The sequence below is a fragment of the Equus przewalskii genome, chromosome 4 (genome assembly GCF_037783145.1).
Source record: "Equus przewalskii isolate Varuska chromosome 4, EquPr2, whole genome shotgun sequence".
NCBI lineage: Eukaryota > Metazoa > Chordata > Mammalia > Perissodactyla > Equidae > Equus > Equus przewalskii.
The window spans coordinates 75972214-76260571 of record NC_091834.1 but is presented as its reverse complement, the minus strand read 5'-3'; positions in this window follow the sequence as shown (position 1 = coordinate 76260571).

Genomic DNA, 288358 nt, shown 5'->3' with positions numbered 1-288358 from the left:
CACAATAAGACAAGACCATATGACTTCTTTTGTGATTTGTCTAGAAGCTGTCACACAAATACCATGATATGTCAGCAGCAAAAGTTAGGAGAAAGTAGACTAGCAGCAGAATCATCTCTCCAATTACTTTTAAAAATAAAAAATGTTAGTGATCATTTAGCAGTGTATACAAATATAGAATCATTATGTTATACACCTGAAACTAATATAATGATATATGTCAATTATATCTCAATGAAAATAAATAAATAAATAAAACTGTTGATAATCTGTACCCTGCTGAACTTAATATTTACTACTGATATTTCAGACCATGCTTCAGAGAGGACTGAAATATTTAAAAGATGCATTCACTTATTCATATAATTTGGTATTAAATGCAGTAATACAGTAACCTATAAAATCATATTTCTTTACTGTGAATTTGAAGTGATACCAGTCCAGATGTTTGGATTTTCAGGTATAATGGCACAATGTCATTGGTAAAACAAAGCAAAACATAAAAAAAACAAAGACACAGACAAAAATGGATAACGCTGTTGTCCTCTCAAAATTAATGACTAATAATACATTTTAGAAATTGATACATCTTCCCAAGTTTCTACACTCTCCAAGTTTTGATTACCAGAGTGAAGCACAGTATACTAATGAAAGGTCCAGATTTGCTGCCTCTTATGCATCTCCTTTATCTCCCTCCCCACTGATCTCTACTGATAGTCTGGACAGCAACCAGGCTGTTCTCAGTTGAAAGCAGATGATCTAATCTAGCCGCAGTGCAATCTCATGCCTGCCCAGATGTTCTTTTTCTCATCAGGGCAGCATAACAGAGAGATGCTCTGTTCTTTAAAACCACTTTACCTTGCTGCTTCTATCTCCATTCCTTTTATTGCTTTTAATGGTTTGTGTCTTTATCTTACACTAAAATTTCCTATAATAATCTATTACAACTTCACTACTGAATTATTTTAAAGCATATTATCTGAGAATATTATCAACCCCATTATTTAGAATGCACTACATAAAAATTCAAAAAAGAAAAAGGTTTACAAATTGATACATCAGAGAAGTTTTTCATCTCATCTAAATACCTGTTCCATCTTTTTCCTCTAAACAATAGAACTGAAATTTCCCCATTGTCCTGTGGACACCAGAAAAGTCCAGAGCCAAATTTGTAGCCCTGTTTAAGAATACTGTAATCTCCATATTTACATGTGGCCCTCATTCCTGATACCTTCTATCTTATGTACACTGCATCGATTACATATTTACATTTTTCAATTTCTTGCCCATATTTAGATTTTTTTGCAAATAACCTTTCCTCTTTGGTGTAGTAAGGGAATTTATATATAAATAAACACAAGGATGCCTCTTGAACCACTGGTATTTAATGTTTTACTGGAAGTTCTAGCCAGAACAATTAGGAAAAAAAAAGAAATAAAAAGCATCTGAACTGGAAAGGAAGAAGTAAAATTAACTCAATTCACAGATGACATATTTCTATATAGAGAAAATTCCAATGAATACAAAAGAAAGCCACCAGAGCTGATAAACAAATTCAGCAAATAGCAGGGTAGAAGATCAACACAAAATATCGACTGTGTTTCTATAAATATGCAATGAACAATTCGAATAAAATTTAAAAATTAATTTCATTCATCATAGCTTCTAAAGGAACAAAATACCTAGGAATAAATTTCACCAAGAAGGTGAATGAACTGTACACTAAAAACTACAAAACATGGCTGAAAGAAATTAAAGACCTAAATAAATGAAAAGACAAGCCATATTCATCTATTGGAAGACAATATTTTTAAAAAGGTAATACTGCCCAAAATGATCTACAGACTCAATTAATCCCTATCAAAATTCCAACAATCTGTTTTTGCAGAAATGGAAAAGCAAATCTTCAAATTCATATGGAATTCAAAGTGGCCTTAAATAACCAAAACAATCTTTTAAAGAAGATCAATTTGGAGGACTTAACACATCTTGATTTCAAAGCTCAATACAAAGTTACAGTGATCAACACAGTGTGGTACTGGCATGAGCATATATAGAGAGATAAATGGAATAAAACTGAGAGTCCAGAAATAAACCAATACATCTATGGTCAATTACTTTTCCACAAGGATGCCAAGACAATTCAATGGGGAAATAATATTTTCCTCAACAAATGGTTCTTGGACAACTGGATATCCACACACAAAAGAATGAATTTGCACCTCTACCTCACATTATACACAAAAATTAATTCAAATAGATTAACAACATAAGTGTAAAACCTAAAACCACAAAAACCTTATGAGAAATCCTAGGGGTCAATTATTAGGCCCTTGGATTTGGCAACGGATTCTTAGATACAACACAGAAAGTACAAGCAATAAAAGAAAAGTAGATAAATTTGACTATATCAAAATTCAAATTTTTGTATATCAAAGTATGTTATCAAGAAAATGAAAAGACTCCCTACAAAATAGGAGAAAACATTTGAAAAGCAGAAGGGCCTAGTATCCATAATATATAAATAGCTTTTACAACTCAAGGATAAAATGACAACCAACTCAATCTACCAAGTTGAATATATATTTCTTCAAATGAGATATAGGAGTGGCTAACAACAATGAAAAGATGCTTAACATTTTAGTTATTACGGAAATGCAAACCAAAATGACAATTAGATACCACTTCAAGCCCACTAGGATGACCATAATTAAAAATAAGTAAAACAACAACAAAAAACCACAGAAGACAACAAGTGTTGGCAAGGATGTGGAGACATTTGAACCTCAGTACATTGCTGGTGGGAATGCAAAGTGATTCAGCCATCAAAAAAGCAGTTTGGAGTTTCCTCAAAAAAGTTAAACATGGAATTACATATGACCCAGCAATTCCATTCTGAGATATACATCCAAAAGAACTGAAAGCACATACTCAAACAAATACAAGTACACGGAAGTTCATAGCAACACTATTCACAATATGCAAAAGGTGGAAGCAATCCAAATGTCCATCAACTGGTGAATGGATAAACAAATTGTTGTATATACCTGGAATGGAGTATTATACATTCATAAAAAATAAGATATGAATACACGCTACAATTTGGAATTCCCAATTGGAAGATAAGAGCAGAAAGAAGGTTAAATTGTAAACAGAGTGTTCAGGGTAAGCCTCCAGTTAGAATGTCAAATGTTAAAGCAGATTTGAAAGTTCTGGGAATTTAGCATTTGTTCAGGCAAGAGCACTCCAGGCAGAAAGGACAATTAGAATAATGCTGACCCTTGCTGGCATGTTAGAGAAACTCCATGGAAGTCAGTGTGACTTAAAAGGTGTGTTTAACAGGGACAACAGTAGGAGAGAATATCACTGTGTCTGGGAAGCCAGAATATGTTAATAATTTTACGCCATTTTAAGGACTTTACTTTTCCTGAGAAAGGGAAACCACTGTAAGGTTGAACAGAGGATGGAAATAATCAAATTGATATTGTAAATGGACTACTCTACTGATGCTTGAGGGACAGATTATAGGAAGACCAGGAAAGAAGAATTAGGATTCCAGGTGAGAAAAAATGTTGGTTTGGACTGGGACGAAAGCAGGAAATGGAGTGAGACACGGACGGTTGTAGACAGTTTGTGGACAGCATTTTTTTGTGGTGTGAAAGAACAGTGACATCAAGAATGATTCCATCGTTTATTGGCCTGAGCTTCTGAATGGTCAGAGTTGCCGTGAACTGAGATGAGAAAGGTTGTAAACGGAGGAAATGGTGTGGAGGAATACCGTATATTTCTTTAAAGGTTGTGTTACTCTAAAGTTTACAGATTTTTCCCCACCAATTTATCTATTATTTACTTAAAGAAGTCACTATTAAGCTTTTCATTCTAGAAATTCCAAATCTTTACATTGTTCCACTAGTTTTAGTATGATCTTTAATAAATAAATCCTTCTGTCTTCCACAGTAATACCACATTTAGGAATGATTGAATGATGTCTTTCTTTTATTTTCTTTTCAGATTTGAAGGTGGGGACTGTACATTACTCCAGGTTTTCTATTCTAAGTAAGGGTAATAAATGTTCATGGAGTAATTTATATTCTTGCCTTTTATAGGTCTGTATCATGACCCAATGTTAGCAGTGCAACCTTTTGCCATAAACAGTTTCCTTTTTTGGGGGGGGGGGGATAAGATTACAGAGTAACTTCTGTATTATATCTGCTTCAACCATCTGTTAACCAACAGATCTCTATGACAAACTTGTCTAGGAAAATATATCAACTCACGTTTTATTCCCAGAAGAGGCTCACTATAATAAAGTCATGTGTGTATTTTGTGACCACAAAGATTTTAAGCCTAGACAAATCATAAAAAGACAAAGTTAAAGAAAATCTAACATAAATATACTGCGTTAGTACTCCCAAGGGCAGTTTTGCTCATTTCAAAGACCAAACATGCATCAAGAAATAGTGCTCTGGGGCTAATTTAGCCGAGAACCTAGTTTGTGGTGTTTACTCAACCACAGATAAGTCTTAACTTGGTTTGACAAGGGAAATAAAATATAATAGTTTTTCTCCCATCTATATCCTGGATTGGACTTTACAAAGATCAAAAGTCAACTCAGAAAAGAGTTACTGGATCTGCTCCTGTAAAACCAAATAGAAAAACGTATTTTCATTGGCTTTTTGTTCTTCTCTACACTAACTTCAAAAGTAACTGAAATGTTTTCAAAAACAACCTTAAAAGATCAAATATAACAGCTAAATAGAGATTATCATTATGAGAATTAAAAATTCAACTGAAATGAGAATGTAGATTTGAGTAAGATATAACATAAATATTATATTTTAAATGACATGGAGATTAAGGGGCTGAAAGTACAGTGCAGAATTGATAAATAACACATTGTTTCTCAAGATCTTTTAAACTTATCATTTTACAAAATTCTGTAAATAATAGGGAATAACATTTGCATATCTCTCCTGTTACCACATGCAAGTTTATGAGGAATTACTAAATTTTAATAATATATTTGCATTATATAGCTTTCTACTTGCCCTTCATTTAAACAGAAACTATTTAGCAAAATTGTTCAGTGTATACAAGATCATCAACAAGGACGTAAGAATAATTTATGTATAAGAGGATCTAGTACCAACTTCAACATGTGGTAGAGGGAGTTTCCTCCACATCCAGCAATTCTTGGAAACTGGCTGAGCATCCTACAATTCAACCCAATTTTGACATTATCTACCCAGAGGTAGCATCAGATGCCACATGTTAAGGGTTCAGTCCTACAAGACTGCACCCCCTACCCCTCACTTTAGACACCAGTCTCAAGTCCAGGTTGTTACCTGGACTTCTGACCCACTGGCTATAAATCATAGTTTCCAACTAACTTCTCTTTGGGTTTGATTAATTTGCTAAAGCAGCTCACAGAACTCAGAAATATTTTAGTTACTGGATTACCAGTTTATTATAAAAGAATATAATTCAGGAACAGCCAGATAGAAGAGATGCATAGAGAAAGGAATGGGGAAGAAGGCAGAGCTTCCAAATCTTCTGCAAGTGCAGCATTCTGCCCAAATCTCCACGTGTTCACCAACCTGGAAGGAATCCAAATCTTGTCCTTTTGTGTTTGATGGAGGCTTCATTATATAGGCATGATTGATTAAATCATTGGCCATTGGTGACTGATTCAATGTCCAGATCTCCCCTCCCCAGAAATCAAGGGGTAGGACTGAAAGTTCCAACCTTCTATTTATCCTTGGTTCCCCTGGCAACCAGCACCCCCCTCCTTTAGGTGCTTTCCAGAAGTCTCCTCATTAACATAAACCCCGCTGTGATGGTAAAGGGCTTGTTATGAATAACAAGACACTCATTTCATCTTTATGGCTCTGAAGAGATTTCAGAAACTGAGGACAAGAGAAGAAATATTATGAAAAAAGATGCTCCCATTGCTCTTAACTTTTAGGAAATTCCAAGGGTTTTGAGAGCTGTGACCCAAGAATCTGGGACAAAGACCAAATATATATGAAAATTATATTTTGGTCATCTAAATGACCAAATACATATTTCTTACATCATAATATTGCAATTTATGTTGCATTTAGAGCTTCATTTTCAGATAATAAGAAAGAAATAAATATATAAAAAGTCGAATGCCACTAATAACAGAAAAGCTAGCATTTCTCTGTATAGTCTGACTGTTAAAAAATGATTAAAGAAAACTATTTAGGTGATACAGACTTTATTTACTGGTTTATGAAGTGGACAGTCTCCTTTCAGAGAACTGCAAAATGGAGTGGAAGACAGGAAGCTTTTATAGAATAGAGAATAAAAAAGAAGGAAGAGAAAAATAGAAAATATCTGATTGGCTGGAGCCACATAGTCAACCTTGTTTGGGGTAAGAAAGACAGGAAATAAGTATAGAGTGCAGAGTTGGCTTGGCTTTTGGGGGTTGAGTGACAGGATATACTGCATTTCTGATCAAGCCAAGCATTTACAGGGACATAAAATTTATCTAAGTTTCCTTTTGCTGATGTGGTACCTGGGACAGAGTGGCTCCCTCTTGGGCCTAGGAAGTTATTCTACAGTCCCCACTTTGATCATTCTCTTGACCATTCAAGAGGTTTGATCAAAAATATTGGTCTTAGCATGATTCTTAGTTACAATTGCCTCTTTCAGGTGTCGGTGTAGTATTCACAATAGACAATGTCAGGCTCCTATTCTTGGAGTTAGTTATGTTCTTCTGTTTTCTTTTGTTGTTTCAGTTTGAAAGAGACCATCTGTTGGTTGGTCAATGGCTGCCCATATGCTTTTAAAACTTTTGAGAGGGTGTAGCATATCAGGGAGATAATAATAATTATTAGCAATAAAACAATGCCCATAGTTTGGAGAGCAATCCTGAGCCAGGGTTCCCGTGACCCAAGACAATCAGAATCAAAGAAGTCAAGAAAGATCCTGAAGAGGGAGATACTTCTTTAAGTTAGTTGGCTTGTTTATGTATTTCACGTACCTGTGTCTCCACTTCTCCAGAATTGTTTATCCAGTGAGTTTGTGCCAGAGAAACTGAGATATTGGAAATCAGGTAGAGGTTTGTGATGGGCAGAAAGAACTACAGCATCATAGGAGATCCAACAGTCAGTTGGAGGTTAGATCAACCTCCTTCACAATGGCCTGAAATATGTGAAAAACAGCATTACCTTTCCAGGCCAGGGCAAGGCAAAAGATGAACAAAAGAATTATAAGGACCTTCATGGTGTAAGTATTAGAAAAAAGATGGCCAGAGAGGGAAGGAAGAATAGAAAGAAATGTCCTTGATCTGACATCTTGGGAGGAAGTAGTCCACCCTGATGTTGGCTAATATTCTTCCTAGTCAATTTGATTTGGAGGTCTCCTGCATTTATATAGGACCAGATGTCAAGTGGAGCCTTTTTCAGTAGTGAAATATGCACCGAAGGTTGGTACCTTGTAATTTGGCAGTGGGTCAGTGGTCAAGAATGTATGGTAGAATCTTTCCATAAATCTCACTTTTGCAAAAGCATCAGAGTAAAACAGTAACTGTCTGTAAGTGACAAAAGACTTAAAAATGCTCATGATTAAAGATATGATGAGAGTTCATTTGATAAAGAAATGTAGTTATTTCTCTGGCAGACAATAATTTAGGATAATTGGACAATGAGAGCATTGACAAATTTCTAGAAATTTTAAACAATTTCTAGAATACTTATATTAGTAACATTTATGTATACACATATAACCTAAAAAGATTTATCATCACTTCTGATTTGCCAATGCTTCCCAGGTCATTTAACATAATAAAGAAACCTAACATCTCTCTTTTACCAGGTGAGAGATATATCCTTTGAGATATTCCAGGGGCCTTATGGAAAATCGCAAAGTTGGTTTGAGGTCAAAAACACTTTAGAATTTGATTTTGGGGAAGTTTGTCAAAAACATCCATATAACCAAAGTGACGAAGACTTTGAAGGCAAATACAGAAAGTTACATAATTGTGAACAAAATTTAGCTCTTTTAATACTGAGAAGATTGGTTTTCTTAAGTAAGCATAGACCTGATAAAGACAATATGAAGCACAGTAAATTATTCTGGTAAGATGCAAAATCTTTGCTGTCCAGGCAGATTACTTAAAAGGTAAAGAAAAACCTTTGTTTAAAATTTCTTCTTAAGAGTAGACTAATAATCAAAGAAAATTGCCCTTTTAACAGAGAAAAAAACAAATTCTAATTTTGCACCAATGTACTTTTGATATTAAAATTCAGTTTTTACAAACTTAAATAAATTCATTCGATTTTAGCCAGCTTGACCATACATAAAATTTCCTTTCCAAGATTCCTTTTCCACAAAACTTCTACAACTCTTTTATATCCATTCAGATTTTGTCTTATGTCTTTTCCTTTTCCCTCATTCTGGAAGAACCACTCATTTTACTTTCCTTACCTACTTTTCATACACAGTTGTTTCTTTTCAACTTTATTATTTCTAAGTAGTTTGATTAGAATTCTTAACCCTTAGAATCCTTTATCCCTAGTGAAAACTGAGAAGTAAGTAATTGTGAAATGTCTGTTACACTGGCATTCTGTGGATTGGCAAATTTATAAATGCATTTAATAATTCCTAGAAGTATATTCTTCCTTATAGTAAATTTTTGAATGTGTCAGAAAACACGTTTACTAATAGACCAAAATATCTTTAGTTCCTCTGTAAAAGAAAGCCCAAAGTGGACAAACCTATGTTCAATAATTAATGTTTCAGTATTTTATCTTATTTGGAAGTGATCTAGATATTCAATGAATATCCAACATTTAGCTTACATTAACTTCTAACTTTAAGGTTTCAAGTCACCAAAAAGATTCTGGAAACTATTTTTAAGTAGACATAGCATCAAGCATAGTTACTGTTGAAAAATTCATTTGTAAATTTTTATTTAAATGTATTTTCTTTTTAAAAATTATGTTTAGATTACTCATGAAAATCTCATGCGACATTAAATAGCTAACCATCATCTTAAGTTTTCTTTCTTGCTGACAAATTCTGTAACAGAGATAATAAAAGATACTACCCTCCCAAGATTCTGAGCCACTCCTATAGATAGTCAAAAGAAAGAAGGACTTAGACAACTTCCCTGAGATCTGGCAACAGTCAGTAGTTCCATAGCCACAAATGACGGGCAACCCACATTTTTGTCCAGCCATACTTTGGGGCCCCTAACCTGATGGTTGAGCTGTCTGAATGTGCAAGGACTGACAACCTTCATGCCCCAGGCAGGGAGAAAGACAAGCCAAGTTCTCAGGACACAAAACAAGACAAACAAGAAGGAATAGCTGTCCTTGGGAGAGAAAGGATCGATAACCAATGAGCACCTCAAAACCAAATTCACAAGAGCCTGCATTGGAAAGGAAGAGACAACATGAAATTTTACCTTCCTTTCTTGACCAGGTACTGCAGTGACCTGGGAAAGCTGACTCTGTAAGAATTCCCACCCTTTGCTGGCTTCTGACAGTTTTCCTGGGATCCTATCTGCAGGATCCTAAGCAAGCAGGGTTTAAAGTAGAGTGTAGCTTGCAATATTTGGCAAGGTTTTACATTCATTTTAATGTTTTTAGAGATAAAATTAGTAGGCATTCTGGAAGGTGGAGCACTCAATTCTTTGAAACTAGAAGATCCCATTTCTTTTTTTGTTTGTTTTCTTTTGAAGATTTTATTTTTTTCTTTTTTCCCCCCAAAGCCCCCCAGTACATAGTTGTATATTCTTAGTTTTGGGTCATTCTAGTTGTGCCATGTGGGATGCCACCTCAGCGTGGCTTGATGAGCTGTACCATGTCCCCACCCAGGATTTGAACCAATGAAACGCTAGGCCACCTGCAGCGGAGCAGGTGAACTTAACCACTAGGCCACCAGCCCCAGATCCCATTTCTTTAGTTAAACCCTGGATGTCTTGAAGCCAAATTAAAACCTAAGAGGAATATGCTGCTAGTTTGCGGATTTTGTGGTGTTTTACGGTGTACCTCATTGCCCTGAAATTTTCTTGAGGTTGCTGGGTGACTGTCAGTCTAACCCACTTCATGACCAACTGATCCTACATGGAGTCTTAGAGTTAGATGTCGAGCATTCTAACAGTTTTTAAGTACTCGACTTGTGCCCAACAATTTTGCAGCTTTGGCTTCTGAGATTCCCATTAGTAATAGATCTACTACTCCCTCCACTAGAAATTTTCTTTATATTGGCAGATGCCCTAATGACCTTTGATAGTTTGACGTATGCCTACTTAGATGTTTATTTTGATGGTCAAGACAGTCCAAATTTCTTGTCTTTATTTTCCCAAGTCCTCCACTGTTTATGCTGTGGACTTACCTTGAGGTTTTGTGAGTCCCCAGTGGCTGGCATCCATTGCAGACTCCTGATATAACTACCCTAGAACCTTTCTGGGAACATTCACAAACTCTGGAACCTTTCCAGGACCCCAGAAACTTTATGGAAACTATATATATACAGCCATCCCTCAGTATCCCTGGGGGAAATCCATGGATTCTCCAGTCCCTTATTTAAAATGGTGTAGTATTTGCATATAACCTACACACATCCTCTCAAATACTTTAAATCATCTCTAGTTGACTTTTAATACCTAAAACAATGGAAATACTATGTAAATAGTTGTTATACTGTATTGTTTAGGGAATAATGACAAGAAAAAAATGTCTGTACATGCTCAGTGCAGGCACAAACATCACAAGCCTTTCAATCTGTGGTTGGTGGAAACTGCGGAGACCCACAGCTATGGAGCCCTGAGTGTACATGTTTTAAAATAAAGTTTGTTTGGATCAGGGAGCTGCATGCAAGGGAGTAGCATTCAAATCTGAGAGTGACTCGCCTACAGCCCCTCAGTAACAGCAGTGAGCTCAAAGGGTTCAGCGAACACCTCGCCTGTGTCTCCTTGTCCTACAGACCTTTAGCAGTTAGCTTCAGATCCCATCCTTGTCACCAAAAATTGTTAAAAAATGATTAATGAAAACAATTTTGGTGATACAAATGAACTTTATTTAACACTTTATGGAGTAGGACAGTTTCAGAGAACTATAAAACGGGGTGGAAGGCAGGAAGCTTTTATACAATAAAGAATAAAGAACAAGGAACAGAAAAATAGAAAATATCTGATCGACTGGGACCACATAGTCAACCTTGTTTGGGGTGAGAAGGAAGAAAGAAATATAGAGCCCAGAGTTGGCTTGGCGTTTGGGCATTGGCTGACTAGATATGCTACATTTCTGGTCAAGTGGAGCATTTACGGAGACACGAAAGTTACCTAAGTTTCTGTTTGCTGACTTGGTACCCAGGGCAGGAGTGGCTCCATCCTGAGCCTGGAAAGTTATTTCTATATTACCTATGCAGAAGGCTAAAAAGGTCCCCCATAAAGATAGCTGCATCCTAATACCTGGAACTTGCGAATATTATCTTATATGGTTTAGTCTTCGTAGATGTGGTTAATTACACATTTTGAGGTGGAGAGAGAATCTTGGATGATCAGGATAAGCTCTAATTGCTATCACATGTTTCTTACAAAAGGAAGACACAGGGAGATTTGACAGCAAAGAGAAGAGAAGGAAACATGAAGACGGAGCAGAGAGATTTGAAGATGCTGCCTTTGAAGACTGAAGTGAAGCCAAAGAATGCTGGCAACCACCTGACGCTGAAAAAGGCATGGAATGAATTCTCCCCATAGGCCTCTCAAAAGATGGAGGTTGTGCTGATGCCTTGATTTCACTCCTGTGATACTGATTTTGGACTCTGGTCTTGAAAGAATAAACTTGTTGCTTTAAGTCACCAAGTTTGAGGTAATTTTCTGCAGCATCCATAACAAATTAATATAAGCTGTTATCCAACTAAATCTGGATCCAATTAGACTTGACAAAGTCAATAAACTTTCAAACTTTTCAGGAAGATAATTAGAAATATGATTTTCTACCCACTATTATTTACAAGGAACCTCAGCTTAAACTTATATTTTGAATTGAGATGTGTTCATATAATATTAAGCAATTACAACCTGCCAACGACTTACATATAAACATCCAGAAAATGAAGACAATCTTCAGCATTTTTTGAAGATTTTAACTCATGATATGAAAATCTCATGTTACAAAATTTCATTAAGCCTATTCTTTTTTAGATTTTAAACTTAATCATGAAGAAAAAAGTGAAATATCTCTTGAGAAGTACTTGTCCTTTCTGCCACAGTAAAAAATGGCAGCAGTAACACACACACACAAAATATGGAGCCAAATCAAAATAAATTTCTTTGTTAGCAAATATTATTGGAATTTGAAAAAACACAGTGCTGTAGATTTGAAGATATAAGTATTACAACAAAATATGTAGTACAGGAAGTTGTCTATGCAGATTGCTGAAAAGTGCAGATATTGCTAACAAGTCTCAACTTAGATTGTTACAGGATTTTATTTCCATAATGGAAGACTGAAAATTTCTAAGGAAGATTTGCAAAGGAGCAAAGTAAAATACACGCACGACACAATATATAAATGTATGTATTTTTTCTTCTATTTCTTCTCCTCAAAAGCCCCCCAGCACAGAGCTGTACATTCTAGTTGTAGGTCCTTCTAGTTCTGCTATGTGGGACACTGCCTCAGCATGGCTTGATGAGCAGTGCCAGGTCTATGCCCAGGATCCGAACCAGTGGAACCCTGGGCCACTGAAGCAGAGCGCATGAATTTAGCCATGGGCACGGCCCCCAAAAAACAAATTTTAAGAAATAAATCCATATATAAAAGGAATAATAATTTGTATAGACAACTGAAGATAAATGCCAAAATTGACTGCATATTTTAAAACTCTGTTATATGCCAGTCACATCTAAAACATAAATTTCAGAAAAGTCAAAGTAAATGGATAGGAATAAAAAAATGTATGAGGCGAAAATTAACCATACGAAGATTAGTACATTAATATCAGACGAAGTGGAGTTGGAGTAGCAAATCATGACTAGATGTAAAGCATAATGATCACGTATATTTGAGAAGTGATTAAACTGACCAGGGAGATCAAAGAATTCTAAACATGTATAAGTCTAATACCAAAACAGCAGTCATTAATAGTACAAGAAGATAAAGAAGCATATGCAATGTTTAAACAACAAAAATATAAAATTGATCAAAATGCCAAGTGGATTATGTAGTTTTGGGTGCAGTGTCCATTAGATTTAATTCAGATACACATAAAATATTTAGGAATTTGACTGAACTCTTGACAAAAATGTTATTTCAAAAAATGTGAAAAATAATATATTAGAGAATCCATCTCTGATTACAATGCAAAAATGGTATTTACTTAGAACAAAAAATAACTAGAATTAATACAAAATTTTGCATTGCAGTTTAATTAATATTTAGAGGAAAAGTAACAGCCTGAAGGACTTTTTTTTTTAATTAAGAAAGAACAAACAGGGTCCATCCCCATGGCTGAGTGGTTAAAGTTCCATGTGCTCCCCTTGGGCAGCCTGGGTTTGCAGGTTCGCATCCTGAGTATGGACCTACTCCACTCATCGGTCACACTGTGGAGGCATCCCACGTACAAAATAGGGGGATATTGGCAAAGATGTTAGCTTAGGATTTATCTTCCTCAAGCAAAAAAAGAGGAGGACTGGCAATGGATGCTAGCTCAGGGCGAATCTTTGTCACAAAAAAAAATAAACCAAACATTAAAAAAAAGTGATCTTAGTGGCAAATTTATTATCAGACAACCTCATAATTCTCATGGGAATGCTGAGGTTATTCCATCTTTTACTCTGAGTTTTTTGTCTTAGTATACAATGTTTAATTTTCTTGTGCATTCCCAGTGTTTTACACATTATATATTCTTTGCAAGATGTTTACTATATTAATTGAATCCATAGGCATTATTTTTATGAGTACTTCACAAATGCCATTCCAATCTAAATAGAAATATAAAGTTCCTATTACTACCAATAAGAATTGCATTCTGTGGGGGCCAGACCAGCGGTTAAGTTTGCACGTTCCACTTCTCAGCCGCCTGGGGTTTGCCGGTTTGGATCCTGGGTGCAGACATGGCACCACTTGGCACGCCATGCTGTGGTAGGAGTTCCATATATAAAGTAGAGGAAATGGGCATGGATGTTAGCTCAGGGCCAGTCTTCTTCAGCAAAAAGAAGAAGATTAGCAGCAGTTAGCTCAGGACTAATCTTCCTTAAAACAAAAAAAAAGAAAAAAGAATTGCATTCCTGTACTTTTTATGAAATTCCTTTGTACAATAGTCATTTTTAAAAATTTGATGGGTAAAAATATATCAGGTCTTTTAAAGCATTGATTTCTGACTACATTCCTATGGCTTCTAATTTATGGGGTTTTTTTAAAATAGCAGTTAAAGTATCTGCTATTTTCAACCAAAATTTATACTTCTTTTTAAGTAAACTTTTATGTTTTGTATCAGTGAAATCTATTGGAAATTTCATAATGATTTTCAAATCAATGCCAAATATCTATTCTACCATTTTCTCTCTTCATAGTTTGTTTCTCAGTAGATTTTAATTAAGTTTAGAGTTTTCTTTCAGTCTCTCCTGAAAGCACTTTGTCATTTGCTATGTTATTTCATCATCATTTCCATTTCTGCTTATCTGCTCATATCACTTTCTCCCTCAAGTGGGCTATGTACAAAGGATCATCTTTGAAGAATGAAGTTGGTCTTCAAATATCTCCACAGCTACTACTCAACATCACTTATGAGCCCTGCAGACTACTAACGTTGACTCAGATAAATAATGAATAACTAAACACAATTGGACATTTTTTGGTGTTCATGGTTTTAAATCTTTCTTATATGAAAACAAATATATTCTATTATCTAGGATTTTAACAAGTAATATCATGATTTCCAATTTTCAGTCATAAAACAGGCCAGGCAAAATTACTGGAAGTTCTAAGACAGTATTTTCTTCAGGTTATTACACCGAACATATATTTTATCAAGTGATGGCCTTTATTTTAAATTGTAGCTTGCCATTACTATGTTTAGTCATGAAAGTGTACATATCTATGAATTAATGTCAGCTATAACAATATTTCTTGGACTTTTAAGTGCAATCTCATTTCAAGGTTTAGAAATACATCCCAATGTGGCAGTAATTTCGTCGGCATTTAAAAGAAAAGTCATTTTAGAAACATTTAGTGATGGCTTTGGGAAGTGAAATAATTCTTAAACTACAGTCTAACAACATTTAAAATTGTGAGAATTAAATAGAAGCTAATTTTAGTGAGCCATTGATCATGCGATGATATACTGTGTGTATCTTTGAATGAGAGAGAGAGAGAATATGGATTATTGACTGCGGTTCTGAATTTAAAGTGTTTTCTACCCCATCTTTCATATCTGATACATCTTATAATCCATTTTGAAGTGTTCAAGCTCAAACTTTCATCAAAGTCAAGCGCAAGGTCAACAACAAAATTTGTCCTGGTAAAGAGAGTCAAGATGCATGGGATGTTTCATTTTGGTTCCTGAATTATCAAATTAAATATAATTAAATACTTATTTATAAATATGGGATCCTTTCATAGTGCATGCTGTTAAATTTTCCTATGTAATTTACTTCGAAATACTTCATATAAAGAATATGATATATGCATGCATATTATCGTTAACTCATAGAAGTAGTGTTAGAAGATAAAGTAAGGCAAATTAAAAATTTCAAGAGGTTATTTGAGCAAAAATCAATTGGAATTGGCCAGCACCAAACTGGAAGTAGTTAGGAACACTTTGCCCAAAGGAGCTAGAGGAATGACTTATACAGAGAAAGTGCTGAAGCAAAGAAAAGGTATTATTTGATTGGCTGTGGCTTAAGCCCTACTTGGTTGTTTGAGGTTGGTTGTCCTTAGGTTTCAATTTTGTAACCTTGAGACATTTACAGGCTTGGATTTTGGTTTACTTAGGTAGGTCACCATAGCATTAACTGCCACCTCAGTCTAATGATGTCCTTGTTTAATTAATTTAACATTAGTTAGTATTTGAAACATACTAATCAGGAATCCAAACTTCAGACATGGCTAACAACAAATTATTAAAATATTAAAGCTTATGTTTACATAAAAGAGTTCATTAATTAACAGAATTTTAATAATAATTAATTAGAATTTTGGAAATAGTTTTTATTAACAAGATGACAAGTATTCAGGATATGTGATGGTTTAGAAAGATTTTCTGGGCTCCAGTGACCATACATGAATGATGTTTATGAATCTGGCAAACCCAACAGCCTAACAGAGAACAGAACTACATTTCATCAGCATTGTCTGGTCCTGGGTTGGTCTCCTGCTCAGCAGACTCCATCTCTGTTCCTATACTGATTCTGGAGACATACACATCTTCATATGGAAATCTGTTTTCATTTCACTTGGGTAGATTCCTAGGGGTGGAAATTACTAGGTTGTATAGTAATAATAATTTTTAACTTTTAATTTTAAAACTATATGCTTAGAACTTTAATTTCTGCTACCATTGTTTTGTAGTTTTCAGTGTATGATTCCTGCACTTCTTTTATTAAATTTATTCCCAAGTCTTTTATTTTTGGTACTATTGCCAATGGAATCATTTTCTTAATTTTATTTTCAGATGGTTCATTGTTAGTATATAGAAATTCGATTGATTTTTTATATTAATCTTCTATCCTGTGAAAGTACTAGTATAAAACCATGTCATTTGTGAAGTGGGCAAGTTTTTTTCCTTTCCTATCTCCCTGCTTCCCCTCCCCCCCCCACCTTTGCACTGGCTGGAACCTTCAGTGCAATATCAAATAGAGGTGGTAAGAGAGTGGACCTCCTTGTTTTCCTTGTGATTTTAATAGGAAAATAATCAGCTTTGTAAGGTTTGTTGTTGTTTTTCTAGATTTTTTTTTATCATGATTAGTAAATTCCTTGTCCTATTCCTAGTTTGTTGAGAATTCTGTCATGAACGCATTTTAGATTTTGTCAAATGCTTCTTCTTCCTCTTTTTAAATAACCATATTGCTTTTGTCATTCATTCAAGCAATACGATGTATAACGTAATATCACTTTGTATCTTAAAACATCTTTGCCTTCTTTGGATAAATCTCACTCAGTAATGGTATGGAGTATTTTTTTATATACTACTGTATTCAGTTTGCTAGTAATTTATAGAAGATTGTTTTTGCCTATATTATCAGGGATATCAGTTTGTAGTAATTTATTCTTCTTGTGATGTCTTGGTTTGGTCTTGGTGTCAGGGTAATACTGATTTAGTAGAATAATATGGAAAATGTCCCCTCCTCCTCTGTTTCCTCTAACATTTTTTGAAAGATTGATATAATTTCTTCAATAAATGTTTTGTATATTTTAGCAATGAACTCATCTGGGCCTGGGATATTCTGTGGAAATATTTTTAATTTGTAATTCGGTTTATTTGTTTTTTATAGGTATATTAAAATGTTTCTACTTGAAAAAAATCTTTCAGTAATTCATATCTCTTTTTAGAAATATATCCAATTCATCCAAGTTGTCTAATTTGCTGACATACAGTTGTTCATAGTTTCCTGTCCTACTGCCTTAATTTTTGGGGGTTCACTGTGATGTCTACTGTTTAGCTTTGATTTTAGTATTCTTTTCATCTCTCCTTTTTACTTTATCAGTCCAGCTAAAGGTTTTTCAATTTTGTTGATCTTTACAAAGTACTAACTCTTTGTTCTGTTTATATTCTCTATTATTTTCTATTTCTATTTGTATTTCTATATGTCTGTATTGTTTTTCTATTGTTTCCTATTTCCATTCTAATCTTTCATCTTTCTTTTCCTGCTTATATTGGGTTTAGTTCATCCTTCGTTTACTAATTTACTGAGGTTGTAACTGAGATTTTTTTATTTCTTTCTTTGTCTTTACTATAGGCATTTAGAGCTTGTTATGAACTGAATTAAAATTCATATGTTGAACAAAATTTGTATGTTGAAGTTCTCATCTCCAATTTGATTGCATTTGGAGATAGGGCAGTTAAGAGGTTATTAAGGTTAAATAAGGTTATAAGTATGGAGCCCTAATCCAATAGGATTAGTGTCCCTTTAAGAAGATGAAGAGATACCAGAGATGTGCATGCCCAGAGAAAAGGCCCTGGGAGGATGCATGGAGAAGGTAGCCATATGTAAGGCAATCAGAGAGGCCTCAGGAAAAACCCAATCTGCCAACATTTGGCAGTTCTGGATCTCCTGCCTCTAGAACAGTGAGAAAATAAACTTCTGGTGTTTAAGCCACTCATTCTGTGGTATTTTATATGGGTTTTTTTAATGACAGCCTTAGCAGACAAATATAGAGCTATACATTTTTCCTATAAGCATCCCTCTAGCTGATCCCATAAACTGTGCTATGTTGGTTTTGTTCTCATGCAGCTTGTAATATTTTATAAATACCCTGTGATTTCCTCCTTAACCCATAAATTACTTTTGTGCATTGTTTAATTCCATTTTTATATGTAGATTTTCCTAATTTCCTTCTGTTGTTGCTTTCCAATTTATGGAAATTGGAAAGATTGGTCAGAGAAGATTCTTTGTATGATTTCAATGATTTTACATGTATTGAATCTTGCTTTATGGCCTACTATATGGTCTATACTGGGGAGTGTTCTTTATCAGGTTTAGAAGAGTATGCCTACTGCTATTGTTGGGTGGAGTGCTCTATAGATGTTCCAAAGGTCTGTTTGGTTGATAGTGTTTTCAGTTCTTCTACATACTTACGGATTTCTTTTGTCTACCTGTTTCTACTCAGTTTGGGGAGAGAGTTATTCATGTCAGTTTTAGCAAACTGAAAGCTGGATAAGAAAAACCCTGACAACAAGAGACAGAGCTGACTGAGGTGGAAGAAGTAGAAATTTCTTTCTTGAGAGAAAAAAGAAACCTTTGAGCTACAAAACTTCACAGCCAGCCAGGAGCAACCTTAAGGTATGAAGCCTTCCCTGGAGGGAATGTGAACAGGGGAGCATTACCACAATAAGCAGCTTTTGGATGCAGTACAACCAAGACAAGTGTCATAATACCAGGCTTTGCCGGCTATTAACTACAACTGGGAATACCCCCAGAAAAGGTAACAGACATAAGGGGGAAGAAAGCCTGCTTTTAAAGATCCCATGCACAAATTCACCCATTTTGGAAAGAAACCTAAAATCACCAGAAAGAAAGCTCCACAGTCCTTTGGTGAAAAGAGACTCACCTGATAAGCTCTGGGTGCATCTCAGCCAGAGGTAAGACCTCTCCAGGGACTGAGACATTGCTGGCAGCCATTATTGTGACCTAGTGCAGACCTGCTGACCAGACCCTGGCAGACGCCATTGGAGTTCTTCCCCTGGCCTGTTAGCCCAGGGGTCTGCCAAACCCACTAGAGTATCAATTTAATCCAGCTCAGCCAGGGCAGGCAGTCCACCCTAGGGACTAGCCCCATCCAACAGCAAGCCCTTAGGCAACTTGTGGGCCCACATAGGCAGCATGCCTGGAACCTCTGCAGTGTGGTGAGTAGGTCTGCCTCAGCAAGGCAGGGCATGAACAAGGGGCAGGCCTGCATTGGCAGAGTGTGTGGGGCCTCTGCAGTGGGACAACTGGGTCCATTTCAGTGGGTCTGGGTGCATGTACACAGCAAGACTATGTTGATGGAGTGTGTGGCCCTGCAGGCAGTGGGGCCTGACAGCTGCGGCCAACTTGTTTTTCCCAAACAGCCACATAGGAGATCGGACCCACCTTCCAAAGCCTGAAGCAATTGGGTGCTCCCATGTCTGGAGCCAGCCCCATTCAGCTGCAATCCAGAAAGAAATGACAACAGTCCTGTAAACTGGAAGACCTATGGCAATTGTAATCCCCTGAGCCTAGCAATTAGCCACATTGAGTACCTACTCACTTAACAGAAAAACTGCAACAGGAATATGCTATTAGACCTTGCAACCAACTGTGCTAGGGCTCGCCATGCCCAATAAAGTGACTGAAAGGACCATAGCAGCCACACACAGCTAAGTATTACAACTAGCCAGCCAGGGGGACAGCCTAGCCTCCTCAGGCACCTGCAGCAAGAACAACCCTGCCACAACAGAAGGACACATGTAGCCACACAGGGGGCACTCCTGGAACATTTGGTACTGGTGATGAGTGGGAAGCATACTGCTGGGCCTCATAAGGCATCTCTTACATAAGACCACTTCTCCAAGATTGGGAGAAATAGCTGACCTACCTAATACATAGATATAAGCACAGAGAAAGAGAAAAAAATGAGGAGACAAGGGAATACATTCCAAGTAAGGGAGAAGGACAAAACCCCAGAAAAAGAATTACATGAAACAGAAATAAACAAGCTATCTGACAAAGAGTTCAAACAAATATTCATAAGGATCCTCACTGATGTCAGGAGCAGAATGGATGAGCTCAGTGAGATCTTCAGCAAAGAATTGGAAAACATAAAAAAGAACAAATCAGAAATGAAGAATACAATCCTGGAAATGAAAAATTCACTAGAGGGACTCAATAGGAGAGTAGATGATACAGAAGAACGGATCAGCAAGCTGGACAAAAGACTAGAAGAAATCACCCAAGCTGAACAGATAAAAGAAAAAAGAACTGAAAAGAACAAGAACAGTCTAAGGGACCTCTGAGACAATATCAAGCACACTAACATTTGTCTTATAAGTGTTCCAGAAGGAGAAAAGAGAGACAAAGGGGCAGAGAATCTATTTGAAGAAATAATAGCTGAAAACTTTCCTAATCTAAGGAAAGAAACAGACACCCAGGTACAGGAAACACAGAGAGCAACAAACAAGATAAATCCAAAGAGACCCACACCAAGACACATTATAATTAAAATGTCAAGAATTAAAGATAAAGAGAGAATCCTAAAAGCCTCAAGAGAAAGGCAGCAAGACAGATACAAAGGAAACCCCATAAGGCTATCAGTTGACTTCTCTTACAGGCTAGAAGGGAGTGGCACAATATATTTAAAGTGTTGAAAGGAAAAAAACCTACAGTCAAGAATACTCTATCCGGCAAGGTTATCATTCAGAATGGAAGGAGAGATAAAGAGCTTCCCAGACAAGCAAAAGTTAAAGGAGTTTATTACCAAGAAACCAGCTTTAGAAGAAATTCTAAAGGCACTTGTTTAAGTGGGAAAGAGATAACCACAAGTAGGAGTAAGGAAATTATTTTTAAAAAGAGTAATAAAATCACTGGTAAAGGCAAAAGTACTGTAAATGTAGCAGACCAAACAGCTATGAAGATAATATGAATGCCAAAAGACAAAAGTACTAAAATTGCCTATTTCCATGATAAGAGGGTAACAGATACACATGCAAAAAGAGGTTAGATATGAGATCAAAAACATAAAATGAGGGAGGAGAGGAGTAAAAAAGTAGAGCTTTTAGAAAGAGGTCAAACTAAATAGACCATCAACTCAATATAGATTGATATATACATACGTTATTATATGAACCTCATGGTAATAATAAACCAGAAACCTATAGTAAGTACACAAAAAACTAAGAGAAAGAAACCCAAACATAATAGTAAAGAAAGGCATCAACCATAAGGGAAAAGAACAAGAGAAGAATAAAGGAACAGAGAATAAATACTAAAACACCCAGAAAAAAGTAACAAAGTGGCAATAAGATCATACTTATCAATAGCTATTTTAATATCAATGGACTAAATACTCCAATCAAAAGGCATAGTGTGGCTTATTGTACAATACATCAAGACCCATTTATACTGCATACAAGGGACACATTTCAGACCTAAAGGCACTCACAAACTGCAAGTGAAGGGCTGGAAAAAGAAACTCCATGAAAATGGCAATGGAGAGAAAGCTTGGGTAGCAATACTTATATCAGACAAAATAAACTTTAAAACAAAAACTGTAACAAGAGACAAGGGCACTACATAATGATAAAGGGAACAATCCAATACAAGGATATAACACTTGAAAATATCTATGCACCAACATAAGAGCACTTAAAAATATAAAGCAATTATTAACAGACATAAAAGGAGATGTAGACAGTAACAAAAAAATAGTAGGGGACTTTTAACTCCCCACTTATACCAATGGATAGACCATCAAAACTGAAGATCAATAAGGAAACTATGGCCTTAAATGACACATAAGACCAGATGGACTTAGTAGATATATACAGACCATTCCATCCAAAAACTGCGGAATATGTATTCTTTTCAAATACACATGGAACATTCTCCAGGAGTGATTACATATTAGGCAACAAAACAAGTCTCAATAAACTTAAGAATATTGAAATAATACCAAGCATCTTTTCTGACCACAACAGTGTGAGACTAGAATTCAAGTACAGGAAGAAAATCAAAGAAGCCCCAAATATGTGGAGATTAAATAAAATGCTACTGAACAATGATTGGGTCAATGAAGAAATCAAAGGAGAAATTAAAAAATACCTGGAGACAAATGAAAATGAAAGTACAATATGTCAAAATCTATGGGATACAGGGAAAGCAGTTCTAAGAGGGAAGTTTATAACAATTCAGGCCTACCTCAACAAACAAGAAAAATATCAAATAAATGATCTAACAATGCACCTAAAGTAAATGCAAAATAACAAAAAAAGTAAGCCCAAAATCAGTAGAAGGAAGGAAATAATAAAAACCAGAGCAGAAATAAATGAAATAGAGATTAAAAAAAAAAAAGAAAAAATCAATGAAACCAAGAGCTGGTTCTTTGAAAAGATAAACAAAATTGACAAACATTTAGCTAGACTTACCAAGGAAAAAAGAGAGAAGGCTCAAATAAGTAAAATCAGAAATGAAAGATGAGAAATCACAACAGACATATCAGAAATACAAAAGATTATAAGAGAATACTATGAAAAGCTATATGCCAACAAATTGAGTAATCTAAAACAAGTGGATAAATTCTTAGAATCATACAACCCTCCAAAACTGGATCAAGAGGAAATAGAGAATTTGAACAGATCAGTCACCAGTAAGGAGATGGAAATAGTAGTCAAAAACGTCCCCTAAAATAAAAGTCCAGGACCAGACAACTTCCCTGGTGAATTCTACCAAACATTTGAAGAAGACTTAATACCTATCCTTCTCAAACTCTTCAGAAAAGTTGAAGAGGAGGGAAGGCTTCCTAACTCATTCTAAGAAGCCAACATTACCCTGATACCAAAACCAGACAAGGACAACACAAAAAAAGAAAAGTACAGGCCAATGCCACTGATGAGCATCCATGCAAAAATCCTCAACAAAATACTAGCAAATTGAATACAACCATAGATCAAAAAGATCATATACCATGATCAAGTGGGATTTATTCCAGGGATGCAGGGATGGTTCAACATCTGCAAATCAATCAATGTGATACACCACATTAACAAAAGGAAGACTAAAAATCACATGATCATCTTAATAGATGCAGGGAAAGCATTTGACAAAATACAGCATCCATTTTTGATAAAAATTCTGAATAAAAGGGGCATAGAAGGAAAGTACCTTAACATATATGACAAACCCACAGCTAACACCATTCACAATAGAGAAAAACTGAAAGCTATCCCTCTAAGAACAGGAACCACACTAGGATGCCCACTTTCACCACTCTTATTTAACATAGTATTGGAAGTCTTAGCCAGAGCAATCAGGCTAGGAAAAAAAAAAGAGATCCAATTGGAAAGAAAGAAATGAAACTGTCACTATTCTAGGATGACATGATTTTATATGTAGGAAACCCTGTAGAATCCACCAAAAAACTTTTAGAAATAATAAATGAATATGGTCAAGTTGCAGAATACAAAATCAACATACAAAAATCATTTGTGTTTCTATACACTAACAACAAAGTAGCAGAAAGAGAAATTAAGAATACCATCTCATTTACAATTGCAACAAAAATAATAAAATACCTAGGAATAAATTAAACCAAAGAAGTGAAATATCTGTACACCAAAAACTATAAAACATTGTTGAAAGAAATTGAAGAAGACACAAAGAAATGGAAAGACATTCATGCTCTTGGATTGGAAGAATTCACAGAGTTAAAATGTTCATACTTCCTAAAGCAGTCTAAAGATTCAACACTATCCATATAAAAGTTTCAACAACACTTTGCACAAAGAATCCTAAAATTTATATGGAACTACAAAACACCCTGAATAGCCAAAGGAATGCTGAGAAAAAAGAACAAAGCTGGAGGTATCACACTCCCTGATTTCAAAATATACTACAAAGCTATAGTAACCAAAACAGCATGGTACTGCCACAAAAACAGACACACAGATCAATGGAACAGAATCGAGAGCCAAGAAATAAACCCACACATCTATGGTCAGCTAATTTTCAACAAGGGAGCCAAGAACATACAATGGAGAAAGGAAAGCCTCTTCAATATATGGTGTTGGGGAAACTGGACAGCCACATGCAAAAGAATGAAAATAGACCATTATTTTATACCATACACAAAAATTAACTCAACATGGATTAAAGACTTGAATGTAAGAACTGAAACCATGAAACTCCTAGAAGAAAACATAGGTAATTTGCTCTTCGAGATTGGTCTTAGCAGTGTATATTCAAGTACCGTTTCTGACCAGGCAAGTGAAACAGTAGAAAAAATAAACAAATAGTACTAAATCAAACTTAAAAGCTTCTGAACAGCAAAGGAAGACAGGAAACAATAAGCATTGGAGAGGATGTGGAGAGAAGGGAACCCTCATACACTGCTGGTGGGAGTGCAAACTGGTGCAACCACTATGGAAAACAGTATAGAGATTCCTCAAAAAATTAAGAACAGAAATACCACATGATCTGGCTATTCCACTGCTGGGTATTTATCCAAAGAACATGAAAACATGAATGCGTAAAGATAAATGCACCCGTGTGTTCATTGCAGCATTATTCATAATAGCCAAGACTTGGAAGCAACCTAGGTGCCCATGAAAGGGAGAATGGATAAAGAAGATGTGATATATATCCACAGTGGAATACAACTCAGCCATAAGAAATGGTGAAATCCAGCCATTTGTGACAACACAGATGGTCCTTGAGGGTATTATGCTAAGCGAAATAAGTCAGAGAGAGAAAGTCAAATACTGTATGATCTCACTCATAAATAGAAGATAAAACCAACAATAAACAATCCTGTAGAGACAGAGATCGGAGTGGTGGTTACCAGAGAGGAAGTGGGGAGGAAAGTGGGTAAAAGAGGTGATTAGGCACATGTGTGTGGTGATGAACTGTAATTAGTCTTTGGGTGGTGCACATGATGTAATGTACACAAAAATCAAAATATAATGATGAACACCTGAAATTTATTTAACGTTATAAACCAATGTTATCACAATAAAAATTACATAAATTAGGGGCCGGCTCCATGGCCGAGTGGTTAAGTTTGTACGCTCTGCTGCAGTGGCCCAGGGTTCGGATCATGGGCGCGGACATGGCACTGCTCGTCAGGCCATGTTGAGGCGGCGTCCCACATCCCACAAATAGAAGGACCTGCAACTAAGATATACAACTGTGTACAGGGGGGATTTGGGGAGATAAAGCAGAAAAAAAAAAAAAGATTGGCAACAGTTGTTAGCCCAGGTGCCAATCTTTGAAATAAAAAAAAGGAAGATTGGCAACAGTTGTTAGCCCAGGTGCCAATCTTTAAAAAAAAAAATTACATAAATTAAAGCAAATGTATAGATAAATAATTTTCCTCAAATTTGGGATCTTTTGTTTCTATTTCTCCTTTCCTCTTTGGCTCCCATTATGTGTATGCTGATACATTTGTTGATGTCTTACAGGTCTAAGAGCTCCTATTCATTATTTTCCGTCCTTTTTTCTTTTCTTCCTAGAGGATAGTCTCTATTGATCTATCTGCAAGCTTGTTGGTTCATTCTTCTTCATCTCAAATCTGTTGATCTTCTCTAGTGAATTTATTTTGCAGTTGTTCTATTTTTTAACTCTAGAATTTATTTAGATATTTATGCATTAATTATTTAATATTTATTTAAATATTTAATTATGATTTATTATGATTTATTAAAGCTCCAATTATTTAATCATGGTTTCCTTTAGTTCTTTGAAGTTATTCATAACTTCCTGTTAAGTTCAACATGAGACCCCTCAGGTAATTTTTATTGACTTCTAGTTTTTGTCCTGGGCACGGGTTACAATTTCTTATTTCTTTTCCATGCACATCTCTTTTTTTAATTGTTATTATTGAAAATTGGACATTTTAAATGATATATTGTAACAAATAGGTCTCTAATTTCTCATTCCAGGGTGGTGTTTGTTGTTGCTCTTTTTGTAGTCATTTGTTTTTTTGCTTAGTGACTTGCTTTGACCAATTGTGTGTAGTCTATTACATTCACAGTTTGCTTCTGTTCATTTTTTATCTTTTTAATCGTATTATATTCTAGCCAGTTTTTCTAGGATTGCTTCTGGGTCAGCATTGCTTAGTTGTCTGCCAACGATTAGTCAGAAATTGTGCATAAATACCTTGAGTCAGTAAGTCTTTCACCATTGGCCAGTGGAGTTGTGTAAAGGTTGGGGAATGCATTAAAATTTAGAGAGTTTAGCAACATTTTGCAGGTATGACTTCCTTTGTTCACAAGGCTACCTGTTTATTCATGTATGAGTAGTTTACCGAGGTCCTTTCTGGTCTCTTTTGAGCATGTATTTAGCTTTGTGCATGTACTAGTTTTACATAAAACCAGGGATAAGAAGAATCTTAAGACAATATTTGGCTGTCTCTGTCTCCTGATTTCCCTTCTATACTTATGACTTGTTATTCTAGTTTTTGCCTCAACTGGTATGGAAATACTAGTATAGCTATGATGTTGATCTTCCCAGATTATTTGCAATTGGGATTGTTATAGTTTGGCCATACCTCTGGGAGTGGAATTTTCCATGCTTTGATCCCAATAAAGTCATCTTCTTACTCTACTTGTCCTCTTTGCCTGCCTCACCCTAGTAGAACTTCTGTGCTGAAGCACTAGAGGAGGCAGTATTGGAAGTAGGCCTAGATTAAAACGCTGTATACTTCCATTTTCTTACTGTGGATCAGTACATTTTCTTGAGTGAGTCATTTATAATATGATTTTTGTCAGGTGCCAGAGTCTTAAATTGTTGTTTGGACAACTCTGTTCAGTTTTGTCGTTGCTTTTTGGGAAAGCATTTGCTAAGATTCCCATTCAGCCATTTCAGAAGTCACTTATCCCCTTTGAATTTTTGTAATCCCAGTGTCTCTCATAGTAAATTACTATCAACACTATGAATTTACTTTTCTCAGTTTGTATTGATTCTCTTTGAGGATGTTGCAAGGAATCTATGTCGTAATGATCAATTCTTTTTCTTTAGACTTACAGTATCACTTTCAAGGAATTCTCAGTTTCCGTGTCTACAGAATGTTCCGTAATTTTAATTCTTTTTAGATCTACATATTGCTATTCCACTTTGCACAGATCTATGAAATGCTAAATTTAAAGACGTTTGTTTTCAAAATTTTTTTACAAAATGCCAAGAGATGCATCTACTTTACAAGATTTGATGCTACATGCAACATGCTCTCTAATTTTTATCTTTATCTCACTCTTCAACATTGTCTCTCTGATTTGTGTTGGCATGGGCCAATGATTCTACTATCAGGAAACAAGCAATTTTGAGATTACTTGTAACCTGAAAAAGCCTTTCCCATTTTACAGACGCTAAAGTTTCTTTGTTACATTGTTCACGTGATGCAACATTTCTACTGGCTACTACACCGCAGAATTTTTCTATTTAATCACTTTATGAACACTTTCATGTAAACTGAGTTCCAGATATTGATCAACACTCATTTGGATGGTTACAATCTTTTTATTTTGAATCATTTCTCCTTTTATGGCCCTTAATAGTGTGTGTGGGGGGGAAATACCTTATACTGCATGCACATTGGCAAACCACTTCATTCATGTATTCATATTTCTTCATTCAGGAATATTAGGCATACACTACGGATCCAGCATGGTGCTGTGCTCAGGGTGCATATTGGCAAGTAACCACTCTCCCTGCATACAAGACTATAGTAAAAAAAAAAAAAAAGTGATCCAAAAACACCTAATTTCCAGAAACCTACAGGACTTTGCATTAAATATACATACTACATTTTATGTTATGAAGTTCTAATATATACCCATTTTCTATCTAATGTTCTTAGATATACTTGGTTATCAGCTTCAATTTTAATGCAAAATCTGAAAGGAAAAATTCTAAATTTTAATACAGCTTCAAGAAGCAGTTTGTGTACAGACATATGTATAACTATAAATATTTAATTCTAATTCCATGATAAATAAGTCCATATGAGAAGATAATGATGTCTATTAGATTGGATAAGATCTGTATGGAAACCCTAGTTGAGGTCTTTGTCCAACATTTTTTTTATGAGATTATTTAAATTCTCTGAGTGTTAGGTTTTATATTGGTAAAATAGAGTGGTATGCATTACGCTTTTCCAAGAGTAATTTTTGGGGGGATAAAATGGAAAAAATTAAAGTGCTTAAATATGAAGACTAAATCAATTTGGATTGTTACAAGAAGCTTAAAGTCATATGTTAAATTTTCTTGTCATCTAGATGTTTTGTATAGTATATGCTATTTTTTAAAATTTAATACATTAAGACAAATTTTAAAAAGTGTAGCAATGATGTAAATTGAACCCAGCTTTTGTTTTAAAAATGTGTCTTTTACTTCTTTTAACAAATTACTCTCATTTTATTGTAACCAGCAAGTAATTCATCCAATCTACAACATGGATGGAACTTGAGGGTATTATGCTAAGTGAAATAGTCAAAGAAAGACAAATACCATATGATTTCTCTTTTAAGTGGAATCTAACAAAAACCAAAAACAAGCTCATAGATACAGAGAACAGATTGGTGGTTGCCAGAGGTGTGAGGGAGGGGGCTGAGAGAAATGTGTAAAGGAGGTTAATATGTAAAAAGAAAAAATAAATGTGGTGTATTATTGAGCAGCAAAAATAAATAGAAGCAATTGTTTGTTTGCTTTTAAAGTATTTGCAATGCATAAGCCCAGAGGGTCTTGTTCAGTGTAGTTAAATTTCATGAAAAGACTATTACCTCATAAATTATAATGCTACATCAACATTGAGTTTTGCACTTTATTCTGCTTTGTCTATGTCTTTCTGTTCATAAAAGTACGTCAAAATATACAAACACACAAATACTTTCCGTAGTTTTATAAAGACTTAGTAATGCTGCAGGAACTAAAATTAAAAATAAATAAATAAATAGTTTCCGTCAAAAAAAAAAAAGACAAGTCTAAGTCGGATACATTTTTAAAACAAGGCTTTCTGAGGAAGACAGGAGAAAGACTGTGGACACTGTCATTTCAGGACAAAATATACAAAACCCGTGGAATACTCCAAGTCTTGGCCGTGGCCCTCTAATTTTGAGCTCTTCACTGTGATGACAGAGTGTCTTCTTTCCAAAAGGCTCTGCCTTCCACTGCTGCCACTTCTGCCCATAGTCCTTGTTACCCTGTCAGTTTCCCCTTTGCTAAATTTAAAACTGAATAATGAGGTCACCCACAGGGACTCCTTCTCCTAGGACTTTCGAAAGCTGAGACTTTTTTTAATGTTCAAACTGCATCTCAAATTCAATTCCTATGATGACATTATGACACTTTGAATAAAAATAAGAATGACTTGTCTAGAATTTTACATTAAATTTTAATAAGAATTATATCTCATGGTGTTTTGATTTCTGTTTTGAGAGAATTTTTGTTAAACAGTCTAGGAAGCCTGACTTTTATTTGGGAACACTTCTCTTTGAAAAGATCACTTAAATGGATCAGAGGGTTATTTTTATGGTATGTGGGGCTATACATTTCTTAAAGAAGTGGACACAGATGCATTATGTCTTGGGGCTTTATTTGAATTGCTGTCCTACTTTTGGAAAGTATTTCATCTCACATTAAAGAAAATCTGATCATGCTTCCTGGTAATGCCCTAAATTTATATGCATAAGAAGAAGAAAAATGACTTTTTCAGAAGTGACGTTATATGAACCTCCTGAGCCTTGTTGAATCACACAAAGGAGATATGGCTTTTCCATATAGGTTATACAGAAAGCCAGAGTCTATAAACAGAATACCTGGCATCTTTGATAGAGTGAACATACGCTATGTACACTTCAGGCCTGTGTGTTTAATGGATTCAACAATTGGTTCCATTTGATCAGCGGTCCTAGGGAAACACTAAGTGTTTTGCTTTTCAGAGATGCAAGAGGTCTAAGTTAATGGATTTCTGCTTTCAGCTTTACCTCTGACTTCAAAGGATATAGAAGTCCAACTATTGTCAAGACTTAATGCTTATGAGATATTTTAAGAAGATGTATGAAACCCCTTTAATTTAGAAGAGACAAAGATGGAAATGTGGCTTATCTCACTTCTAGTTTTTTTGGTCTCAACTCCTAACACGACACTCCTCTCTGGCTGTGGAACCTCAAATAGTAATACCCAGGTCTAGAGTAAAACATTCCAAGCTTGGTATGTGACCAAAGTTAGGTAAATTATTCTTTGGTACATACCTAAGTGGGCTCTCTATGTCCAACAAACCTAGACCTAGAGGAGATGAATAAATATGCTTGAGATTCCCTTGAAAGTATATTATCATCTTCACAGAATTTGAATCTGCATTCATCTGTGGTGATTACATTCCTGTTTGGGATGATCAAAGCCAAAATAAAGCTTTTTTTTTATTATTTTAGCATAAAGTTATAGTAAATTAAACTCAATAATTATTTTTATTGATTGTATAGTGAGTAGAATATAGGTCATTGTAAGTGGAAGGGACCTCAGGTTTTACCACAGAAGTCATATATGAAGATGTGTGTATTTATGCCTATAAACTGAGACAAGTAGAAGTTTACTGACTTGACCAAGATCAAGAATCCAGATGTGTAAGTAGAAATTAGGAATCCTAATTTAAATTCCATCTTCTTTATAATACACATCATTACTTTTTTAGCCCCAAGTACTAGTAATATGATTATGTCTATATTTATTGAATATTTAATTGAACTAGCCATTTCACTATACAACACAAAATTAAATGGGAATTTTTTTATATGACAAGAATTTGCTATTCACATTTATGTAATATTTGCCAAAAGGTACAAATTGATTAAGCAATCACCACCCAAAATCCAGTCCATATGAGAGAAGGCTAAAGAGCTAACAGAAGACCTATTCATTGATTTACATGAATCAAGAATGCTAAGTGCTTTTCCTTCTCTTTCCATTCCTGCACTCATTTCTATCTCCAAGCCACGTGAGATGGCATCAAGAGATGCCATCTTTGAGATACTGGAAGTGGTAATCTCCAAGGGGAAACTCTGCATATTAACCCTGGGTCAATGCTTGATAAGTGTCAGAAACTATACAACCTTTATGTAGACAATTAGACATTAAAATTGTTAAAGATTTTATTTACCTTGGTTCAGCCATCAATTTAAATGGAGCCCGCAACCAAGAAACCAAGAAAATACTGAGACTCAGAGGGCAGCAATGAAATACTTAGGAAAGGTCGTCAAGTATAAGGAAGTGCATTAGAGACCAAGACCAAGATTATCCAAACCCTTGTATTCCCAATTACTATGTAAAGGTATGAAAGCTGAACAGTGAAAAAGGCTGACAGGAAAAAAAATGGATTCATTTGAAATATGGCATTGAGGGAGGGCTCTACAGATGCCCTGGACCGCCAGAGAGATGAACTAGTGGATCCTAGAGCAAATTAAGCCTGAACTATCGCTACAGGCAAAAATCATAACACTGAGGCTGTCCTACTCTGGGCACATCATGAGAAGGCAGGATTCTTTGGAAAAGACAACAATGCTGGGAAAAGTAAAAAGTAGCAGGAAACAGAGAAGATCAAATATGAGATAGATTGACTCCATAAAGGAAGCCATAGGCATGCCTCTACCAAGCTGAGTAGGGCTGTTGAGGCCAGGACATTGTGGACATCACTCATTCATAGTGTTGCCAGGGGTCAAAGCCAACTTGATAGCATCTAACAATGACAATGATCATTTATGCCCACAAAACACTCAATTTGTCCAAGCAGGCTTCATAAAATCTTATATGCACAAAGAGGAATTCAGGTAAAGAGAGAACCAGTAAACAAGGATCACCTGATACTTTAACAAAGAAATAACACAGAAAAAATTAATTTTCACGTTTTCTATTTAATTATCTTTTACTTCCTTTATACACTACTCTGTTGTTCTCTGGTAATTTATTTGTGTTCCCATAAACTCACTGATATTTTAGACAAATACAAACATGATATAACTGGCCCAATCTAATTGAGTTTTCTTCTGGACAAAAGCAAAATAAAAATATTTGTTCTGACCCTAGCTAGAAAGTGTGCTCTACCACTGGAGTATAGACTCTGCTTCTATATATACAATAAAACTTGGCATAAAATGGTTGCTCAATAATAATAGGAAGTAGGAGAAGATAGTATGTAGCTTTTGTTTATCTAGAGCATAACCAGGGTGGCTAATCAATTATTTAGTTAGGATGTGGAGTCAATGAGGGAATGATTGTAGTTTTGAATTCGGTAAGAGTTAATCAGCTTACACTTGCTTACATCTGTATATTATTCTTTATTTATGCCAAGATGCTTTTCCAAACAGTATGGGCTTTTTCCCAAGAAGTGACAAGAAAAGTAAGTGTTAGTGGTTCAGCCCAGATTTTCAGCACTATTGGTTATCAACTCAAATCACACATCTTAGCGATTTCAAGTTTGTAGTTGTTTAGTTCAGAGTAATCAGAAAATAATGACAAAGAGAAAACGTAGCTCACTTAATAAAGAAGGGATGAATTAATGCTATTCTATGAGCAAGAACTTTGATATATTTAGATAACTAAAGATTATTCAAGTAGAGCACATATAGGGTGTAAAATACAAAGCAGTCTAGTTTCTTAGTGGAGGTTGAGAGCACAGACTGTGGGATCAGATTACCTGCGTGGACATTGCGCCCTATTTTGCCTCAGTTTCCTCATTAGAAAAATTGTCTTATTTTGAATTCTTGGAGTTATTTTTAATTACATTAAGTTAAGGCAAATAATTCATGGAAAATACTTAGTACAGCATACAATAACAATAATTATTACTGTTATTATTGTTTTATTAAATCATGTGTCTATATGGTCATTTTACTTACATAATTTTTTTCTTAAAATGTGATACAATAAATTGAATTGCAGGAAGTATGAGCTTTAAATAATTTCCATTTTACAAATCTTATTTATCGGGTCAAAATAAACAAAAAATAAGTGCACTTGCTCTATAACATTCTCAGAAAATAAAAATGATATAGTGGAACTTAATTTTCAATTTTATAAAAGAATAGTGTTTTAAATTATTTGAATTTCTCATAACCTATAATATTTAACCACCCATATAAGAATAAACATAAGTGTGGAATCCACATATCTGTGCCTTTGAAAGTGGCCATAATTTCAATCCCATATAACATATGAATGGGCAAATTATTCTACAAATAAATTTGCAAATAGAGCCACTGTTTCTTTCATTTTCACAAGAAATAGAAATAAAATTGAGTCTGTTCTGAGAGAAATTTTTTGTGTGTGAGGAAGATTGGCCCTGAGTTAACATCTGTTACCAATCTTTCTTTTTGCTTGAGTAAGATTGTTGCTGAGCTAATATCTGTGCCAATCTTCCTCTATTTTATGTGGGACATCACCTCAGAGTGGCTTGATGAGCCGTGCTAGGTCTGAGCCCAGGATCAGAACCTGCGAACCCTGGGCCGCCAAAATGGAGCGCTTGAACTTAACCACTATAGCACCAGGCTGGCCCCCTATGAGATAAAAATTTAAAGAAAAAGTAAGAGTTTCTGCATGGTTTTCTTGCCTAAAGAATAGACTTAAGTAGAATTTAGTTAAAGTACCATACAAAAAAAAATCATTAATCCCACGTTACTGTCAACAAACATTCTATTTCCACCGAACTTATTTTTCACTAGGACAAGAAGTTAAATTAAAAGAAAAAGAAAAAAATGGATCTAACAGACAATAATTTGAATACAGGAGCTTTTCTGCTTAGCTTACACAAAGGTTTATAGAAATACAGAGTTTTCTCCCAGCAAGCTTCTTGAGGCAAAAAGTCTAAGATCATTAAAGAACACATTAGACAACATTGTGGAGGAAGTATGAGATTAAATAAAATTAGTTTAAGTAAATCAACTGTGATTTAATAATTCTTGTAAATTTTTTTGGTTCTTATGTCATAATTATTAGTTTAAGTTTAGGAATAAAGAGATTTTTTAAAAAGCAATAGAATAAATAAAGAGTAAAAAAGACGGAACAAGCTATATTATATACATAATTCATCATACAAATAATAACCACTCTATATATTTAAAATGTGAATGTTCTCACCACAAAGAAATGGTAATTATGTGACATGATAGAAGTGTTTATTCTGGTGGTAATTATATTGCAATACATAAGTATACTGAATCAACATATTCTCCTTAAATTTACACAGTTATATGTCAATTATATCTCAATAAAGTTGGAAAAAATGTGAACATTTAGTAAAGCCAAGTATTCTGAACAAACTTGTATGCCATGATAGGTTGCAATAATGCTTTGTACAATCCCTCATGATTCCTCTAGTGACAACAATTTGAATTTGCCAGATAGCTAGCTTGGTCTAAAGTTAAACTCTCTGGTCACATAATATAATTAATTTATTTGGCACAAGAACATTAAATTTCTTATTTCAGGGTCATTGATATAGAGTCAACTCCTCTATCTGATCAGAGACAAAAGATATAGAATACCAGGCCGTCTATAAAAACGAAGTTAATGCTGCAATCTGGCACACCACTACTATTTGAACATTTTCTACATCACTAGGTAGACATCTTTTCCTAATGTAGAATCACTTTAGTTTTCTTAATCCTTGGGCAGAGATATAACCTTATAAATTACATATTTCATACCTGTAGATTATTTTGCACCAGTCTTCTTGACAAGATCGTTATTCTTTTCACCTATCTTATATTAGTGAATTTATCACTTACGCCTTGCTGTGCAGTAAAACTTAATTTTAAACAACATACCCTTTTTTATTTAGCCCACAAGTCTAGGGGTTGGCTTCTGGTCTGGGTTAGGTAAACTAATATAGGGTCCTCTCTTCTGTCTGTTGTCAACTGGCGAGTGCCTACACGATAGACCATGGCCTCACTATTTGGTCGTTACCTGGCCCTTGGCAGGAGTGCCTTTGTTCTCCTCTCTGACTTTGTCTCTTCCAGCAGTCTGCTCAGGCTAGTCACAGGGTAGTCTCAGGATTCCAGCACAGCAAGAGAAGTCAAGCTCCAATGTGCAACCTCTGTTCAGGCCTTTTCCTATGTCACATTTGATAGTACCATTGTTCAAAGCAAGTTATGTGGCCAACCTAAGAGAAGGATGAAGATGAAGACTTGCTTCTAGATGCAAGGAGAGGCTGCCACATGGCAAAGGCCATGCACGCAGGGATGGAGCAATTTGTGGCCATCTTTTTAATTAACTACAGTAAGCATTTACATTTTCTTCAGTGAGAAAACTTCATTCATTCCAAAACTCAGAGAACAGATAAAAGTTAGAGAGACTCAAATACCATGTTTATTTTGCAAATATTTATCATTGCTATGTAAATTTGCAAATATTTGTGCTGATATGTAATATATAATATATAATGCTTTGTGCAGTATATTTAGCTTCTAGAATAAGTGTTGCAGACATTGAGAAAGCATATAACTCAAATTGTTTGATATAATATTGAACAAAATATGCTTCTCTCCTTAGTGTTTCTTGTTTATGAAAAAGACAGCAACTTTAGCCAGTGCTGCTCCAGAAGAAAAAAAAGAAAGAAAGAAAGATCCACATTTACATTGGCCCACTACTTAGGTAGCTCTAAGTGGATGGTGCAATATGACTGCAACGCTCTGCTTCTCTAGAGGAAACAGTGTGATTACTTCATGTAGATGCAAAAAACAAAACCCAAAAGCCAAGGCAAAAGATATATGAGTTACATCTATCTTCCCTCCTCCTATTTACTGTAGCATTTCAGATAGTACAAAGAAGTGCTGTAACATTTCATGCAGGTCATGACGTGTAAGGTAAACAAAGTAGTCAGCTTATTTACTCAGAATAGAGAAATGGACAGAAGTTCCTTCTGAAAAAGAAAACTATCAAAACTTACTTTATGGCTTTCCTACGTCAAGTCCTAGGTTCAAGTAATTTGTGAAGCTCAATTTGTTTTCTATATTTGCTAGTTCTCATTCAGAGAAAGAAAGTGTATGGTTGAAAGGATCAAGTAAAATTGCTACAGAAAAATATCATTTTGTCAAAAATACAGAAAAAAAAACCTCCACAAAACCCTCAAACATCCCTGCTGCCAGAGAAAATATACTTACTTCATTAGGTAAAATGAATTGAAGGAGTTGAATTTCCTCTGTTTGTACGAGGGCAAACAGGTAGGAAAAAGTCCGAGATTGGATTATATCAGAACAGATTCTTGTTAAGCACAAACCAACCATGTTATAACCGAAAAGGATGAGTAAAACCTTCTGTTTCACTTATGCTACTTAAAGGAAACAGGTTATCAAAAAGTGGAGACTTCAAGTATTGTTTTCTATTTCTCTTTTTTAAAGAGTATGTTCTCTTTGTTGCAGTCTTTCTTTTCCAGCTTTATTGAGGTATAATTGACAAATAAAAATTGCATATATTTAAATTGTACAACTTGATACTTTATAACATATATATACATTGTGAAACGGTCACCACAATCAAGCTAATTAACACATCCATAACCTCACATAGTTACCATTTTCTTTCTTGCTTTCTCTCTCTTTCGAGAACACTTAAGATCTACCCTTTTAGCAAATTTCAAGTATACAATACAGTATTGTTAACTATTGTGACCCTGCTCTACATTAGATCTCCAAAATTTATTCATGTATATAACTGGAACTTTGTACCCTTTGATCAAAATCTCCCCACTTCCCCCTACCCCATCCCCTGGCAACCACCACTCTATTCTCCGCTTCTATGAGTTTGACTATTTTAGATTCCACATATAAATGAAATCAAGTAGTATTTCTCTTACTGTGTTCGGCTTATTTCATTAAGCATAACATTCTCCAAGTTCATGCATGTTGCTGCAAATAGGAGGATTTCTTTCTTTTTTAAGGCTGAATAATATTCTCATGTGTGCCTTTGTATATCTCACATTTTCTTTATTCATCTGTCAACAGTCATTTAGGTTGTTTCCATATCTTAGCTACTATGAATAATACTGCAATGAATATGGGGATGCAGACAGCTCCTTGAAATCCTGATTTCATTTCCTTGGGATATATACCCAGAAGAGGAATTTCTAGATCATATTGTAGTTCTATTTTTAATTTTCTGAGGAAATTCCATACTGTTCTCCTTATTTGCTATACCAATCTATTGTTGCCACAAATAGTGTCCAAAGTTTCAGTTTACTTTACATTCTTGCCAACACTTGTTATTTTTGTCTTTTTGATAATGGCCATTGTAATAGGTGTGAAGTGATATCTCATTATGGTTTTGATTTCCACTTACATTATGATTAGTGAAGCTGAGAGCCTTTCCATATACTTACTGGCCACTTGTATGTCTTCTTTTAAGAAAGGTCTAGTCAGGTCCTTTGCCCATTTTTAATCAGGTTCTTTGATTTTTGCTATTGAGTTGTATGAGTCTTTGTATGTTTTGGTTATTAATCCCTTATCATACACATGGTTTGCAAATATTTTCTCCCATTCCATAGGTTGCCTTTGCATTCTGTTGATTGTTTTCCTTGTTATGCAGGAGCTTTTTAGTTTGATATAGTCCCACTTTATTTTTGCTTTTGTTGCCTGTGTTTTTGGTGTCATATTAAAAAAATCATTGCCAAGACCAGTGTCAAAAAGATTTTCCCTTTGTTTTCTTCTAGTTGTTGTATGTTTGCAGGTCTTAATGTTAGGTCTTTAATCCATTTTGAGTTAATTTTTGTATATGAAGTGAGATAAAGGTCCAGTCTCATTCTTCTGCATGTGGATACCCAGTTTTCCCAGCATTACTTATTGATCCTTTCCCCATTGTGTGTTCTTAGCATCCTTGTCAAAGACCAGCTGACTGTAAATGTGTGCATTTATTTCTGGACTCTCTCTTCTGTTCCATTTGTCTATAAGTTTGCATTGATGCCAGTATTATACTGTTTTGATTTCTGTAGCTTTGTAATATATTTTGAAATCATGAAATGTGATGTCTCCAGTTTTGTTCTTCTTGTTCAAGATTACTTTGGCTATTCAGGGTCTTTGATGGTTCCGTACAAATTTTAGGATTGCTTTTTGTACTTCTGTAAAGAACGCCATTGGGATTTTGATAGGGATTGTCCGGAATATGTAAATCAATTTGGGTAGTATGGACATTTTAACAATATTAATTCTTCCAATTCATGAACACAGAATGTCCTTTCATTTATCTGTGTCTTCTTTAATTTCCTTATCAATATTTTATAATTTCAGTACACCAGTCTTTCACTTCTTTGGCTAAGTTTATTCCTAACATTTTGTTCTTTTTGATGCTATTGTAAATGGGATTGTTTTTGTAATCTCCTTTTTGGATGGTTCATTTTTAGTGTATGCCACTGCTATATTTTGTATGTTGGTTTTGTATCCTGCAACTTTACTGAGTTCATCAACTAGTTCTAACAGTTTTTAAATTATCTTTAGGAGTTTCTGCGTATACGATCATGTCATCAGCAAAGAGAGAGAATTTTACTTCTTCCTTTCCTGTTTGAAAGTCTTCATTTCTTTTTCCATTTGTTTTAAGATTGCCACCTGAGCTAACATCTGTTGCCAACCTTTTTCTTCTTCTTCTTCTTCTCCCTGAAGTCTCCCCTTACCCCCAGTACCTGGTTGTATATTCTAGTTGTAGGTCCTTCTGGTTGTGGTCTGTGGGACACTGCCTCAGCATGGCCTCACGAGCAGTGCTATGTTGGCACCCAGGATCTGACCCAGCAAAACCCTGGGCCGCTGAGGGGGAGCGTGCAAACTTAGCCACTCGGCCACAGGGCCGGCCCCTTCATTTCTTTTTCTTATGTAATGGTTCTGGGTGGATTTCCAGTACCATGTTGAATAGAAGCTTGCTTACTATGGCACAGTTCTTTAATGAGAATAACTCTTACAGATATTCTTTATTTTGGGGTCCTTTCCACCTTTCTTTCTACATTTTTTTAAATTTATTTGTAATCTTTAAACAGTGGTTAGAGCTTACGTAAATATTCTCTATTCACATACAGACAGAATTTTATAAACAGAATCGATCTTGGAGAACACATCTTTTTAAATCTTTTGTTTTAAATGAGCAAACCGAGGACTATAGTTTTTGGGAGAAGAGTAAGTGCTTTGAGAGACCACAAAGCATAGTCTGCCTCTGTTTGCCATAACAAAATGTGGATAACTAAGCAATTTTTTAACAAATTAAACCCACAGTAAAGTGAGCTCCTCTTTATTTTATGTTTTCACTATAATTTGGTTTCTACTTTATAATGCTAAAACAACTGGTAGAAAAGAAAATGAAATAAAGTAAAATAGAAAAGCAAAACAATGCAACACACAAATGCTCTATCGAAATGAAGCTGCAAGCATACTGCTTGTTCTTTTTTTTTTTCACTCCTGAATTTAATGAATCAGTTTTTAAGCCAGACAGAGTGACCTTAATCCTCAATGTCATGCAGTGGTATATGAAAACCAAGGATCTTCATAATAATGACTACTGCTTCTATTTCTACTGTAATCCTACGATGACTGTCTCTTCCTTTTGAACCCATCTTATATACTATTTACTGCACAAGACACTATTGATAAACATAAAAAAATCAGCCAATGACCCTGTACACTTGTTATTATCATCCTTCCACCATTTTACAGATGAGAAAAATGAGATTCACACAAGTGAGATGACACGAAGCAGAATCAGAATTTAAACTCAGAAGATTTCTGCTCTCAAAGACTTATTTTGAGCTTTTATATTTTAGTTTGTTCTTCATCTAACTTTTAAAACACTATTGTTATTGACTATCAACACAAAAACAACAGCACATCGTGAGACTATTATAATTTATAGCCCTTCCCTCATTCACTGCTGCATATAAACATGCCAACAGTGAGTGTTATTCATTGGCCCCTATTGATTGTGCTGGTCTGCCTCTCAGAGGACATTAAGTCCAGGACAGAAAATATCATTTGTAGTGTAAGGCAGCTTGTCTTTTTTTGTTTTTAATGTCCCTGGTAAGATTTGTTGTCAGCAAAACTTCACCCTATTCTTGTCAATGCAGGTAATAACACATCCTCACAAAAGGTCACAATAGGAAAATGCTATTTGGGTGAAGTCCTTTATAGTTAAGCAAGGTAGATAGCAATTAGAACAAACGTTTCCTTGGGAAGAAGCTACTTCCAGGGACTTCTTAGGCATTTAAACAATGTGAAATCACGCTCTATCTTGGCAAAAGGAGAAGATGCTTCTGACACATTATCTCCAAATTGTGTGTGCTTGTATATTCTACTAATCTACTACGTATATGTAGAAAGTTACTTTTCATATTTCTCTCTATCCAGTAAGCTTTCTGTATTAATGCATTACTAGTGACAGTTCATTTTTTAGATTAATTTGGTATTCTAAATTCAGGACCTTGTGGTCTATGAATTAATGACATTTGTGCCTCCTCTTTTCCAATCTTTCTTATTTTTTCATTTATTATTGTGCTCAGTAGAATAACTAGAATATTGCTGAATAGAAGAGGTGACTGTTGTCGTTTATGTTATGCTGAATCTACAAGAGCAAATCTTGCAATATTTCAAATAAACTGCGATGCTTCCTAAAATTTTTGTAGATACTCTTTATCAGTTTAGGGAAGTTCTGTCCTATTATTATTTTGTGGAATTATTATTTTTATTATTAGATGTTGAATTTAATCAGAGATTTGATACATCGTTAGAAGCACATTTAATTATTCAACCTTTTAATGTATTACATTGCAACTATTGTTTACATATGATGAATCAGCTTAATCAACAAACTGTTTTTGATTATTTTCTCTAATGTACACTTATTGATATTTTTTATTTTTTTATTTCTTCTTTTATCTTCTTCCTTTATTTTCATCTACTTTCTTTGGATTTATTTTCATTGAGGACATTAGTCTTACTCCAAAAATTGTTTCACAGATTAGAAGCAGAAATCCTCTTCAAATTTGTGTTTAAAATTTGAGGCAATCAGTAAACCGTTTACCTTGGAATAACAGGATGGCCTAAGTTTTAACTAAAATGTCTTAACAAGAATGAAAATGAGCAAAAAGTTTTAGTTGTATACAATTTTCTTATAAGTCATTCCAGAATGTGAACGCTATTGCCTGTAATTCTACAAGGAAGGATGTTCTTCCCAGATTTTGTATATATTTTTGCTACTGTGTTAAAAGTGGATATCTGAAACTGAAATTTTATGATTTGAGAGTTTCTCTGTTTTTGTCCTTATCTTTTTATAACATTTAGTTAAAAAATTTGTAATTTTGTTTGTATAGAAATTTGCTTAAGTTTGCAGATGAATTAAAATACACTTTCGATGCAGAGAAGATTACAATTTCTCCAAGATTTTATAGTCAGCAAGTGTTGGAGGTAAGATTTAAACCCAAGCCCATCTGATTCTAATGACTTCTTTGATCTTCTAATCAACTCCTTTGAGCTATCACCATCTAACATCAGTCTATGCATTATTCATCTTTTATTGAAAACCTTTGCATCAGTCTCATGGTTAGTATCTATACTCCTACCACCACCATCATCCAAGGCAACTTCAGGAGCTGTGCTAATTATAAAGTAAAATACGAAAATTATGCTTGCTTGGTACTTTTTTCAATTTCATCTTCCAATTTCTTCATTTCCATGGTAATTCTTCTATTCAATTTCAACTTCATTTTGAACCTTGATCATAGTTGAAGGTATACCAATTTCAAAATTATCAACTCTAGCACCCTAATATTTACTCTGAATCACACATGCTTCTTGCTCTCAATTATTTTATCATTTTCATTTTAACAATATCCCCAACTTCTAAGCTTTTGTCTATTCTTAGTATACCATCACCTTTCCATGACTTTTTTTAAATCTACCCAGAGTAGATCACATAGCACATCTTTTCAACTACTCATTTAAAGCCTTTGGCAACATTATCATTCCATTATCTTTTCTCCTATCCTGTCCACAAAAGCACTGATATTATGCTATCTGTGCTCCAGCACTCAAGTCTGTTGAGAGCTGTAGGAAAGAAACCACACAAATATGAGAATAGTTGCTTATAAAAAAATACCAAGATCCATATACACGGCTGGGTGTTTGGATTCATACCGGAAATATTTCACACGGTCCCGGTCAACTCTCTTTCCAATTTTCCACAATAACTCTTTTAAACGTTGACCACTACTCTTAAGTATTTTCTTTCACACCATTTTCCTTTCTCTCAATAGAACATGTAGTGAAATTTAACAGTGAATTAGGGAGAAATTAGTGGTGAATTCCTTTATCACCTTTCTCCCACACACACAAGATCACTATCCATCCTACCTCTTTCCAACAATCTCAGAAAAAGGCATTTTTCTTTATGTCTAAGGCAAATAGCAAAAAGACTTCTAGTGTGCTGTTGCTCCTGTCATCAATGTGCTCATCACAAATTCACAATTTTCCAATTATCTATTGTTTTCTCTAAAGCAGAACTGGTTCTTTCAAATGACTCTTTGCTGCATCCTTAAAACATATTCAGACATTTCTCACCATAAAAATACCCTTTCCTTACACTATATTTCTGCTTAGCTAATATCCTTAACTTCCATTTACAAACAAATAAATTGATAGGATAGCCTACGCTTGTATTTTTAATAACTTAACCACAATTAATTCTTCAATTGCATTAGAGTTTGGCTTCCCAGTACATTAGAATTACAGAAACAAAAGATATTAACAGCCTCCTGTTAAAAATAATTAACACGTTCAGCGGTCACATTTATTATATTCTCCGCAAAATTTCAAATTAGTCACTACAGTTTTCTTCAAACCTTCTTTCACTCCCATGATGTTTTTCTCCTAGTTTTTGATCTTCTTTTATTTTCCTGAGCACTCTTCCTTACTTTCTTTTGAGAGATTTCAACCTTTGATCATAACTTAAATTTGTGTGTCCCTCATAGATTATTCTTCTCTTTTCATGTTATCTTAATAAAAAAGTATATAGCAGCTTCAGTCAATTCAAATGCTACTTTATCATTTTAATGCCTAATTCTTATCTCCAGCTCTGCCTTCTCCACTAAATTCGACATTCATTCATTAAAATTATCAATTGGCTATTTTGGGGTATTTCTCAATTACTTCAAACATATTACCTTTTCTTGAATACTTATTCATCCAAAACATTCACTATCAGTGAAATCACCATCGGATCAGGTGCCCAAGCCAAAGAACTAGATGTCACCATCACCATTATGGCCTGAACTCTTGCAATGGTATTCTAGTCTTTTAACAGCTATCCATGCTTTTAGTGCAGAAGTTTACAGCCACATAGCCATCTTTGAACTGTCATTACACACATATTCAAAAAAGTTAATATCTGATAATCCTATCGTTTACTTAAAATTGTTCAATGGTTCACTTAATGATAGGCAATATTTCAAACTTCTTAGCAGAGCATAGCAAATCCCTATAATCTGAACCTTGCCCATCTCTCCAGGTTCATGTCAGTAAGAATTCTGCCAAGAAAGTCCAATATTTCCTCTTATAAGCAGCCATTCATTATGAATACACATTTCATTCTTCATCAATACACAACTAAAAGATCAACCTCTCTATTAAGTATTATGGACTTCCTCCTTCCACAGCCAGTTTTGCTGGGTTTATACATTTCCTCATTCATGCCCAACTATTGCACATTCACATTTGTATAATAATGATAGAAATGTGCTATTGCATTTGCCCATCTGCTACTATTTCATTAGCTCCTTGAGGGCCATGAGTAGAGATTGTGATTGTTTTTTTATTATCAGTAACTGATACTTACTGAATATTTAAAAATATATTGAATCAATAAGTTTTTATGTAGTACTGAGAAGACTTTTGGAACGTTCTTGGTATCATGGGGAAATGATCAAAAACCACGATTACAGATGGAAAAAATTTGTTTCATCATTTTTTCTTTGTGAAGGTAAAATTAGAATTTCCTTTCTTATTGTTTTTCCTACCTGAATAAATGCAGCATAGACTCTCCCTATTTAGAAATGTCTATGTACCCAAATAGTAGCTACCATTGTTTTCAAAATTAAGAATGTAAGATAGTCTGCTTTGTCAATTGAGAAGAAAAGCAAAAACATTAAAAAATATCCAAACCTCTCCTGATAAAGTATACAAACTAATCTGTGGAAATAAAATAAAGTTCTACATAATCTAGTCCCCAGAATATGAACACCTTGAGGGATGCAATCAGTATGACTAGTGGATGCATTTCTAGCTACAAGAGTTATAGACAGACAGAATAGTTAAAATAAGACACCATAAGTGACTGGAATACACAGATAGCCATGTTCTGGTTTTGGTCTTTAGGAGAAAGTAGGGAATTTGGAGAATGGTTTCATTTAATGAGCTTTTGTGTCACCGTGATAGCCCTTTCTCATCAACTCTCAGCTTAATTTATCTGAAATTATTATACTGGAAATATCGTTAAGATTTCTTTTTCTGTATTCAGCCAATTGTCAGAATTCAATTGTTGACCATTTGAAACTGAGCACTTAATTCTCCCATATCTTCTCAAATGTATTATATAAACATTTTTATTCTTAATGATTATTAACAATTACATGATTTAAGGATTATTTTGCCTCACATTTGACTTTTCTGAAAGTGTAAATTGTACATTTTAGTTTTATATTTTACTTGAGTTCACAATCCTACTAGGTCTGAATCAAAAGACCACAGGTTCCATGATACATAAATGCTTTTGGTGTTTCTTTCAACTTCTACACACACAAAAAAACACTACATTATGTGTCAATAACAAATAGAGTTATAAGTGAATTCTTAAATGCTGGCATCTGAGCATTTAACATAAGATTTCCAATGCCATTTTATGTTTAACTGAAATCAGCAAGTCAGATAAGAGCAAAGTTTCAAACTCGCTGAAATAAATTCTCTGGCAATGTAACCGTGCTGTCGGCAGCAGGCAGGGTCACAAGTTGGTTGGCTGAGCTGGAATGCAGAAATTGAGAAATGAGCAGTTGAGTTGAAAATGAAAATGCCACGCTTTCTTAGAGGCTGAAAGCAAATATGACATGGTGATGGGCTCTAGACATGGGATCTGAGGAAGACTGATTTTTACATTGTGGTAACTGTGCTTTCTTCCATTCTTGACATGAGGTTATTATTGAAAATGAATGCCTCATGCCACAAAATAAGCCACAAGTTTAAAGGCTCCTTGAAAAGCATCACTAGATGGGAACAGAGACCAAGGAACAAAACTTTTAAAAAATAAGTGTGTTGCAAAGATAAAAGTTCTAGTATATTGAATATGTCAAAAAAGCTGTCTGTGATTTCTATTGATCAACGGTTAAGACTATGAGAAAAAGAAATGAAAAATGTAATACTTACCAAAATATTATTGTTGTGTTGTTGTGCTTCATGTTTATACTTTATTGGGTAAATAATATTTAATATCATGCTTAGACAAGATCTTATTATGATGTTTGAGATGTTATTCTTAACATAATATTTTTGTATATCTGTATTATGATATGATAACTGTATTATGTTGAAAATCTCAAATTCAACTAAAATATTATTTCTCATCACGCATCAGATAAAAAAAATCAGCTATTTGGCTAAATTCAGCTGTTAAAATAAGATTCAAAAGTTTTTTTGTGTGTGTGTTTAGTCCTAGAATACCTAATATATTATGAATTATATTGGTAGATAACTATTTTCTAGAAATTAAATAGAAGCTTATTTAAAAATCAGTTCAAAGGTCTAGCTAAGATTAATGTTGAATAATAATATTCTTGCAACATTAACCTTCATAGACAACGCAAATAATCACTCTCATCTCCTACTTCTGGGTGCTTCATAAAACCACTATAGACTAAATTATGATGCATTACTATTTAAAAATTAGATTAAAACGCCATATTCACGGAACAGTTGCATCTCAACTCAAGATCATAATATTGAATAACTGAATAGCAGTTGACTGTAAATGATAACCAAGTAAAATGAAGAATTTCATTAGGAACACCTTTACATTCAAATCGGGTATTTCTGAAATTGTGCGGGGCAAGGGGCAGTTGAGTGGGATCTAACTAAATGATGCTCTGAAGCCCCACTGTGATTGTCTAGATTCATAGATCGGGAAACCACTAAGTGGTAAGATCTCACAACTCCTCTAGCCACATATTTTTGAAGCCAAAGTCTCAAATTATCCATCAAAGTATTGGAGAATTAATACACTTATATCATCATACAAATTAAATGTGAAGAATTTAAAATAAATAGAATAGAATTTAAAATAAATAGAATAAATAAAATAAATAGAATTTAAAATAAAATAAATAGAATAAGTGAATACTTATTCCTATAAATAAAAGTTCACATCTGGTATCGTGTAACCAACAAGATCATATGAGATTTTTTCCAAAAATTTTACCAAGTGAAATTTTATTTCCCAGATTTTTATATCGTGCACACATTTTTTAAAATGTCATTCCATTATCTTAAATGTAGACTATGGAAACTTATAATGGAAAAAATCCCTTCAAAGCCTCAAACTTTTGGCTGTTTAGAAATTAGGTTTTCTCTGCAGGCATATTAATTCTTGTGGTGATATTTGCAGTTCCACTTTTTATGTTGTATTTTCTACTAATTAAGTTGAAATGTATTCCATGCAATAGAATTATATTTGTAGTCTTGTTTTTACAATTATAGTAAATTTTTCTAGATAAAGTACATTTTTCATGTTCACTTACATGCTATGCTATATTGCATTAGGCCCATTATCTTGCAACATATCATTTTGACTTATAATTCAGATGGGTGGTTTTAGCACATGATTTTCTCTCATAGGCTTTTAAATAAGTATTATTGTACTGCTGAACAATAGACCACTCGACTAAACAGGAAATTTAAGTAGTATATGTATAATAATCTAAAACGGTGTGGTAGAATAATGAAAATAATCTGTTTCTAAATTTTAAATGTTTGGAAGAAAATTGGAATTTTTTCAAAGAAGAAAACACAGGACATGGTTATATCAAAAGCATAGTTTATCTTCCATGGATCTTAGTTAATTTATACATCAGTTGATGTCTAAGGCAGTTCACCTTATTAAAAAAATTATTTAGATCTATTCCATTCTGAAAGTATTACTGGCATTCCCCACTGTGTTCAATGAAAAACAAAATCTAAATGCCTGTGAAAATTAAATGTTTCAATTATTTTTTTTCAATTCTTTGTAAGTACCTACATTTCCATAAGTATAATCCAGATCAAGTAATATACATCCATTTTAAAACAGATACTATTATGAAAATAAGTAATTTTTCTCTCTCTAAATTTTAACTACCAATGCCTTGCTTTTCCTTTATTCCTCATCCTTTGCTCTTTTAGCTGTATGTGATACATAATAACTTCCCTTCACTATGTGTTCACATTTCTAACAACATCAACCAAAGGATTTGAATTAAATATGATTTTAAAACAGTCAACAGTTGGAGAGATGATCTTTGGGAGATGATGGTAGATACCTTGTCTGTAGGTTACTAGCTGGTTCATTTCAAAGCTCAGTGATCACCTTGAAGTTTTCATTTTACATGGTCAAGTAGTGAGGAGCAGTATATTTGCGTTTGAGTGAGTCTCCCCGTAATGTGGCAAATGGCATGAAAAACAAGATTGATGCCTGTTCCAAATGACAAAAGTCTGTCACATCAAGGTAGAAATTTCACTATTTGTCTGAAAAGATGGCAGTTTCAGCTAGGGACATTCAACAATGTAGACTTTCAAAAAGTCATATCAGACTAAAATACATGCTCTTAACTAAATGTTATGAGGAGCTCAGAGTGAAGGCTGAGACAGATCATTTACAGAGTTGCAATATATACCACCCTATGAAATCTGTAATGGTATTCATCCCACATGATGGCATCCTTATTTACAATAATTCAAATATTGGATTTTTAATAATAATATTAATCATTTCATGGATTTGAGCATTTTTTTTCATTTGTGTGTAATAGATGCATCAGCGTAATTTGAAGTTTGCAGGTTTCATACAAAGTATGAAGGTTTTATGCACAGAAATAATGTCTAGAGAAAGATCATTTCATTTGGATGATTGTCACTGAAATAACCATGATATTCAATTTCTTTACAAATTACAATTTATAAATGCTATCAATCTTAATCCCAAGCACCATACATTAGATAGCATTTTAACAATATGTATATAATGAACTTTGCAAGGATTTGCAAGGATTATTTATTCTTGGATAATTGTTTAGTGTACAGAACTTGATGGGTCTGGAATTTTATTTTGGGGTCTATTTCATTTTCCCGGATACTATTATAATCCTATGAGTTTCTATATTTATTACTTATAAATTTATCTAATTTATAATTCATTTAAACACTGAAATCCAACTTCTGCATATTGAGCTCCCTCTATATACTCTCTAAAGTAGGCATTCAAACATGCATAAGGATGAGGCCCCTGACATCAGGGAGTTTAAATGGAGGAAAAAATAAGAATACATTATTATAAAAGTGTATGCTTTGTGAAAGAGTAACTATGAAAAAGGCAAAGAGGTGTCTGATCTCCATTTCTGAGAAGATGAAGGGTCTGCAATTCGGCAGCATCTTCCCCAGGCTTACCGGAGCTCTGGACAATGGACAAGGAGGAAATAAAATTCAAACCTTTGGCAATGATAGAAGAGAAAATATGGAAAAGTCAAAGTAAAAGTTCCAAGCAAGTAGATACAGTACAAATAGACTCTGGAGCAAAGAGAAAGAAACAGAGAACAGGGTAGAAAGGTCAAGTATGTATTTTGGAAAATATATTCAGAAGGAATGAGATTCAAAGACAGTCTTAGAATATAGTATGAAAGGAAATAAGACCTTTGGCTGCAATTCCCATAATTTGAATTGAAATTATTTTCAAAAGATTCTTTGTAGTTTGCTAAATGAGAACTCTTGAGAATAGCAACGTGTTTAATAATTGCAAAAGTTATTTAAGCCTATGAAACTATAATTCTTAATAGATTTCATTAATATGAACAAATGTAAGAAGTTATTAGTAATATAAAATTAATTTTATACCATTAATAAATATGTGTGTTTTAAATTAACATAACATGGGCGCATATTTTTTTCTTACACCAGTGTGGCATTCAAAATACCATCATGTATGGTACATAAATTTTGTTTTTAAAAAGATATTTTCTCAGGGTCTGGCCCAGTGGCATAGCAGGTAAGTTCGTGGGCTCTGCTTCGGCGGCCCGAGGTTCACTGGTTCGGATCTCAGATGCGACCTACACATTGCTTATCAAGTCATGCTGTGGCAGGCGTCCCACATATAAAATAGACAAAGATGGGCACAGATGTTAGCTCAGGGCCAATCTTCCTCAGCAAAAAGAGGAGGATTGGCAGTGGATGTTAGCTCAGGGCTAATCTCCCCCCCCCCCCCATATTTCTCATCATATAGTCTGTGAATGCTAACCCTTGCTAGCCTTAAAGACACATCTCAAAAAAGAATCTCTGTTAAATGAGCCTCAAATGTCTTCTAATTCTCCACTTTGTTCAATTTAGTTTAATCATATTTATATATTTTATATATATTTTTGAATAACATTTTAAGTAAAATTTGCAAATAATTGTTTTAGTATTCTCACCAGATTTTTGCCACATGCTTTAGACATGGTAGACCTATGCCATAATATATCAATGAATGCATCAATGATTGGTTATTTAAACACAAAGACAATATCCTACGGACTTTGTCTAAATGAGTTTCAATGAGCGATGAGGAGCAGTACATATCTTGAAGAACAAAAGTAAAATTCAGCATTACCTTGGTATTGGGTGACACATCTTACTGGATAGTTTCACTTTGCTTCAGAGCAAACGGCATGTTTGAACAGCCATCATGCACTGGCAAACTAGAAATAGGTCTTCTTAAAGAAGAACTCCAGAGACATTTGAATATATAAAGCCTAGGTGCCCATCAAGGGACGAATGGATAAAGAAGATGTGGTATTTATACACGATGGACTACTACTCAGCCATAAGAAATGACGAAAGCTGGCCATTTGTGACAACATGGATGGACCTTGAGGGTATTATGCTGAGTGAAATAAGTCAGAGGGAGAAAGTCAAATACCATATGATCTCACTCATAAGTAGAAGATAGAAACGACAAAAAAACACACATAGCATTGGAGATTGGACTGGTGGTTACCATTGGGGAAAGGGGGAGTGGGGAGGGCAAAAGGGGTGATTAGGGTCACATTTGAGGGGATGCACTATAATTAGTGTTCGGGTGGTGAACATGATGTAATGTATACAGAATTTGAAATATGATGTACATCCGAAAAAAATAAAAATTAAAAAAAAAAGAATATATAAAGCCCTATCCTTCCTTCTCTGGAGACATGTTCACTTTCTAGGTTAATAAACCAAGAGATATGTCCCCTCTCCCCCTTGGAAGACATTTACTTAATGAGTAATCTCTCTCATTCTCTCTCTCTCTCTTTCCCTCTCTCCCTCCCTCCCTTTCTTCCTCCCTCTCACAGAAAAGGCAGATGTGTCAGCAATCCATAAAAAGCCAAGTCTCTTAAGTTTTGCTGTTTTTCTCTTGTGAAGTGACTCCACTGCATGTGCAGGAAACATCCAGTCTACATTTGTTTTATTCTGAGAGAATAGGGATGCTAATGTGCTACTCTAGCAGCTGTTTTTCCTGTGAGTAATAAAGCAGTCTGTGTCTCTGTGTGTCAACATATGTATACAAAATGGTGTCAGGCTAACTTGTTAGCTTGCATGCAGGGTAATCTCAGATTCTTCACAGTTTCTGACTTTTCAATCTGGTGACACTGATGGGATATTGTCAGTGATACACTCATCTGGAAGAGGTACACGATGGATCCGTAGATCTATTGACTTGGGAAGTCTGCGGGAATCGGTGACATGTTGACTAATCCATATGGTGCATTAAACAATACTTAGTCCTCTACTTTGTTGCCTGCTAATGAGAATGATTTGGAGAGGTGGTTAAAGCTGAATCCTGGGAGGTAGGGTTGAAACAAGTGTCAAACAAAAATTGCACTGTACAAACGTAGGCAAGGAAGACTATTGCAATAGGGAATAGAAATTGAACTTAAATGTATTGAAACAAAAGGTCGGAGAGTTTTTAAGCCCTGGGCTGAGCTACCAGAAAAGTACTGGAGGCCGTTAAGGTGGAGGCTGGTCAATGTGATTAAGGTCCTTTGGGTTGCCAGCTGTCACTTACTGAAGTTAGGCTCCCACCCTCCCATAGAGACTGGGAGATAGGAGTGCTGAATTCCTTGGTAATTACCTCTCAAAGAGTTGGCTCCCAGATCCTTGAGAAACACATTCCAGGGTTGCAAAGCTGGTAAGATGCTGGGAAGATTTATCTGCATTTCGAACGGGTAGACATAAAATTTGCAATTTCAAGTTTTCCAAAGTAAATGCTCTAAGAAAAGAGAGCTCGGGGCCTATAGTCAGGAAGAAATCTGTCTAAAGTTTAGTCAAGCTGAGGGAAATAATAAGGCTATTTTGGTCCCAAACAGTCCAAATGGTGTATTTGTTTTTTTCTCTCTCCTCAAGGCAGGAGGAGAAAGAATCCAGGAGTTTTGGGCAGACCAAAAACATTAGCAGTCAGGCCATGAACAGCTGCTTCAGTGTTCCCACCTGCAAGTAAATGTGTTTTGCTTACTGGCATGGAGAAACAGTGTCCCCTGATCTCTTGCTCTTCCGCTACACTGACCTCAGCTACTTCAAGGTTAGGGGTGGAATGAAGATCTCCTTATCCCCAGGGAGGATGTACGGCACTACAATCCATCTAAATAAGCTGGGGGAACTTCATGGAGGGGAGATCTCATACTTCTATAGCTCTGTTGGATGCTACAAAAGGTCCTGCAGGGGGAAGGGGTCCTGTACCCAGGAGTGACGGAAAGTATCAAGGAATGCAGACTGGAGTCACAGTTGCACGTAAAGGGATATAAAGAAAGAAGAAAGAACCCAGCCCAGGTACTTCTTAGATGCTGGGTAGTGCACAGCGGAATAAGGAGCCCCTAGAAATTTACAGTGAAAAACAAAATAAGGCTAAAATGACTGTGAGTGGAGCCCTTTGCATCTATTTCATGTTTTTATTGTTTCTGCATCTGAATGTATTTAAGAATTGATGTGTATGTTTTAGGCTGTACTTTCCATCTCATACGTGCCAGAGGGCATCGTCGTTCTGACTGGGGGAGAACAGCAAACAGAGAAGTCTGTTACTGAGACAAATTCTCTTGCCATTTTTCCCCAGTGAGCCAGACAGGATTTAGTATCACACAATATTGAACTCTGGTAATTGAAGACAGAGCAAGACTGAAAATAATCATTATTTTCCTATTAAAGCCTCTGGAAGGGGAAGTAGCAACCAATGAAAGAAAGTTTCCACCTGGAGGCACCCCTTTGGAATTCTGGACTCGAGGTTTTGGCATGGCTACTAGATATATTACTTGTGAAAAGAAATTATTAGCTTCCTACTTCTTATTGAAACTAAATGCCTGATTCCTAGAAGTCTAGGGATTTTTCAGACTGATAGGCCAATTTTTGAGGTTGGCCAACTTGCATTGTATGAATGACATGGTAAGATGAGCCTTAACAGGCACCCTTGTCAAATGAATATGTTTTATTGAAGAAGGCAGCCAGTCTGGTCCCAGCAGCATGCTGGCTTTAAATGAAAATGTGACAGCTATCCCTACAGAGAAAAACATAATCTCCTACAGTGCTTCCTAAATCAAATTAGGAGCACTGACATTTTTGGGGGTCCCAAATTCAGAGTCTCCCCTAAATGCCTATGCCTGGTTTACAGACAGTTTGGCTAAGCTGAAAACTGATGTCTTTATGACCGTTCAGTCTGAATACCAGCAGCTGTGCAAAAACAAAATTGGACATGCTTGCTGCACTCAAATGGGAGAACTAAAATTTTAGACTGTTGCAGATTAAAGATTAAAAGCATTCTATTCAGGACTGTGAACTGTGCTAACAGATTGTGGTTGCTGGTCAAACTATCTGTGTTATTTATGTAGCTGTCCATAGTAAGGGCCCCTTCTCTTATGAGACTGAATGGAATCAAGCCTGCAATATACAAATTGCCACAATCACTGTAAGGACTCATCACTGTTTTGGACATGGCAATACATGTCCACCACTATAGACTGCCTACAAAGAAAAGTACTCTATATTTCTAATGCAAAGAATGCTACTCCATGCAAAACTTGTGACTCCTCCCCATAAAAGAACCTGTTTAACCCTTGGTGGGGGAGTCCATATTATACAGAGTCTGGTCCCCTGCTCACTCTGACAGATTGACTACATCAAACCCTCACCGCCATTTTGAAGCTGTCTGTGGTGCTTCACCACGTTTAAGACTTTTTACTTTTTCAGGCTACTGATCAGCTAACTTTGGCCATACCATTGTGGTCCCTGAGACAAATCTTTGCTATATATTCAGCTTTTGAGACCATTTGCATCTGATGGAGAAAGCTTTTCAACAACAGACTGATAATCTGACTCCTCCTCCCTTACCTTTTCCAGGGACTTGCACCTAAGTAAGGCAGTTTTGTTATTAGATGCAAGTGTTTCCCAAAGGGTATTATCTCATCTAAGCTTCTTAAAAAATAATGATCAAGAGAAAAAGTTGGAGGATTATAGGAGCTATATAGACCAGTATTAAAATTCATGGGTTCCTCCCTAGTCATTCCCAAGCATAGTTCCTTTATCTAACTGCAACCACATCCACTGAGTGGCACACCCTCTGGATGGAATCTTGGATAAAAGGGGTCATCAGGGATTCCACTTAATTCTGCTTAGGTTTTATAAATTTTATTTTGTCCCTCTTGTACTTGACTCTTTCACATAAGTGGTCTTGGTGAGAGTAGAGGATGATTGATAAAAGGTGAAACTGTATCTCCTGGAAAAGGGCACTTGGATTTTACACAGGTGGAAAAAGAATACAAAGCAAGAAATCTGGGGAGGGAATGTCCTGGATCCTGGGTGGTTTGGTTTGTGTGTGTGAGTGTGTGTGTGTGTGTCTGTGTGCATGTGTATGTATGTGTGTTGTCAGGGGTCACATAAATGATCATTATATTTCAAATCTGGCCTTGGAGTCTTCATCCAGGTAAAATGCCTTAGTGTAACTTTCTCAAACTGTCGTGAATGCCTTTGAGTCGAACAGACCGCTGAGTCAGCTATTTCCTTCAAGTCAACTCTGACCATGAGACCACAGTGGATGATCCCAGCTCCTATAAGTCCTAAGTATAACACCCCTAGGTGCTTCCCCATATTTACTTGATGAAGATGAAGAATGTCACATCTCTGATGGTGTAGATAAACGGGACCAATTGACCTGACTTCCTTCAGACAGATCTTCACAAAATAAGGATCAGATTCAATTACTCTGACTGAACTGGGAACTCCAAGGCTTACCAACCAGCTAGGAGGCCCCATGGAAGAAACTGTCAGATGCCACATTGGAAGCACTGTCAAACTATGTCCTTTATTGATATATGTCGTACATAAGGGTCTCAACATTATAAATGATAATTATTTCCAAAGACAACGTGTGTCCTCTGGATTATACTTCTTGTTTAGAGGACAGGTATTATCTTGCCTTCCTTTCAAAAACATGATGACTAGGGAGTGATTATAAGAGTGTTTACAGAAGCACCACTGGTAATTCATATATCACTCAGATGACTGCAGAGCACTCTCCAAAATGAGGTTTCCTCCGGTTACTCAGATGACCTTCCCAGACAGACAACAAGCTTGTTATTTGGGCATACTATGTGGGAAGTTTTACTACCATGTTAGTTCTTCCACTAGAAAAGGTGGTATAAACTGTTTGTAACTTTACCTGAAGTGATCAATGACAATATCTCGGCAGTGGAAGGCGTACACGTTAGCTTCAGCTAATTGGCTGGGGTTTCCATGGAAGACAGAAGTCCCACAGTCTAAGGCAAAATCTGTGCTAATACATGGTGCTGTATCTGGAATAATACATTAAAACAGGTGGAAGAGTCAACAGAGAAACTTAAGGAAAAAGACACCTGACTTTTTAATGGTTTATGAGAGTTCTTCAGTTGGCTAGATTCAGGACCCTGGGGAGCATGGCAGAGGTCATCACGAGAAGTTGCCCTCATTCTGATGCACAGATTCCTGCCAACAGTTGCTTTAAGTGCTACACAAGCAACCTGAAAGGACTTCACACCAGCCAATATTAGATTGATCAGAGAGGCTGATGGAGTGGTATATGCATGGGAAAATTCACTAAGAAATTGAACTCTATGGAAAGCAGGAGTGAATCTGTTGGGAGACAATTCACTTTGAATATTTTCACTTTTCTGCATGGTCTAGGTCTTCGAGGCAAAAGCACATGTTTGAACAGCAAACATGCCTTAGAAGATTGAGAAAGTGTTTCTGTAAAGTTAGATATCTCTGAAAAGACATGGAGACAAAAATCTCTCCTTCCTCTTCCTGGAGACTTGTGTGTACATGCCAAGGTAGTAAACCAGGAAATGTGTCTCTCCTCCCCCCAGAGGAAATTTGCTTAGTAAGTAATCTCTCTTACTCTCTGGTAGGGAGAATGAGCATATGTTCCAGCAGTTTATAAAAGCTCAGAGTCTCCTAAAATTTGGAATCACATGAATAGGAAACATATTGTCTTTATTCGAGTTGTCCTGTGGGGACTGAGATGTAGGGAAGCAGTGTTAAGATATTACTTTGGCTGCTGTTTGCGCTGTGAGTAATAAATATATGGCTTGTGTCTCTGTCCCAGGGATATGGTGTCTTCTGTCAGTATATGTATATAAAATGGTGACAGGATAACTCATTAGCTTGCAAGTAGGGTAAAGTCAGTCACTTCATAGTTTCTGAGCTAACTCTTGGAAATTTAGCTTCAGTGTCACTTTGAGACCTTCTCTAGGTCTAGTGATTTTGAGGATGATTATGGGAAAGAGTTCTGAATGATGAGCTCCACAGTGTTGTCATCCAAGGATATAAACAAATTGTACAGAAATATTTATATGTATTCTCCTAAATCATTAGTGAAAGCTGACATAGAGACACAATTAACAATTAATATGCATGAAATAATTTCAGATGAAAGTGCTATGAGGACACAAAACATTAGTTTAAGGGAAGAATCAATAGGGGACACTTGAAAAGACTGGTCAGGGAGTAAGGACAAGAAATAAGAGAGTGAATTATCAAAGAAACATAAAAAAGAGAATCTCTAACATAAGGGAGTGGTTAACTATGCCACATCTTTCATAGACTGTGAAGTCAGGGAACTGGCCATGAGATTCGAAAAGGGGGAGATTGTTAGTGACTTTGAGAAATTAATGGAAATAAAAGCCTGAGTAGAGTGAGTAAATGGAGGATATGGGGCTACAAAGTGGAGATAACACTTTTAGCTAACACCTAACAGATATCTTCCTGTGACGGGGAGCAGAGAAATAAAACACTGCTGGAGAAGAACATGGGATCAAGGAATACTATTTTAAAGATGGATGATATTAATGCTCTTTGGATGCTGATGGGGGTGCCCCGTGGAACGAGTGAAACTGTTGTGTATGCAGGGCATGAGCATTCCAGAGTCCTTGCTATGAAGGCCAGCATCCAAGTTCTGTTTGAATATTTAATAGAGAAAATCACGTAAATATTACTCTAAAAATTAACACTCATACTATAAGGAAATAGTGATGATGAAGCAAAACTAAAGGCCATAGAGAGCTTTTATGCACAGTGTCCTGTTCTGAAGTGCTCTGTAATGATTCCTCGGTCTAGAACTAAATATAAGAATGCAAAAGGGTTTTAGGTACATCAGAGGTAAAATGTTCCCATGTTGAGGGAGACAATAAAACACACATTACTTTAAGAAATTTTTGCTTGCTAACAGCAGTGAGCTCTATAGAACCCTGGTATCCTGTTCCTAGGGACAAAAATTCACTTAGTGACCCAGCAGGTTGATTAAACTCCAGAGTTTTATGGACTCTCCAGGACATTTTCTCACACGAGGTCTTATGATCAATAGTAGACCATGAGGAAAAATATAAAGTATACCCACTGTGAGGATTATTCCTATAATCATTCATCCTGATATATTTACTTTATCAATTAGGGTCAAGACTTATCAAAAACTATTTCTAGTAAATATTGAAAACTAACTCAGAAACAAAAAGGCAAACAACTCAGTTTAAAGATGGGCAAAGGATTTGAATAGATATTTTTCCAAAGAAAATATACAAATGGCCAAGAAGTACATGGAAATATGCTCAATATTATCAGTTATTAGGTAAATGTAAATCAAAACCATAATCATAACACTTTACACCCATTAGGATAGATATAATGGAAAACAAAATGGAAAACAGTTTTGGCAAGGATTTGTGGCAACTGAAATCCTCATACATCGCTAGTGGGAATTTAAGTTGGAGCAGTCACTTTGGAAAACAGCTTGTCATTTCCTCAAAGAGGTAAACTTAGAATTACCTTGTGACACAGCATTTCTACTCCTAGTTATATACACAAGAAAGTTGAAACCACATGTTCACACAAAACCTGTACAAATATTCATAGCAGCATTATTCCTACTTGCCAAAAGGTGGGAAAGGTGTCCCAATTGTCCATCATTTGATGAATGGATAAACAAAATGTGGCATATCAATAGAACTGATATTTATTCAGCTACAAAAAAGTGAATGAAGTATTGATAGGTTCAACAACATGGACGAATCTTGAAAACACGATGCTAAATGAAAGAAGCCAGACACAAAAGACCATATATTGTATGATTGTATGTATATGAAATGTCAAGAATAGGCAAATCCACAGAATGTAGATTAGTAGTTGCTCCAGGTAGGGGAAGGAGGAAATGGGGGTATGGGTTTCTTTTTGGGGTGATGGAAATGTTCTTGATATAGATAGTGGTGATGATTGTGAAATATTGTAAGGAAAATTAAAAAACACTGAGTTATACACTGTCAAATGGTTAAAAAGGCGAATTTTGGGGGCCGCCCGGTGGCACAGCAGTCAAGTTCACATGTCCCGCTGCTCGGCGGCCCGGTGTTTGCCGGTTCGGATCCCGGGTGTGGACATGGCACTGCTTGGCAAAAAATCATGCTGTGGTAGGCGTCCCATGTATAAAATAGAGGAAGATGGGCATGGATGTTAGCTCAGGGCCAGTCTTCCTCAGCAAAAAGAGGAAGATCGGCAGTAGTTAGCTCAGGGCTAACCTTCCTCAAAAAAAAAAAAAAAAAAAAAAGGTGAATTTTATGTAAATTTTACCTCAATAAAATTATGAAATATTAAAATGTGCCATTTTATTTGACCCTTCATCACAAAAAGTTTAGAAAAGCTTTATTTCTTGCATTTAACACTTAATACACAGAAAAAAATGAGGAAGTTTAACAGATGAACGAGTTGAAAATCTTGGCATAGACAGTTCTCTGTTCATGATTCTTCTCCATTATTTCATCTAACTGCAACTTACTATTATCTCTTGAAATTCAGTTTAATTAAAAAATAAAGTTGAATATATTTACCTGTGCCAACCACAGTACTCGACTTTGTAAATCAAAGATAAATCGTTCACATGAAACGCAGCCTAGTGACTATGGTGAAAGACATAAATGTGGGTGAGGAGAGTGCTATATAGAAAAATACAGTTCCTTTGACAGATATTCATGTGCATATTTCATTCAGATGTGGATCTGCCTAAGATGCAATTCTGATTCAAACTATGTTCCTTTACTAGTGTTTGTTCTAGGTCAATTCAAGGGCAGATAGTCCATGAATTATAAATATATGTGTATATATATGTATATATATACACATACATATATATATATATATATATATATATATATATATATATATTCTATCTCTCTCTCTCCATCTCTCCTGTGGCATATCAGACAATGCTCTGCTGCTGTTCACTGGGTTTTCATGCCCAATTTTTTTGAAAGGGGGTGGGTAGTTCCTTCCTCCTAGTTTGTCTTAGTCTGGAAGCTCCGCTGAAACCGTGGATGACCCTGCTGGCATTTAAAATACCAGTGCCATAGCCTTCAGCATAACAGCAACACATAGCAGTCACAGTATGACAACTGACTGACAGGTGGTGTGGTTTCCTGACCGGGAAATGAACCTGGGTGACGGAGATGAGAGTGCCAAATCTTAACCACTAGACCACCAGGGCTGGATATAGATATGGACACAGATAGAGATGCAGATATAGATATAGATATAGTTATACATAGAAATATAGATACTCAGAAATTCTGGTTGTGACTCTTTGAAGTTGACTTTCCATCATATTTATAAGTTCCCAAAAATGTGTTCATAGGTATATTACCATTCTTTCTTTTTATCAGGTCTGGAAGGGAGTAAAGAAACAAGTATATATACTTTGTTTTCTCTAAGAGAGAGGAGGTTTCTGACCGAGCTTGCTCAGAAAGGCTACCCACTGAGTCATCTTTTTTAATTCTTACATAATTCACAAAATGAATTAGAAAACAAAAATTAATATATTAATTGGATGTGCTATTTAAAAAATAAATTGGTAATTATAACTATCAACACGCATTTAACTGGTGGTTTGATTTAAAAGGACCACTTGTATTCAAAGCAGCTGTTGGTTTCACAAAATCCAATATTTTGTTATGAAATGGCCTCTGATGATACACCACCACCCCCTCTCAAATAAGTCATCACACATTTGTGTTTGTATAAAACCTAGCCTTTGCTCTGTTTTTCCATGTTCATATCCACGCTTTTACAAGGTCATGAATTACTTGCCCTTCTAATTAGTTAGAGCTTGTCTATTTAACTTCTTTCTTAGTCTTTATCTCTAATTTGCACAAAATATCACAGTGTAAATGGCTTTATGTTGGTATTCATTGTGATAGTATACCTTTTCATGGTTGAGTTTTAAAGATCTCTGTACCAGACACAAATCAGTAATGGTAAGTTTCAACTGACCAGAGAGGTACGTCTCCAATTTAAATGACAGTTAAGAATGACTTCACTTGAATGACACTGGAAATACAATCGGTGTGATTTAATTTTTCATGGCTATAAATAAGGCATAAGCACTCATACTGTAACCGGTATATAGCAAGAATCAAAGTTAGTTACTTCATCACCAATGCTAAAATACCATTTATCAAATGCACATATTATTAACACTACTAGATATCAAACTATAAATGTAGCATCATATATCAGAAATTTCTCTTAGAGAATCTGTTTGTGTCAATAAAATATAGTAGAGACATAAGTCTTTCATATAGGCAGGGAAATTATTCTAGAGTTAGAATACCATTTTCATCTCTCATGCCCTTTCCGCCTGGCGAGAGCAAATTCTCTGATTATCCAGATGGTTCTCCACATTTCACATGAGATGAATACTGAAAGAAAAGGCAAAAATCATGTCTGGCAGACTGTAGTCCTGGATATTTGGACTCAGGAGATAATTCTGAAGCCTCCCAACTGAGTAAGAAAAAATTGAAGATCGTTTTGATTGCTAGAGTGATATTTCTCATCAATTTTGTTTTGATCTCCACGTGAATAATTGTGCTTTTCATTTGATAACAGATTTTTATTGCTGACATAATTTCAGATAGTTACAGGAGACCAGGGGGAGTGGGGGGGGGGGTGGGAGAAAAACGCATTATTATTTACATTTGAACTACCCAACTATAGAAAACTATGTTGCTCCAAGTAGAGTATCTGTTATATCAAGTTGTAATTATTCACAGAAATTAAAACACAATGATGAAAAAGAATTGAAGAATTGACAAATTTTATTTGATATTATCATGGAGGAATAAATTCCATATTCTAAGTAAAGTTATATTAAAATATTATATATTTAATATATAATTACGTTAATATAATGCTTCTCAATTCTTAATTTAAATATTATCTAATTATATTAAAGTATAATTCTCTTTCTTGGAAAAATAAGATGTATAATTTGTATGAACTTAAAGGAATTTCTATTGTTTCATTTTCCAAGCTCACATGAAATGCGCAAGTTATTTCTGAAACTTAAGCTCAGCTAAGACCCAGTAGAAATGATAGCTTGCTGTGTTCATTAGAGTACTTAATGCTCCTGTTGTATTTCCCGAGGCATATACTCACATGCATATGCATAGGAACAGCATGTGGGGAGAGATATCAACAGTACGGTTGTTTAAGTTGAGGATTTCTTGCCATGTTTTCCATGTTTCTGCATGCAGTGAATTTTGGAAATGATCTATGAGGCACGTGCATGATTGCTTAGCATTGAAATTACCACCGCAAGAATTCACAGTCTGGCTTGTTTGCTGTTACCGACAGAATGTGTGGGTTCATGTTTGTTATACAAAGGAAATTAAACATCAGTCATTTATGTTTTGTAATGTTTTCAATATTTAAAAAGGATCTTTTTATTCTTTAATTTTACCTTTAGCGTAATTATTTGTAGGTACTAAAAATATCCCTATTCTTATTAGTAAAATAATGTGTGGTAGTTGGAGGTTGTTGATATTTTTTTAACATCATTTTAAATTAGGAAGTAATTTTGAGATTTCTGGTTAATTAAGCAATCAGAGGGAAAGACCTGTTATTTCTTGGTAGAAGGACTATCTCCTGAGTTTCAATCTAGGAAAGATGGCATCTTCCATTGATTTCCAATGATTTTCTCTTCTGCTATTTGACTATATGAATGCTATAATTTTTATACTATATTAAGATATCATTTTTCTATTGAATCTGCAAAAAGTAAGCCAACAAATACATATAAAACATTCGTATTTTTATTGCAATTCACCTGAGGAAAGGCCGCGTTCTAGAGAGCAGGAACCACATCTTGGCGGGAAGGTCCAGACGTGAAGCTCACGGAAAATCGCTGTCCTTCATTCTTGAGCGAAGTGTCAAAGCTGTCCAGAAGACGCGTGAGGCAGCCTAGATATCAGAATGGTGGTTTCCATCAGGAAACAAGCCAAGACACAGAGAACATATGCACATGAAATGCTGTGCTAGCTCACTGGGGAAGCGGCTGAAGATGTCTTGGGCAACACATGGGAGAGACAGGCAGTATAATCCCGGGAAACAATTAGGTATGGAAAAACAATATATCTGTATTTTTAAGAGTCTCTATTTTAGAGTTCCATTTTCCTCTGCATTTATTCATTCAATCGTTAAACATATATTTATTCAGTCCTTTTACTTGCAAGACTATTCTAGAAACTGTAAATGCATCAATAAATAAAATAGACAAAACTCCTTAGTTGTATGGATCTTTTCCGATCACAACTATGTTCTAAATTTTTACAAGCTCTTCCAGTTGTGCGAGTTGAATTAGAGGAGTGTTTTTTTCTCTTTTTCCTCTCCACGTTTGGAAGGGAGAGTGGAGTGACTATCACAGAAATAAAGTAAGAGAAGGGATACATGGCAGGGAATTGCTCAGCTACTGTTTTTCAACTTAGCTAGAACTTTTTGTCCCAGTTAAAAACCTTAGAAATCTTGGATATTGCTTAATAATGCAGATTTCTGTTGTTCCCCTGGAGATTATGTTTGGTTTCTAATTCATTTATCACTCCTTTAGGGATCATCTGCTTTTTCTCCAAGAATTAACTAACTAGGGGTTTTATACATATCAATATACATAAAAAAGAATATGTAAATAAAATATCTAGTGGCTTTCCAATATATATTTTTTGTTGCTGAGCTTAAATCTTCAATTTGGCCTGATTTCATGATTTAATACTCGTTTGTGAAACTTATATCATTTGTTTGGCTAGTATATTTGTTATATCACATAGAGTCCACAGCACAGCTCCAGGTACATAGTTATCCCTAAATATTTATATGGTTTTATTACTCTTGATTGCTCACTTTCAATGGTTATTCTAGACAATATGAATAGTCTACATTTGTATTAGACTTCTATTGTTGTGTAAAAAATGACCACAAATTTAGCTGTCTGAACAACATCCGTGATTAGCTCACATTCTGTTAGTCAAAAGAAGTCCAGGCACAGCATCACTGGATTCTCTCTTAGGGTCTCACAGGGCTAAAATCAAGGCATCAGCTAGGCTGCACACTCATTTAGAGCTCAGGGTCTTCCAAGCTTACTGACTTTGGCCAAATTAATTTTCTTGTGGTTGTTGGACTAAAGTCCCATTTTCTTTTTCTTTTTTGCTGAGGAAGATTTGCTTTGAGCTAACGTCTGCTGCCAATCTTCCACTTTTTGTATGTGAGCCACCAACACATCATAGCCACTGACAGACAGGTGGTGTAGGTCTGTGCCCGGGAAATGAACTGAACTTAACCACTAGGCCACTGGGGCTGGCCCACATCCCCTTTTTCTTGCTGGCTGTCATCCAGGGGCTGTTCTTAGCTCTGAAAGTTTACCCATATTCCTTGCCACATGACTTCTTCATTTTTAAAGGCAGCAATGGAGAATCTTCTAGTGACTGAATTTTCAGTGAATGGAAAAAACCCTCTTAGAAGAGGATTAAAGAACAAACAACAAAACAATACCCTTTATAAAGCAGTTCTAAAAATATATTTTTACTTTATTTTAGAATGAAAAATTGGCCTTTACTTAATAAGATATGAAAAATATGATATGAAAAATTGGCTGTCACTTCAAAGTTTGGGGTTTCATTCACAAACAATGAATATCCATCACACAATCCAACTGGTGATGTATTCATAGGGATAATTTTTTTCTTTATATTATTTAAAGCATATTTGTTGTTTTTGAAATACACATGAAAATGATCCTCATTATTCATATAAGGACAGCACACTTACACAATCAATTGATTTTTGAGAGGCACTCACACATTTCAGTTAGGAAAAAATAATGTTTTCTATAAATTGTTCTGGAAGTACTGAGTACATTATGAAAAAAATGAAGCTCACTGCTTACGTCACCATGACACTTTACACAAAACTGACTTGAATTGGATCATAGACCTAAGTGTAAAATGTAACACTGCAATAATTCTACAAAATATATAGGAAAACATTGTACTAACTTGGCATAGGCGTAGGCTAAAAAAAGCAATAACTGTAAAACAAACAAAAAATTTAATAAAAGGGACTAAATAAAATTAGAATCATTTGCTCAGTAAAAGACACTATTCAGAAGACGAACATGCAAGCCACATGCTTGGATAAATTTTCACAACACGTATATCTGCAAAGGAATCCTATACAGATTGTGTAAAAACACAACTGAAACTTCGAAATATAAAGGCTACAAAAATATGCAAACTACTTGAGCTGACACTAACAAAAGTAGACATAAGAATGGTCAATAAGTCCATGAAAAGATGTTCAACATGGAGTTTCAGATCCAACTTTGAAATGTAAAGTGCTTGGAGACTGTCACTCCCATCCTTACAACAAATCTGAAGAGACAAGTGAATACAGAAAGCCACAGCTGAAGTTTGCTTACCTGAAGCAAAAGCCACTACAGCCATAAAGTAAAAGGTGACTTTGATGAATTACTGGAGGCAGAATGTCAACTGAGAGTGAGAAACTCTTAGGGGCCTATTTTTAGAGAACCACAACAGGATCTCATGTTGAAAAGCAAAGGAAAAACCTCTTTGGTGTCTGGCAGTGGAGGGGAAAATTAACTATTTTTAAATATGCCCAAAGTATACTCCATATTAAAGGCTTCCTCAACAGCGGTAAGGATCTTTCCAGAGCCTTATCCAACCTGGTAGAATGGAAATTACTTAACTCCACCCCCTCTGGACTACCTGTCTCATCTAAAAGGAAGAAAAACGCTGAGAAACACTTATTAAATGTCACCGATCAGGGACACACGTTCACTAAAACATGGAGACTTACTCATAGGACTATAAAACGTTTCCCCCACCTACACATTACCACCACCATCAACGGGGCTCCAATACAATAACCACGGACTACTGTGGAAAGATACCCAAGGCCCAGGTTATATTTAAGAAGGAGTTTTCCCAGCCAGATTAACATAAAGCTTCATATCATAAGCTTATTTACCACAGTTCCTATTTCTTGATACATCTTGTCTGACTTTCAGCAAAGAATTGTGTCATGCTAAAAGGTGATAATAAACACCACCTGAAACTGGGATAAAGGTACACCGTGCTAATACTAACCAAAAGAAATCTGGAGTAGATATATTAAATCCAGACAAAGAAGTCTTCAGAACAAGAAATATTATCAGTGATAAAGAAGGATATTACATATCGATAAAGAGGTCACTTCCCAAAGAAGGCATACCAATTCCTAACATGTTTGCACCTAAGGACAATACATCAAAATGTGAGGCAAAAACTTACAGATTTGCAAAGAGAAATATGTAAACACATTATTAAAGTCCATTGGCAGATAAGCAGATAAAGAAAATGTGGTATATACAAACAATGGGATATTATGTGCCTCAAAAAAGAAGAAAATACTGCTATGTGCAATAACATGAATGAACCTAGAGGATGTTATGCTAAGTATAATAAGCCAGTCAGAGAAAGACAAATACTACCTGATTGCAGTTACATGAGCTATCTGAAGTCAAACTCGTAGAAGCAAAGAATAGAATGGTGGTTGTCAGGCACTACAGGGAGAGGAAAGTGGGGAATTGCTTTTCTTTTGTATTATCTCCAGTTTTATTGAAGGATGATTGAAAAATAAAAGTTGTATATATCTAAGCTGTACAACATGGTGTGGTTTTAAGCTGTACAACAATCTAATGATTTGATATGTGTATACAAATTATTACCACAATCAAGTTAATTAATACATTCATCACCTCACAGTTACTTTATTTAAGGTGAGAACACATAATATATAATAGAGTATTATTGACTATAATCACCAGGCTCTACATTAGATCTCACAAACTTATTAATCGTATAAATGGAAGTTTGAATCCTTAACCAACATCTTCCCATTTCCCCCACGTCCCAGGCCTTGGCAACCACAGTTCTATTCTCTGGTTCTTTGAGTTTGACTTTTTAGATTCCACATATAAATGAGATCATACAGTATTTGTCTTTCTGTGTTTGGGTTATTTCACTTAGCATAATGCCCCCAAGCTCCATCCATGTTGTCACACATGGCAGGATTTCCTTCTTTTTTGTGGCTAAATAATATTACATTGTATATAGATGCCACGCTTTCTTTATCTATTCAGCCATTGACAGGCACCTAAGTTGTTTGCATATCTTGGCTATTTGAATTTGCATAAAGTTCCTGCTGTGTAAGATAAGTTCTAGAGATCTGCTATACAGCACAGTGCCTATAGTTAACAATACAGTGCTGTACACTTTAAAACATGTTAAGAGGCTAGATCTCATGATGTGCTATTACAAAAAAAACAAGTTACCACAAAAAACACAAATCATTTTTGGAAGTGATGGATATGTTCAGTACCTAGGTTATGGTGATGTATCATGAGTGCGTGCATATGCCCAAACTCATTAAGATTTACACGTTAAATGTGTGCAATTGTGTGTATATCAATTATATCTCAATAAAGCTTTAAAATACTCTCAGCAAACTATGAATAGTTGGAAACTTTCTCAACTTAATAAAAATCATCTACAAAAAACAAACAACTAACACCATACTTAAATGTGAGGAAATGGGTGTTTTCCCCCCACAGCCAGGAGCACGGCAAGAATGTTTCGTCTCACCATTCCTGCTCAACACTGCACTAGAATTCCTAGCTAGGGCCTTCAGACAAGAAAATGAAACAAAATTTATACATAGAAAGGAAGACATGAAACTGTCTTATGTCACAGCCAGTATGACTTTCTATGTAAAAATATGAAAGATTAGACAAAACTCTCCTGCAACGAATAACTGCCTATTGCAAGATTTCAAGATACAAGATTAATATTCAAAAAGTCAACTGCTGTCCTATATACTAGCAATGAAAAATTGGAATTAGAACTTAAAAACATAATACTACTTACAATAGTACCAAAAATTAAATACTTAGGGATAACTAATACCATGTACACAAGATCTAGAAATGCTGTCAAAAGAAATTTTAAAATAAATGAGATTAATTAGAGATGTATTCCATGTTCATTGATTAGAAGGCTCAATATTGTTAACCTATTAATTCTTCTCAACTTGAGCTATAGATTCAATATTACCCCAATGAAAACCAGTAAGCTGCCTTTTTAAGATTGAGGAACTGATTCTAAATTTGTATGGAAAGACAAAAGACTCAGAATAGCGAACATAATACTGAAGAAGAAGAAGAAGAAGATAGTTGGAGGACAGACTCTACCTGACTTTAAGACTTACTATAAATCTAAAAGAACCAAGACAGTGCGGTATTGGCAAAAATATAGACATATAGCTCAATGGAACAGATTACTAAGCCCAGAATATATCCACATAAATATATTCAACTGATCTTTCACAAATGAGCAAGGGCCTTCTGATGAAGAAAGGATACTGTTTTTTTTAAAAAAAAAAGCAGAGCTAGAATAATTGCATGTCTAAAGAAAAAAAACAAAAAAGAAAGTCTAAATACAGACCTTACATCTATCATAAAAAGTAACTAAAAATGAATAATTGACTTAAATATAAAATCACTAGTATAAAACATCTCATAAATAACAAAAGGGAAAATCCATGTGACTTGGGTTTGGTGATAAGTTTTTAGATACAATAGCTAAAACATGATCAGTGAAAGAAAAAATTGATAATTAGATTTTAGTAAAATTTTAGCAAACTACTGTGTGTGTGAAAGACACTTTTAAGAGAATAAAAAGACAAGCCATAGAGTGGGAGAAAATATTTGTAAACACATTTCTGATAAAGGAATGATATCCAAAATATACAAACAATTCTTAGAAGTCAACAGCAAAAAAATAAATGACCCAATTAAAAAATGGGCAAAAGATCTGAACAGACACCTCACAAAAGAAGACACAATGATGGCAATTAATCATATGATATGATGACCAACACCATGTCTAAGGTAATCGGAAATTAAAATAATGAGATATTACTACTCATTCCTATTAGAATGGCTAAAACCAAAAAAAAAAAAAAAAAACTATAAACCTTGAAAATTTAAAATACTGGCAAAGATGCTGAGCAACAGGCCTCTCATTCATTGCTTATGAAAATACAAATAGATACAGCAGCCAATTTAGAAGATAATTTGGCAGTTTCCTATAAAGCTAAACATAGTCTTAGCATACAATCCAAGCAATCACACTTCTATGTATTTTCCAATTGATCTGAAAACTTACATTTACACAAAAAAACCTGCACATGAATATTCATAGATCTATTCAGAATTGCCAAAAACCAGACATAACGAATATGTTTTTCAATAGGTGAATTGATAAACAAATTATGTTACATCCATACAAAGGAATATTACTCAGTGATAAAAAGTTATGAGTTATCAGCCATGAAAAGGCATGTATGAATAGAAATGCATATTCCTAATGATAGAAGCCAGTTTGAAAATGTATGATTCTAATTCTATACAATTCTGGAAAAAGCAAAACTAGAGACAGTAAAGCAATCTGTGGTTGTCAGGGATTACTGGGAAGGGTAAACAGATGAAGTGCAGAATTTTTGCAGGGTAGTATAATTATTCTCTATGATGTTGTAATGTGGGTGCATGGTGTTACATATTTGTCCAAACCCATAGAACTCTACAGCACAGAGAGTCAACTTCAATGCACGCAAAAGTAAAGACAGAGAAATTCAGCGGGTTAGGAGACTCCAGGAATGAATTCAGATTATGAAAAGAGAATCTAACTATACTACAAATGTATGAAACAACCTCACTGAAAGTTGTTGTTGATCTAAGTAGCTGGAAATGGTGAAATTGTGAGATAAAGATGAAAAAAATGCACCTAAGCCCTTTACCCTAATTGATAAAGTCATTCCCTATGGCTGTATGGAGCTAACGACTGTGCTACTGCTATGCATGATTCTGATACTGCTATACATGCAAACTTAATGAGCAATTATGTAAATGGACCACAGATAGCAGGATCCAGGTTTCTCACTGTTGTAGTGGGAATCTACAGATAAAGAAGGAAAAGAGGCTAAAATGACCCATATGATAATGGTTTAGAGTTGGAAACATTAGTATGAACTCATGTGTAGTTTAATATAGATACAGGGCATTAAATATAGAAATACAGATATGTATATATACATTGGTTAGCACGACACATATATTTCTTTTTACCATTAGCTGAGAGGACCTGAAAGAAATGACACCCCAGTAGCAATGAGCATACCTAGTGTCCAGATCTGGGTTTCTAATATCATTCTCCAACAAGAATTAGGGCTCCTTGGAGATATGGCTGATTCTAGTTATGGGAAAGGGGACTATACATGATGAGCCTGGTGCATTTGCCATGCTCAAAAGTAAGCTTTAACAAACAAATAGAAACAAACCTGCATTGACGGAAGTATGCCAAAGGGACAAAAGAGCCAACTGAAGGAGCTCCCAGTGGCCAAAGCTGGAACAATGTGAGCAACAAAAGAAATAAATTAGCATGAGATTGTAACTAAAATTTAAAATACATGCCCATGAGTCTATACTGATAATAAATAAGTAACTGAATAAATTAAATAATGAGATGAAAAGACAAATTTCCCATGTAGAGATCCCAAATAATTTATGTGCATACTCCACCCTGAAGGAATGGGAGCTTAACTCTCCATTCCTTGTGAGTTGACTCAACTTAGTAACTTACTTCTATCCAAAGTGTAGAGCATGTGATAGGGAGAGAGAATGATAACTTTATGGTGGAGAATTCTGACAAATAGTACGTAAACCAGGTGGTCAATGTCAAACTCAACAGTCATAAATCATGTTGATAGTACTTCCTTTTCATATGACATAATGAAAATGGCACTTTACCTCCGTGGTCTTTCTCTCAATAACTCATATCCCCAGTCTCATCATAAGAAGATAGCAGGTAAATTCCAATAGTGGGCATCCTACAAAATACCAGAAAAGTACTCCTGAAAACTCATAAGGTCATCCAAAACATAGGAAGTCTGAGAAATTGTCACAATCAAGAAGAGTCTAAGAAGACACAACAACTAAATGTAATGTAATATCTTGGTGGGGATCCCTCGAACAGAAAAGGAATGTAATGTAAAAACTGAGAAGATACGAATAATGTATAGACTTTAAGTGTGTCAATATTCATTTGTTAATTGTGACAAATACCACATTAACGTAAAATAATAAGAGAAACTAGGTGCAGAGTATAGGGGAACTCTGTACTATCTTCACGATTTTTCTGTAAATTTAAAATTGTTCTAAAATAAAGCCTTTGTTCAAAAATACATTTAACATTAGTCTTCTGGGAAATGAAAACTAAAACCATTAGAATGGCTAAAATTTACAAGTCTCACAATATCAAGTGCTAGCAAGTCTGTAGAGCAAACTGAGCTCCCATGTATTGTTGGTCGCAGTGTCAAATTTTGGAAAACAGTTTGGAAGTCTTATAAAATTAGAAATTTACTCACTATGTGGGTCCTAAACTGGGAATGATGGACATATCTATTAATATAGAAGGACAATCAAATCTAATTGTGTTATATTCTAAGAAAGGAACACTACCCAGAAATTAAAAGGAACAAACTAGTGGTATATGTAATACCACAAATGAATGTTACAAAATTTGCAGAAAGAAAGAACAAAACAGGCCAAGAAGGATATATTCTGCATGCCTCTATTTACTTGAAATTCTAGAAATGGCAAAATTATTCTATAATGATAGAAATAAAGTCCTTGGTTGCCTGGCATTGGTTGTGGGTGGGTAAATGGTATTGACTTACCAGGGGCCCAAGGGAACTTTCTGAGATGGAAATATTCCTATATTGATTGGGGTGGTAGTTATATGGGTGTGCACGTTGTCAAAGTCATTGACTTATCCACTTGAAATGGGTGAATTTTAATTTTAAGAAAATTATTTCACAAAAAACTTCATTTTTAAAAAAGCAAGGAGTTAGTGCAAAAAAAATACTATAGCCTGAGGTTTTTGTATTTTGACATCTTTATTACATTCATCATAGAACTTTTATGGAATATTTTTTTCTTTCAGATTACAATGGTATGTATCGATATGCTTTCAAATTTACTGAAGTAATCATTTGCTTCTTTTGCATACCAAATATTTTATAGCGTTTATATGTAAGATATACATATATATATTCATATTCAGACACTTAAAACAACCTGTAGAAGAATGAGATATTGAAACTTCTTCTTGATATATTATGCACATGACAGTACACACAGGATGAGAGATTGTATAAATGATCATTAAATGACATTTTTTCAGTAAAAGCAATGTACCTGGTTCTATAAACAGCTGCAAAATGAATTGAAATTAAACTTCCTTCTAATCTTCCCTCTGTAATCCTGATTTGAGTTCACACATTTGTCAAGTTTGGCTACTATAGAGAATGTGTTTGGAGACTAAGATAATTCCTCTCTCAATAAAATAAATTTACAATTATTGAAAGTCTCTAATTGATCATTCCAGTCTTTGTCCCCTGAAACCTTAACCCCAGCTGTTTTCAGAGCCTAGAAGGTTGGAGTTTTGAGGTTAGATCTGTGAGCATCAACTTGCAGGTTTGTCTTTTTTAAAATAAGTGATTTAAAGTTGCATCAAACTGACATATTTTAATACCAAATCTCATTATATTCCATAGTATTTTAATATAACAAAAATACGTGTAATAAAAATATGACAGAAGGAAGAATTAAGAATGACACCTAAGATTTTGTTTCTGTTTTTCCTTTCCAGCTGGGAAATAATGCAATTCAGTAAGATAGGTTTTAAAGATTCAGGGGAAGTTTAAGAAGAAGGTTGAAGATCTTTGTATATGTCAAATTGACATCTTTATTTTCCAGCTCTGGGAATTGTGGTCCTGAGAGAGTGAGAATATTCCTGATGTCGCACTATTATTCCCTGCAAATGTGGGGATTTTTTATTGTTCGTCTGTTGCTCTTTCTGCTCTATTCTCAATAGACACACGCAGTCACAGTCATTCCTGCATCCAGTCTCCAGAGATTCTGAGTCAGTTCTGTTGGGATGAAGTTCAAATATGTGTTTTTCAAATAGAATAGGAAAAAAAATGTTGGCAATTTTGGTGTGCTCACCAGGTTTAAAATGACTGCATGGTACTACGTAAAAATATCTAACATATGGGTCTCTGAGTATCTTGTAAAATAAATGTATTTAATATTCAACTTTATTTTCATTCTGTATGAAAACTTGAATCTTTCACCATATTTGGCTCTTTTTTCCATTTAAATAACATCCTCAAATGATTTAAAGGTTACTGTCAAATCAGAAACATGATTCTCCTAAATTATTGAGCCATATCCAATTTTCTCAGTCCCACTAATTTCATTTAAAATAGGAGACTCTGCCTTTCCTAAAGGAGAATGAAATACAAAACCTAGTCCATAATATTCCCTTTATGTTGCCCTGTAAATGAAGGTGAAAGAATATTAGCAAAAAGTAGAAACCATCTTGCAAAAATAATAGAGAAATTGGAAATATGACATTTGGCTTTAAAAATGAAAAAATCTGGTGATAAAAATAAATCTATTTGAGAATCTGATTTTTTTTAAGTTGGGGATCTTTTGGTTGCAAGAAAAGAACTTCACTTAAGTTGGCTTATAAAAAAAGAGGAAGATGAGGTAAAATATGCCTCAGGAATAAGACAAATTAAAGGTTATAAAATGAAGGTAGCCAAGTCCTGTGTTATGCAAAGAGGAGCAGGAACTGATACATTAAATTTCCTGTCTCACTAGGGCCACGTAATCAATCTCAATCTCTCTCTCCTGCTTTGTCCATATCAACCTGCTCTCTACTTCTTTCTTGCCTCTCTGTCGAGTTTTCTCAATTTCTTCATCTTGTGAGTGGTTCACTGTGAACTCTTAGCCCCAATTCAATATTACAAATGTTCTCTTCCACTGTGCACTGCCACCTATAGCCCCATATCTTAATTCTAATTTTTGAGGAAAACAGTGGAAGGAGGAAAGCTTGCGTAGGTATGTGAGAGAAAGAATAAAATGGAAAAGGAGAGGGGGAAAGGGAGAAGGGAAAGGGTATGAAGATAGAAAGTAGACTAATAAGAAACAGTCAAAGATTCTGATTGTTTCCTGGCCAGATCATGGACTTTGGTTTTGGTGATGATGGCTAAGCCAATCATATTTTGCCAGAGAAATAATAAGAATATATTAACTAACCCTGCCTTTTCCAGAAGCTGAGAGCACAGAGCTAACTATAAAGGATGGTGTAGCATATAACTGACTTCAAATAATTAGGAAACTGCGTTGTTTTGAGTATTTGAGTCTTTGGTCTATTCCTGTTTTTATATTTATCTAGCTCTCCACCTGTGCCTTTATAGTATTTTTAGATTGGTTTATTACAGGTGTTCTGACCTTCCCTCTTTTCAAGCTTTTATTTTCATATTTCTGTAACACATAAACTTGACTCATAACCCTAGACTAAACCACTATCTGGGAACATGAGATTAAAGCAGCAGAGTGCAGAGGGTTTGTCTGCTTGCATTTATACTCAGGACAGCCTCATGTACACAAACATTCGTGTTTTCATTTTGATATTGTTTCATCAAAGAATTAAGTGCAGACAGCTTTGTAAATTCTTTTAAAACATTAGGCTTGTAAAAATAGCTGTGTTAGACCTGACCTTTATACTCAAGAAACTTAAAGCACTGGAGGGAAGTGTGATTTGTGGAAATAAACTAGGCAATGTAAAGCAAATGCTTGAACAGACATGCCAAGAAAGACCTGAGAGCATCAAAGAGGAGGGACAATTTGATTCAGATGTCAAGGAGAGGAAACTCTTTCAGAAGCTGAGCCTTTAAGAAGAGAAAAAAGGAAAGAGAAAGACTGTGGCATTTATCAAGTCTGCCTAAAAAGTTTAGACCAGATTTGTGGCAGGTGTCTAAGTCATTAAGGTAGCTGAATGGCAGCCTCAAACTTGGGTCCATTTTATGACCCATCTCTAGTGTTCTCTCGTTTTGCCTCAATGTTTCAAATGTATTTTCATCTAAAGCCTATTTAAGTTTTCGGGTGATAGACAATTAGTGGAGCATTGTGTGTAAAAGCAGAGCAGAGATGAAGTTAACAATATTTGCCCACAGAAAAGGGCATACGCTTCTGTATTAGTCAGCTTGGGCTGTCATAACAAAATACCACAGACTGGGTGGCTTAAAGAACTGAAATTTATTTTCTCACAGCTCTGGATGTTCGATGACCCAGATCAAGGTCTGACCAATTCAGTTTCTGGTGGCTCTCTTCCTGACTTGCAGACAACTGCCTTCTCGCTGTGTCCTCACATGGCCTTTCCTAGGTGCATGTGTGCAGAGAGAGAGTGAGCCAGCGAGCTCTGGTGTCTCTTCTTATAAGGACACCAACGCTTATTTAATCTTAATTACTCATTTAATCTTAACTACTTCCATAGAGGCCCCATCTCCAAATACAGCTACACTGAGGTTTAGTTCTTCAATATATTAATTTTGGGAGGACACAAATATTCAGTCCATAACACCTTCTTGGGTCAGAATGCTAGTGGTGGAGAAAGGGGTTGTTAGGTCAATGTGATCTGTAGATGAACTAGGTTTTGGTTTTGTCGCTAGTTTGGTTAGATTCACTTCCTCAACAGCTTTAGATATTTTGAGAATAAGATTGGAACTTTCCCTTCAGTAAGACTCGGGATCTTAGCCTTGTAAAAGCTCCAGGGTTGTCTTTGTGCTTTACAGCTCAGGGATCAGCTTTCCAAATTATGGGAGATAACTCTTTGCTTTATAAACTACCTGACAGACTCTTGGGAGACCGGACCAAAATTCCCATGCACTTCAGTCCTGCCCCCTGCACCTCAGATGTCTTTGCCATAATAGGAGGGTCACTCTATTGGATTAGTTGAACGCCCAAGTGCCTTAGGAGAATTTCTCAGAGCAATCAGGCCCTGACCTCGGCCTTCATCATCTACTGCTTTGTGGCTGGGAACACTTGGGGTCTTTTACAGGGATTCTTCACAGCTCTTTCGTCCTGCATCTGCTTTTGGAGGGCTACTGCAGTGTACTTAGTGAAGGCCTGGAGGGATTTGGAAAGATTTACGTCACCGCTGTTGCCCTGCCCCAGCCTTCTGTGCATTAATGCCAGGCATTTGACAAAGGCCTGTGACAAAGAGTTCATGGGTAGATATAGACTTGCCATGTGGCTTGGCCTGCCTCCTTAGGATTCTTATCCATCTTGCCAGCTCACATGAAGTCACTATATGGTCATTGAAACACTGAGAGTTTTCATCCCTTCTAAGAAAGGTAACTCCTTTCCTTACCACTCCACCAGGGGATAAAATAATCATGGGTCTTTTCTTGAGTATGAAGAGATGGGTTTTAAAATTATTTCACAAGTTATTTAAATTGTTCTGATCATTAGGGTGGCAGTAATTATCTCTTCCATTTTTCTGCACCCTACCCAGAAACAGAAGTGGTCTGACTAACTCTCGCAGAATTAACACAACTATTTCTTCAATTTCTGTGTTTCGGATAAACTTGAAATGTAAAGAAAACTTTAAGAGAAACACTAAACCTTTGCTCCATGAACTTCTCTCTCTGTTTGTGAATATAATCAAATTTAGCTTATATATTTTACATAGAATTAAGAGAAAATTAATTATTAAATTTCCTTATAATTCAGTACTGAAAGAACTTATTTTCAATTCAAGTTTTAAGGAAAAACATAATTTTAAATTTTATTTTGCATAATGTATAGCAAACATCTGCCTCAAGGATGGATCGGTGGGGGTAGAAGTGGGAATATCAGAAACATGATAGAACATAAGAGCTCATAACAAATACCCACACAATATTGTGACACATATGCCACCTAGTATTCCTAGCTATTCTGCCCTTCATTCTCTCCTTCATTCCTAGTTTCCTTGGGCTCTCCCAGGTCTGATAATTCACCCTGAATCTATGATCTGCCACTGGATACACTTGTCAAAGACAAATGGCTAGAAGAAGCGTGAGAACTGTGTTTCAGGGGGAGATTTTCTGGAATAGGTTGATGGAGAATGAATTTCCAGGAAATTTTCACCAGGAAGGCCAGCAGAATAGTAACAACATTCATTTTCCTACCTCTTCCACCACCCTTATACTGTAAATCATCAATAAGAAATATAACTAGAATTCAGCATATTAGGAAACGGTAAAAAACAATTGTTCAGTTTAGCTTTTTGAATGGCTAGTAATGCAAAACCTCTAGAGGCCAAGAGTGGCATAATTAAAATAAACACTGTAGAGAGTGACGCAAATGACTTATTGCTGACCACACCTAGGCAAACTTAGGAAATTGGATCATTATAAAGATATGAAGCATCATGGGATTAGAATGGTGAAATTCATGCTTCCAAATAAATTATTTTGATAGAATATATTTGAGTTTATGTGAGAAGCCTCTAAGTGAACAAGTAATATTTTATACAAAATGACATACACAGGTGAACAAAAGAAAGAGTTAATATAGGATATATTTCTTATCAGAATATAAGGATGATGGATACTATGAAACTTTTAAGGCAAAATAAATGTAGTTTTGTAAGAAAACGCACCTTTTTTGTGAGCGTGTGAAATTATATGATGCTATTAAAATGCATATCACAAGAATCATTTTGCCTGAAGGTTTAGAGTAGATCCTCCTGAGATAGTGACTTTTAAGTACCACTTGAAAGACATATAGGAAGTTGCCAGGCAAAGAGAGAGAGGCAAGAACATTAACAGACCTTGAATCCTGGAGGGGACTTACCACTAAAAATTCATAGAAAACCAGTGCAATGGGAGAAGAGTAGGGAGAAACGAGGCTGCAAGGTGGAGAAGTAGAGAGCTAGACGTCAAATTAGGTTTTTAAATTTTATTTTTAAACAAAAGGCATTTGTTTAAAGGAATATGTTTAACACGCTTCAACCTGATTTTCAGTGAAACAACAATATCTACTCACTGACGATGGCATTGGAATGGGTAGGGTAAGAGTACAAATATTGAGAGCAATTAGGAAGGAAAGAATGGGTCCATATTTAACCATAATAATTAGCACCACCCTCTCCTTCACCCTCAGCTCTTACTGATTTGACCCTTTAATTATCTCTTTAACACATTCACTTCTACCACATTAATCCAAGACACTTTGGTATCTTACCTGAACTATTACAATAGTCCCCGGTTTCTCAACTTCCAACCTAGCGGCTCACTAATGCATTCCTGGTACTTGCGGCTGAAGTAAACTTTGTGAAACAAATACAGTTATATAAATCCCTTATTTTCATCTTTCAGTGATTTACCTTCCGATCCTTGACATGGCCTATCAGAGCGTGCAGGATCTGGCACCTGCTCTTTAACTGGCTTCATCTCACACTGCTCTATGCATTCTTTATGCACCTTTGACTTTTTTCATTTCTCAACCAGATCATGCTTCTCTCAGCTCAGAGCCTTTAAACATGTACATTTTTCCGTCTAGAATGCTTTTCAAACCTCTCCTACATCCTTGCTAGTTAATTCCTATTTATTCATATAGATTTGATAATTGAGAAATAGTAGTTTGTGGTTGTTTCCCGTTTTGAAAATAAAATTAGCTGCTTCAATACTCAATGGGAAATAATTATGTGTTTTCTTGTCTGAATATAAAAATCAAGAAAAAAGAGACCATGTCTCTCTTTGTCTCTTCAATATTCCTAGAATAAGGGTAAGTGTTCCATAAGTATTTATTGAATGATAGATTATGGCATGAACGAACAGACGAATGGATGAATGAACACATTTGATCCAGTAAAATTCAGTTGCTTGGAGCCACATGCCAAGAATGTGATTGTTTGGTTTCATTCAGTGCTCTCCTTTTGCTAGTCACTCTGATGGAGGTAGTTGATATAGTAAATCCAGGAAGTCCAACTCTGGACATGTAAGAAACACATATATCACATAAATTGGCATAATATCTCTTTCATTCTACTTGTATGTGCAGTTCTGCTAAGAATAATAAAAGAATAACAATATTTTATTGACTGCCATTGTGCAAAATGCTAAGTGCTTTATATCGATCAAGAAAAATCATCTTGGGCCGGCCCCATGGTGGAGTAGTTACGTTCGCGCACTCCACTGCGGCAGACCAGGGTTTCGCTGGTTTGGATCCTGGGCGCTGACATGGCACTGCTCATCAGGCCACATTGAGGTGGCATCCCACATGCTACAACTGGAAGGACCTGCAACTAAGGTATACAACTATGCACCAGGGAGGATTTGGGGGAGATAAAGCAGGAAAAAAAAAAAAAAGGATTATTGAAAAAAAAAAGAAAAATCATCTCAACATACTTTTCAGATATAAATGTCCTTAAAAATTGGGATCATTCACAATTTATGAAGGGGAAAGCGCAATCACTCTCTTTCATTGCTTTTTGGGCTTAGGTGAATTTTACAGTTTCTGTGCAGGTATATATTTCCCACAGTGAAGTGAATTCTTCTTGCCAGACACAGGGTCATGCAATTACTATCCCAGCTCGGTCTTGAAGACTGCAAATTATCATGTGGTGTTGCCTGAAGGAGAGAACATTTTTTTTTTTTTTAAATTTTAAATGAGTATGACCTAGCTGGCTTTTCTAAACCTGGAACTTTCCAAGTTATGCTGACCACCACAATAGTGGCAGAAATTTGAGATGTGGGGAATAAGAGGTTATCAAGTAGAGTCTGAAAACAGTGATTAGAGATACAGTGCCTGATGGAATTAAGTTGGCTGAAATCAGGCACAGGAAATAAAAAATTGGGGGTCTGAGAACATAGGTTTAATACTGCACTAAAGTCAAGCAACGAGTGTAATTAAAGCCAGAAAATAGAGTGAGTTGTACACTAGATCATCAGCAACAAAATTACTGGTGCAAGTAGGAACTAACTCTGACACTGCAGCCCATCCATCTTCTCTGCCATCTCTCTTTGGTATTGATCATCGTGAACCAAGGAGCAAGGGAGAAAGGTCCATTAGGGGCCAACATGTCTATAAATGACACAAAATGCCTCTCACAATTGAGAGAAATTGAGAATTAGCTTCTAGGTTTATCACTGAGCTAGAATTAGTTTCTACATTTTTTAAATCAGAATTTTTAATCATTTAAATCTTTGTTATTATTAAAAAATAGTGATGATTTTATTATATATTATGTGTTCCAGGTATTTCTCAGAGATTACATCAAAGCAGCTCCAGAGAACTCTAATTAGACAAAAATTTCAGTGCAGAAAATGAAAATTGGGGTTAAAAATTATGTTTAAGCTCATGAAGATGATTTAAGCCGGGATCAAATGGCATTAATAATTAGTCATTTTAGCAAATTACATTAGATAATTGAAATAGTTTGGATTAATAATGAGGAAGTGCATATGGCGGTGTAGATAAGAGTGAAGAATTAAATAATGTAGATAATTCAAGATCTAAAAAGAGTCAAAATGGAATATTATCATTACTTGAGCTCTTATTTTTTTTATTTGAATATTAAGACAATAGAAAACAAGGATATCCAAGGAAAATATTCATTTATAGTTATTCTTAATGATATCATATATTAGTGCCTTTTAAAACTTGTTAATGAAATAGAAAACGTGATTCTTTATTCTAAGAAAATACTACGCATCCTCTATCTTGAGAGGAAAGGATATTCTTCTGTGAAATATGTAGAGATCCTCAATCTACCTGACTCATCGGCCAGTGTACATGTGCTCCTCTAGAACATGGTGTCTCACATTTGAAACTTAGCAGCTGCTGTTCTACAGATTATTTTTCCTGATACTCCCTATGATGGTTAATTATATAGGTCAAATTGACTAAGCCATGGGACGCCAAGACATTTGGTCAAATATTATTCTGCGTATGTCTGTAAGGATGTTTCTGGATGTGATCAACATTTAAATCAGTTGACTGAGTAAAGCATATTGCTCTCCCTAACGTGGGCGGGTCTCATCTAATCAACAGGAGGCCTGAGTGGAAAAAACGTGCGAGGGCACTCCTCCTGCCTGACTGCCTAGAGCTGGGATATTGGGTTTTTCCTTTCTTCCGACTCAAACTGAAACTTCTCCTCTTCCTGGGTCTCAAGTCTGCCAGTCTTCAGACTGGGACTCCACCACTGGTTCTCCTGGATCTACAGTTTGCCTAATGCAGATCTCAGGAGTTGTCAGCCTCCACAATGGTGTGAGCCAATTTGTTATAATAAATCAATCTCCTCTCTCTCTCTCTCTCTGCATAAACATATATCCTACTAGTTCTGTTTCTCTGGGGAACTCTGACTAATACATTCCCAGCTTCCTCACTTTTTTCTCATCACAACTATCAACTTTCTTCCTTTGATGGGATGCTGCTTACATGACAAGGACATTGGCAGTGAAAATAATGTGGTGCAGGGCCTACTTCTTTTATGACTTCTTTATTCAAAACATTGTCGTTCTGTGTCTGAAATGCAATATCACACTCTAATAAAGGAATAGGAGTTATCAAAAGGAATTCCAATGTGGTTTTGGGAAAGGAAGAACAGTTGAAAACCACTTTATTTCTGAAAGTTCCCATAATCCAATGGAGAAATAACAAGAGAGGTTAAGCTTTCTATGGAGGCAAACCTCAAAGACAATAAAGTACCTAGTTTTACTTGTATCCGCTCAGGACCACTTGCCAAGAAGGGGTTGTTTCTTGCTTTAAAACTATAAAGTACAAACCTCTTTATCTCTTCAGGCAAACTATTTCCTTCCCACTGGATTTGTTATTATCCTTTAACTCATCTCTCAGCCTAATAAATTACCCATGTGATGCATTATCATTTACAGTCGAGTTATTAAGTCTAGACTAACAAAATAAGGAAACTTCACAGGAAAGTTTGGGGTGTGAACTGTAGAATAACAATGACAGTCTCTTTTGAGATCTCTCCACTAGTGTGAAAATCAGCACAAGCATTCCTTCTGGTAATCCAGCACATAGATACTAAATGAGATCACCTCCCAAAGAGGGGAAGGCATTCATTTTGCAAGAAAATCAAACCTAGATATTTTATTATTAAAGGCAAAAAAAAAAAAAAATCCTTGAAATGAACATAACTTGGTAGCCCGCTGCCCACAACAGATCTAGATTTACATTATTAGGTAGAGCAGGGTCCATTCAAACTGCCTACATACAGTTTTAACTGTACCATGGTTCTCAATCTTGCCTGCCCATTAGAATGAACAAAATAAAAAAAGGAAAAGCATTGAGAACAGAGAAGCACCCAAAGACATAGGCTTACTTCGTGATAGTGAATGTCTGCACTGAGACCTGAGCATCAGAAATCTCTTCCAGCTCCTCATGTATATTCTCGTGCATCAACAGAATTAAGAACCATTGGTCTAAATTTAGCTTCCAGGAGCTACAGAAAATATATCAAGTGAAAAATACACAAAATTCAAGGCTGGCATCACATTGGAAAAACATCCTAAGTACGATTTATTAATATGCAAGAGGGAGAAGAAAGAGAGGGAGAACATTTAAAATACCAAATGCTCTTCTTCCTATCATTCCAATAAAGGAGCATCTGCCCGGAGCGAGTGTGAGATGGGAGAAATGAATGTACTGTTCCTTCAGCAGGTTTTGGTTCCCACAAGCCTCTCCTAAATGGGGGCTGGTCAGAACACGAATGAATATTGAGATTAATATTTAAATACATTTTTCTTAGGATATGGGTTCTAAACTTAAGCCAGTTGCCTTTCTGGTGCTCAGCCCATGAAGTAACAATCTGTCCCACTGATGGAGAAAAAACTGTTACATTGAATGTGTTGAAAGACAGTATGTCGTGCTTCAACAGGATAGCTTTCTGAAGGACACTGACTGCATGCATTGGGATGTTTTTAGCACCTAAACTAACCTAACATGTGTGTAAGATAAGACTCCACTTCCCTGTTTTTCTCTAGGTTAGGCCAGGGCATATTCCCAGGCAGGGATTTTTCTCTCTTCTTACTTAGGTGGAAGGGAGGCAACATATCCTTAAAATACTACATAAGCAAAACTCACAGGGTAAGTGAGGTTGCACTAATAATTTATTAGCTATAATATAACTTCTCGTTTTATTTATAGTACAAATATCAACAAATTTAAAGCTGAACATTACAGTTACTATATTTGTCAATAATATGTTACAAATGTTTTAGCCTCAACTCAAATCTTTAGCTTTTAAGTGATCTTATAAAGCACACGTGGGTTTGATTGCTTTGATATCACCAGTGGGTTAAGTTTAGAATTGTTAGCTGATAAATGATTGTCATTTGTATTAGCCTTGAAATTTCCCCCTACTTCTAATATGCAAAAGTGTTATATTCCTGAATTGACCAAAGCATAATCTTTTTCTTTAATGTCTCACGACAACTGATCTTAAGTGTTGAGGAGAAAAGCTCCCTCAAATTTGTTGCAAATAAAATACCAATTTGACATATTTTAATATTGCTACTGATTATATTGACCAAGTGCCACTCACTGTGTTTGGTGTCTTTGTTAATTATAGGCTTTAGTACTTGCAGAAGGACAAGCCTTGGTCATTACAGTAGTGGCTTTATTTCTGATATACAAAATAGGATATGCAGGCTATTTAAAATCAACTTTTCTTAACTTATATCATCACAACCATTAGTGTGATGTGGGGAAGACTCAGAAACTCTCAGATTTCTGGTCACTCCACCAAGCAAGCAATTTGTAACAGGTTAAATGTAGATAAAAGTGAGATAGATCTGAAATAAGTAGTGGAGGAGGTAGTGTTGAATATCAGTTACTGATTTAATATCATCTGTAATAGCTACAATTAAGGTTCTACTAAACCATTTGTTTTATGTCTTTGCAGAGACTGTGGATGGTCATGAACTTGCTTGAGAGTCTATAATGTATGGGACTAGATGGAAAGCATGTGGAGATCTGACTGATACAAAGGGTGGAACTAAAGGTGGAAACAAATAGGTATCAGGTTGCAAAATAAGTGTGGATTTGACAATTCTCCTAAATGTAGCAAGTAATTCTTAAATATGAGATGCCATCCAATGTGTAATATATACGGAAATCCCTTTATAAAGTGCTATCAAGTCTTGAAAGGTAGCCCAGGACCTGTACATCTTGTAGGTCTGAGATGGTCTTATTATTTTCTTTAGTTCTAATGAGATTACATCCTCTTCAGAAAGGAATAAAATATGCAAAAGTAAGGTAAATAAAAGAAACAACAGTATCCATATAATAGCTAAGTATAGTACTAACAACATTTTTTTAATCATTATCATAATATCCATGAAATTTGTCCAGTAAAATGTAATTTGTATGTATAAGGAGCTAATTTTTCAAATATCAAAATGTCTGTCTGTGTTAGCTCAGGACTAATCTTCCTCAGCAAAAAAAAAATAAAAAGTCTGTGTATGTATGTGTTTGAGTATTTGGATGTGTGATTGAGATTATCTAATGACAAGCAGTTCTCAACTGTAGAAAGTATGAACTTATTACAGAACTCAGGAGTTTGTGCTGCAATTCTCATATTAGGGCTTGTCAGAGCCTCCACACAGCATTCCTACTCAACACAGGCTATTCTAGAATCAATGAATCTGTTGGCATTGGATGGCCCAAGTAGCAGGTCTTCATGTACTTCAGCTGGTTCATGCAGTCCTCTCTTTTGTTCTGGGTCTCACTCAAAATCATGAGTCTTCTGAGTCACCCAATAATTTGTCAAAGAAATGTTCCCAGCAGCAGTCTATGATACATTCATAATACCTCCATTCTACCGAGCACTGTGCCTACTTCTTTGGTTTAGGAAATCTGTGGTGCTACAATTTGTCTTTATATTAGAGATGATGTCAAAGGTTGCTCCAGACCAGTAAATGGTTAGAGACTTTACTGATATGGCAAGCCACTAACATGGGATATAATGTTCCGTATTCTGGTATACAACTGTCTTCTTAGGACACTGAAACGCATTTAAGCCTTCCTTATTCATTAGATCCAATTAACATGAGATCATCAATATGGTGAACCAACTTGTTGTTCTGCAGAGCATCACAGTGATCAGGATTCCCACAGACTACATTGTTTTAGAGGTCAACAGAAATAACAGCCTGGAGATGAGAGTGAATGAGAATGAGTGCGTTTCTCAAGTAAGAGTAGATTGCTTTAAATCTTATTTATTGATGGGAATTGGAAGCAATCATTTCGTCAGTTCAATAGACTTATACTACATCTTAGAAATACATAAAGATAACATAGTGCCACAGAAGCTGAAAGTGGGACATCCTTATGGTTAAGTTGATGATAATAACTCACTGTCACACTCCATATCCTATCGCTTTCTTTCCCCCAGGGGTCAATGGCTACAGAATCCATTGGTGCAGGATCAGAAGAATATTAAATATATACATAAAATATATTCTATATACTATAGATTCGTATACTATATATAGTACAACTATATAATACTATATACATATTATAGAGCATACTGTATATAGGTAATATTTTATAGTGATATTCTACACAGTTAATACCCTTGTATACTAAGTACATAGTTGCAGAATGTTCAAGGGCTTAACATGTCCTTGATAGGATTAAAGTTATCATACCCAATTCTATTTATCTAACAAGGAAAGTGTAGTCTCTTTCTAGCACAGAATTTCTTAATCTCAGCACTATTGTCTAGATACTTCTTTGTTGTAGAGCGCTGTCCTGCCCACTGTAGGTTTAATAGTAGTCCTGGACTCTATTCACTAGATACCTATAGCTCTCTTCCAGTTAAGACACACCCACTCTCTTCCCACACACATACAGAGAGTCAATGATATTTATGAGTCTCCAAATTTTGCCTTGCCTTACACCAGCCTGTTCCCAATATTTCCAGTTTCATTAGCTAATTTGTCTCTATTTTGGCTTATGTTACTTTGATTTGTGTTTTTGTCATTTCACATGAAAGAATGCCACTTTTATAGTGATTATTCATACAATATCAGAACTTTATAAGCCATGGGTGGTATTTAAGAAAAAGTTGCCAGAAACAAGGTCTATGAGGAACACAGGAATAAAGTAATTTACACAACAGGTCAAACCTAAGTGTCAAGGGGGAAAATCTCAATTACAAAGGGGAAGAGCCCCAAGATGTCAGGCCAAAGATGAGAATGAGGTGAATAAGGATACTGGTCACTACCTTTACAAAGAACCACATGAGTGAGGAAGTGGACCTTTCTCCAGTTGAGCCTCAGCTGAGACCACAACCTCACATCCAACCTCTTGATTACAGCCTTTTAGAGGACTAAGATAAACCACGTCAGACTTCTGACCTGCAGAAACTGTAAGATAATAAATATGTGTTGTTTTCATCTGCTAATTTTGTGTACTATTATCACACAGCAATAAATAATATGCATATTTGGTATAGCATGCACAAGATATCCTAAGGCTTAGGGGTACTGGAATATTAGAGAGAATTTATCCTGTAAGATCTACTCACCCATCTGACAGGGGTCCGAGGACACATCTTTCATCACAGCTGTGATGGGAGCCCAGAATTCTTGAATAGCTTTATGGCCCCTTCAATCTAGGTCAGAAATTACAAGGGAAAATTATACTGTCAAACTGAGTTAACTTAAAGGGGATGATGGGACTATGGAGTGGCAAAGGCTAAGTGAAGGAACTTAAATCTTCAAAGACAAGACAAGGTTCACACGAGAGCCTGGTTATCATAATGAACAGCAGAATCAAAACAATGGTTAGAAGTCTGACTCACAGAGACCTATGGCATTGGCTGGTTGACCATGGCGTTTCCAGATATAAAGTAGATGGACAGACTACTAATCTCTTATTTGATCTGTATAGACAGACAAGTTCTAGGTCTAGTGAACAGAAGTCTGACTTGAATCCCTAAAACAGGGATTCACAGTTCCTTACTTAACCAATCCCCAGACTTGAGTCAGTTTACATACTGGTATCCCACTAAATAAAATATAAGCTTGGTCCCTTGAGGAAGAACTCTGCTATAATGCCCAAAATTATACTGTTAATCTTTCTCATAGCCTTTCTCAGAGGCACCTGTGGACATTTACTAAGATCATTGTGCATCATATTTTTGGGCATTACTGAACTCTGGCTCCCAACTGAAACAAATTTTTGGAAAAGCAGAACATTGCTATGCTCCAACATTCAGAGTAGGGATTTATGGACGTCAGGAAATCAAGTCCATTTCTAGCTCAAGTCCATCTCATTGTGGGCTCAGTGTGTCCCCAGATTTACCTTTTACTTACTTTTCCAGTTCTGGAACACGTAATTAAAATAGACATACTTTTCATCTAGCAGAATCAACACATATCTGTATTAGTTTTCTATTGCTGTGTAATGATATTACCACAAATTTAGTGGCTTAAAACTATTTCACAGTTTATCTCACAGTTTCTGTAAGTCTGAAGTCTAGGCATGGTTTAGCTGGATCCTCTGCAAGACTGCAATCAAGGTGTCATCCAAGGCCAGGATGCTGTTGTTGACAGCACTCAGTTCCTGCAGGTGTCCAGACTGAGGCCCTCAGTTTCTCGTTGGATATCAAGTGGAGGCTGACCGCCGTTCCTTGCCATGTAGCCCTCTCTATATGGCAGCAAACAACATGGCAACTTGCTTCTTCAAAGGCAACAGGGGATTAGCAAGTGAGAAGAATAAAACATTAAGAGTTTAAGCTCTGATCCCAAGATCTTGGATCCACTCCTTTTGATTCTTAAAAGGTTTGAGATTCTTTTAAACTAACTCCAAAGATGGTTCTGACATATAGATGAATGATTGGTAGGATTTACACTGAAGAAGACAGTGAACATTCTAACCAGCCTGGAGTGAGTGGTGATTTGGGAAAACCGTAAACAGTGTGGGAAATTAATATCACTAGCTTGTTCAGGAACAAATCATTGTGAGGCACAGATCTCATAATACTAACTAGACAAAGATAAGATTGGGCTATATACGTTAGAGCTTGGATCTAGAAGGCCTTATATGCCCGCATAAGCAGTTTGTGAATGTTATCTGACAGTTACTGTGGAGTCACTGTCTTTGAGCAGAGAATAATACGAAATAATGAATAATATGACTATAATAGTCAACAAATCATAGGTAGATATAGTAATAATCACTATTATCATATACATGCTCAAATTTCTTCTTGAACAATTTTGAATAGCCACAGACTCAAATCGCCGTGTTAAATTGTTTTTGACTGTTTTCAATATATTACCGTGTCCCTAAGATACAAATTCAGTGCAAACAGATTAAAAGTATACGGGGTTCTTTTTGTGACTAGGTTTATAATTCCTCCTTTGAATGGACACTTTATATTGTTGAAATTGATATAACTGATTCCATTAACCTCAACGTCTATCCAACATGTACTTTAATGGAAAATAGCTCTTACCAGTTCCTTGCTAAAAGCACAGTGAGAAGCTGTTCAACAGTCACAGATCAAATAGAATAAGATGCATATTTTGGGGGGCATGGCTTCAAACAATTATACATGACATGTCTGACAACCTTCACTATGGCTGCATTTAAAAAGCAAAACCAGGTTTCTCTGCATAAAATATATTTTTTAGATACTTAGCACATAAAGAAAATAAATCCAGCAATCCTCTTCGAAGATTAACATTTGTCAGTATGGAGATGCCTTAAGGAGATGCCTTAAGGTGTTGTCAGATTCATCTGTATTTAAGATTTATCATTGATGCCATCTTCTTGTATTTCACTATGAAAGCATCTAAATAAAGAAATTATTATTCGTCAGCACTGAGGTACCAATGTGGAAAAATGAACCAAAAGATAATATATGGATCTTATTATGACTAATATAAGCAATAAAGCTGAACTGAACTTTGGAAATATTTCTATGAGGTTGAAAATGTTTATGACACACGATGACTTTCTCAGAAACAAGTTAAAAAATTAGTATTGAGAGAAGCTATTTCTCATTTAATAATAATGGAAGAAAATTCATTCAAATTATCCAAATCATGAAAATCCAGAAAGTGAAAATAGACAAGAAAATATTTTATTTGAAAGGTCATCTTTACTCAGTATGCCAATTCAAATGCTAATCTCTTCCAGAAACATCCTCACAGACACACCAAGAGGTAATATTTTACCAGTAATCTGGGCATCTTTTTACCCAGGAAAGTTGACATATAAGATTAAAACATCACAAACATTGTGATTTTTATTAGGCTTTGCCTTTCAAGCAATAGCCACTTATTCCAAATAAGTTAATTTACCCTATTTCTACTGGGCTGCAGTTAATACACTATCATGGTACTTTGGTTCTCTATATTGGAGCCCCAGAAAATGTAATCATTATTATCCTCACATCAGTGCAGCATCACTAGCATTTATTGATCATGTACCATGTGCAGCAGAGTAATTGCTTTTCCTGCTTTACTATTTTTTAAAATCATCTTCTCTATGTTGAAAGCCAGTTCAGAGCTAGAGGCATGTGTTACTCAACTTCATATCAGCAGTTTAAATATGTAACTCCAAAATGATTTTATAAATATGTGAAGACTTTGCATAAATGGATTTAAAAATTTATTTTCAGAGTTCTCAATCATAAAATCGGGATACTAATTTTTACCCTTTATTACCACATAAAGAGAATCAAACAAATGAAAGGTGTTTTGTTATACAAAGTATAATAGTTTTCTTATATAATGCTATACAAACACGTCATTGATGTGGTTTTTATTTTTATTTATTTATTTATTTTGTGAGGAAGATTGGCCCTGAGCTAACATCTGTTGCCAAACTTCCTCTTTTTTTTTCTCCCCAGAGCCCCAGTTCATAGCTGTATATCCTAGTCGTAAGTCCTTCTAGTTCTTCTACGCGGGATGCCATCACGGCAGGGCTTCATGAGTGGTGTGTAGGTCCATGGCCAGGATCTGAACCGGTGAACCCCAGGCTGCCAAAGTGGAGGATGCAAACCTAACCACTACACAACCAGGCCAGCCCTTGATGTAGTTTTTAAAGAATAGTAATATTTTACAGGAAAACATGCAGCTTTATAATCAAATGATGTGTGTGTGTATCTGTGTGTGTGTATGTGTGTGTGCTGGGGAATGAGAATAAGAGGGACGTTTGAAGATATGGTTGTCAAGTAGCTAAGCAGTCCTTGATCAGCAGGCAACTTCTAGATCAGCTCTCCATACTTTGATAGATTCATCCAGGTAAAGTCACAACAAGGCCAAACGGAATTAGACAGATCACTACTCATATAACAGCATGAGCTTCATTTCTGCATCCGTGCCACTTTCCTCTAAGCCCCATGAAAGCAGTTCAGATGGAGCCAATGTGAATGCTGTGCACACAGAAGTCTATGTCACAGCTGCCCTGATACTGCTCAGGAAACAAATTTTCCCTCTGACCTGAAGAAAGACACTATATTTTTCTACCAAAACTATTTGATATGAAAAGATCTCTCAACTGGAAAAGATAGTCTGGGATAAAAGTTATCAAAGTTTTGTAAAAACACTAGGGGGTATTGCCTCACAACAATGGTAATTATAGGCTCAAACCAACAGGATTAATACTGTTTAGTTATCATTCATTAAAGAGTATGTTTTATCTAATAGAAGAGAGTAGAAAACTGGATAGTGATCGCAATTGTTGGTCATATTCCAAAGTGTTTGCATGAAACCTGAAGGCTGCCTTCTTTATTTGACCCTTTTAAAAGAACAGTATGACCACTGGCAAAGAACTAGTGCTATACCCTGGCATGGTTTATAAACATGAATATTTTCTCATTGACAAACTTTACTTTTAGAGAAGTTTTAGGTTAACAGCAAAATTGAGCAGAAGGTACAGAGTTCCCACATACCTCCTGTCTCCACACACACACAACTTCCTGCACTATCAAAATCCTTCATGACAGTAGTACATTTGTTACAATCAATGAACCTTCATTGACACATCATTATCACCTACAGTCCATAGTTTACATTAGGGTTCACTCCTAGTGATGGACATTCTGTGGGTTTAGACACATGTAGAAAGACATGTATCCACCAAGCTAGCACCGCACAGAGTAGTTACACTGCCCTAAAAACCCTCTGCGCTCTATTTGCTCATCCCTCCCTCCCCTTCTACCCTCGACAACCACTGATCTTTTTACTCTCTCCATAGCTTTGACTTTCCCAGAATGTCGTATAGTTGGAATCATACAGTATACAGTCTTTGCATAGTGGCTTTTTTCACTTACCAATATGCATTTAAGTTTCCTCCATGTCTTTTCATGGCTTGATAGCTCATTTCTTTTTATGTCTGAATAATATTCATTATTTGGATATACCACAGTTTATTTATCCATTCTCCTACTGAAGGACATCTTGGTTGCTTCCAAATTCAGTATTTGTGAACAAAGCTGTATAAACATCTGTGTGCAGGTTTTTTTGTGGATGTAAGTTTCAATTCATTTGAGTAAATACCAAGGAGGGTGGTTACTGGATCATATGTTAAGAGTCTATTTAACTTTATAAAAATCTGCCAAACTCTTCTTCAAAGTGGCTGTACTACTTTGCATTCCCACCCGTGGTGAATGAGAGTTCCTGTTGCTCCACGTTCTTTTTGCCAGCACTTGGAGTTGCCGGTATTTGGAATATTGCACTCCACTCAGAAACCATGTCTGGGGAGAAGAAGTCCAATGAAAAGAGTGTGTGTGTGTATGTGTACTCCTGCAAACTGTTAAGAATTGCTCTAAAAGACTCTGCCTGTTTGAATAATTTTTATATTTCATTTACAAATATTCCTCTAGTTATGAGAACTAGGGATATTGAGTCAATTTACAGCAAATTCTGTTTCATTGACAGCTTTCTGCTTGTATGTTTACTGTTCGATTGCCATCATAGGAGAATGCCAACATGCAGAGGATATTTACACTGCTTGCACTGTAGAATCTTTTTTTCTTTATGCTGAAAACCAAACAGATGCCAAGAAGTATACCTTCTTATAATGGGCCCTTCTAAATCCTACATCTTTGCTTCATGGCACACCGTGTGCTGCAGGAGACACCTGTCTGCCATGGGAAGCACAAAACTGGTGAACTTTGAACTCACGCTTACTTTTCAACCAGAAAATGCTCATTCTCTATGTTGAACTTCTGAATAAGATTTTGTTTGAATAACATAATTCTGCTGACAAAATCAAATTCCTTGAAAAACTTGCTATAGTGATATGGGCATCCAATGTGTCGGTTGCTAAAATTGAATCTCATTGGGAAAAAAATTCTATGCCTTAACTTTATGCAGGACACCAATGTATTTTCTTTATGTTATTAAGGTGAGCAAAACTAATTTTTCTAAAATAAAAAAAAATTCAAGAAAGGAATTGCAATTTGAATAACCTGAATTTCTATGAATCCATAATAAAAACCAAAAAAAGTTAAATGTAATGTGCAGTGACTTTGCTGTTTAACAGAAGTGAACCTAATCCTTGATATTGTTTGCCAATGCAGGGTGTTTTTCTGATAAAATTCTCCTGAAGGATCTTCAATGTTTTATGTTAGACATTTTCGTCAGCTTAACATGACAAAGGGAAAACATAAAATTGAGACTATATATATTATTACTAAACTTAAAGGTATTCATTCTTCTCAAGGTTAAGAGTAAAAAAGGCAAAAAAATAAAATAAAATAAATAAAATTAAACATTTCTAGCATAATCACTGATACCAAAGTTGCTTTTTTAAAGATGGATAGGTAAGTATTCTCTGCCTATAGACAGAGAAACAGCCAAACTCTGACATATTCTAGAAATGAAGCCAGGAAAAAAGAAGGGACAGGGAAAGTTTATAGGAAGAAAAAGTTTCGGCCTGGGGGAAAAAATAAAAGTACAGTATCGTTGTAAAAGAATTGATCAGAAGCTTCAATGCATAGCAAAGGTTAATGTAGTAATTTATGAGACAAGTAAATATTGGGGCAAAAAAACCACTACATTTTATTAAAAAATGAAATATCTTGTAGGCGAAATTTGAGCAAGTTAGTGGCTCAGGGGAAAGGTTATCTTCAGTTCCCATCAGAATTAACAATTGAAATGGATGTCAGAAGACACGTAGCAAAGTTACTCTCCAGGTATACACGGAATGAAAGTGAGCAAGTTCATTCCCAAAGGAAATTAGTGGCAAAATTTATTTGAAGAAGTAATTATCTAAAGTAAGGAAACATTTGAAGCTCTTTGAACCCTGAAATGGGAAATTCCTCTGTTAAAGATCTGATAAAGGCGAGGAAAAATAAAGTATGCTACATTCTGTCCTTTTAAAGGAAAAAGTAGTAACTTTCATCAACCTAAACTGGAAATAAAGTAATTGTCCTTGCAGGTACAGTACTAAATAAAATCCAGCAAACACAGCAGTATCAGCTTCACAACATAAGACGTGCCACATTTCGAAACTGCCTTTTCTTCCTCCTACGGCAACACTCAAAATATCAAACATTTAATGACAAATGAAGCTATAGATGTCTAAATACATGATTTCAAAAAGCCCCAGTATAAACTGGAAAAATGAATTTCCACATTAAAAAAGGTGATGCTATATTTTTCACCTAGAATTAAACATTTTTTTCACAGTTAGAAAAAACAAAAACAAAAGTAAAAACAAACTTGCATATGCTATCAAATAAAATGTACAGATTTGGGGCAGCTTGGAGATTATTTGGTAAAGGGTAAGACTTCTGGATTTATTTTCCGTGCTGAATTTAGTCTAACTTTGATTACACTACTACAAACAATGTCAAACTGAACATTTTAATTAATTGTTGATTTTTTATGAATTTTGTTGAACCTCTCTACATGGAGTATAATCTCTTTCTATAATCCCTTGAGTCCCAGGGAGAGTGTGGCATTTCACAATTGCTAATCTCTGCATTGTCTCGTATTTCCATTTTTTTTTTTTAGCTCTTTCAATAATTAACTAGCTTCCAGATTTAAATTCTTTGTACCTTACAACATACAGAGGCATTGTTTCCCAGACTGAGGACTGCAATCTGCAGAGGACAGTAACTCAAGTTTATAACAGCAACTCTCTTTGAGAAGGGACATTAAGAAGGTGTCATTTTTGTATTAACATTACGGTAAAGCTACTAGTCTAACCAACCGCAGATATGGGTACTAAAACATGCTCCACCTCAATGATTCTCCAATCCATCTTCGAGTTTGTGGTGTTGCAGACGTCTCTCTGACCTTGAACTTCATTCTCCCAATACTGTATCTAAGTCTTTAATGAATGATCTGTAAGTATCTGGCCCCAAATATCCAGATTCCTATGTTTTACTTCCTCATAAAAATGTTGTCTTAATTCTAGATGCTGATAAGTCTGCTGTCTGCTATCTAAATTCTGAAGACTCATACATTTTGTTCCTGTCTAGTCTGATAAATTGGATATTATCATACAGTTCTATTTTATTCATGATAATTGCATTTTAGCTACCATTTCTCCCTGGTTTAACCTCTAGAAATTGTATGTCTTCATTTACCTCTTCCTAGGTCACTGTTAAGCTGGCTGTGCATCACGGCTTCTATTCCTTCCATAGCCCAAACTGCATTAAACCCAGGCACCTACCTAGATGTCCATTCCTGGCCTTGAGTCAGGACCACTTGGCTGCATCACAATTCCAGTTATGCCAGAAAGCTACGACTGTTTTATATTTCCACCTAAATATATATAAACCATTAAATACAACAAAATAATTTTGCTGGGCACATTCTATTAACTCTGCAGATTCTGCCTGAAAGGCTTCTCCAATTTAGTTTCAGAAAGTCCTAGGAGTTGAGGACTTAATGAAGTGACTTCAATATTTATGAAAAATGTTCTTAATATTACTGTCATCCTTCTGGATAAGTAGTAAAAAAAATTTTGGCATTCTAAAAACTAAATAGTTTTAGGTGGCATTGATAACTTGTTTTTAGTTTTCTTATATGACTCAAAATTTGTATTGGGCAGTTTACACACTGCAGAGAAAATGACATATTAGTTTATTAATTAAATATTTATTAAGTATTTACTTGTGACAGACATTACTCTGAATATAATATGATAACTTATTTTCATATAACAGGAAAATAAATGGTTGTAACATAATAAAGTAACAGGATCGGAGTATATACAGAACAGCATAGGAAAAATGTATTTTTCTCAGGTAACTCTGGCCCATCTCCTGCGTTGCCCCTTTGGTATATGAGCTTCAATCTATTTTCTTCCATCCTTTTAATCGAGTATTAAGGTGACCACAAATTAATGTTCTCATATCACTTCCTGTTATTTTATTAAATCAATTCCTTTGCATTCGACAAATTGTTTGTCCTCTATCCCCTGAATATGGTTTAATGTTTACTGTCTTTTTATAGATTATATTCCTCTTTGTTGGAAAAATATTCACCTTTTGTTCAAATTCTGTCCACCATTTGAGATCCAATTCTTGTTTTTCTTCCATGAAAACTCCCCACATTACTCTTGCTTACAACTGAGCTCAGAGTATTTAATCTCTCTCTCATTCCCTCTCTCATTCGTGTCCCCAGAACACTGTCTATATCCCTCCACTAAACAATATATGAAATATTATGTTATGATTTTCTGTAATAAACCCCGAGCCTCTTCTGTACAGCTTCTATAATAACCTATAAACTACAAGAACTGTGAGGTTCACCAGGACAAGACATATGTCACGGCCTATTATAGTTCTTAGCACATGGTAGAAAATAAGTGCATGTTTTGTTTAAAAGAACTGCATTGTTCACTGGATACCATGTTGCATTGCAAATTCTTTCATATTTCTGTCTTACCCTTTCTATTTAAAGTGGAATGTAAATTCCAGGGGGAAGGAATTATGTGAAACAGAAGTTTATGTAAGCTAAGCACCTTTCAGTAGTGCACAAGTGTAGTTGTCTATATAGGAGACACTTCTTAAAGAATACTGTTAGGATTTTCTTAATATAAGTTTGGGGGAAAAGGTGTGAATCAGGAAGAAATTTAAAATATTTGTTTTGAATACATAATTTTGAACAAAATAAAATACACTTCCCACTAACTAGGGATTAATTCCTTTGTTTTAGAATTTGTAAACGTTACTTCATTAAGAAATACATTAACTTATCAGACATTGATGAATGCCTACTATGTACCATGCGTAGATATTAACCAAATTATCACAAATATGCGTGAGCACTAAAAAATGGAGTTATTTACCTTGATGTAGGGAACACTATAGTGTGGGAGATCATGATAAAGGGATCTAACCTAAACTTAGAGAGGTGTGAGTCGCAGATTGATTTTCCCTGAGCCAGAGATCTTGAGATAATTGTGGAGAATGAGTAGTGATTGATTCCCCATGTAAATGAGAGGTTGAGCAAGAAGTACAGACATATGAAATACCATCTAGCGTTATAAAGCAAGTACCTTTGTAAAACTGGAAATTGACCAGAAATTCCTGGTCACAGACATTAAAGTGGAACACAGTATAAGACGTGTTCAGAGTAAGGGGCTGGAACAGTCCATAAAGGCTATAAGATGTAAGATATATTACTATTTCTATTTTTAATTCTAGGATTGAAGGTAATCCACTTAATATTATTAAACAGGGAATATAAACAGATTTTTGTTTTAAAAACATTTCTCTGGCACTCACTGGAGAAAAATATCCAGGGTTGCCAACATGCCTGGGAGGAAAGCAACTGTTGGCTTCTGACTCTAGTTCAAATGAGAGATAAAAGTGGCTTGGATTACAGTCGTCACTTTGGAGGAAGGAAGAAGTGGACATATGTGAGAAATATTTAAAACTAAAACTTGACAAGGCTCGGTGACAGCATTGGATGTGGCAGGAGCAATGGATGAAGAGGAAAATATGAAAAATGACTTTTAGGTTTGGGTTTAAAATTGACTGACAAAATACTAGAGAAGGAATAGATATGGTTGGGGAGATCATATGTTCAATCTGATATATGATGAGTTTTAGGCACCTATGAAGTATCCCATTTGATATATGAGGTAGACAACTGGATATGAATTCAGAGAGGTTTGGGGTAGCCAATTAAATTCTGAATTAATCAGTGTAACTGACACTATGAAAATAAATGATAGCTGTAAAGAAGTCAGAAAAGAGTAGACATCAGAACATTGAGGAAATCTCACACTATGTTTCTGAGGAGGAAGAGAAGCCAGTAAAAGACAAAGAGAAAGAGCGTCCAGGATGAAAATAACAAGAGAAAGTGCAATTGTATAAGCCAATGAGACCATTTTAAAAATAAGAAAGAGGGGGACTAAGATTGCTCTTTGGCTTTAGCAACATGAAAATCATTGCTGATCTCCCTGTTTTGAAGTGCAGTGTTACAATGAATGAATACAACGAATACAAAGAAAATAGATCCAAAGACTTCAAAAAAGCATTTTCAGAAGTTTGGATGTATATAGAAGATAAAAGGTAATTCCATAAAAAGAGACATATATGGTTTCAAGGGGAGGAATTTTTTTAAATCATGTTTGAATAATAATAAATAAATCCAGTAGAGTAACTAGTAAAATACACAAGGAAAAGAAAGTATATCTGATACATAACTTCCCAGAGGAATCTGGGAAGATAGAAAGCACAGGTGGCTTGATTGGCCTCAGGTTGGGGGAGAATCAACTTCTTCACTGAAACATGATTTATGAAGGAGAAAATGAGTGGGTTTATAGGCTTGAGTGGGGGAAAGTTTACGGCATTTGCATATCATTTCTTTAATTTTTCTCTATGAGGGCAATGTAAAAGAAATGGTAATGATTTGGAGGTTCAAGAATATTGAAAAAAGTTTGAAATAATACCTCACATAATGAGAATAAAAGTTGACAAGAGAAATGAAATATAATTTCTGGGTAATTACATCAAAAATGAATAGACCACTGCAACTAATAGATGCTTAAGTGTAAATATAGCAGTTAAAAGTAATATTCCATTTGTAATGCAGCAGGAAATGGAATCGTGATACACATTGCTGTTAAAATTTGTTGTTTAAGTAGCTTCAAAATGTGTTACTGTCAGAATAATAATTTGATTTACTAATTAAAACAACCACACAGGCATGTGCATACATACACATACACACAATTTTCTAAAACTCTTTGCCATTTCCTGATGTAGTCCACAGCATTCACTGATTAAAAACAAACCAAAACAAAACAACCACCATTCCACGGCAATTATAAATACTCTCCCTCCTGTCATTACAGTAAGTTCATTGGTTAGCCCATTTCGTAGCTCCTTGTTCTAGACTCCGAAAGAATCTCCTATCTCTACTATGGTCTATAGTCACATCTGAAATAGATAACAGAGAATATATCCCAATGGTATGCACATATGCTTCAGGATGTGGTTACTTCAGTTTGCCTTTGAGTTTTATCAATCACAGGCTTCTACATATCATGCTTGTGATTTCTTTTACAAAAAATTCCCTTAATAGGTGTCCAGTCAGGTAGATGACAAGTATTAAATAAAATTCTATTAGTAGGTATTCAGTAACATAAGTCAGCCAAAGATAACATTGAGTAGTAGTTTTTATTCCTGAAAAGTCTGCCTTTCGTTAATAGATGGGCTTTTCTTATAATGCATCAAAATAAATGGAGACTCACTTGAGTCCACAGGCTTGCCTGAAAGATAATAACTATCAAATGATCTTTGCTGAGGGATTGGCTCCAATTGTCATAGAAAGAAGCTTTAATGAGAGGTTCTTAAGAAATTCTGTAGCCACACAATTGATTGTTGTCTAAGGCTGACTTTTCAAGCAACCTCTTATCACCGCTTTAATTGGGTGACAAATTGAACACTGGCAAACACCAAATTGTGGAATGACTTCCAAAGTATCTCAGACAAAAGTTTTACCTGTTGTTTTGCTGGGGAATAACAAGGTTCACTAGCTTCTCTATATGCAATATTTGTGTACTTGGTTTCTGCTACTCAAGAAGTAAGCCACCATATTTCAGATTTTGTTATGTTATAAAGCTAATTTTGACAGAACTTTTTATATTACTTAGAATAAAGATTTAACTTTCATAGTAGAGACAACAAAAATGCCTATCAAGGGAAGAAATTACAAAAAGCTCCAAGTTCTCATGCCCTTACAGAAACACTGAAAAATAAGCAGAAATTTTCAGAACTCTGGAAAAGAGTCAAAGGTTTACAGCAACCAAACAAACACTGATTCAATTAAAAAGCAATTCCAAAACATTAGGAAAGCTTTTTGGCGTTTATACTTGTACTTGCTCAGTAGTGTGGGGTGATCTTAAAGCAATTATGGCACATATTCCCAACATAAGACCTTGGTCCATGTTCCCAAAAGAAACAAAGAAAATGTTATTTACAAATTATTGTGTATGTTTGTTCTAATGGGACTCAGGGCTATTTAAAGAACTGAGGCAAAATGCTCATCTATGTTTTTAGTAATTTGAAACTCAGGCCAAGTTACTGTTCAAAAACACTGCAAGACAAACTAGCCACTCTAAAACACCTGGGACAAAATATTACAGAGAAAACATACAATGTACCACCTAAATATGAAGGCAAAAGCTAGAGTGAGATTCTTTGAGAAATTAGGACATTCAAAAGCAGTTGAGCACATAGAGGGATTTAGAAAGCCATGAACATGCCAAGGGCAAGAAGAATATATCGAAAGGCCTCAAGAAGATCCTAAGCTGTTCTCCTTGGTCTCATGGCAAGGCTCAGTATAAGTCTGGTTAAGTGTTGAGGAGCATATGGGCACAAAGCTAATCTGAAAAGACAGAGAGGTGATTTTTGTTTGTTTGTTGTTTGTTTTTAGCTACTGGAATTCAAGGAAATCTCTGTCAAACACTAATTGAACACAAGCTAAGGAATGGCAACCTCAATAACCACACGTGACAGGAAATACAGTTTTTGCAAAAATAGTTTGGGAAAGTCATTAAACAAACTAAATAATACAGCCCTCAACAACGTATAAAATCTGAGGAAGGAGAAGAAACTGATTTCCAGAGTTACCACACTATAATATTCAAATGTCCTATTTTCAATCAAAACCACAACTCATACAAAGAAACAGGAAAGTATGGCATTTAGAGGAATAAATAAATCTCTAGAACCATCCTGGAGAAACACAGGCATGAAACTTGCTACACAAAGACTTTAAAACAACTGCATTAAATATGCCCAAAGAGCTAAGAGACTATCAAGCTGACCAACATACACATTATGGGAGTCCCAGAAGAAAAAGAGGGATAAGGAGTAGAAAGAATAGTTGAAGAAATAATGGCCAAAAACTTCCCAAATTTGATGAAAGGTATAAATCTACTAATCTAAGAAACTCAACAAACTTCAAGTATGATAAAGTCAAAGATCCACATAAGCAAGATGCATTATAATCAAACAGTCAAAAGCTAAAGACAGAGAGAATCTTGAAGGCAGAAAGAGAATAGCAACTTGTTCATACAAAACATCCTCAATAAGATCAAAGGCTGATTTCTCATCAGAAACTATGGAGGCCAGAAGACAGTGGGACAATATATGTAAAGTGCTAAAAGAAAAAAAAGGTGTCAATGAAAAATTCCATCTTCAAAATTATTTTTGAGAAATTAAAAGATTAAAAGATAACCAAAGGTAAGGGAGTTCATTGCCACTAGACCTTTCCTACAAGAAATGCTAAAGGGAGTCTTTGAGGTTGAAACGAAAAGACACTAGACAGTAACACAAAGTCATATGAAGAAATAAAGATCTCTGAGAAGGTAACTACAAAGGAAAATGTAAAATCTGTTATTGTATTTTTGATTTGTAACTCCACTTTATATTTCCTATTGTATTTAAAGTAAAGATAAATATAAATGTTATTAGGCACAAAACGTAATTAAGTAATTTGTGAAAAAACATCATTACGGGGCAGATGTTAGACCTGTATAGGAGCAGAGTTTTTGTATGTTACTGAAGTGAAGTTGGTATCAACTGAACTAGATTATTATAAATTTAGAATTTTTAATGAAATATTCTAGGTAACCACAAAGAAATTATCTAAAAATATACACAGAAGGAAATGAAAAGGGAATCCAAATGGTTTATTACAAAAAAAATCACCTAAACATGAAAGAAGGTGATGATGGCAGAAATGAGGTAAAAAAAGGTATAAGACTTACAAAAAAGAAATAACAAATTGGCAGGCATAACATTACTCATTACCATTAATTACTTTAAATTTAAGGATTAAACTCTCCAATCAAAAGACAAAAATTGTGAGAATACATTTTAAAAAAAACAAATTTCAATTATATGGTGTCTACGAGAGATGCACTTAAGATCCAAAGACTCAAATAGATTGAAAATAAAAGGATCAAAAATAAAAGGATTTACCACACAAATAATAAACAAAGAGATGTGGGATGGCTATACTAATATCAGACAAAATAGACTTTATATCAAAAAATTTTATATGAGACAAAGAAATACATTGTACTGATAAAAAGGCAATTTCATCAAGAAGACATAAATATAAACATATATGAACCAAACAACAGAGCCTCAAAATGTATGAAGCCAATATTGACATAATTAAAAGTAGAATAGCCTGTTCTACAATAACAGATGGAGACATCCATATACCACTTATAATAATGGATGTATCATTTAGTCAGAAGATCAAAAAGGAAATAGAGGAGTTAAACAACACCATATACGAACTAGACCTATCAGGTATATAGAACAGTCTACCCTGAAGTATCAGATACACATTCTTCTTAAGCACATATGGAGCATTCTGTAAGACAGATCATATATTATGCCATACAACAACCCCAATAAATTTTAAAAATTTGAAATCATACAAAGTATTTTTCCCAAATGTAATGTAATAAAGCTAGAAATACTATTGAATAGGAATACTGGAAAGTTCACTAAAATTAGAAGATTAAACAATACACTATTAAACAGTCAATGGGCCATAGATCCCAAGGTAAATTAGAAAATATTTAGAGATGAATGAAAATGAAAATACAACATACCAAAACTTACAGGATACAGCAAAAGCAGTGCTCAGAGAGAAATTTCGATCTGTAAATGCCTACATTAAAAAGGAAAAAAAGATCTCAAGTCAATAATCTAACTTTATACCTTGAAGAACAAGAAAAAGAAGAGCCAACTAAATCAAATCTAGTAGAAGAAAAAAAATTAGAGTGGTGACAAAATAGGAGGCATAAGAGGAATAACAGTGAGACTTGTTTCTTAAAAAGGTGACTCTCTTCTCTGTGCCTCCCAGTGAGAAGAGGGATGAGAGAAAAGTTAAAAAATACAATGTTTTTCAGGGGATCTAACAGCAGAGGAGACCCCCTGCCTTACCTCCTGGGTAGAATCTTGTGGTGTTAACCATGTTCAGCCTTGTGTGAGCCTCATAGAGCTTTGCGATTATGTAGGGTGTCTAGGCTTGGAGGTCTGAGATAGACCTCAAATAATTATGACACTTGTCATGGAATATGGAACAATAAAATATGTTGTGTTGCTATAAATGCATACACACATATTTAGAAAAGAGGTTTGTGATCAAGCAAAATGAAAATGGTGGCACTATGTTAAGATTGACTTGAGGAATAGAGAAATTAATAAGGGATTCCAGGGAGGGTTGATGATACCATTCCTTGATTCTTTGCGGAGAATTGGAATTATGGAGTGTGAACCTGAAGTGATTCAGAGCACATTTGTTACAGGTGGAGTTAAAACAGAATGTAATGGCAAAATCAAGATCACATGTAGGGAAAAAAGATTTAGAAGCGTCTTTTTCTTATTTCGTTTTACACACGCTGAAAATAGTTCTATGTGACATTACCTAGCAGAGTGCATGATATATAATATCTGCTCAATAAACTCTAAAACGTACTTATTCTCAAACCAATATGTATCTAGGTGTTTCCTGTCTTTGAAAGAATAACTTCTTCCCAAATCTTTTATGTAGTCCACTGCTTCTCAATCTTGACACATATTTTAGACTATATTCATATGTAGGCATATGACCTGCAATGATACCTGATCTATCTCATTAAAGAGAGTATATTTGAATATAACTAACACTGTTATAGCCATAATATTGAATCTGGTACAAGTTATTGAAGTGATTCACTCTTATATTTACCCCACCATATATTACAAATAACATATACCTGCATCATACCTTATAATTGATCTTTAAAGATATGCTTTCCTGTAGATTATTCCATACATAGTAAGTAGGTTTTAGCATCTCAAAAGATGGTTCCAACAAACTGATAAGGACTGTCTTGATTTTAGTATGGATGAGGAATAGGAGGTGGCACACTAGATCATTCATAAGGGGCACTCTAACTGATTACCAATATCCACCACTAGGACAAGAGGGAGAGGTGGGGGCTCACATGCGAGGTTACTTGCCATTCATAGATTATTTTAGCTTGGTAACATGTCATTGAAGTAAGACACTCTACCATATTGATGAATGTTTAGAATCTGTAAAATTACTATGTGCTTTGGAGTAGAGAGTCATATACAGCAAATTTCATTTCCTAATGTGCAATAATATTCATAAGAAAGTTTTAATTTTTTAAATCAAATAGTGTAAAATTTACTCCAGTCCGGCATATTTCAAACAAAAAGAACCAAAGCAGCAAGCAAGCTTTTCATTCCGTTGTGCATAAGCAAACCTTTGCCTTGATAAGAGATGTAATAGACATTACTTTGCAGTGTTCTGTAGCACTTAAAGAACTTGATTAATGCATCCACAAATGACATTGAGAGAACCCATATTATGTATACGTGTGCATGAATAAAATAGTTTTAATTTGAAAAAAACCTCAATATTTATGATTGAGGCTATTTATCTTCCTAAATGATAGAGTCAAGAAAATTAATTATGTTCTCACAATGATTAAAAATAGAATTTCACCTAAATGACCTCTCTTCCTTACTTCTGAGAGAAGGATGAGCCTATATTTGAACAGTTTAATGTATGCACTCTTCAGTAGCTTGGATATCACATAGGGACGTCTATTATTGTCTAACAAATACAAGATATGTAAAGAACGGCCTACGAAACAAATACTTTTTTTCTTCAATGAAGCATCAAAAGAAAATTAATGCTTCATAGTTATTTGAAATATTAAAGAAGGTATTATATTAGAGAATTAAATATTTAAATATAAATTAAAGATAGTTCTTAAAATAATCAGTCATGAAAAACATTTCTAGTAAATGAGGATTAAACTAATTCTGTAAAAAGTATTTTATTCATTATAAGGCTATTTTATGGCAATGATCAGATTAAATCAAAACTCAAAGTCCCAACACAAGTTCTTTTCTTTCATTGTGAAAATTAAATATCAATAATCCTGTACGGTTTCAAATTGTGCTACACAATACGTTTCTCTTTGTTGCCCATGAAGTTCAATGCAATCTGAATCATAACTTCCAATATTGTTTTACAGGCGAATATCCAATTTTCCCAGCACCATTTATTGAAGAGACTGTCTTTTCTCCATTGAGTTTTCCTGGCTTTGCAGATTCCCTTTGCTGTGCAGAAGCTTTTTAGTTTGATGTAGTCTCACTTGTTTATTTTTGCTTTTGCTCCTGTTGCTTTTGGAATCAGATCCAAAAATTCATTGCCAAGACCTATACCAAATAGCTTACCACCTATGTTTTCCTCTAGGAGTTTTATGGTTCCAGGTATTACATTCAAGTCTTTAATCCATTCTGAATTAATTTTTGTGTATTGTGTACGATAGTGGTCTAGTTTCATTTTTTTTGCATATGGGCATCCAGTTTTCCCAGCACCATTTACTGCCCTTTCCCTATTGTTATTCTTGCCTCCTTTGTCATAAATTAAATGACCATATACATGTGGGTTTATTTCTGGGCTCTTTATTCTGTTCCATTGATCTATGTATCTATATTTATGCCCATGCCATACTGCTTTGATTACTATAGCTTTGTAATACAGTTTGAAATCAGGAAGTATGATGTCTCCAAATGTGTTCTTTCTCAAGATTGCTTTGGCTATTCGGGGTCTTTTGTTGTTCCATATAAAATTTCAGGATTGTTTGCTCTATTTCCATGAAAAATGTCATGTGAATTTTGACGGAGATTTCATTAAATCTGTATATTGTGTTGGGTAATATGGACATTTTAACAATATTAATTCTTCCAATCCATGAGCAAAAAACATCTTTCCACTTCTTTATGCCTTCTTCAATTTCTTTCATCAATGATGCATAGTTTTCAGTATACAGGTCTTTCATCTCCTTGGTTAAATTTATTCCAAGGTATTTTATTATTTTTGATGCAACTGTAAATGGGATGGTTTTTTAAATTCTTTTTCTGATAGTTTGTTGTTAGTGTACAGAAATGTAACTGATTTTTGTATATTTACTTTGTACCTTACCACTTTACTGAATTTGTTTATTAGTTCTAACAGTTTTTTGGTGGGGTCTTTGAGGCTTTCTATATGTAAAGTCATGGAGTCCACAAATATTAACAGTTTTACTTCTTCCTTTCCAATGTTGATGACTTTTATTTCCTTTTCTTGCCTAAGTGCTCTGAAAAGGGCTTCCAATACTGTGTTGAATAAAAGTGGGGAGAGTGGGTATCCTTGTCTTTTTCCTGATTGTAGAAGAAAAGCTTTCAGCTTTTCACCAGTGAGTATGATGTTAGCTGTCGGCTTATCATATATGGCCTTTATCATATTGAGGTATGTTCCATCTCTTCCCACTGTGTTGAGAGCCCTTTAACATAAGAGGATATTGAACTTTGTTAAATGCTTTTTGTGCATCTAGAGAGATGATCATCTGATTTTTATCCTTCAATTTGTTAATGTGGTATACTAGGTTGATTGATTTGTGATCTTGAACCATGCTTGCATCCCTGGAATAAATCTTACTTGATCATGGAATATGATCTTTTTAATGTATTGTTGAATTTAGTTTGTTAATATTTTGTTGAGGATTTTTGTATCTATGTTCATCCGGGATATTAGTCTGTAATTTTCTTTTTTTGTGATGTCCTTGTTTGGTTTTGGTAACAGGGTAATCTTGGCCTTTTAAAGTGAGTTTGGAACTATCTTTCCTCTTTAATTTTTGGATGATTTTGAAAGGATAGTTATCAAATCTTTGAATGTTTGGTAGAATTCACCAGTGAAGCCATCTGGTCCTGGACTTTTGTTTGTTGGGAGTCTTTTGATTCCTGATTCAATCTCCTTAGCAGCAAATGGTCTATTCAGATTTTCTAGTACTTCTTGATTGAGTCTTATAAGATGGCATGATTCTAAGAATTTATCCTTTCTTCTAGGTTGTCCAATTTGTTGGCCTATAATTATTCATAGCAGTCTCTTATGTTCCTTTGTATTTCTGTGATATCACTTCTAACTCCTTCCTTTTCATTTCTATTTTGATTTATTTGAGCTCTCTCTCTTTTGTTCTTGGTTAGTCTACCTAAAGCTTTGTCAATTTTGTTTATCTTTTCAAAGGACCAGCTCTTAGTTTGATCTTTTTGTGAAGGACCCTCATCAAGGACGTTCTGAGCAGCATCCAAGGGCAGTTGTACTTCTGCAAAAGTTCCCTCATTCATCCTTCAAAAGCCAAAATGGCTGATTTTGGGGGAAAATGTATTTAATGGCACAAAGATTTAGTCATGGTCACAAAGAATAAAGACCCAGGAATAAGACCTGTTTTCTGGAATGTTGTGTAGCTCTGACTAGTCTGTCAATTCCATTATAAGCTGAGCTTTTCCTGACACAGAACTTGAATAGTAAAATGATATTTTCAAGTATCATTAAAAATTAAAATCCCCAAATTAGATTTGGATAAGAGTCTGAGTAATTAACTCAGTGTCACAAATATGTTCTGGCACTTATTAAAAGTTTCAGGTGACTTAAACATTAATACAACATAGTCTCTAATATGAGTGATGTTCAATGTATTTATAAGATGTGAATATATACACATAAATTTAAAATTAAATATATCTCCTTAAGCCATGACAAAGAATTCTAAAGATTCAATCAGAAATTCACCTTGGGTAATAGAGAAGTCTTCTTAGAATAGATAAAATTTGATGAAAATTTGACAGATAGAGAAGAGAAATAAGGCAGAGGTGATGCAGTACGTGTTATGTATCCACATCATGAAAAGGCTGAGGTTTAACGGGGAAAATGTTATCAATACATAGAGGAAAAATAACACGAGAAGGCCATGTAAGCAGAGCTGAAAACATTATGAATTTGTATTTAATTGAATTATGTAGATTATCTTTCCACAATGATTAAGTAAAATTTCATAAGAGAAAATGTTACCTTAAAATGTTCATTATAACTATTCTTGTATGCAGCAGTGTAGGAATATTTGCTTATTGTTATTATTACTATTACCACTTTAATCACATGGCAAGGGGGAAATACAGCTTTTAGACTGATAAGACACTTACGTGAGTTATGATATACCCTTTGGTTTTTGTTATTCTGAGCACATCTCAGGGTCAAAAGCAGACTTTCTATATAAGTTGTACTTATGAGTAGTTCACATTTTATGGAGCTCTTCGTTCTATACCTAATGTCTATCTTGTAACTTTATTATGGGTTTTTTTCCTTTAGCAGATTTTTTTCAAAGAATACAGCATCTCCAAAGGTCAACAGATGTAAGTCTCATTGACGAGAGAAACAAACGCTGAAACAGATTGTCTCACCATCTTTAGCAAAGCTAATAAGGAAATCTGGTAAAAGTGGAAAAGCAGGGTTATCTTTATAAGAAAAAAAAAGATGAAAGTGGCAGTTTCATTAGCCCTTCTCCTTTTGACTTGAGCTACAAAATTTAATAAATTATAATGCAAAATCCATTATATAAGCTCCATTTAGTTTAGCAAAAATAGTACAGTTGGTTAAAAGAGCAGATGGTGACATTGTGATTGTGGACAGCACTCTCCAAAACCTAATTGAGGATGCTCCAGGGGGGCAAAGAGGCAGGTGTGATATATTGCCACCCAGATTTGCATTTCACCCTAGACGGCCATCGTGCACATCTGTTCTTGGATATCAAGAAAAAACATGATTCCTCTAGCCCTTTTATCCAGCAGGTTCATCAACTGCTTTGGAGATGGCGGTGGGATATTATTGCAAGAAACATGTGCCCGAGTTTGGTGGTCTCTTAATATACAGTTACTTCAACTAAAAAAGAAATGCCTAACATCACTAGAATTATAATATAATTTCACATGTAGCCTCCACCATCAGAAATTTGAGGAAATATAAGAACATAATACTATATTTGATTCTGGGGAATAGAGGAAAAAATCTATAATTTGTATCATAAATTGCTTAAGTGGTTCACAAAAAGCGTCTGCTATGCATCCTCAGATTTTTACCAGCTAAATTTGATCATTGCGTCTACAGGAAACATTACATGATTTTGTATTCGAATGGGCCAACCAAATAATTTTACAGTTAAGCAAACCAAGCTTTAAATAGAGTTAATTATTTTCATAAGGTCATGCAGCTTATGAGAGAAAAATCTAGTGCTTAAATTTTGTCTCAGTATCAGTTAGGAAGGTTTTGTATGTAATTATCCTAATGTCTGACTCTCTCCAGCTTAAACAGTAGGGAAAGTTATTATCACACAGAACACAATCTTTACGGGTGGGCGGGGCGGAGAGCCCAGGGTTGTTTAACTCAGCAGCTCAGCAGTGTCCTTAAAGATCAAAATGCTTTCTATTTCTCCACTGTGCCACCTTAGATGTGACAGCTTGGTTCTTAGGCTGGTTCCCTTCATGGTGACAAGCTAACTGAGCTGCAGCAGCCTCTGGGGAAGCTTGATTCCTTCTTCTTCCATCCAGCGGGATAGAGAGGATCCTCTCCCTCGAATACTGAAGCCACAGCCTTTAATCCAGTTTGGCCAGTTTAAGTTGCTCCATCCATTTTTGGACAAGTAAGAGTCAGTAAAATGTCAAGTGGAATAATAATAATGATGATGATGATGATGATGATGAAACTAGCATTTAATGAGTCTATATTATGTGCCAAATTCTTATTTATCATATATTTAATACACAATTAATACATATTAATGGATATATATTCATATGGAATGTAAAGTGTTTAGGCAAAATATAACACTAACCACAGGCTTCTAAATCCTAGTATTCTACACTGTTTGATGTGTGTAAGGAAAACTTAATGGACAAAAGTCCTTTATCAATCATTTTGTTATTGTCATGTTTTAACATGAATTAATAAAACATAGAATATTAAGTTTGTTGGAGATCTTAAAATTCCTCTGGCCAAAACACCTATCTCATTCTTTCTTTAAACACATACCCCACTCTTGAAAACTTGATGTGACAAGAACTTGCTATCTGGTAGGCCAGTCCATTATTCCAATAACAGCCTTTGAAGAAGATATTACTGCTACAATTTATGTAACCACAAACAGTGGCATTCTCCACCCCACCCTGACCCAATTCTCTGGAAGTAAAATGTTTAAGCATTCCTATTTCTAAAAGATAAAAAACTGAACTCCATCCTATTCTTAGTCTTTTTTTTTTTTGGTGAGGAAGACTGTCCCTGAGCTAACATCTGTTGCCAATCTTCCTCTTTTTACTTGAGGAAGATTGTCTCTGAGGTAACATCTGTGCCAATCTTCCTCTATTTTGTATGTGGGACCACCACAGTACGTCTTGATGAGCAGTGTGTAGGTCTGGGCCAGGGATCTGAACCTGCGACCCTGGGCTGATGAAGCAGGCAGCGTGAACTTAAACACTATGCCACTGAGCTGGCCCCCCTTTATAAGTAATTTACACTATTTTTGCTTTAGGTTTGAGGTTGACTCCTACAAGCATTTCTTTCACTATTAATTGAAGTAGAATCATGAATTTTCACAAACTTAATGCAATTACATACCAGGATCCAGATGAAAAAACAGCACATTAACAGCAGCCCAGCTACCAGTAACTACACTGGTTTTATTTCTTTCTTTTTTTTTTTTTTTAATAATTTTTTTTTTTTTTAAGATTTTATTTTTTCCTTTTTCTCCCCAAAGCCCCCCGGTACATAGCTGTATATTCTTCGTTGTGGGTCCTTCTAGTTGTGGCATGTGAGACGCTGCCTCAGCGTCGTCTGATGAGCAGTGCCATGTCCGCGCCCAGGATTCGAACCAACGAAACACTGGGCCGCCTGCAGCGGAGCGCGCGAACTTAACCACTCGGCCACGGGGCCAGCCCCTGGTTTTATTTCTTATGCCTTGATTCTTTTAACCTCATTGTTGGCTATTCTCTCTGTCTCAGTGGGAGCATGGAATCCAAGAAATATTGCTCACAGTGTCAGTAGGAGAATTCAACCTCCAAATCTACTTTGGTTTTTTTTTTTAAGTATTTTAAGTTAAAAATCAGCAAGGAACTTTATGTAAGCCATGATGTTCAAGTCCAAAACCAATTGTACTATACAGATGAAGAACATTTACTTTAGCAAATACCCTATTCTTTATTTGACAACTTTAGTTGACATGTCTTCTGGAACATTAAGATAGAGGATAATGATGAACAATGTATCCAGTATTCTCTCAATTTAAAATATTCACTCAATTTATGTCAAATTATTTAATATGAAGAGATTAAATTTACACTATCATATAACATTATTGCTTTTACTTGTGAGGCCACTGGAAACTGACATTATACAGCATTCATGTTTTTCCTGAGGCCCTCAGAATATATGAGTCACAATACAGTTGCCAATGGATAGTTAATTGTTGGTTAATATTTATTCCAAGTATTACATATGTTTCTGCTCTTCATTTCACAACTAGTATTCTTACACAGTTGGAAGGATTAGTAAAGCAAAAAAAGGTAAATTTATTTTACTAATTTTTGAAGTTTAATTATCCAGAAACCATGTTCAATGATATTTGGTCTTATTTGTCTTTTTTATCTCTTCATGTGCCTGATTCTCCTCAGAAGAATGCTAAGAAATTACATTCTGTTTCCAAATAGTAACAATGCAAAAAGTTCAAATAATCAGCCAACAGATCAGTTAAAATTTTTTTGACTTTTTTTCATACTAAATTGAGCAGTAACCAAGTCAAAAAGTCATTCTATTGTATGCATACATACAGTATGAATTTTCTAATCAAAGCTGTTAGTCTATAGTCCTGTGAAGATGAGTTTAAGGTAAGCCTCTTTGGGAATCTGGGGTTGGTATAAACATACTGAACTACTCAGAATGTTCAGGAATCTCTGAGAATCATATCAGTAATTCTTACTAAACTAAGTTAGAATGCACATTTTAATATCTTTAAGACAAAAGTTTAAAAAGTTAAGCTACTTTTTTCAATGAGTTTTCCAGGTGCGTCTACGTAAAATTTCTTAGCTATGAACTGTTATGTAATAGCAAATATTTAATGTAAATGTTGTAACAAAATTCTATAAATATTAACCATGCACCTTCTATATTCAAGCTTTGTTCCAATAGCTTTGCATGTCACGTGTTATCTCTTTTCATCCCATAAATAGATAGCGTTATGGCTGCCACTGGGAATAAAATGTGTGTGTGTGTGTGCATGTGCATGTGTGTGTGAGTATGAATGGATATATGTATATATATGTATACATCCATGTCTATATATAGAAACATGTCAATATATACACATTTATATATATTATGTATATATAGCATATATAATATATACTATATATATTATATAAACACACATAATATATGTATATATATTGCTTTTACAAAATAACTGGGCTATATTTGTTCTACGTGGTTGGTATATTTTAGGAAAAATACATTTACTTAGAGTATATTCTATTCTATGCAATTAAAATCTTATTATATAGTAAATACTACAAGTACAAGTAAATTCTCAGTCATTAAAATGTAGGTAAAGACAATTATAAGTCAGACATTTGAGACATGAGAAGGTGAGAAGGAAGGTAAAACTAAGACCTACATTAGCATTATAGATGCAACTTAGGAGAACGTCGAAAAGTATATATACAAATAACATATTTAATGTGCACATACCCACATGTGCACACACACACACAGGCCAAGACTTAAACAAAAATCTATACAAATTTACATTTAGATTTATTTATCCTTCAGGTTTGACTATAACAAAAGTACTTATAACCATTTTTCCAAATTTCTAGTTGTATAGAGCAATTTGTACACTTTCACTTGATTTATATTTCTCTAGTCTTCAGCAATTCAGACACCTGTTTTCAAAGTGATACATGATACATCTTTTAACATTTCAGACAACAATTTCGGATTTTATAGAAGATTGTGAAGATTTAGAGAATGTGTTTAAACTGATTTAAATGCCTCACATTAAAAAATAATCTTCATTGTAGTGGTAAAGTTTGACAATAAGCTCTTAAAGAACCCCTTCAGAATAGTTCTTTTTGACATTTCCTACACAGGTCCATTAAGCCTTAGACCCTTACATCATCATTAAATTAGTAACTAAATACTGAAAATCCTTACACATCAAAACAGACACAAATTTTATCATGTGGGTGTAAAATAAACATTATATAATTTTCAAATATATGACTAAGACACTAAGTCTATTTTGTGTCACATTTGTGTTGATGCATTCTAAATTACATTAAAAATTGAGACTGATTTTGATTGTTCTGACATAGTTATTGTCCTGCTCATCTATATTGCAAGAAAATGTTGGAAGTTGACTGAATTTACTAAAAATAGTTAGATAAATCCCCACTTAAATTGTGCCTACTAATGTACACTGAAATCCATGTTTCTAATTTAGCAGAAATATTTTGACAAATATTTGCCTATAATTATTGTTTATTTAACATATATTTCATCACTAAGGCCAAAGAAGACATGGTATTGGTGCAAAAATAAAAGATAGTAGGTGAGAATGTTATGGTTGAGTATTTCTTTCTGCTCAATAAACCTCCCAGAAGCTAAAACTTTTCCATCTTTCCTCATCTATATGCCGCTTTGGCTTTGGAAGGCAAAACAAAGGAGAGAAAAAGTGAAGGTAGGAGGTAAAATTCAAAACATGTCCAGAGCTGTTTGCACTCCCTCAGAACTGAGGATGAGATATAAAGCTGACATAAATATATAAAATGATAACTTATTTCTCCTTTCTTTGGTAAAGACCTGGTTCAATTGGAAACCAATATTAAACTGTGGTTTAGGAGCCATCCCGCATCTATTAATTCTTCATGGATTCAGATTCAACTTTTACACAAAATCCTCTTGATAATATTTCTTGTTTCCTGGTCTCTCATCACCTTCCTGACTTACAAATGTATGTTCTTCCCAGGACATTATCTTAGAAATGCTCTTCTCTATTTACCCCTGGGTAAAATATTATTATACTAATGCCTCCCATATGTATATTTCTTATCCTTAACTCCCCCTGAACTCCATTCCTATCTATCTAACTCTGTATTAGACATTAACTCCTGATTCGCTTCTTCAAAAGTATTTCTTCATTCTAACCAATTGCAATAAATGGAATCCATTCTTCCTATGATTAAAAGACACTTCAGAAAATTATTGACAACTCTCACTTTCTCATCCAAATCCATCTGAAAATCTTCTTGAACAAAACTTCAACATCTGTTTAGAATTTAGCTACTTTCCAGCACTAACACTGCTCTTGTTCAAGTCACTACCATTCCTCTCCTGTCTTAGTTCAATAGCTTGCTAACATGTCTCTACACTCCCATAACTGTTATTCTACAGTCCGCTCTCCACAAAGTGATGATGCTAAACCACAATCCAGACCATGCAACTCTTCTGCTTACCATGGCATCCCTATTGTTTATCTACTTGAAATATGATAGACTAAGATTACATGATTTTGGTATACATCCATCATCTTTACTATTCCAAAAAGGAATCAATATAATGAAAAAGATTAATTAAACACATTTTCATTAATTAATTAATTGCCTCTGGAAAGGAGTGCCTTTCATAGTTCTTAAACATCTAATGGAAAAAACTGTGTGTTATTTTTACAGATTTTTGTTAGTCCTATGTGTTGCTTTTATGAGACTGAGTAAAGAAACATAAGTCTTTACCTCAAAGAATGTTTCAATATTCTGAATTTTTTGCTATTTGAAATTTAACTTTCAATAAATAAAATTAGAATTTTCAATGTCAGAATATTGGAGTATTATTATTGTTTAATATAGCTTTATTATTTCTTCTTTTAAAAGTTTTTATTCAATTTTTTTCTATATGATTGAGTATGTGTGCTTAAAGTAGAATGATAGGAGGATTGTTCCATGGGTAATCTAATAAGCTAAAGGTAAAGACCAAAGGAATTTGGTATAATTGTGGAAGACATTACCACTGCTCATCAGTATTTCTGGATCCTTCTTTACTCTGTGCATGAGAAGGATTACAATTTCCTACCTTGTCCAAGTTAGTTGTGGTCGTGAGACTCACATGGCATGTGAGCAGAAATGATCTTTCATTCAGATGTGGAAGCATTTAAAAGCCAATAGTGATTCTCTACATGCGCTCCTCTCCTTGCTGCCATGTCCAGACATATCCCAGATGGGGGAGCCTCAGCTAGTGTGATCATTGAGTGAGAACGATGGGTTAGCAGAGGCCTCTCTAACATGCAGTACGCGTGTAGTTGCTTTAAGACGTTGACGTTTTGGAGTTCTGTTTTTGTTGTTTACTACAGCATAACTTAGACCTCTTAAGGAATATACTACAAAAGTATCTGGAAGATCCAACAGTAAAGTCCAAAATAGAAAACTCTGACATTTATACATAGAGCATTTAATTAGATATTTATCTCCCTATCCTAAATATGAATAGATAGCAAGGGATCACCATGTTCCTGAGGACAGCCTTTAACATAAAAAGGCAAAGTCCAAAACAGACAAAGAGATAGCAACTTGCAGAATAAGAAACTTGGCAAGGTAATGACAATTAAAAAGCAAAGAAAACTAAAAAACTTCCTATTTTCAATGAAAATGAAATGGGATGCTATTAAATCACGCTTTGTACAGAGAAAAAGAAGCTTACGCATAATAAAAATAAGAAGGCAGAAATGAAAGCCTCAATAAAAGTCTTGGCTAATAAAATTAAGAAAATCTGTAGAAAAATAAAGCAAAAGGAGCCATTAAACATGAGATAAAAAAACAGTACAAGTGAGAGATATACAACCTCCAAAAAATTAAGTCTCTGAAAGATAAAAGAGAGAAAATGATTAGGAAAAATATATCGAAAATAATTCAAAGATATATCTCAAAACAAAGACTTGAGTATCCAGATTGAAAAATCCAAATGAGTCATTGGCGCAATGTATAAAATTTGACTCAAACCAATGTACGCTATTGCAAAATGAATAGATCACACAGAAACTTCCCTGAATTGGCAGACTCTCTTGTTCTTCATTTTTAACAGTTTTCTCCCAATTTTCTAACTAGCCACATTCTCCTTCTCAAAATTCATATATATTTAAAATACATTCTCAAAGCTGCCTAAATTTAGTATTAAACTGAGATCTCAATTAAGATGTAAATGCTATGTCTGTGATCATAAGGAAGTGTTGCATTATTCAAACTGGTACTCATGGCCAGGGGGAAGTGAAAGTTTTAATACAGAGAGAGACAATGAGGAGTTCCATTTCATACACCATAGCCTGAATTAGAATGTACACTTAAAGAAAAATAAACAAGATTTCTTTGTGATTGGTAAAGAAACTGTTACATATGCCACTATTTATAAATGTATATAATCATAGGACATACCTAGAATTTGTGTGTATACATTTGCCATATTAAAGAAATCATTTATTTTCTTATTTAACATAATTTCATTAAGTATGTTTTGTCACTGACGTTAAATATTTAATTTACTATAGCATTTAAATATCATATATAAATACATATGTATACATAATCTGCATATCATACAATTAAAGTCACCAATTCACACAGCAAAATATTTTCTACCTAGAAAATGAATCGAAGTTTTCTTATTAGGGTAGATATTACTGTGGCCTCAATTAGCTATGTATTTTCATGTATCATTCACTATTTAAATTTTTTAAAGGAAGTACTACATCTTTATAGTATCCTGGGCTTGAAATAAAAGAGTTAATCTTGCAATCAGAAAGAGCTGACATTTTAGAATTCAATTAAAATTATATTGAAGTATTCTATTACTTTCCAGGAAAACATTGTCTATTTTTAAAAAGTAATATTATGATCAGTAACAAAACAATTTCTGATTATAAATCTGGAATCTCTGGAAGACTGTACAAGCTCTTTCAAGTTTCTAAGAATCCATTAATCCATTAATAGTAGTAGTTTTCTGAATGTATTAACTCATTCAGAGTTTGATAATTTACATAGGGCATTAAGGTTGTGCTATGTTATTTTTCCTCATACAATAGCATTTGGTATGAAAGAAATCCGTCTTCAGCATTATCTAATGGCTCTTAGTGGTTTTATTTCACAAGTGCTAGAATGCCAGAATAAATTCATCTTCTGTTTGGTTTCACAAATTGTAAACTTAGTTGTTAATGATAAAATACTAAGGAAACAACCATTTTTCCTCTATTTATTCTAGCTTTGCTATTTAAAAAGTTCATATATAAAAGGTCTGATGTAAAGGCTTCTTGGAAAGTCCAAAAAATAAATGACTTCATAATAAAAAGGGAATAAATTATTTCAAAACAAACAACAACAAAGATTAAAGGACTATTTAAATCAGCCATGAGTTCACAGAAGAAATACAAAAGGCTAAGGACAAATGAAAAGATGTTCTACTTCAGTAGGAGCCAGGGAAATATAAATAAACAATCTGTTTTTTCCCTATCAGACAAGCAAAATACTTTGAAAAGCTTATTAAAACCAGTTTTGCCTACATGAGTGGACAAGAATGCTGTTAAACACTTGATGGGAAAAAATTTGTGTCAAAATCATTTTGGTTGGCAAGTTGTCAGTTCTTATCTAGTTAAAAATATATATATACTCTTTGACTTCAGCTTCCATAAATCTATATTTACAAAATTTCAAATACAAATAAACAAGAATATATAAACAAGGTAGTCACTGAAACTACATTTTAGTGTTCAGTGGTTGAGAAACAATTCAATAAACCATGGGTCATACTGTACGTTGTGATGCAGTGATTAACCAGAATGGCACAGAATAATGCACACACACACACAACTTGTTAAGAAAAAGCCATAAGTTGCTGGAGAGTACGAACAGTATTGGGCAATTAAAAATGAACTAATCAATATATCCCTGAGAAAAATAGGCCTAAAAAGAATTAGAAGGAATCACACAAAACGGTTGAAAGTAGTCATATCTAGAGTGTTGTGGTGGGGTGAGGCAAAAGTGGAAATATTCATTTTATTTTGAAAAAATAAATCCTAAAATCCTCATAAAAACCTTAAACAGATCCCTAGTGTGGGGAAGATCAGAGAAAAAATTCTATGAAGCTACAGTTTGGCAGGTTGTTTAGGTGTTGGTGCAATGAACCATTCTAACTGTTGTTTGGAGCTTATTTTAGTCTTTCTTATTTTCACCAAGAAAATGTTGGTAGAGTGAAATTTCTCAACATTGCTGCCCATATATTCCTCCAAACCTATTTTAAAATGTGATGGTCTATTACCAAGATAGGACGGTACAATGTGTATTGGGTGGACAACTAGCAGTCTATGCCACTACCCATCTCAATCATCTTGGAATAAAGCCAGTTTCTTAGGCTAAATAACCTGGAATCTCATCTTGTCATATACCAGCTCTAATATGTCAGCAGAAACGGTTGGCTCTATTTTAAAAATACACCTCGAATCCAACAAGTTCTCATCTTTTCCACTGCTACAACTCTAGTCAAAGTCACCAACATATACCACTAAGTCTTTTGCAACAGCTCACTGATCAACGTCTTTGCTGCTCCTCAAACATATCCTGCATGCTCCAACTCAAGCCCTTGATTTTAGCTCATCTCTCCACTAAGTGCTGTGCCCTGGAATACAGCAGGTCTTGGAGTCTCTTCCAGTTCCAGTTCAGATGTGGAAAGACCTCTACTATCAGAGATTTTCTTTGAATTTTTCTCACCATCAGACTATTTGTCTCCAAATTAGGGAATGTTAGAATTCTTATAACTTGTTTATTCATCTTCTTTCATCAATACTTTTCTTCAGGGTGGCCATCAACCAGAGCTATGTGACTATGCTGGAACAAAATTTTTCATGTCTTTCTTGGCTTCCATTTTCTTAAATTGATAATACTAATTTACTTTTCCTCCTTTTGTTTTTCCTGACAAAGTTTTGTAGAATATAGCTAGAGTTTGGCAGATAGCAAGTTGGTTAAGTGTCACACACATATGTGTGTTTATTATACATATGTACTACATGTATACTTTTATTATGGATAGTACATATATATGTTTATTATATATATATATATATGTTTTTATATATATACATATATATAAATTCCTTTGAGTTTACCTTACTGCTGTTAAGTTTCTGTGAAGAGTCTATAATATAGTTGAAGTCTGTCATTCTTTAATCAGAAATTCTTTCCAAATTGAGTTTTTTTCTTTAATTAGTCTCCATTGTTAGATCGCCTATCCATGAGGATAGGAATCAGCACTCTAGTGGATCACTGAATTCCTAATGATTGCCACAATGCTTTACACATAATAAACACTAATTATACATTTTCTGAAGAAGTAAAAGGGAAAAGAAAGAAAGAAAGTGCCTCTTATTCTATGTATTTATCACAAAAAAATACTGTGCTAAATAATTCAAGTTAAGTTCTATGATCCTCCTCCACTTATTTCAAAATGTCATAAATAAAAATATTTATTTAGATATTTATTAGCTACTTTCCAAGTGAGAAGTACCAAGCTAGCTGCTAGGATAAAATTTTTGACAAAACTTTGATTGACAATAGGTTTAAAATTTAATCCATATGAATTATATATGAAGTTTCAATCTCAAGTGTTATGAGCAAAGTGTAAGAGGCTAGACTTGCACATAAGAGGGTCACCTAATAAAGTTATAGATATATCTGCCATGGCTTCCCAGAGAATGCTGGGTCATGATGATAATAAATATAATTTTTAAGAATTGAGAAAAACAACCAAGCAACATCAAGATAAGTGATTAACGATTAGCTGGGGCTTATTCTTTTCCAGGAAACATGTGAAGTGATTTTAACATATTATTTCATTTAAAGCTCATAAGAAGCATATGAGTTAAGTAACATTATTCTTATTCATAAACGAGAAACATAAGGCTCAACATATCCCAATAAAATATACACCCAATTACAAGACAAGACTTTTTCTTTTTCAAAATGACCTCTCAGAAAAACAAGAAAATATCATATATTCAGTTTCTCACTGAGTCTTATATTATGGAGTGCTCAATCAATTCTTTTACTCTAAATAAGATTTTGTGGGGGGGGGGGGAAGGAAAACATCTAGCCTTGAATTAATTATTTTTTAGCAAAGAAATGTAACAAAAAATTAGCATTATTTCTAGGGATATTAGATTACAAATTTCTATTTCAATTTCTTTAAGAAATCTAGCAATGCAATAGAATAGACAGTTATGCTATGGAAATTTAACATATATACTTATTGGATTAAAAGGCTCACTATCTTAATATTAGACAAATACATATTGGAACTTGAAATGAATTTTCCAATGACAGCATTACCCAAGAATTGTGAAAGAGTTGTATCTGAAACAACTGCAAAGCAGAGAAGATAATGATATGCTCAGGAAAAAAAGTGTCAGATGTGACTACTCCACAGGGCCTCTTGGGTGGTTATCAGGACTGGTCAAATAAAGAGTTTTATGAAAATAAATGTATGAATCAAATGAGGGTAGAGAAGTTTATGTTAAAATATGAATTCATTTAATATGAAATTCAAATGGTTATAAACAGACATTTGAGTAATCCATATCACTAAAAGGATGCAAAAATTGTTGTTTGTTTTGACTGGAATGTTTCAGGTCATCTTATATATGGGTACGTGTAAGGATTTAGTGAAGCTCACACCACAGTTTAACGTTAGACCAGAAATCCTGTCCTTCTCAGTTTGATGTCAGTCAGTGCTTGCTTCCTTGCCCATTACACACAACACCCTCCCACCATCACTGAGGAATTAGCCAGGTTGGAGGTGCAGGAGTGTGTCCTAGGCAGAGAGAAGACAATGTTCAAAGGCTGTATCTTATTCAGGGTGATGCAAGTGGCTATATTTGGCTGATGCAGACAGAGTAAACAAAGGAAGAGATATGTTAAGAAGCTGAGGTGTAGAAGGAGATGCCAGATCTCAGAGGGTCTTCTAAATCCTGCTACATGAGAATAATGAGGCATTGCTCAAGAAATTTAAGCAGGATGCAGATATGGTCAGATGTGTTTCTTAGCCAATACGGCTTCAAGGGGTTTCTCATGGGGATTTAGTAGACTTTCACCCATATAAAACAGTCTCCTCCATTCTTTGGAAGAATATTTAATATTTTCTACGTCTCATTACAAACATAATACAAGCACAGCTTCACAGAAAGCCTTCTTGCTATCAAACATCTTGAAAATATAAGCCAATGTTACACGGACATTCTCTTAGAGCACCGCAGTTCCTTAGAATAGCTTATTGCCATTGTGGGAATGAAATAAACAGAGACACAATGGACAGCTGAGAGCTCAACTAAGAAGTTTTCACAACAGTTTGGGGAATCTGGCCCCAGGCGGGAGCATCAGGGAAGGAGAGAGGAGGCTGCTTTAGCAAAATAACGAGGAAATAGAAGATAGGAGTTTTAGCTGATTTGATACGAAATCTGAGAAAGAGTGAAGGATGAAGGATAAGAATCCTATTTCTGGTTTCGGTAACAGGATTGCAAATAGTCTCATTTACTGAAATTGGAAATGTATTAGGAAGAGTAGATTTTGTAGGGGAACTCTGATAGAATAAACTTCAAACACGCTGAGATGAGTTAGATATGGGACATCTAGATGCAAATGTGTAGCTTGTTGTTGTTACTATTTTTGTTTTTCGTGTTTAGTTCGCTAGCTAAATTTTTTAGAATTAAATGTTCTTCTCTGGAGACTATCTCTATTTAGTTTTATTTCTATAGTGTCCTACAATGAATCCAAAGTAGTGTGATGACAGAGTTCAAAATTGAAGAACACACATCTATCTTTGATATCTTATTAGAGACAAGCTCTTGTGTCTTCAGAACATTCTAACTACCATACAACCTAGGAATAATTAATCAAATTTATCTCTATACCTTGTGCAAGGTAAAACATTGAACGACTCAACAAACGCCATCTCTTCAACATATTAACAGCGTGGTTGTAAACATGTTTTAAACAGTCCGGTTATACAAATCAAGTTTTAGTCACCATAGTTGTGTGATAACATTGATTTATATTTGCATATAAAATTTTAAATTTGCAGGCTTTTTAAAATATTGGTCTAATTGTCTAATTTTTTCCTATAAGCCAAAAACAGGGAAACAAAAATTATCTTGCACAAATATAATCCTGCACAAATAAGATAATGGGAATATTATAGATTAAGATTTATTTGCAGAATATGGATAAGAGACGAGACTCAAAATGTAAGCTTTAATACTGTAAAATAATTAGTAAACAGTCCTAAAAAACTAGTTATTTTGGCTTTTTACCAAGTTATATAAAAATTAAACAAAGAAGAAAGCACATTTCATTTAAATGTGAGTGATGAATAAAAAAATGGTGAAGGAGGAAAAAACAAAGATAGTGAGGATGTGTTCAAAAAACTCAAAAAGAACAAAGCTCTGTATAAGAATGCTTGCCGGAGAATCTACCTCAGCAGATCTCAAGGCTGCAGTGACATCACCTGAATTATTGAAGAAGGTAATTCAGGTGAAGCATTATCTACAGGAGATTTTAACACTGATGAATTTGTTTTGTTTTGAAGCACATTCCTCTTAGAACTAAAAGTGTATGTGTGTGTGTGTGTTTGTGTGTGTATGGGTGTGTGTGAGTATGGTATGCATAGGATGATATTATGGATTTTCACAGACTTCTTTTCCCTTTTGCCACACTTATCTTGGACCCTCGTTCCCTTAGAAGCAAAAAGACAAAATATGCATGAAAAGATTCTCATTTATTTAAAATTTCTAGAATGTTGCAGGAAAATTTAGGTTGTGCATGTGAGTTTGTGCAGGCAACGGAACAGAGGCTGCTTAGCCCAGATACCTAGATTTCCCTAGATAACAGTGACTGCACAGGGAGGAGAGGTGGAAGAGAAGGACTTAAGATCAGGGGATCTTAAGGGGATCTTAAGGGGAGGGCTAGGGTACCAAATTTTATCACTGAGAGAGACTTCATCTGGAGTAAAAGTGAAAACTTGGCCAAGGGTTCCAAGTGCTTAAGAACAGAGACTACAAAGGTTTCAGAAAGGATTTCTACTTCCAAATTGCTGCTCTCTTCCACTGAAAAAAGACTGAGAAGAACAAAATTCTTATTTGGCCACTAACACTAGAAAAACCACATGATGCAGGTCTAGAATGTCGGAGATGCTGACTTCATAAAAGATATACCTACCAATTTTCTTTTTCCCATCCTAAAGCTTTCTTGTGTGCCCTTGATCCTGACTGCCACAGCTTTACCAACCCTTCTTCCTTTAAGGAACTTCAAAAGATCTTTGTAGATGAAGCCCCTTGTATTTGAGCCTCAACCTGAGTATGTTGTTATAAAACAAGTATATATATCGCGGCTCTGCCTCCTAATAATAAAACTTGGGTAAGTTGCTTTGTTTTTCTGATACCCCTTTGGCCACCTGTATATAAGAGTTATAATGCTTGGTTTGTATGATTATGGTAAGAGCAAATAGAATGATAAATACGTTTATATACTCAAAGCACTGAACAAAAGCATTTAGTTTATTATTCATATAATCAATTTCTTTTCATAGCCACTGTATTTTATTTAATATTATTGTTTTTTGATTTTGTGTTTTAAAAATCCACTAAGAACTTGTAGAATTATTTTTACATTTTTAATTTTAAAGTGAATTCAGTATTTTTGTATTTAAAAATTAAATCTGAAATAAAAATTGATTTCTAGGAATTCAACTTCCATTAATAACAAAATAAATTGTACCTAATTAATATTTCTCCTAATAACAGTAATAAACTATGTAAGCTATGGATAAATAAATACATATTATATATTATTGTGTTTATATGTATAATTGTTTGAACACATTGATGAGAAACCAAAAGCAGCCAGAAAACCAGGAGAAAACAAAGATTAAGAAAAAGAAATATAATTATGTTTATCAAACAACACAATAGAGAAAACTTTCCAATTTATACAAGCCATTTTACTGGATTATGGAAGCAAAACTTGAAGTTGGGTTTGCCAGAATGGCTGCACAATGAGGAGGAGAATCTTAGCAGGAAGAGAGAAACAGAAGGATGAACCACCAAATACACAAATTCATCTCGAAACCATGGCTGACTCCTTAACTCTGCAAAAAGAGGTGGAGACAGGACGCTGCAGGACCACAGCAGGCAACCACATTGGGAAGGCTAAAATTGCTGAGCTGGGATGAAAGTAGCTACCCAGAGCTGTGCAGACAGGATTAGGAGTTACCCGCTGAGTTAAAGGATCTTAGCAAAACCTTCATACTGTTAGCAAAAATCCAGAAATCTTGCCTTACGGATAAGGATTACATAACAGATTTACGAGGTACAGTTTATGACTAAAGACAAAACTGAAATAAATTTGCCACAATACAACCCAAAACCAACCCTATTTTAGGTCAAGGCAATTCACCTTTAATTACCTGCCTACTAGAACAAAATTAGCACTTTTGGAGGCCAGTAAAAATTATCTAAACTGAACCATACAGAAACAAAACATTAAAAAATAAAACACACCTAGCAAATCACACTGAAACTGCTAAAAACTAAAAATAAGATGCAATTTTGGAAACAGCTAGACAAAATGGTCTCAATTAAACACAACATATGAATGATTTGTCATCAGAAACAATAAAGAAGATGACAAAAGAGAAACTTTAAATTGTTTGAAAAATATTATACGTAACCTAGAATTCTATGTCTAACAAAAGAACTTTAAAGGTTATAGCAAATAAAAGCATTTTAATATAAAAGAGAGCTGAGGGAATTTGTTGGAGTAGGCTCACACTACTAGAAATAACAAGCAAAAGAAATTCTTCAATATGAATCAAAATTCTACAAGATGGAAATGAAGATCTCTGGGAAAGAAGCAACAATGGATGACATCACAGATGTGATAGATCAAAATCAATTAGTAAAAGGTGGAGAAACAGTTGTATAAAAACTATTTTCTGGACCATGCAACAAGACTCAAATTTCAAAGAGGTGAAAAGAGAGACTATATTCTCCAACAGAAATGGAATGAAATTATAAATCAATAACAATGAGACTCTTATTAAAGAATCTCCAAATATTTCAAAATTAGGCAGCTTACTACACAACTCAAGAATTCATCAATCACAAATAATGTTAGGAAATATATTGAACTAAATGATAATTAAAGCACAACATACCCAATATGTGAGATAAAGCTAGAGCAGTGAATAACACAAAATGTTTAGCATTCAATGATAAAACAAGACAAGAGAGATTAGCAATAAATGATCTAAGTTTCTATCATAAGAAGCTAGACAAAAAAAACCAAAAACAATCATAGGGGGCCGGCCCGGTGGCACAGCGGTTAAGTTCGCACGTTCTGCTTCTCAGCTGCCCGGGGTTCGCCGGTTTGGATCCCGGATGCGGACATGGCACGGCTTGGCACGCCATGCTGTGGTAGGAGTCCCACATATAAAGTAGAGGAAGATGGGCATGGATGTTAGCTCAGGGCCGGGCTTCCTCAGCAAAAAGAGGAGGACCGGCAGTAGTTAGCTCAGGGCTAGTCTTTCCCACTCCCCCACCACCCAAAAAAAAAATCATAAAATAATAATTTTTGGCTAAGACCTAAGTATTTTAAATAATATAATGTGGCAATTCTGGAAATCAGATTCCCAACACTCTCCAGCACTTGTTGTTACTCGTTCTTGTTTAACACCTTTTCTGAACTAATTCTGTAAAGTTTATATTCTTTGCCATGTTTGGCCACTGAAGTCTCCTCAGTTAGCTTAGTGGTCAGCTAATGATTGCACAGAGATTCCCTTAAATGCCTAGAATCTGTATGTTACGTAATCTCTTATGAAGGACTCTGCGTGTGTGTGTGTGTGTGTGTGTGTGTGAGTGTGTTGGGGCATGCTTTCAACACTAAGCCAGTCAGGCATGAATTCTGCTTTTATCTTTATATCCTGCTTGAGCAGAGCCTCAATTTTCAGGCCAAGGTGAGAACTTAAGGCTGTCTCAAGTCTTTCCCAGGCATAAACACAGACCTACCCTTGGGTGTGGCCTGACAGCTTCTCAGGAATATGTTGGAGCGTCACCATGACTCTATGGACATCTTAAGTCTCAATTTTTCCTTTTCAGGTTTTTTGGTTTGTCTGCTGTTTCCCCCAGCTCTTATTTTTCACCTCAGGTCAGCCAAAGTTAATCAATTCCCTCTAATTGTTTTTCACAATCACCCCTGGAGAAAAGGATGCTCTTCTCGAGGAGCTCCAAGTCTGGTGAAACATAGACAGTCTTGTAAGTGGGGTCTTACGAAGAACCATCAGATTGGTTAAATAATAACAATTCTTTAGGAATGAGGCTTTGAAAGAGCTATAATCCCATTTTGTCTCCTCTGGTGGCTTCCAGGCTATTGGTTTCACCATGATTGTGGCCTGTTGGTTTTTTAAGTCTACTGTAGGGCTGGGGAGAGTGATAACAGAATAGGAAAAATAAAACATCACAAAACTCTGTTACCAAGACACAGCCTTTTATTTATTTATTTATTTATTTTTGCATTTCAATAAGCACTCCCTAAACTCTTGCAAACCTTTGGCTAATTTCCAGAGTTCTGAAAATGTTGATTCTGATATATTATTTTGTCAGTTTTATCATTGCTTTTAAGAAAGAGAATTTTCAGATGTCCCTATTCCACCATTTATATTAATGTTTCATGGGGATAATATTTTAAATTGCTTCATTTCATCTCTTTTATTTATGTGATAGACTTTTCCATCATCTTTTATAATGGAAAGAATAGATTTTTTTTTTATTGCTTTCCTGGGGGCAAGCCTCAAGATTGACAAATAACTCCAGCCAATCAGGTATTACAATGGAAATAAACATAAATTAGGAACTAGAGAATTTCACAGCTCTATGATGATCACTCTTACAAGGGAGCATGTCCTGGTAGTTGTTTAGGAGCTCTACCTGACATTTATCTAAATGCAATGAAAGTATCTGTTGCCATTTTATTTTTATCTGTTTCTGTTTAGATTAAAAGATCAAGTTGGATAACTGCAGATATAAATATTGTATTAAGCAGGTTTATGAATATTTGCATGTCAGCAGTGGAAGCAAAGGGAAGAGCAACTTTGAAAAATATGCCATTTTATCATCTTATGAATAAAATGTTGATACTTTGTCCAAACTTCAAAGGGATAGGCCAAATTTCTGGAAAAAAAAAGAAAGTGATGAAATTACCGAGGATTTAATATTCTTTACATTATAATTCCTCAGCTAATATCTCTTTCCTAACTCCCTAATAAATATCCTGTCTCTTCCTCTCCAAAACAAACAGCCCATAAATTTCAGTTGGACTAAGACCTCAGGCATAGTAAAAATAATAATCTGTGACAACACCAACAATAGGCTGTAATGTCACGTGGCTTATGAGTTGGTTTGCTCGACAGTCTTAGTTAGCACTTGATGTCTTTAATTAATTGTTAATAAAATCCTCCTTGACAATCAAAACCAACCATACGATCTTTTTTGTTTTTTAATGTGAGAACTGTATTACATAGTTCTACTCCAAAGAGAGAGAGAGAGAAAGATACAGCCCTTTGAAATCTGGTATGTGCTCACTTGTGCAGCATCATCTCATAGCACTCTCTCTAAACTCACTTCGCTCTAGACATTGTGAATCTCCTTGGGTTTCATGAATGCCCTCTGATATCAGCTTTTTCCTCTGCCAGAAAGACCCTTCCACCTGTGTACTGGCCAGTGTTTACCCATCTCTCAGATTCTATTTGAAAGGTCATTTCCTGTCACTGCCCAACTGTCACCCAGTCTAATTCATTAGGTCCCTTTTAAATGTTCTCATATTCCTGAATTCCCTTTCTATAATGCATTTTCTTTTTGTGTGTGTGTGTGTGGAAGATTAGCCCTGAGCTAACATCTGCTGCCAATCCTCCTCTTTTTGCTGAGGAAGACTGGCCCTGAGCTAACATCCCTGCCCATCTTCCTCTACTTTATATGTGGGACATCTGCCATGACTTTCCAAGCCGTGCCATGTCCGCACCCAGGATACCAACTGGTGAACACCGGGCCACCTAAGGGGAAAGTGTGCACTTAACTGCTGCGGGACCGGGCGGCCCACGCATTTTCTTTTTAATCCTTAATATCAATAAGTTTGGCAGTTTTGACTTTCCTGCAACTGTCAAGCCTTTTATGTATTCTATTCTTGGGTCTAGCAGCCATTACTTAAGATATCAATAGTGAAAGAGAAATGTTTTTTAACACAGTGAGGCATGTAATTTTTCTTCTTCAATGTTGGTATAAAAATGGCAACTCTCTTCTATATTTCCATATTTCTGTCTGTCTGTCTATCTATCCATCTGCCTCTCTAATCTACGTACGTGTCATTGTTTTATATTTTCCTCTTGCCCAAAAACTACTTAGCATTTTGTCCAGTGAGCTAGTGATCAACAGTATTTCATATATTTTTTACAAAGGAAATTAATAGTTACATTTTAATATAGAAGGGTTTTCTTGTTTATTTGCTAAAAAGAATCACTTATTTATATGCTAGCTGTCAAAAAACACCTGCAGACGTGAACTGAAGTTCTGGAACTACATGGAGAAACCACACATCATGGTAGCATTAAAATCCCTGTCTAGCAAATAGGCTTGAGGTCTAAAATTTCCAGGAAGTATAAAACCATACCTTTTTACACAAAAGCCACTCCTCTTCTTAAGTACCTGTTTTCCATAACCTTAATTTAATTACATTCTTTCAATCAAAGAAAAGAAATAATTTAAAAGCAATGAATCATGCTCTTGGAGCTATTATGAAAAGAAATGTTACTTGAAATGTCATAAGATACATTATTCATAAGGTATGTTACATCTATCACAACCAACAAATATATTATTTGTATTCAAAGTTAAATTAGAGTCTAATGAAATGACTATAATTTACATTAATGTAAAGCAGAAGTTTTCAAGTTGTGGTGTGGGGACCTCAAAAACATTTTAGTCTTTTTAGTTTCATTTGCTCAAAAGTGAACAGTAGAGTTTTCCAGAAGTTACAGGACAACGTGACTAGGTGACTTGTCTGACAACTATTGAAACGTATGCATGCATATTCTTTCACTGTAAAAATTCTCAATTTTAATTTCGAATATGGTACATATTCATAGATACAAGACCTATAAACCAAAGTTCTTTGTGATCCAAAATATTTTTTAGAAGGCAAAGGGATTTGGAAACCAAAAAGTTTGAGAACCACTGATTTAAGAGAGGACATATTAAGTTCACCTTTATATTAAGTAAAAGATATTTAATGCTCTGTCTTTAAAATTGACTCGATGTTTAAACTGCTTTATCTATATTTGGAGGAGTACAACATTTCAGTTATATTTAATAATGACAAAACTTATTAAAAGGTATTCTAAATCTTTCTTATAAAGAGAAAAAGTCGTTAAAAATTCAGAAATACAAACGATATGCATCTTTTAATTTTGAGAAAAACTTTCTAACATCAAATACGTTAATTACATATTAAGTCTAGAAATCATCGTTTAGGTATACACCTTTAGAAAATGGTGAAATTAACCAAATGTGAAGAAAAATAACATTCATAATAATTTTAATAATTACATGTTAAATGGCTCAAATTTAATCCTGTGCATCAATCATTAAGGCTCCAGTATTTTTGCAAAAGGTGTTTTAAATTAAAATGGAATAGCCAGTGGATATAATTACAAAACAATTCAAGTTTTATTCTAAACTGTAGTAATTGATCCTACAGTGAGATTTATTCTGTAGTCATGGAAGCCAATGGCATTTACAACTAGAATAAATTAAGGTAAATGAAGAGGAAAATTGTATTCTGTGTAACATTTAGTTCATTATAGGCTTAAACAACTATGTCAATCCATGTTCATCGATAGGAATTATGGTGCTTGCAGACATAATTGAACCAAATATTATCTCCAAGAAACAGCCTATGTTACACAAGCATAGAAATTATTGTTTTCTTTTAAAACTGATTTGCTTTTCAGGTCCTTAGTAAAAGGAATTAAAAAAATGTGGATAATTTGCAACACTATTGCATACTATTTCTTTTGTATTTTAATATAAAAAGAGTATTTGAAATTGTACTCTGTAGCTCCAGAGGAACTTGTTTCTTTAGGATTCTTTTTAGAAATTGTGTTGTGCTTATCTCTACTAGTCAGTGTAATTAGAATCTCCATGATTAATTCAAGAGATTGAATATACATTCTTGATGAAACTATCCCAATGAGATTTATAGATTCTAATTCTGAATGAAAAATTATTACTTACTAATAAGTGAACTTTATGTTTACAGGAACTAATAACATTAGTTACAGTCAAGTGCCGGCAGCATTAGGACGTTTCTTATGGTCAAGGATGGACTGCATATAGGACAGTAGTAGCATGAGATTAGTACCATATAACCTAGGTGTGTGGTAGGCTAAACCATCAAGGTTTGTGTGAGTACACTCTATGGTGTTCACACAACGACGAAGTCGCCTAACACCACATTTCTCAGAACGTATCCTGGTCATTAAACGGGGTGTGACTGCACAGCAGTAGCAGCAGTAGCAGCATCAGTCGAAGTAGTAGCAGTAATACTGTCAACTCTGAAAAATCTCCCATGAAGAAGACCAGAGAATCTCTTCTTCTTTAAGAAAAGGCAGGATGGGTTAATGTCAGCACCTAACTGGGCATTGCTCCAGTGTTAAATTATAATATTATCAATAGAATATTTAATATTTAATATATCTTGTCCCTTTATTAGGTGATTATAGTATAATGGTAAGCTATACAGTGCTCTAAAAAATATTGGGACTTTTCATGCCTATCCACTCACATTTGGACTTCATGTGGAAAGCACTCCTTTTCTACTTTTTTTAATTTCTAGAAGTTATATTTGATTCTTTATCGTGCATGTTTGATGATTCTATACAGGCTACAATTTCATGGGGAAACAGTCAATCATGTCTATTATTACATCAGATACAGTGGGGCTCAATTCCTGGAAAAAGGGACCAGGCTGAATAAAAACTTTTCCAAATATTAGAAACATTCCTGAGGGCAGTCTTTTAAATACAACTTTAAACTGAACATGGAAGAGAAAGGTGTGGTTTCTTCTAGGCCCTCTAAATTGACAGAGAAAGGAATGTATGCATGTAGGTATGGTAACCCACGTATGTAAACATTTATATAAATATTTATATGTGTAAACATCTGTATCTATTTTAATCTGAACACTAGTCCTTCCTGATATCTCCAACTTCTAATCCATTACCACAATGACCATTCTAGCCTACTCCATTTGCATATCCCTAACCTCCCACTCTAACTGTAAGAAACTTGGCTCTCACATCTGCCACTCATGTACATAATTGTTTAACTCCAGTATCCATTTATAGTTGTTTAATAATTGTTAACGTGTATCCCCATGGGAAACAACTTTATCAACTAGAATACAGTGCTATGTACAGTTCTTTTTGCCTTTGGTTTTACAATCTCCACTCATTTCCAATGTTTAAGCACCTTGTTGTCCCAGCTCACTCAGACACCTGTAATACATTCAGTCTTTTTTCACATATTGCATTCCCCCCTGAGATTCTCCAATATCATTACTGGTATTTTTAAATTTGCATATGGTAGGGTTTAACTTTGGTGCTATAAAGTTCTATGGAATTTGACAAACGCTTAATAGCCTGTATTGTCCATTATAGCATAATACAGAATAGTTTCAGCACCCTATAAAATCGCTTTTGTTTCACCTAGTCAACGTTCTCCCAATCCCAAACCCCTGATCACCACTGATAATCTTACATCTCTATCCTTGCCTCTTCCAGAATGCCATTCATAGTATGTAGAGGTTTTAGATATGCTGTTTTCACTTAGCACTATGCCTTTAAGATTCATCCATGTCCTTCACTGCTTGGCAGCACAGTACTTTTTATTGCTAAACAAACAATTGTATGGATGTACTACAATTTATTTATACATTCACCTATTGAAGAATATCTTTGTTGCTTACATTTTTTTTTGTGATTATGAATAAAGCTGCTATAAACATTCATGTGCAGATTTTTGCATGCATATGTTTAAATCAGTTGGATAATTACCTAGAAGCATGATGACTGGATTGTATGGTAAAACCATGTTTAACATTGGAAATACTGTCAAACCATTTTACAATGTGGCTGTGCCATTTTGCATTTCGACCAGCTATGAATAAGTCTCTGTTCCTCTGCATAAGTGCCAGCAGTTGGTATTATTAGATTTTTGACTTGTTGCCATTGTGATAGGTATAGAGAAGTATCTCAGTTTTGTTTTAATTTGCAATTCCCTAATGACAAATGATGTTGAGCATCTTTGCATACACTTATTCAGCATCTGTATATGTTCTTCATTTAGGTGTCTATTGAGACCTTTATCAATTTTTGTCTTTTTTACTATTGATTTTAAGATGTATTTGAAAATACTAAATATTGTAAATATTAGGTCTCTTTAAGATTTCAGTTTTCTGAAATTGTATATGGGGCCATTTAAAGTGTTAAGGAATTTTACTTTGTATTGCATCACAAAGCCTTGAGATTCAGATATAATCTACCACTTTTGTTTGTACAAAAGAAACATAACCAGAATATGAATAGATGAGTTTTTAATTTATATTTATAATGATAAAGGTCTCTACTTTGCTGTCCAATATCCTATCAAATATGATATAACATACTTTATTTGAAAGGTTTAATTTAAGGAACTTCTTGAAAATGTATTTTATGTATTCTCAGTATTTAAAATTATTTTTATTAGTAGGAGTAAGGTGTGGGTGGAGACATAGTATATTTCTATGTAATACATGCTTTAAAGAGTCAATTAAAATACATCATGTTACCTATAATAGGCCTCAAAAGCTATGTAAATAATTTTATGACTCTCACAATTTTTAAGCTAATTTAAGAAATTATTACATGTAAGATATTAATTTCTATGCTTTCATCCTCAAGGAAACATTCAGCCAATTTGCAAATTTATATTAAAATTTCTGGAAGATACTTTATGCTCTGGAACAAATAGTCGATTATGTCATTTAAAACATTATACTATTTTATTTAGAGAATAGAATATAAAAGGGAAAAATAAAATGTTATTTAACAATTTATAATATTTTATTAGTGTAGTTTAGTGACTAATTTCTTAACGCATATCCCCAAAGACATGATACACATTTTATTTTAGAAAATTAATGATGATTTTTTTTAAAGAAAATGTTTGTGCTTAGGGGCCAGCTGGGTGGGATAGTGGTTAAGGTCACATGCTCTGCTTTGGCCACCCAGGGTTTGCAGGTGAGATCCTGGATGTGAACCTATACCCAGGCTGTGGTGGTGTCCCACATACAAAATAGAGGAAGATTGTCACAGATGTTAGCTCAGGGACAATTTTCCTCAAACAAAAAGAAGAAGGTTGGCAACAGATGTTAGCTCAGGGCCAACCTTCCTCACCAAGAAAAACTACATCTATCTATCTACATTGATATATTTGGGTTTATTGATAACTCGAGTGGACTAGATGTCAAGGGTAAGATTTTTATACTATCTTGTAATATAGTGTAAATTCTTATACTAGTTATTTTTTAAAAACTGTGAAAGTTGCTGTATACTCTTTTTGCTGAAAATGTATTTTAAGTTGATATACGATTGGCTGAGAGGCAAAAGAATATTAAGTACAATGAATGGGAGACTAAGAAACCACTTACCAGTGGCAGACTAAATGTAGTTGCCGGGGGGGGGGGGGAATCCTATCAAATTAAAGGCTTGTGACAAACCATGGTCAATTTGCAATGATTCACATTCAAACGTCTACTGTAAGCTGATGACACAAGTCATATGTCTGAAAGCAAAATAAATATGATCTGAATTCCAACAACCAAGAAGGATAACAACATATGAATAAAATGATTAGACACTTAAATACTTAATTACTTTGAATATGCCTTTATGGGGCAAATTCTAAAAGTTCACTTACACTTTGGTCATTTGTACTTATAAAGTTAGAGCCATTACTTCCTGGTGCCCTTTTCCCCCTAAGGAAAGAGCAACCATTAAAATCAATGCAGCTCTTTGTGACATCGGTAGGCCTCCATAACTGAGAAGGAAAAAGAAACAAAACCCGACTCTAAAACAAGGTAGTCTCACTGATTGCCAGGACAAGGTAGGCACCTTGCTATTGCAGGAAAATGTCTTTAACCAAAATAGATTTATTGTACAGACTTCAAGAAAAAAATTTAAAGAGACATTGGAGAATAGCTTTTTTAATAGAGTGGTAAAGAAACTGGCATATCTTCAACTCATCTATGAGAATATTGTAAAGAAATTGGGGCCTTGTAGTTTAACGGAAGACATTTAAACTCAATCTCTCTTTTCATCTCCCCAGAATACAGTGATCAAAAAGGAGAACAAACCTAACAACCCACTATGTACCCACTAAATTATAATTGGAAAAATTATAAACTCCAATATTTATGGTAAGTGGGGAAATAAGCACCTGAAACCAGCAGGACTAGTTATAGAGACCACATTAGAGCAAAGTGACAGGAAGAAATTATGTAGAAAAAAGGGAGAATGTAGCAGTGAACTAGTCATGGAAAACAGTTATGGTGGTCTGGGTTTGGTTCCTGGATGTGGACCTACACTGCTCTGTTAGCAGCCATGCTGTGCTGGTGGCCCACATACTGAAAAATAGAAGAAGATTAGCATGGATGTTAGCTCAGGGCAAATCTTCCTCAGCAAAAGAGAAAAAGAAAGAAAGTAAGTTTAAAAAAAAATCACTCAGAGATAGAGTCACACCTAGAGTGGGGAAATACTGACCACATCACAGAGACCTAATAGGTGAGAGGACTGGTTATTGGGGAGACAAAAGCAAGAAATTTGAAAGTGTGTGTGACCAGAGATAGAGTCAGGTGTGTTCTTTGCTGTTCTAGTGTTACTGCTTCTTGGCTCTTTCAGTGGAGAATATTAGGAAATATGTATACATACATATATATCTTCACTTTGTGTCAGGTTATGTTGTTATCCTCTGCTCAGAATTCTCCAGTGGCACCCAAACTCCTCAATGTAAAATATGTCCTTACAATGACATACAAGGTCCTAGATGGCCTGCCCCTGCTATCGCTCACATCATTTCCCACTACCCGTTCACTCTGCTCTAACCATACAAGTCTCCATGCTGTTCCTCAAATATGCCAGCCACCCTTCTCCAAAAGGCTTTAGCACTTGTAAGTTTCTCCTGCCTGGAAGGTTCTTTGCTCAGATAGCCACGTGGCTCAATCTCTCACTTCTTTTTTCTTAAATATCACTTTTCAGCAAGGAATATAACATCTCGTCTCCCTCTTCTTAGTACTTAGCAATATCCAATAGATGATGATGATGATGATAGACAGATAGACAGACATATCTTGTATATTTTCTCTCTCATCCTCTAAAATATAAATTGCATTAGGACAGGGAAATTTGCCTCTTGCCAGTTTTGTTTTTTGCCTTATCTCAAGCATTCAAGGCAATGCCTGGCACATGGTAGGAACACAAGAATTATTTGATGAATAAGTGAATGTTATAATTTCAGACTGCAGAACTAAATGATTTGGGACAAAGTATTTTGGGGTCATAGGGAGGAACCTATAACCTCCAGTGATTTTATAGCAGATGAAACATTTTCACTCACCAACAAAAATCCATTGAATTTTTATTTTGAGACATCTAGTTGAAAGCAGCAATCTTTGTAAGTTTTCTTTCTTTCCCCCATAATTTAGTGGTTAAGTCATGTTTATTACAAAAACAATCAATTCTATCATGTAAAAAATGAATGAAGTCAAAAGTAAAATGCGTCATCTGACGTGAACTCCATCACTTCTCTAATTTCACCCAGCTGTTTCCCACTCCCCAGAAGTAATCATATCAGAAATGTGAAGGACAGCACTGTGGCCACATGCCAGGCACATACAATTTTATAATTATACATTGCAGAGTATTGCAATTGGCAGTTTGGAACTTGATTTTTCTTTTTACTTTATTAGCCTCAAAATTTTCCATTGTTGACCTTATTCTCTATAAAATCTGCATAGTATTCCACAAATTTACCTATAGTATATCATAATATGTTTAAATAGCCTCTAAGAAATATTAGTGTTTCATTTGTGAATCTTATTCCTAATGCTGGAATTAAATATATACATTATATATATTTATATACTTATATATATATAAACATCTCAAATATATGAAAGCTAAAATAACATCCTTGTTTCAGTTTACCTTAAAGCTAGATTCTTAGTATTAGAATTGTTGAGTAAAAAAAATGCCTGTTTTATAGATATACTAATGTATAATTATTTTCTTTTATGTGTTTTGTGTGTCATATTTTATAAGGTGTTGTGGGTTGAATTGTGTCCATCAAACAAATGTTGAAATCCCAACTCCTAGCATGTCAGAATGTGACTTTAATTAGAAATAGGTTCAGAAATAGGAAACAGATTACAGAGGTAATCAAGTTAAAATGAAATCATTAGAGTGGACCTTAAATTCATTGTGACTAATACTAGGACTTTATACTAGGAAGCATAAAGCTACAGCTATAAAAATAATCACTTCTGTTTACTTCTTAGCCAGATAAATCGGTAACGCTTCAATGTTAGTTGCATATATATATATATGGAATGAAGTAAGGAATGCAATCTTATTGGAAACTATTTTCCATTTTTTATAGAGATGAATATTAAGTAAGTAGGTTTCATAAGGTTGCAGAAGAAAACAGATGCAGATGGCTTATTCAATCTGGGTAATTTGAGGACAGTATAATAAAGAGTTTATTTGTATGTGTGTGGGGAGAGTTTAAGGAAACCAACGAGGAAGAGCAGTTACAACAAAGCTAGTAATGGCAATCCAGATAACAGGATCTTCACGATGCAGTCAAAAAGGAAAACAACTGGGCCTCAATTTGAGACACAAAATCTTAACTTCTGAGGGGACAAGTCTGAACTGCTTTCTTCAGGTCTTCATTTTATGCTTGCAAAGAAGTCAAAATGGTATACTTTATACTATGATTCAGCAATTTGTAACACTAAATATCCTGTCTTAAATATCCTTGGCTTAAGAAGTTTCTGAGACTAGACAGGTGGCATTTCAACACAGAGCAGCTGTAGACATAATATTGGCCTTCCAAGTCAGATCATGGGCTATCTTAGAAAAAGAATATTGCTCCTGCGTCCCAACAGATTTTCTGTGTGTGTCTGTAGTGTATGTGTATTTCATCTGTAAACCATTTTAGAGTAAGTGTTCAACCCAATGACCCACACCCATGACTCACGCCCTTAATAATTTCATCCAATATCCTGGCTTTAAACTCATTCATAATTACCTAGTATATACATATTGTATAGTATATGTTATATATATAATAGTACATTAGCATACATTACATATAATATATATATTTTATAGTATATAATATGTATTATGTATTTTTGTCTATTTATCTCTCTGTATATTTTTAAGCCATCTTTTCCCCTCCTAAAACTCTAAGCTTTACCAAGACAACTTGACTTGAGAACATCTGATTAATCTCATTATGTCTTTTTCACCTGTTACTTACCATGTACCCCATAGTGTATATTCTGCTCATCACTTCCCAACCTCTCCCCAATGCCTGAAATACTTCCTCTTTTTTTTCTCTAGAACACAGCCTTTCTTGATATAACTGGAACCTGGCTTTCCCATGAAATATCAGATCCTTGGAACCTTCTCAAGGGACACTACATTTTTTCCCAAAACTCACCCACCACTGGCTTATAGATGAGGTAGGTATCCTCTTTGAATCATCCTCTTACTATCGGACCTTTATATTTTCTTCCTCCTTAAAATATCCAAGCTTTGAATCTTTTTCTCTTTTTTTTTTTTTTTTTGAGAAAGATTGGCCCTGAGCTAACATCTGTGCATATTTTCCTCTATTTTATATGTGGGATGCCTGCCACAGCATGGCTCGATAAGTAGTGTTTAGGTCTGTGCCCCAGATCCAAACCCATGAACCCCGGGCTGCCAAAGCAGAGCACACCAACTTAACTGCCACGCCCCAGGGCCAGCTCCTCCAAGCTTTGAATCTTAAGAGTAGCACTCATTACAGGAAGTTCCAATAGAGTCTTCAGCATCTTCACTCTTGTACAGATCCAGACACTGACTTTTTGTTTTCTCAATTTTCTAGTCTCTGACTTCTTTTATTTTCTTGCTCCACACTGTTTTCTATTTGGGTTTTTCCTACCACACATGGACTTCCTCCATGTAACAGCAAATAAAGTTATAGAATAATAGACAGTGTCAAAACTTACATGAATCCAGACAATTCATAACAATGGAAAAATTTTTATTGCAAAGGGGAACTTGCTCCTTCAAGACACAATCCTTATGACTAAAAGGTATTTTAAATCACCTAATCTGAGTTTCCTGTCCAAATTTTGGATCAGAGGAGAGGACAGTGTCATCGGCAGTCATGCCAGAACCACATGACATAGGGCAGAGATCATCCCTCAAAGAAAGGGGTACGTCCTTGCCAGAAGGATGCCAGGACAGATACTGGTCCAGTACAAACAACAACTGTCCGCCCCAGTGTCCAAAACTTCCACAGTATTTTAATAATCAGGACACATAATTCTGGTTAATATATACATCATTACTGAATATTTGTTTTTCTACAAGCTTATGTTTTTCAAGTTCTAACAGATGTTATAACCTTATATTTTTTCTGTACTAACTGTTGTCAGCAACTGTCCGTATTATACGTATATTGGATTTTATTCCTTAAATTGTTGAATTGTAGTTGTTGGATTAATCTTGAAAATTTATGACCCATTCTGTATTTAACCATAATTATTTTGAAATCCATTCAAGATATTACTCACCTTTACCCAACTGCTATTATCAGAAAAACTGATGAGCATGATTTTTATAGTATCATATAATTACTTGGTGAAAATATAAAGTGAGATTAAATTCTGAACTATCTTAAACACTTCTTGCAAGGCAATTAATTCTTAGAAAAGCAAAGAATACTAAATTATATAGAAATAATAAGAGCAAATACAGCAATAAACCTCTGATGGGTTTGTAAGTCAGCATCCATTTCCCCTCTTCTAACAAGTCCCTGGATTTGGCTTGGCCTCTATCCTTTCCCATTGGATCAAGTTTTAAGGCACTGGTCAGCAAAAACCAATTGGCCTTCTCTTGGAAAAGCGATATGCCTGTGTCCCAGGATAGGCTAATCAGATGCTCAATCCTTCAAGTTTGAAACTTTAGTAAAGTAACATAAAGACAAAAAAAAAAAAAAAAAATGGTTTGAGCTCATTTTTCCATCCTTTCTCCCTTGTGTGATCAAGCTATCTGTTAATTCTGACACCAGAGCTGACACAGCTTCCATCCTTGCTAAACTTGATTCTCTGAGATTTTTCTTTATTTTGTGAACTATTCTGCAGTCGAAATTTGTTTTAACACACCCCTCCCCCATATTATATGGCTATCATGCATACTGGCTGACGTTAACTTCACCTTCATCTCTAGGGGTAGCATCTAGTTGTTGCAAGTAGAGAAAGCCCCTCCCACTGCCCCAATGTCTTACTGATTTATCCAAGCCTAAATTCATCAGTGCATAGAAATTCCCCAGCCATTGAAGTTGTCCCTGTGGTTATTCCAATCCATAAAAGCTTAGAACTTTTGTAAGAAATTATAGGAGCGTATGCTTTGTCTCCTTCTGAAGGGCATCAGGTAAGAATATGAAGCTTGAAAATTCTGTATATATTTTTCCCAGCCTCAGGGAACCAGTCCTAGGATAAAGCTAAAATATAAAAGTCAACAATATGTAGAGACTCTCCTAGAGATTGATCCAACACCAGATGAAATGTCAGGGAATTCCTGCCTTACCTCCTCATTATAGAGTAGGGTAGCCCTACATCCCTTACTACTTTTGCCAACATGGGTTTTCTGTTAACTTTTGTTATTAAAAGCATCCTAAAATATAAATATTTCTCATCTTTTCAACAAATACTATTTTTGATTAATTTAGAAAGTATCAGTTTCTATTCTGTCCAATATATGACTAATATGTGAATTAGCACCATCAAATGGATTTTAGAAAACAGTTCTTCAGGTCTCATGGTGTACTACTGGAAATATGGGGGGGAATGTACAATCTGGGAGGAAATATACAGCCCATGGTGTGTAATGGCCTTACAGTTCATTCAACTATTGCACCTAATTTATTAAACAATTAATACATGGTACTATTTTGCATTGAGTGTTATCTCTTGGGCAGTTGTATTCTATTTTATAGTAAAAGTCTGGATACAAAATGGCCTGTACTAAATGCCATCAAGAGGCCAGAAACACTAGGGATAATGTAGAGGAATTAATTCAAAGATTCCAGGGGACTGAAAGGTATTTTGAATATATCAGGCTGCTCCTCTCGCGTAGGAAGCATGAACTGGGTCATGAAGACAGCCTATAAGACTCTCCATTCACCAATATCTTGAAGGGTAGATTGGTGAATAAATAGCAGATTCTTTAGAACAATTTGACTAGTATTTCATTTTAGAATGGGGATGTTTGTAGGAGAAGCACAATCCAAACTTATTTCTAATCATATTGGGGTGACAGCAGATGAAATTCAAGTCATGCAGTTATTAATTAATTTTCATGAGGGATGAAAAATATCTTAGTCTATTCATCACAGACCCCATGTCTCTCAAAAATAATGTTTAGTCTTTCCTAAGATGAACGGCTGCCATTTTCCGGGGCAACTCTACACTGTGGAAGGGGAATTATCAAAACTTTCATGGGCTAGTGGATAGTGACTCTAACCTAAGCCATTTCTTGGAGAATCTTTTTGGCCCAACAGTCATATTGAGGGCTTATGACAGATAGGTGGTTAAGACAATATTGGGTGGAAAGAGGCAGGATTGCTGATTCCTTTAGTATCTACATTCAATTTTATAAATTGTGAAGATAGATGGGATGACATTGCTATACAATAAAGTTAACCAGGTGCTGATATCTTTTGATGTGACTGTTGCCAACATGGTCTCCTTTCTAGAAAATTTATATACCCTGGTTCCTGGTATGCAGTTTTGGTTCTAGCAAATGACATTTCTCTGTTTTAATAGACAGAAACCCCCAGTTGATTGCTTTTCACCTGGCAAGAACAGTAATACACGCTTTTATGCTTTCTCAGTGGCAGGTAACTTGTTTGCATTATAAGAATCCCATTTCAGAGATTCATTCAGTCAGTCAACAAATGAGAAGCCTGTTATGCCAGACACTGTTGTAGGAGCTTGAGATAAATCCAAGAATACATAGAAAAGGATTCCACCTCCCAAGCAGCTTACATTCTAATTAAAAGAAACCAGCCATGAATAGGAGACATAACTAGGCAAATTATTTTAATAAGTGAAAAATTGCTAATTTAATTTTTTTTTAAATAGAATGATGCTAGAGGGGCCTGTTGTAATTCTGAAAAGGATGGTCAAGAAAAATAACATTTGAACAAAGATTTGAAGGAGAAGAAATTTAGCCATACAGATATTTAGAAAAGTATTTCAGGCAGAGAGAACTACCAGTGCGAAAGATCTAAGGTAAGAGGGTGCTTGATGCATTAAAAATAATAATAATAATAATAACATACATACACTTACCAGCAAAGAGGCTAGGATAGTTGGAGTGTAATGAGTTAGTGAGAGAGTAATATGAGATGGTGATGTAGATGACCTGGATGATATAGGCTATTATGAACCATTGTAAAGACTTTGGCTTCCACTTTGAAAGAAATGGGGAGTTATTGGAATGTTTTGAGTAGGGAAGTGACGTGATATAATCTATGTTGCCAAAGGATCATTTTGATGACTGTGCTGAGAACAGGCTATAATTAAGAAAGGGAAAAACAGGGAACTATTGGAATCCAATTGTGGTGCTATCTGGGTGGGAGTAGAGGAAGTTGTGAGAAGCTGTCAGTTCCTGGATACAATTTATAGGTAAAGCCTACAGGATTCACTAACAGAGTGGATGCCCTTCACAGAATGTGTGAGAGAGAGCAAGAGGGTAATCAAAGAAGATTCTAAGATTTTTGGCCTCAGCAATAGAAGGATACAGTTATCAACAAGTGAGAGGGAAAAGATGACAAAAAGAGCAAGTTTGAGTAAACGTAGACACCCAAGAATAGATTTAGAGTAGGAAGGTGGAAATATTAGATTGGAATTCAGGGGCAAGATTGATGCTTATAATATGAATTCAGGGAAAAAGCCATCTGATAGGTATGGGTTACATATTATTATGATCCTAAATCACATCATCCTGATTCTTAATCAGGACAAAAATATTTTCAATGGTTTATAAGATATTCATTTGATTCTTTTTCTTTCACTTTCATTTTTTCTTTCACTTATTTATAGAAATGTCTATACATTTGGATTTCTTTGTTATATCTGTTTCAAATATCTTTTCCAAGTTTTTCTTCAATTTTTGTCATTTTTCTGATGAATAGAAGTCTCCAATTTTTAAAGTAGGCAAATTAATTAATATTTTCCCATATGTTTTGTTGTTTTTGACTTCTGAGTTTTTATACGTTCTTCCTTTTAAACTTTCTACTTAAAATATTTTGGATGTTTGGCTTATCAATTTCAGGTGGTTTTCACTGGAAGCCCCAAGCTCAAGCTGTATAATCTGTCATATTACTGGAAATGAACCCAGATGTAATTACATTTTGAAAAGAGATAACCGAACATGTTTACAGGCTGAGAGAAAGCATAGTTTAAAGAGTTAAATGTAAAATAAAAATGCAATTATAAAAGCTGTCTGAAAGTTGAATAAATATTTGTTAGAACTGGTGTGAAAAAATTATTCAAATTTTCACACAGATAATCACACAAAGATTTTAAGACTCTATTGCATGAATTACAAAACTTCAGTGAATCATGGAATATATGATAATTAAGATAAAACTGAGCAAAAATGTGAATAGTAGGGATTTGGCTACCATATATTGTATATAAGTAAGTAATTCGATTTACAAGAAAATATTGGAATCCCAAATGGTAATTGCGAAAATTAAATGAAAAGTTAACTTCATTCAAAAAATGGTGAAGAAACATATGGAAAAATGTTCATCTCTTACAGTAAACAAAGAAATGTAAATTAAAACAATGATGATTTACCTAATATACAAACTGACAATTCAGATTAATAAATAGTGAGGCTTAAAGGAACTGTAGAGGGATAATTATAAACTTATAGATCCCATTTGGAAAACAACATGGCAATAAAAATCAAGAGCCATAAAAATGCTCACAAGTTTTGTCTGAGTAATCCAACGTCTATGGGTTTATTCTGAAATAAATAATCCTACCTAAGTTTAAAACACTAGAATGTATATATTCCAATCTATTTATGGTAGTTTAGACTAACCTAATAAAAAATAGAAATTATCTACATATTCAGTATAGGAAACTGACCTAACCTATGAGCCATTGGCTGATGTCTTACCTGTTTTGCTGCACATCCATTGTCTTGGATTTTAGAGATGGGGAGAGAAGGGTCTATACATTCCCACTCCCATGTCCTTGCTTTCAGGTGAGTAAGTCAAGATAAAAGCAAATTCCAGGCCAAATCAATCCCCTCAAGGGAGAAAAGAAAAAGACATCTATAAGCAAAAAAAACATTTAACTTACTGAACCTTCCTATACTCATGGGAAAATTTCTCTTTCTGCTCTGCAATACTCCAATACAATGATGGAGAAGTTGCTATTTCTTCCCTCCACTGCACTGATGAGAATATTGCAGAAAAGTCTTCCTCTGAATCAGATGGAAGGATACACAGGCCACATGGTGGGGATTATATGGTGGATTCTCTGCAAAGTGGAAAGATGCAAGAACAACAGAGTACAGTCTTTGAGATTTGACCTCTGGCATAAATTATAGGCTTAATGAGTTCTTAGACATCATCATGTAAGGACAACTGGTTTTATAACATCACTACCAACAAAGTATATATGAAAACACCATAAATTTCCCAATTAAATATTATTTTAAAATTTATTAAGCTAATTTGACAGCGATACGGTATTATAACAGAAAATATTTAGAATGTTAATTAGCTACCCTTAAATTTATGAATTCAGAGTAACATTTTGTACATACTTATCTATACACATATTGCATTACTCATGCAGTAAAATTTTACAGTAAGTCACATAAATTCACAACTAGGGAAATGATATTTTAAATATCAAATATTTTATATACATTACGTGTATGTATAATATTAACTATAATGAGAGTCCTAATTTTCCCTATATTTTTTGATCTTTAAGTGAAAAGGTAGAATGCAAATCAAACTATGATTATGGCAATAAAATATAATTTAAGGGAGTCACTAAAATAAATATTAATTTTGACAGTGCATTAGTATTTTCTGAATGATGATTTTTCTTTAAAATATTTTCTTTAATGTTGTAATTATGCTGAAGAGATGATGAAAAGTAAAAAAGGAAACGCCCTAATGCATAGAGTCATATAAATATGCTTGGAAACATTCTGATACAGAGATGTGAGGAATAGGGTAATGATTCTGAGGAAAGGTTCAGATTAACAATGATTTTAGTGCTGTATGTTTAAGCATTTAACCTGAGTCTACCAAAGTGAATTCTTCACATTATCAGTTTAGTTGATCAGTGGCAGAATCATTAAGAAAAATGGGACGTTAAAAAAGCAGCCACAAAATGAATGCACCAAGTAGATACATATATGTACAACAATAATCTGAGATCATTTTCAAAGAAAATATTTGGAAGTTTTTCATTTCCCCCTATGCTTATTCTTGAAACAGGATTTTCCAAGATTATGTTAATTGAAATCATCACTTAGAGATATATTGAATGACAGGTTTTAATTCAGTCAAAATTGAATGCAGAGTTTACCAACAGTTTTACTATTGACCTCCAAAGACAAGAGATGATTTATAAACTTTCTTCTCCTCCTAAGACACTATTTCTACTCCTTGACTTATTTTCTTGTTGACTTTTCCACCATAAATCTGACTAGTAACAAGATTTATTTGACATTCCCTAGTAGATCATTACTTTGTACGCTAGTAAACACTTGTACTGTCAAAGATTGGTGGTGATTATTTTAGGAAGTAAGCGACTTGGTTTTAGTATGGTCTGAATATAGAGAACAGATGGGAGGAAGTTAAATGCTACTATTTATAAAATTTCCATTAAGGAGAAAAACCAAATAAAACAACACAGAGAAATAAATAGCTACTTAATACATACAGTCACCTGTTAGCAAGTTGTGACATGTTAAGTATACGTAACTATGTATATGTAAAAATAAGTAAAGCAGTAACATTAATTATAAATGGCCATATAACAGAAAAGATACAAATACTAATATTTCAATATGTTCCTAAAAACAGAAAATACATGAAAAAGATTAATGTACTGAGCATGTACAGTTTTCTACTTTACTAAAATATCTTGAATGTTGCCTTTTCACTTTGTTTAAATATAACACTTTAGAGTGAATGAAGTACCCTAGGATCCCAACTTTACCTACTCTTTTAACTCTATAATTAGACACGTACTACACATAATTAAATTTTTCTAAGATTAGAATCTAAGTCGTTGAGTTACCAATAGGAAGATTATATAAACAGATTCTCAAGCTCTATCTTGAAAATATCAAGGATCACTTGTACACATTCTTTGAGGAGAAAGACACTCAAATAAAGGCTGTAGAATTTTTATTTATATTCACAATTTTTACTGCCTTTGATCATCTATTGACTAATAGGATTTTTTCTTTATTATATGAAAAAATATAGACCTCCTCAAATTCTGTTAGAGTTAGATGTGTCTTTTTATGAATAAAAATTTAGAAAATGCTCTAAATTTATTATTTTTCCCTTTTCAAACATGATTATTAAATAAAATTTTTAGTTCCTAGACTAGGAATTTAGAGTCTGGTTACTTCTTTTTGGTATTTCTTTTTAGCAGGAATGCTTTACACTTAAGGACATTAAGGGGAAAAGTTGTTTTGGTATAAGTTAAAAATTATTCCCAAATACATTGAATTAAATAAAGTTTTAATTAAATGATATTTAAATTGCAATAAGTAGTACCATTTTGCCACTGATGTACATTTTATGTTTATTTCAGTGATAACCTAGTATGACTCAGCAGGGGTAACGAAGAACTCTATAAAATTTGTCTAACAGCAGAACTATTTTTAAAACAGATTCATTTATGGCAAAAACATCAGAGACTCAAAATATGTTATTTTATTTTATTTGTATCAAACATATAATTAAACAGCACTGGTCTAATTATAGTTAGAAAAAGACTATCATTTTGTTTTAATTTATTTTGTTTAATTTTCTATAGTCATGATGTGAGTTTTTTAAAATATAAACCTATTTTATAAATTTGCAAAGTGTATCTTAAAATATCAAAAAGTATTATGAAAAATGATGTGACCATTATATGTCCTATTTTTATGATATGAGACTTCCTTGGGTCTCTTTCCTAACCTTTTTTATTTCTATTATCTTTCTTAAAGTATTTCTTTAACAAATATTTAAATGCTAATATTTAATGTGTATAGCATTATGGTCAGTACAATGAACGAAGTCAGGTGCCTGGTCTGTTCCTAGGAATGTCCAAAGTTCCAGTGCAACAGATACATACATTGTATTTCACGAAATCTATGATATCATCAGTTACAAAATACACTATCACAAAACGCCTAAAAAGAAAAATAATTCCCAATTTAACTGTGATGTATTACTGTCTTATTCCTGATTTATTTTATTCTTATTGAAAAGTTGCTTTGTCATTTAGATAGATATTTTTATCAGAAACCATTCTTGTGCGTATGTTAAATCAACTATATGACAAGTACTGTCAGTTAAGACCTTCCTGCCACCAGGCCAACAAAAATTATAAAATACATAGAGATATGAACTTGTGGAAAAACTAGCAAAGAAATATTAAAAATGTCTAAATACAATTAAGCAGAAGAGGAAAAGATGGAGATACCACTGAGTATGAGTCAAAATTAGACCTACCCAAGCTCTCATTTCCAAAAATAATATTGATATTATTGTGTGGAAAATTACTTCCCTTATTTAAAAGAATAGTATCATGACTGTATGTGAACATAATAATATGGGTCAGTACTTTTAATAAAGTCATAGAAAATATATGGAATACATAAATACATAATACATACGTATAAATACAAAAATATGTATTCCATATATTTCTACAATTTTTATTAATAGTATAATTAAATATTACCATACAAAAATTTTGAAGTTAACTTAAGGAATTGAAATATACTATAAAATATTGCTCTATGAAGGAACTTGTCATAAGTTCCCTAATTATATTGCAGCTACAGTGCCAGTAAAATTATTTTATTTAATTATCACTTGATATATACTTAATCTGTTATGCACTGGATGATGTGATCTTATATACGGAGACCCTAAACACTACCAAAAAATTGTTGAAGCTACTACATGAATTCAGTAAAGTTGTAGGATACAAAATCAACATACAAAAATCATTTGTCTTTCTATATACTAACAGCAAATTATCCACAATAGTCATTAAGAAAACAATCCTATTTAACAACAGGAAAAAAATAATAAAATACTTTGGAATACATTTAACCAAGGAGGTGAAAGATCTGTACACTGAAACTATGAAACATTGATGAAAGAAATTAAAGATACAAATAAATGGAAAGATATCACATGTTCAAACATTGGAAGAACTACTATTTTTAAAATGGCAATTCAACCCCAAGCAATCTACAGATTCAATGCAATCCCTCTAAAAACTCCAATGGGATTTTTCAAAGAGATAGAAAAAGCAATCCTATAATTCATATGGAACCACAAAAGACCCTGAATAGCTAAAGCATTCTTCAGCAAGAAGAACAAAGCTGGAGGCATCACACTTCCTGACTATGGAGTATATTACAAAGCTATAGTAATCAAAACCATATAGTATTGGCATAAAACGGACACATAGACCAATGGAACAGAATAGAGAGTCTAGAAACACAAATGGTCAACAGGTATATGAAAAGATACTCAACATCTCTAATTGTCAGGGAAATACAAATCAGAATCACAATGAGATACCATCTCACACTTGTTAGGATGGCTATTACCAAAAAGTCAAAGGTAACAGTGTTGGTGAGGATGTGGGGAAAATGAACCTTTGTGCACTGTTGGTGGGAGTACAAATCAGCACAGCCATTAGGAAAATCAATATAAAGGTTCTTCAAAAAAATTAAAAATAGAACTACCATATGATCCAACAATCCCATTTCTGGGTATATGTCCAAAGGAAAGGAAATCAAGATCTTGAAGAGATATTTGCACTTTCATGTTCACTGAAGCATCATTTACAGTGGCCAAGACATGGAAACAGCCTAAGCACCCATCGACAGATGAATGAATAAAGAAAATGTGAAATATAAATATATGTACAAACACACACACACACACACACACGCACAATGGGATATTAGTCAGCCTTGAAAAAAAAAAAGGAAATCTTGCCCTTTGTGAAAATACATATGAACCTGAAGGACATCATGCTAAGTGAAATAATCCAGACACAGAAAAACATATATCGCATGATCTTGTTTATATGTGGAATCCAAAAGGAAAAACATATACAAACTAACTAACAGGAAATAAAATGTGTTTACCAGAGGTTGGGAAGGGTGGCAGGAAAGGGGAGATATGGATCAAAGGATACAAACTTTTAGTCATAAGATTAAAAACCTCTGGGAATCTAATGTACAGATTGGTGACTGTACCTAACAATGCATTATTATATAGTGGAAATTTATATTATATTATATACTTGAAATTTGCAAAGAGAGTAGATCTCAAGTGCTCTCACCACAGACACATAGGAAAGGTAACTATGGGAAGTAATGGATATGTTAGTTTCGTTGTGGTAATCATTTCACAATGTACACAATTCTAAACATCACATTGTACACAAATGCACACAATGTTTATTTGTCAAAAATAAATATATACAATGTTTATTGGTTAAAGATCAATAAAAATGTCAAAAGACAAGAAAAAAAGTACTTCTGTTTATTCACATACAACATTAGGCAAGTCACAGATTGTGAGAAAATGTTTCAATATGTAGGTCCAACAAAGTCCTCTTTTCCAGACCATATACAAAAGATTCTAGAAAACCAGTAAGGAATAAGCTTTTAAAATAAAAATTTCAAAATATGCAGAAGACATACACAAACATTGCACCAAACAAATATCTAAATGACTAAAAGACGTATGCAAAGCTTCTCAACATTATTATTCATACTGGAGATCTAAATTAAAACTATGAGGAGATATACCATACCCTTATCAGAATGATTAAAATTAAAAGGGGTGAAAACACAAATGATTGGCTAAGAGACGGACAAATTGAAGTCTCATACATTGTTAGTGATAATATAACTGGTACAACCACTTTGGAAAACTATTTAGCAGTATATACTGAAGTGTAATATTTCTATTCCCTGAAAGATATCAATTCCATTTCTGCCTATATACTCAACAGAAATAAGTGCTAATATCCTTAGAAATTCAAGCAAAATCATGCTCATATTAACATTTTTAATGACAGCCCCAAATTGAAAAATTCTAAATTTTTCAACAGAAAGAATTCAACAGCAGAAGTGATAAATATATTATATATTACTTGCAATGTAAGAGAATTGATCAACAGCTATGTAAAACAATTATGGATGAAGTTCATAATGTTAAACGAAAAAATGCAAAAAGTTCCTACTGTATGCTTTCATTTATGTGAATTTCAAAAAATAAACAAAACTAATCTTTGATAATCCAGGTCAGAGGTGGAGTTATCCTTGGAGGGGCTTACCAACTGTGCAGGAGCACGAGGGAAACACCCTACACATAAACCTGGATGATATTTTCTTAGGATAGAGATAAACATTCGTTGGGATTACACTTAAGATGTATGTCTTTTTCTGAATTTGATTATACCTCAATACAGTTGGAGGAAACTAAACAAAATAAAACAAAATAAATGTCAGATACAGAGTAACATTTTATTATTTTTATGATACCATCAAAATGATAGTTCAAAGTAACTTATTGGGTTCAAAGAGGACTAAATTAAACAAAAGAGGGGAAAAGATTGCTGTAGTCAATTTCAAAGGAATTGTATTAATTTAAATATGAGGTGTCAACTCCTACACAAATACAATACTCCTGAGGAAGTTAACAGAACATACTGTATTATTGCAGTTATGTTTACTTAACATATTTAATTATGTTAAAGATTGTTGTTAAAATTATATTTTGTTCAGTAGTACTAACTATATCTCAGACAGTTATTTATATAAATAGCTCACAGGAGACAGTCAGACATATGTTTTATGTAATTTATAATTCACTTTCAAAACGAAAGTGGAGATTTTCATGTCTCTATTATTTATTCATAAAAATGGGGGTACCACAGAGAAAAAAGATCACTTTCTCTTTTTTTAGTAAATATTGCCAATATATTTCAGACATTATTGTTTGTCTTTCATATGACCATATCTCAATTTCCCCTGTTATCTTTTTTTAACAGCTTTATTGAAATATAATTGATATACAAAGAACTACATATATTTAGGATGAACAATGATGGGTTTGGACATATGCAAACACCTGTAACACCATCACTACACTCCAAGGAATAGATACATGAACACTGCACATGCCCAGCAGCACACTGGCCCCTGATTTCCTGAGGTTTTATAACCATTTTTTCTCTTTTATGAGACTTAACAGATCCTAAAAACATTTCTCAACATTGGAAAGAGGTATTATCAGAAAGTGAAAGGAATCCTTCACATGAAAATGCATGTGTTAGAATTGCAAAAAAGAACACTGATTAGCCATATGTTAAGTATTTTTAACTTACGTTCAAAGTTCCAAGCTCAGTTTCCTTTAGAATATGGCAATTTTAGTGTTTTCTCTCTTACTGTGGATATAGCACAAAACTAATTCAAGAAAAATGTTCTAAAATAACAATTTAAGCATTTTTATTATCATTTACATATTTTACTTACTGCATTTCTTATTTGAAGTCACATAAAATTAACAGCAAAGTAATACAGTAAACAAAGCATTTAATTGAATTACTATATTGCACAAATAGTGCTCAAGGTAAAGATTCAGATAGTAATTCAATAGTTCTATAATAAAGGTTTTATTGATATTATCATAACATTATACATAAGGGCAAGGCTCTGTTCACTAGCTCCATGAAATTGTCACATAAAAACTTTCTCATTCACTCAACATTCATTTATTATGTATTAAGCTTTTACTATGTGCCAGGCACTATTCTAGGCACTGGGGAAACAGCAGTGAGAAAAACTGTCCACCCTCATAAAGCTAACATTCTGGTGGAAGAGAAACTGATAGCAAGCAAATAAATAAACTACATGAGTAATATGTACTACAAAAAATAAAGTTGGCAAAGAATCATCTGGAGTAAAAAGATGTGGGTTTTTTAAACATTGTATTCCACATACAATATCTATATAAATTGATAGTTCTGAAGGGATAAGAGAAAAGTCATGTGACTGGAGAACATTTCAGTTTGAATAAACAGTGATTTTTAGGAGGTTCTGGGGTGGAACAAAAGGGTCCAGTCTGGCTAAAGTGAGGTGAACAATGGTAGGTATGTATCATGGCTTGAGAAATTGAGCTGTTCTTTTTCTGGCTATTAAAACACTACCCTATAAATCAAAGAGATATTTTTCAGTAAAAATTTCAGTTAAATTTCAGTTAAAGCAGTGAAATTTTCAGTTTTCAAATAACAAGGGTAAGATAAATATAACTTTTCTCAAAATCATTATTATTATTATTATTTAATGACATGCTTCCATTCATTTTATCTAGAACTTTTTAGTGATGGTGGCCCACTCTGCTTGAATGTATACCTTAACATTCTTACTTTGATGAACTCTTTTTCTTCAGTTATAAGTTCACATGTCAATTCCATCAGAATGAGAGGAAAGAAATATAGAATGGAAGGAAGAGTATGAGAGGTATTTTATAAGTTACCAAGATATGAATACTAACACCTCATTAAAAAATAGGCTGATTAAAAGCCCACAATGTATAAATTATTTCCTTTAATAAATCAGAAAACTGTTTATTCCCTCATGTTATGAAAATCAAGTATTTATTCATTGTTAATGAGATGACCTGCTAAGACTAGTAATACATTACTGAGACTAGTAATACATAGCAATACAAGATAAATTATAATAAATTCCAAATTAATGTGTATGAGTGCATATAGATGCATGTACATCATCAGTAAACTGATAATAAAACTCATACAGTTAGATAAGCATCCAAATTGAGCAAAGATAACTCTGACCAAGAGGAACAGGAGGGTGGTATTGCTTACCTTTTATCAACAGTTATCATAAACCATACGACGGCAATACAGATATAGATAAATAAATGGAAAATAATAGAGATCTCAGAGAGAGACATAAATATATATGGGACCTTGAATATCCTTGAGTATAATTCAGTTAAAAACAGAGAAAACATAAAGTATACAGTAAACGGTACAGGAATAATCTTCTTTCTACACCAAACAAAAAAAGAGCAACAAAAAATAAATCATTATTTTACATGGAAGGCGAAAACAAGTTAACTGTGAAACCAAAATTTTTGAAATCCCATGAAGACAACAGAAGGCAAAATTATTGTAAATTGAAGATTTTTTAAAAATTTCAGAGAAGACACAAGAACCACAACTCCTAGAGAAATATGTTAAAATATATTAATATTAAAACTGTATAAACTATCTGTATAACAAATTTTTAAAAATCTTAGCAAGAGTAAACTTGAAAGAAACTATAGGTAACCTATGAAACAAATAATGCACACACACACTAGGTATAAATCCTTTATCAGATTGATTTGCCAATACTTTCTCCTTGTGTGTGGCATGTCTGTTCATTCTCTTCACAGGGTCTCCCGTAGAGCAAAAATTTTTGACGTTGACAAAGTCCAATTTGTCAAGTTTTTGTTTTGTTTTGTTTTTCCCTGGGTGGTAATTTTAGTGTTTGTTATATCTGAAAACACATCACAACACTGAAAACCCAGGGTCAGGTAGATAAATTCATACGGCACTTTTGGGGAAGTTTTATAGTTTTATATTTGACGTTTATGTTGAGGATCTGTTTTGTTTTGGTTTTGAGAAAATAATATTTCTCCATTAAATTATTGTCAAAAGTTTATTGATTATATTGTGTGGGTGTACTTCTGGGCTATTTTGTTCCACTGATATATATGTCTATGCTTTTGCTAACACCACAGTCTTTATTGTTGGAGCTTTATATTATATATTGAAATTGGATAACGTGAATCCTATAACAATGTCCCTTGTTTTAAGAATTGTTTAGGCTATTCTAGTTTCTTTGCTTTTTCATATACATTTTAGAATTAGCCTGTCAATGTCTATAAAAAAAGCTTGCTGGGATTTTGAAGGAGTTTTGTTGAATCTGGAGAGAAGATTAGGGACAATTGACATCTTAAAAATATGGAGTCTTCCAATCCATGAACATTATTTTTCTATTTATTTAGATTTTTAATTGCTTTCATCAATGTTTTGTAGTTTCTGCATACAGCTTCTACACATATTTTGTTAGAATTACACCTAAGTACTTCATTACTTGGTAATACTATAAATGGCATATTTAAATAGACATATTTGGCACTGACATAAATATAGGTAAATATTCAGTGTTTCTATATGACTTTTTTCTATATATTGACTTTTGTGTGTTGATATTTTAGTTGGAAACCTTGTTAAATTCCCTTATTAATTGTAGGAGCTTGTTTGTAGATGCTAAAACATTTTTGAACAAACGATCATGTTATCTGCAAATAAAAAAATAATTTTATTCTTTGCCAATATGTATGCCTTTTATTTATTTTTCTTGTTTTATTTCATGGCTAGGATTTTTCAGGACAATATTGGATAGGAATACTGATAAAAGATGTTTTTGCCTTCTTCCCCACATTAAAGAGAAAACATTTGATCCCTCATCATTAAGTATGGTGCTAGTGTAGTTTTATTGAAGATGTCCTTTATCAGGTTATTAAAGTTTCCCCTACACCTAGTTTTCTGAGAGTTTTTATTACAAATGGATGTTGAATTTTTTCAAATATTTCCTGCAGCTATTGAGATTATCATATGGGTTTTCTTATTTAGCCTATATAATGGCGAATTCCATTGATATCTGAATGATAAATCAGAATTTCATTGCTAGGATGAACCCTAGTTGGTTATGATTTAGTATCCATTTTACATATTGCTGGATTTTATTTGCTACTATGTCATAAGGATTTTTATATCTAGGTTTTTGAAGGATATTTGTTTACAGCTTTATTTTCTTGGTATTTTTTCTTGTTGTCTAGAATACACTGTTTTGAATTGTCATTATTTCTTCTTAAAAAAATTGGTGGAATGCACCAAATCATCCGGGCCAGGAAGCATTTCATGTTTTGAGGGGGAGAGGGTGAATCAGAGAGTTTTAACTACAAATTCAATTGTCTTAATGGATATAAGATTATTTCAGTTATCTATCTCTTCTTGAGTGATTTCCCAGTTGTCTTCAAGAATTGGTCAATTTCATCTAAGTTGTCAAATTTATGGGCATTGAGTTGTTCATAGAATTTCCTTTTTATTTTATTTAAGATCCATGGGATTGGGTGATGTCAACTTTCTGCTTCCTGATATTGGTAATATGGGCCTTTTCTTTTTTTTCCCCCTTATCAGATTGTCTGGAGGCCTCAAAATTTTATTTATCTTTTCAAAGAATCAGCTTCTGATTTCTTTGATTTTCTAATATTTTATCAATTGTATTGAGTTCTATTTATTCGTTATTACTTCCTTCCTTCTGCTTGCTTTGGGTTAGTTGATCTTCTTTCTCTAGTTTAAAAGAAGGAAGCTTAAGTTACTGGTTTTGGATTTGTTTTCTAATACAAGTGTGTTATTCCTCAAATTTCTCAGCATTTCTTTAGTGACAACTTTTAATATAATGTATTTTAATTTCTATTTAAAAGAATATATGGGGCTGTCCCGGTGGTGTAGTGGTTAAGTTCACATGCTCCGCTTCAGTGGCCCTGGATTTCACAGGTTCAGATTCCAGGTACGGATCTAGCACCACTGTCAAGCCACACTGTGGCAACATGCCACATAAAGTAGAGGAAGATTGGCATGGATGTCAGCTCAGAAACAGTCTTCCTCAGTAAAAAGAAAAAGATTGGCAACAGATGTTAGCTCAGGGCCACTCTTCCTCACAAAAAATAAAAATAAATAAATATTCCAAATTTCCCTAGAGAATTCATCTTTGATCTAGGTGTTATTTAGAAATGAGTAGTTTAATTTCCCAATATTTGGAGATTTTCAAGAGGTTTACTTTTGCTATCATTCAGCAAGTATTAAAAGGGAACAGAATTAGGAATGTGAATATATAAGAGGCACTTGGATTTCACAACCTTAATAGTAATCCATGAGGCTCTTTGCATTTCCATATATTAGAAATCTGTGATTGTTCTGAGGCAATAATTCGAATTATAATGTAAGATCACGGTGCGGGAATGATTTAGCTAGTGACAGTCTAGCCGACCGTCAAACTCCACAGCTTATCTTGATTTTGGTGTTTGGAAGAAATGACATTTGCCACTGGTGTTTATAAAGAGTGTTTGTAAATACACTCCATTTAACCGTCAATGATCTACGGTAACAAATGCAAAATCCATCCCAACTCTATAAGTTGCTTATTAAAGAAAAAATAAATTTCAGGTAGTGGCACAAAAATTCTGAAGAAAATACAGGAGAAATATAGCCTAACTGCTTGGAAGAATTAAACCATACATTGGGAAAAGCTCTGACATTTTATTTTTGAAAAAAAAGTATGTGTGAAAGGACTGGAAGAGAAAAAAAAGCAGGTTGATAGATCTGTTTTCTTTAGGAAAAGAAGTGTTAATGAAGGAAAGAGAATAAGAAAAAATGTCTTCTTACACTGACTGAAGGCAGAGAGTGGAAAGGTCCCCTCAGGCAGCACATAATGCGAGAGTGGGGTCTGCAAAGCATTTGTCTTAGAATCACCTGAGGGCTTGTTAAAAATGCAGAGTTCTGGGTCTCCACCAAGCTTACTGAATCAGAAGCTTTAGGATTTTTGGCCTGAAATCTGCATTTTAACAAGATTGTTGTGTGCTTTATATGCACGCTAAATTTCAGTAGCAGTCCTTTAGGCAGAAATTTGTCAGAAAAACCATTTCGCAAGGGAAGATGGTGCTGCCTTTCAAGAGATTTTTTGGTAGGGACCCAGCTATTAATTCAATTGGGATGAACCCTAGGGACACATTTGAAGTTATTTAAATCCTGCAAAGTAAGGAGTTTGATGTGTGCTGCAGATCAGCAAATGGGCTTAATTTATTTTGGATACTATCAGGAGAAAAAGGAACAGAACTAATGGGAAAACTTTCGGTATTTTCTTCAAACTGGATGAGCTGAAATAATGTTCTTTTTCTTCAGAATAAGATAGAGGCTAGAGGAATTGTTCTATTCTGCTTAAGAACTTATTATAACAAACTAATAATATCCATAAAAATAGTACATTGGCCTGTGGGTTGGATTAAGCAATACAAGGAAGAAATTTTACTAAGGCCAGGAGGAGGTGATGAGATATGAAATGTGGGCTGACAGTCCCTTTCCAAGTTTGGAAACATCAGTTCAAAGGCCCATGGACTCTCAGTCTAGTCTAAGCCCCTTCTCTAGTTATTTTTTTTTCTCCCACTAGCCCAAGGATGATTTAATCCCCTAAATGGGCACTGCTGCCCCATTGCCCATCAGATTCCTCTGTAACACATTATGACGTGGAGAGATCCACGATACTCCGAACTCCGCTCTTTCCTGATGAGTCTGAACAAATTCTGAGTCTCTTAGTTTTAAATACTAGTAACTATAAGTGAACTGGAAAATTTTAACAAAAATAACAAATGATTGATAATTTAGAGAACAATGAGAAATAATAAAACTACTAGATTTTTCTCCCTAGATGTTACCCAATTACAATGGAACTAGGATTTCTCTTCATATCTAAACTAATTTCACTCTCATTGACTTTGCAAATATTCACTGAGCATGAAGCAGGATGATTTATTAAGCTGTTACTAGTAATTTGTTGCTATACATATTTTCCTTACCCTCTCCCAACAAACTCCACTTCAATCAGGTAGCCAGAGTTTGTACTCAGTGAAAGAGAGATTAGAAGCAGAGAAGAAAATAAAGTTTCCTGAAGGACAATCTCCTTCTAGAATGCCTGTTATGCTTGGTTCTGAGACCCTGGAATAGGATTATTCTAAAGTAAATGGGCTGATGGAAAAAAAAGCAAGGAGGTGAGAGACAGGAGATATCTCCATATTGGGAAGAAAAAAAAGCTCCATGGATCTTATGATTACCAGTCCTACACACCTTTTTTTATAGCAGGCCTGAGGTAAGTGGAAGTAAGTGAAGTGGCAAGGGGAGATAGATGGCTCAATAGTGGTCCCATGTAATGGAAAAAATGTAAAATTTTTGCACCCTCCAAACAGTGATTACAATTCCATACCTTTGAACATCATTCAAAGTACTGTGTAAGTTGGTACAGAGAATGACAAAGTAATTCCTCATTCTAAAATAATTAACATTAAAACAAATGAATAAGTTTTTATGGCATGGTCAGAATTATTTTTAAAAAATGCACAAAATGTTATGGGAGCACAGAGAGAGAGGGACTATAGATATATTTCTAGGGGACAACATGGTTTTGGTCTTGAGAAACAGCTCAACCAACTCTTGCCTTGGGAAACATGCCAAACAGATTAAATGAAGCTCAACTAGATATTACATTTTAGTAATTTACGTTGAGGTCAACATATCTTTTAGTTGATTCTTCAAGAATGCCTTTCCAACGTTAGAAATAGGCAGAATTCAGCTCTTTGTGGAACGGGTTATTTAATCTATTCTCCAAATCATTTTTCTCAGATTTCAACACCATTGTCACCATAATCTTTTCCATTGCCACTCCTACCTCAACCAACACTATCAATACTAATATTCTTACTACTACTAATACCACCACCATCACTACCGTCACTGTTACCACACCTATCATCACCATTGTTACCATCGCCACCGTCACCACTCTCCCCAAACTGCACTACAAAAATCTGGACTACAGACTTTCCCGCATATGTATGCTTAAAATAACACAGAAGTCTTAGATGCTATCATGGCTTTTGTTTCCAGTTCACATGGAGCTTTCAAGTTTAGTCTGAAAACTTCCCTTAATTTTTGCCTCAATATTTGAGTTTTTAATCTGATTTAGCTCACCTAAATGTTTCTAAAACTTCGCATACCTGGAAGACTATTATCTCCCTTGCTCAGCCTTACTCAGCATAGTCACTATTTGGATATTAATACCTGGTTATTTATGTAGCTGATAGAATGTTCTGCATTTTACTAGTCCCACAAATTCAGATATGCAACAAGAAATTTACACAACTTCTACATTTGACTATGATGCACTATGACTATATTGGAATAACGCCTGCAGGAAAACAACTATAAAACTAGAACATAATACAAAACAACTACCTGAAAATACTTGGAAGTGAACAAAAGAAAATAGTAACTATTGGGTAATAAGTGCATGAAGGAGAGAATACAAGGAGCTATACAAGTAAGATCCTCCCTCCACAGTTTTAGCCTATAGCTAGCAGCTCATGTGGCATGCAGAAATGTAGTGGAGAAACATATGAAAAAATTCACAATCTCCCTTGCGTGGAGGGAGAAAGTCTGAACAACATGAACACTGAAGAAAGTAGAGGAATCCTGGAAAGGAAAGGACCAGAGAAGAAAATACCAAACTTAGCCAAGAAAATTACCTTCTAAAATGAAGAAAACACCACTATTGAAGAAATATAACAATCCAGTCTCCTCAACCTAATGTTAAGAATGTCTGGGAGCTGGCCCTGTGGCTGAGTGGTTATGTTCGCACGCTCTGCTTTGGTGGCTCAGGGTTTTGCAGGTTTGGATCCTGGGCATGGATGTGGCACCACCTGTCAGGCCACACTGAGGCAGTGTCCCTCATGCCACAACTAGAAGGACCCACAACTAAAATATACAACTATGTAAAAGGGGGATTGGGGGAAAAAAGCAGAAAGGAAAAAAAATTGGCAACACTTGTTAGCTCAGGTGTCAATCCTTAAAAAAAAAGAAGAATGAGATACAACCTAAAAATACATTGTCAAGCAAAAATAAAATCTTTAAAGTGCAACTATGCAATGAACCAGATGTTTCTACTAACTGAGAAGGATTTAAAAGCATCTGTTATAACTATCCCCATTGTAGGAAAATAAAACATGATTAATAAACCATTATCTTAACAGACAGATAGTACATTTCAGCTAATAATTAGAAACAACAAAAATAGAAATTCTGAAACTGAAAATTAAAAAAAAGTAGGTGATTTTACAGCCGAATGTAATGAAATGACAGAGTAAAGAGAAACTGCATTTGCATATAGATTAATAGAAAGTATTGAAGTAAATACCAGACAGAAAAAAATAAAGAAGAGAGCCTCAGGGACCTGTGAGATGATAACAATTGATCATTGGACATTGCATACACACATGGTTATTACACATATGTGTAATTGGAATACCACAAAGACAAGAGAGAGTGAGAGAAAATGGGGCAAAACAATTTCAAGATCATATTCTCCAAACTTGTCCGAATTTGAGAGGAAATTTCCAGATTCAAGATAACCAACACCAATCATAATAAACAAAAAGAAGCTCAAGCTTGGCAACATCACAGTCAAACTGCTGAAAGAAGAGATGAAGAGCAAATACTGAAAGTTGCAAATAAAAAATGACATATTACATACAGGGAACAACAATCTGATCAATTGCTAAATTTTCATCAAAATCTATGAAGCATAGAAAATAGTGGAAGGATGTTGATATACGAAAAAGAAATGTCAACACAGAATTCTATATCCAGTTAAAATATCCATCAAGAATGAAGGTTGATTATAGATATTTTCAAATAAAGAAAACTAAGAGAATTAACACTCAGCAGTCCTGAATGACAAGAAACAGTGCAGGAAGCCTTCTATGGACAGAAGGAAAATGACGCCAGATAGAAATTCCAGTCTTCAGAAAATAAAGAAGTTTTTGTAATGGTAAATATCTGAGTACTGCAAAACAGTACTTCTTTCTTTTGGCTTTTTTCATATGAATTAATCCTTAGTTAATTCTTTATAACCAGATGACTGCTAAAAATTATATTACTATCTTGTGATATTTATAATGTATGTAGGAGTAAAATACATGTAAAAATTTTGAAGGTGCCAGAGTAATTCAATCAGAAAAGAGAGTCTTTTCCACAAATTGTGTGGTACAACTGGATATGGAAAGTAATGAACCTTGACTCTCCTCACACCATAGACAAAAACTTAACTCAAAATTTGTCACCGACGTAAATGTAAGAGCTAAAACTATTAGATTTCTAGAAGAAAAAGGAAATAAGTATTTCATTTGATGTGGCAAATTTGATGAAGTAATTTTTTTTTAAATTTTAAAACCAAGAAACAAAATTCCAATTGATACAAAAAAAAATGATAAATGGACTTAAGTTTAAAACCTTATTCCCCTCCTGTTTCTCCTCTCTCACTCAAGAGGCCTCATTTATGCTTCAGAGCAAGGAGTAAGCCACGTTTTTCACCTGGTGCCTTTGTGGATATTTTTACAGTCTTCTGTGGAAAGACTTTTCTTTAAATTATTAATGTAGAATCTGGGGTTCTTGTTCACAGAAAAGATGTCATTGTTAATTGATGTGTTTCCATTCATCTGCCAGATTGTGGGAGGCAAAAGTGGACCAGGGCAGTAGAATTATATTTCATTTACATTTATTATAATAATTCAAAATCATAATAAGGGTGACATATTTTTTCTTTGACATCTTATTTCTTATGTATTTTAAAATCATATTTAACTCCTTCCTACATAGCCCAGATATTCCTTTCCTTCTTTTTGATTTCCTCTTTTTTTCATTGAGCTAACATTGGTTTATAACATTATACACATTTCATGTGTACAACATTATAATCTGACTTCTGTATAAACCACAGCGTGCTTACCACCAAGATCTAGCTTCCATCCATCACCATACAATTGACTTTCTTTGTTCATTTTGCCCTCCCCAATCCATTTCCCCTCTGGTAACCACCAATCTGTACTCTGTATCTACATGTTTGTTTTTGTTTTGCTTTTTTTGTTCATTTATTTTTCTTACATATATTCCACATGAGTGAAATCAAATGGTATTCATCTATTTTCATCTGACTTACTTCACTTAGCATAATACCCTCAAGGTACATCCATGTCGTCACAAATGGCAAGATTTCATCTTTTTTTTTTTATGTTGAGTAGTATTCCATTGTGTGTGTGTCTGTGTGTGTGTGTGTGTGTGTGTGTGTGTGTGTGTGTATGCCATATCTTCATTAACCATTCATCCTAAATCTGACATTTTTAAGCATATATTATATGCCAGGCTGTGTTACACCTTTACATTAATTATATCTAATCATAACAAAAATCATACGAGATAAAAGCTATTATCCCACTATAGGCTAAATTGTTTTCCCCTAAAATTCAGATGTTGAAGTTCTAAACTCAAGTACCTCAAACTGCATTTGGAAACTGTTTTTTTAAAGAGGTAATTAATTTAAAATAGGATCATTAGGATGGGCCCTAAACCAATATGACTGGTGTCCTTATAAGAGGAGAGAGGCCTCAGAAGAAATCAAATCTTCTGACTTCCAGCCTCCAGAATTGTGAGGAAATAAATGTCTGTTCTTTAAGCTACTTAGTGTGCGGTATTTTGTTATTGGTGGAGCCTTAGTAAACTAATACATTTTCATTTATAAAAAATAAAAAAACAGGGACTGGCTCCGTGGCCTAGTGGTTAAGACCACGTGCTCCACTGCAGGCAGCCAAGTGTTTTGTTGGTTCAAATCCTGGGCGCGGACATGGCACTGCTCATCATACCATGCTGAGGCAGCGTCCCACACGCCACAACTAGAAGGACCCACAACGAAGAATATACAACTATGTACCAGGGGGCTTTGAGGAGAAAAAGGAAAAAAAATAAAAAAATCTTAAAAAAAATAAATAATAAAAAATAAAAAACATCTTGTCAAGTGCGTGTGTTTGGAAAACGTCTAATTTGGCCTTCCAATCCGCATCTGAGATTTCAAAGACAGTATATACTTTACTATACTGTGATGCTAAACCCTTCTTCATTCATAATAAATATCACTATTAAAGTTTTACACTTATTTGTGCAATTCTTTGTTCAATGAGAATGATGGAATCTATAAGATGCCTCATTCAACCTACATCACTTTCCCCTTCCTCCACTTCAGACAACAGGACTAAGTCATATGTGGTGGGATAACTACTGAGAATTTAATTTATGATTTGTTCCCATTGCTCTAGGTATGTGGAAGGTATAAGAAGTGATTTTCAATCTCCTTTCCTCAGGAGCCTGTTAATGCCCTTAATCCCCAGAAGAAACTTTCTAACACAAAACATTAACATCTTAATAAAAGGTAAACTTAGGTTTGAATTTGTAAAAGCAGGAGGAAGGGTGTCTAGATAGTGTCCAAAAGGAACAAAGAAGAGAATTAAGATTTTGTGGGCCACACTTCCTCACCAGTCCCTCACCAGTACAGTGCTGCTTCCTGGGTGGCTGTGTTCGGGGTACTCTGGCTGTCAGCCCTGAAAAGACTGCTGGGTCTAAGCCAGGGAGAAAGGTGACAGAGAAGCCATCTTCAAGGTGATCTGGATCAATGAGTATATCACTTGGGATCTGTGTGATCAACTAAAGGGAAGTCTCTCCACTAGGGTCTTAAACAGTATTCTAAGGAAGAGAAAGTTTTTCCTACTTCATCCAATGTTACGACTGAAAATGAATTTCATCCCGGCCTGGAGAATGGGTGCATGTAGTAACTTAAATAGAGTTTCAATAAATCAACAGATATGATACTTACTTTTTGCACCATAGCATATTTATTGCATATATACTCACTGCATGATTATGTTTTAATTTCATAGTCTTCTGTCTGACTCACATGGCACTGTGTGGTGATGTGAAGGAATAGAGGTAGTCAGGTACAGCTTTCAGACCAAGCTCAAAGGTTCTAATATTATTTTTCCACTTTAGCACTTTGGAAAATACATACTTGCCCATTAAAACATTAAGGCTAGATATTTGAATATACAATGTAGTTCACTATGTTATTCCATTAGTCCACCACTTACTGAATTAGAGCTACATAAGATTTGTCTAATTAAGGAAAAAAAAATGAAAATGCTTGATGTGAATAGATGTGATTTAATTATAGCATTCAAAAATCACTTTGGGATTTCTACATATCTATTAGATTCCTACTTTTATAATATCGAAAATGCACTGATTCAGATTATTTAGATCTAGAAAAGTCTAACTGATCATTTAGTAGAACTCTCTCATTTTATACTTGCAGAAATTGAACCGATATATAGTGAGGCTATTGTGAATCAACATTTTAAGATATTTTCCTTATCATAACTGCTCCATATTTCATCTATTTTAATAAAAAAGCACATTGAACATTATTGGAAAGAGTTTGAATGTTGCATGCAAGTTAGATATTATAAACTAGATGGGTGTTTAATCAAACCTAGCATAGGATCTAAAACTTTACATTATATTTGCACTTAATTTTTTAATTGGAGTAGAGATTCCTGAGCCACATTCAACAACATTCTTTTTGTTCTGATAGGAAGAGAAGGGCAGGAAAGGAAAGGAGACTAGGCAAGAGAAGCTTGGGGCACTCGCACTCTACAAAAACGTAATAGTTATATAGATATTCAGATTTAGATATATACTACAATACTGATTATTAACTTCTTACAACTTCAATCAGTTTGAATTTTCAATCTTTGAACCTCTTGTTCCACTCTGTTTTCTATGATGAATTTTCTTCTCTATATCTCTCTGTAATTTTTAACATCTGGAAGTTTTCACATTGTTTAAATTTGAAGAAATTTATTATAATCAAAATGAAAGTTCTCAGTTCTTTTTAACCCTTTTTATTTTCATATATACCTGTTTTTTCATCTGTTAAAATTTTCTTATAGTCTTTACCATTTGATATTAATAAGATAAATTCCTTGCCATCTCCCAAGGAAACCATTCTCTTTCCTGCTTCTGTGTTTAGCTCTGCTCTGCCCTTGTCCTGGAATTATTTTCCACATCTCTATTTAACACAGAAGTCACTTCCTCCACCATGATTATCCCAAAGCCTTCAGCTATGAGCGCTCACAGTTCCATCAGGTATTTCTGTTCTCTTTGCTCTCAGCTTTAACATCACATCCAGTTAATCTACTATATGATGAAGTCACTCACAGCACAGTGTCGGCACTACAGCACATAAATACATTGATTACAATGGTAACATTTGATTGCTATCACAAATTCAGAAACTGTGTGTTGTCCCTAGTATACATTATTTTTTTGATTATGTTGCCTGTTCTGTGCTGATAGGTTTGTTTTGAAGCTAGAAGAAGAAGAGCAAATTAAATACAAATTAAGTACATTAAATTAATATGCTTTTAAAAGTAGTAGGTACTAAGGAAATGAGAAATAAGAGAAAATAATCAAAATGTTTCCCTTACAAAAATAATAAACATTTATAAATCTTTATCATGAATGATCAAGGAAAATTAGATAGAATGCTAGCCAAGGAAGTAATAATACTCCTGAAAAGAGTAATTAACCATGACCATCAGGAAAAGCAGCTAAGGTGACAAATAATTTGGGGAGGGGGAATATATTTGTTGTTCAGGTGTTTCTCTGGGGATTCTCTTGGTATTCTTCATTCCAGTTTTTTTTTCCTGAGGAAGATTAGCCCTGAGCTAACGTCTGTGCTTATCTTCCTCCACTTTATATGTGGGCTGTCACCACAGCATGGCTGACAAGTGGTGTAGGTCTGCGCCTAGGATCCAAACCCATGAACCTGGGCCACTGAAGCGGAGCACACCAAACTTAACCACTACACCGTGAAGCTGGCCACCTCTTCATTCCAATTGTGACCAAAAATGGCCAAGTGCCACAGCCACAGCCTAAGGAGAGATAAGAGACCCAGATCTCTAATTATTAGGGTATGAATAACTCCATTAAGTAAGCCATCTAGATCCAAAGTGTGCTAGCCTAGGGCAAGGGAAATTTTGAATGTATAATGGAAGAGGGAGAAATTACACATTACTTAAGCTTTCGAGACTGCCTTCAGTGATGAGGGCTTCAGGTAACTGAAGTCCTACTAACTTTACACTTCGCCAGAAGATTTATAAGGTTTTCCTTTGTGCATTGCTCTATGAAACGAATGCATCTAAAGAGTGCAGTGGATGAATTGTAGCAAACGCTGTATCATGCTGAAAATATTTCCTCTTCAGGACCCCAATATTCATTTCCCAGCTGCCATAAGTGTGATTTTTGACAGTTCACAGTGGAGTCCTCGTTAGGAATTATCCTCCGCAAAATGGAGCTGCCTCCCCTAAGTTTACACCCCAACTCTGTGTGTAGATGTGTCAATGACAGGGCAGTGTAGGAAATGCGAGGGCACATGATCTCTTACCTCATTCCCCTTGGGCCTACTTGTTCCCTTTTCTGGACAATTTTTCATGCTTATGCCAGCTCTAGGGCTCCCCCTGTGGCGTCAGCTGAAGCCTCTGTTGTGACACAGTTTTCCTGGTTCCTGCACCACCCTGTTTCCTTCACTCCCTTACAGGCATTCTTCCCAAGAACACTCTTCAGGAAACTCCCTTCATGCACATCATCATCTCAGAGACTGTTTTCCAGAAAACCAGACTTTGCCCCACCAAAGCGCTTTATGAAAGAATGCGTCAGTTTTGAAAACATGCTGAGCCCAGGATGGTGCTATCCTAGAGGCATCTCTTGAGATTACACTCCCATTTTCTTCTCCCCAGGTCCTCCTGTAGCATTCTGAAATTAGCAAATTTAGGGAATAAGGTAGAACTTTATTCATTTCCCAGCTGCCATAACTGTCACTGTTGACAGTTCACAGTAGAGTCCCTCTTAGGAATTACCCTCTGCCAAATGGAGCTGCCTCACCTACATTTACACCCCATCTCTGTAGGTGAATTTAAAAAATCTGCACAGAGATGGGAAATTAAAAAAAAAACAGAAAAGTTTTCTCCTTTCCTATTGCAGGAAACAGCCTAAAGTGCTCCAGAACAATGAATATGACTTTGTAAATGTGTAATATTACACTAAAGCTGTCATATTAATGATAACCTGAGACCAATTAAAGGGCCAGTGTGACCAGAAGACTTTTCATCATCTGAGCAATGAAGTCACGGGTTCCCTGGTATCCAACCCAGGTAAAGGTAACAAATTCTCAGAGAAAGTAAATTTGTTCTGTTACACTCAGAAACCAACTTATTCATTCTTGTGGATGCACATGAAAAAACAAAATTGTGACGGTGTCTGTGAAAATTATACCAGTCTCTTTGCTGAGACACTGATTCTTGAGGACTTTCTGCCTGCCCAATTACTGAAGGTGGTAAGTAGAAATGGTTTTCGAAGTTGTTGAGCAATGAAGGAAAACCCGCCAATTTTGTAACTAAACAGCCAAAGAGAGTAGAGAATGGACTTTCAGAGACAAACTGTGGAGAGAAGGAACAGGAATTAGTAGATAGTGCTATGGGAAATAAGACGTGTTCCTAGATTGACTGATCTTTATTGGGAAAAATTCTTTAGGGAAAGTTGTTTAATTCTCTTACATAAGGTCATATTCTTCATAGTTGGAGGAATGTGACTATCTCAGCACTTTGCATGACGTGTTTCTAAGACTTACATAAACAAAATATTTATTGAGAACCCAGAAGGCAAGCATGCTCAGGTGTTGTTGTTAAGTTCCTCGGAAGTATAGGAACATGTATTGGCATCCTACATGTGACTCTTAATTGCATGCTAAAGTAGATTCTGAAATAGACAGTAAATTCAAATTAATGACTGATACTTAATAGAGGATTGCTCATACTCTCTGAAACACAAGCTTACATACTTTCACTTTTTTATGGGTTTATAATAATAGAACCAGATGTAAATCAGAAATTCAGGGAAGATTAACCATACTGAAATTTTAGGCTCTGAAATATGGGGGGATTTTTGGTGAGGAAGATTGGCCCTGAGCTAACATCTGTGCCAATCTTCCTCTATTTTTTATGTGGGATGCTGCCACAGCATGGCTTGATGAGCAATGTGTAGGTCTGTGCCCAGGATCCAAATCTGTGAACCCTGGCCGCCAAAGAGGAGCATGTGAACTTAACAACTACGCCACCAGGCTGGCCCCTGAAATGCGTTTTTTCACTTCAATTTTCTCCTACTAAAACAGTAATGACTAGTTGTGGATGTTAAAATTGAGAAAAAGGATCATGATTATCTTATTGTTAAATATAAGCCCTATTCTGATACTTGAGTAAAATAGATTTGACAACACCTTATTTTAAACCAAATACTAGAGCGTGATCTCAAAAATACGCGTTACCTATGTGTTTTATGGGGAAAATGTCTTTATTTTCTGTGAAAATAATCCTGCTTTACTTACCAGCAACTTTACTGTTAATCATTGGTACAAGAGAAAAAATCATAAAAAGACATCAAAGCAAAAAGAAGCAAGAGGCTTATCTGCATTTACACTCTCAGAAGCAACCCTTCTCCCTCGCTTGCTCTTGCATTCTGCGTCCAAGAACATGAAATCCTGGAGGAAAGTCAACCCCAGATGGCTTGCCCACTAGTTTTGAGAGATATAAATATATATCTCATATATATATATGTGTGTGTGTGTGTGTGTGTGTGTATAATATATGTATATATGGTTTCCTCAGGTCAAAGATAAAATTAAAATACCTAATATTTTATTTATGATACACGCTAGTTAAATTGCTAAATGAGCATCACCTATTTCATGAATCTGCTTTTAATCCACTGCTCTGGCTTTATAAGGGGCAGGTTGTAAAGTTAAGGAAGATAAATGCTGCAGGTGTTGACTCAACAGCACAGTCCCCTTGTAGCTGGTGCTCTGGCTCTTCTTTTCATCATAGATCATCATAAAAGGTGGATTTAGTTGGAGACTTTCTGTTGACAACCTCAGATTACCGAAGAGGAGAGTATACCCAGTGTTTTCTCACGACAGTCCTCAGCTCTGGCACACTCTTCTCCTTCCACCTCATTAGCTCTTTGCAGTCTGGATTTCTTGACCTTTAAGGCACTATGCCAGCTCCATCTGTTTACTCAGGTACTTCTGAGATTGTGAGTAAAATTTGTTTAAGGATGAGTTTATCTATTAAGGGATTATCTTTCAGTTGCTGATGATCGTTAGTAGTGCACAGTATTCAACTGTGTCTGTGTTCTGAATGTGTGTGTTCAGATGTTTAAAGGATGGAAAATGGAATATATGTTTTTTAAAAAGGCAATATAATTTACATTCATTATTTTGACATATGGTCTCAGAGTCCAGCCAAAGCCAGGGTTTCACTGAACAGTACAATTTCTTCTTAATGCCAAGGAAGGAAATGAGAAAATCTGTCAATGAGTATCTTACCAACTTAAAAAAGAAAGTGTTATTGTATCCTCGTAAGAAGTAAGTTTCATATGTTTTATAACTTTATAGCTTTGTAAAATGAAATCATATTTCTTTCACATATTTCATATATTTTCATAAAGGTATTTTGCTTTTAAAAAATGTCTACAATATCAAATAATCTACCCACTTGTTAATATTAACATCTACATCAGGGATAACTGATTCTAATTCCGGAGGTAATTTCACAGTGTGCACACACACACCCCCATCCAGTCTCCTTTACAAAATTGAAATAAAGGTTTAAAATTATATTAAATGCATTAGTTAGGGAAGAAAGACAAGAATTAATTAGAAAATGCTAAGTGAAAAGCTCTTATGACCTCTGTACCACAGTGGCATTGCTCCCAAAGAAAAACTGACAACTGGCAAAGTGCCAGCATCAGTATCAGTGTTAACATAGCAGCAGCCATGTTACTGACATGAACAGGCTCACCCTGAACAGGTAAATTTTAGTGCTCTCTTATAGTGTAAGTGAGTAGTCCCCCAAATATTAAAGAAAATCATAATAATTAGATGATTAGATGTTAGGTGACATTATTTTCTATAGTTTTGAAATTACGTTTGGGTTAAAGAAGAAGGAAACAAAGTTAATCAGGGTGGTTCAGAAGCAGTTCTTGCAATGATACAATCCAATATGATCTAATTATTTTATAATCATATTTTCTATTCTAATCGTTGTATTTCTAAACATAAAATTATGCTATGTTTTATTTACTTCCTTTTTTTATGGAGTTTGAACAACTGTAAAATGTCACACCAATGAAATTCTCTCCTGAAATGCTGAAAATGTAGCCGTACCTGCTGGTATAAAGTGAATTTTAGATATCTAAATTATTTCATCAACTGTGAAGTATTTTAATTTAATTAAATAGCATTTATTTTATGATGTAAATATTTTCTACTGTATCTATGTCTACTGTAAAGTTCACAAATATATTTATCGATCTACATCTCTATCTATCTAAATACATGAAAGTAAGGTGTCATAGTATCATTGATGCTTCCACTTAGCTATCCCTAAATACTCAGGTGAGCTAAGGTAAGTCATTTAATATTTTCATGTACATTCACCTGGAAAATAAGAGGTTTAGGCAAAATGTATTTTAAGGTCCTTTTGAGTCAGAATTTGAATGATAATAGATGATAGAAGGTGATGTTAGATGTCTATTTATTTAACTTCATTGTTACAGTGAGAGGACTATACTCATTCAACCAACAATATTAAAGTCAAGTTTACCTCTGATATATTGTCTGCAGCTTCCAGAGGATTGGATAGGATGCAATCCTTCACCTCTCAATGTGATGTTGAATTTCATACGCATGATAGTGGTCATTCATTCTTTTGTTGACTGTTTTTGCTTTAACTTTATAGACTTACTTCCAAACTCCACAGTTTATTTCTATTATTCTTTCCTCAGCAAGTGGACAAAGTTAAAATAAAAATGATTATAAAAGTCATTTTAAATCTGGTGTTCTCCCAAACTTAGGAGAGAAAAATAATCAACACCCTTCCATTGGAAGAAAAACTTTCCATTCCAATGAAATAAAAACCTTCTACAGATAAGATTTTATCGCCAGAATAAAAATTCAGCATTGGTCCTGGGAGGGAGGGGGTATTTTGTTAGATTACTCTTGAATTTAAAAAGATGTAATTGCTGTGAATACAAGTAACATAAACCTGCCACCTGACAAGCAGAGTGACAGTTCACAGTCTAAAATATGTCACGCTTATATTTGAATGTAATTTAATTTTTCCCCTACCAGCAGGACATCGTGAAATAGATGCTTTGAAGAAGGTAATACCTATCTACTCTGTTTACCTCACATTGCTTTGCTTCCTCTTTTCTTTTTCTTTTTTTTTTAATTGATTCTCACAACCTAGCAGGAGTCTTATGATTCCTGACTGGTTCAGTAACTCCATGACTCATCACATAAATTACGCTGTAAAATTGCTTGTACAGTCAATCTATACCCTATCTATTCACCTCACATATTAGCGCTGAAAAAGGAACACCATTTCAGAAACAAATCTAGGATTCTAAACCAAAGTGAAAACTCTTCTAAATAACTACACTTAAGAAATGAACTTAGGTAAACCAACATAATTAATTTAATATTTCCAGGTGTACTTCTTACCTGAAAAATGGGAGAATTAAGTCAAATGTTAAGTCTTTTGAGTCAGAAATTTGAATTAATGGATCAGTTTATTTAATTGCTAGAATTAAGGACTATGCCCATTCAAAAATAAACTAAAAATTATTAGTTAATTTTCTAAAATTTTATTTTTTCAGTTCCTTCTTTACTATCTATTTCTCTTTGCATTTACAAATATTTCAATATGTGAATATTTTAGAGGACATATAGTGCGTAACTCACAGTCATAGATCATCATCTAAAAGAAGTCATACAAGAGGATTAACTCAGATAAGCATTTTGCCTTTACAAGGACCAATGGGCAAACAGCTTACTGCATAGTTAATTTCTGAAACTTTAGAGGAAGGTTTTATTCTTTAGCTAGCCATCCAGTGAAAAATTATGTTAAAATTGATTATTTATAAGAAGAACATTTATTCCTCACTTCCAATAAAAATCCTAAGGATTCAACATAGTGGAAATTCGTATAGGCTTTAACTATGTAAAAAAATATATGAATGAATACTTTTTTAAAAAGCCCAAATCAAACCAGGTGAAATTTGAAACCACTTGATCTACAATCTTGATGATACCACGTTATAATTGTTTCTTAAAATCCTATTTCAAAGGCAATCTGAATCAGAAAAATACTAGGAAACTTGCAGTAGTGACTAAGACAGTTGTTTCATTTTTATTAGTTTAGCTTATTAAGTGCCTCTTTAAAGTATAATAGAGCTTAAATATCTTTAAAGGAGAGAACCCTGTACACGGTGCCTAAACAAAAATGATGCGCAGTACTGAGCAAATCCAGAATTTTCTACCACGAGAATATTAGGGTTTCTGTAAACATCAGCACTACAGAACTCACATATAAATGCGTATTTTCATTATAATGTAATGTGTACACGAATGTGTGAGCCGTCGTCTATGTCTTAAGTGAAATAAATATTCCACAATTACAATGTCACTCACTTTTTATATGACACTTAAAATAAATAGCAGAGAAAATGCTAAATAGAAATTGTGTCATAATTATGTGGTATTCTTAACATATACAAAAAGCAGTAACATTCACAACAATTTGTTTTTAATGCAAGTAATTAAATTGAGAAACCAATGCAACCATTGATAGAAATCACTGCTAATATAATGGTTTACAAGTGAACCGGATTCAATTTTTTTATTTTCATTTTTTTATATTTATTTTTTATTACAGTAACATTGGATTATAACATTATATAGCTTTCAAATGTACATCGTAATATATTTTGAAGTCTGTGTGAATTACATCATGTTCACCACCCAAAAACTAATCATAATCCATCACCTCACATGTGAGCCTAATCGTCGGTTTTGCCCTCCCACTCCTCCCATCCCCAGTGGTAACCACCAATCCAATCTCTGTTGCTATGTGTTTGTTTGTTGTTGTTTTTATCTTCTACTTATGAGTGAGATCATACGGTATTTGACTTTCTCCCTCTGACTTATTTCACTTAGCATAAAACACTCAAAGTCCATCCATGTTGTCACAAATGGTCGGATTTCATCATTTCTTAGGGATGAGTAGTAGTCCATCGTGTATAAATACCACATGTTCTTTATCCATTCGTCCCTTGATGGGCACCGAGGTTGCTTCCAAGTCTTGGCTATTGTGAATAATGCTGCAATGAACATAGGGGTGCATGTATCTTTATGCCTTTGTGCTTTCAAGTTCTTTGGATAAATACCCAGCAGGGGAATAGCTGGATCATACGGTAGATCTATTCTTAATTTTCTGAGGATACTCCATACTGCTTTCCATAGTGGCTTCACCAGTTTGCACTCCCATCAGCAGTGTACCAGGATTCCCTTCTCTCCACATCCTCTCCAACACTTGTTGTTTTCTGTCTTGTTAATTACAGCCATTCTGACGGGAGTGAGGTGATATCTCATTGTAGTTTTGATTTGCATTTCTCTGATGGCTAATGATGTTGAGCATCTTTTCATGTGCCTGTCGGCCATCCGTATATCTTCTTTGGAGAAATCTCTGTTAAGACTTTTTGCCCATTTTTTAATTGGATTGTTGTGTTTTTTTGTTGTTGAGATGTATGTGTTCTTTGTATATTTTGGATATTAACCCCTTACCTGATATATGGTTTGCAACTATCTTCTCCCAGTTGTTCCATTGCCGTTTCGTTCTGTTGATGGTTTCCTGTGCTGTGCAGAAGACTTTTAGTTTGATGTAGTCCCATTTGTTCATTTTTCCTTTTGTTTCCCTTGCCCAGTCAGACATGGTACCTGAAAATATGCTGCTAAGACCGATGTCAAAGAGTGTACTGCCTATGTTTTCTTCCAGAAGTTTCATGGTTCCGGGTCTTACATTCAAGTCTAATCCATTTTGAGTTGATTTTTGTGCATAGTGTAAGGTAATGGTCTACCTTCATTCTTTTACATGTGGCTGTCCAGTTTTCCAACATCATATATTGAAGAGGCTGCCCTTTGTCCATTGTATGCTCTTGGCTCCCTTGTCGAATATTAGCTGTCCATAAATGTGTGGGTTTACTTCTGGGCTCTCAGTTCTGTTACATTGATCTATGTGTCTGTTTTTCTGCCAGTACCACACTGTTTTGGTTACTATGGCTTTGTAGTATATGTTGAAATCAGGGAGTGTGATACCTCCAGCTTTGTTCTTTTTTCTCCGGAACCATTTGGCTATTCGGGGTCTTTTGTTGTTCCATATAAATTTTAGGATTCTTTGTTCTCTTTCTGTGGAAAATGTTGCTGGAACTTTGATAGGGATTGCACTGAATCTGCAGATTGCTTTAGGAAGTATGGACATTTTAATTTATGTTAATTCTTCCAATCCAAGATATCTTTCCATTTCTTTGTATCTTCTTCGATTTCTTTCAACAATTTTTTAGAGTTTTTGGTGTACAGATCTTTTACTTCTTTGGTTAAGTTTATTCCTAGGTATTTTATTCTTTTTGTTGCAATTATAAATGAGATTGTATTATTAGATTCTCTTTCTGCTACTTTGTTGTTAGTGTATAGAAATGCAACTGACTTTTGTATGTCGATTTTGTATTCTGTGACTTAACTTTATTCATTTATTATTTCTAAAAGTTTTTAGTGGATTCTTTAGGGTTTTCTATATATAAAATCATGTCGTCTGCAAAGAGTGACAGTTTCACTTCTTCTTTTCCAATATGGATCCCTTTTATTTCTTTTTCTTGCCTGATTGCTCTAGCTAAGACTTCCAATACTAATGTTAAATAAGACTGGTGACAGTGGGCATCCTCGTCTGGTTCCTGTTCTTAGAGGGATAGCTTTCAGTTTTTCTCCATTGAGAATGATATTTGCTATGGGTTTGTCATATATGGCCTTTATTATGTTGAGGTATTTTCCTTCTACACCCATTTTATTTAGAGTTTTTATCATAAATGGATGCTGTATCTTGTCAAATGCTTTCTTTGCATCTATTGAGATGATCATGTAATTTTTATTCTTCATTTTGTTAATGTTGTGCATCATGTTGATAGATTTGTGGTTGTTGAACCATCCCTTCATCCTTGGAATGAAACCCACTTGATCATGATGTATGATCTTTTTAACATATTGTTGTGCTTGATTTGGTAGTATTTTGTTGAGGATTTTTGCATCTATGTTCATCAGTGATATTGGCCTGTAGTTTTCTTTTTTTGTGTTGTCCTTGTCTGGTTTTGGTATCCGGATAATGGTGGCTTTGTAGAATGAGTTAGGAAGCCTTTCCTCCTCTTCAATCTTTTGGAAAAGTTTGAGAAGGAAAGGTATTAAGTCTTCTTTGAATGTTTGGTAGAGTTCACCAGGGAAGAGATCTGGTCCTGGACTTTTATTTTTTGGGAGGTTTTTGATTGCTGTTTCCATCTCCTTGCTGGTGACTGGTCTATTCAAATTCTCTACTTCTTCTTAGTCCAGTGTTTGGAAGGTTGTATGTTTCTAAGAATTTATCCATTTCTTCTAGATTATCCAATTTGTTGGCATATAGCTCTTCATAGTATTCTCTTATTATCTTTTGCATTTATGAGGTGTCCATTGTAATTTCTCCTCTTTCATTTCTGATTTTATTCATTTGAGCCTTCTTTCTTTTTTTCTTGGTGACTCTAGCTAAAGGTTTGTCAATTTTGTTTATCATTTCAAAGAACCAGCTCTTGGTTCCATTAATTTTTTCTATTGATTTTTAGTCTCTATTTCATTTAGTTATGCTCTGATTTTTATTATTTCCTTCCTTCTGCTGATTTGGGGCTTTGTTTGTTCTTCTTTTTCCACTACCTTTAGATGTGCTGTTAGATTGTTTATTTGGGATTTTTCTTCTTTGTTGAAGTAGGCCTGAAATGCTATAAACTTCCTTCTTAGAACCGCTTTGGCTGTATCCCATGGATTTTGGCATGTCGTGTTTTCATTTTCCTTTGTCTCCAGGATTTTTTTAATTTCTCTTTTGATTTCTTCATTGACTCAATCGTTGTTCAGTAGTATTTTGTTTAATCTCCACATTTTTGTGGCTTTTCTGGTTTTCTTCCTGTAGTTGATTTCTAGTTTCATACTGTTGTGGTCAGAAAAGATGCATGTTATTATTTTGATCCTCTTAAATTTATTGAGACTTGTTTTGTGGCCTAATATGTGGTCAATCTTGGACAATGTTCCATGTGTATTTGAAAAGAATGTGTATTCTGTGGTTTTTGGATGGAATGTTCTATATATATCCACTAAGTCCATCTGGTCCAATGTGTCATTCAAGGCCAATATTTCCTTACTGATCTTCTGTTTGGACGATCTTATCCCTGGTGTAAGTGGAGTGTTAAAGTCCTCTACTATCATTATGTTACTGTCTATTTCTCCTTTTATGTCTGTTAATAATTACTTTATATATTTAGGTGCTCCTATGTTGGGTGCATCGATATTAACAAGTGTTATATCTTTTTGTTGGATTGTTCCCTTTATCATTATGCAGTACCCATCTTTGTCTCTTGTTACAGTTTTTGATTTAAAGTGTGTTTTGTCTGATATAAATACTGCTACCCCACTTTCTTTTCTTTCCCATTTGCATAGAATATCTTTTTCCATCCTTTCACTTTCAGTTTGTGAGTGTCTTTAGTCTGAAGTGTGTCTCATGTATGCAGCATATATGTGTCTTGTTTTTTTATCCATTTGGCCACCCTATGCCTTTTGATTGGAGCATTTAGTCCATTGACATTTAAAGTAGCTGTTGATAAATACGTAGTTATTGCCATTTTGTTTCCTTTTTTTCCTGGGCGTTTTAGTAGTTCTTCTCTGTTCTTTTCTTTTTCTCTTGCTCTCTCCCCTTGTGGTTTGATGGCTTTCTTTAGTAATATGTTTGATTTTCTTTTGTCTTACTTATTTGCTTACTTATTATAGGTTTCTGACTTGTGATTACCATGAGGATCCTATATAATATTCTATGTACATAACAGTCTGTATTGAGTTGATAGATTCTTTAGCTTGATCTCTTTCTAAAAGCTCTAGTTTTTCACTCCTCTCCTCCCACATTTTATGTTTTAGAAATCATATCTAATCACTTGTTTTGTGTGTGTCTATCCATTACCCTCTCATCATTGAAATAGGTAATTTTGGTACTTTTGTCTTTTAACCTTCATATTATCTTCACAGGTGGTTGATCTGCTATCTTTACTATATTTTTACCTTTACAACTGATTTTCTTGCCTGGGTTTTTTTTTTTTAATAATTTTTTTATCTCTATTTGTGGTCAATGCTTGCCTGCTTAAATAAGTCCCTACAGTATTTCTTGTAAAGCTGGTTTCTTGGTGATAAACTCCTTTAATTTTTGCTTGTCTGGGAAGCTCTTTATCTCTCCTTCCATTCTGAATTGACAACCTTCATGGATAGAGTATTCCTGGCTATAGGTTTTCTTCTTTTAGCATGTTAAATATGTTATGCCATTCTCTTTTTGCCTGTGGGATTTTGGCTGAGAAGTCTGATGATAGCCTTATGGGATTTCCTTTGTATGCCACTTGCTGCCTTTCTCTTGCTGCTTTTATAATTCTCTCTATCTTTAATTTTGGACATTTTAATTGTGTGTCATGGTGTGGTGATTCAATTTTTAAAAAAATAGTTTGGGGGGACTGGCCCTGTGGTGTAGTGGTTGGGTTTGTATGCTCTGCTTCACTGGCTTGGGGTTCACTGGTTTGGATCCCAGGTGCAGACGTATGCACCGCTTATCAAGCCCTGCTGTGGCAGGTGTGTCACATATAAAGTAGAGGAAGATGGGCAGGATGTTAGCTCAGGGTCAATCTTGCTCAGCAAAAAAAGAAAAAATTGGTAAATTCATGGTGAGTAAGAGATAAATCTCTCTTATAGATGAATTCCAAACAATATATGTAGATATGCCTCCCTGCAGGAGGTGGATTTTAATTCCCTCCTCCCCTCTTCCCATCTTTGAGGGTGGGCTAGACTTAATGACTAACTTCCAAAGAATAGGGTAGAAAGGCAAAATACAGAGGAGATTGCTGCCAAGCACTACCTTAGTCAGACGATGAAATTTAACATCACCAGGAGTGCCATCTAGATGCCATGATATGATGTGTCAATGGGATGCTATGATTCGACATGGTGATATCACCTATGTGATATTCTGTCTAAAACCTTATAACACAAGTCTAATTGTGAAAAGAAATTAGAAAAACTCAGATTGTGGACATTCTACAGAATACTTGGCCAGGGTACCTCAAAGCAGTCAAAGTAATCGAAAAAAAGAAAAAGAGTGAGAAATTGTCACAGAGCAGAGGGGACTAGGGACACATGGTAACTAAACACATGTGTTACCCTGGGTTGGATTCTAGAGAAAAAAGAGGACATTAATTGAAATTTGTTAAAATCCAAATAAACTAAGGAGTAGTTAATAACAGTGTATCAATATCAGTTTCTTAGTTTTGATGACCTTGCCATAGTAATGTAAGTTGGTGATAATAAGGGGAACTGGATGAGAGGTATACAGGAACTCCCTCTACTATCTTCGCATATTTTTCTGTAAATCTCAGTATATTCCAAAATAAAAAGTTTATTTAAAACCAAAATAAAATAAGAATAATATTTGAGGACATGACACTACATAACATATACATTCAGTGGAAGTTCTCTTAACGATATATTGCTTAGTTTTCTATTTGGATTAAACCACATTACTTATTCCCCATCAAAGTATTCTCACTGAGGCCTACAACAGAAAAACTCCTAACTAGGAAAACGTATCTTTCTTCTCCTACCTGTGATGTCTGTGAAAACGCAGTTGTGTTTTTCACCAAAACTTTATCCTAGCTATATGTATATTTTTATTTTTTGAGGAAGATTAACCCTGGGCTCACATCCACCACCAATCTTCCTCTTTTTCCTGAGGAAGATTGGCCCTGAGCTAATATCTGTGCCCATATTCCTTTATTTTATATGTGGACACCTGCCACAGCATAGCTTGCTAAGTAGTGGATAGATCCACACCGGAGATCCGAACTGGCGAACCCCACGCCACCGAAAGAGAAAGTGCAAACTTAACTGCTGTGCCACCAGGCCAGCCCTGATTTCATTTTTTTAATGTGCATAATCTAATTAATTACTACATAGCTCCTGAGCTTGAAGAGAGTTACTGTTCTGCAAACTGAATTGAATATTTTGTAAAGATACAAACTACATGAATTCCCTAAATTTTGCTGTTAAATTAGTACTGAACTGTAACTTTATCCACTGTAGAAAAATCTAGGTGTATTTACTCATATGACTTCACAGTTTTTTTAAGTTCCTGTTACCCTTTCAAGAAAAATGGAAAAAAAAGTATAGATGCCATATTTCAGGTAAGACGTAGCAAATATAATAGCTAAGCAGAGAATTCACACTTGAGCTTAGTAAGGTCAAGTCCTGTGTTTGCCATTTTCTAGCTATGTGATCTTCAAAATAGTTATTAACATTTTCTATGCCTCAGGATCCTCACCAATAAAATGATAGAACCTAGAGTTCTGGTGTAAACTGAATGTGTAAATATATGCATTAACACTTAAACCAGTACCAGAGAACATAACAAGTTCCATATAATTTTTAGATATACTTTATTCAAAAAGACATAGTGGAAGCCAAATAAATAGACCCATCCTTAAGGAAAAATCCTTCATTTTGAACCAACTGACTAAGTACAGTTCTGACTATAATAAATAAGAGGGTAATCTGGTGACAAACAGCTATAGAACACAAGACAATTCTAATGAGCACCAATGTGACAAAAATATACTGACCATGGATCTTCAATTACATTCATCTCACAACTATTAGAAAGAATTATCCTGAAATACTATTAAAATAGTATAAAAAGTAAAGATGGCTTAAAATTTTAAGTACACAAAATGGGTAAAGCATAAAACTATCCACAACACGTTACAATTGAAATGTGTAGTTCAGTATTGGAGCTGGGTGAATAGATTTGATGATTCGAAGATGTGGCATTTCTCTAGTCCTGGGCCATAGAGTGCAGGCCAGGTACGTGATCAAGCCTCTCATATCTGCTGCTTGTTGCACTCACTTGGTAAATAAAGTGTGAATGGAACTAAAGAAAGTCCTTCCTACTACTAGGAAAAGAAATTAAACACATGTTTTACTGACATTGATCAGATTCTTCATTTTCATATAAGAAATCATCCATCATGTATAAAATCTACAATGCTGTTAAAGCATTCCCTAATCCACCAGAACCTATTTTTCAATATAATTCATTCCTGAAAGTGTATATCATAAAGTGTGCAATGAAAAGAATCATATTTTCTCAAACAGAAATAGCAGTTAGTTATCTCTTCTCAACACAGTGCATTTAAAGGCACGTTAAAGGGACTTGTATTAGGTATTTGATAGATTTTTCTTTGAATTTCAAATAGTTGTTAACATTTCTGATAAAGTTTATAGTACAAGTATTTGGAGGTTTGCACAAGCAACTGTCAGACACAAACACAAAACATACACAGACATTCACACATATACCTACAACAAATACAAGCTACTATGATTATTTTGAATTGTAGCATTTTGCTCCAAGTTCTGTGATACTGGAATACACACCGATTATAAGAGATCACCCGATGTTCTTCAATGTGTACACATAACATTTTAGAACATCATGTTGAAAAAGAGGGTTTGAACAATACATATTAATCAGGCTGCATCCTGAAATTTAAAGTGGCAGAAGATGAGGACTAGAAAACAGGGCTAAAAATATTATATAATAATACATATATTCCAGGGAAAAAAGAGTTATACGATGTTAGGAAGAATTAAAATTACCAGAGAATGTTAGACTTACTTAAAAGTCCATTAAGAACAATCAAATGGATTAGTTAAGTAAATGGGTAATGGGTGGTAAGAACCAGGCTTCTCACTGTTGGAGTGGAAATTTATAAATAAACAAGGGGAGGAAGCTAAAATGACCCATGTATTAATGGATTATACTTGGAGACACTAATAAGAATTCATGTTTAGCTTAATATAACACAGATGGTTATATTTAGAAATATTTATAGATATATAAATATACAAGTTTGTATGCTCTGCTGTATCTTTGCTTCTGCCAGGTAGGAGGGCCTAAATGACAATGAGCACATCTAGTGGCAGATCTTGGTTTTTAATATGATTGGTTCTCCAATAAAAGGAACCAAGGTTCTTGGAGAAAAGCTGGTTCTAGGGCTTAGACAAGAAATGTACAGGATGAGATTAGAACATCTTGCTGTTACAGAAAGTAAGGAAGTGCTAAAATAAATAAATAAAAGTCTACATCCTGGAATAGAAAAAAGAGAGGTAAAAACTAAGGAAATTTGAATGAACTGTGGATTTTAGTTAATAATAACATATTGATGTTGGTTAATTAATTGTAACAAATGTTCCACACTAACGTAAGATGTTAATAATAGGAGAAACTATATGTCACTGTGGATGGGAACTGTCTATATGGGCAGTAACTTCTCTATTTTTGTGTACATCTAAAGATGCTCAAAAAGTAAAGTCTGTTATAAAACAAAAACAAACCTCCATTGGTGCAGCACTTACAATAATAAGGAATTGCTTCCTTTCTATTCTAGGTCTCTAACTTCTTATCTCTAGGGTTAAGCTGAATAAATCAGAAAACTTGGTGGTAAAAGTTCCCCAATAATAAGTACATACATGACAACAACTATAGAAATAGAGGATTGAACTGAAGTTATAAGTTCTGATGATAAATTCAAATCTCCAAAGGCTCTACCTTAAAAACTAAATATATATGTAATCAGTGCCATTTTAGACTAACTTAAATTTATATTTTGTAGTTCTGAGCCCTACATCTGTATATTTGGATGAAAGCTAAATAATTACTGTAACATTAATAGTATGAATACACTGCAATGATACATGCATAAACGTGGAGGAAATAGTTGACTGAAAGTTTGATATGTAAGCTGCATTAACACCTATCCATTATCTAACTATTAATTTCAATTATGACATGAGACTCTATTAGGGTAATTAATTCATGGGGAAAGGTTACTTTCAGTTGAATCGGAAGGAACTACTTGTAACATGAAAGAGAAAAAGGTAACTGGCCTCAAAGTGAGGCAGACAAATACCATCACGTTATTCAAGTTTTTTGTGTTACGGCAGGAAGCTCTCAATTTTTATTTTTCATCAAAAAGTATATTCTGGGGACAGCCCAGTGGCGCAGCAGTTAAGTGTGCATGTCCTGGTTCGGCAACCTGGGGCTTACCAGTTTGCATCCTGGGTATGGACCTATGCACTGCTTGTCAAGCCATGCTATGGCAGGCATCCCACATATAAATTAGAGGAAGATGAGCACAGATGTTAGCTCAGGGCCAGTCTTCCTTAGCAAAAAGAGGAGGATTGGTGGCAGATGTTAGCTCAGGGCTAATCTTCCTCAAAAAAAAAAGGATATTCTTCATTCTAGGGTTACTCAATGTCTATTTTTTTCTAAAAACTCTACTCATAAAATTTGAGTAGTCACACAGTATGGGCAGCATTCTCAAAGCCTTTCAGAAGATGAATAAATCTTACAAGCTGTCTTTGTTGCTTGATCTCAGAGAATGAAGATTGTTAATCAGCTATGAATTTGTCATACAGAAATCTTGGTTAAGAACAAATAAAGTCCCTCTAGCCATAGCAATGCTGGCTTGTAGAAAAAGAGAAAAAAAGCCCTGCCTTTTCTATAATTCAAACTGCTTATTAAATAATAGAACAATTTCACTTTCCCCACATCCACTCTCTTCTTAATTTATTAGTTTCCCCAGTTACAACTTTTGAATGAACCCTCAAATCCCAGGGAAGAGTTTGTGAGCTGAAGTTTATCCAAATAAATAAATTAGGACTGTAAATGATGGAATTAGTCACTGAGTCTCTAAAAATAATGGATTTCTTCCTCTGCCACTCAGAGACTAGATGGAAGCTAACTATATTCACAAGTTAACCAACTCAACAAAGGGGCCCTCTGACAAGACTTCAAAGGATTCCAATTCTCCTCTTTTATTTATTTATTTTTTTATCAATAATGTTGGCTGAAGCTCTCAGGCTAGTATTTAAATCACTGTAAGCACAGCAGTCAAACAGGTATCATGATAAGGAGACCTTTAGTAGAAAAAGGTCAAAATACAAGAGAAAACAATCAGAAGCACCCACTTATTCACAATTTCTCATCTTATACGGCCCAGTCATTGCTGGACAGTGCACTGTCCCCTGGACATGCCTGTATCACCAACATAATGTAGGATGTAACACCATGGTTTCTCTGTGGTCTCTACTTCATGTCTTCATTCTTCCTCTCTATCAGCACATTGATTAGATGTTTCTTTGGCCAAGACTATTAGCATCAGGAGTCTGAATCTGTCAGGTTCTTTTCATCCATCTCCCTCATCTCTAAGAATCTAGAAGAAACTGAGAACTTCCTAGTTTACCAAAGGGACTTGTAAACAACATGCATGAGAGATGATAAGTTGATTAGGCTAAAATAGGACAGTCTGCAGACTTTGTATCAAAACTTATAAAAATATATAAAAACTATCCCAAATCAATCTAAAGCATATCTGTAACCCCCATGTAAAATATGAACATCCTATTGGCAATTTAGTCAAATATTTTGAAAATAAATATTCAATGTAAATTTTGATTTTTTTCACTATGACTGATTGAAAACAGTATAGAGATCATTTGTTTTTAATTAAATTAGTGCAAATGGAAGAATGGGCATTACTTTGCCTGATAAATGTGTGCATCATTAATTAAAATATGCTATACACAGAAAAGCTGATCAACATGAGAGTGAAATGTGAGAGCCAACAAAAATAGAAAATACATTATTTTCTATTTAGATTACATTATTTAGATAACTTAAAAATGTAGCATGTTGTGTCAAAACATAATTAAACAAATTTCCAAAATTATATTTTAAAAAAATCAGAATATGTTCTTAGACTGGAGAGCAATTAAGCTTCAAGTCAATATTAAAAAACAAACAAGATAAAGAAAATTCCCACTACCTGGAAATAGAAAAAACACATTGTAAGTAAGAAATATGATGAAATAGAAATTATAATAAAAATTAGAAAAATACATACCCAGGTGATAAGGAAATTTTACATATAGATTTTTCTGGGCACAGCAAAAGTGTGTATAGAGAGAAATTTTATATGTTAATGCATATATTGGAAAAGAAAAAAGAAAAATCGATGATCTAAGCTCCCAGCTAAATATGCTAGAAAAGGAACAGCAAATCAATCCTGAATTAAATAAAGGAAAAAGGATAAAGACAAGAGCAGAAAATGAAGACAGATAAAACAAACATTAAAATATAGTAAATTGACAATATGAAAGTGTTGTTTCTTTCGAAAGTCTAATAAAATTGATGGACTTCTAGTGAGGCAGATAAAGAAAAAAGAAAGTATACATCGATATCAACAATGAAAGAAGCGAAGAGTTAAAGAGACTACAGACATAAATATAACAACAGCACATTACAAAAAAGAAAAATCTTCTCTCTAAAAAATTGACAAAATAGTTTGGAGAGGCAAATTCATTGAAAAACATAACTTAGAACAGTCTTGTACTTATTAATGAAATTTAATCTAGTTTACACACTCATGAAGAATTATCCAGTCTCAACTGATTTTACTGGTGAAGATTTCCAATTTGTAAGGAAGAAATATTACCAATCTTGTACATTTTTTTCCCTGAGAGTAGAAAAGGAAGAAATATGCTCTAACTAATTTTATATGGCCAATTAACATTATTTTACCGACAAGAAAAATACAAGAAAGGAAAAGGATAGATCAATCTCTTTTATAAACATAAGCAAACAATCCTAACAAATATATCAGCAAGTCAGTCTTAGGGATATACAAAAAGGGTGTCTGTTGGCTTACTCTAGAAAGGCAAATTTGATTTAGCACTCAATATTCAATGTACACATTAAGTGAAAATAGGGATAAATCATATGACTGTCCCAATAGAAGCAGAATAAACATTTGATAAAATTCAATGTGGTTTCTGATTTACAAAAGAAAAGTCTTTGTACCCTATAGTATTTACAAAAGAAAGAGTATCTGTAAAATACCTACAGAAAATAACATACCTAATGGTAAATTATTGAAATATGTCCCTCTGAGATTGAGAATGAGATAAAGATGCTTGCTATTACCACTTTCACTCAAAATTATGCTGAAACCTTCACTTGACTTGAAATAAAGCTATAAATACATATTTAAAATATATAAATAAATAAAGCAAACACATAGGAATAAACAAAACTATCATTGTGCAGGCTATATAACTGTAAAGATAGACAAGCCAAATAATCTACAGGCAAATTTATAAGTAAACATATTAATGAATTTAGAAAGAAGACTGGATACAAGGTAAATATGCAAACAATTGTGTTGCTTCATGCCTTCAACAAACAAATATAAACTAAAATTTTAAACAGTATTTTTAAATATCTGGAAATATATCCTTAAAACAGGATGTGCAAGACCTCTCCCACCACACAATTTTAAAGAAATAATAACAAAGACAAATAAATGAAAGGATACACAATGATTTTGGTTTGAAGAATTCAACATGGTAAAGACATCAGATTAACATAACCACAATCAAAATCTTAGCAGGGCAAAAATAATTAAGGCTATTTTGAAGAACAAAGCATTTGCACCACCAGATACCAAGACAGTGTAGGTTCAAGAACAGTCAAACTGACCAAGGATCCAGAACAGAGAAACAGATGCACATATACACAGTCAGCTGATTTATCACAAAGACGACACTACAATGCAGTTGGAGAATGATGGGACTTTAAAGATATGTTATTGACTCAACTGTATATTCATGTGAATCTGGATCCCTGTTGAGAGGAGGGAAGAGAAATCTTGGAAGGAAAATCTGGGCATGCTAGTCCAGATGAAACCTAGAGGAGTAGCCAGAAGATGACCGGGAAAGGGCATTTTCCCTCTTTCTCAAGGAGAGTTCTGCCATGGAGAACAAGGGCAAGCCAAATCTTAAATACATAAGCTCTTATTAGATGTCCAAAGGGATTGCTGCTATGCAAAATCCTGTAAAAATATATGATGATAACTGTCAAGAAAAACAAAATAACGGAGAGCATTCTTTGGTATTGTTTTCCTGTTTATTTGTTCTCCTTGTTTCCCATGTTCCTATGTATCAAATATCTTAGAACTCTTTAGACTCGCTCTAAGTAATGCAACTTCAGCTCCAACACACCAACACACACACAAATTCACACACACGCGTACTTTTTACATCATAGTTTTCATTCTCTCTCTGTTATTAATTTGTTTTAGTATCTTCATATTATCATCATCTAAAAAGGTCTATTTTATACATTCCAAGGTGAAACATATGAAATGATCAAGATTCAGGAAACCAAATGGTGAACAGATGGAAAAGAAGGAAACCAGAGGCACTAGTCAGTGAGACTAACTATGGGGTAACCTGAATAATGATAAGCAGAAAGAAAGCCTAGGTAGTACTGATGTTTGGCCAGGTAGTTCTTGCTGTCTAGATTAGGGAGCAGAGTGTGAACAAGGAAGGCAATCAATTACCAATGAGCATAGGACTTCAGAAAACTGGTATCACTCATAAGTTTACATGACAACGATACAACTCTCAGGGACTAAGAAATCCATTCAATAATATATCCAGCACTTGTTCAGTCAGCCAGGGAGTTCATCAGTAATGTTATTCAATTAATATATTATTTCTTTTTGTGTGTGAGGGGGGAAGGAAGATTGGCCCTGAGCTAACATCTGTGCCCATCTTCCTCTATTTTGTATGTAGAATGTCGCCACACCATGGCTTGATGAGCGGTGCATAGGTCCACGCCTGGGATCCGAAGCTGTGAACCCTGGGCTTCCAAAGCGGAGCATGTGACATTACCACTACGCCACTGAGCCGGCCCCTCAATTAATATATTTTTAGAAGCTGGTGTCTGACCTTTTAAAAAATGTACTTGTTAATTTCTAAGTGCTTATTTAATATATTTGAGAAATAATGATTTCAGACTGTTGAGTTCTGGGAAGTTTAGTATTTTTGCACAAAATTCTAATATTACTTAATCCATTACTAAAAAAAAACCCATAGAATTGAAAAATACAGATATTTAATGCATAAAAAACAGGGATGAATGTTTCTAATGTATCAGTATGACCATACAACACGATTTGTTAGTAACAGATTTGTTCTATGCCTCCTTTAAATATCTGATAATTATGATGACATTTTATTAACAATATAGTCTCAAATAATCTTATATCTTATTTATGATTTATTACTTATAATAACCTATTTGTCAGTATTATGTGGGATGTATATGACCTTTAAGACTTTATTCCACAAGAGATGCTAATTAGAGTTATTCGTTAAGTATTGTACGCAGGCAGCAGAGAGCTGAATGAAGAAGATCAGATCACTTCTATGGCCTACAGAGTCACATATGTGACTGACTGAATAATTAATTTACTTTTTAAAAAACATATAAACCTGTTATGAATCATATATGAACATATAAAGTATATGTGTATATATATGTACATACACACATAAACGTGTATACATACACATGTCCATGTATGTGTTTGTGTCAGTTCTATTTCTGGCTCTTCCTTGCACTCTCAAAGTTCTCCTGATACTTGCTTATATATCCATGCTTGTCAAATTCGTTCTCCCTACCTGTTACTGATATGGATGAGAGTCCTTATTTCTGTAATTAGGATTCTCTCAATATCTATTGGTAGTGGTTAAAAATTTGCTTTGAAGCGACAAGGTTTTACCAAAAGCATTCTTAAAGAAATTTATGCCAATATGCTCTGTAAATGACAGCTGCTGATTATCTATCAGTTTTGGAACAGTTGTTCCTCTGGTTTCGTTAAGATCTAGATCTCTAGCATTTTTGTCCTGTTCAGTCTACATTTTCCCAGTTGATGACCTATCTGTCTGCTCTGTGATAATGAGAGATTTGTTGAGAAAGAGATGCAGCACAGTCTATTCAAAAGGTAACATGCTGAAGGTTTTCAATGTGCCAAGTACTGCTCTTAGTGCTTAATAAACATTAGCTTATTAATCCTCAAAAAACCCAATGATTAGATATCATTGGTAATTCCATTTTATCCATTAAGAAACTTAGCCATAGCAGCATTTGATTTTAATAGCATAAAATCAAACAAAAACAAAAGTTCCCCTCTCTACCTCATGTTCCACCACCTCTTAAAACTTCTATCTGTTTACTCTCTTAATACTTCTATCAGTTTACTCTACTGTCTTGTAATCACGATTTCTGCTTCCCATTTCTCATCTAGCCTACAAACTTTAAACTTTTTGAAAACTCATTCTATGCTTCACTGCTGTTAAAAAAAATTTCTGTGCCTTCATATCGCCTGTAAGATAAATCCAAACTTAGCAGAAAGAATAATTTCTATGTCTTTCCAAAAACAACAATAGCAACAACAAAAAATATTTTGGGATAAACCACTTCTTTGATAACACCTTTTAACTTAAAAATGACTTAGGTAAAAGTAACATTTGGCTAGGACCTTTATTCTTTGGTTTCTTATAAAATAAAATAAAAATCAATGAACTTTTGTAAATATTTGGTTAGCATTCACTCTGGCTCAGTTCCATTTTGCTTCTTAGTAAAAAATGTATCATTTATTTTAAAACATGTAAGAAAGGGTAGACAAAAACCAATAATAAAGTTTATCACTTTCATGTTTCTCCATTTGTTAGGAAAAAAACCAATCTGAATAATTATTTTTCAATGGAATCTGTCTAAATGTCTGTGGTCCAAATGACTATATAATGATGGAAAATTCTAAACTAAATAATTTCTTGATTAAAATTATTTCCGAAAGATACCGCATTTGTCTACACTATTAAAAATGAATAATTTGAGAAGTCATTGATAATATTCTTCACTAGCTTTCATTTTTAACATTTAGTATGTAGATTAGCATGTATGTATTCCTGATAGAAGGTGTACATGGTGCTCATGCTGACTTTATGTTTCATTTTCACTTGAAGTATGCTTAGATAAAACTAAAAAAATAAATATACTTGGCTCTTGTGCTATGGAGGCAATAGCCAGTATGTACTTTTTAACAGAAGGAATTATTTGCTATTTTGCACATAAATGGGTTTAGATTTCAAGTGAAATAAGCCAACCATTGTTGAATTGACTCCTACCAACAATTATTTCTTTATAAAGCAAATATGATGGACACCAAAAATATGTCTTAATACATGACTATAAAGGTTATGAAGTGGCCTACATATCAGACTCTCAAAGATAGTGCCTCATAAGTTTCCCTCTGAGAGTCTAATATATAGCCCACTTCATATAAGTTTATGGCCATGGACGTTTCTTACCTCATTGCTGCTATGTTTTACTCACCTGTATCTAGCAGTTGAAACATACATATACACAGCTACAGACATACATACATATATCGCCTTTCATGTACTTCTAACAAGTGCAAGGCATATTTTTTATCTCATGTTCATGGGTAAGGAGGCAGGAGGTGTAGGATTAATCTTATTTTATTACTTTCTTCACAATTTGTAATATTCTATTGATGTCTTCCACTTATTGAAAAGTGAATATATACTTATGATACATTTTTATATTATATTTATCCTATTATATGGTACATTTTAGTATACAAATATTTCTCTATCATGCAAATTATTTTCTTTGGTTTATGAAAAATAATGTTATGTTTTACAATTTGAATCTAATATTTTACAATTCATTCATTCATTATTTTAATAAGTGATTTGAAATTGGGGTGAAAATAAAACCAAAATACTACCATAGGTGGGCTAGATCAAGTGATTAAATCATCAATGAAGATTTTAAGATAAACAAGCAAAAACTCAAGGCATATGTACAGAAAAACTCATATTACAGCCCTGATCAACGATCTACATGGACTTAGCTATATAACTGATATGCATAATCTAGGAAAGAGAACTTGTTCATAAAGAATTAGTGTACTAAGCATTCCTAACCAGCTCTTTTCCACCAGCAGAGAAGTAATAAAAAGAAACAAACTTAATTACAGAAACAGTAACAAGGACCAAATATTAAGAGATTATAGTTCTTTATTATATTAGGGTTTGTGTGTATGGGTGTGTGATAGTTGTATTACCACATTATCACAATAAATCCTGATGGAAACTCTATGTTATATATCACTATTATTTTTATAAATAATGAAATAGATGATCTTCATACTAGGTGATTTCCCAAAGACAGAAACAATAAAAGCCACATTCTTTCAACCATACCATGATGCTTTTGCTTCTACCATTTAACTCTACTCTTCTGTACATTTCTCTCAAAACTCTTACTCATTAGAAATGCAGACCCATAGCATAAGACAGTAGAGTCCCAAATCACGTAAGATAGCAACATTAATTAGCACCCCATCACAAGTGTGAAGGAGGAGTCTGCAGAAGTAAGTAATACACATCCTCCAGGGTCAAAAGTCCATCAAGAAATTTCAAATCAGAGTCTGTAAACTTAATTCATACCACTCTGACTCAACATGGGTCAAGAGTGAACACGAATACTGGGTCTGAGACCATAACTTTCTTAGGTCTTCTAAATCTATCTTCATGGGTAAAGAGACTAGGATTTACATTCCCCAGAGACTTCTGCTTCTATCATCAGGGTTAAGAGAGAATTCCAAACTCACCACTCCCTGTCCTGCATGATTTTCTCCCTTTCCACCACTCTCTGACTTGAAATAATAAAAAATATTCTTATACGTTTGATTGGCACTACTAATAACTGTAATCCCTCATTAACCTCAATTTAATACATTCCACCCTCTCTACCACCATCTTTCCATCTAATTCCTTCTCTATTACCTCTTCTACCCAATAATCACTCAACCCAACGGTAGCAACAATCCACTCCACTCCTTCCCAGCTATAATTTCATGGTCAGTCCTTAAAATCACCCAGCTAACCACAAATTTAACTCACCTGCCCCTTCTAGCATCACAATTCTCACTTACCCAAGTCATGACTATGGTGAGAAAAGAAAAAGAAAACAAAACCAAACCTCTCTCTTTCTCCCTCTTACCTCAGTACAGTTAAATATGGCTGGAGAAAATGTTAGCATCCTCTTAAATGGACACAGTTTACATTTATAACCATGAAACTCAAAAGGAACTTTAATATGGCTGATCACTTACAAAATACTTTTCTATTTTATTAACTATTCCAGTCTGCTAGAAAAATATTTCCTATCTTTTCCCTAAACACTTCCCCTGCCACCTTAACACTCAACAACATTCAGATCCCACCTGAGAGAATTGAGCCATCAAAGAGGATTCTCAAACACCCACCTCACATCTACCCATCTACCCCTCATATTCCACCTTCCTCTATGTTCCCATAAATGAAATATTCACGATCTTATCCATACTAAAGGGAATCCTTCCAGAAACCCTTTCCTTTCCCTTCTACATCAGTATTTTCATTTTCTATTGCACACATCCATCAAAAAACATGTTATTACTTTCACATCTTAAATTTAAAACAATTATAATGCCACTTCTGCCAATGAGTGCTCAATATATGTGCCCCCCATTTTCAGCAAAATTCCTCAAAAGAGTTTTCTATATTCAATGGCTACAATTCTCCTCTCTTTCCCTCTTAATCTGTCCTCCAACCAGACACTTTTTTCTATCACTCCCCATTCTAATCTTTCATTTGATCACCAACGATCTCCAGATTATACAACATGTGATGGGTTGAATAAGGGCCCTCAAAGCTATTCATTCCCCAATCCCTTGAACCTGGGAATATTTTACCTTACATGTTAAAAGAGACTTTGCAGATGTGATTATGTTAAGGGTCTTAAGATAGGGAGACTGTCCTGGAATATTCTTGTAGGCCCAATGTAATCAGAAAGGTCCTTATAAGAGGGAAATAGGGGTGTCAGAGTCAGAAATAGAAAATGTAACGGTGAAAGCAGTGGCCAGAGAGGAGAGAAAATGCTACATTGCATGTTTTGAAGATAGAGAAAGGGGCGATAAGCCAAAGAACATAAGGAGTCTCTAGAAGCTAGAAAAGGCAAGGAAACAGATTTCCCCCTTAAGTCTCCAAAGGGAGCATGGGTCTGAGGGCACCTTAATTGTAGTCCAGTGAAACTGATTTGAGACTGCTGACCTCCAGAACTGTGAGGAAATACATTCATGTTATTTTAAGCCAGTGAGTTTGGGATAAATTGTTATAGTAGAGACAGGAAATGTATAACTCAATGATCAGTGCTCACATATCAAATGAATGATAGGGCAGATGATGACAACAATGATGATGATAACGATGGTGATGACGATGACAGAGAGACAGATAATCAGCAACACAACATATCTGAAAATTCTCTCATCCATCATATACTTTCTTTGCTTGCTTTCTGGGGTACTTATGTCTTTAATCACCACTTCATTTTCATTGTTAGTTCTTCAATTTTTCCTTGGCTTTTTCAATTGGCAGAAATGCAAAGAAATGTGAGGCACAATTACATGTAAAATTATCTAAGAGAAAAGAATAATTTAGAGACATATATATTCTAGCCAGAACCTAACCTAATATTCCACAAACAATAAGTTTTAAAATAATAGATGCAAAATTAAATTAAAATGTATTATTGTGTCCTAGACAGTAAGTGGGATATTCATGTTATCATTTAATGGAAAGTCTAACATCACAATTGAGAAGAAAAATATTGACTTTTGATTCAAATTATTTTTTACACTGAATCCAATGCATCCATTTGAAAATTAAAGGATTTAGCTAATCATCCAATGTCATATAGAACAAACGGATCAAATTTGTTTAAGATGGTTTTGTTGGGAAATAATGGATTTTCTTTTTAATTATTATTATGTACAAAGCTAATCAGTTGTTCTTGGTGGTGGTGGTATTTCAGACATGAATTAAGTGATCAGACTTTTGAGAGATTCAGACAAACAGGCTATGAAATTAATAACGGACAGCTTAAAGTAAAAAGCAAGTTTGCTTCTTTCTTTTTAAATTAATATCAGCTAATGAATTAATAATACGATTTCAACAGATACTTTAGTCTCTATCTCTAGAGACTTTCACAATATCCACTTTTTAGAGAGAAAACGCTGGACTCATAGGGGTGAGATTTTTTTAATCCCATGAAATATTAATGAAATTAATAAGTTTAAAATGTGCTATTTGACTTTATTAAAAAACAAAGATTTTGTAATTAATACTGGAGAATGACTAAAATCTATTTTAAATACTGTATTATTTTATAAAGCCAATGTAATGAGGGTGTGGTATTGGTGCAATGCAGACAAGTCCTGGAGACGCAGAAGACAGAGATGATCTGTGTATTTAGAGCCGTATATAAAGGGGGAAACTACCAAATTAGTGGAGAAAAAATATGAGACTATCTTCATAACATAGAGACAATGAAGGACCTCATAACAAAACTTCAAAACCATAAATTGTAAGGTAAATAAAATGATGAATTTGGTTACTTCAAAATTAAGATAGTTTATTCAATTAAGGAAACATAAAAACTGGCAGAAAGACGAAAAAAATGAGAGAAGATATTTGCAATATCTAAATTAGTTTCTAGAATTTGTTAGGATTTCCAACAAAACTATAAGAAAAACAACCAGAGATGAGCATAGGACACGGAGAGGCAACTTAAAGAAGTGGAAACTCAAAAGTCTAGCAATCACAGGGCGAGAAGTTCAAACTCATTAGCAATCAGAGAAATTTAAATCAAAGCAACAAAATAAACTGCATCCATCAGACTGAAAATTATTAGGCGGCTGTTTACTACAAAGTATTGGTAAAATATGAGGACATGAGAATCCTTGTGCATTGCTGATAGAAGTTTCTATTTGTGCAAACTTTTGGAGGGCAATCTTGCCTTAAAAGTCAAAATTCATAATCTTATTCCTTAGGGGTCAGAAATTCTACTTGCAGGCATACTGCAAAGAAACCACTTACTCCGGGGAAGGGGATAGTGTCTGAGACAACCTGAGTTTTTAGCTTCTACTGGATAGTTAAATGTCATTGATGCAAACTACCATGGAGTGCTAGGCAGCATTTAAAAAGAAAGGCTAAGCAAGCAATGCATCAAGATGGATACCAACTGAAAACAGTGCTGAGTTCAAAAAACATGAAAGAATAAGAAAAATAATGGGAGTTGCAGCAAATATTCTTTATGAAAATTAAAACGTGTGTAGACAAAATATAAACACACACATTTAAAGAACACATACAAATAAAGATAAACTGATAAATGCATTAAAATAGTTACCCATGGAGTGGAGGGAAATAGAAAATGGGTTGAGGACTACAAGAGAGTGAATGACTTAACAAATGAATCAATCAAATTAAAATGTTCTTAGAAAACGGTAATGTACCACACACACACACATACACACTTACACTGTATATATACAGGACTTTTACTGTAGATCTGTTAAATACAACGTATATATGCATGTGTTTTCATCCTAATGTTGCTACTCAAATGGCAATGAAAAAAAAGAATAAAAGAAAAAACTTGAAAAAAAGATGTGGCTCATAGAAGCTACTGTGTAGAAATACACAATCAAATCTATAGTTCATAACAAAAAGAAAGACCCAAATTAAGTTTGTGTCTCAGAAGATTAAAAAAAATTATGTTTATGGAATATTAAGTTTCTCAGTACGACTCTCAAGTTCACTTACCTCTCTATACTATAGACTTTTAGACTCCGTGATCTATAAAGAAGAACCTGTGTTATCAAATGATGACTGGACTGTGGGGATGAAATGGGTTCCCATCTTAAAACTGAACTAACATTTATACGAGGAAGCCACATAATAGTTTAATATTGCTAATAATTTCTCAAGAAGGGAAAGGAAGTAACTTTGAAAACCATCTTGCAAGCAGCTTATGACTAGGAAATACATGGTGTCAGAGCTTAAATGTTTCCTAATGGCACAGGCCCAGCCAGGTAAGTAAAACGTATGTGAGCCCCTAATGCTGGAAACTCACTTCCCAAGATGGCTGTTCGGCTGTCTTACCTCTCCTTTGATTATATTGGTATCTACAATGAGGGTTTCATCTTCTGTTTGGAAAGACACTCCTTCTCATCATATGCACTCATTTTGTGACAGATATTCCCAATGCCACTACAGCCTGACACCACTAGAGCACACTTACATTTACATATCTTTGCAAAACACGTGACCATGGTTGTTTCATAAATATCGTCTTAAGCTTAATTTGCTGTCTCTGAAGAAAGTCCAGAACAAAGAGGTCTCAGAGAAAAGGTGGAACAAAGAAGGAAACGTTTTGAATCTGGGAAAACTGATGAGAAAACTTTAAAGAAATTAGGTTTATTTGGACTAGAAAAGAGTAGCGAAGCAAGTTTTCGATTATGTCAAGGAGACTCTCAGTGACTTTTTTTTTCCTTTCTGAGGAACAAACAAAAAATAGTTCAAATTGCAGTAGGATAGTAAAACATTAAACATGTGCCATTAGACGAAAGAAAAAAATTCTCAAAGATAAGAATAGCGTCAGTGGAAATGGCTACCTATAGTTCCACTATATGTTCACTGCTAATCAATTTGTCTGCCTCTTGTCACTAGAACACATGAATGTCTAAGACTAGGAATCTGGGTATTCTAATTGCTGTAATATTCTATATGCATCAATGGTTCAGGATAAAATGTCTTTTACCTTTATTTTACTATTTTATTGCAGTCTCCCAATTCATTGAGTCACAAGAGAAATATCTTATTAGACTGAAAACATAGAAAGGATTGAGAAAAATGATAGAAAATTCACATTTTTCAAGGATTTGCTGTTAACAGTTTTTTTTTCCCTTCCCCCTTTAGGATTCATTGTGATTTTACTGCATATTTTAATATTATCTTTCAAAACATGGTTTCCATGCAGTGGTACTCAGCCCACAAAGGAATACTCCGCAGGCACTCTCCTTTCTGTGTGCTAACAATTAATTTTGTTGAAACTTGGTCTAAATATGCAACAGCCATCTAGGTAACATTTAGCTACCAGGTGTAAATTCTCTGAGTGGAAATGAATCCTTGGGAACCTGGCAAATGCTGGCAACTTGGCAAGGACACCAAGCCCAGAATTATCATTTTTCCCCATACATATTTTAGTGTTCCTTTTGTGAATAAAACGATAGACATGTTTTTATGGTTTAATATTTACTAGTGTCCTCCAGCTAACTCCATGACACTGAGAGACAAAAACCGCATGCCAAACTATGACTCTTTCCAGGCTGGCCCTAAGCAATAGAATGAAAGAAAAGTAATTCAGCTTTTGGACCCCTACCTCACCTTCTATCCCCTCTGCCTCTACCTAGAGCCTCCCCAGCTACCACAATCTGGCCTCAAGAAACATCAGTCATTTTTATTCCAGCTTGAACACGCTGTTGTGTTTCATTTCCCAAGAATACTGTCGTTTTAAGTCATTTCCAATTACGAAATGAGAGAATTTTCCCTAATTGAAATTATATCAAACAATAGTTAGTTATTATAAAAATAAGACCAGAGATATTTTTTTTTTGTAGTTTATTGTTTGTCTACAAGGAGGCATTAAGGAAACTATAGCTAAAACCATTAAAGATACTTCTCATTTCCAGTTTGAAACAGTCAGATTCAAATAGATTTCATTTCATGTCAATTCTTATCTCTTGCTAAAGTACTCATCCTTTTTTTTAAATTTATTAACTTTTTTATTTAGAGTATACATTATGTTATATTGATCTCTATTTATTTCATGTGGAAACATCTTGGCTGTTCAGGTATAATGTCTTTGCTGAGGAATAAGAAACTTGTTTTTACATTTTTGGTACTAAAAAACAGTACTAGTTCCTGAGCAGAAATTTGATAAATAATTAATAACTTGAGTATCTTCTGACATGCTCCAACAGTTAAACAACTCCCCAACTTCCCTTCTATGAGAACTTAAGAAAATTTCATCCCATGCTAAAAAACATAAAGATATTTAACCAGACACACTGTACTTTGATGGCTGTATAATTCCAGCAAATAACTGTGAAATTACCCTTTGGATATGGCTGCAAAAAGACTACATATTTGGAAAAAGTAAAGTGTCAGACAACTCTGAATATTTGCCTGTATAAAAACAAACAAACAAAAATTCCTATTGCATTTGAAATATCCTGTTAAGTTAATGAAAAGTTTAATCAAGATTATAGAAAAGTAAAGGAACAGAGTCATACTGTTAGGAGGGAATGCTATGCTCAAGACTACCTGGAGAGAAAGGATTTAAAGAGACTATTTTAGGTGACCTGTAAATCACCCTGGGGGCCAACCCTGTGACTGAGTGGTTAAGTTTATGTGCTCCCCTTTGGCGGCCCAGGGTTTTGCTGGTTGAGATCCTGGACGCGGACACAGCACTGTTCCTCAGGCCATGCTGAGGTGGCGGTGTCCCACATGCCACAACCAGAAGGACCTACAATTAGAATATACAACTATATACCAGGGGGCTTTGGGGAGAAGAAAAAGAGGAAGAAAAAAATAAAATAATCACTCTGTTCATCCAGGTCTATAACTTTATAAAACACCATCAAATTTGCCCCCGGATATATGGATCTGTGAATAATTATATACATACATGTACACATACATATATGTACACATACATAGTCTTTGATATTCATATGTAGACGTATGTGCATATATGCGCGCGCGTGTGCGCGCGCGCGCGTGTGTGTGTGTGTGTGTGTGTGTGTATACCCAGCCAGGCAATTTATAATGTAGATAAGGGAAATGACTGGATAGTGTGTGGGGAGGAGGAGTAAAATGGGAAAGCCTGGGTGCTGCTCTACTTTTTCACCTTTCATAAATACGCGACCTCCCAGACAGTGAGCTAGCAACTGATCACATGAGGCTTGGATTTCTGCTTCGTTAAGGGGGTCTATTTAGGATTTGTCCTCAGTCCTAGGATAGCATATACTTTAGGGCAGAGATTGGCAAACTACAGCCCACAGGCCAAATTCAGTCTATGGTCTGTTTTTGTTTGTATATTTTGTTATGTTTTTTAAAGATTTTTTTAAAATACCCACGTCTGTTTAACGTATGGTCTGTAGCTTTTTTTACACTAAGATGGCAAATTTGAGTAGTTGTTATAGAGAACATATGGCTATGAATCCTAAAAATATATACTACCTAGCCCTTTACATAACACCTTTGTCAACTCCGCTTAGGCAACTGTCTTTACTCCTAAAGCATAGACTTTATTTTCTCAAATGAACGCCGAATATCTCAAAGGTCTCTCTGCCCTGAAAGGGTTGGAAGTCCAGAATTTCCAGCACTGTGCAATCTCTAATATATCTATTTAGCACTCAGCCCTGTAACTGTTATATTTTAAGCTTCATAGTATCTCACTCTGTTTATATACAGCCCAGCTTTCAGCCAAAAATGTAAGAGGAACATCATATAGACTTTAGGCACTACTCTCTGTACAGCTCTCTTGCTTTCAGTATAATCTTTCACAAATTCCACAGAATTCCGTACCCCAAAATGTCTATTTCTACCTGCTCAGCTCAGCAAGACAGCTATTCTCACTTGGCCTCCACCCTCCTGCTCTCTAGTCAGAAAATGCAATAGGACGAAAGCCCACACTCATGTGTTTCCCTTCTCTCAAGAGTCCCAGACCTGGGCTACCTACTGTACGATGCCTGGGAAATGTCATATCTTATATTTTGTCCAGTTTTATAGTTGTTTATGATGAGAGGGCAAGTCCAGCACAATTATTCCATTGTGTCTGTAATTATAACCAGTAATTATAATTCAATATTGATTTATAAAGTGAAAATGTGATAAACTTCTCTTACAGTAAATTAGTGAGATTTTGGGTATGTTGTAGAAAAATTGTGTGGCTAGCTACCATGTCTGAACTTGCTAAACAATCTGCCAAGAAAGAGAGAGTCAAATTTTGAATATAGTCTGTAACATTGTGGAATTTATAAGTAAAAGTCATTGAAGAGAGAATGTAAATATATAAATAAATATAATAAAAAATTTCTTTGGTTTAATTACATCCAAACTTGCTCAGGTACTATTTCAAACTAAATATACAAAATAGCATAGTAGTTTAGTCATCTCTCTCCTAAAGCCCATGTCTTGATTGTTATATGTAGAGAGTATGCATGCATGCATCATCAATCAATTCAAGATGTCAAATTTGGCATCCCTAACAAGATATGGTTATATTAATAACCACTTTAAATATGATGTCAATCCTAACCACTAATAATTACATATTTAAAAAAAGAATTGTCAATTTGTTGAAGAATTGATAACATGGAAAATGACAGCTAATGGAAACAGTTGAACAAATTAATTCGATATTAAAATGACAGAATAGTCTGTGTTTTTATTAGAAAGACTACATTTTCAACAACTGAATGGACTCACTCTTCATTTTGAGATTGCTATACTTAGCCAACATTATCGATGCATCTCAATTAAACACATTATATCTGTAATTATCTTACTGAATTAGCCTTGATACTGGGCATTATTTTCTTCAACATGGCAAAGTATTAACTATTGATACTGTCTAAATTTTAAGAATTAACTCAGTGGGCTGGCCCAGTGGCATAGTGGTTAAGTTTGCCTGCTCCACTTTGGCGGCCTGGGTTTCACAGGTTCAGATCCTGGGCACGGACATAGCACTGCTCATCAAGCCATGCAATGGCAGTGTCTCACATAAAGTAGAGGAAGATTGGCACAAATGTTAGCTCAGGGCCAATCTTCCTCACAAAAACAAAAAACAAACAACAAAAAAAGAATCATTCAAGAGTCCTTTAAGCTCCCAGGATTATTAGTTAATAAAAGGCCCATACAAGCACTAATCTGAATGTCTGAAGAATTTGCAAATTTATTTCTGAACATGTATTTCACTGAGTTCACAAAGCCTATCATAGATAATTAGTATTATCTAGTCAATTCTGGTAAGAGTTGAGGAAGGTTTTTTTGATTCTTTTTTTCTGACACGTTTCTTTGGTTTAGGAACAGAGGAGCTCTAGATTAGAAGCCACTTACTATGTTGGTAAAGAAGCTACATAAGTAGTGTACCAAGAACAGCTTGCTTACATCATACAGTACGCATTTTGGTGTTTAAGTTTTAGAGTTTTACATTAATATTTACTTTCTCCTTTTTGATATCTTCCAACACAGGAATAAGTCATACAAATCTTAACTGTATTTTGTATAGACACACCAAGCAGGAACTTTCTATTTAGCTTGAAGTAATTTTGAGGTAATTTGTGGTACTGATTATGGACTAATATGACAAGGCAGCTCACACATGAGCCAAGTTTTTATTTATTGGACTTTTACAAAACTTATATAGTCAAAGTAGTTTCAAAAGCTCAATAGATAAGCATTAGTGTGCAAAAAGGCCTGGTCAAATTTGTTCTCCTAGAGCCGTGTACAAAAATAAAATACACACACACACACAAGCAAAAACAATGAGTCTCAATCATGGGATGTAAGTATCTTCTATCAAAGCAAAAAATATTCAGATACATTATTGGAAGATATTTTTTTAATATCTCTTTATCCCTCTCATCCAGCAAATCACAAAAAAACGTTTTGTCTGTGGTCAGCTATGGCAGATGAAAAAGAAACTATCTCACTGAATAAAAATATAGTGAGTCAGACAAGTATTTTCTGTCCCTGGGCATAAGTTCTCACTGAAAATTTTCAAATGCAATTATAAATGTAAATTATATACTTGATTATTTCATTTAGGACTGATGTAAGTAAAATCGATATTGTTCTGTATTTTTAAAAAGCAAAAACTGGCTATGTCTCAATTACCTAAAATATACAAACTATATTCAGGTCCAAGCTTACCAAGGAAACCTAGGGAGAAAAAACACATTAAAACTCCACAGGGGGCCAGCCCTGGCGGCCTAGTGGGTAAGTTCAGTGCACTCTGCTTTGGCAGCTCAGGTTTGGTTCCCAGGAGCAGACATACACCACTTATCTGTTAGTGGCCATGCTGTGGCAGTGGCTCACACACAAAAGAGAAAAAAGGAGGAAGATTGCAACAGATGTTAGCTAAGGGCAAATCTTTCTCAGCAAAAAAAAAAAGAAAGAAAATTCCATAGGGATTATTTCTAACCAAAATTCTAATTGTAATAAAAACTGGCTGAAGAGTACAATATAAATAGGATACTTGAATACCTACATATTATGTTGTTCAAGAAATAAATCTTTTGAGTTAAATTTAAGAGTATACTATATACAGTAAAAAAAGTATATATATACAATTTTAAATATTTTAAGTAAATCTACAAATGAAATTTTTTCAGGGCAAAATGATTTTCAAATGTGGAAGATGGTTAAAGCAAAAAGGGTTGGTCAAAAAGTCTTTCAAAATTAAATAAATCTACTAGAATACACTTTAAAAAAATTAAAATGGCAACTTTCAATAAGGTCCTAGAGTCTCATGCACTGGTGGGCATCTAGAGGGGAGAAGTTGGGGTGTGGGTAGCCTGGTCAATCTTGAATTCTCCTGGCTCTACTGGCTGCATGCATATAGTTGATAAAATTATGACTTCACCAATGAGAGGCCTCCAATGTGATACATGCTGCCAGGAGCAGCCTCTTCATGACTTCTGATAATTTGATTTTGCCACTGGGCTCTTGAGAAAGCTGCAGAGGTGAGAATGCCAGGCCTGCAGACAGAGTTACCCATTTTTCATGTTCCAGACAAGATTTCAGCATTGAGCTGACAGCTTGTAAAGAATAATATGCCGTGGATTTAAAAACAATAACAACAAACAACCCTCAACATTTTCTAGAAAGTAACCCCAAATCAGGCCATTCCATAGAAAGGCAGAAGTATGTGATATTATTCAACCAATCAAGTGCTTAGCAAATTAAAGTGACAACTATTGTTTAATTAGAAGAACTATAATTTCCCACTCAAAATAAGATGAATGAATACAGTGACTAGAAAATCATTTTTTTCTATACACCCGCACCTAGTAATTACAGCTGTGATTTGCACAACTTTTTTTTCTCTTTGTTCAGAAAGGGTACATTTTATATTGCATCCCACCTGTATCCAACACAGAATAAGTCTCTATAGTAATTATGTAGCAGTATTTAAAAGACAAATAAGGCATGTAATTATCACTTTAAAAATAATTTCCAGTAACAGTTGAATTTGGGCTTGAATTTTAACAATGCATCAAATAGAAATGGAAGACAAAAAAATTAATTTGTTGAATGCAGTTATCTCTGGGAGAGGAAAGAAAGGTTCTTATAAAACAACGCATCTCGTTGAGGCAATTAATGTTTAATGCTATAACAACTAAGCAAGAGAGTTTCCAACAGCCCATTCCATGGTCTTTCTGTCTAGTAACACAATTATAAAGTTTCTATTTTGCTTAGAATTTGACAAAGAAAAAAAGCAAAGAAAACTTTATACAAAGTTGAAAGGGACGGGGAGATCACAGGACGACTTCTCCTGTTTTAACCAATGAAGAAAACTACGTCAAGAAAGGTCAAATACCTTCACCAAATTTATACTACTAATTGTTTAAACTGTTTACAGAATAAAGGCTAAACCCCAATCTCCTGATTCTCAATTGAAAATATTCACCACCAACAACAGAAAAATCAGTCTTCAGAAATACTTTTTTTTTTGCTGAGGAAAATTCACCCTGAGTTAATATCTGTTGCCCACCTTCGTCTATCTGTATGTGAGTTGCTGCCACAGCATGGCCACCAATGAAGGGTGTAGGTCTGCCCCAAGAACCGAACCCAGGCCACTGAAGGGGAGTGCACCCAACAACCACTAGGCCATGGGGCCAGTCCCTGTATTTTTTTAATTGAGATATAATTGGCATGTAACATTATATTAGTTTCAGGTGTACAACATGATGATTTGACATTTGTATAATCGTGAAATGATCACCATAATAAGTCTAGTTAACATCCATCACCATACATAGTAAAAAATTTTTCTTTCTTGTGATGAAGACTTTTAAAATTTACTCTCTTAAGAAATGCATTTTGATATAAACACTAATTACAGGAAGAGAAATTGCTGTGTTCATGGGAGATCCAATTCTCTGGCAGAATCATTTGATAACGGTGTTGATTCTTATTATCCAGCCAAAATTTCCTCTTGTTTGACTCAAATCAACAGAGCTAAGTACTTTCACTAAAGGTTTCTTCTCCCCAGCAAGCCTTAAAGAGCCAAGTCTCTGCCCGGGATAAACAATCTAGGAATCAGAAAAGAGCTGTCATAGAATTACTATATAGTTATGACGGCTGAGGTTTTCCTGTAAACTTGCCTCAATGTCCCAGATATTTTATTTATGTACTGTTAAAAATAGAATTAGACGATTTTTGAGATTCTTTATAGCATTGACATTTTAAGAAATCTATTAGTATTTTAGCTAATGTTACTTATCACCTACGGAATTATGATATTCCTTTTATTATTTTTAGAGCTGTAAAAAGAATGACCTTTTTAAAGAAGAGTAGAGCTCCACTCAACATTTAAAGTCCCCACCAATGTCAATTTACCTGGTTCCCTTAGACAGAAGCAATTGCATCCATCAGCATTATCCTGGAGTCTGCCTTCACACTTAGTATTTCATCCTGTATCATGGTTATTTATTTTCCTGTCTCTCCTCTACTAGTTTTTAAACTCCTTGAGGACAGAGTCTGTATTTTATTCATTTATATATACCCTTAGCACCACCATGGTGTCATGCACATAGGAGGTATACCTTGTCAAATTAATGAATGAATTGCCATTAAAAGTCTGTGCATCAAAACACAAAGAACACAAAGATAAATCAACTTGTCATATATGCAATTCTAGGATAGTATTATCTTTTTCTATAACACAACTTATATGTGATGAATCATGATATAAACTGCCCATCCTTTTGGAAACATTATTTCATGGTTCATTTATTCATTAAGTCCTGAATTTTTATAAAAATGAAATTAAACACAACTGCTACAGTGGCCAAAAGGAAAATATGGCCATAGGGGTTCTATTATTATAGTCTGGATACACTATATAAATCAATAAACAATACTCTTAATTTTCCATTCCAATATAAGAAGAAAAAGTAAACCTTACACAAGTTGTGGAAAATTAAAAATCATTTATATTGTGGCACTCCTGAACATTAATTTGGAAGAGTTAGTTGGTATTCGAACGACAATTTAGCAAAGTCATAAACATTTTTATATAATTTGATTCCTCTACTTTATATCTAGAAATACACCATAAGAAAACAATTAGTATAAAAATGTATATGCTTTATTTGCAGGATTCTTTATTATAATGATAAAATTGAAAACAACCTACGGACCCAGCAGTCAAAATTCATTTTAAAATTATGATATGCCTATAAAATGCGAGCCTCAATAGTTATTTAAAGTATTTGTACATAAGAACAATTAGTGACATACAAAGATGTTCAAAACTTAATGTTTATAAAAAAGTAAAATTATAAAACAGTATGTTAAAATATGATCATATAAAAATCAAATCATGACAGAAAACAAAATGCTAACAATGGGTGACTTATGTTGGATAAATAATGTTATTTTTATTTCCTTATCTATACAATCTGAATTTTAGATAATATTTCACATACTTTTAGTTTTGAAAATGTTACTTTACTTGATTTGGTAAGAATATAGTGATAGCCTTTCACTTAATTCACCTTCATGTCTACTATGATTATGTCGTTAGTCATCAAAGTTATAGAATACCATAATAATTCACAAGGTCTAATTATTAAGTATAAATGATTAATAATAACCTGTTCTATCAAGCTAAGAATATAAAATTAAATACGATATCCAGCCTCTTCTCTAAGTTTTATAAATTATCTCTTCTTCTAACGTGACCCAAATACTCATATCCATGAAGACGATAAAATCAGAAAGGAACTTGCTTTCCAATTAATGTTTTCTCACATGATAATCACTCTGGGTTCCATTGTATGACAGATAGTTATTTATCCATATCTACTATTTACTTTGAACTATAGGCCAACTTAGGCTGACAACTGTGGAAGTCCAAAGAATATAAGTAAGAGTGGGTATCAAGAGGAAATCTACCAGAATATCAGCTTGAAGGAAAGCTAAAGAATAAATGTTAAGTGTCCTCTGTGTGTGTGTGTGTGTGTGTGTGTGTGTGTGTATGAGAGAGAGAGAGAGAGAGAGAGATTTGGGGAAAGGGTGCCCCTTGACATATAAAAGATGCTCATTTCCATCTCACTATTTGCCCCACAAGGCTCCAAAGCCTCCCAGATCACGAGGCTCAAGTGCTCATTCATCACATTCTAGAAATTCCGAAGCAGGCTGCTCAGAAAATCCTCACACAATTTAGCAATATTCCCAAGAATTACACCAATCTGGCCCTTGAGGTTCTCCTTATTCAGGTTTGGTTTCCTGAAATCAAAAGCCCACCACAAACCAAAAGCAAAACCTATTTCTACTCCCAAGACCAAATGTACTGGAAAGTGAGTGAGGAGGAGATATCATTCCTGGATTTATAAACCCGAGAACCCAAATAACTAATATACCCAGTGTGACCAACTTGTCCAAATTTTCCTGGGATTTTCCTGGCTTAGCGCTGAAGTTCCAAGTCCTGGAAGACGCCTCAGTTCCAAGAAATTGATATAGGTGGACACTCTAGTTATACCTGGACCTAAAAGGGACCATAATAAATAAGTTACCCTGTTGGGATTCAGAACTAGTATCATCCACTTCTGAGACTAACGTATCTTAGAAATAAGTTTGCTAGTTATTCTTCATATTGGATAATTCTTATAGATATTCAGTACTATTCAAGTTTAATGTTAGTATGATAATGTACTGGATGGGTAGGTTTATTATAACCTCTACTAGTGCCCACTGTAATGGTAGACTCTGTGCACTTTTAAAGTCACTGTAATCCCAAAGCCTTCTAGGATTGTGCAAATGAAAATACATACTACAAAATCATGTTTATCATACAGACTTAATGCAGGCAGAGCACCACGCTATTTTATTGTTCAGCTTAACAGTTCTGCTCAATGGATGAAAATAGCCAGTAGTGTTTAATGCTTCACTATGCATCATTATTGCATCCATAATACCTGATGTTTCAATAGTGACTACACTAATAGTACTTGGTGTGTCTCCTTTGACAGTGCTATTTCCTTCTTCTCTACATTTCTCTTTAAGAAAATCAAATACCAGGCTGTTTTCACCCAGTAGGGGATGCAATATACCTGATCCACTGATATGGAGGTATTTCTGTTCCATAAATATGTTATCATGAGTCAGACAAACCCTAGTATAATAGGGACTTCAAGTGTGGTCTAAATATTTCTTTATATTAATGATCTTCTGATAGTGGCTTGCATCGAAAAAACTGCTTATTTATATAAGGAGTTATCCAATCATAGGTGAGAAAAAATTTGGCAGGCCATGAACTAGGACAAAATGTCAGGCCACACTCTCCAGATGACTCTCTTGTCTAAAGAGTATTTCATTGCCTGTTAAACAAAAACCACAGGCCATAAGCTCATCCATTGCTATAATGAAGAAGGCCCAACAACCAATTGTCATCTTTGGGTATTAGGGACAATACAGTCAACATCTGGACTAGGTCAATTCTCTATGATGTATCCAGGTAAGCAAACAAATTTGAGTAGACTCCTTTGCAACAGGTAGCCTTAGAAATAAGGCAGTAAGCGATAAAATAAGCTTTTCATTTGGGCCACCCTTTCTTTCATATGTTGTAGAATTAAAACTACGAGTGACCAACATTATGTTGATTAATGTATTTAATGATGAGAACTTACAGGTATTAGCTCTAACTGGGTTTTTGGACTTGAAGGTTTCTGAAATACACTTACATTTTGGCAGCAACTCTCAACCTATTCATAGATTCTAAAGGAACACCTTATCTCATCAAAGGAAGAGTCAAATTCTTAGGAATGGCATATCCATTCTGCCAAAATCACTCTTCAACCAAAGTCCTGTGGATTGAGACAAGCCTAAGACAATCATATAATGAAAAGAACTGGTTTACTAATAAAGTGCTAAGCCTGTTCTCGCGACCTAAGGTGATGCCTGCAACCTAATAGAAGAATCTACCACCAAGTGGGCTAGTCCAATGGAGTAATACAGCCACCTGTCATAAGAACAAATTACTCCTTGCCAATTGCATTGATCATTGAGCACAGTGACAGCTCCTCATGTGATTCTCTTCACCAGAGAGCATTCCACTCCTGAAATGACTGAACGACAAATCTACGTAATGAACTTATGTAGTTAGAGTGTTGGGAGATCCAAGGCAAAATGTCTGAGCACCTGGGGTCCCAACACCGTCATCTTTCCTTTATTAAAAATTGGTCCTCTCAATACTGAAGTTTACATATGTATCAACCTATTCCATCCAAAATAAGAGAAGAATAGAATAGTCCTAGTCCACTGCCCACAGGGAATGAGAGAAATTCTAACATACTAAAAACACAGTCATTTTCATCTAAGAATCTGGTTTAGATCATTTTAATGCTTTAACAGTATAGCTGCTAACTGAAACTGAAGCACTCCACTGAGCCATCTGAATGTTCTCATTCAAAGGTCTCTTTTATTCTTAATGGACCCTGACTTCATATTCACAATGTGTACAATACAGTCCAATAACTTTGTTTCTGGTGAACTCAAGGAAATAAAAATTTTCTTCTGTACGGCAAGTTTTGAAATCTTGAAGATTGTTCAAACATGGTCTCAATACACCCCCAGCAACATGAAGTGCATTTAATTATTGGACTCCTCGCTCGTGATTTAAAGATCTATTCTTTTCTATAAATATTAAAGTTTTTTCCCCCATCTGTTGAAAAGTGATTTGTCATCTGCACAGCTCTAAGACTCTACTGCATGGAGACTTGGTTTTGTGTCTTTGGGGTAAACAACAGTCAAATATTAATATGTAGTTCTCATCCATTCCCATTTCACCTATGGCAATGTGACTTAGTGAAACAAAACGAAACTTATATCAGCGATTATAAAACTTCACTGTGTATCAAATCAGCTTGGGGAGTTGATAAAAATACTGATTTTTTTCTCTCATTCCACTTCCCAAAGATTTAAGATGTCAAACGGCCGATTCTGAACATGTGTATTTCATCAAGATCGCCAGCTGAGCCTGAAGCACACCAATCCACATAATTTTCGGGTATAACCCTGAGTATTTTAACAAATCCTTGGTGCGTGATAAAGCCTTCTTCAGATTTCAACTTATTTGATAGAGTTTATGGAGAATACAAATCTGCCATATGAATTTGAGTTCTCACAGGTTTTATTAATGATGTATACACAATTTAATCTTTAAGAATGAAGAAATCCAATCATCTTAAAAGATGGAAATAATATAGAAGCCATTGTGTTCATCTTCTCACGTGAAAGTTCTTCTCTCGATAATTCTCTAAGAAGATTTGAAAAGAAAATTCTGGATATGTATTTTATTTCAAGCCACAGAGTACCTGCATCTTGGTAACAGAATCTATTCTCCAAGTAGCCATCCATCTATTAATCAACATTTTGGGAAACTACTTTATTTTTTGTGTGTTCATTTTTGCTTTTTTTAAAAACAAATAATTCTGCTGCCATTTTTTCTCCATTTATCAACAAAAAGGTATTGTACTCTACTCTCTATACAAATCAGTTAGCCTCAGGGGAATTGTTTCAGTACACAGTGAAAATCCAGACTAAAAGTCTGTCCTTATGGAGATTAGAGTCTCAAAGAGGAGAGAAAGAGTCTGTGTGTCTGTGTATTCTTTCATTGAGAGATATAAATAAATTACTAAAGGATAATCAAAAGAAATAGAAATCATTTCCAAGTGGCATAGATTAGGAAGAAACCTCAAAGAAGAAGGTTCTATACTTAAGATTTAACTTTAAAAATATAAAGGAAATGTAGTGAAGTTACGTATGGAAAAACGCATGAGCAAAGTCACAGAGTTAGAACAATCCAGAGTGCTATGGATTTCCATGATTGTGTGCCCTGCTTCACATAGTCAGCTAACAAATTAAATCTATTCCTCTCACAATTCAAGTTTGGCCATCATATTTATCCATTCTTACATCTCATCCTATAACAGCTTAAATAACTATAAGCTTATATTTCTTTTTGATAGAAGTTCAAGTTTATTACAACTATAATTACATGTATTTGTACAAAGATATCTGATAATATGGATGTTTTACCAAATTATCTTCTTTGTTTTCTCCAGACAATTTTCCATTATATTTCAGTTTTGTTAACCCGTACTCCATAGTATACAATTTAAAATTTCTCATAGAACTTTTCTCCAACAACTCTAAATATCAGTAAAAATCTTTTATGATCAATTTTACATATCTACTGTCAAAAACAGTCCTTCTGATGGTCAAGAAATCCACCTGATTTTTGTCTGAATTCCACTGTATTTTTCTAGTACAACTCACTGTTTTATTTATGCCATATAAATTCTCTTGAATATTTTCAAAGATACAAAGTTCAATATAACAAGTTTTATAGTTCAGAATATGATAGTTCTTTTTTCCTCTTTATTGTTCTTATTTATTGTAAAAATCTTCCAGTCTATTTAAAACAAGGAAAACACAATTATTGAAAGCATTTTGTTTGCTTATGGTTTATATAAAGCCAGATGATACTAATGATATCAATTAGGTGGCTCCAAGCAACTTATATTTTAACTTTCACTATGTTCTGCCATGAACTTTTAATTTAATCTGGCCATAATTTTAAGTCTTCCACAAAGATTTTGTGTTAGAGACTATGATTTCTCCCCCCTCATTTTTATCTGGTAACAGAACCCTGACATCTTTTCTGATATTGGTAGAGATGCTGTGATTTCATGGAAGATAAGTCCAATCCCTAAAAAAGTTACACTCTGTGCCTCAGTATTGGCCAACGAGAAATAAAGTGAAGTTCGCTAGAAATTTTTGGTAATGATTTTTATTTCCTATAGGGTCATCTGAGGGAGAAATATTAAGATCTAACTCATAGTTTCTCAGTAAGGATTAAATGTAAAAAAATAAAATTAAATAAACAAACAAATCTGCCACATAGCAAGTGCTAAATGAGGATTGAATGTAAATGCTACAACAATACAATTAAGGTAATGTAAGATGATAGCCCAGAGTTCTGACAACTCTTAGCCATTAAACCTATGCCAGCAAAATCTGCCCTCCAGACTTTTTATGGACTGAGCAGACTAAGCCTCAGTTATAAAGACACTATTTGTTTAGTGTCTTTCACAAACAGCTAAAAGCATACTTAACATGCAAACGCCTTCTGGTTTTACAGCTATCCTATATGTCTCCATCAATATCTTTTGAAATTTTTCTTGGCATTAGCTCCTAAAAAGATGCTAACTCTTGAAAAGATGTTGGATTCCTAGCTCCCTCTCATATATCCAATACCCTAAACATAAAAGAAACCAAAGAGAGGTTGAAGGATCTGTCAAATAACATGAAAATTCTCAGAAACCTTTCACAGTATAGAAAATTTAATTAGCATGATTAATAAGTTGAAACAGAGCTAAAGGATGTTTCTTCTGGAGAAGATTGATAACACTAATGCAGCTCTAGCAAAACTTGATATTTTGTAAAAGAAAGAAGGTAATAGTAAACAAAATACATAATTTAAAATAAAATTAATTTAGACAAAATATAGTATATATAGATATATACAATGTACATATAAATGAATATATGTATATGTATGTATGTGTGTGAATATATACACATTTGTGTGTATATACACACACACAATTATATGTCAATATTTTCAAATCTAGATGAAATGAACATGTTCTTCTGGAAAAATACAGAATGTCAAAATTGGCAAAGTAGATATAAACAAGCATGCCAGTAATTGAAATGCTAATTAGAGACTCTCACACCCCACCCCACTCCCACCCTCTCAACCCTACACAATCTTTATGCCCTTACAAGATTGCTTTACATGAATATTTGACTAAACTATCAAGGAATTCTTTATCTTATAGAAGTTTTACTGGTAAAAGAAAGCATTAGAGAAATGCCATATTTATTTGTTAAGCTTAATTCCAAAATTAGTAAACATGGTACAACAAAAGAAAAGTCACTCCTCTTATGATCAAAAATGCCACAATTCTAAATGATTATACTATCTACTTGAGTTCATCTTTGTATTTTCAAAATGTATATGAGTTTTGTCCCAGGAATTCAAAAGTGATTTTAGTAAGAGAAACTTTCATCAAAGTATCTTATCATTAATGAATTAAGATATAAATTGTAAATTAATGTAGACAAAGCATTTGATAATGTTCAACATCTGAAAATGTTTAATAATGCTCGGAATTAGTGATTAGTGGGAATTCTCCCTACCTAATGTAGGTCATATACCAACATCATATAGAAAACAACACAGATAAAAGTACATGTAATCCCTTCAAAAATCAGGACAACAGTAGGATGCCTACTGTCATTCAACACGAACAAGATGGATTACACTTATTCAACATAATCTCAGAGGAAGAAGAGAGAAAGAAGAAGGGAGACATAATTCTGAGGAAAATGCAACTGTGCAGAAAAATCAAGAATGTCAAGAGCAACCTATAACAAATGAGAGAGTTCAACAAAGTTGGCAGATACAAGCACAGCTAACAAAAATCAATAGCATTACCATATATCAGCAGTAATCACCTAGAAAATATAATAGAAAGCAAAATGCTATCCACAATAGTAATATATATTTTGAGGTATGAAGTGTGATTCTCTTAAAGGATTTAAAGAAACACTAGAGAAAAATGCCAGGTTAATAGATTGGACTTCTTACTACTGTAAGGCTGCCAATTTTTCCCAACCTATTTTAAAAATCTACTGCATGATCAATTACATTTGTAGAAGAACTTTTAAGGAGCTTATTCTAATATATGTATTGGTCAGCTTCCAGAATTTATATGGATTGGGAAATTGAACCTATTTCCTTTCTCCTCTTAGAAATCACTCAAAAGCTATAAGGATAAGAAAAATAAAAAGTCAAACACACTTTTTTTTTAATAAAACCCTAATATTGATAAGGATTGCCAAAAGCAATGGTGTTTATTCAGATTATTCATGTAAGGAAGTAGAAAGAAATGTAAGGCGCTAAATCCAGCTGCAGCAGATCACAAAATATACTTTCTGAGGAGAAAATATAGGCTAAAGGCAAAAAGCATCAAGATGTAAGAAAAGGTGAAATAAGTTGGATATTCGCAGAAGCCATTCCAATCCTGTTAATTCCAGAGAAAAAGTCAGTAAGATCACACTAAATTTATATAAACAAGCCATATGTGCAGGAAGCAGTATGTGTCTGTGGTTACTGAGAAAGAAAGGGCTTTTGAATTGTGAAAATAAGCTATCTAGAAATGTTAAAATTACCAATCCCTAACAGCAAGAGAGACCTAGTAAACACCTGGATCAGAAAAAACAAACTCATTCAATAAGAAATAAAAAAAGAAAGAACTAGCACAATATCTGTAAAAACATGCTACAAAGAAAAGATAAGAATGTTAGCAAAATTAATTATCTGACAAAGAAAAACTACCAGAAAATGTTGCCCTATTTTCTGTGCGTGTGTGTGTACGTGTGTGGAATTACAGACAGAAGAGATCCAACATATTCGTAGTGGACACACTGTGATGAGCTTTCCGTATCTCCGCTTATAAAATGAAAGACTTATGGCCTCCAGCTATGGGAGCTGCCAGAAGATAACCCTCAGTCATCAGTCCCCTTGGAAGTTGTCTCAGATGAAACATAACTGATTTCTTCAAAGCCATGCCTATTCCAGAAGAAGTCCATATCCAATGACTGATCAAGGTAAGAATACAAGGGCACAGCCCCTTTGCCCCAACTCAGGATAACCTGAAACTTTAAAAGGCTCTTCTAGCTCCAGAGTGCCTCACTAGATAATAAGCCCTTCATTAGGACTACTTAGCAACATTTCTCCTTCTATCCAAATCTGCTTCCTCCATTTTCCTTCCATAGGTGTCAATACTGAGCACTCTCTAATAAAAATCTTTTACATTAATCACTATCTACTCCTGCGACATCCAAATTACAGCAATTGTTACCAGAACTGAAGTGGTTCAAGAAAGCAAATGCTAATATTGGATTTTGTGCCTGGATCATCTTCCCTCCAGATGGCAATGATGAGTCCATCACCTATGGTAGATGGACCACAGATAGTTCCTGGCATAAGACAACGCAACAATTTTGCAAATACTTACCAATGTAAACTGGGATATTAAACTGAGAAAGGAATGGACTGCCTTGGGGAAATAGTAAGTAGCATTATAATGCAGATCACTAGATGTCTAGAGAAAGCCATGCCATTTGCAGTAGAGAATTATATACTTTTTGAAAAATAGTTCCTGGCATGTTACTGGATACCGGCAGAGACCAAGCTCTTGACATAGAGCACAAGGGATAATGTGGAAAGTATTACTCATCACCTGGGTTTCATCAGACTCACCGAGTAATAAAGTTGGGCAGGCCCAACAATACTCCATCATAAGATGGGAGTGTACATCGAGGTTCAAACACGAACAGGACTGAAGAACACCAGCAAGCTGAATGAGCAGGTAGCCCAGATACCCATGACATTCACCAATATTGCATAAGAGACTCTCCTTCAGTGCACAGTTATGACCTCTTGAGGACATCACTTATGACCAGATAACAGAGAAGAAAAAATTCCAACTTGGTTCATGAATAAGCCACTATAGGAAAGCAGCACTAAAGCCCCACTCAGGAGTGACTTTTAAAGATAGTGGTAAAGAAAACCTTCCTGGGTGCAGTGGACCTGATTATCTACTTTGAATGGAAGGACTGGCTGAGGCTCTTACTGTATATTCACTTACGAACATTAGTGCATCCACTGGCTAACTTGTCAAGGCCTGGAAGGAGGAAGAATGAGAGATCTAGGACAAAGAGGATTGGAATTGAGGCACATGATAGGCAAACCTACAGCGTGGAGATCTTCAGATAGCATGTTAATACCTGCCAGAGAGTGCTCACTACAGAACAGATACAGAGCAACCAGGTAGACAAAATTGCTTCGTCAATTGACTTCAACCATCCCAATGTTGATACAATAGGTGCATGAATGAAGGAATCATGATGGCAGGGATGGAGGCTATAATGGGACAATTTAGCATGTGTCCAAACTGCTACTACCAAATGGCCAACTTGCCAGCAACAGAAACCAGTGCTGATTCCCAATATTGCACCATGCCTTGAGGATCTGTCTGGCCAACTGGTAGGACATTGACAACATTGGAGCCCTTCCACCCTGGAAAGTGAAGGAAATCACTTTGTCAGAAAAATACCCATATTCTGGAGATGGGTTTTCCTTTCATCCTTATAGGGCCTAGGCCAGCAATATTATCAGAGAATTTACAGAGTTTAATCCATGGAGACAGGATGACTCATGATATCACTTCAAATCAACAGACCTACTTTACAACAAAAGAAGAATAGGGGTGTTCCCATCTCCATGAGATTCACTTTCATTTCACATTTCATACAATCCAAAGGTTGCCAGCCAGGTAAAGCAATGATACAGACAGTTGAATATGCATAGCTGTAGTGCCAGCATGGAGGTGAATCTTACATGAATAGAGTGCCATCTTCCAGTCCCTATATCCAAGACCGTTACAGGCAGACTGCATGTGTCCAGTAACAGAGGTATAGAAGCATGACTGGCTTACCATCATTCTCTCAAACACAGTTGGTGAATTTGTGCTCCCTGATGTCACAACTTTAGCTTATATGTATTAAGAAGTTCTGCTCTCCAAAACGGACATCCTTTCATCAGTTGAAACAGCATTCAGCTGTAAACTATGGCTACCATCTGGGCACTTCAGACTCCTCATGCCAAAAGACAAGCACACGAGAAGAGTCATCATCTTCGCCCAGATAATTGTCTCTAACTACCAAGAGGGAGCAAGAGTTTTTGTACACAGTGGAGCTGTAGAGGACTATGTCTGGCAGGGTGCGGTTTTGTTGGTAAAATGTTCAAGTGCAGCAACCTTAGTCTGAGAAGTGCTTTGAAAGTCTGAGTAGTGCCACCAAATAAACCACTGAGACCAGAATTGCCATTGAGGGTGAGGGAAAACTAAAATACAGTAGTTCTCCCTTATGTGTGGTTTCCCTTTCCACGGTTTCAGATACCTGGGGTCAACCAGGGCCTGAAAATATTAAATGGAAAACTCCATAAATAAACAATTCATAAGTTTTAAATTGCTTGCCATTCTGAGTAACGTGATAAAATCTCACACCATCTGGCTTTGTCTGGCCTGGGACACTACGTCACAATGCCTACATCATTCACCTGACTTCATCTCAGCATGTAAGCATTGCATAACCTCACATCATCACAAAAGGAGGGTGAGTACAGACAATCAGGTATTTTGAGAGAGGGAGACCACATTCACATAACTTTCATTACAGTGTATTTTTATAATTGTTCTATTTTATTATTAGCTGTTAATCTCTTACTGTGCATAATGTATAAATTAAACTTTATCATAAATATGAATGCAGAGGAAAAAACATCTATATGGCTTGGTATATTCTATCATGTTTTTCCTAATGATGTGCACCTTATTCAATTTTATTTCATACAAAACCTAATGGATGTGCTAGTCCTCCTCATGTCCTCATTTCTTTTTAAATTGTCAAAATAAAAAATAACATTTTTACTGTCTTATTAATCGCCTATACTAAATAAGATATCATTTATAACATTATGTAATATTTTCAGTTGCCCATATGCCAAAATATTTTATATCTCATCTATCTATCCATCCATCCATCCATTCATCTGTAATCATTCCAGATTTTATACATTTGCCATAATAAACTTGGCATGCCAGTTATCACTTTATTGCCTCTCAGCTCCGAATCCATTTTTCATTGTTTTTCTGAACTCTGCAAATATTTCTCCTTAGCTAGCTGGCACAATATTTAAGATCTGTCAGTAGATGGCGCCGGAGGGACACTAGAGGAGAAACAGACTTTTTCTCTAGATTCTGGAGGGCTTCCGTTTTCTTTCTTCCCTTACCGTGCACCAGCTGCACGGGAGGCAGCCAGTGGCACTCATCCCAGCAGATTCCAGCAGCATGCCAGTCAGTTTGGCAGGTGCCTCACACATCACTCCTGCTTGCCAGCTTTGACCTGCGACACCCCAGCAAACTTCTCCTCCGTCCAGGGCCAGAGTTACAGCCTCTGCAACGAGGCCTGGTTGGCAGCTGAGAGGGAGGGGTCTTCCAAATTTGTTCCTTCCTTGGGGGCTATGCGTCAGCCCTAACGATAGTGGCTGCTGCCTATGTTTCTGTATTCTTTACGGTTCTTGGTAGTAAATCCCATCTTGCTACTTAATAATCCTCCATTATATTCTTTATTCTAATCTTTGTATAGTTCCTGACATCTGATTGAACCCTAATACAGTTGGTCTCCAGATTTTTTGCTTAACAATATATTGTGTATATTGTGTGATTTTTCCACGTCATTATATATTATAGGGCATAATTTTAATGAGTACATTATACTTTGATGTGGGAATCAATAAATATTTTGACTTCTCAACTTCTATATTTTCAAACATATTAAATAAATATATCAAAAATTTTAACGTAGCCAGATGATTTACAAAATTTCAGAATCTATGATAATTTCAGTTAAATTGATGGCCTTTTCACCTATGTTGTTTTGAAAAATATATGATTTAGCCAAATATATTAAATGCTCAACTCTTTCCTCTATTTTTAATTTAAAGACCTAACATAAAATATTCAAGAAAAGATAAATATCTGTATGATTATAAACATTCAAATTCCAATAACTATTGTGAATTATATCATCCAAAAAAGTGATAGCTTTGGCGTCCTGAGTTGTATAAAAGCTTTATTACATAAGTTGGACTCAGTAGGGTGCAGGGACAACTCCCTTTTTATCTTCCCTACCACTGACCATTCAGTCCTCTCTCTGGAGTCCTTTCCTGCCCTTAGATTAAATGACAGAATGTTTCTGTAACACTTCCAGTCTTTTTAAGTCATATAAATATTCATATTTAAGTAATTAATAGAATCCAGAATAATGTGAAACTTCCAACCCTTTTCCAATTTAAATCTTTCCTCTCCACACAGCTAGGACACTTGCTTGGGAAACTGTAGCCTGAGACTTGGCTGGCCTCTTCTCTCTTCTCATTGAACTTACCTTACTCACCACCCCATGCTTCTGACCCCTCCAGTGTCTGAGTGAGGGATAGAAGTGAGGTTAAGGAGGGAATTAGAGGCAAGGGATCCAGGCTTGTATTCATATCTGGCAGCAGTGTCCCACTTGGTGAGTCACCACTGGAGATTCCTCTGCCATCCCAGCTGAAAATGTCTGAATTAATTTGCTTTGGAGCAGATAACACCTCTGTAGGGAACCGGAATTGGCCACCCCAAGATATATCTCTTTGGCATGAGGATTATTTTGGGCTGGTTACTTTTAAAAGCTGCAGATATGAGAGAAACTCTAAAAAGTAGAATTTATTTACCCTTTGTTAAGAGAGATTTACACATGTAAAGGAAATCTCCATCTGTAAAGGTGTCTCCCTCTCTGTACCAGGAAGAAGGGGGGATGACCTTATCTCTAGAAACTCTTAACAATGCAGAAAGCAAAGACTTAAATCTGCATAATAACCTTACTCTTGTTTACTTGCTTTTCTGGTAATCTCCCATAACTGACTCTCCCCACCCTCAACATCCTCCTTTGCCTTTAGCTGAGGAGGGTATTTAAGATGAGAACATCTGCCATTTGGGGGAGTTACTCAGTTTTCCTGGGTCGCTCCCATGCATACATGTTACAAAGCTTTGTTTAATTTTCTCCTGTTATTCTGTCTCCTGTCAATTTAATTCATTGTCTGGCCAGGAGGACCTAGAGTGGGTAGAGGAAATGTCTTCCTCCCCTACACCTCTCTGCCCTCCATTCTAGCCATTTACGATTCTTTTCTTAGGCTCTTGGCTTCCAGTTATCCACATTCCATTAAGAAACCTTTGTCCATCCACTTGGATGAGACCTTTTAAGATGAGCCACTGTTGTCTGTTTCCCCTCTGCAGGGACTAGCCCTTAGAGACTGGTACCTTCCCCAGTGAATGAAAAGGCAACCTGCAGGCACGTCCTTTTGCTCGACCTTCAGGCAGAGGCAGGTCCAGCCACAGCTTCTGGCTTTATAACTGTTCATATTTAAATCAAACATGAAATCATTTGTTCCTCAAACTCCAGGGTACACATGTCAAATTTTATGAGTATTTCACATGAAGCACATTTCTGAATTGAGGAGAAGGGAGGAGTCATCATTTCCTTACCCACTGGAGGAAAAGAAGCTAGGACATTAACAGTTCTCTCCAAAGAACACTCCCCTGGCCTCCTCAACCTTTCACATGAGCTGAAAGTGGTGATTAGCTAATCCTATAGAACCAATTTTGCTCACCTGCTTTATATGTCCTTAATGGATGGAATGGACCTCCAGCTCACTTTATTATGTGGAATTCCTTGCAATCTATTGCTCTGTTCTCCATTTTTGGAGCCTCTGTCAACACTGAGAAAATAGGAAGAATTACATTTAACAACCTGTTAAACCTACATAATCAAAATGGCTCTATTTTCCTGTAACTATGCTGCTGGAACTGAAAATGCTGCATAATAAAAAAGATGAAATAGTATTCAAACCTCCTCCCACTACAAACGTAATCCTACAACCCAATACATAAACTTATTCTCAGACAACTTTGTAGGACAGAGCCGAATTATTAAAGAATATATCTACACTCTCTCTGGGAAGGGCTATAATTTGTAAGTGGCAATATTTTATCATTAGATTCCCCAACAATAAAAGATATATAGTTTGATAGTCACAGCCAAATGAGTAAAATTTACCACTATAAATGAGCCTTATCCTTAAATATAAGTCACTCACATAGTACTTCCTTCAAGTTTTTAGGGACAATTTTCCTGACAAATAATGCTTCCAGAATTCAATAGTCTCCTACTTGTTTATGATTAGCCCAATGTAAGATAAGGGTATTATTAAGTTCTTTATTTCTGTCCCTTTGTGTTTAATCAAAAATATAAAATTATAATATAACAAACAACATTGAACTTCAAATCTAGTGCCTTGTGTACTTACGAGGCTGCTTTTATTATAGTTTAGAATATTTCCGAGACCAAAACTCCCTGGTCTCTTAGTGATTTAGAAATAAAATGCAATATATTTTATACAATGAAATATAAGAATTTTATTGAATTTCAAATAACATTTATCAACGTTTTGTATGTGCATGTACAGCCACTCAATAGGCCACAGCCTATGAGGGACAACTGACATATAAATACATCAATAGCAAGTCAGATCATTAAATATTTTAATACAGGTGCACATGAAGAGCTACAAATCATAAGAAAGATTATTTCTGCTCATAAGAATTTAGTAAGGCTTCATGAACTGAATCCCTGTTAGTCTAGTGGTTAAGATTCGGTGCTTTTGGCAGCCTGGGTTCATTTCCCAGTCAGGAAACTACACCACCCATGGTTGTCATACTGTGGCAGCTGTGTGCTGCTGTGATGCTAAAAGTTATGCCACTGGTATTTCAAATACCAGTAGCATCAACCAAAGTGGACAGGTTTCAGTGTAGCTTCCAGACTAGGACAGACTAGGAAGATGGAGCTGGCCATCCACTTCTAAATAAACTGGCCATGAAAACCCAGTGAATAGCAGTGGAGCGTTGTCCAGCTAGTAATACAGCACCAGAAGGTGAAAGGATGGTGCAAAAAGACTAAGCAGCATTCACCTTTGCTGCACACAGGGCCGCTAGCAGTTGGAATCGACTTGATGGCACTAAAAACCTGAACTGAGTTTTACTTTTGTGTGGTTTGTTAGTGATCTAACTGCAAGCTCCATGACAGCAGAGACCAACTCTATTTCCTCCATCTTTGTACATATAGCTCCTTACATAGAGTATGAAACAACAAATATTTGTTGTATCTCTCATTGTAATGATGTATCATTTTCATAAATGATGTTAATTAGGTATGTTCTAGAAAGGGTCTCATGGAATAATGCAACATAAAATCTGGTAAATGATTAGGGTTGGAGGTATGGACATGGAAACTAAAAAATTATTTTATAATTTTTAGTCCTCCATCTTATACTCTAAAAGATAAGTTACTTGATGCAAAATTATCTGACATATATTTCAGGAGTATAGGGGGCCCATAAATGACAAAACAGAGGACATAAAACAAGGCAGTCTATTTTTCTTCTCTATCTATTCTGGAAAAGCTATTTCCAGAAGGCAGGTGAAATTTCTGGGGAGCACGTTAGATTGCCAAAAGTACTGTGAGATTCATAGAGCTATAGCAGATAGTTTTCAACCTGATCCCTTCTGGATTTGAAAGATAAATGAGAAGGCAATTGTGTGGAGCTCTGAACACATATGTTTCCGTGTATGTGTGCTTCCCCACTATACATGTGCCTGTGATCCTCAGCCTGCACGGCCCTGAAACAGGTAGGTCCTCCATAAATATTTGTTAACTGAAGATTTGCAACCTCAAACCCAACCTTAGTCAACAAAAATATGTTACCTCATACCCTCTCACTTTAAGTCACTATCCATTGTTTCAATTTATTCCTAACACCAAATTTCCTGAATGAGTTTCTGCTTTAGTCCCCCACTTTATACTCAAGCTTTTACTGTCAAAAAATTGTCCTCTTTAGGCTCACCAATGACGGTCAATTTAACCAAGTTTTTGGAATACTTACTCTGCACAAAGTATTTTAGAATCAGTAAATCAAGTAGACTTTTTTGAATCTTGAAAATACTATAGCTAATCTATTTGAAGCACTTGACACGACCTCTCCTTCAAATTGAAGCACGTGGGTTCTTCGACCTTACCAAAATTTTAGGGTATGTCCTACTTCCTGTTTCCTCTTTCCTCTCTTTCTTTTGATATCCAATCTTTTTCTCTCCCTCTGTGTTCAGTACATCAGTTCATTAAAAGCTGGAATATGTTCTCTTCTTTCCATCACTGACCTTTTCCATGATCATCTCATATACTCAAAGAACAGAGCTGCATTTACATCAAGACACAATATTTTTCAAATCATTCTCTAGTCTTTATGTTTCACATATGTTTTTCACCTTTAAATGCCTAGAAATCAGTCACATGGAATAATAATAATTAAAACCTGAGTATCACCTGGACATTGTGCCAGCAGTGGAAATGCAGCATATAAAAAGAACTGAACTAATCTTTGATTTCTCCCATCAGCTTACATTAATTTGTTCTAAAGAATCTACATCTATTGTCTTTATATGCTTCTTTATATTTCATCTGCCACCACACAGTGCTTCCCAATGTTGCCACTATTGGTATTTAGGGTGGATACTTTTACAATGTATGTGATTCTCCCACACATTTAACATCTTCGCCTTCTTTTTTTTTATTGGGGTGAAAAATACATAACAAGTTCTATCTTCTTGATACATTTTTTTAAGTGTACAGTATTGTTAACGGAAAGCTAAATGTTATACAGCAAATCTCTAGAACTTATTCATCTTGCATGAATTAAACTTTATACCCAGTGAACAGCAACTCCACATTTTCCCTTCCCCTCAGCCTCTGGCAATCACCATTCTACTTTCTGCTTCTATGAATTTGACTATTTCAGATACCTCATATAAGTGGAATCATGCAGTATTTGTCCCTCTGTGGCTGGCTAATTTCACTTAGTGCAACGTCCTCCAGATTCATCCATATCATAGAATAAGACAGAATTTCCTCCTCTTTTAAGTCTAAATAATATTTTGTTGTGTGTATGTATGTATGTATGTGTGTGTATGTATATATATATATACCACATTTTCCTTATCAGTCCATCCAGTGATGGACATTTAATGTTTCTACTTCTTGGCTATAGTTAATAATGCTACCATGAACATGGGAGTGCAAATATCTCTTCAAGATCCTAATTTCAATTATTTTGGATAAATACCTAGAAGTGGGATTGCTGGGTCATGTGGCAGTCCTATTTTTAATTTTTTGAGGGATCTCCATACTGTTTTCCATAGTGGCTGCACCCAAAAGTGTAGGCAACAAAAGCGAAAATAGACAAGTGGAACTATATCAAACTAAAAAGTTCTGCACAGCAAAGGAAACAATCAACAGAGTGGAAAGGCAGTTACAGAATGGGAGAAAACATCTGCAAACCATTGATCTTATAAGAAGTTAATATCCAAAATATATAAAGCTTTCCTACAAAACAACAATAATAACAAGAAATACATCGATTAAAAAATGGGCCAAGAGAGGCTCGCCTGGTGACATAGTGGTAAAGTTCATGTGCTCTGCTTTAGTAGTCCAGGGTTCATGGGTTTGGATCCCAGGCGTGGACCTACATACCACTCATCAAGTCGTGCTGTGACAGCGTCCCACGTACAAAATAGAAGAAGACTGGCACAGATGTTAGCTCAGGGCTAATCTTCCTTAAGCAAAAAGAGAAAGATTGGCAACAGAGCTTAGCTCAGAGCCAATCTTCCTCACTAAAGAAAAAAAAAAGGGCCGAGGACTCACATAGACATTTCTCCAAAGAAGACATACAAATGGTCAAGGATATGAAAAGATGCACAACATCACTAAATATCAGAGAAATACAAATCAAAACCACAATAAGTTATCAACTCACATCTATTAGGTGGTGTATTATCAAAAAATAAAAAAAATTAAAAACAAATGTTGGCAAGGATGTGGAGAAATTAGAACCCTTGTATACTGTTCGTAAGAATGGTAACATCGTTGACTTCTAAATACTAAATGGAATTATCATCCTCTAGATGTTGTGACATCCAAAAATGACCCCACTTTTCCAAATACTTCCCAGAAGAGTGATACCAACGTAAGTTGAGAAGCCCTGGCATAGATAGCACTGTTATTTTAAAGAGTTATAATTTTATCTTGAAGACAATGGAGATAGACCAATGGTTTTAATTGAGGGGAAAATATGATCATTATATTTGACAAAAACTCAATTTGGCTGATTCCTGGAGAAACGACTTCAAAAGGTTCTCCTTGAGTCAGGCATTCATTTGCAGGTTACTATAACAATCCAGGTAAGGGGTGATAAGGTAGACGGAACGTAGCTAAAAATATGGAAAGTGGGAAGATTCAAGAAGCATCAAGAATTTAAAATCAACAATATATGATCTTTGATGTGATGTGGACCCGAGGAGATGGTGGAATCAAGTGTGACCCCAGATTTCTGGGTTGGGTGTGGGTAAAGAGCAGGGCCATTCACTAATTTAGAAACACAGATTGTGGTGGAGCAGATCCTGGCAGAGTGGGAAATAGATCTACAGAGATACCATCTCTACTATGTGGTCATTGTTACTTTATTCACTTATTGAACTAATTTTATGAAGTTCCTAGAATTTTCCATCTTAATATAAGTTGGAATCACTCACTGCACCTTTAAAACATAAAAATGTCACAGAAATTAGAGCTCAAGAATGGAAGATGAAGGCTGTCTTTTAGGAGCATATTTAAGGAAGACAAAAAGGAGGAGGAGAAGGGGGAAGGAGGGGAAAAAGAGGCAGAGGAGGAAAGAAGAGATGTGAGAGAGCAAGAAAGAGAGGGAGAAAGAGAGATTCCACTGCTTGAGGTGAGTGGGCAGGAAGGTGGCGATAGGTGCCCTTTCTGTGCCCACCTCAGAAAATGTGTCTATTATGGTCAAAATGGGCTCTTGAAAAGGGGTTCTAGTAGTTTAGCTTCCTGCCTGTGATTTCATAATTTATGGTTGATAATGAACCACAGTGTGCAATCCCCATACTCTCCAAATAAAATATCTCAAACAGCAAGGACACATTGTTAAATGAAAATGTTTTGTGTCCTGAAATCTATCCTGACCAGATGATCAAAATTAATTCTGGATGATCTAATAGAACATGTGGCTTTTATTGAAAAAGAATCCAACTCCCTTTTTTAAATATTTTGTTGAGTTCTTGTGTGAATATAGAAATGATACATAAAAAACAGTATTTGCTATACAACACAAAGTATATTTAACATGAGTTTGCTTATAATGATAAATTATATAAGAACCATCAAGTCAATATAACAGTTTCATATATGTCAGATATATCTATATATGAATACCTATATATCGAAATATATAGATATAGATATACTACAGTTTACATTCACATATCTAAATTAGGAGCAGACAACTCTTTGTATCAAGGCCTACTGTAATATTTACGGGAAACAACGTCTTAAAAGCAGTGGCGAATTTAGATGAGTCTGCATTTCTTTTTTAGAAAGTACATTCTCAAAGGACATTTATTATTTAACATACATTTGTTGTTACACCAAGAGCAATTAATTCCACAGGTAAAAGAGCTTTATCTTTGAAAACAGAGTGACACAAAATCAAAGCAAACATATGCTTTTAATTTTACATGTATTATTACACTGGCAATTAAGAAAATTCCACCTATGATAAATAATATCTAGAAAAACACTTGGGGTTTTTTAATATTCTTAATAATTTTGCCTTGCCAAAATTAAGATTATATAATGAAGGAGTGACTTCAGGAACACTGGACTTCAGAGCGCTTGACTTCAGTTTTGCTTTTAAAAATTCACAAATTAGTATCTTTGATTTTTGCCAATTTTTAAGTCACCAAAATGAATTTTCAATGTACTTCCCAAATAAACATAAGACCAAAGGAAAAAAAAAGTGTTCACGTATCTTTAATCAAAGAATCATATCATAGAAATAATTATATGATCAAGAAATTGTTACATTTAGAAGATATACTTAACATGACTGAATCTTTAATGTGCATTTATAAGGAGATATACGTAACAAACTCTAGTGTGGTAGAAAAGTGTGATGGAATTTGAAGTCACTTATCCATTGCCTCAGCTCTGCCTCTTATTAGCTGCACAATTTAGCAGTTAGTCATTATCCCTTAATCTCCGTTTCCTTGCCTGTGACACAGGATTATTTGAGAGATTACAGGCATTTGGAATAAATATTAAACATTAAGCATAATAATGAGAAGAATAAAAACAAGGACCCTGAATCCAGACGGGTGGGCTTCTAATCCAAGCTTGACCACCTAACAACTATGTAAACTCATGCATGTTACTCAGCCTCTCTACATTTAATTTTCCTCCTTTGAGAAATGGGAATCATAACAGTACCCAAGTCAATAGACTATTCTATATTAAGAGTTAATTTACTTACTGGATTATGAACAGATTTTGGTACACACAGTGAGCACTCTATATCTGGGAAATTCTATTATTGTTGTGGCAATAGTGAGAGATTATAACTAAATCATATTCATTTATTTGCTAGATCTCTAGTGATAAAGAAATTGAAATCTATCACAGAATTCCATGTTCTTGCATGTTTAATTGTCCAATATAGTTATAATTTGTGGGTGTGGGTCATTCTTAAAAAACACTGATGTTCAGATTTAGTGACCTCCAAGTTAAAAATAAAATCACCACTACAGAAGTCAAGATTCTGGTATCCAGGTTGGAAAGAAGCAGGTAAACCAACTTTTTACATCCTATCAAGGCTTAATTGTTTTTAAAATAAATATTTTCCAGTTTCATTGAGACATAACTGACATACAACGTTGTTTAAGTTCAAGGTATATAGTATGATGATTTGATGCATGTATATATTGTGAAAAGATCACCATCATAAATTTAGTTAATGCATCTATCACCTCACACGGTTACCAATTTTTTTTTCCTGGTGAGAACATTTAAGATCTACTCTCTTAGCAACTTTCAAGGACACAATATGGTATTGCTAACTATAGAGACTATGCTGTACATTAGATCCCCAGAACTCACTCATCTTATAACCACAAATCTGTACCCTTTGACCGCTTCACCCATCTCCCCTGACCTCCTGCAACCACCAGTCTACACTGTGTTCCTGTGAGTTCAATTTATTTTAGATTTCATATATAAGAGAGATCATACAGTATTTGTCTATGTCTGACTTATTTTACTTAGCCTATTGCCCTTGAGTTTCATCCATGTTGTAAGAAATGTCAAGATTTTTTTATAGCTGAATAATATATATAACATATATACATATATAAAAAATGTATATGTAAATTAGTGCTGTTGAGTCGATTCTGACTCCTAATGACCGTGTGTACAGCAGAGCGGAACCCTGCGCAGTCTTTTTGCTCTGTCCTCTCACCTTCCGGTGCTATGTCAGACAATGCTCTGCTGCTATTTGTAGGGTTTTCATGGCCAATTTTTTCAGAAGTGAGTGGCCAGTTACTTCTTCCTGCTCTGTCTTAGTCTGGAAGCTACACTGAAACCTGTCCACTTTAGTGACCCTGTTGGTATCTGAAATACTGGTGGCATAGCTTTCAGCATCACAGCAACATGCAGCCACCACAGTATGGCAACCACACATCGTTTGTTTCCCTGACTGGGAAATGAACTGGGCTGCCAAGAGCACAGAATCTTAACCACCAGACCATTAAAGTTGGCTATAGTTATATATCTGACTTTTTTTTTAACCCATTCACCTGTTGATGGATACTTGGGCTGTTCCCATGTCTTGGCTACTGTAAATAATTTTTCTTACAAATTTATTTATTTTAATTCTTTTGAGGAAGATTAGCCTTGAGCTAACATCTGCTGCCAATCCTCCTCCTTTTGCTGAGGAAGCCTGGCCCTGAGCTAACACCCATCTTCCTCTACTTAATATGTGGGATGCCTGCCACAGCATGGCTTGCCAAGCGGTGCATAAGTCCATACCCAGGATCCAAACCAGCAAACCCCGGGCTTCCAAAGCGGAACGTGCGAACTTAACCGCTGCACCACCGGGCTGGTGCCCTTTTTTTTACTTTTTGCTTTTCATTTCATGAAGATGAGTCAATAATATTTGCTATGTAACACAAGGCATATTTAATATGAGTCCATTTAGAATGATAAATGCCAGAATAATGATTATGCTCAATCTCAGTCCTACATATTAGTGATTTTCAAACCTGGCTGTACATTAGGGTCAACTTGGTAGTTTTGTTTTTATTTGGTCTCCTCTTTTTAAAAAAATTTAATACCAATGCCTGGGCCAAGTCTCCTCTCAATTGAATCAAAATATTTGGGGTGGGATCAGGTATTGGTAGATTTAAAACTCCTCATGTAATTCTACTTTTCCTCTAAAGTTGAGAACTACTGGTGTACGTGATCACATAGACGGAGCAAAGTAGTAGATTAATGGAAGAGAAAACTTGGGAGAGAAAAAAAGAAGACAGTATAGGAAGGCATCTTTGTCTACTATTGCACTTCCCAAAAATCTATATTCTGAAAACAATATACAGATATAATAATAGAATTGGTGGGTGGAGCTTATCGAATGTGATTCCAGCTGGATATTCAATGTATGCACTAAAGTCTGCTTTTATTTTATTAGGACACACCTGTCATATATGGATAAAAGTACAGGCACTTTCCCTGTATGATCAGTAAGAGATGCCCTACATTCCACTCATCCTTTTTTTCTTTATTTTATGGTCAAGTAAAGAATACTAAATATTATTTTTTTGACTTGCGCAAAAGCATAGAATTTGAGTCTAGACAATTATTAATAGTTCCTTATATCAAACACAATCTTAGTACTTCTAAGAGTAATCCAAATTAATTGATTTAGGGAAAAGTTCATTTGCCATCTTTCAAGAACCTGTAGCAAATAGTAATTATTAGCCAAGTGTTAAATAATAGAGCTTCACTTGGTTTTAATATAGTGAACAATAAACAATCCCTTTTTATATTTAGGGCTTATATGCAGTCAAAATTTGTGTTAAATCCTGAAAATAATCTTAATTTTCATGCATTACACAGAAATATTATACCTTTCTGCATGTTTCAGTTTTTTAGTTATTATTTTATGAACAGCATAGCCTGAATAAAATTCTTGCAAATTCTGAATAGTGGAAATTTCATACTATATAAGTACCAGAAATCTCATCTTAAAGATCCCATTAAGATCTTAGAAATTCAAAGTAAAATGACTACTCTACAATAAATTTATATATGTTACTTCATTTATTCATAAATTTATATATAAAACACACATAACTATGCGGGACATTTTGCTATGATAGCATTTTCTCTATGTGTTCAATATAAAAGTCTAACTAATAGGATGCAAATAGCCATGATTAGAGATTTACCAGCTATTAGTAAATACTCATGGTGTTGCACAACAAACATTTTCATTTACCATGTTAATTTTAATCTTACTGGAGCTTACAAAGGCCATATGAAATGTCTGATCTATAAACAGAAGCCAAAGCACGGATATTAGTAAGTTTCAGACAAGGGCGATAAAACCAGTTTTCCAGATTGGCCTCATTCTACTGTGTTCTCGGGGAGGCTAGCACTTTAGCACTGTTAAAGTCTGCAAATGGAAATATAGATGGAATTTCACTTCCAGATACTCAAAATGGGCTTTAAAGGAAATTATCTTATAGATAGCCCTTATTGCCACTTAGGCACAGAGTCAAAATCCTTTCCTCAGGGCTTCCATTAGGATGTTCTGTCCTGTCAGCACAAACACGTTAGCTTTAAAACTCCGTGTACCATCATGAGGTTCTCCAAATTGCTCTTGCACGCTCCTCTACGAGGAGTGTTTACCTTCAGAACTTGCACCACTGACTTCTGCCCTGAGAACAGGATTACAGAATTAACCAAGTGCCAGCACGATTTTACAATCTTTCAGTCGTCTACATTTCGACATGCAGTTAGTAGATGCTTCCACTTTACCTATGACATTTGAATGAATATGCAGATCATTCTGAAAGAGGGTGCTGCTTTGTAATGGTATCTTACAGAATGTTTTTGCACAGAGAAACATTCCTCTAAAATTCTCCCTTCTAAGCATTTTCATTCCTTATAAAAAGTGAAGTAGGCAAGAAAGTAAGTTTGTGACAAAACAACGTTACGTGAAAATACATCCTATCAAGCACTGAAGCTGTCCATTAGGGAATCATTAGTAGAAACTAAATAAACGTTTCCCAGCCTGGAACACTAGCCGGTTAATTTTAATTCTTCACATATGCTACTGGCTAGTTGCAGATTTAATATTATGTAGTACTGCATTTTATGTGCTCACATAGGGCTCCTTTGTCTTGTTTTTTCATTTAACTATACGGTCTATTGTTGATCCCTTTCTGTTGTGCAGTTTTAACTACCAAAATGATTTTGATCAATGCAACTCCCAGAAAAAAACAGGCCATAAAAAAGCACTGGTTATTAGAAAGGTTTTGTCATTTCTCAAACTTTCAGGTATTGAAAACTGCAGACTATCTCAGTCCTTTCCTACTCTTCAAAGATCTTCAGTGTGCCTCGGCTTGACTGTTAAGTATAAGCTGCACATGAACACTTCGTTCATCCTTGAAGAAACGCATTGAGTTTGAAGTTATTTAATGCTATCATATAAATTTCTATTTGAAGGTATTTCCCGTTCCATCCTGAAGCGTATAAAATAATGGGGCAGAGCTAGTAGCATGATTTAATGCCTTCCTCCAGAAACAGCTCCGCTTCTAGCAGGAAAACTAGATTTAACAAAAAGAAAAATGAAAAGAAATTGCTACAGCATTTTTGCTCACTGTGAACTCCCACAAGGAAAAGGGTTGATTTTCTTCATAAAACAAAGTACAGAAAAATAAAATACTAAAATAATTTTATAATAATATTCCTTAAGATGTTTTCTTCATGATATTTTATGTAAAATATTTGTTTTGACCGTAAGACCTGTTCTTGTCCTTACAGTAGTTTAAGCTTGTCAAGTTAACACTCGTTCCTAGTACAGTTTTATTTTTATTCTTTTAATCTTAATTCACAAGGGCAATTCAGAGTGAATACTTATATACTGTCCAGGTTTCTTAGAGTTCACTTTGTTGATTTCAGTCAAAAACCTGGGCTCCAGACTATTTCATTGCCGTTACTATAAAGGAAACCTCACGAAAGCTTGAGAGTGGAATTTTATAGGAACCTTTCCTAAACTATGTGAAATATATGGATTTTGGCTACTCTTAGCCAATCCATTAAACTATATTAAAGCATAAGATGTTCCAGAAAACCAAGTAGAGATTTCATCCTACCTTCTCCTAAGGGGAAACATTACAGGTCAAATGTCAGAAAATGTCAGTAAAACAGCATCCAAGAAAATGCCTGAATTTGTTCAAACACAGGAATTTGTTGCAAAGTAATCTCTTGAGACAAAAAAACAGTTTTCTCAGAACAGAAAAGCAATCTTTCAGAAATGTGTTTTTAGCACAATGGCATGAGTTGTACTGTAATTTGCCACCACCTCTGATTTCTAAGAATTATATTTATTAGCAATAATGCTGATGTTTCATGTTTGAGGCTAATAAAATTGAAATTAAGCAGAATTAAAAAAAAGAGCTTGATATAGTTCTTCAAATGGTTCTTGAAACCATTTTCCTAAATACATTTGTGTTTATATTCTGGTCTCAATGTCAAAATTATTGCACAGTTTCAGAAGATGAAAAGGCCATATAATTCATTCATATATTCAGCAACTCCTCTTTCACACCGTTTCCTCATGGGACCACTATACTATCGAAATTCACTTTTTATAGTGTATGTTCTCAGATTTGCCCGATGACTAGTTACTCTCTTTGCACAGTACTGTATCTGTAAAAGGATATGAAATAAAATGAATCAACATTGGAACATGTTTTCCAGGAGAGTGAAACCAAATGTCTAAGAATGTTTTTTGTTTGTTTGGGTTTTTGCTTAGTTTTTAATACAAAAAAATTTTTAAACACCCCTGGGCTACCAAAGACTTCTCAGTTGTACTGTGCCATTTGAATTTCCTTCATTTTTAAATTGTAGGACAACATACCATCAGTAAAACACACAAATTTTAAGTATATATCTCAATGGATATTTACACATGTATGTATGTTTATGAATACGTATATAGAGATAGAAAGAGGTAGAGATAGTGATAGAGTTATGGTATGTGTCTGTGAAAGCACTAATCATATCAAAATATAGAGCATTTCCAGCATCCATCCTAGTCATACTCCCCTGTAGGTAACCACTATTAGGACTCCTCACATCATAAATTAGTGATTTGTCTGTTCTAAACTTCATATACATGGCATCAGGCAGATATATTTTGTCTGGATTCTTTCATTTTCTATGGTATTGCATGTAGCAGAGTTTTTATTCCACATTATTCACATGCAGCATTAATTGCATTAATATAAACAATTTTTTATACATTCCATTGTTGATGGACATTTGGGTTATTCCAATATTTGGCCCCTATGAATAAAGCTTCTGTGAACTTTCTTGTACATGTCTTTTGGGGGAAATACGCACTTATCAATCTTTGGCATACATCCAGGGGTAGAATAGTTATTAGTGGATATTTAGTTGTTATAAGTTTAATAAACATTGACATAGTCGTCCAAAGTGATTACTTCATCTGGCTATTCCTAAACATATGGTTAAATGGCATCACTGACTTCTCCTACATTAGGATCTTTATATTATTATGTTTACTGGAAGAAGTATCATTTTTATGTAATGTATATGGAAAGCAAAGAAGGCTTCATTCTGTACCAGACTCTTCCCAGGTGAAATAAGTCATAATCCCAAGTCATGAGCAAGGTTAATGATACCAGAAGGTGAGAATGCTCTGCAAAGGGCTGTGATAAACAGCAAGTGGTTGCCGACTATTTGATGCCCAGCTAGCACTGCAGTGTTCTAGAGCAGGGTCAGCAAAATTTCTTTAACAGGCTAGATAGTAAATATTTTCAGCTTTGTGGTCTTTGGCACAACTACTCAACTTTATTTATGGACAATAAAATTGAATTTCATAAGTTTTTCATGGGTCACAAAACATTATTCTACTTTTGATTTTTGTATAGCCATTTAAAAAAGCAATAATCGTTCTTATTTCTCAAGTCATACAAAAAAAAGGTGGCTGGCCAGCTTTACTCCATAGGCTATAATTTGCTGACCTGGAGCAAGGAATCTTTCTAAACAACTCTTGGCTAACAAAGACTTTTCCGTTGTGCTGTGTCATCTGAATTTCCTTCATTTTTCAAACTGAGGAATAATACAAAAAAGTGAAAGAAGGAAAGAATACAGTTTTTTTTTTTTTTTTTAGTCTCTACTATAAATATGCTTAGTAAGGGGAAAAAACAGACACATTCAAGAGATATTTGATATTCTTAGAGAGTGAAATCCAACTTTGTTATTAAGATTTAGAGACCTTCCATATCAAAGTAATGTCCTATAAAAAATGGAAAGGGCCTATGATGTACTTAATTAAATTAGTCTTTTAAAAAATAAGTAACTAAACTTTTGACGTTAATAAATTTAACTCAATACCATTTGTGAATTTCTAAAAGCAGCTAATATTTAATGAAAATTTTGTTTATTGAAAACATATTTTATTTTTAACAGGCATTATATCAGCTATATCTTTTCTTTTGGCCTTCATTGAAGGATAACAAATCGAATAATCAAGAAGTACAATCTCACCTTACTTATACCCAAATTATTTCCACATATATTTATTAAATTCTTGCCATGTTGCAGATAAATGCTGGAGAGAATAAAAATGACCAAGTAATCAAGTGTCAGTTACCCGTTTTACACACATGCAGGTGTGCTTGCACACACACACACACTCTCTCTCTCTCTCTATATATAGGTAATATTAATAAGATTGTATTTTCCCTAGAACCAACTATAGTTTACATATGGCATTCAGTTGTTAGATCTCTTTACTATCTTCACATAGAACAATCCTCTTGCTTTTTTCTGGTTTTGGTCACTGCTGTTTTTCTTAGTAATGTTTTATTCCTCTAAACAGATTAAGCCAAGACTATTGTAAAATGACATGCATATCGTATTTTTTCAGATGTCTCTTGAAGTTTTCCTTTAATTTTTGGCTGTATTCCCTGTAAACTGCGAGTTAGGTTTATAAAGGCTTAATAAAATTCAGACTCATTCATGGCAAGAATACTTCTTAAGTGATGTTTTGGGCTTTATATAGCATTACTTTAAAAAGTACACAATGGTAGACTGACCCATTAATTAATAATGCTATATTTAATCACTTAATATAATTTAAGACAATGCACTGAGGTCCATTTTTGTAGATTATATTTTTCTATGAAATCATCCAGTTAATCTAGTTTATTTAAAAAATACATATAATTACACAAATTTGTCTCAAAAATTGTGTGTGTGTGAGGAAGATTGGCCCTGAGCTAACATCTGTGCCCATCTTCCTCTATTTTGTATGTGGGACACTGCCACAGCACGGTTTGACGAGCAGTGTATAGATCTGTGCCAGGGATCCAAACCCACAAACACCAGGCGTGAAGTGGAGTGTGTCAACTTAACCACTATGCCACTTGGCTAGCCTCTCAAAGATGTTTCAAATATCTCATGTTTCACTAACTAATTCTTCCTTGTCATTTCTAGTTCAAAATTTTTGGAATATTTCACTTTTTTGTTGATTAGGTTAGCAATTATTTTATTTGGATAAATGTCTTTTTCAGTAAAATCATTTAAAATTAATTACTCCTACTCTTTTTTCACTAATTAATTTTTGTTTCATCTTCACTATTTTTTCCTTCTGCTTTCTTTCAGTTTATTCTGTTGTGCATTTTATATGTTTTCATATTGAGAATTTAATCATCTGTAGTCTATTATATTTTTGGATATAAATATTTAAAGTTGTCCTATCTCTATGATCGCAACTTAACTGAAAACCACAGATATTAAATATTCACTGTTTTTATTATTAGTATGCTTTAGAAATTGTGCGATTTTAATTTGGTTTCCAGTTTGACCCGAGTTGCTTAAGCTTAGTGAAATAATTTTTTATTTGACATTTTAATTATCATAAGGTAATTTCAGCAAGAGATTTTTAAACAAACTTTTTATTTTAGAATAGAATTAGATTAATGGAAAAGTTGTAAAGATAGTACAAAGAATCCCTATATATCCAACACAGTTTCTCCTATTATTAGTATCTTTTATTATATGGTCCATTTGTTACAATCAAGGAGCCAACATTAATACATTAATATGAACTAAAATCAATACTTTATTTAGATCCTTAGTTTTTCACCTAGCATCCTTTTTTCTATTCTGGGATCTCATCCAGAACACCAAAATGCAATTTGTAGTCCTATCTCCATAAGCATTCCTTGGAGGCTAAGTTTCTCAGGCTTTCCTTGTTGATTACCTTGACAATTTTGAGGAAGGATCCGGTATTTTGTAGGATGAGGCATCACTGGAATTGTCTGATAGCTTAGTTAAGATTAGACTGGGTTATGGATTTGGGAGAGGAATAGCATGGAGATAAGGTATCATTTTTATTACATTTATCAAGGGTATATACTATCAACATGATTTACCACTACTGATATTGACCTTGATCACCTGGCCAAGGGAATGTTTTTCAGGTTTCTCCGCTGTACAGTTACTCTTATCTATGCATTAGTCTCCCACCCCACCCCATACTGTAGTTTTTGGGAGGAAATCACTAGATGTAGCCCAATTTAAGGAGTGGGAAGTTAAATTCAATTTCCTTGAAGGCAAAATACCTACATAAATTATTTGGAATTATTCTGCTTGAGAGTTTGTCTCTTCCACTCCATCTATTAATTTATTCAATCATTTACTTATATCACTATGGACACATGGATATTTATTTTACACATTTGAGTATATTATACTACTACTTTATTTTCCTGCTAAGATGTTCCAGCTTTGGTCATTGGGAGTCATTTCAGTTGGTTTCCGTATCTCTTTGAAATACACTCATTATGGTATTTTTTTTTTTTTTTTTTTTGAGCACTGCCTTACTTTTGGCACTACAAAATGCTCCAGGTTCATCTTGTATACTTACTAACCAATGTTAGAATCAGGCAATTTTCCAAGATATGTGTCTTTACCATATAGAGTATGGGTTATGTATTTATGTTATGTAGAATTCTCTGGATGTATTTCAAAGTGACTATGATTTCTTTTCTCTTTCCAAAGCCAGGAGTGAATCTTTCTTGGATCTTAATCATGAGAACTTAAAAGGGTTCCTGGAGGTAAAACCTACAAAATTATGGTGTCCCCCATAATACTGAAGCCCCAGGAGCTTCTCATTTCATGCTATTGTACATTCAGCTTCCAGCAATTCATCAAATTTACATGTCAGTATTCCTACCAGTTGACGACTCCAGTGGCTTCTGTTGTAAGTAGTACACCTCTGTTGTGACTCTCTGGATTTTCCTGTATCTCAAGATTTCTGGGGGATGGTTTGCCCTGCAAACTCAGTTCTCTGATGAGTCTGTGAAACATCACTGGTTTTCAGTTTGTTAAGTTTTTTCTTGTTTTTATGATGGGAGTGATACTTTCTAAGTGCTTTACATGTCAGATCTGAAACTGGAAGTCCAGTGAGGTCTTTTAAAATTAATTTTTAAATACATACTTTCAAAATTTTAAAACACTTTTAAACTTTGGAAATACAACAATACATAGAACTTTCTCCTCAAATACTTGAAAGTGATTTGACAAACTTTTGCCTCATGATCCCCTTTCTGGGTGTGTAACCGCTTTCTGAGAAAGTGAGCCACCGAGCTCCAATTATCCTTAACATGTATACTATTCCATCACCCCACCCCATCCTTATGTAACTGATCTCCATATCTGCTACTACATCACCCCCTATTAGGACATCTTCCTCTCTCTGCCTTGATTCTGACTACGTATTATGTCCACATCTTGAACTTGAATGCCCTTTCACTTTGTGTGAGTTACAATATGTCATGCCAAGCAATCCCTCCATAAAGACATGCTTCTCATTGTAATTGGCTTTGACATCCCTGTTGGGCTGCCCCCACGCATGGATGCCCTTCTGGCTGTTTAGCATCTGACACCACAGGCCAGGACACTCCTCTCTGGGAACACTCTCTTCACTCTGCTTGTGCCCCCTACTCTCCACAACAGGTTACCCCCTTGTATTTTGGCTTTTGTTCCCGAACTGTGGGTTTTTGCAGAATGTGTCAGGAAACTCAGATATAGGAACTCTAGTTACTCTTGCAATATGTTCTTGGAGAGAAATTCTAAAAGTTAGTATTTAAGAATTATGCTTCAGGTGTGGTTGTGTAGCTCCTATTGTACCAAATCTCATGCATATAGCAAATATATACATCATAAGCACTGGAGAGCTTAGGAACGTAGGCAGACAGCAGAGGTAAGTCAATACTTTAAAGAAGGGATCAACATTAGTTGAATATCTTATTTTTATGGTTTTACCCTATGGAATGACCCATACCGCACTCTGCAGCTGACTAAAACACTAATAAACACACTAGCTAGCTTAAAGAACCAGAGAACACGGTCAAGAAAAAATCGTATCTGCATCTGCCAGAAACTGAGGAGTTAAATCTCAGAGAGAAGAGGACCAGAGAAGGAGAGCTGAAATTCTGTATTAACTCTCCCTGATTCCTTGACTGACACCTGAACTATGCAAGCACAAGGAAGACATCAATATGCTTCAAGTCATATCTGAAATTCTGCCTCCCATACTCAGTGTAAGTTAACTATCGCCAAATTATTTCTCGAAAAAATCAGAAATCCAACTTCAACATTGCGAATAAGAAGGAAAAATCATTTACATTTCCAGGGTCCACATCTACCAGTAAGAATAATTCATGGGGAATAAAGAATAATTATACCAATATGCATTATTCCTGCCCAACATCAGCCAGCAAGTAAGAGACAAGATGGGTAATCCATCCTGAAATGCCTTTCCAACCCCTAGATAATGTTGTTCACACACACACCTTTCTGCCACCTGTAGCCACATTATTGTGACAATTAGCAGATACCATATAGGATATAAAGTGAGTTACTATTTGTAATAAGCTGAATCATGGTTCTGTATTTTTGATAACATTTTATTTTTGTAGATAAAGTCTTTTTTTAGAATTAAACAATTTCACTTAATGTTCTCATGAAAAATTAAAGACAAATTGTAGGCTATTACTGGGTTAAATTAATCTCTTGTAGTAATCCTTAGTACTGATTGACAGCATTTCTCTTTCTCTTTCTAGTCACAAACTACGATTGCATTTCATTCTAATAGCTAATGAACTGTGAGAATAGACGACATGTAAAATCTCTGGAGTAAAGTCTTCAAGAATCAATGCACACTTTTCTATCTTCCCCTCCCATTTCCATAGTTGCTAGTGATATTTCAGAAGTACACAATTGTGATTCCCTGATAGAAGATAACACAAGGAGAAGGTAGGTAGAAGAAAAAGTACACAGAGGAAAGCTTGTTCTCTGTCTTCACACAGACACATAAAAGACAAATACTTCCATAAACTAGGACTGGAGGGAAAAAGAATGTAGATCCTCAAGGAAAAGAGTAAGCCAGAAAATAAGAAAGAGAAGATAAAGTGGTGCATCTGGTGGGTGTTGACCGAGTCCAACTAACTAAACAGGAATTCTCTAAACTCCCCATCCCTGAATGTGAACACAGACATGCTCAAATGGTCTTTATGAGGATGTCTCTTTACATGGCCAAATATGCTAGTCAATTTAAAAAGTGGCTCTCTAGAGCTCTCAATCATATAGAAAGTGTAAATAACAATGAAATCATTTGCCAGTCAAACCATGAATGCTGAAAAGTACCACTTTTTAGGATGGTTCCTTATTGTTTAGATACGTGAAAACTGGAAGGAAACACCCAACATATGGTAGCTGTAATGTGTATAAGAGAGTTCTACACTGGCTATTCTAAAGAGCAAAGTCCCTTTCAGCTTCATTATTCTCCCTTCAACACAGTATAAAAATGAAGACAGCAGAAAATGAATAAGTATTTCATTTGACACAAAAGTATTTCTGACTCTAAAATATTTACAATGCTGTCTTTTTTTCCCCTAAAATATTAGGTTTTTTGCATAGCAAAGAAAAGTTAACCAATATTTCATCAATATGCTCCTTCTCTCCATAACAGGACAGAAAATAATTTTCCAAATTCAAAGAAAAATGAAAATCACTGATGTTCTCTAAATAATTCAGACCACATATGCAAAATAGATCATCAATGTGCTTAAACTAGGAAATGAACAAATCTAAACGTAGGAGAGCTCTGATGATATAAATTGAAGCAGTCCTACTTCACTGAATATGGAACTGATCAAACACGTAAAAATATGAGAATGTGAGCAATAAATATAGCAATGGAAAATAAGCTCAAAAGTTCCCTAAATTTTTCAATTATTCATCTTAGGTTTTCATTTTTGTGTGTATGGAAAGAGATCTTGAGTTGAAAATTCCAAAATATGTGAGCTTTTTATTCTCTTACTGTTTGACTATTCACCCATATAATGGGATGTGACAGAAAAGTTATTTTTCTAGACATATTTAGCTTGGTTGGACATTCACAGAGCATAATTTTCTATTTTCTATGGGCCAACAAGTAGGAGCTTTACATATCGGAATTCTATAAGAGCACAAGTCTGCACTTCAAGTAAAATGTATTTGCCTCCCTTGCTGCTCTATCAAGTTTAATTATGCAAATACTATTGAATGAAACCAGACTCCTAGACTCCCTGTGTAGTCCTGTCTGTTACTATTGCCTCTCTAAAAATGTTCTAAAGATTCCTGTGGAAATGTTTAGACAAGTGTAATGACATCTAAAAAAAGAACTAGGAACTCTTTCTACCTAAGAAGTGTTTATTCAGTCTGCTATTTGCCTGGCCCTGGTTCAGGTAGCATATGGCATTAAAAAATATATCTGACTTGAATACTTTGCCTTTTATAAGTACTTCTGCAAAAGAGACAAAGCATCCAAAAATGTGGTTCAGATAATGAACACTAAGAGTACCAGAGGGGAAAATAATTAGGAAATTTCATTGAAAATATGGACTCTCATCATTTGTCAATCACTGCATATATCATATGATCAAAACAGTGCACTAAACTTGAGAGGGACACAAATGCTATAAACAAACTATAGAATAACTTGTATTTAATTACATTCTATAACTGAGATACAGCTAATGAGCTCTGGAAACACAGATGAAAGATCAGCACAAAATTTAAGTTTGTATAAGGCTTGTAGGGGAGGTTATATTTAAACACAACTGTAATGTTGTGTTACTACAATGGATAAGTATGATTTTGATTGGTGGAGAAGAAAATGAAATGAAATACAGAGAAATTAAAATATAGTTTAAGGGATTAAGATACAACTAGGGAACTGCTTTGGGGTAATGATTAAGGATAATTGAAATTTACGGGGATTTATACATGATAAGACATATTGAGGGCTGGCCCCGCGGCTGAGTGGTTAAGTTCTCTTGCTCCGCTCCAGCAGCCTAGGGTTTTGCAGGTTTGGATTCTGGGCGCGGACATGGCACTGCTCATCAAGCCATGCTGAGGCAGCATCGCACATGCCACAGCTAGAAAGACCCACAACTAAAAATATACAACTATGTACGGGTGGCACTTTCAGAAGAAAAAGGAAAAATAAAATCTTAAAAAGAAAAAAGACATATTGAACATAGACCCTAGCACTCATTATCATATTACACATGAATAGTTAATAAAATATAAACATATTTTAAATGTGATTATATAGACAAAAGAGTGTCATTTTGATTCTTTTCCGTAAGACTAAAAGATGTTTTAGAAAGCCAGCTGTGAAAACAGTATAAAAAATAAACTAGAGAGACAAGAGTTGATGGGCACTGTGTTAGTGTGTTGTTCATACATATACTTTTGTACAATAATTACTTTAAGGTGTTTAAGGGAACCCTAATTCTTTGATATGTTGGTAAGTATTATGTTAGAAGAAAAAAAATCTGAGATAGAATACAAGGATGTTAAGAAGGGTTACGTAACAAAATAAAATTTGTTGTAGTCAAATAAGTTTGAGAAATACTGAGTTACAGAAAATTAAGCAAATTCTTCTTCACTAGAGGACACAGGATAAATTAAAGCATATTATTTTTTTCAAAAGGAGATAGTTTTATGCAGAATTTCTGAAATGTTTACATTTGCAAATACATTTTTAGAGGAGCATCTCAAGGGAACAGTGTTCTAAGGAACACATTTTGAAAGCATAGCTTTTAAATTTAATTTATATTATCTAAAACTTCATGTAAATGCTTAAGTCAAAAGAGATGAATCTAATTAAAGAAAAGAGTGAGATGGAAAGTGAGCATCATATGATGCTTCTGCCCTACCTTGTACCCTTCTCTAGCAATGTCACAAGTGGCTATCTTAATTCCTAAATATTTAAGGAAGTTCTGTGGTCAATACATTTTAACTCTCAAAATCTCCTCTGCAGAGTCTGCTGAACTCCACATTATCTAGGGCAGGTAGCGATTAATCTGCAAAACCCAGGAGTTACTGTTGTCTACAAATTTTTTATAGTGTAGTAACATATCCAGTGAGCAGAATATATAATCCATTACATTTTTTCTCACTCAAAGAGGGTTTAATGTGTTTCTTCCTTATTATTTTCTTCCTTTTAACAGCTTTCTGGAGATACAATTGATATTAGACATACTGAACATACTAAATGTGTACCATTTGATGAGTTTATACATATGCAAACTTTTGTGATATCATTACCACAGTGAAAGTAAAAAATATATTCGACACATCCCCAATTTCCCTGTATCCCTTTGTTTTTTCTTGTGGCAAGAACACAATACATTTGGAAGTGCACAATACCATACTGTGAACTATAGGCACATGTACAGCTGGCTTCTAGAACTTAACTTATGACATAACTGAAACTTTATACCCATTGAGCAACAAGTCTTCAGTTCCCCCATTCCCAACCCCTTGCAACCACTATTGTATTTTCTGCTTTATGAGTTTGACTCTTTTAAATGATTCATATAAGTGGGATCATATAGTATTTGTCCTCCTGGTACTGGTTTATTTCACCTAGCATAAGGTCCTCAAAGTTCATCAATGTTATCGCAAATTTCCTTCCTTTGTAAGGCTGAATAGTATTCCAGTATACTTATATACCACATTTTCTTTCTCTATTCCTCTGTTGATGAAAACTTGGGTTGTTTCCATATCTTGGCTATTATGAAAAATGTTTATTCATGGGAATGCAGATATCCTTTTGAGATCCTGATTTCAGTTCTTCTGGATATATACCCAGGAGTGAAGATGTGGACAATTTAGAACCCTTGTATTTTTGGTAGAAATGTAAAATGGTTCAGTAGCTATGGAAAACAGTACCTAGGTTCCTCAAAAACTTAAATATAGAACTACCATATGTCCCTTTCTTATTGAAGGACACTGAATATGGCAAAGAGAACATGGGGGAAAAAAAATCAAAACCAAAAACAGGGACAAAGAGCACTAAGATAAGAAAAGAATGGAGTAATTGGATAATTCCTCAGGTCCACCTCTAAAGCAGGGGGCCAGCATTTGCAGAACATAATGGGAGTAAGGGAGTTAAACCACTCTCCACAAAAATTGACTGATAGAGACCAGGTATTGAAAGACTACTTTTCTTGTCCTTCTTCCAATGCTCCAAATATGCCATATTCCTTTTCTCTCTGTATGACTGCATATGGGCCCGTATGCCAGGTAAATTTGACCTCTTTCGACAAATCCAGGTAAGCGTCACCTTTTTCAGAATACTGTGTCAATGAACATGGTTTCTATTTTTGTGTGCTATAATTTAAACTATCATCATGAGAATTTGATCACTTGGATGGGATGAACTAGATAACTTTTGGACGGGAAAATGTTCTGTGGATGTTCACTGAGCACATGATGAAGTGCACATAAATCGAAGATATAGTTACTCTGACACTTCTTCAGAGAAATCAAGGTTATGATTAGGATTGCGAATATTTTACTTAGATTACAAAAGGCATATATAATTCATTTACTTGGAAGTATTTATCTTATTTGTACCTGAGTTTGTGACTCAGTGCTTCTCTTCACATATTTTGAGGAAGGGTTTCTTTTTCTACGCATACAAGCTACATTTGAGGACAGAAAAATCAAGTCTCCAATAAGTCACTGTAGAGGGAGAAACTGTGCTCATCATATCTCACCCATACTGGGCTTTTCACTCTCTAAAGAATTTTACCTGAATGTTAAATCGGAGAAAGTCGAATGACCTAAAAAAGGGGAACTGTAGGAGAGGCAGGCAGGATTAATTCTTTAAGGATACACAGAGCATAATACAAAGCAATGTGGCATAAATGTCAATGGCAGGGAGCAGCAGCAGCAGACTGGGATGGAATAAAGCAATCAGCAGCAGCATGACTGAAGGCAAACACAGTGTGCCCGCAAGGGTAAGAAGCAGCACTTCTGGAGACAGAGAGAGGCTCTACTGGCAGGGTCTAAAACCATAATTTGTCAAATGGCTCACAAGAGTGTCAGAACAGAAGGGGCAGCTGGCCACTGTGTATTTTATCACAGTTCTACATATGGGCGTAATAATAGCAACCAAAACCATCAGTTGAAGGACAAACACATAATTCTAATATAAATAAAATACACATTCATATAAAGGTACATTAAATCAGCCCTAGCTATCCCAATTAATGTTTCTTTAGATTTTTACTCTATCTATACAATATATTTATATAATATAATAACTTAACGTAATGTTACATGATGTAATTGCAATATAATATTGTCGCAGTAGATGAATAAACTCCCTAAGTTCCAGGATCCTACATTGCCTGGTCTATGGAAATGTTCAATGATTATTTATTGAATGAGTGAATAGTGGCTCATGCATTTTAACTCTCATGCAATTCTCCTCCACACTCAGAGGTTAGAAGAAAATCAAGAACAAAGAATTCTTCATATAATTTACTCCTCCTCCAACTATTTTTAATTTATTTTTATACATAAAATTAAATTATAATTATAGAACATATTTGGAATATAATGTGAAGTTCACTCTGAAAAAGAAACAATTAAATCTTGGTGTTATTTCTGTTTATGAATATGATAGAGTATTAAGTAATAATTATCGAACTTATTTGTAATATAATGAGTGGTTATTTTCCTCTCACTCTGAAAAAGAAACAATTAAATCTTGGTGTTATTTTTGTTTACGAATATGATACAGCATTTTGAACAGGATACAAATAGTGTTAAGACCGATGTTTCTGGAGAAAACCACCTGAAAGCTAGGCAAAATATACGGAATACTAGCAAAACTTTTTGAGGTTTTTTTTTTTGCCAATGTCAGAGAGATGCTGAAGCAACTACACTAGGAGATCCAGGAGTTCTGAGGACAGGAAATGGAGGGATGTTAGTTTACAGTCAACAATCACAATATTCCAGGCACAGGGCAAGAGGCTTTGAATCCAGGTTTTGTTAGTTCACAGGGCTGCTACTAAAGACTAGAGAAGTTTCTGGTGGTTTCATAGGATTGGAGAGAAAACTATGGAGACATAAAGGGCAGGGCACTAAGTACTTAGAAGCAAAATTGAGGAACTCAGCCTGACACACCACCCTTTTTCCCTTTAAGGGAAGCCATATAGTTTAGGAAGTCAAACAAAAATTGCATAAATATTCCAATAAGCAGATCAGAGTATTCAGCAATTCCTCTGTTCTAAAGAGAAAAGAATCATATTTCAGGACTCACAAGAAATATCATAGGGTTACACCCTAGAATCTGGAGCAAACAAAATGTTGACAGAACTTTATCAAAAGTTCAACCCAGTCTTGCCTAAGTCGCTAGTTAGATTACATGGTTGGTCCCTAATGTGTCTGCCTAGCAAAGAATATAGTGAACTCTCAAGAATGAAAGATTTTAAAATATTATCCAAAATGTCCAAGATTCAAGTAAAAGTTTCTAGGCATGTCCAGAGGCATGTATGTGTAATAGAAACAAAAGAGAACAAATAGACAACAGATATAAGTTCCTTTAAATTACTAATATTAACATGTTCAATAAAATATAGGATAAGCTGCAGAGAAAACATCAAAATGACAGAAAATTTCACCAGAGAATAAAATTCTCAAAAAGAATCAAATGGGTAGTATAGAATTATAGATTGAAAAGCTGAAATTAAGCACTCAGTAAATAAATTTAACAACTAAAGACAGAGTGGGAAAAGGTCAGTAGAAAGTCAGATTAATAGAAAACATCCAACTGAAGTTGAAAAAAAATTATAGGAAAACGATCTAACGTGGATAATTGGAGATTCAGAAGGAGATGAGTCAGAGAATGGACTCAGCGAAGCAACACTGAGATAAGGACTGTAAATATTCCAAAACTGATGAAAAAGATTAACCCACAAACACAAAAGGGTCTACAGATTCCAGATAGAATAAAGAAAATTGAATTCCAAAATGGGAAATTCCTTTATATGAAACCATGCAAGCCAGGAAGACATTCAAATAACACATTTAAAGTGCTGACAGAAAATAATTCTCAACACAAACTGATCTGTTATGTCAATGAAATCCCAAACAACCAGAAGATGTTTTGTTAAAATAGATAAGCTGATTCTAAAATGTGTATGCAATGGAAACAACCTAGAATATCCAGGTTAAGATTATGTATAGCTTGAAGAAAAAAAAAGTAGAGGACCTCTACTGATAACTATAATGACGTAGAGCTAAAATTGAGACAGCATGATTTGGGAGAACAGACAAATGGACCAATGGAACATCATAGACTGCAGAAACAGACCCACTTAAATAATGACCATTTGATTTACAACTAAGGCCCTACTATAATTCAATGGAAAAAGTACGGTATTTTCAATACACGGACTGGAGAGAAGAATTGGAACCCAACACCAGGTCTATATAAAGACTGGTCACTTCTGGAAGAATACAGTTGGATACAGAACTACTTCAAGATGCCTCAATTAACCCAGAGGGCAAGGGAAACATGAAAACAATCGTCATGGATCACTTTTGGGGTCACATACTCAGGTTTGGCATTCCTGAGCTGGTCTCACAAAGGCTTGGTAATTTCTGTGACCTGGACACAAAAGGCTTCCCCAGTGCAGTTAGGAAGCTTTACAATCACCCAAACACTTGGTAGACTGCAGCCAGCTCTAATTACACACATTATCCAGCCAGCATCCACATTTCAAGTCTGAAAAACTTTGGACTGAGCTGCTGGACCACTCTTAGCAGACCTCCCTTGGACCAGAAGGAGAGTCTAGGGGAAGGAGAAGTGGTCCAAATCACCTGTTAACCATCCCTCAAGCCAGCTGGATCCACTGAATATCTACATACAAAAAACTGATGTTGATACTCCAGCCTCATCATATAAAAAATTCAATTCCAGATGAATAATAGTTACATAGGTAATCTCATTTTGCAAAAATTATTCGACCTGTATGTTATAATTTGTATACTTTTCTATATGCATAAATTACCAACCTTAAAAATATCTTTGCTTATTTCCTTCCAGTTCTTTTACTATATATAAATTTTCTTATTTTATTTTAGACTATACAAAATATGCCTATAATGATGTAAAGTAATATTTTCCTGATTATAAAATTATTGCACATCGAAGAAAATTAATTTCAGTATATTTGTATGACTTTTGTATGCATAATTATGTAGTTGAGTTAAAAGTACAAGCTGATTTTTAGAGTAGCATTAATAAGGCTACAATTAACGATGCCAGAAGGAAGAAAATTTAACTAGTGCTTGGTGATTGTATGACAAATACCTGCCACTGTCTTTATTAGTTTACTAATCTTCTCCAATTAGAAATGTTCCCTTCTATTCCTAATGCGTTGTGTGATTTATGTGTGTGTATGTCTTATTTTATCATGAATATGTGTTGCATTTTATCAAATGCTTTTTCTGCATCTATTGAGATGGCCACATTGTTTTTGTCATTTATTCTTTTATATATTAAACGGAACCTACTTAGGCATGGTGCATAACCCTTTTGATATGTTTCTGAATTCAATTTTCTATTATTTTGTTGAGGATTATTGTGTAAATATTTACAAGAGATATTGGTCCATAATTTTCTTTTTATGTGATGTCTTTGTTGATTGTTGTTTCAGGCAATCTCTGGCCTCATAGAATGAGTTAGGAAATAAATTTCTAATTTTTGAAAGGGTTTTGAAAGCATGGTGTTAATTCTTCTTTAACCATCTCATAGAATTTATCAGCTTCACTTGTGTCTATGGTTTTATTCTGAGGAAGTTTTTTGATTATTAATTTATTACTTGTCATATGAATGCTTTATGATGTAGAATACTGAGTCATCCACATTAACATTGTGTTAGGCAGAATATACCCCCTCAAAGCAGCCAGGTCTGAATCATTGAAACCTGTGAGTGTTACCTCACCAGACAATGCATTTGCAGATGTGATTAAATTAAAGATTCTGAGATAAGGAGATCATTCTGTATTATCTTGTTGGGCCCTAACTGCACTACATCGTACATACACTTCTAAGAGAGAGGCAAAGGGAGATCTGAAACAGATGAAAGAAGAAAAGGCATACATACAAAAAAGGAGGCATTTTGAAGACAGAACAGAGGAAGGTTTGATCATGTTGGCCTTGAAAATCAGAATAATGCAGCCAGAAGCCCAGGAATGCTGGCATCTACTAGAACCTGGAAGAAGAAGGATGGATTCTCATCCAGAGCCTGTTGAGGAAATGCAGTCTTGTTGATTCTTTTATTTTGCTCCAGTGATATGGATTGTAGACTTCTGGGTTCCAGAACTGTGAGAGGATAAATTTCTGTTTTTTTAAGCTACCAAGTTCAGGTACTCTGTTATTGCAGCCAAGGAAACTAGTCATAAATCTACTCACACTTCCTATTTCACTTGAGTCAGTTTCTATAGTTTGTAACTTTCTAGAGACTTATCAATTTCATCTAGTTTAAATAATTAGTTGGAATACAGTTTTTCATGGTATCCTCATAATCATTTTATTTCTGTATGATTGGTATTAATTTCCCCTATTTCATTCCCAATTTTCATAATTTCAGGCTTCTTTTTGCTACACAGTTAGCTTAAAATTTGTCAATTTCATTGATCAAGTCAATGAACCAGATTTGGTTTCACTTATTTTCTCTATTATGTTTCTCTGTTTTTTTACTTTGTGTCTGTTCTAATCTTTATTATTTTTTTACTACAGCTTACTTTGGATTTAATTTGCTCTTCCTCTTTCTCCATTTTTTGAAGACACTATAAACTTCCCATATAGCACTGTTTTAGCTACCTCCTATACCTTTTGGTAGGTTGTGTTTTCATTTTCATTTCATCTTACAGTAATTCTGATTTTCTTCTTTTTCTTTGTCTCATTGGTTATTTAGGAATTTGTTACACTTCCAAGTATTTGTGAATTTCCCAAATTTCTTTCCATTATTGATTTCAAATTTCATTCCATTAATGTTGGAGAACATACTTTGTATGCTTTAAATTATTTTAAATTTTTTGAGATTTGTTTTATGGCCTCACATATGACCTATACTATAGAATGTTTCATGTTCACTACAGAGTAATGTGTGTTCTGCTTTTCTTGGGTGAAGTGTTCTATAAATGTGTTTTAGGTGTAGTTGTTTTATTGTGTTGTTCAGGTCTTTTATTTCCTTGTTGATTTTCTGACTATTTGTCTTACTTACTAATGAAAATGAGGTGTTTGTGTCTCCAATTAATATCGTTGAATTTTCTATTTCTCCCTTCAAATCTGTCAGTTTTTACTTTATGTAACATGTTGCTCTGTTGCTAGGTGCATATATGTTTACAATTGTTCTATCTTTCTGATGGATTGGCCATTTTATCATTATATAATGTAGTAATATTTCTCTAGCAACAATCTTGTGAAAGTCTATTTTTCTGATGTGAGTGAGGCAAATCCAGTTTTCTTTTCAGTACAGTTTGCATGATGTATATTTTTCCATCTCCGTACTTCCAATCTGTGTCTTTTTTTTGTTTTCTTAACTGTTTTGACAATCTATGTGTTTTAATTGAAAAGTTTAATCTATTTACATTTCATGTTTAGTGATAATTTAGGATTATCGATAAGTTAAGATTTATATTTGTCACTTTGCTATTTTTTTCTAAATGTCTTATGTCTTTCTTGCTCCTTTATTTCTCTAATCTTGCCTTCTTTTGTGTTAAAGATGCATTTTGAACTATACAATTTTAATTTCATTATTGTGTATTGTACTATATTTTTTAGTTATTTTTCTTAGTATTTGCTCTGAGGACTACAATTAACAGCTTAATTTAAAACAATCTAATTCCAATTATCACCAACTTAATTTTAACAGTATACTAAAATTTTGTTCCAACATAATTCCCTCTCCTTTCTTTGTTATTATTGTCATATAAACTATATCTTTACAATTTATAATTTATAAGTATGTCATATAATTATATCTTTATAGGCACATAGACAATTTTATAATTTTGTTTTATAAAGTTGTCAATTAAATCAGATAAGAAAAAAGTGTTACAAAAATACATTTATACTGTCTTTATATTTACCTATGTAGCTAACTTTGACAGTACTCTTTGCTTCTCTTTGTTGATTTGTTACTGTTTAGTGTTCTATCATTTCAGCTTTTAGTAGGGCAGCTCTGCTAGCAACAAATTCATTTAGTTTTTCTTTGTCTGAGGATGTCTTTATTTTACCTTCATTTTTCAAAGATAGTTTTGCTGCATATAAGATTAGTGCTTGACGGTTGTTTTTTTCTTTTATAACTTTGAGTATTTCATTCCACTGCCTTTGACTTCCCTGGTTTCTGGTGAGAAGTTAGCTATTAATATTATTCAGGATGGCTTTTCATTGTGAGTTCCTTCTCTTTTTCCACTTTTGAGATTTTGGGCAGTGAAGACCTACAAGGATGGGGACAGGACCCATGGGCAGAGAAGAGCTACAAGCATGGGGACAGAACCCATGGGCAGTGAAGAGCTGCAATAGGTTGAGGGTAGGGCTAAGTTTATGAGGCATAGGTATATGAGTTATTTCTTTATAAGACAAAGGAAAGATCGTGTAAAAAAAGTCATTAAAATGGTATCAGTGCAAGTGGGGTCTGGTTATCAGGTGGTCACACAACTTTGGAGACAAATCAGGTAGGATCAAGTCAAGATATCCTATGCTTCCTGAGGATGATATAGATTGGTACATAGGCCAGGATGCCTTGGGCCTCTCTCCGTGGAGCAGCCTTGATCCTCATCAGGTATGCTTGATATGGTCCCATACATTTCTGAGATTTTGTTCATTTTGAAAAATTATTTTTCTTTTTTTTCACTGTTCTTCAGACTAGATCTATCTTCAATATTACTTATTCTTTTTTTTAATATTATTGCTTCTTTTTTCTGCACAATAAAATCTGCTGTTCAGACTCTCTAGTGATTTTTTCATTTCAGTTATTGTACCTTTCAACCCTAGAATTTCTATATGATTATTTTTTATAACCTATCTTTTTATTGATACTCCCTTTGGTAAAACATCATTCCCATACTTTCTTTCAATTATTTAATATGGTCTTCTTTAGCTCTTTGTTCACATTTATAATCGACGATTTAAAGTCTTCATGTAATAGTCAAAAGTCTGGGAAGTTTCCATTGTCACATATATATAAAGAGAGACATGTATATATAGAGACACATGTATACACACACACACACACACAATCATAATTTCCTGATTTAGATGTCTCATAACTTTTTGTTGAAAACCGCATTTTGAAAATAGTATAAAGTGGCATCTCAGCAAATCAGATTCCTTCTCTCCCACAATAGTTCTTGTTCTTTTGCTCTTTGCTGTTTTTGTTGCTCTATTTAATGACTTTCTTGTACTAATTCTATGACATCTGTATTCCTTATCATATGTGGTTACTGAAGTCTTCAGCTCAGTTAGATAATGATCAACTGATAATTGAACATATACTTCCTTAAATGTCTTGAACTGATACATCTCCTAGCCTTTGCCAAGGGCTTGTTATGTGGGTTGGGGTATGCCTTCAAAATTCCTGCAGGCAATTTCCATTTCTCCCCTAGCCCTCCATTTCTGATTGCACAGAGTCTCTCATCAGCCAGTGGGAGTGTTCATGTGCTTCTCAGGTGTTCCCTGGACAGCACAGAGTCCTGCACATGTGTGTGTCCTTCTAGAGGTCCAGAAGTATGTGGGAGCTTTTAAAAGCATCCTAAGAAATCTTATTCTCATCTTTCCTTTTAAGTTTTTTTGATTAGCTTCTGATCAGCCCTAAGTATTATCTCTGTCTCAGGCAGCTGTGATGATTATTTTCAAGAAACGAGTGGTCCCCAAGTCTCCAAATGTGAAATTTACTATAAATAATAACATTCACATAAATAAAATATAAAGGAAACCAGATTTTTTCCTAAAGAGAAATTAAATTTCTCAAATATACTCTCTATCTTATTACTATAGATATAGTGATTATAATACTTTGATATATCTAACTAAATATTTTAATTTTACTAAAACAGAACTGTGAAAACTTTTGCTCTATTGAAATGTTTCAGGCCACACTGTTTATTTTTTATAATATAAATGTATATAAGACATAAAATATAACTGATGATAGTTTATAGTAATTGATGCTCTTGAAAACAAGGAATGATACATGATCTAGCATCTTTAATCTCTATTTTTAAGAAAATTAAGTTAATGTTCTTGGTGGACTTGCTGTCTGAAAAGTAGTTGATGCCTAGTAACTAATTTTATGTAGTACAAAGCTAGAGCTTTATTTAGGATCATTTTTATTATTAGCACTTCCTATCACTTTCATCATCTTTCCCAACATCTAATGGATTATCAGACACCTACAGTCAAAAAAACAGGAACAAAACCACAGTGTAAGATGTCAAAAAATCATAACATACATAAAAGTAAAAATATAAACAATAATAAAAATATAATATTTGATTCCCTCATATAACTGGAAAGTAACATTGTATTTCAAGCAAAATTTACTTTAGGACAGTGCTACCCAGTAGAAATATGCAAAGCAGATATGTTATTTAAAATTTTCTAGTAGTCACAGTGAAAAAGGAAAATGGAACAGGTGAACATAATTTTGAAAACATTTTATTTAACCCAATATATCAAAAATACTTTTAACATTTTATCAACATAAAAATCTATTAATGAGATATGTTACATTCCTTTTCCAATGTGAACTAGACATATTTCAAGTACTCAACAGCCACATATGAACAGTCTTGGCTACAGGAAAGCACATCAGTAGGAATTTAAGTGATATCTTTAGAAATTGTCTCTTTCATTCTCAGATCTTCTCAGATTCCTTCTCAGAATCTGGCTCTCAGCTACTCTATGCCTTGGGTTCTTAGAGCCTTTGATCCCAGAGAGATAAACATCTTTCTGATGGAGCTGGTAAGTATTCCAGAAAGGACCTTCATTGTGCTACCTTGGATTGCATGCTTGATGTTGAACCAATTACCATGTAGAGTAACTGGAATTCTCATTCATTGTTGTTGCCGTGCAAATTATAGCAATCTCTGCTAAAGCTGAACAGATGCTTATCCTATGGCTCAGAAAAGTGACTCCCAACAGGAATAAATATACATGTTCCCCAAAGGATATGGACAAGAATGTTCACAGGGCCACTAGCTGTAAGGGCCCTCTTAGTTTTATGTGTCATTGCCACTAGGCTATAGAGCCCAGTTGTTTAATCAAACACTAATCTAGCTTTCTGTGAAGGTATTTTGCAGCTATGATTAACATCTATAATCAATTGACTTTGGGTAAAGGAGATTACCCTTAATAATGAGGATCGACTTCATCCAATCAGTTGAAGACCTTAAAAGTGAAAACTGAGGTTTCCCAGTAAAGAAAAATCTGGCCTCAAGACTATTACAACAAATCCTGCCTGAGTTTCTAGCCTACCAGCCTGCCCTCCACATTTTGGACTTGCCATCCCCTAAAACTATGTAAGTCATTTCCTTCAATTCCTTAAAATATGAAAAACAAAGAATAGTTTCAGAAACCAGGGTGGTGGCCATCTTTGAAGTGAAGCAGCATGAGAGGAACCTTCTAAGAGGGCCACACTCTATTACTTGATCTGGATGGTGGTTAAACCGGTGAGTTCACTTTGTGAATATTCATTAAGTTGACACCTTATGATTTGCTAATTTTCTCTCTTTCTCTCTCCGTTGGGTATATAGTAGAATCATACTGATCACATTATAGTATTAATTTGAATTTTCATGATGACTAATAAAGTTGTGGAACATACAGAACATATTTTTATGTTTCTGCAGAGTTGGGGATTTCTGAATAAATTGTGCTGAAAACTTAGGATGCTGGTCTAAAAGCAAGCCTTGGTAAAATAACTTACAACTGTAGGATAGTAAGAGAACTCCAGAGAATTCTTTGTTGGTGTACATTTACATTGCAAGGGAGAACAAATTCCAAGGTCTTGGAGATAACTTTAGATCCTCAAATCTAGAGAAGGCAGAACTCATCTGACCCTTAAAAAGATTTATTTACATTTCAACAGGTTAACGTGAGAATCCAGAATCTTTTCCATCTCACTTTTAGAAGTAAATGTTTTGTCTCTTTTCAGGAGGAGGGAGCAGCTGCCACTTTTTTTCTGTAGAGCAGAGAAAATCCATTTTTCTTCATCCCTCATCTATGAAATGTCTGGCCACTTATATAGGAAATATTTCCACATTGCTTTCACTGTACTAGCCCAGGGGCAAGCACTAAGGAAAAGGGAGCTAACATTTTATTACATAAATAATAATAACTAATCTGTCTTTTGTTTAAAAAAATCTTCAAGTGCACATTTTGGATAAAATTAATAAAGATGAATACTAAAAGATCTACACATTTGAGTATCTTTTCGTACACTTATTGACCACTTATATCCTAATTTTTGAAGTGCCAGCTGAATTATTTTGCTCATTTTTCTACTGGGTTCATAGTCAATTTCAACTATAGGTTTTAGTTACGGGGTAGCACTTTAATAACAGGAGAGGAATTTATAAAAAAGGGAACAAATGGAAAGAGGAAAGTCACAAAAAGGTAGGAACATAAAAAGAATAATCCCCATGTGAATCAACTCAAAAAAGTTCTAGGTTTATTAAAAGACATGTCAATAACAGTCATTGACATTTTTTTTAAGTCTGAAAAAAGAATAACGATTTCAAATTTGACAGCCATTACTTGACAGTTCTATTAAGGAACACCAATAAATAGAAAAACAGAGAATAACTGATTTCTTTTTTGATTATCAATGAATAGATGAGAGCCATAAATGGGGGATATTTCTGTGATGCTGACATTTCTATGCAGTTTGTTTTTTACGCAGCTTCACTATTTACCTTCAGGATCTCTTAGGATGGATTAAATAAATAAAATTAATCACTGACTTAAATCTGTTATTTGTGGTAGAAAGTCTTAAAACACTGTTCTGAAATACAATTGCTTTTGTTATTTGAGATTCATTGTACTGTTATACAGGGCAAAAGCTGCAAATAAACTGAATGAATGGTAATTCCCTAGAGAGCAAGAATTTCAATAGTAAAGTTTAACAGCATGATTGAAAAAGAGTGAACTCATCCATTAAATCTGTTTTATTACTGTAAAATCTTTCACTCCAAACAGAAGCCTTTGCCACCATTCCCCTTGCAGGGATGCAGTCTTCTCTAAGTAATTCCCCCTTCCTCCCTGGGCAGAACCATGAACTCCACTTTGATTACATGGACTGACTTAGAGAAAAATCAGCTGGGCAACTGACATTCTTTAGATGATGCATCTGATAATGCATCCCCTGCTGTGAAATACAGGATCCTCTTCTGTGAACTACTAAACTGTGAACTACTTCCGTATCCTACTAAAGAGGTTACTACTTTATTTTGGAATTTTTGAAATTTTCAAATAATCCTGTTTTCCCGCCATTTTAAAATTAAACTAGTTTACAATTAATTTGAACTTTCCTTTTTATATTCAGGATATGAGTACTTTGTTAAGATACAGGTAGTGCAAATACCTTCTTCCTTATTATTGTTTGACTTTTCTCTCTTAAGAGTGTTCTCTTGAGGAACAGAAGTTTTTAGTTTTACTGAAGTCTAATTTCTCAATCTCTCCTTCTCTTGTTAGCAGTTTTTGTATTATGTATAAGACATCTTTTGCTATCCTACATCACGGACATATCCTCTAGAGGCTTTTTTGTTCCATCTTTCACATTTAAGAAATGATTCTGATCAAATTAATTTTGTGTTTGGTGTGTGGCAAAATTCAAGGTTTTTTTGTTTATTTCTTTGTTGTTATTTATGTTGTTTTTCAGATAACTACTCAATTGATCCAGGATCTTTCTTTTAAAGTCTACCATTTGACTATTAGCCTTTTTAAAAGCTATCCTTATATCATCTCTTTATAACACTCTCCTAAAAATACCAAAAGGTGAAATAACTTGATAAGATACGAAAACTTAGAATGAACCCGCTTAAGACAGATATCGGTGCATTGCTATAATTCTATTGCATGTATTGGGTTAGAGTTACACGATTTTCAACTCTATAATAATTAATTAAGCTGTTTATTACGTTTTACATATTTTTATATATTCCACAATGGAAAAAAGTATATAAAAAAAGATAATCTTCACCTTGGGAGAATTTAGAACCAATTGGCACAGACATTTAACAAAATGATTACGATGAAATCAAATGACTTTAACAATGTAGCTAGACTATTTATCAGCAAAATTAAAGAGTTAAAACATCAAAAGTAATGGTTCAAAATCTGTATTCATCTATTTTAAAGATAGTAGCATTATTATAACTGAAGAACGATTAACTGGCAAGTTTAGTGTAGTGCTATCAATGAGCATCAATATGTGAGTTCTGACAATTTTCAGAATTTCACACATTGCATCTAGAAGGAAGGCAGTGCTTTTTAATGAGTCAAACTATTTCCTTTGTTGAATCAAAATATTTAAACTCTCAAAACATTGCTAATTAGGAATAGGTAAGTTTACAATATTCTGCTTAGCTGATTTTTTAATGCCTGGCCAGAACGCCATCAGAGAACAAGGGCCGATTCGAAAAAGCTTCATCCACATAGAGAGATATATCATGTTCTTATATTCCTCTTTCCTTCTGCAGTATCACAAGGATCTCTCCCATTCATCCAGTTCTTCAATCAACCAGTACTGAGCAACCACTTGTACCAGGTACACTTCTGATTCAATGTTTAAAATCCTTAAGAAAATAAACTTTTGACCCCCAAACAATTCCCATGTGAAATAATAATAATATGTTATTGTTACTCTCCTTCTTCTCTCCCCCTTTCTCCTTCTCCTTCTCCCCTCCATTATTAGTTTTTTGGGTTTTATTTATTTCTTTTTATTAAGGCTTGTATCCTAAGGACCTTTTCAAGAAAAACCAACTGTCTCCTTAAATCCCCACAATAGACTGGTTTACAAATTGGAGATTGAGACGTGGAAAAGTTTAGAAATTCGACCGAGATACTGTAGCCAGTAGAGTTGGAATAACAATCCAGTTTCTTTGAATATAATATACTGTACTTCCTCCTTTCAAACAGATTTGAATGAAAAAAGGAACAAAGAAATGAATTAGCTTTGTGAGTTGTGTGAGTTTAGGTGTGTCCTTGGCATAATAATTGAATGGAATAAGACATCACTTTCTTAGACCTACTGTTTCAGACTTCTCTCTCTGCCCAAATCTTTCACACTGTAGTGTAGTTCTACGCAGACCAGCCATATCTCAAAGAAGAACCGCACCACACCTAACTGCTGAGTCAAGTGCCTTATGAATTTATAAATGTACAGCTAAGTAATAATAATTATAATAGAGAGTTTATCATAGGTCAGGCAGTTTAATACTCATTTAATCATCTTTAATAACCTTATAAAGTAGATGACGTTATTATCCTTGTTTTACAGATGAGGAAACTGAGGCACAAATTCCTAAATATCTGCCCAAAGTCATAAAGGTACTACGTGATACAGCAGGATTCTAGTTCAAGCAGTTTGGCTACAGAATGCACACATATAACTTCTACAGGCTGCTGTCTTTCTGAGGGATATGTGTACAATATACATGTTTCTTCTCATGACCTTACCCTCCATGAACTAGATTTACAAGTTAGAAAATATAGTTTATTTAGGATTTCTCTGGATAAATATGCACTGGAAATTAAACCATTCACCATCTCTAGATTGATTATTTTACCTCACATAGCCAATAAGGAATATTACATACCCTGACTTTGCTTCCAGTTACAGGACAAGTGCCTTGGAGGAAGGCAACCTAGATAACATTATTTCTATTTTAAATATTAGGATACAACACTCATGGGAGCAGTAAAAAAAAAATGCAGAAATTAATACATGGCAGCACTATGACTAAAGCTAAGCTTTTCTGAATGCTAGAGTTACCATCCTCTACTACAACAAGGCTTTTCTTTGAAAGTACTATGCATTTTTTATGTTAGATGTGCAAAAATGCTATTATTCCCAAAAAAAGTCATGCCTATGGCAAAGCAGGTGCACTTTCTCTAATGTGTTCAATGAAATGAACATCTGACTGATTTTTGTTCTGCAGTCTCAGCTGTTGTATGTAAATAACAATTATGCAAAGATTTGAAATGAAAAGGATATCTTTTCCAATGGGCCCCATTTGGTATTTCCCAACTCTATAAAGAGAATGTTTAGAGACATTCATCTGTGCAGATGTCTAAGGTGGAGGCCATAAACTCCAAAATCACTGACATTCTATTCAAAAAGCAAAGATCTGTTAAAATTTGTTCAAGAAGGGAGTCATTATGAATGCTGCCATTGACAAATACACATAGCAATACATGAGGCATTTATTCTACTGCCATTTTTGGAAATTGAAATAATAGTTACAGAAGCTGGACATCAGTCATGAAAAACAGAGATGATATACATCTCAAAGATTTTGGACTTTGGAGTAGATTTAATAAAATTTAGACAAAAACTGACAAGTATGCACCATATTCCCAACAATTACATGTGTATCCATCTTACTATTCTATTTAATTTTACATTCCTCAAAAAATAAGTTATATTTGTAATGGAGACATATTATGTAAATTAAAAGAGTGCGATTACTATTAGCAAGTTAAAGTGGATTACCATAAGCCAATAGAAGAAGAAATCTGAATTACATAAATAGAAACATTAAAAAAATACTGACCAGAGTACCAAAAGCACAATTTGCTAACCAACTCTACAGTAGAAGAGAAGACATGGTACTGATACTGGCTCAACACAAGGTTGACATAAGGGAAGCCATATTGTAGAAAAGAGACCATATTGTAACTTTGAATGGCCTCTGACTAACTAACCCAGCTGGATTTGCACCCTCCAGGAGACCCACCTGCTCTTAGATTTTATGGTTCCTGCTTGTGCATATACCTCCCAGCTACAATAAGATGATAATTTCCTTCTTCTGAGTTCCTTAGGAATGTAATGATCCCTGAACAGACAGTCTATGCTGATTGCCACCATCAATGAAAATGGAAAGATCTGGTGTGGCGACTCCTGGGTCAACATTGCTAACCCTTCCCCTTGCAACCCAATGGCCTATGTAACTGCTTCAAGATTCTGTGTCCCCCTTAAGATGGTTCTTTTGGACATTAGTCAGCCATCTTCCCTCTTGCTAGTAAGCTGTAATAAAATGCCCGTTCTCTGCCACCACCTTGCCCATTGACCATTGGCTTTTTTCTCGCGGCAAGCAGATCGTGCCCTTTGTACAGTAACAGTACTTCATATGTTTCAGTCTATATACCACATCAGCTGAGCAAAAAACAAAAACCCAAACATACGTGTTTGTTCTTTCTTTGGACAACTCATTTTTATCACCAAGAAGAATCTTATTGGGATTCATGTATAAGTTGCACTACTTTAAATAGAGCATGATTAAGTAAATACAATGTAAATTACTCAATCAAATCACAAAGAAATGTTTAGATTCAGCGTAAATTAAGGCTAAGAGAATACTGATCAAACCACCTTTGCTAATAGAGGTATACTTTGAAATCTGATTTAATGCTTGTATATACACAAAGAAAATTATATGCCTTTTTTGAGGTATCATACTGGCCCCAGACAGCAGGCAACACAAAGCTATCTTCTCCTTTCAGGCAATTATAGCATCCATATGAAATATTTTCAGTCATGCAGTGTAGCATTAGAAATAAAAATTAGGTTAATTGGCTCACCTCACCATTCCTGTTATCAGTTCCATAATGACAATAAATATTATTCGATTTCTTCATGCCAATGATAACATTAGCTGGGTTTTTTTTAAAAAAATTACACAACACATACACTTTCAAGGCCTAGCTCTAAAATAACTATCATCATCTGAAAATCCTCAATGATTATGGACCACATATTCTCCATCTGCCTAGAGCCTATGGAATAGAGAAGGTTTTTACCTGCTGATATTTTATAAAAGAATATGAAGTAGAGACAATTCCTATATTCACACAAAGATGGAACTATCATTAGCAAAACTTAATAAAAAGTGGTGCTTATCATATAATACCTGTCTACTTACTTAGAGATAAGGAAAATTTATTTATTTATTTATTTTTTGGTGAGGAAGATTGGCCCTAAGCTAACAGCTGTGCCAATCTTCCTCTATTTTATATGGGACGCCTCCACAGCATGACTTGATGAGTGGTGTAGGTCTGCACCCAAATCTGAACCCATGAACCCCAGGCCGCTGAAGTGGAGCAGGTGGATCCTAACCACTATGCCACTGGGCCAGCCCTGGAACATTTATTTTATTTAATTATTCCTCTTTCTCTTAATTAAAAAAAAGTAAATTATAGGGTTTTGAAAGTGGTTGTAGCCTAAGAATCAGGTGTCTTTGGATATTACAGCCAGCCCGTCTGCTCTCAAATCCATAATAAACTGCAGCAATCAAGTGAGATTGATGAAACCAATCCATGTTAGTTTCCAGAATTCAGAGCAGGTCAGCACAGTCTAGTGGAAGCAATGGATGGCACAATTATCTAAAGATCTTTGCCCCACACTCAATCCAAAGACGGATTTTAACAAACGACCACTGAACATCTTTTCAGGATATAAAAGATAACTTTCATATTTCAGTAAGCATATTTGGCTTTAGGAATCTGAAATTAATATAGCCTAAGAAAAAGGAAATTCCTTCAACTTTGAGTGTCATCATATGCTACCAGGTATCCCCTAGGAATCTGTTTCAAGTGTGTTTTCTGACTTAGATTCTGAAGACATTATGAAAAGCTCCACAGACTGAGACTCATCCTTCACAGTAAAATGTAAAAGTAAGTCAGAAAAATTAATTGGTTTTTTACCCCCTGTACAAGGCAGTAGTGATGATTAGAATAGAAGTCTCTTTAGAAAGAGAAAAAAAAATTCCTTTTATTTTCACAAAGATCATTTGCATTTCCAACTGGATGTGCATTTAAATGAAAATTCTGTCATATAATGGAAATTTGGTAGTGCATCTACCTACTGAGCTGTCCTTTTTGTTTTCTAAAAAATTATGACCAAATAGGTCTCATCTACTTCCATTTAATTCATAAAACAAAGAGAAAGAGAGTTTCATTATGTATGAAAAGCTTAACATGCAGAAAGCTCAAACAAAAATGGCAGCTTTTAAAATTATGCAGTACCATTAAAAAAAAAAAAAAGAAGAAGATTAGGAGTGAAGAGTTCCTTATTCTAATGTCAGACCTTTCAATCTTGCTGAGTGGGTTTGACTGAGTCACTCACTGTCTCTAGGCATCAGGTCTGTCACCTGTACAATGAAACACTAAAACTCATACTTAAAGTTTTGTCCTAGCTTCATGACTCTTTATAATATTTCTCAATGTATGGAAGAATACTAGTCCTTCAAGACATCCCTCTTATAAAACAGTTTTATGATTAAATTCATTTGGGAATTGCCACATTTCATTCACTCAATGTACACTTACATAATACCCTTATAATGGTGGGACCCAACACTACTATGAGAGGTCAGAGGATATGTCTTGTCAAGAATACAGGCAATAACATAGTAATCATCAGTGCTTAAAATAGCAGCTGTCACACAGCATGCAATTAATGGCATTTGATAGTATGAGATTTGAACAGGAGGGTCTGCCTTAATCTGGAAAGTCTACAAAGTCTTTCTTCAGGAAGCAACAATTGAAATGAAATCTGTTAAATGTGTAAGAGTTAGCTAGAAAGAGAAAGGCAATGAAAAACACAAGTAAATACCCTGTAGCAGAAGAGAGGATAACACTGTACGAGAAGAAAGAAAAAGAAAGGCAATGAAAATACAAGTAAATACTCTATAGCAGCAGAGAGGTTAACACAGTATGAGAAACTTAAAAAATACCTGTACTTCTGGGGCAAAGGAAGCTCCCCAGAAACGAGAATTATGCAAGACCAGGTTGTGCAAAGCCTGACAGGCCAAGCAAAAGAAAAAAAGAAAATCTACCTTTTAGCTAAGAAAGGAAGTCATTCCAGAGATTATGAAATAAAATATTTGTGTTTCAAAAATACACTGGGAACACCAAGAGTGAACCCTAATTAAACTATGAAGTGATAATTATGTGTCAATGTACAAATGTACCTCTCATGGAGGATGTTGATAATAGGGGAGGGGCTCTGCATGTGTGAGGGCAGGGGGTATTTGGGAAATCTCTGTAGCTTCCTCTTAATTTTTCTATGAACCTAAAACTGATCTAAAAAAATAAAGTCTATTAAAAAAAATACACTGAGTGCTAAGGAAATATTGGAGGAGATCGAGAACTGATGTGGATAAACCAGCTTGAAGATAACTACAGAGATCATGATAACAAATGTTGCTAGATTATTGCAGGGGAATAGTGATAGAAATTTGAGTAGAAGAGATTCCTTTGTCTGATAATGGATTAAATATGGAGAGTAGGGTAAGAAAGTGACAATGTCTATGGTCTTTGGTTTCCAGATTTGTATGGAAATGGTGAGGTGCATTGCAATATGAGATCTAGGGGGAAATGTTTGCAAGCAGGGGATAAGATTATGAGCTCAGTTTTGGATAAACTGAATTTAAATTTATTTGGAACTTTCAAAAGGATATACACATCTCAGAACTGAGAGGAAAACTCTGGATTGGTGTTAAAATCGGTATGTACTCTTTCTCGCAAGTAGTAAGTAATACTATTTGCAAAGATGATGCTGCATTATTTATTACTCATAAAGGGCATCTGATAAATATTGTCTAAAGTAATATAAGACTAAAGTATTAAAATAAACATGATTATAAAAGAATTCAGTAGAACAAAAAATGTAAACTCTTTGAATATCACAAGAAACACATACTTTCACACACATACACACACCCCACACACCACTCTGCATCCTGAATAGTTTAAAAAAAAGAAAAGTTTTAATGCCAATAACCTGACAGAACACAAAACATATATTGAAACACAAAGGATCCTAAATAATATTAAAAAAAGGGTAATAGGTGCAATTTTCATCTTCTGACTTTCACACATTACTACAAATTAGTAATAATATCAGAAAACAAAAAGATCTTCCCACCTGAAAATTCAAAAACTAATTTTAAAAAACTCTTGGGACATATAAAATGCAAATAAAACATTCAGATTATCTAGAGAACAATGTTAAAGGAAATATTTTATTTTGGAACTTATATAATGCAGGTAAATCAATGTTGGCAGGGAAATTCATAGTTAACAACACTGTTGTTAATTAAAAATAAGCAACAAAAATAGTTAAAGCATTCATCTCACAAAATTACCTTAAGAGAAAGTATCCTGAAAGAAAGACACAGAACAAACTAATATATATAAAAGCAAAAGCTAACAAGGAAGATGTAAAAAATAAATAGATTTAATAAACACTTCTTATAATTGCAATCGTGAAAAGTATGTTAACAATAGATAAACTGGGAGCTATGATACACACTGAAAAAAGAGAATGCACAAAAGCTTAAAATGTTAAGAGACGGCAAACAACTACAAAAAAGATGAAGTAATAATTTGCTCAATTATTTGCTAATATATTTTAAACCTTCATGAAAAGGATAGTATTTAGAAAAATACAATTTACCAAAATTGGCTCCTCAAGAGATATGCAATGTACTCACTTTATTTCCACATGGGTAATACAGAGATTATACCAAGAGCTGCCTCTCGGAAAAGCACCAGAACCAACTATTTTCACAGGAGAACTCAACCAAATTTTTAAGGTAACTAATGCTAATGCTTCTTAAATTATTTCAGAACTTAACTTATAATTGAATTGTCCAAATTTTATGAAGCAAATATAAAATTGATACCAACATGTGGCCAAAATTGTATAACAAAATAACTACAAAGAAACTTTGCTTAGTATTCAGTGAAAAAATCCTAAATTAAATATTAACATCAGCATCCATAAGCACATTAAAAGAGAATACACAACAAGGAAGAGGGCTCTAAATCAGAAAAAAAAAACAAAACCCTGGAAAACATTTTTAAAAATTTGATAAGTCATCTTGGCCAGTCTGTGTAGAAACAGGTACTCTATTACTAATGTTTGGCATAAACCCATGGATGGCAATTTGATAATATCTATCAAAATTACAAATGCAGTACTTTTGTACTCAGAAATTCTACTTCGGAAAAATCACCCCAATGTACACTACATATGTGTAAAATAATGTATGAACAAGCTTGCTGCATTTTACTTTATGTTTTGCTGGGGAAGATTCGCCCTGAGCTAAAATCTTTTGCCAATCTTCCTCTTTTTGTATGTGAGCCGCTGCCATAGCATGGCCACTGACAAACGAGTGGTGTAGGTCCACACCCAGGAACTGAACCCAGGCTGCTGAAGTGGAGTGCATCGAACTTAACCACTAGGCTACTGGGGCTGTCCTGGTTGCTTCATTTTTATAGTAGTAAAATACTGAAAACAACTTAAATGTCTATGAATATAGGAAAGATTCAATAAATTGTTATATTCAAAAAACCAGAATATTATGTTTCTGTAAAACAACAACAAAATATCTATGTACTAACATGGAAAGAACTTGAATATATTCTGAAAAGTTAAAAATGAAGGTATTGAATACTGTGAATAATACGTTAATCTTTATGTTAAAAAGAAAAATACATATATACATGTCTGCATACATACATGCATACGTATGTGTGTATGTCTGTCAATATACAAAGAGACAGTATTTAATGACAGTAAAAACCTGAATTGGGGGAAGGGACAGGGTACAGAGAAGCATAAGTACACTTTCTACATTTGCACTTTTTGACATTTGAAATATGCAACTGTATTAATCTTTAATAATTAAACAACTTAAATTTTGAAAAAAATTATATGAACAGTCAACGACGCTAAATGCTGTTGAAAAGGTAAGTAAGTTAAGGAATGAGAAGCTTGAAGTATTTTTATTGTCATTGATGCATTAGTGAGATTTGCCAACGCATATCTCAGACTTTGAGATGCCTGCGGTATTGAAACCAATCTAAAAGAATTTAACTCATAGTTCTCCAAATTTACTTGATCATTTGTTTCTTCTTCAAATAGTACATACTAAGAAACAATAGAATTAGTGTTCTATGAAATGCAGTTTTGGAAAACATGAAATTATGAAAATTATTTCATGAAATTAAAGGAAAAATATTTCTGAGTACTTTTATCAGGCACTGCCTTAAAAATTCCATAACCTAGTGGACATGTAAAGCATGTGTTTCTAACAATGCAATTACACAGGATTTCATAAAAATGACATTTAAATTATTACCATTGTGAGAAGTGGTTTGCAATAGAATAAGACAAAAGACTTGGATATGGGTAAGCTTGAAATCACTTCATACTGAACTAGCACCATTAGTCCTTTGAATGACCTACATTTTTAATTTGGCATGAGACCATTTCAAGCTATGTAGTGAAACTAATGAGGCTGCTACAACTGTGCAAAGCAATAATCAACACTACTTGATTGTGGAGATTTTATTAAGCTCATGCATGATGTAAACTAAGACAGCTTTCCTTTAAGAAAGGAGATATGTGTTTATACTGTTTGAGGGAACAAAAATAAATATTCCAAATGTGTATGATGCCTGGAAGAAGTCCAACATCATCAGTTATTTTCAAACAAATGTGCAGCTCTGAGAATCACTCAGTTCAATGATTCCAGAGACAGTTTCAGTGTTTCTTGGCATGTTTTTCGACTATTAAGGCACTGTGAGAAAACTAATGACGTTAAAAGACAAAAGCAGCTACTCTGGTTTTAGGTTGGGCATAAACATGCACAAACACAAACTACACACATATCTCCAACTAAAAGTCTTCTTAACAGTATGGTGTGTTTCCTCTAAAGCAATTATAATTCATGATAGTAAACCTAAATAATTTACCCTAATACACCTGATAGCTAAAATGATGAGCTCAGGTTCATCCAAGTGTAACATAGCATGACAGAAAAAAACAAAAACAAACAAAAAACTGCTGAATCTCATAGTAATAATGTATTGTTCTTCCTTTTCTTGAATGTAAGCAATATCATATACAAGGTTTATCAGAAAAAAGCACTTCTGTAATAATTATTTATTTTCAATGGATTTTCAAATTAAAACCAAACATGATGGTTCTTCTTGCCACTTCATTTGAATCTTGATATCTCTTATACACAAAAGTGATGAGATAAAATCTAGGCAAGCAAAGCGAGCCACATGTGCTTTCATTCATTCAACATCCACGCACCCACACACTCATTCACTGATTTCTCCAATAAACACTGAATGCACTGTGGTCTCAGCATTGAGACTGCATATACAGCTAAGACACAGCTCATGCCTTCAAGGAGCTTACAGCCTCTTGGAGGAGAAGAGGTATTCATGCTACTGTAGGGGAGGAAGACATTTCTTCTACCCAATGTGGGTTCTTCTGGCTGGAGAACAAATTAAATTCACATGAGATAGAATAACAGGAGAAAATTAAACAAAGCTTTATAACATGTATACATGAGAGAGGCTGAGGCAAGCTGAGCAATTCACCAAAATGGCTGAAGCCCCCACCTTAAATATCATCTTCAGCTAACAACAAAGGAGGATGTTGGGAGTGGAGGGGGAGTTGATCATGGGAGATAACCACACAAGTACAGTAAACAAATGCAGATTTAAGTCCTTGCCTTTGGCATTGATTAAGAGTTTCTAGAGATAAGGTCACCCCCCCTTCTTCCTTGCACAGAGAGGGAGACAACTTTACAGATGGAGATTTCCCTTACAATGTAAATGTTTCTTGACAAAGGGTAAGTAAATTCTACTTTTCAGTTGCTTTCCTGTCTGCAGTTTATTAAAAGTAACCAGCCCCAAATAATCCTCACGCCAAAGAGACATATCTTGGGGTGACCAATTCCCAGCCCCCACACTATTAAGCATCCTTACTTTGGGAGCAGTAAGAGGTGTAGGATATCTAACTCAAGTGGAGCATCAGGGAAGACTTCTTGCAGTGCTGACACTAAAGAAAGTCTTGAAGGTTGACTAGGAATCAGTCAGGTGAAGAGGGCAGGTAAAATCTTAAAATCATGAACAAAATGATATTGCTTGAAAAAATAAGTGCTGTATCTTGTGTGGCCAAATAGAGACCTGGATAATCAGATGTGAAAGGGGCAAGTCATACATACAACGAAGTATTTCCCTTATTTAGTTTGCATAATGGTCATAAAATTATTTTATCAGTCACTTTAATCATGTAGAAATAACAGACTTTGACTAAACAGTGTTAGAATATTATAATGCTCAGCTTCATGTACCTCCATGGTTACACTTTACTTGACTATATACATTTCAAAGATTTTCTAAACTTATTTACTGTTGAGATATATGTGTGTGTGTGTGTGTGTGCATGTGTGCTGCACACCTTACCATCCAAGTGCTGGCGTTTATACTAAATTACTATTTATCTAATTTTATTGAATCCCAAACCAGTAATATTTAAAATAATATTTACCGAATGACTTGATCACACAATTTTGGACAAGATAGCTTAGTGATGTAGTCTACATATGCATACTAGTACTGGGCATATCTACCCAATCCATTCTCTAAGGACAACAATACACCTGGATATCAATATTAAAGTTTAGTTAGAATCACTAAAAGAGTGAAATGTAAAACAGCAAAAAACAAAGAAAATGTTCTCGGGAATCAAGTGGCATGCAGGAAGTCAGTCAGTCGCTATACATAACAAGTAGGCATGATACAACGAAACAGCTTTAATGCACAGATGTGTGGGTACTCCAAGTACTCCTTAGATTGTTCACTTTCTCTTTGCCAACAATTATTTAAGATTTCTAACTCTTCCTAAATAAAAGGATGACCCTGTAACTGTGAAATCTATATCCTCTATTATTTTCTCTATTTATTACAAAGTCTATTTCTCTTAAACATGGTTCTGAACTTTGTCTTAGAAAGATAATAATTTTTATTGTGGAAATGCCAAAAACCAGTTGCACTTCAAGATCACTTGTTAAATGAAATTACTATCTGAAAGAAGATAATCTTCTTAGTTAGAACCACAGTGGCATCAAGCAAAAATTAAATGTTTTAAATTAGAAATAAAAGTAAAACATGGTTATTGAATTTTACCAGAAATGGCATCTATTGTTTACTTCAACAAGAGAGATCATTAATTTTTCCTTTATTTATATGCTTCCATGTCTCTACATTTATATGCTTATGCAGGGTCAATGTCTCTCCATTTATATGCTTATGCAGGGTCAAACTTGAGAATTTTTAATCAACTGATTCATCAGTAGCAACTGAAAATTTGGGATAAATAGAAGAGCTGTGCTCTTTGACATGGGAGCCATTTAGACACATGTGGCTACTGAGCACTTGAAATAGAGTTAGTCTAACCCGAGATGTGCTATACATATAAAATACACACTGGATTTTGTAATTTAGCAAGAAAAAAGTAATGGAAAATGTCTCAATAATTTTACATTGAACACTTGGTAATGAGTAACATTTTGACATATTGGTTTAAATAAAGTATATTATTAAAATTAACATCTGTTTATTTTTTACTGTTTCAATGTGGCTACTAGAAAATTTAAAATTACATATATGGTTTACATTTGTGTCTTGCATTATATTCCTACTGAACAGTGTTAATCTAGAGATTCATGGGAAGACCGTGCAGATTTTACTAAAAGAACCCTGAGGGCTGGAGAACGAATTAAATTCACATGAGATAGAATAACAGGAGAAAATACTTTTCTGGTTTGCAACAGCACTAGAACGCATGTGCTCTTTGTCAGGAGTAGGTCAAACACAAATGGACAACATATCTCATATCAAGGATATTTTATGTAAAATGTTCATTAGTTATTTTCATCAAATAAGATAATTTCTGACAAAGCGTCTAATTGTTAATTATTTAGATTAAGTTAGCTTTTTGCAACTGATTGTATAATTCTCAAGGTGTGATATACATACAAACTAGTCCTGGTTGTAAGTCAGTAGAGAAGTCAAATCACCGAAAATATGCAGGCTTTAAAGAAGTGTATTTTGTCCACAGAAAATACTAATATTTTATTTCCCTTTCTTTTTAGCAGTGTTTCTAAATACTTGTATAGTCAGAGGAATATTTTTCTCTTCATCTTCAGATTTTTTTTAATGAAGTTGAAAGGAAAACAAAATTAGTCTCTCTTTTGGACAGTCTGTCTCTCTCACAAGGAGCATAAAATTACTTCTACGGTGATGCACACTCACAACCATGAGTATATTTTACTTGGAGCATTTTCCACAAAGAGTTCAAAGGGCGCCTGTTTCAATCACTTAAGAATAAAGCTGATTTTGTTTTGATTTTGTCTTTTAAATTTCCATAAAGAGCAGAATTTCTATAATTTTCTTTTCAAAGATGAGAAATGTTGTTACCTATATCATCATCTCTAAGATTATGACCAAACAAACAGGTTTCCTTTGAAGGGATCCTTAAAACATGATTTCAAAATGGACACCCAATGGTAAAAACTGGGGAAGGGAAGTATGTAGCAGGTGTACGGAACTAAATAAAATTGAAAACCTTAGAAACCAGTAAGAAAAGTCACTTAGAGGAAAGTACTTCATGTGTTTTGGGGGAAATGTCACTTGGGGAGGGAAGTTACTTGGGGGTGGTGGGTGGAGGGAGTTTGCGGTTAAACTCCAAAGCTAGGCTTTAGAACAAAGCAGCAGACGATCTCTCAAATGCTTTTTGTTTTCCTTTTTTACGGATGCTTTAGTTTCAGGGCCTTTGTCATGTTTGAAGGTGGGTGGGGTCACAGTGTACAAGGGAGAGGTCAGGGAATCAAGGGAAGGAAAAGAGCTGTCAGAGATGTGAGCAGCAAGGCTGTGGAAGGGTCTTTGGAGGAGACGCTTTCTGGGGGGTTTAGAGGCATGTATGAGACACATTATATTTGTGTAACATTAGGGAAGAGGAGCTCACTCTCAACTGCTGGTTCTCAGAGTGTTAAATATTAAAAGAAAATTTTAAAATAAAACCATTAAAGTGGAACATTAACAAAAGGAAATTAAAAGTAAAGGCAAACTCAGCATATACTGAGAAAGCGCAAATTTAAACAAGCCTGACATAATAGCACAAAACTCTTTGAAGCTTTTGAAAACATGTCTCCTATTTTTTCCAGTTCAACTGTATTAATTTTTTTCTTCTTCAATGTCTAAATCTCTTCTAGGCACACCTTTAAGTTTGTCCAATTTGCAAACAATTTTGTCTATTTTGGCCTAGTTCATTAGCTACTTATATGAGCACCCATTATAATTGATTCAAATCTGCAACCAAGGAAGAACTTGGAAAATGCTATTGGAACTATTAATCCAGAGTACAAAGTGGGAAGGGGGAAATTGAAGAATCTCATAAGAGCTTTCAAAAATCCAATGAAAACATTAATGTTCTTTACTGAGTTTCATTGGTAACTGAGAAGTATATTAACTAAATAGTCCAGTTTTTGGTGCCATTTATCTTTACCAAAATCTTAGTAATAATAAGGATGAATTAACTGTGATTTCTTCCATTGGTAATTGATCATGTACATAGCAGTGTTATAATTTTCAATTAATTCATTGAAATTTGAAATTAATTAAAAATGGAAGTTAGATAAACCGAATACACAGTATGCACAAAAAGTATAACTTTACTATCCTTTAAAAGTAGCACCATGACCCTTGAAATGATTAAAATACACTTTCAGCTGCCATGATCCATTCCTAAAAAGACCGTGTCATATTGAAATAGCAGATTTTTGCATCTAGATAATAGTGACTGAATATATTATCTATCACACCAATTTCTATGAAGACTGATCTCTATCTTATTCTTTTTAATATTCACCAGTCCATAAGACCAAACTTGGAACAGTATAAATGCTCAAATTTTGGTTAAAATGATTTCACTGATTCCTTTCTCTAGTTAGTCCCACAGGTTAGAACTAGGGCTTGGTACAGGGCTGACCAATCTGTCTGATTCACTCAACTGGCAAACTGCTTTCAAGGTGCATCAACGACTCCTAGTCTTACCAGTGATGACTATACATTTAGTCATTGTATCCATTTTTTAAATTTCCTCTCTAAAATCCCTGTTGCAGCTTTATTCTGAGGTCCAAAAGAGATAGAAAATAATAGTTGTAAAATTTCCTCAATAATAGCGGCTGCCTTGTTACTTCTCCTGCAATTCCTGTAGGCAGCATTTTACTCAGCACAAATTCAAGTATTCAAATGTTTATACGTATTTTTTAAATAACTTTTTATATTTGAAAACACTGGCCTAAAACTATATAAGTACATTAAGTTTCTTAGTAAAAAGTATAATAACAGATTTTATATTTTCAATTTTTTGATGCCAACGATTTGAATTCTGCCCTGAGGGACAGAATACACAGACAGACAGTGGCCTGACCATATATGAAAAATGTAACTTTGACCTACAACCTCTGCAGTACTTAGCCCAGAAAAATCAGGATTTGGTCAATGACTACCAGCTTCCCTAATTTTTACTTCTGCTTCCAACTTAGGACCAACTAGAGAAAGCCACATAAACATGCTCTCCAAATCAATTAAATAAGATGTTCTGAAGGTAATTTGCCCTCTTCCAACTTCCCCATGTCAACAACTTCCAATCAGAGCATACCTGGAGCCTTCCATCTTTTCCACTGTAAAGCTTTCTCACTCCCCTGGCTGCCTTTGAGTCTCTCTGACAAAGGCAAGTGATGGTTGCTGACACCCACCCTATAGAAAGCTCTGAATAAATAGCCTCTGTTTGTTCTCTTTTGGGTTGTTTTCATATATATCTACAGCCCTAAAACTGTTCTATGTTCTCACTGTCCCAGGGCAGACTAAGAATTAAGATCAATGACTGGTTCTTGTTTTCACAAGGTGAGGATTATCAAAGAGGTTTTTTCCCCATTAATTTACTGTTTTAATGCTTCCCAGCATTACACTATATTTTTAAGTAAAAACATATTGCTACATTATAATCATCATTGTTTCAGTAATTGACTTAGTGTGTGTGAAAATTTAGCACTATTATAAAACAAAAATGTTATTGGTGTTCCAGGTATTCTAATCAATAGGGCAATAGCAAGAAGTACAATTTTCTCCAATTAAACTTGATCCATAAAAAGTATATAATAAAACTTTTGCAAAATCTTTCATAAATCATAGACTAGAACAAGAACGACACTGGATCAAAATCTGAGCTAAATTACCTTCAAAAGATCCCTAAAATTAGTGGCTTTGGATAATTAGCAAGTACTTGTGTTCCTTGTCTGATCTCATATTTACCGAGACACAAGTGAAAGAAAATGCAGACAGTGGAAATGTAAGATTTATTCCTGTTTAAAATAATCACCAACTTAAATTCCATATGATTGTGTCTTTCTTGTTTAAGGCAGTACGGCTAGAACTACTAGAGAAACTCAGTTCAATTAAGGAACAATTCCTTCTGCTTAATGCTTCACCTTAATTCCCTGTCTTACATTCTTCCTTCCTTAGTACTGGTACTGAACCTGATGACTCCCAGGTTACAGCTGAAGATTAAACCACAAAGTCCAATAAAAATTTGCAGCAATTAAAATATATTTATTTAGAAATCATGGTAGGTGTACTTGATAAAACAACATGGGAAAGAAATATCTAAAACTGACTAAAACGGGATTCACAAATTTTAACAGGCATACAAATGACCCCAGGGATCTTGTTAAAATGCAGATTCTGAATCAGTAGGTCTTTGACAGAGCCAGAGAGTCTGCATTTCTAACAAGCTCCCAGGTGATGCCAGTGCTGCAGAGAGCATTTTGAGTATCAAGGGCCAAGAGACATTCAATTTGGGGGTGAGGAGTAACATGCGATTATGCCTTATCTATGCTTTAGATGGACAAAGTGAAAACTCTACTCTTAGTCTCCTCCACATTTGTGGAAATTCTTCTTGTTACTCACAGGGTGGATTATAAACATTAGAAGAAAACAATTATTTGAAAGTGCTTCACTTAGTACCTGGTGCCCACTAAACACATGATGAATGTTGGTTATTACTTTGGTCCCACTTTTGAATTGAATCTTAATAAAATATCTAACATTAAGTTCAAGTTACATTAAGTCACATTAAGACATTGTTCTGCATTTTACATGCATTAATTCAAAATACCAACTATTCCTAATCTCCACTTTATGGGTCAGGGAATTCATCATTGAGAGCTTCAGTAACTTGCCCGAAGCCCACAGGTAAAAACCAGGGGAACTGGGATTTAAATGCAGGCATCCCACACTAGAGCAAAAACTCCTGAGCTAATACACAACATCAAACTGTCCAATCAGGCTCACCTGGATCAGAGGTCTTAACCAATGTCAAGCTTTACTAAATAATATCAAGGACACAGGCTATTAAAGGACTCACACAAAGTAGAGATGTCGAGAGCTGCTCCGAAGTTCTTCCTCATTTGGATAAGCCTCTCTGGCCCAGAATACATGAAGTTTCTAAGTGAGGTTCACAGGATCACCTCACAAAAGGCTAGATTATAAAACATCTCCAGTTTATACTCCAGAGGGAAGGCCACCTATGTGACATTTTCCAGGGAAACATGCTGGTAGATCCTGAGTAATCCTTCAGGGATATCCTGCTAAGAGCATTTCAGAGATAAAATTTCTTCCTCCTGGGAAAATATCATTAGTTTGTTTACCCAGAAGTCAAGTTAACAAAATTAGTCCAGGTGACCTGTTTATTCCCCATCCACCCATCTCCTCCAACCCCACTCCCCACCCAACACTGAGAGAAATGAATGGATCAGAGGCCAGATGCTGTAACTTCTTTCAACCCTTTAACCAATGGGCAATAGAGCCACTCAAGAGTAGATAGTATATCTGGTGTACTTAGATAAACTGGTTCCCTCATAAATAATGATAATACAATTAGAAAATGCAGCAGCAGTACTGGGGATTATTTATTTATCTGGAGGGCTCACAGTGACAGAAAAAGTCAGAAATTAGGCAGATGGACAACAAAACCAAGGGGGCAATCACTAGAGTACAGAGCAGGGCATGTGATCCACAGTCAAGGAGAGTGGGGACACATGTACCAAAGAGTACAAAATGGGCATTCAAAAGGGCAAGGCAGGGGCTAGCCCTGTGGCACAGTAGTTAAGTTCGGTAAGCTCCACATTGGCGTCCCGGGTTCAGATCCCAGGCACAGACCTACACCACTTGTCAGCCATGTTGTGGCAGTGACTCACTTATAAAGTAGAGGAAGACCAGCACAGATATTAGCTCAGGGCTAATCTTCCTCAGGCATAAAAAAAGAGGAAGATTGGTAACAGATGTTAGCTTAGGGCTAATCTTCCTCAGCAAAAAAAAAAAAAAAGGGAGGGGGGCAAGGCAGCACTCAGCCAAGAGGGACACAGGAGAAAAGAGACCAGACAGCACAGCAATAAAGTGCAGACACACAGCTATTTGACTCAGGTCCAGGCTTTCTAAATGATTTTTGATGAATGCAGTGGCTAATCCTAGTGCATAACTGGTAGCAGCTGTCCAGAAGCAAAACGCCCAAACTGAAAAAAGTGGCAGTTTCAGGCCATTAGATTATACCCATCAGTTCTGAGAGAAACATATTAGTGCTATTCCTGCGATTAATCAAAATTGCATAATTTCCAAAAAAATTCTATAAATCCATGTTTATCAGGATGTAAATATATAATTCCACTATATCAATCAACTGCTTCATTTATACATTCTAATTTTGCCTAAAATTGTGCTCAAATAATAAATCCTGTTTCATTATCACTTCATTTTACCCAAAGTATATCTATTAATGCTCATTTGCCAGAATAGATGTGCGCACTCATCCAATAGAAAACCCTTGAGTTGAAGAACACAGAATGCCAGTAATTTGCTCTCGTGTGGTGATTACTTTAAATTTAAGACTTTCCAGTGTATAAGCACATTTTAAATCATAATCTGTAATCCCAAAGATGCACAACACTTCTGTGTCTCTTGTTTGTTCTGATATGATGAGAAATGAATGAGGCGGGACTGATTTTAAAGGCTAAGTACGTCTGGGGATTTGTCAGGAACCAGCATCAGAGGAGATATATTATGCCTTATTGAGACCGTAGAAGGGTGAAACTCAAGATTTCTAAGAATTGTACAAATACATTTGTTAAATGTATAAATTAATAAAATATCTTTAACAAAATAGTGACAAAATTTTCTTTCAAAAGAAAGAAAATCCAGTAAAATCCATAAAATCCAGTAGCAAATCACAGAATAAAATGCACAGAATGCTGCTGCCTTCATCAAATAAATTCTCATCTCTTATATCACTGGGTAAGGGATGGAAAAACATGCACACTGGCTATTGATTTAGGACACTGAGCTGCTTTCTAGATCATTCAGCATTTTGTGATAAATTGTACCTACCAGCTTTCCTGAATTGTTTGTTTGTTTTCTGAGACCATCACCTAGCAGATATTTGAAGAGTTCCTACTTTTGTGAATGAGATCATAGGCAACTGCCTCAAATGAGTCTTCCTTGCAGATCATCCATTTCTCTTTCTATGACTGCGCAAGCCACTTTTCTAGCGCCAGTTTCCTATGCTTTAAAGAACACCACTATTTCTTGTTCTGCAAAACTCGCAAACGCAAAAAGGCAACTGACTACAAAAAATATCATTAAAAAGGTAAAAGCCGTAAGAACATTGAACTATTAGAATTTTGAAAACTGCTTGGTCCATAATGTTTTTTATGTTACCTAAGCATTTTTACCAATTACATTCTTCACTACCTTCACTTCAGCCTAGCTTTCTATGCCACTAAGCTGAACACAATCAATGCTTTAGAGCAACTGTGGATGTGTGCCATCTAGACTTCCAGTGATACAAAAACAGCAGGAGTGTAAGTGAGAGAGTGTCTAAGTCCTTCTAATCTGACCTGTTTTTATTTGTCATTGTTCATGGATTTAATTTGAGTGCCTACACATGCCAGCACGTGTCTCTTTTACTGGTAGTTCTAATGCATTGCAAACTTTTATATAGCCCTAGAAAGCTTATACCATGCTATGTTTTCTCAATCTTCTCTTAAGGTCTAGGATTTTTAAAAAAGAAGTCTTTGGTATACCAAAACACCCTTTCTTAGGGGATATAAACAGACAACTTGGTGACTGATGCAAGAATTTTCCCACACCTCTCTGGCCTCACATGCATTATTGCCTCATGCAGAGAAGGCTGTGCCAGCATTTTCACTAAGTAAGCAATATTCTTTCTGCTGAGATGCTAACACCTATACAAACTATATCCACTGTCAAACCAGGTACCATAACCAATGGAGTAAAACAGGAGACATGCTTTATTTATTTCAGGGAAATACAATGCTCCAGGAAACACCAGACAGATGGTGCATAATTGTGCAGAAAAAAAAAGAACATTCACTTATGATACCCAATATGTGCCAGAGGAAGAATCAAGTAACCTAGAAAGTTTGCTGGGGGTAGAAGGGAAGCAGTTCCTCCAAATCCTGGCTCCAGATAGAATCTACAGAGACACTTGTTAAAAATAAAGATCCCACTTCCCTCTTCTCCCACTGAATCAGCAGTTCAGGGAGGAGACCAGGAAACTCTACATTAAAACTGGCTCTAATGCAGATGCTCTACAGCTAGGCATTTGGAGATAACTGCCAAACCATACAGTCCAAACCCTTCATATTAGTGATGAAGATGTTGAAGCTCAGAGATTAATTGAGCTGCTTAGATGCCCCAAACACACATAGCTAACAGAAACCCAGTCTCCTAATCCTGACTCTTTCCTTTCCACGGGCTATTTCCATATGACCAAGATGCTTACGGAGATATCATGGTTATCAGCATACATTGACCTGTCCTTGGAAAAATCAAGACATCAAGCAGGCCTCAGTTCTGTGCTTATCCCAACACTTCCTCCATTATCAAGAAAACCTTTGCTCTTATGTCTGGTGTTTAAAAGTAAACAAACAAGTAAATCTTCCCTCAATAAAGGACCTGGTACATAAACACTATTACAGACATCTGGCACAGTAGTATGAAGAGGCTGACTAATCCTCTCCCTAAATGACAAGTGTAAAACTGTTCAAAGTTGTCATTAACAACCATTTTTGGGCTCTAGAAGTCAATCCATGAAAATAAGAGATTGAGGAGCATTTACTCATAAAAACTGATACAGTAGATCAATATAACTGCAATGGGAAAAGGAGAATAAAAAGGGCAAGGGAGAAAAATATTTGAAGAAATAACATTTAAAACCTTCTGAAATTAGCTGTAAAACATTAATCCATTCAGTCAAGAAACTCAATGAACTCCAGGTAGACTAAAGAGATCAACATCTAGATACAAAATACTCAAACTGCTGAAAGACAAAGACAAGAGAAAATCTTAAAATCAACGAGAGAGAGATTAGTCCATTGAAATATGGCAGAGTGGAAAGCTCCAGGAATTGGTCCTATCACCAAAAAACCTATTGAGCAGATAATAACTGCCTAAAGAAATAATGTCCAGAAAATTCAAAATTTGAAAGACACAAATCTACACATCCAAAAATCTCAACAAATTCCAAGCAAATAAATTCAAATAGATCCACACAAAAACACATTATAATCAATAGATAAATGGATGAACAAACTGTGGTATACAAGCAATGGAATATTATTCACCCATAATACGATAAAAAGTTCTAATAAATGCTACTACTTGGATAATCTTGAAAACATGCTAATGGAAAGAAGCCAAATACAAAAGGTCACATATTGTATAACTTGTCTTATATGATATATCCAGAATATACAAATTTGTAGAGACATAAAGCAGATAGAGGTTACCAAGGGGCAGGGGCATGAGGAATGGAGAGTGACTTTGTAATGGTTACAATGCATTTTATTGGGTGATAATTTTTGTGCATAACATTGTGACTAGGCTAAATATCACATAAAATTTTATCAAGCAATATTTATAGGTCACACTTTCATTCCTTTATATGTCTGAAAATTTGTGTTGAAAATTGAGCAGTGATTATAAAATAACTATATAATTTATATCATATAGAGATGTAATATATATGACAATAATTGCACTTCACTGTAGCTAATTGGAGTAAATATCGTATATTTCACTAGAATTGTCAGTATTGATTTGAAGTAGATTATGATAGATTAAGATGTATATTTTAATCCCTAAAGTAATCATTAAGGAAATAACTAAAAAATATAGTTAAATATAAATTAAGAATTAATATGGTACACAGAAATAGTTGTATGCCACAAAAATATGAAATTAAGAACAGAGGAACAAAACAATAGCATGTACAGAAAATAAATAGCAAATTTTCATATGTAAATCCAACCATAATAATATCTACGTTAAATGGAGTGGGCTAAACACATTAAACAGAAGCCACAATTTTCAGACTAAATAAAAAGCAAGATCCAACTATATATTGTGTACATATATTCAATCATGCAAAGAGGTTGAAATTAAAAAGATTAAAAAGATATAAAAACATTAACCACAAGAAAACTGGGGTGGCTAAGCTAATATCAGACAAAACAAACTTCAAAACAAGACAAATTACTAGTGAAAAATAAAAAATATATTTCATAAGCATAAAAAGGTCAATACTTAATAGGAAGATACAAACATTTTGTATGTATAGTCACATAACAACAGTGCCCCAAAACATATAACACAATAAATGACAGAAATGAAGAAGAAATAGACTATTAAAAATTAGAGTTGTAGCAATATACCTCTCTCAGTAATTAAAAGAAAAAAATAGATAAAACATTAGTATAGATAAGAAGTTTTGAATGACACTATTATCCAAATTGTTTACATAAATACATATAGATACGCATGTGTGAGTGTATATATATAGACTATATATATTGTGTGTACTGTGTATATATACTATATATTTCTATTGTTGAGCATAATGTGCATATATGTATATAATGTGTGCGTGTGTATATATTCACTATACCCCAAAATACCATAGCATTTGAAAGTAGTCAATCTGCTATTGTTGCTAGGTACAGTGCATGTGTGTATATATATATACACACACACACACATATATATGAGTATACACTGTGTATTTATATATGTGTGTGTGTATGTACAGTATATATATATGTATATATCTACAAATAATTATTTTTTAATAAAAAGAAGAAATGTCTAAAATGCCAAATCAAAGCATCTATCTCAAGAGGTCAGAAAATAAGAGCAAACCAAGCCTAAAGAAAAGGAAGGAAATAAGAAAAAGAGTGAAATCAATAAAGTAGAAAACACAAATGGAGCAGAAAATGAATGAAGCCTAAAGTTGCTTCTTTGGAAATATCAACCAAGTTGATAAAACTTTGGTTAGACTGTCTAAGAAAAAAGAGAGAAAAGAGGCATATTACCAAAATCAGGACTATATCACTCTAGATGTTACAGAAATAAAAAGTTATAAGCACATTATTATAAAAAACTTTATACCAACAAATTACAAAACTTTGTTGAAATGGACATATTCCTAGAAAAACACAAAATATCATAACTGACTCAAGAAGACATAGAAAATCTTAATAGACCTATAACAAATAAATGAATTAATTATCAATTAAAAATCATTTCACAAATAAATAAAATCCCAGGTTCAGAGGTCTTCAGTGATGAATGCCATCAAATATTCAAGGAAGAAATACTGGATGAATAACTCCAGAAAATAGAGGGGGAGAAAACACCACCTAACTCATCTAATTAAAATGATATTACTCTGATACCAAAGCCAGATGCAAAGAATGCACAAAACTCATTGAACGGTATACATTAAATATAAATAAATAAAGCTGTTAAAAATAAATAAATAAATGTCATAGCTGCCTTCAATGCCAAATATAAATAAAAGAAAAAAATTAGAAAGTACAGATCAATGTCCCTCATGAACTCAGATGCAAAAATCAATAAAATAATATTAGGAAACCAAGTTCAGTAACACATAATATAATGCATACATGATGACCAAATGGACTTTATCTCAAGAATACAAAATTGGTTTAACATTTGAAAATCAATTAATGTAATATACCATATTAACTGAAATAGAACAACTGTTTGTTTTTCTCAAACACACAAAGAGCATTTGACAAAATCTAAAATCTCATGATAAAAATTCTCACCAAACTATTAATAGAAGAGTGTTTCTTCAACCTGATAAAGGGCATCTACAAAAACTCTTCAGCTAGTACATTTAAAAGGAAGGAATAAAAAGAAGAAAGCAAGAGATGAAACAACGGATGAAGAAATGAATGAAACAACAACCTGAAATCAATTGCAACTATGTTTTAAATTCACCTTTTATCTTGGTCTATCCCATCTCTTGACATGAATTTTCTTACCCTGAAAAGATTACAAAAAGTTAATAATAATTGTATTTCCATGACCTATAAGAAGCAAAGAGAAGAGGGAGATATTTAGGGTTAACAGAGAAGTTCTCCTCAATTTTGATTTTATCTGAATATCACCACATAGATTTTATAATTCAGGAAATCGACAGAAATGAGTAATTTTTGTTTGTTTTATCATTAACTCAATCACTTGTTTACACTAAAATTTTCATTGAATGAACACCATATTTCAGCCACTGCATGCTACTATCCTTAGTGCTGGTGACAAAAAACTAAATTTAATAGTAGTCTTCAAATTTTGTTGTTCACAAACAATTGAGAAAAGAAAGGAGGAGGGCAGAAGGGAAGTAGAAAGAAGGAACAGAAACATAAAGGAATAAAATGAAAAAGTGACGCTTACTACCTTATGGCTCTATATTGTGTATACTCACATGCTTTAATTCATTTCATTTGACTTATTTAACCACCTGTATCTTCCTATAAAGTACGTTATTAATATTTTTCCAATTTTAGAGTTGAACAAACAGGCTCAGAGAAATTATGACATAAACCCATTGTCACCCAACTGATTAGTGACAGGTGTCAACACTCTTTTCAAGAGATGAGGTTGATTTTCTAGATACAAATGCTATCATGTAAACATAACGCAAAGAGAGGAATTACCAAACAATGTATTTATTAATACAAATTATATGGATCAAAACGGTATGGAGATACAGAGGACAAAGCCACTAACTGCATGGGGACAGTGGATGTGCATCCTGTGAGCATTTAGAGACGGATGCTCTGATTACCAGAAACAGAGAGAATTAGTCTCAGTTCCTTTAGCACATTAGTCATTCAACAAATTCTTTTTCCATAGTTACTTGGTGGAAGTATTATGTTAGGTACTGAGAACAGAGTGGTGGAAAAGACATACACACTTCCTGACCTTATAGAGTTTGGCGCTTTTAGTCTATAACTATGATAACCACTACAAAATGAAAAATGAAAAAATATGTGTAAGATAATGTTGTATTATGGGGCCCTAATCCAATTTTAGGGGATAAGGAACATGCTTTAAGAGAAGCAAAGCCTTACTCAGTCTTAAGGATTAGTAAGAATTAACTAAGGTGAGGGAAACTTAGGGGTTGATCAAGAAGGATATTGTAGGCCAAGGGAGGGCAAGTGAAAAGTCAGGGAAGTGACAGAGAGCAAATATAATAAACATTTGAATGAAACCCATATTGGCTGTAATACATTTTTATAAATATAAATATTTGAATCATAATATTCCGTAATAACGTATGTTATTCAGTGTGGTAGTTACTTTATAATCATTCATTCTTAAAACGATCCTTTGAAGAAGATATATTAGTATATATGATGCTGAGAAATTTCAATTATCTTTGGCACTATGCAGGGCTCAGCATCACACTTCACGATTTCTTGCATATGAAGAGGAATAATAGTCAAGAGATCAGTTAAAGACAGAGAGGTGATATTAACGGTGACAAATTAAAATTATAATTTCTTTCTTCTACCAAAATTAAGTGATCATTGAGATGACTTTTATTGACTCACTTTTATTATTTACTGGAAAATATCCAGTACTGGGAGGCAGGACATCTGGATTCTCATTTGTGACTTTGCCGTTTGACTCAAGCTCTCAGTACCTTGATTTTGTTTTGTTTTATTTTTAATCTATCTAATGAGTATTTGTTTTACCTACCTCAATAGGTTATTCTTTATGAAATACAATGTTCTATTTCTGCTTCCATTTTCCTAGTTTGGATTCTCATCAATCCAAGCCTGGATAAGTTCAATGGCCTTCCATGTTCCTAAATCCTGTATCCATCTAATTCAAACTATGGTATTACAACAACCTAAGTATTTCTATTATCAACTTATTTAACATTTTTAAATCCTACAATGGATTTCCACTGTACAGCTATGCTTACACAACTGTGTCTATATTTAAGACTGTATTTTCCTATCTAACCAACCATTGTTCCCACATAATAGGAAATCTCTGCATCAGCCGTAGTGCTCCATCACACAACTAAGAACATACCATCAAGCACGATGGCTCTCATAAGGACTTCAATTTACCTTCTTTGTCCTCATCTTCTATACAAACCATTCTTCAATATCCAACTCCAGTCAACCTTCTGCCAACCTTCATGACAATTTTTTGAAACTACTGCAAACCAATTAATCTGTACTCTCTCTGAAGACCAAGGATACTGATTACCTAATAAATTTGATTAAGTTAATTTAAATAACGAGTTCTAGTAATTTCTTATGCTATAACCCTAGTAAATTTTAAGCTCCTTAAGGGCAGAGTCATGTCCTGTTTTCTTCTAAATCATTTACAGCTGCATGTGCTGACCACATATAAATTCAATAAATTTTGAGACAATTATATTAAGAAAAATAGTTTTATGTTAGAGTAAATTAGAAGACATGATACAATGACCCTCTCTCGAGAACAGGTCACACCATTTCTATGAGCCCAAAGGAACAGAGGTGAATAACTAACACAACCATGTCATTTCTTTCAATGCCTAAAAGTATTACCCTAATCCCCCTTGCTATTAGTATTCAGGGTAAACCAAAATAATTTTCAGGGTTTGTGAAATTTTTTAAAATGCACAAGCTTTGATCAAGTAGTAAAAGATATTTTATTAATACCTGTTCTCTCAAGTAGACCAGCCACAAACAAGAAAGGCAGAAAAGTTTTAATATACTTTGCCCTTTCATGACAAGCTCAAGTTTTTTAAATCAGTAGCAGCAGAAAGGTTGTTTTCCTCCTCATGAACACAATATGCTGCATCATGGTCTGTGACAAGCGGGTCCTAACTCAGACTCTTCCTTGACAGAGAAAATGAAAGAATTTTGCTCTCCCTAAGATCTAATCTTAGGAGTTTAAACAAATCCTCTAAACTTACCTTTAGAATATATTGTAAATATTGCCATCAAAAAGAATGTGAATAAATGTGCAACAGAATCACTAATTTATTTATTAGCAATTATTAAACTTTGATAAAATCAGAGTTTGGCAAATTAAAACTAATATAAATTTCAATATGCATATATTGAAATTCTAACAATGAAGTTTATTGTTAGTGTTCTATAATCCAAGCACTGTTAGTCTTTTTAATAGTCTTTTTAATCTATATTATTTTATTTAAATTAATCTTTCCAAGGAAACTTGTAGGTAAATCTTTTAATCCTATTTTTAGACTATTAACTGAAATTCAGATTTGATATGAAACTTGTCCAAAATCATGATATTAAAAAGAAGCCAGATTCAAATTCAGGTATCTGCCCCAAGAAGATTCTTTTCATTATACTAGTTAACAAATCACTAAATCTAATATAAATAATAATTATTATTAAAATGATACTACTTTAATGTGCTTATTATAAATGGATAATTTCCAATACCATAGTAATCGTAACAACTACACACTGAAAAACTCACTGAATCTGGAACATTACCTTTGAAACAAGTGAAAGCTAGGAAGCATTTCTTCTTCTCTGACACTCTTGATTTTCATTAAAATCTTATCCCCAAAATGTACCTGTTACAAAACACTTCATCATATTCCAGACACAAATATTTGTTATATTTATTGTGGGATTTCTTTTCTTTTATGGTGGCAGAATTTAATAAGTATTCCTATAGCTCACCAATATATAATCTGAAAATATCAGAAGTTTGCCAGGGGAAGTATTTGAAGGATTTTTATGGTCTCTAACATTTTTAAAAATCTGACTACAAAACATAAATGAGTTTCATTATTTCATAAATCGGAAAACCCAGTGACTCATGTATAGATTAGCGAGGAGTACAGATGTGATTTGTTTCAGCAAGAAACCGAAATCCCACTCTCCTATGATTAATGTCCAGTTGTCTCCTTGGTGTTTTCAAGCTATTTTTTATGTTAAAACTATTTTAATTTTAAAAATGAGTTCACAACCTCTGTAGAGTTGATTCTTCCAACTTTGTCAATTCCAGATAAAGTCCCAATCACTAAATCTAATGCATTTTTGTACTTGCATTCTCCACAGAAACACTCAGCTCTCAATCACATCTTTACTTCTGGTGAGAATCAATAGATATACCAATGCTACTTGAGGGTACTTCATATTCATCTACACCAAGATTCATATCAAGACTTACTAATAATATTAGAATACTTTGAATACAACTAGTTTATGAGTCTGGGTGCAAAACTAAGATGTGTAAAACTTAGGTGATTCTCTTTTGTAGGAGCACACTGTAGAAAGAAGATCCAACAATTACATTAAGTGTAGTAGGATGAATGACGATCCCCCCAAAAAAGTTATGTCCCCTGGAACCTGTGCACATGACCTTATTTGGAAAAAGGGACTTTACACATGAGATCATCCTTGATTAAGGTGGGCCAAAGAAGGACTGATAAACATCCTTCTAAGAGAAGAGAGAGACAGACAGAGGGAGGCCATGTGAAGATCAAAGCGGAGATTAGAACTATGCTACCACAAACCAAGGAATTCCTAGAGCCATCAGAAATGGAAGAGGCAAGGAAAGATTTCCCCCTTGAGTCTTCAGAGGGAGCATGGCCCTGCCTACACCTTAATTTTGGATTGATGGCCTCCAGAAACTTGAACTAATAAATATCTGTTGTTTTAATCCCCTACATTTGTGGTAATTTGTTAGGGTAGCTCTAGGAAATTAATATAGAACTAACATATTATTTGAATTATTATTATAGAACTAATATATTATTTGAATTATTATTTACAAATTTATGTTTTATATTCACTTTTGATTTAATGCATGTGGTAGATTTGGTAACCTCCAAACATTCTTTATAAGACAGTAAAACAACTGGTTAACTCAATGGCTGGGGTACTAAAATAACCTTAATATTAGAATTTTCTAGGTTTTTTACCTAATGAATATTCATGAATATATAGAGAATAAGGTTTCATCTTTGGCAACTGGAAATCTAGATTAACTCAAGATTTAGGATAATTAAGTCTACAGGTCTAGAAAAAAAATAATTTTATATTATAACTGTTTTATACTGAGGGGTGGGGGGCAGCCTCACCTCAGTAGAGGTTACACCAATGTGGGTGAAATGCTGACTTACCATTGTGTTTACTTACCATTGTGCACCATAATTCTTACACTCAATTAAATGCTTATCAGATTAACTGTTTACTATAATTTAAAAGGTAAAACTTATACATAAATATGTGTTCGGTGGCATCACATATTATTCCTATAGAACAACCACTGCATTTAGATGATAGTTGTCTCCTTGCAACTTAAAACTATTCGGACCTTGAAGAGTCATCTCAGTTCCATGTTCATAACAGCATTATTCACAATAGCCAAATATGGAAACAAGCTAAGTTTCCACTGCTAGATAAATGGATATATATTTATATATATATGATTTTTATATATACATGACATTATGTTAGCCTTAAAAAAGAAAGAGATCCTGCCATTTAAAATAACATGGATGAACCCGGAGGACATTATACTAAGTGAAATAAGCTAGACAGAAAGGCAAAAACTGCATGATGTCACTTATATGTAGAATCTAAAAACATTGTATATATAGATGCAGAGCGCAGAACAGGGGAGGTGAGAGAAATGCAGAGGTAATTATCAAAGGGTACAAATTTACACTTATGTATGATGATTGATCTATAGATCTAACATACAGCACGATGACTATAGTTAATAACACTGTATTAATACTGGAAATTTGCTAAGAGTAGATTTCAATTGCCCTCACCACACACAAAAAGTGTCAGCTATGTGAAGAGATATGTTAATTAGCTTGACTGTAGTAATCATTTCACTATGTATATATCTATAAAAGCATTATTTTGTACACCTTAAACATATACAAGTTTTATTAAAAATTAAAATGTTAAAAACCTCCAAATCCAAAACACAAACATAAAGCAGAAATACTGCATGAGGCCAAATTCTTAAAGAATTCAGACTCACATGCTCTAATACTGTATCAGTACTAAAAAAAAGAAAACGAGGTAAATTTCTTTGTTTGTTTGCTGATCTAATTTCACAGAAAAACTGCTTTAAGTAGAAAGTATGCTCAAATAAAGCATTTGAGACTATAATTTGGAACTCTTGATTCTAATAAATTAACCTACAGACATTGTTCAAAGAAAAATGTTTAATTTCATCTGAAATAAAATTCACAGTGAAATATTTTATCCAAAAGAAAGAGCACTCTATCCATCTCAATCATGGGAGTTCTTATTAGAAAATCTAACACGTTTATTCTTTTTGTCTAATAGCAAATAACATAGGAGATGCCCACAAAGACAAATTTGTTTTATAACAAACCTTGAAGGGACTCTATATCTCAAGTGGTCGACATCAACCCACTCTAATTACCAAGATAGTTCAGAGACAAGATACATGTAATAGCTATGTAGGCAGCATATTACAGCTACCTCACAACAAACAAAATGAAAAAGAAATATCGTTTTCAATGCCTATCTCCACAACTCCCAGAGGATTCTATTCATCACCCCTCACTGTTCATGCTCATGTGAGAAGCAAGTGTTTTTTTATGATAATAGCCATAACAGAAATTTTATTCATGATGTGATAATTCTGCTTCTCATTCTCTAATCTCATTTAATCCTCAAAACAACCAATGAGCCAATATTATTATTCTTTCTTTACAGATGAGGAAATTCCGGCACAAGTTTAATGACTTGTCCATGGTCACACAGTTGACAAAAGGAAAAAGTAGGATTTGAACCTTTGTGTGGGTCATTCCAAGGTCTGTGCTTTTAATGATCTCACATTCTGCTTGAGGAAGTAACATGCAAAGGACTAACCATCAATTCTCAATAAGTATTACACTTTATTTAGTCATCTACTTCTCTACTCACTGGCATGTAGAAATCTGCAAATATCAAAAGCAAAGAATATTTTAATAAAACAGTAAAAACCTAGTTTGGTGTCAATCATGAATTATCAGGTGAAGGGAACATAAGTGAAAACAGGTAAGAAATTTTGGGCTTGATGATCAATACACACATTAGCTATTATTGCACAAATAATACGGAGAATTTATATTTTCAAGACAGCAAAATATTACAGTTGATAATTCAAAATATACATGTTTGAAAGACTTTTAACTATGCTAACTAAATGTCACATTATTTCTGTGATCACTCTAGAACATTTGACAAAGTTATACAATCATGTAATCACCACCACAATGAAGATATAGAATGTTTCCATCACCCAAAAGAGTGCCCATGCCATTTGGTAATATTATGGATTACACTGTTTGGTTTTCCAAATTATACCAACCTTGCCTTTAAGGGATAAATCTCACTTGGTCTTGAGATATCACACTTTTTGTACAATGCAATTTGGATTTAATTTACTGAAATATTGTTTAGAATTTCTGCATCTATATTTATGAGTGATGTTGGTCTATAGTCTTCTCACAATGTCTCTGTCTGATTTCAGGATCAACCTAATGCTGATGTAAGAGAATGAGCTGGAGAATGTCCCACATTTTTCAATTTTGTGGAATGGTTTGGGTAGAAATGGGATGTTTTGTCCTTAAAAGTTTAGTAGTGTTCACCAGTTGAGTCATATTTCCTAAACTTTTCTTTGTAGGAAGGTTTCTAATTATATGTACAAGTTCTTTAATAGAAAAGGACTATTCAGGTTATCTATTTTTTTTTTGAGTAAGCTTTGATAAATTGTTTCTTTCCAGCTACTTGGCTATTTTATCAAAGTTGTTCAAATTTATTGGCATCAAAATTTTTATAACATTCCCGATTATCCTTTATATAACTGTACAATTGGTATTGATATCAGCATTCTTAATATTGGTATTTTGTGTTTTCATTTTTTTTTTCCATCATTTGTCTGGCTAGAGGTTTCTCAACTTTACTGATCTCAAAGAATCAGCTTTTGGTTTCAATGATTTTCTATACATTTTCTTCTGCTTCAATTTCATTGATTTCTGCTCTGGTCTTTATTATTTTCTTTTTTCTACAAATTTTGGGTTTAATAGCTTCTTCTTTTCCTCGTATTTTAAAGTATAAATTTAGGTCTTGGACTTGAGATCTTTCTTATTAGCAAGACATTCCTCCCTAAGTACTGCATAAGGAGCATCCCAAACATTTTGATACATTGTGATTTCATTTTACTTCAGTTTGTAATACTTTCTAACTTCCCTTCTGAATTTTTCTGACCCAAAGATTTAAAAGTGAACTATTTTGTTTCCAAGATCTGGGGATTTTCCTGAGATCTTTCTGTTATTGCTTTCTAATTCAATTCCACTCTGGTCAGGGAACATACTTTGTATGACTTGAAACCTTTTAAATTCATTGAGAATTGTTTTGTGGTCCAGCATATAGTCTATCCTTGTGCACTAGAAAACATGTACTTGGCTTTTGTTGGATGCTATGTGCTATAAACATCAATTGGGTAAGGCTGATTGATAGTGGTGTTCAAATCTTTTCTATTCGTAGTTGTTTTTTTCTTTTTTTGTCTACTTCTTCTGTCAGTTATTGAGAGAAAAGATTCAAAATTTCAAACAACTGAAATTAATTCTGGCTTTGTCTATTTTCCCATGACTTTATATCAGTTTTTGCTTCACATATTTTAAAGATCTGTTATTAGGTGCATAAATGTTAGAGTCATTGATGAATTAACCACTTTAACATTATGAAATGACCTTCTCTATTCCTAGTAATATTCTTTGTTCTGAAATCCACTTTGCCTGATATTAATACAGCCATTAATCAAACTCTTTTGATAAGTGGTAGCATGGTATATTTTCTCTATTCTTTACTTTTAGCATTGTTATGTCTTTATAATTGCATTCCATTTCTTATAGGCAGCACTTTGGTCTTACGTTGTAATCCAATCTGACAACCTCTGCTTTTTAATTAGAGTTTATAGATCATTTATATTTAATTTGATTAGTGATACGGTTGTTCCATTTCAAATCAATACTGAATTTGTAAATTTATATTATGGAAAGTGTACATTTTTTAAAAGCATAGCCAAAAATAAGGCTTCTAACAAAATTTTTTCTTCTTCATAACAAAAGAGATTTACCAAAGTTTCATTGGAAAAAGGAAGATTTTAAATCCCCTAAACACACTAGGTAGTAGAAGTTCTAAAAATACTGAGACTGCAGCCCTATGTATAAAGGCAAGAGTGCCACTGAACAATTGCTTTTAAAAGAAATTTGAGGGTTAAGAACAAAACCAAACCAAATCCAAAAAAAAACCAAAACAAAAATAAGAATTACCACTTATGTATAGCATTTCATTGGAAAGAAAAAGTCTCACTCTTAGACAATTTCCTCTCCTTTTCTACAACTCTCATTCTGCTTAGAATGCTTCTATTGAAAGTCTAGCTTTGCTGAAAGTCAAAATCTGTGCAAAGTTATCTCACATATATAACAACTCATCATTTAACCAGTATTACCCAGGAACCCAGAGGTCTCAAAATCAAATTCACCGGAGTCCCAACACAGTTTAAACAATCACATATTTCTAAAATAGTCTGCACACAAAATAACATCCATGCATACATATCTATGCATGTATTTTTCCTAAAACTTGGGTAATCTTCACAATTATTTTTCCTTTCTGTACTATGATGCCAACTCTGGCCAGTGAAGCAATTTACCAGTGTGCTAAACCAGGCCAGTATGCTGTTCTTTTTAAAACGGTTGTCATGGTTTTAAACCTTTCCTACTTTCTCCTCTGCTGAGCTATCATTTCTAACTCTGATCAGTTGTCATAGGTTAGGAATAAGTTAGATAACCAGTATCACGGGAATCTATAAAACGTATATCTGCCTGTAGGCTTTGATGATTCATTTGTAAATTAAGTACACAGACTTTTTATATGAACATTGAAGTTTCTGCTTTAGCTTCTTAAAGGCTACCCAAATTATCTCCACCTATTTCTAAATTCTCTTTGCTATGAGAAGTTGAGAATACTGAAAAGCTTTTGGATAAATAAGATGTCAAAGCATTTTAAAAGTCCCCAAATAGATTACATAAATAGGCCCTAGAGATTTCAGGAGTAATCAAAGGATAATTAAATTTGCAACACCAATAAATCATTAATAGTCTGGGGAGCCGGCTTGGTGGTGCAGCGGTTAAGTTCACACGTTCCACTTTGGCAGCCTGGGGTTTGCTGGTTCAGATCCCTGGTGCGGACATGGCACCGCTTGGCAAGCCATGCTGAGGCAGGCATCCCACATATAAAGTAGAGGAAGATGGGCACGAATGTTAGCTCAGGGACAGTCTTCCTCAGCAAAAAGAGGAGGATTGGCAGCAGTTAGCTCAGGACTAATCATCCTCAAAATAAAAATCATTAATAGCCTGGAAAATCTGAGCTCAAGCACTTTTTAAATTAGATTATTTACTATATTCTGAAACTTTACAATAAATCTATGACACAAACAAAGGTTAAAATAGAATTATATGCAAACTAGCACTAAAAAATGAAATTCTGTATTCAGAGCATGTCAGTTCTCCTTCAATTCCCTTAAAAGGGCAGCTTAAAGAAAGAATTTGTATATGCTATTTCACTAGAGTTTGAGAAACAC